Genomic DNA, 218483 nt, shown 5'->3' on the forward strand with positions numbered 1-218483 from the left:
CACAAATCACATGTCGTGCAGCTGTAACAAACAGGCAGGTCATTTGATTTCCGGCCTCATTTTCATTTTGCAGAGACGGTCATTCCAGCGTGGATTAGATAAGGGTGAAGACAAAGTGGAGCCTCATTGGAAAGTCGCTGTAGCAGCCAGCAGTGTAATCCATCCACGCATTCCTTCCAGAGAATGCCAAGCAGCTCGCTGGAAATGAGCTACGGACCCGACTCCATTAGATCTCCGCTCTGTCTCTGGGCTTTCTATCTTTCAAAAACACACACACCTCGCGCTGTAGCTGGGAGCGACACAAACACATACACACACTCTGCGCCTGCCACCAGCTTCATTAGTGCTAAGAAATGTCCTGCTCGTTAAGGCGAGGCAATTAGTGGCTAATTGAGAAGCAGAGAAGACAAACTTCTCTTATTCCAGCCTCCTCACACATGTGCATTTTTTTGACCAGTTTGTGCATCTGGATTCCACTTTTGAGCTCATTTTCTTGAGATTCTTCACAGAGCTGCAGCCGGAGGGAGATAAGGAGCAAAAAACACACGGAGAAGTTTTCTTTTTGATGCTTTTCTTTTTAAAGAGTTTCCGGTGGATGAGCAAAAAAAAAAACATATTTTTTTGTATAATTGTTTTTGCTGCGACAGTTTAGAGCTTCTTCTGCAGAGTCGTGTCGTAATGCACAAAGAGAAAAGCCACAATAGGGAGTTTCACTGAGTCATTCCCCTTCATTATGCCTCCTGTTCTAGACATAACAGTCGCGCTGCCACGACTCAAACGCGAGTTCCCAACTGCCTGCCCTTCTCACTCCGCGGCTTGACTTTCCATCCCTCCGTCCCGTCTCTCTGTTTCCCTCCGCCACACTCCTTCGTCTCCTCTTTCCATTCTGTCACCCCCTAATTCTTTGCAGTCCACAGATAAGCTCTATGATAGGGAGGAAATGAGACTGACACACATACACACACACACTGACAATCTCTTGCACAAGATGCTTTGATGAAAACTGCAGATAAAACATACATTTTTAATTTAAACCATTCCGTTTTTTTTTATATTTGTGCACCGATGCCAGTCCTGACTTTGTCCTACAGGGGGCCTTGTTACCCCTGATGTACTCATTTGACCTCTTCCCTGATTCATATGCACATTCCCTGGCACGGCCTCGCACTCCCAGTGTACCGTCGCCTCGACTGATCCACAATCTTTCCCTAACAAACGCCAGATAGAGTTCAGTAAATAAAACCACACACGCTTGTTCCGTCTCCTTGTACCCGCTCCCATCATGGATTTCCCCTTGTAAACATCAGAGATGTGTGACCTGCTCGCTCTGACCACCCTCTGAGAGAGTGTGTTTTTATAACACGCCTTATCTCAGCCCACCCCACTTCAGAGGGAGAAGGACGAGGAGGGCGGGGGTAGAGAGAGCTGAGCCGGGGATTCCCTGTGCTTAATTCCCAGCAACACACACACACACACATACATGCACAAACCGTTTTCAAGCATTAAAGCAGAATAGAGTCCCCATTGTCAGTGGGGCAGTCACATGGTCTCCATACTATCAGAGGTGAGGGTCTGGCCACACGAAGGCCCGGGGCCGCCTTGACTTGATAACTGACTCATGAAAGACGCCACACACACACATGTATAGGGACGCCCTGGAGGGGTGAAGGCCTCTGGATGTCCGTGAGGGCCAGTCACTTCCTATTCCTCCTCTTGAGCGGAGGGCGAAGTGAGCAACAGCCCCCTATAGATACCATCTTCTAATGCGTGTTGATTCGTAGCAGAATGACAGCAGATATGTGAGTCAGTTAAGCGCAATTGACAGTAGGACGTGTGTGCGTGGACGGGCCGCTTTTTTCTTTGAACGTATAGATGCAGCAGACGTTACAGATCTTATCTGATGCTGGAGACCAACCAGTTGAATTCCTGTATTTCTATATGAATCACAACAAAAGCATGACATTTGAACTACATGGCCTAGTTATGGACTGATTTTGACACGTCCTCCCGCTAAGTCCACGAGGGCTCAGGGCTGTCCCGCTGTGAAATTGGCGAATGTTTGAGGAGCTCTGTGGTTGACTTCTGGAGCCCTTTATGCACACTGCTCTTAAAGGAACACTTCACCCCCAGAATGACCTAAAACCTGACTATTTAAGACGCTTCCGCCACCACCGTTTCATGCTTGCCCAGGCTATTTTAGCTTGTTTTTTGTCGAAGGGAAGTAGTGAGAATACGACTGGATAATTGAGACTTGGATTATAATGCAAGAGTTGTTTGTAAACCAACTTTTTCATATAGTTTTGCTGTTGTTAAACGCTGACCCCATTTACTTCAATTCATTAAGACTTTTCTGTTTTTTGGATTCTCCGTTCACAGTGGAGGCATGCGAGAAAAACAACATATTCTTCAAGAATTCAAGGTAAAACAGGGTGAGTAATTCATGTACAAATGGTCATTTTGGGGGTGAAGTATTCCTTTAACTATGGACTACAATGCATATAAACATTCTGAGATTAAAAAGGTAGAATTTGGTTAAAAAAAGAACATGGACGGAGTTAGCAAGGGCAGGGACAACTCTAAAAACACAATTAAGACACATACTTTGAATCAGCTGTTCAGGGTCACTTTGATAACACTTCGGCTCACACTTCCTCTCAACTTGCTTGCTGCTGCTGGCCTCATAATAATATCCCAGACGAGCCAGTCGCCAAACAAAACATTGATATCGGACGATTCTGCAAAACCCCAGATTAGGTTCCGTGTCAATGTCGTTGAACGTAATGTCAGCGCTTAATGACAGCTGTCGGGCCATTTCGGAAACAGTAGGACAATGGGATTTATTTTCATTGCTTAGAAAAGCATCCACATTATATTTCTCAGTGTAATTGTATTGGTGTGAATATTAGTGATATCTTACTCTGTCAGTAGAATTGATGCTGTTTACTCTTCTGTGTTTTTTTTTTTCAGTTTGGTTGTTACTATTTTACAGAGCTTTCATTGAACGCACCATCAGTCTTGATTGGTCTACTTGCCAGTAAGTTGAACCATTGGGCAACTCCATGTCTGAAAAGTGAAGCCAATGCGGAAGTGCCTTAAACTTGCACTCTTTCAATTGGTTGCACTCTGGTTGCAAAAAGGAGTCTGATTGATAGAAGTCTATGAGAAAATGAGCCTACTTCTCACTTGATTTATTACCTCAGTAAACATTGTAAACATGAGTTCATGGTCTCAATCACTAGTTTCAAGTCTTCTTCAATACAGCATGATGTTCATTTAGTAAATTATGGTCCCATTTAGAGTCAAATAGACCATAAAGCAGGGGATGCTTTCGGGCGTGGCTACCTTGTGATTGACAGGTCGCTATCACGGCGTTGTCCGGTCTGGGAGTTGTCCGTGTTTTCGTCTTTGACCTTTAACTCTTTCACGATGTGTTGTCAGTTCATGAAAGTTAATTATAACCTTTTTGGACACCTCAAAATGTCTTATTCAGCGTTCGGTTGCACTTAGCTCCACCCTCTTGTGTCACTTCTGGTTGCAAAAAAACAAGATCTACATCCACTTCTTATATACAGTGTATGAGTCTAACTAGTAATGCCACAGCATACACGAGTATCAGTCAGGTTCCACTGCAGTGGGACTATTTAGAGGACAAGTTTTAATTGCTTCTTGGCAGCGACACGGTGTGTGTGCATTCCCAGCATCTTGCAGCGACTACGTCAACTTTTGCAGTGAAGTAAGTGATGAAATTTGGATGCCAACCTGATAGCTAAAGTATGTTGGCAAACACTGGGGGAATAAAGCACCGGGTTGAAACTACATACATTTTGACTATAAGTTTCCACTATTTTGAAGCTAAAACTGCAAGAACACATGCATATTTGACTGTTGCATGCACTCTCCAGCAGCAGCATCCTGGCCCTCCTCCTCCTCCTCCTGCTTGCCTCTCCGGTGAGGCATATTGATGCAGTGTGAGGAGGTTAAGCCGTCGGTTTAGTGTCTGGGCGGCCGTGACATTCTGCCTCGGCGGCCTGTAATTGACTCGTCGGTGTGTGTATCAGTTAAACCTCGGCTCACCTGCTCCCTGCGTGTCGAGGGGGGTCGTGATTGACAAGCTACTCTAATGCCCCGGCTCTGCAATTTGGAGTACACTGGGGTTTCTTCCGCTCTGTTTTCTCTGGCAGGTACTATTTTTCCCTACATTTGATATTTTTTGGCATTTCTCACACTTGTTTTGTTTTTCACCTGTCCGCCGCCTGTGTTTCTCAGTCTGTTTGGCTGTCAATCTGTCCGTCCCGCTCGCCTTTGCTCCATCACTATCTCTATTTTCATCTTCCTCAGGTCCTACCCAGGCCTTTTCCTCCTCCTCTCGGAGTGTCAGCTCGTGTTAGTGGAGCGTAGCGGCGTTAAAGTTACACCGCTCTGTGGAGACCAGCCGGGGGTCTCAGTTACTCTGGAAAGTTTGCTGCTCATGCTACAGGCATGCCGTTCTGCCTTTGGCTCGGTTTCAGCTGTCTACTCCTGTACGTGTACACACACACACACGCTCCCTCTCAAACACACACATGGGCTGTATGTTCAGCCTCCCCAGTGACTGGACCCCAGTACAGGAGCATTATCTATTTAAGGCCACTAACTCTGAGGATTAGATCAAGATTCAGCCCCATAATGGCTAGTCTGGCACAGCACCCTCTTTCAATTAAGGCCTGGCATGTCACACACACACACACTCCCGTCAGAATAATGTGATCTCACTCACACCCAGATGTGATCACACATACAGTACAAATGGAAACACATTTTTTGAAATTTGAATTTAATTGTATTTTTACAAGTTTTTTCCTTCCAAAAATGACATTTACATCATTTGGAAAAATCTACGCCTCCTCGTATAAAATTTCTGCTGGCAGGAAATTAAAGCAGATTCTAGGTTATTATTAGCGTTATGAGACATATTAACACCTTTCATTTTAAAGTAACGGTATAGAGAATAGTGGGTGTCTTAATACCTGTCCAAGTCGTAAACCAGCTGAATATGAAACACATATTTTTCCTCTCTTTTTAACCTTTTGTTCAAGTTTTTTTTTTTAAAAGCCAAAAAAACGGAGCTTGCATTGCATTTCAATTTGATGATGAAAATGGTGCTTTTTGGAAAATGATGATGTAAGTCTGCTCAGTCACATTCAGGGGCTATGAGCACAGTGGGAATTTATAAATATAACTAGCTAAATCTAACGGAAAATAATGTGTATACATATTTTCACACACACATTCATGCATAAAAGCTCACCCTTTTTTAATTACGATCAAGTCGAACTTTGTAACCGACTGTCTTCACATTCTGTCACAGAATTAATGTTAACCCCACTTCCCACACACACAACCACGTTTTCCCCATAGTGATGAAGTTGGGCCATTTGCTATTCTGGGCTCCTGTTTGTATTTGTTTATATCATGGAAGCAGCTCTGTGGAGTACTTAGACTTGGGAATGTTAGAATAATGAGGCGAGCCTGTAAATAATGAAACAAAGGATGTAGTGCATCAATTAAGAGCCATTTACTGCCTCGCACCCATCTCATCTCCATGTGTAGTGTGATTTCAGTTTTCGTGCGTGGGTTTTCTGCAAATGCGTCCCCCCGCGCGCCGCACGCGTCCTTGTGAAAACACATTAATCAAATCGTGAAACATCACGGTCTCCTCTGATATGAAAATGAGCCGTCCGGAATCACATTGAGGACATTGTCACCGTAATTGCTCTTTGACAGCTTTGCACACACACACACACACACATGTCTAATCTTTAATTGCCTCCAAAATGTTTATGTCAAGATGGCGTTGCTAAGATAATGGCTTGGGACTGCCTGGCCCACACTAATGGCATCTCCGTATTTAGCGCCGCACATCAGCAGAGAAATCGGCAGAGCCCATCAGATATTTAGTGGCGTGCAAAGGCTGCTTTTGTTGGGGTAATATTGTGCTGCTGGATGCGGGCCAATTCATTAAAAAACTTATCGCACCAGAAGGAAATCTAGAGCACAGTGAGGCATGGCGGGAAGATTTTTAATAAATATAGCTAATGTGACATTTTCAATACCCAGCTTCTCTGTTTACATGCTGGAATTTTCAGTCTTCATGTTGCTTTAGCGCCAAATTGTTCGGTGCTTTGCCGCCATTTCCCATCAAGCTCTCCTATATTTGTCACTTACATTCCAGAGCTCATTAAATCCATTACAAAGAGGATGATGAAAAATTAAACAGAGCCGTGTCTCATGGAAATGATCATGTTCAAGACATGTAAACACATTAGATGGATAGAAAACCATACCCAACGATGATGTCACTGTGTATTGCCACACCCTGGAGTACTCTTCTACTTCTATCACTGCAGCAAGGTGAGAAGTTAAAGGTGCTTAATACAGAATTCAGAGCATATCTACTGCCTTGAAGATGGATGCTACACTTCCGCGATGACGCCGTGGGTCAGGGCGGCGTTATCAGCTGTAACCGCAGTATAAGAGCAGTGCAAAACGGTGGCAACAGAGAGACTCCGGCCCAGCAACTTCAATCTCTGCTCAGGTAGACATTACTCCTCTATATCTTTACACAGCTAATAGTTGTTTGCTGCTATATTAAAGCTCTGAATTTCAAATTTAGCACCTTTAAACCACTGGAGGTGGTGTTTGATGCTCTTTACACACCTGTGTTCTAACAGGTGTTCTAACTTATCTTGCCTCTTTTTAGGACTGTATTGGCTATTACTAACTAATCATTAGGACACACCTTGATCTTTCTTTTTGGTGCATGACATTTGGTGACCTCACATAATTGGCAGCATCTCTCCACCCAAAATTCACCCTGAGCAGAGGTCTATTCAGCCAGGATAAGTGAAAACACCTGTACTTGTGTGTGCAAGGCCGTTAAATTGTCAGTTAATTTTTGTAAACCGAATGCTATGAGCTGCTCTGAGGCTCGGTTTGTCTGCATTTCTTATTCAGGAAGAAAACAACTGGTTTAGGAGTCGACTTCGGAGGAGGTCAGAGTCTCCATCACTGAGGAAAAACACCTGAATAACAGCGACTTCACTATCTGTCAGAAGTAGCAGCTCACAGGTACAGCCTGTTCCTCTGTTTATGCACACTATCTTCTCTGTTTCGCACCCCACTCGCACACTAGCCAGAGTATTTTTTATTTTGCACATCATGAAGTGTCACATTAAAAAAACTGTAATGGAAAGGGAAAATCTGACCCCTTAAAAAAAGATTTTATGCTTGCTTCCAGCTTGCTTTTTTGTCACTGTTTATGCTTTAAATGGACAACGAACAGACAAGTAACATGACTGATGAGCGGTTTTGGCTATGATCCCGGATATTCTCATAACAGTCTCCAGACTACATGAAGTACAATATGGCAACATGGAAAGCAATTCAACCTCTCTGCCTTGATCCATTTCTCTCTGTATGGTTTTGTTTTGCTTTGTCTGACTTCTTTTTAGACAGCTAAATCTAACTGTGCATTACTGCCATCAACCCGAGACACCTACCATACATTCTGCTTAAGATATTTTATACGCTCCAATAAAGTTGATGGAAATGCACTTAATTTGCATTTTATTCGGAAAGTTAGGCAAGTCCTCTTTCACAAATGGATGGAAATGTAGCCGCACTCTCTCACACACACTTGCCAACTCTCTCCTCTCTCTCTCTCCAGACTCTCCATCACACACACACACACACTCTCACACACTCAGTCCTGATCAAGCGGCTGCAGTAGTGATGACCTTGCTATCGTTTACAGCAGCTGCCAGTCCATTGTGTACTGTGGATCAGCTCAGTTACCATCCCCGCACTCACACACACATGCAAAACGCTGCAAATGGCGTCCCAGTTTTAGCCTGCCTCTCCAACCTCTGCCTAATTATCATGGTACTGAAGCTGTCATAAAAAAAAAAGCCTTTTGTGGCCGCATGGAAGTCTCTTCACAAACCTCCGAGAGATTGACATTTACTAAGTCGGGAACTTGCACCCGGGGTTTTCTATCACAGAGCAGAAAAGACGGATATAATGTGGGATAGGAGGCTGTAGACTGCGATGCATTCGTCTCTTCCATATCTGGGTTGCAGAATAACAAGTGAATGATTTATGAACTGGAGCCTTTTCCCACAGCGGCGGAGGATTTGAAGTGGAAGTGAAATGACAACAGGCTCAGGCAGATTGTTGTGTTTACTCAGCAGGAATTCCGAGTGTAAACTGAAACTGGCCTGTTGTAATGACAGGTCTGCTGTTGTCATTTATTCCTTCATAGCGTGGGTATTAAGAACCGTGTAATCACAATCAGATACTAAGTAGGTCTACAACAGTTATGTAGGGATTTGTCTTGGTGTCACAGCAGCAAAAGGCTTGGCAGTGTACTTATATAACAACGTTGAGATGCATCTGTGATTACAAACGTTAGCCCCATAAGAAAAATCTATTATTATGCAGATGACACCCAATTTTACTGAAACGCATTGAACAAATCACTTTAATGCACTTCTCCAGTCAGCTAGCACTCTGCTAACAGTTCCTAGAGTCCAAATTGCACATTAAGGGTTAGCATTTTGTTATTATGCTCCACAGAACTGGAACAAACTTCCAAATTACATGACATGTGGAGTTCCACAAGGCTCCATCCTTGGTCCTCTTCTATTTAACCTTTGTGTGCTTCCATTTGGCCAAATAAACTGAAACAATCGTCCAAATTACATGACATGTGGCATTTCACAAGGCTCGATCCTTGGTCCTCTTGCATTTAACTTGTACATGCTTCCATTTGGCCGAATTAACTGGAATAAACTTCCAAATTAAATGACCTGGAGTTCCACAAGGCTCGACCCTTGGTCCTCTTCTATTTAACCCTTACATGCTTTGATTTGGCCAAACTAAATGGAACAAACTTCCAAGTTACATAACAGATTTGCCCAAATATCACTACCATTAAATACATGTTCAAAAATGATTATGCTCTCCATTGCCTATGACTGCATCACTCAAAATGATCCATCTTGTGCTGAATCCATGCATCTTAAGGTCTCGTGTTGCGTTTTTTTTAATTAATGTCTGGTACGCTTTATAAAAAGAACTTTGCCTTTGTGTGGAACACATCCTTTCTAAATAAACCTGCTTTGCCTTGCCTATAAATACATGTTCATTATGCACCTGCCTATCACAGATTAGTGGCTCAGCCTATAGCCTTCTTAATACCCAGTGTCTGGTGGCTATTTCCATTGGAAGCCTTTTGGCACACAGCAAGTGATGCATTTTCTAATAAATGGAAAAGCTGGGTCGTTAGCATGAGCAGCCACCAAAGCAAAAAGACTAAAAAAGTTGAAGACAAAAATTAAAAGTTTGTCAATAGAAAATCCAACAAAACAGTGCTGCCTGCCCACACTGTTGACAGACTGTGGGAAGTGCATCGCAGAAACACATCCATAACTCCAAGAAAACTGAATGTCAAATATTAATCCTATTAGAGACACTGCAAATGTACAGTCCAAGACATAGTCTGGCCAATTGACTCAACACATCCATCATTCTGTTACTGTGTGGGTTTTAGCAGCATGGCATCCAGCCCGCTTCCAAACCATCTTCAGTTTTTGAAGTTTGACTTGCTCGAATTGAAAGCACATTGACCCGGAGCAGGAGAGCGAGACGCCGCCGCAGCACTATGGCCATTATTAATAATGAGCATGACACGCGAGGTGCTGGCTTAGACGTTTCGACAAACAGGTTTGTGACCCCCCGAAAACAATTAGAGGCTATTGTCGTGACCTTTTGGTGGTAACCACCCTGAAACCTGGGATTGAAAATAATGAGTCTGGCTGTAGTCATTACCTGTATGAGCGGAGTGTGTTCTGTGTGTGTAAGATACACAAATACATTCAATATGGTCCACATTTTGTATGTTTTGCGTGTCAAAAAGTTGCATTGACAGCCCACCTTCATGTGTGTTCTTTGTGTTCCGATACCAGAGAGTAATTTCCTGTATATTTCCACAACTCACTGCATGTTAAGTTCTCTTTAACTTGGCTAATGTCAGCTAGACTCTCTGGCAGGAAGAACTGTCGCTGTCTGAAGATTTGGACAAACATTTATTCTCACACGTGGACGTCCAAGCCTTCTGGCTCCCGTCTTTTTCTGCCTCTTTTCTATCCCAACCAAATTCAATCAGTTCGTCGTAGCGTAGCTGCGTTGAAAGTAGAGAACAGTGTTGCCGTCGCATCGATATAAAAGATCGACATCTCGCACCACGCTCATCTGTGTGTGTCTCCTGGTTGTGTGTTGACAGTGTGTTTGCCATCCACAGAGCAGGCTAGTGGCGCTTTGTTGTGCCTCTCTGGTCCCCTTCCTCATTTGCCTTTGACAACACTGATAATCCCCCAACAAGATCCCCCATTCAAACCCCCACCTCCACACACACACACATATACACACTAACAAACATTTCCAGATGCTCACAAGCACATTCATACCCACAAAAAACCCTGCACACACAAACACAACCATGCACAGACACACACATACACTAGGTGCCAACCATTGCCATGGCAACTCCAATCAGCAAAGGCTCCCTTTCCCCTATTACAGCAGAGATATGACAGTTTCTCTCCTCTTCTTCCTGCCCTCCTTGCATTATGATTTTTTTCCCTCTCTCTCTCTTCCTTCCTCCTTCTTTCCTCTTTTTTTCTTAATTTCTTATCATCCGCCTCCTTTTTTTTTCTTATTCCAGGTCCCTTCTTATTCACACCCAGTGATACAAATCATCACCATAAGTGAAAAACAACACTATATATTCATTTCTGGGTTATTTTCTGTGAAAAAAAGGCCTGGGTCAGCATGACGGTACTTGTTTGGGAGGAGCTGCAGGGTGGGCGAATACGGTGACAACTTCAGTTCAAGTAAAAAAAAAAAAGATTTTCTGTTTGGCATGATCCCAATTCCTGATTTTCCGATCCTGCTTCGGCTCCAATTTTATCCAACTTTATGTATTCCCATGTTGAATCCAGAGCTTTGATCCATCATGATAAGGCTAGCCATCCATCCATTATCATTACCCACTTATGCTGTGTGGGAGGGGCTCAGAAGCTATCCGGTCCAGTGCCGATGTACAGTGCCAATGCAGGATGTGGCGTTTCCCCATGTTGCAAGGCGAGCAAGTGTGAAGGTCAGGGTGGTGGATGGGCGTGAAGCACGTCTGGCTGTCATGCAGGAGGTCACAGACCTGTTTTTCATTCACCTTAACCACAATCTTGACCTAATGTTAGTGTTTGCAGGAGTTGTTGTCAGATGTTTCCCTTTTTTTCTAATGCTTTCCTTCTCTGCATGATGCAGCGTTTGCAGTTGAGATATCTCTCAGCCCACTGGCTCATGAGGTCCCATCGCCTCCCAGTCTGCCACCTGCAGTGTATTGTTCTTCTGAGGCGCAGACAATGGAGGGAAAAAATACCCAGATTTGACCGACATGGGGTTTTAAATCTCTGGCTGATGAAGCTCCCTGTTCGATGCTCCAAACCTAAATCCCATTCAGTGTACTCCAAAAATATAATATACATCCCTGTATTCTGTAATTCTGTCTGCCATTTGATGGGGCTGTGCAGCCGAATGATTGACAGCTTACTCGGTTTTTATTGAGAGCTCTTTGCGTGTTGGCGGGTGACTTGGGGGCAAGTTTGACATGGTTTTGATAAAATGCAGGAGATGGATCTGCACCAGGGAAATGATACTTAATGGGGAGACAAAAGGGGGGGAGGGAAGTTAGGATGATGTCAGACGATTGTTTTTGCAAGTATAAAAGTATTGTAAAAATTACAATATAGAGCAGATATTAATGATATCGTTAGAATAGAAGTAATATGTGTAACAGTAAATCTGATTTTACATCGGCATTGCTGCCAAGCTTCACTGAGATCGGATCACATGTGGTCACTCAGGACGCATGTGGAGACGCATTCTTAAGGCTCTTAAAGCTGTCCACTTGGGATCCGATCACTGAAGACGCATGTTAACACCAGGTCTGAACAGGGCCTATAGGCGGTGCTTAATGTGTCTATTCGCGTACACACTGCTAAAAGAATGTGGTCACATGTGGCCCAGACCACCTCTGAATGTGGTCTGAACAATCGGATGTCAATGCGTCTCGAGTGCGTTCACATCCGAGCTGTCCACTTGCGATCGGACACATGTTACAAATGTTAATACAGGTCCGAACAGGGCCTAACTAACCAGTTGGATGTACTGCATTGAAGCAACCTTACTTGACTCCCCTCTCCGTCCCCCCTCCCCCGTCCTCCGTCCCCCGTCCCCTCCCTCCCCTGACTGGCTGTTGAAAGGACCATTTAGGGTCCATTCACATCAAAGCCCCCTCAGTCACTTAATGGTGCCATTGTTGTTTCCTCTTCAAAAGAAACAGAGGTGAGAGGCGGAGGACGAGAAGGAAAAGGGAAAGGAGGATAATCACTCTCTCTTTCACACACACACACACTGCAAGAGAGAGAAAAAGTTCATTTGGTGTCTTCAAATCAGTTTTTAAAGCAGTTAAACTATTCAGCTAATTAGGTGAACGTCCTCTCTCTCCAAATCAACTTTTTTAAAGAACTGACATTATCTTCTTCAAAGATGGCCTCTGGGTTAGCAGCTACTGAACCACATCTGACTCTAACCCGGGCTTGTCACTGTGAAACCACACGCTGTTCACTTACAGATGGTGTACACACACACACACACACACACAGGGAAACCAGCCAAACCCACAGCGCTGCTTCCAACTCTGCTACAGAATTGATCTCAAGAGTATCCAGAGTGAACTTATCAGCCTCCTCTCCCGAGGTGTAACGTGTATATTTAGCAGCTTTTTTGCTAATTAGAATGTTAATAATATATTAGGCAACTGTGACGCGGGAGTATCGAAGAAATCAGACAGGAAAAAATGTATTTATAAGGAAAGTTATTGAGATTAAACACCCGTTTTGTGCATTTTGAAGTGTCTTGAATTGCCAAAAAGAGGCAACGCTTTTGTCAGTTTCATTCAGAAAATAGACCTTTTAGCGGAGTAGTAGTAGGAAATAGCAGCGATGGGAATAAAGGCATATAAAACATTCAACCTTGACTAACAGAAAATCAACATTTCTCAGTCGGATACCAGCAATCTCATCTTCTTTCAGCTGCTTTAAAGATCAGCAGACTGAATACTAGGTCAGCCAATCAGTGCAAAGCTGCCCGAGGAGACGCAATAATTTACTAATTAATTGATAATTCATTAAGAAATAAATACCATTATTTCACTAGACTTTTGACCCTCAGGGTAGATTCCCATTATGTCAATGCTGCACCACAGGAGCTTTATGTGAATGTGTCCCCCATCAGCTCAAAGTTCATTAAGCTCTACTGGCACGAGACGCATAATAGGCCAAAGCACATAATGTGACGTTTTAAGTTTAATATCTAAATTATTGTTTTAGCTACAGACTGGTTCAGGGGTTCCTGTCTGAAACATATTATTTACTCATGTTCTAATGTTAGCAACAGCTGCAGATAATGGATGGGTGGATGCAACTCTGAAACTCCATTAGACCAATTTACAAAAACATAACTGAACAATTAAATAAATGAATAATAAATGTGCTAAATTTATGGGGTCAAGAAGGAATGTCCGTCATTACGTGGACAACAATAATTATCTGATTTACTGATATCAGAGTGAGATATCCCTGATACATATAATAATAAAAACATAATTATTCTATTATACGTCATTTAAAGAGAGAATAACAAGTCAGGAAGTTGAGCTCTCTTAATTATATTTTCTAATTAAAGGCGGTGAAGGCATAGTATTAAGGCAGACAGGGATTCTGCTAATCTAATTACAAAAGAACTTCACTTAAAAAGCTTTTCTTTCTTCTCAACAAAGCCCCACTTTAGAAATACAAGTCTTTTTCTTTTGACACTTTCTGCCAATTCAAGCTAATAAAAAAAGGAATAAATTAAATCAGGAATTAAGAAAAAGTTTTTTTTAAAACACATTCACAAGCAGTCATACTTCTATTGACTCTTGATTGGAGTTTTTATTTCATTTCAATTAAAAAGTGATAATGAGCAAGGAACCTATTTGAAATTTCTTAGAATTTTCTGCCAAATTACCCCAATATTTACCTAAAAATTCATCAAAAATCACTTTATTATAAACATTATTTAATAATTATATTCCGCTATTTCCCAATAGCTGGTAATTTATTTAATACATTTCCAGGAAAATAATAAAAAGTTAATTGGTATGCTTTATTTCCCCCAAAAAACTACACATTCCAGCACTAAACTATATATTAATGTAAAATGCTTCAGACAGAAAATTTAAAACACACAACACCAAGCTTATCTAGGTCAGAGCCAAACATGAGTCAATTCTGGTTTGGCAGTGACAGCAGATCCATGTTTCATTCATCATTATGGTGGTAAACCCTTGACAGTTTGGCCTCGCTCTAATTAATACGGCGTAAAAACCGTAACCATGCAGCCACGGTGGGCACATAAAGAAATCTCAATCAGTCCGAAGCTCCAGGTCAGGTTTGTCTGGAGCTCTTCTATCCAGTCTGTCAGTGTCACGTTTTTGAACAGACATGATGATATTTCTCCACAGAGTTTGGTGTAATGGCATTAATCCTGGAGTGGGTGGTGAGTTAGGAAGATAAAGTTGGCAAAAAAAAAACACCATCTCCCTTTGCCAAATGTAAGTCCTCTCATTTTCCTTTTGTGGAAGCAAAATATATTAAAAAAATGAACACCGAAATGTTAAAAAAAACACTAATCAGTATGTTTCTGCCCCAACAGGCCTTTACCTCGTTAAGCCAGTGAGGACAGTGAACGGTGCAGGTGGGTAGCACACACAGGTGTGTTTAATTGAGCAGCTAATTAGACAGGACACTTCCTGTCAGTCAATACTTTTACTCTGAAATTCTGACTCACTCACAGACCCAGAGAGACGAAGCAACTGCAGTGGCGCCGAGGACGACACCTCTCTCTGTTTGGATTTTGAAGGATTTGGATCCAGATGTTTCTTGGTTTTCAACATGTGAGCAGAAAATGTCAATGTTTATTTGTTACGGAACTTCTGTACTTAAGTTACAGCACTTCGGGAGTTATTTTAACCCAAGTAGTTTTATTTTGAAAAGGCTAAACTACTAGATGAAACTATTTGCATACACTGTCCTGGGACCAGACACAGAAACATTACCTCATGTGTGTGTTATGAAGGTGTGAGGTGTGACCTCCTCCCCACCCCCTGATAAACTTGTTTGTTGTGTTTGCCCCGTCAGCCATACATCACCATCCATCTTCACTTTGGTCGAGCTCGGCTTCACCTGAGGTCGGGCCGTGTTCGATAACACCTCGCAATCTCCCTCTTATCGCTTATCTAAATTACAACCAGCGCGGGCCACCTTCAGATAGCCGCATACCAAACATACCCCTGTGTCTGTCACCCTTCTCTCTCCGCGGCGCGAGCCGAGACTCGGCCCTGGCTTGATAAACACTGACAGTTGAGGCGAGGTATTTCCGTGACTGACGGTTATTGACTCGGCGATATGGTGATTTGTTTCTGCGCTGCGGCACAATTGATTAGCCATAAGGAAACTCAGGAGACGTTATTGGATTACTATTCAGAAAGATTGAGTGTCAGTCTCCATCGGATTCCATATCTCATCCATCTCTCTTCCTCTCTCTCTCTCTTCAGAATATATTAGTCATTTTCAATAATAGCAGGCTGATATGGAGGCGTCCCCTGTCCTCCATTTGATATTCTATATATCCATGGCTAAATAATGATGGATCTTGTCTCCTTCACCTGTCTGTCTGTCTGTTTGCTGGCTGGTTTGAGTCTCGCATTCTCTGTGCACATAGTTGTGTAGTCGTCTTCTGTGGCTTTGGAGGGAGATTTCTGAAGTCTGAGCAAATTACCCCTGATGATGTCACAAGGGTTACATTGGAGGGTTATATTATAAACCGGTAAATGTCCTTGTTACTGAGTTGAGATCCAGATATTGACCCCTGCTGCTATGATATTGATCATTCTTGTGCTAATGTTTCTCTTGCAAGTCGCCCAACTTTATAGAGGTGCAATACTAAATTGCTGGAGTACCACTTTAACACCTAAAATCTAATATGCACCCTTTGCTTATTGCATAAACTTGAAACATTTTAGACAAATACATAGAATAAATAGCCATATAAAAAGAACAAAAAGTACTTTAATGTGCTCAGGAATGTCAGGAATAATGTGGCTTCTTAGTGAAAACATCTGAAAAATGATACTGGTATAATAACTTCAACAAATATATAATGAAATACATTTATCATATTGACTACAATCATAAGGTGCAATTTTTCATGGCAATATACAGCTTTTTTCGGGGGGTTTATTCATTCATTGGACTGTTTGGTAGAGCGTGATTTAGAAAAAAAGACATCTTTTTATTCAGTAAGCCATCTAAAACTAAACTACATCAAAAAATATAATTACCTAAAACTTTACCACAAAGAGGTCACATGGCAAGACTGATTAATCTGCTGCTAACTTCCTGGAAGAGAGCCATCTGAAAAGGCCTGCTGTGCATTCCAATACCCACACTACCAATACATAGTATCTCAAATGCAGTATGCAAAACAAAATACCAGGATGTCCTGCTGCATCTGTTGTATTTTGCAGTATGTATGCTCTTCTGGCTATTCTGACCCACAATCCTCTGCTCAGCGGATATACAGTATGACCAAGAGGGTCAAAGTTCAAGGCACAATGTTATGAAGAAGCAGTATGACCCAATTGTATGCATACTGCATGCAACAGTAGGTACTTTGCAGGAGCAGCTGCACTAAAAGTAAAAAATAAAAAGTATGCGATTTGGAACGCAACCCTGGTACTGAAAGCTGCAGTGCACCCTGGGTATTTTTCTAATTTTTCAACACATCACAGCTCAAAATGTGCTCTACCAAAGTCTTCCAAAAGGACCAAATATGTCAGATCAGTTTGGAAATAACTGAAAGAGTTAGTTTGGATTTTTTTATTTGGGATTTTATGTATACTCGCATGTTCTACAAGATAAAATTACTGTTTGGAGCCACCAGACCAGACTCCATTCACGAAAACAGTAATTTTACCTTGCAGAACACGGGAGTCACTAATCTTCCGCTGCCTTGAGGGGTTAGTTTGTTTGTGTCATTTTGTGACTTTCGGATCAGAACTAACGTGGCGTCCACACAGCAGTACATCGCTTAGCCTAAATGGCAAGTTTTCACATGTGTGTCTCAGTGTCTCTCTTTTGGCCCCATTCCCCGCTCCATCTCTTCTCAAGGAGTCACAGATACGGCCCATTTTGCATCCACTGGTGCATATCAAGGTCAATCAGTGGCAGAGGGGCTGCACAATGAAGCAAATGTCATTTAAACCCGTGTGTCTTTGTGTGTGTGCGAGGTGACGCGGGGCATTCACTTACATGACTGACACAGATGTTACCTTTGTGGTCAGAAGGCTGTAAGTCAATTAGGTTTCGCTAATGGGGCCGAGTGCTTAGCTGCCTCCAACACGCACGCACACACACACACGATATTGATAAGATTACCATGGTAATGTGAATGCACCAGGGTTAAACCACATTAAGGGAGCCGCCTTTCTCAAAGATCCTTGCTTTTTTAAATTGTCAGCCATCTCATCCTAAGTGCCCTCCTCTGCCTCTTTCTGTTAATGCGACTCTTCCTCTCTTGTGTGCCCTCCTCGCTCCCTCTTTCTTCATCCTCTTCCTCCTCGCAGCAGATGCACGGCAAATCTCCTCTTTACATCTCAAAACTTGCTCAGCCCATCTGTCTCCCCATCTCTGTCTTTCTCGCTCACTCTCTATTTAATTGAATGACTCAGCGGCATGATTCTTCTTCAGAAACACATAAAAATGTTTAATGTATTTCCTCCTCCTTCCCGTCCCACTCCCATTCTGAGTCATAATTTTTGACAGATGTCATGAAAAGACCAAAACCAACAATAAATCAACCCTACTAACATTTCCTGTGTAGCCAAAGCCTGATATATCTTCTTCTGTGCCATAAAGCTCCATTGTTGCCCAAAAACACATTAATGAGCCCAGCCCTGTCTCCTAAAAATGACGTTCTCATACAACTAAACTGCATTGTGAATTATGTTTCGAGGGAAACGTGTTTTGTCGCGGATTGCGCTTGTTTTTGTCACAGGGTGACATGTCAAAATTAGCACAAACTAGTTTATTTTCAGATAATCCGACATGCCTCATCCTACTGCTGTAACTCACTCGAGCACCAAATGTGTATTCATCCACCGCTTAAAATAGTCCCAAACAAATGCACTATTTACTCCTGTTTGAGTAACGTTTGCTAAAAGAATACAGTGCCCTGCTGTTTTAGGAGATTATTTAAGCTTAAAAACAAAACAAAAAATATGTATTTACGACCAGTTTTTAAAGATTAACAACCCTAACTACGAACCTTTTGGGGAATTAAAAAGCGCTGAGAGAGAGACGAATGCATTCTTGGGTTTTTGCCTATTTGTTTGTTGACAATGAGGAAAACATTTAGTCTATGCAGAGTATAAATAGGTACATAATGGATGATGTAATGTTACAGTAGGTCTTTAGTCACCGTTACAGCACGCATACGTAATGTTTAAGTGCCTGACTTCACACGATAAAGACTCGATTCTTCTTATTCTGGTAGCAGCAGACAAAACTGTAGCTCCTAGCCGTGCAACACTTTTATCCACCCCCTTACAGAAACCTCTCTCTCTCATTAGCATGCACTTGTCCTCCAGTGTTTTTCTCTGCCCGGTTTGTCAAGCGCTGATCTTTCCTTCAGAGGCCGAGTGATAAAGGCCCCGCCGAGTAAACAAGCCGTGGAGAATGGCCTCTTGTCTTTTTATTATTGCCTCCTAATGCGGCACTCATTCCTGCCGTGATGGAGTGGGGTTGGAACCTACAAACGCCGTGTTAAAGGAGGTGGGGGGGTTAACTGTCATACACACCGTACACACAGGAAACAGACAAATATATACATTTATATGCATTTCTCTCACTTTTTCTGATCTTTTTTTATGTCAAGATTAGCTGTAACATCTGCAGTGAAGTTTTGATGTATTTCCATTGTTCATTGAAAACTGCTCAGCATGTCAGGTATTGTAGTGATGTCTGGAAAATACGTGTAGTAAACCCCCCTTTTCTCTCTCTCTCTCTCTCCAGACTAAAAGGAGGGGTGGGTGGGGGGGTTTTGGAGGGAAAAAGGGTGGCGAAGGTCACTTTGATGTGACTATAAAGACACACAGCAGGCCAGTGGAAAGAGATGAAAGAGACGGGGAGCAGAAGTAAAATAGATCCTGGTTGGAGGAGATGCATTCTCTCTCTTCTTCTCCTTCTCCCGCAAAAAACATCCACAGGATAATGATGCTGTATCATAAACAAGAGGTGGCCGGGGAATAGAGCAGGCATCTCGCAATTAAAGTGAGCAAACAACATTTTTTTTTGAAGCGAGCTGACAGCAAGCTACGGGCTGGATTCACGAGTACTGCAGCTATGTTGAAACTAAGCTCATGTCTGAATCAAAAAACAGTTAATAAATTCATCAAAATAGGGCATTTGGCACATACAGATCATCCACTGTGACTCATTTACTGAATGATTAATACCTTCTGCCGCCTGATTTTTTTAAGATGCTCTGGATTACGCCATGCAGCAAAGTAGATAGCTGTCATAAAATGTAGTTTGCCTGCATGTTCATGTTTAATATCTAAAATCGTTTTATAATCAGGTTTGTTCATATTTACACCATGTTCCTACAGATTGCATGGAGTCTGGCGTGCTTCATGCAGTTGCCTGCCCCCGTTAGGCTCAGCTGTGTACTGCACATGAATCACCAGCTCTGTGTCGTCCTCTCTATTGCCTGAATGGGGTGACAAAGTTTAGCGACCACAGAATGTCAGATTTAAGTATGTTAGAGCGCTGATGGACAGAAAACCTGCACAGCAAGATGATGAAATCTTGTGTTTCTGGGTGTCTACTTTGAGGTTTTCCCTCTCTGTCTGCTCCTGTGCGTGCTGCTTCTAACTGAAAGTGTTTTGATGATTGAGCTGTTTTTGGTATTGAAGGTAGCACATACACATGGGAGGAGGAGCGGTGAGACAGCAGCCAGACGCCAGATGTTTCCATAGAATCCAACCAGCCAGCACAGCAGAAGCTAGATTAGTGTACGCGGCACAGTGGGTTGAAGAGTGTGTGTGTGTAATTATTACCCTGGCCAGGGCATGCCCATAGCCTGGGTGGCCCAGTAGGAATTCAGCAGTGGCAGAAAAAGTCTGTAAATAGCGCAGGATGTGAGAGATCTGGTGAAAAGGAGGAGGGAGAATCCTGGTGGAGTATTTGGGGAAAATATATATCACAGGGGCAGACGAAGGGGTGTGCACGCGCGTAGATGTGCTTATAAGATAAAGATCAGATGAAACTTTAATGATCCCAAGGGGAAATTGGGTCACTGCGGCAGCGGAGGGGAAGTGTGAAGATAAAAATACAACAAACAGAGCAGTTTTTGGAGATTAAAGATGCTGCGGCTGCATCGTTTTAATGCGGCGCTCCTGTAGTCTGTTAGAGCTCTTAACCTGTATTTCCTTATGCATGCTTAAAAATGCTCTGAGGTGTCACTCAGTGAATACCAAAGGGAATCACTTCTTGACCCTTGATGTGCACACAATGCCACACACACACACACACACTCTTTTGGAGATGCTGATAGGGTCAAGTCGAGGCTATCTCCAGCTTATCTCCCCCACCGTCAGATCTGAAGCCGTGTCTGTCGGTGATGAAGAGAAGAAAAGCTTGAAGGCCTCGACTGGGATCACTCAGCCCACTCAGAAAACACGACTAGACTCTCACGCGGTTTCCTCCTTGAACCTCCAGCCGGCTGACTGGCGAAACACACATATGGGGAGGAGGTGTTGAGAGAGTGAAAGAGGTGTGTGTGTGTGGGGGGGGGGGGAGAAGGAGAGGGAGAGTTATCAGTCATGCTGTCAGTCTCCGGGGCAGCTTGTGATAAGAGAGGCAGCGGTTGGTATCTATCTCCCCCTCTCTCTCTCTCTCTCACACACACACCAAACGGGGGAGAAAGCCCCTGTTGTGTTCCCCTCCGCCACCCATGAGCGAACGCAGCGCAGGTGTGCCGGGGTGAGGAGTCGGTCTGTACAGAACGCCGGCCATTTGTCGACTGTATTTTGGGGCAGAGAGGGAATACAGATGGGCTAAAAAAAACACATTAGAAGAAGAGGTTCACATATCGCAGCGGAGTGTTTGATTTCACTGCTGCGGAGCTTAAACAGCCTCTGACACTGAGACATGCAGCTGGGGCTCATACTATAGCAAACTTTGGTAACACTTCATTTTAAAGGTCCGCAAATTTCATGGTGATTAGGTGATCAATTTCAAATAGATTACCTAATCACCATGAAATTTGCAGACCTGTAAAATGACTCATCGTCAATTGAAAATCCAAGAAAAACAGACATCACAGAATAGTATATATATGAAGGTTCCAGCATGTACTCCCTTGTGGGAGATCAATACAAACATATTCCGCCCACGACATCCCCCCTCTGTATCTCTCTCTTTTTCCTCAGCTTCTCTTGTGGACGGTTGCCCTCCATTAGCCATGCGTTGACCTAATATTTTGGGGGTTGAAAGCTCACGGTGGGGGCAGAGATGTTGACAAATGGGAGAGAGGGGTATCAAATGACCCTCAGGGAATGGGAGAGAGGGGGGGGACGGAAGAGAGCAAGAAGTGACCCAGCGTTGCGTGAAGGTTTTATAGTCAGAGTTGCCAAGTCGGCTTATTATAAGCGACTTTGGGCTTGTTTTCTTGAGAAGTCGCTTACAAATATTGTTAGATGCCGGTTGCAGTTTTTTGGGGCCTGTTTCTTAAGTGTAGTTGCGTATTTGGGCTCCTGTCTCTCTCCTCTATACCCGGTCGATGGAGTTTAGCTAACAATGCCAGGTATTAAGTGGGCGAAATATGGCAAAAAGTACAACACAGAACGGGAAAAAGAGAGCGGACTTAAAGGTTAGATTCGCCCTCAAGCGGGGCACGATTCAAAGGCAGTTTGCCGTTTATGCAAGTGTGATATACGAGCACATCGTGCCAATCTGGTTAGACAAGAAAGAACATGAAAAATGTAAAGTTACAAGCTAAAAAATGAAATACAAAAATGTAATAAAACTTCTTTAAGTTTAGTTAACAAGAAAAATGTAAAGTTACAAGCTAAAGATTGTTGCAAAAATGACATGAAACGTTCAATTTCTTTTAGTTTATAACATAAAAATGGATGCAATGCAACAATGAAAGGAAATGCATGCAATCTAAAATACATGTATATGAAGTGATCAAGTGGCTGTCTCTCTCTCTCTCATAATGTGATAGGTAGGTAAGGTCGCTTGTTTTGGGCTTTTTTTGGTGGGGGGGAGTTGCTTCTTTTGGGCTTGTTTTTATAGACCTGGTTGAGTTTAAGAGTTCAATCAACGATTTCTCAGCACAAATAGTACAACTCGCAAGCATAAACAACTCCACACGATACGGCAAACTGGTTGACGCCAGTGCCGACCCCCCACCAACCCGCCCACAGGCTCAGATTAGCCAATCAGAGTGACGCCTGACAGCCGCAGCACCCTCAGGCTAGAGGTGGGCTTAAAGAAATGACTGACAGGTCGTATAAGAAAGCTGCAAGTTGATGGCATCTAGTCGACCTGGGGGGGTGTGGGGGGTGACAGTTGACTGAGGTGACAGACAGTGACACCCAGACCTGTCATACAACCTTCTGTCAAGGGCACGGGGGTCTTTTGTTGACTTTGTTTACAGCTCATGGGAGAACGAGGCAAGACGATGACTGTAAAAGCCTATTTTGTTCACCGTTAAGTACTATAAGGGGGTAAAAGTTCACACGAGAAGTTGTGTGTTGTCAAGAAAAAGTTTCCCATGACCTGTAGGAGCGCACCTAGCTGTTTCCTAATATAAAGCTACATACTGTACCTCATTACTCAGCCACTCCATTACATTACACCGCTTGTAACACAAGCCATACAGGCAGGGACACATGGGCTGGACGCTGCACGGAGAGAGAGGCCTTTCTCAGCAGATTATTTTGGTCTCACTACTGTGTCATTACACGGCCCCGCCGCTCTGTATTTAGGCCGGCTGATTGCAGGGCACGGATTGGGCAGGGCCGAGGGCTGAGGTGGGCTCTCCCTCCAGTTGAGTTGAGGGCTCTCTGACATTGGCTTTGGGGTCGTTTGATGTGTTCTTGCGGTGAGAGGCGGCCTTGTGCCATGTTTGCTGTGCAGCCGCCCCTTACCCAAGTCAGACACTCCCTCCTCTGCCTCACTCTCTCTGGGGGTTTTCTCCTCCTCCTCCTCCTCCTCCTCTGTTCCTTTGAAAACAGCCTTTAGGACAAGTTGTGCACCCTGGTTTACCATCACTGTTGCTTCCAACCCAATCCTGGTACTGTTTTGGAGCGGTGTAATATAGGCCACTTACCTGTGAGCTAAAGTCAGATTGAGTACTGCATGGAGAACGTTAAAGTCTTTCACCCTTAAGAAGTCGATGCATTAATAACATAAGATTACTACGTACCTCTTATTTTTTTATTACTAATTGTGGTAAGCATGGTAATATATTGATTTAATTTGTTTATTGTGCAGAAAAATCATCATCAACATCCATATCTTCATCATCCCTTATCCATCCTTCAACCTGCACCCATTAACCTCTCTGCATAAATGGTTAACTGGCTCTTGGATGCTGGTGTTTAATGTGCATCCCAGCTAGAAGTTCAACGGTCCAGCATTAATACTTACAAACAAGGCAACAATGATCTAACTTAAAGGCCCAGATTATTTAGTCTTTTTTTCAATCACAATATGTCTTATCTGGGTCTTATCTGTGGGGTGCTTCATATCTGTGGTATCTTCACACAGAGAGAGAGAGAGGGAGAGAGAGACTGAGAGAGAGAGAGTTGGGCGCGTGCACTCTCTCTCCTCTCTCTCTACTGGAGGTGGGCGGAGTCGAGGCGTCGTGGCTGTAACGCGATAGCTGCTCAGCTCAAAATCATTCTCACACACACACACACCGAGCTTCACTCCACACACACACACACACCTCCCAGACTGTGGACACACTTACCGGTCCGGTGTCATCAGGCAGTAACGGAGCCCGCCGCTACCAGAGAGAGAGACACAGAGACAGGAGGAGAGAGGAGCGGTGCTGCAAGGAGGTGGCACACGGACATGAGCGGTCTTCTTCTTTCTTTTTTGGAGAGCTAGAGCGCACACGTCTTATTTCTTATTCTGTGGACTGCCGGCGCTTTGAGAGAGTCTCTCACTGTGGACTCCAGCGTTCGAGAAGCCATTCAGCGTTCTGGAACCCTCGTGTGCGCAACGTTCGGCGCACCTTGGAGCCGCTCTGTCTCTGGAGCGTCTCTGGAGCGCACCAGCCTCTCCAAGCTGCGGAGCGCACAGCACTATATCGATCCAGGAGTTTGTTTTTGGTCACTATTTTTTTTTTTTTTGGATGAGGTTGAGTGGCATCGCTCTGTTTATAAATGGACTTAAATAGAAAAATCTGTGAATTTCTTCAAAGACATGTAGTTGGCATATAGTTCCCCTCCAACCATGGTTTAATAAACAGGATTATTGCTTTTTGACTGCTGCCTGGTGCTATACAGGGGTGTGGATTTTTTTGCAGCGTTTCTCTTCTCCAGACTGGAAACACTATAAACTGAGCGAGTTTCTTCATCATCCAAGATGGATTTTGAGTCATCGCTGATTGGATTTTTAATGGCAATGTGTCATCTGGCGTTGGGAGTCAGAGGAGGAGAAGAGGGTGAGTTTTTAGTGACTTCTTTGGGTTTTGACGCACGCCACCAGAAAACACTCAAATGGGGTGAAAAAAAAAATCTAAATCAGTCTAAACATCACATTAGATGAATCTGCTGCTTTCCCAAGAGATTCTTGTCATGTGGTTCATATTAATTCAATAGCCTGGCATGGTAAAGCCATTGTGTGACACCCAAATGGATATTTCTTTTTGCGTAATTATGGGAGACATTGAGAAAGGCTCATGGTTTATATGTATATATAGGCTTAATGTGTGTGAGTTCCATCAGAATCACAGATGACTTTTTAAATTAAAGTGTGCCAAAGCCAGCTGTTACACATCTCCAACTAAACAACTTGGGATGCTTTCATGAAATATTTAGAAGATCATGAAAACAGTTGTGTGTCCCATCAGCTCGACTGGGAGCTGATAGACTCCTATATACCTACCATCTTCTCACTGGGCTGGGAATGAGCTGATTATATGCATGAACCTTTTTGAAAATTCATTGTTTACACAGCGTTTTTCTATCCGATTGAATTATTCATCAAGGGAAATAAACAAACCGGTGTAATTAAAATGATCTCTCACATCCGGATGGAGACAGATTTGAGGCGTGGGTCCAGACTACTACCTGCTATTTTAGACATCCGCATGGTGTCCAAGACACCCGTGCGTAAAAGCGACACTGTCACCAATATGATTCCACTAATAGGACTGTAATCATCACCATTATATTCTCCATCAGCCACCACGAGGCTCCTCTCCTTCATTACCTCCTGGTATACTCCTTGGGGTCTTCTGTGCAGATCCTTTGCTTTAAGGCACTTAAGAAGGGCTAATTCTCTCCATAACGCACAGAAACGACAAAAGCTCGAGCACCAAACGGCTCCAGATTTATTTGGGAGCCTCATTAAATGTGGATTTAACACCAGGGAGCACCGTGTTCCATCTGGAGACATGATCAGATCATGATAAGAAGGAGTCGTTGCTCCATTATGTCACCAGAAAATGAGCAGGGTGATGGTTTGTGTGTTTTGCCACACAGAGAAGTATATCATTGATGCAATATACACCTCAAGTGCAAGTTTGTGTACATTATATTTATTACATCTACCCATCTACCTATTTTACAAGTGCAATTACCTCTGTTTGCATTACATCTATTTTTATATTTTATACTTCTAGTGTAACACTTCATTTTCTATTTATTTATTACATCTTACTTTACCTGTTTTATTTGTCTTATTATAACTGTGTGTGTGTGTTTTACCTGTTATATATGTTTTATCTGCCTCGTTTAGTCTTGTCAAGTAGTTGTTTTAAAGCACATGACCAGAAATTGCAATCTCATTGTATTTAATACAATGACTATAAAGCTTTCTATTCTCTATCTATTCTAAGTGATGCCACGCGCTGGTGGGATGACACATGGCCACTCTGGTATTCCTGTTGGTTTTACGGTGGTTTGACTCCGGGGTGTCACAGCTTTATGTTTTAATGTGGATGCATGTGGTGGATTTTATACGCACAAGGGACATTCACACAATTTGATTGATGACACAGTTATCTTTCCCTATCATAATGAGTTGATTAGTCAGAATAATAGTTTTTAGAGTGCTGTAGTTGCTTTCATGATCCATGATGAGTGTTGAAGCCTTCACTACACCACCCTGCTGGCCATGTCTCTAAAGGAAGCCAGGCTCTGTTCCCTTCATACTGGCTCCTCTGCCTCTTGTTGTGGCTACTTGTTTGAAATAGGACAGTCACCCCATCTGAGTTTCTGTGTGCGTGTTTTACTGGCTGCCTGTGTACCCCCCCTTGATCAGACACAGATGTGGGCCTCTTGGCAGCCATCAGGCAAGCAAGAAGCTACCCCCCCCCCCACTCTCTCCACCTCCACCACCACCACCACCACCACTCTCTCTCTCTTCCCCCTGCCAAGACACTGCACCGCATGTCCCTGCCTCTATGCTCCCCTCAAGAGCCACATTACACACAGATGCCAGAGGGAAAGAGAGACTGAAGGGGGAAACAGAACGGAGACAAGAACGGGGAGGTTCAGAGAGAGAGAGATGTGAGAGGGGACAGAAAGACAGAGAAGAATGGAGGGGTAGATGCAGAAAGCTATACCTAAAGGCATAGAGAAAGTGAGCGCCGGCATCCACCGGGTCTTAATGTGAAGGAACAGAAGGGAACGAGGAAGCGTGGGGTGGGGGGTGGATTGTGCATCAAACAAGAGTGAGAGAGGGAAAAGGGCAACATCAAAGCGTGCAGGGGTCACCGGACTTAGAGGGAACAGATCGGTTTATGAAGTGACACTCGTCTGGTGCGACACGGTTAAAGTGTGGTAAGAGGTGAAGTGTGTCTACCATTAAAAACACACACCGTTACCAAAAGTCACATTCCTGCTTTTAATGATGGATTCCATCTGGTTTGAGCCACTTGGTACATGTCAAGTAGATGCAAGACTGAAGCGTACGTGTAGAAATCTTACATGGTGTAAAAAGACCCATGAAAGATTGGACGTTTCCAGTTGTGGCCAGCTGTTCTCTGCTGGTGCCTTGTAGAAAAGATCCCCTTTTCATGTCTCAATGGCTACTGTATTTGCTGCGATCTTTATATATCCGAGATATAGAGACCTCCACTCCACTTGTACTGTAATCACAATAGTTTGACTCGGTGACATGTACATCAATTACTTCTTACCACAAGCATTAATATTCAGGCCATTAAGCAGCTCATTTGCATGTTTATTGAGTGGGCGGCTGTGCATCCTCTCCACCTTTTCGTATCGACTTCTTCCTATTCTTTTAATCATTTCTTTTTCCAAATGTTAGCTCCTGGCTGAATAGACTTTTTTTTTATCTTCTTTGTTGGTCTTTTTTACCGTCCTCTATTTGTTTTATGCCTTCGCCTTTTCTCTCCTCTCCGCAAACCCTGCCCTGCAATTCTTTGCATTTTCTCTGTGTTTTAATCTGCCCCAGCTCTCAGAGGTATCAGCTGCGAAAACAAGGTCACCTATTAGCATTCATAGCCAAAGACAAACCGAGCGGCCCCGTTCAATACCAGTCAGGTATGAGAGTCACAGGCTGACGCAAAAAAAAGCCCTGGAACAGCCCCGCCGCGCTCGGGGTGAAATTAAAAACAAGACCCCCATAAATAAAACAGAGCTGGGTCTTTCACTCTGCCGCATTAGCCGCACAGGGGGGTCTTAACGGGTGCTCAGGGACGGGTTTAGATGGGAGCTGGAGGGGGGTTAGCATTGTCAAGAGGCAAAGCGTTTGAAATTTACTGTAATTCACAAGCAGGGTTAAAGAGGAAAGGGTACAAGTGTGAATTAAAAGAAACTGCTGAGAGATTGTAAGAACTGCAATTCTCCCCCAGAAAGGTTTTTTGTATAAGCAGTCAGTTCCACTGAAAGGTAACATCCTGTAAGGTGGGGGGTAGAGGGCGGCAACAAATCACCAAGACTCTCGCAGCAATTCTTCACAGCTCTCCGCGGCTGATGTGGGCTCAGCCGTCTCCACTCGTTACACAGGGAAATCTTTTGTGAAAAAGAAGTGCTTTGGCTGTGCAGGTTTTTTAGACAAAAGAGCGCTCCAAGGGAGGAAGAGATATGATACTGTAGTCAGTCAGGTAGTGTTTAGGATTAGGCCTCCTCCATTACCCCCCCTTCCTGCAGGCAACCAGCAACCATCTGTTTACTCGATTGATCCATTGAACCATTGATCACGATGGCCAGCAACTGTGCATTTAGCTGATTAGCATGGGGCACTTATCCTGTTAGGGAGGGAGGAGGAGGAAGAGAGAGAGAGAAAGGGAGGCAGAGAGAGGAAAAGAGGATTTGGGGGATATAATCTGCCTTTGATGTAGCCTTTGTTAAGTCTTAAAAGAAAAAAAAAAATCCTCCCTTAAACACATTTAACACTGTTTAACAAAAAGCCATGTTGCATGTCTGGGCTGATTGATGTTTGCTCAATTTTTATCTATTCTGGTAGATAACAGAATATTTTGAATCAATCTAAAGCATCAATACATATTATTTTGTGAGAGTGAATGGACAGCTTTTGTACAGATTGTCACAAATATATATATATATGTAAATATTAGGTCTGTCCTCGACCAAAAAATGTCTTAGTTGACTAACATACAATCTTAGTCGACTGAGACCAAAACAACCGATTAGTCGACAAATTGACTAAAAGGGGGCAAATATATAGATAGAAATGTATACGAGTAGACATTTAGCTCACTAGCAAGGGTGTAATGTCCACTTTTGAAGTAGCATTCATATATTTTTGGGGTTTTGTTGTTGTTTATTTTGTTTTTTACTTAATGTACCTCCCATCAAGTTAAAAAAAAGTCTCCCAGAAAGTTTAGAAACCCACATCTTGATGATATTTAATCGTATATCAGTGAGGATTTTTCATTAACTGCTATTAATACCGCTCATATACCACCGCCTCTATCCCCCGAAGCACCGTCATTCTACCTCAGCATAAAGGTGTTCAAGCACCAATGAAAGTGAATCTCTTCTTCTTCGCCCCTTCCTCCTCATCCTCTCCCTCTCCTTGGGTCCAGTCTAGTGTGGAATGGGTGAGATTAAAAGCAGTCAGAGAGACAACCCCTGCTCTTGACTGAATGGATGAGTTGTGCCCACTCTCCCCTCTCATTCCCTCACTCTGGGCGATAGCACTTTTTAATTAAGGTGGGGGGGTGGGGAGGGGGGAGAGGGAGGGTGGGAGGGGCGAGAGACACTAGGAATGATGGAGGGATTTATCAGCGCCTCTCCTCACACTCGCAGCTTATCCCAGAGCGTGACGCCATACTTCTCCCGATAAGGCAGCTAATAGAAATGAGAGCGCGGGCGTGCACGTACACACACACACACACACACACAGAACAGAACGTGAGCAAAGACATGCAGACATATGCACATTTTCCGAGATAATGAAGATAAAGGCACAGCGGGTACAAAGACGTCTCTGGGTTTGACTTGATCTGGAACGACTTGAAAATGTGCAGATTTGACTTAACATTCATTTCATTGACACAATCTACGCTGGAAACAAATGATGTGACATATATTTATAGTATTTCTGCTGCATTTCCACACAATAGTCGGAATAACAATGAAAAACACACTTTTGCAAATACACTTTCGCTCTTACATACAGTGTACACACATAGTGGGGACATAGTCCTCATAAAACCTAATAAATGCCTGGTCCCCGCATGGTAGAAACATGTGGTGCTGGTGTGTGTGTGTGTGTGTGTGTGTGTGTGCAGACATATGCACATTTTCCCAGATAATGAAGATAAAGACACAGCGGGTACAAAGACGTCTCTGGGTTTGACTTGATCTGGTGTGACTAGAAAATGTGCACACACTGATTTTACTTAACATTCATTTCATTGACACAGTCTACGCTGAAAACAAGTGATGTGACACACACACACACACATATATATTTATAGTATTTCTGCTGCGTTTCCACACAATACTCTGAATAATAATGAAAAACACACTTTTGCAAATACACTCTCGCTCTTACAATACAGTGTACACGCATAGTGGGGACATAGTCCTCATAAAAGCCTAATAGATGCTCGGTCCCCGCATGGTAGAAACATATGTGGTGCTTGTGTGTGTAGACAGATTGGCTCCTCTAGTAGAAGAGACAGTGTAATTCATGAAGCTCGCTGGCAGCTCCTGAGTGCTTCCCCTGTGTTACTCATCCAACACCACAAGTTCTGTTCTCACCGACACACTCTGCTTAACAGTGAAACACACACACACACACACACACGCGCGTCATATGCACATATTTTGCACTAACTAATTGCCAGGGATATTCAAGCAATTAGGACAAAAATACACACATCTGTCTTCTCACGGCGGTTCATTTAGTGCAGATATATTGCTGCTGCATCCCCATCATTCTTCATTTTTTTTCTTAGCAGCGGCAAACAAACACACACCAACCCACACGCACACACACACACACTCAAACACACATGCTGCCAGTGCTAGTGTGTGTGTGTGTGTGAGCTGACTGACAGAGGTTTCCCAGTGGGGTCAGTGTCTACAGGGAGCCGCTGGATAGCAGGCATGTCTTAATGAGGCTCGTCAGGCTCTCTGCGCCGCACACACACACACACACACACACACGCACACACACACAGTCCCTTCGCTCCATCTCTTCCCTCACTCTCTTCTTCACCCTCCGTATTTCTCCTTCCTCATCACCTTTTGTCGCCTCCCTCCCTCCCTCCCTCTCCGGCTGTCACTTCGTCTCCTCTCTTCCTCGCTCTTCCCACCTAGTGCCTCGCACCCGCCCATCGTACATCAACCTCACCCACCGCCTTCGCCCTCCTCCCTCGTCCGATCAATCTTCCCCCCCTTCCTCCTCAATCCATCTTTTATCCGTCGCCTCACTGTCTCTCCTCCTCTTCAATCCACCCTTCTCTTTCATCCTCTCCTTCGCCTCCTCCATTTTTCCTCCCCGCTGTAATCCTTTTCCCCCCCTCCTCCTTCTCTTTCCCACTCCTTCTCGCCTCCACCTCCTCCTCTTCATCCTTCTTGGAGGCCACTGAATGGGCAGCTCAGGGGAAAAGTGTCGAGGCTGCAGGATTCTCCCCCAAACGGCTTAATCTGCCGAGGCTCCGCGTGCTGATAGCCTCCTGCACACCGTTCCCTCCATAGGCTTCCCAACAATAGCTGTCTGTCTGCACAGCAGATAAAGAGATGTCTGTGTGTGTGTGTCTGTCTCTGTCATTCTTTGCTATCCCTGCTATCTTTTTGAAATTTTTCAGTTAGCTGTTTTTCCCACCTCTGTCGGCCTCTGTGATTGACAGGCCCTCTGTATGTATTTGGATTTGTGCGTGCGTGGGTGGCCGTTTGAAGCAGCGACTGTGTGTGTGTGTGTGTGTGTGTGTGTGTGTGTGTAAAAGCGTGGGTGTGCGTTTAAGCACGCATCCCCGTACGTGCCTTCATATGTGCACACGCAGCTGAACTTGTGTGTTTGTGTAACAGCTTGTGCGTGTGTATGTGTGTTTGTGTGTGTGTGCATGGTGGGCGGCTGGAGTCGTGCACTCGCGCGAAAAATCACCGGCAGCTGTGTGTGTGTGTGTGTGTGTGTGTGTGTGTGTGTGTGTGTGCGAGCGTGGGCATCGCTCCTCTCCAGCAACAAAGTAAGGAAGCCATCGCAGCTCTATCAAATGTCAGAGAATCTTAAGTGTGCCTTTTAAGCACAATAGGCGGTGGAAATGTCAACACTTGAAGGGTCTATTACACTTCAAGCCTTTGGTGCTGTTTTTTTTTTTTTCTTCTTTCTTTTCCGCTTCCTTTTATTGATGCTTTCACAGAAAATTTTGAAAGAAACAGGCGAGAATATCAACCCATTTATGTCAAGAATAGATGCATCTCAGCTGGCTGAGTGGTTAAGCCCACCATTTGGCAGCGTATTGTTAATGGCGGCATAACATGAGCTTTAGTTTGTTGTCTGATATAGCAGTTTCCCTTCCTTCCGCCGTCTGGATGTTGTTTTCCCTTATTTTTTCCGACGCGCTTCAGCTGCGATATTAAGAAAACAGTCGTCCCTTTGAGTTCAATATCACAAAGTTCATTACATTTAGAGATCCCCCTGGTGCACCGGCAACCACACACATGCAGACATAGAGCTAAAACACCCATCCGCTGTTGTCATGGAGAACACGTTGCGCCTTTGCCTCCGTAAAGAATAATAATGCCTGCAAATCTATTGCAATGCAAGAGTAATAAAAGAACCATTGTGCGTGTGTGTGTGTGTGTGGTGTCCCATTGGGTGTGTGCATGCAAAATACATGTTTCTTTTGTATGTGCATGTGAGTTTATGTGTTTAGCGTGTTTATGGGAGATAACGCAAAGCGCGAGCGCCGCCGTAGCTGAGCAGAGAATAGGGCCTTTTGTTGCCGCGTGAGCTTCTCATTACAGAGTCGGGGTGACCCCCCAGAACACCCCGCTAGACAGGCCGTCTGCGTGTCACTTCCTGTCTAAGCCTGCCGAGCGATGCCATTGGCAGGCTATTGTTCCTGGGAGAGCGTGATAGGATCAGGGAATGTGTCCTAATGTTTGCAGATTGGCTTGCCGGAGCAACAATTACACTTGGTGAACGCTCCCGACGGGGGAACTGGAGAGATAAGAGCCTGGGTGTGGAAGAGGGTGGAAAAGGCTCTCTATATATGTGTGTGTGTGTGTGTGTGTGTGTGTGCGCACTCACTAAATGCAGCATTGATGATCTTTTATTGTTTTAATAGCTTACCCATGCGATCCCACTCGCATTGAGAATCCACAATGGAGAAGTGTTTTTTTTTTCCAATTTCCTCCTAACTGACGGCCTAAACTGCTTTTCTTTGTTTTACAGTTCATTTGTTGCTCATCACATCTTCATACAGAGAAAAGTGAATGAAGGAGCATCTCTTATAGGGAGTGTGCCTTTTTTGCTGGGGGATTTAAATGGGTTTTGACAGATGTCAAAATGTATGTTTCAAATAAAAAACATACTGCATTGTTCATGTATTTTTGTCTGTTTTACAATCATTAACTCTGCACCCTCTCTCCCACAGCGCCAGAGTGCGGAGGCGTCTTCGATGCCAGCGAGGCCGGTTACATCACCTCCCCCGGTTACCCTCTGGAGTACCCGCCTCACCAGAACTGCCACTGGATCATCACGGCGCCGGAGCCCTCGCAGCGCATCGTCCTCAACTTCAACCCGCACTTTGAGATCGAGCGGCTGGACTGCAAGTAAGACGAAGGGGGGGAAAGGAGTCATGTCACGGTGACGTCTGAAACCAATAATGGTGTATTATTATTCTGGCTGAATGATGATTTGTGTTGACATTTTCATTAGTATGCTGCAAAAAGCATTTTCATCTCAAACAAGTAATTTCCTACTATTATAATTTACTGCCGGCGGTTTGGCGTGATTCCCAAAGTTGTTGAAACATTTTCCACATTTTGACCACAACAGGTCAATTGCAACGGATATTCTAGCACAGGCTCTCTGCAGAACGCAGGCCATTAAGCAGGACTGTGGTTTTTCTTTTTGTGCAAAATAATTATTTATGGAGAGAATGGCGAGCACATTAGATCCTTCAACGCCGGTCCCTTTTTGCATTCACACCATTACACCCAGTCCCTGCCCAGTGCGGCCGCAGACTTTTAGCGTTTGCCTTTTTTTTTAAAGGCAATTACTGGCTTAAATTCCTTGCTCAAGGGCACGTCAGTAACCTCAACAAATAGTTTTTAGTTTCCACATCTCATTTCGCACAGCGGTGAATACAGATGAGCAAAGACCGAATGGAAAGAATGATTCAAAGGCCATGTGCTTCTTCCACTGGTTAAACTGCTGATGTAATACATTTTGCCAAAAGATATTTTGGTTTTATTCAGCTTGGAACTATTTTTTTCATGCTGAAGGGCCAAACAGGATGAAAGAAAAGGAGTCATGATGTAGTTGTAGTTTGAGGCAGAGAGAGGATAAACAGAGAAGAAGAAGAGGATGAAGGCCAGCTGTGTGTCTGGATATGACTGCGTTGGTCAGTTTCCTTTCTCAGAGACATGAATAATGTGAATCATATGCTCTTCTATTGTCTTTGACCTCAGAGGAAGAAGTCACGGTCTCCACTGTTTAATCCACTTTTATACAACGGAGTCGGGAGAATGTTACACAACTCACCCACTTTGAGACTTTTTGGGTTTTAAAGTGAACACAGATGAGGTTTATCAGTGTAGTCTCTTCAATTACGGCTCTCCTTTCTCTCTTAAATGACGAATTAATAATCCCAGATGGGTGTTTTTTTGTGCATTGTTCCCTGACAAAGCACTTTCGTCTGGCCTGGAGAAAGCAACTTTCATGATGACATCAATGGTGAAAGGGTTTTGTAACGATTGTCGAGGCTGGGAAGCGTTATTTTGACGTGTCGGCTTTGTGTCTCCAGGTTTCTGTCGCTTCTGTCAAAAAGCAAAAATTGTTGCATAATTATATCTCCCTCGCAATATGTTTCTCGGTAATAAAGCCTTTACACAGTAGCGGTGTGGACTTCCCCGCCGTAGTGGCAGAAGAGAGGAGCGGCTCAGCTGTTGATAAGCAGTGTGTCAAGCAGTTTCTCACAGCCCAAGGCGTGCAGGGCAGTAGGAGGCCGAGGGAGGAGGAAGAGAAACTGAAATGCCTCCTCTTTTTTCTCCACACACGGTTTTATTGGGATGGTTTTTTTTACAATCGCCTGGAGGGGCTGAGGCCTTGGCCTGCCCTCTAACACACACTCCCACTCAATCTCCCTTGTACGTATGAGTGTGTGCATGTGTGTCAGCGAGCGTGGGTGGTGAAAAAGGCGTCTCCGTGTGAGTAACTCTGCAAGCATGTAAGTGAGTTTGTAGCTCCGCTTTCGCTCTCCCCTCCATCCATCCATCCATCCTCTAAGCCTCCTTGCGATGACCCCCGTTTTCAAGGCGGATCACGCCAACATTTATTTATGCATAACCTCTAGCACTAATGTGTTTGCCCTTCTGTGTTTCATGGAGGAAGCATTTCCCTTTGGGGGCGCAGGAATAAGTGGAAAAAGCCAAAGTACGGCTCGATATCCCTGCTCCCTCCGTCCTGTGCTATGCTTTTTACCCGGATTGATCCGAGCCCTGTAGCGCTGTTACGGGCTGCTTCCTTTTTCTTTTTTTTTGCCTGTATGATTAGGCACGGCAGTGTGAGCGAGCAGAGTCGATTTTTGCATGTTTTCACGGATCCTCGGCGAGGGTTAGGGCGCGGGGAGCCGGAGGGCTGCAGAGGTGGAGGGGCCCACCATCTTGGTCAAGGCTGGAAATGTGCGTGACAGCTGGGATTTAGAGAGACCGGCAGCGCAGAGAAGCAGAGCTGTGTGTTACCTGAATGACGCAGAGCTGTGTGGTCTGGACTGCTGATTGCAGAAAAGGAAAAAATACGATATCATGCTCATAATATATGGACATATGTTTATACGCTTAGCATGCAACCTGTCTGCGTAAGAGAACGCTCATGAGCCATCATATCCCCCCTTGGGTACTTTAGGCCCCTTATAAAACCCAGAAAAGTGCTTGGTCAGCCCACGCAAAGGGGTCTGAACCCTGGCTAATATCCCTGGCCAGCTGGTGATTTCCCCTCAGTGGGTTCAAACAGTCAGCACAGACAATGTAACGCAGCCAAACCGCGCCTCCACTGCAGCAATCAAATCGGCAGCCCTATGCAGGCGCTCCGTGTCTGAGGTGGCACTTTAATTCAGGATTTCATTTCAGGGGGAGTCCGGCCGCGTGCCAAATAGCTCTTACCTCCAGGTTGCCAGCCGATTGATGTGAACTAAATGTAATAAAGGCTAGATGAAATATCAGGCCCATATCTCTAATGCAATCTGCCATCACCGAGCCCCAGGATGCTACCTGGTGATATACCAGCAGCTGAACTGTTCTCATCTTCCTCCCTCCCTCTCTCTTGATCTATCCTCCCTTTTTGTTCTTTCATTCTCTCCTCTAGCCCCGAGGAGCAAGTGTTTTATTTTTACACACTTGAATTAAACATACAGATGCACACACAAGACGCCGTAAAGCTGTAGTCATTCCAGAAGATCCATTTCTTCCACCTTTGTGGTTTTTATTTTCTCACTTTTATTTGGTTATTTGTTATCGACTGCAGCCTGAGGTGGCAAGATATAACTTTATACACACATGGAGCTGCAAATCCCTTTGGCCTGTCACATGTGCCTGCTCACCAGCACCAACACATAGCAACAACTCTCCTGTGTGTGTGTGCATGATATCACCCTCTTACCAATACCCAAAGGGGGGCGCAGAGAGGTGTGGGATCAATGTCTGTATTCCGCTTGTAATGGGAAATCGATAGATGATCAGCAATGGCCGGGGAAGAGGTGAAGAGGAGGAGGGTGATGGTTAAGGATGAAAGGAGAGACAGATGAGTTGCCAGAGGTCGCGACTAAAGGGAGTTGTTCAGGTTCGGATTTGTCAATATCTGGCACTTTGCCGGCGTTTAGGACAAGATCATGGTCATCGGCGTCCAGCGGTCATGACTATTACAGTTGTCAGCGCGGTAATGATGATATAATAAGTATGATTAAAGCAGAAGGAGGCAAGTTGGAGCAAATATGATTAAAAAAATATATAAAACGGTCACTATGTACTGACAGTAGTACATGAGACGGAAGAGAAAAATGATGTGCCTCTGCATCCTAATGTGCTCCTAAAGGCATCTGCAAGATTTCACAGATCGGAGGAAAACAATCAGAGCCGAGCTGGAGCCTTGCCGTCTCTGAGCAGCTGTCAATCACTCGTGAACTCCGATCAAAAGGTCAAACTAGGCAGCGCTGATCAAATATGAATCAATATTCTGTTACTGTAATGCTTATTTCTGGCCTCAAATGTTTTCAGAAACATCTTGTAGTGTACTGTTTAGCTGTAAAATGAGAAAGTTTGTGACCATGATGAGATCAGTTGAGGAAATACCAAGCACCGCCCACCCGCCGGAAGCAAACTTTCTAATTTTACAGCTAAACAGTACACTACAAGATGTTTCTGAACACATTTGAGGCCAGAAATAGGCATTACAGTAACTGAATATTGACTCATATTTGATCAGCGCTGCCTAGTTTGACCTTTTGTTCAGAGTTTGCAAGTGATTGACAGCTGCCTCCGTTGAATGATCAGCCAATAGGAACACTCTCTCTCTGAAATGACCTGTGATTGGTCATAGTCTCCCGTCACAAGTTAGATTTTCTAAATCCTGAAAACAGAGCCATGAGGAGGTGCAGAAGTCTCTCTCAGAACACTTGAATTACAATATGCTGAAAGGTTATTATGGAATTTTTGCACAATGATGCCAAAAATATTCTGCCTACTGCCGCTTTAAATATTTTTAAAAATTATCAACCAGCTTTGTGTAAAGCTCTACAGTCCAAATACATATACGCAAAGTGGACTGGAGAGTCTGAATAGTGTCTGGATGAATAGCAACCATCATCTTGAATACATGTTGATAGAGGTGGATTTAAAATGCATCCAGCGGGGGCGGCGGGGTCACGGCTTCAGCTCAGACAGCAGTTACAGTCTGATGTTTCAGATCGATGCTGCACTAGAAGGTCCGGGGCCGAGCCCAGACGGCCTGTGGTCAGCGGTTTGGCCTCAGTCATGTGTAAGTATGAGCCAGTGATGGACAGCGGGAGAGGGAGGTGAGGCGGGAGGAGACGAGGAAGAGGAGGAGGATTGCTGTTTGTTTTTGGGGCTAGATTGAAGATGGCAGGCCCCGCGGATCTGCAGGGATTTCGCTCGCAGCATCTAGTTAATATTTCAGAGGCACTTATGGTTTATTAGAGTCCCCATCGAGGGCGGGAGGAGTGGGTGGTGATGGTGTGTGTGTGTGTACGTAGATGTGTGTGTGTGTCTACTGTACACCCTCCGCCTCACTTAATTTCTGCTTCTGTACATCACCGAGAGGGAGAAGAAAAGAAGCGACAGACGTTTCTTTTCTTCATTGTTTACCCGATCGGGAGGCTCCGAGGAGTGGAAAACAGGGGGGAGAAAAAACACACACACAATGGAGCGAGAGAGGGGAAAATCATTTCAACCGGAGGCCTCAAGTGTCTGAGCGCCGCCAAGTTTGGTTTGCCGAAACAGCTGTTGCTCTTTTATAGGCGTGAACAAAATAAACGAGACGAACCGTGACGCAGCCCACAGCAGATTACGTGTTAATCTTTTGTGTAATATGTGTAATGCTTTATGTATTTTATGTAGATGGAACTAAATGAAACGCAAGCCTTTTTGCAGGCAGGTAAATGAGAACTCCTTTGGTGATTTCACATGATGAAAAGATGCACAGATAGTGACCAGACCTATAAATATACATGCGACGTGTATGTACTGCTGTTTCTCTGTGGCGAGGTGCCGATGCCTGCGGGGGACGTCCCTAGTCCTCGACAAACAGCAAAGGTGTGAAAGGCAATTAGTTGTTTTGGCGGAGTGATATATGAGAGCAGAGGAAGAGGAGGCATGTCTGGACTGGTGCAGGATTACTAGGCCCTTAAGGGTTTTTAGTTTCCTTAACCCTTCTCCCTCTGCTCCAGCTATTCTCTACGGGCGACATGAGGAAGAGGGGTTGTGAAACTGGTGCCCCGTAATGGCTCCCTAAACACAGGCCTGACCCAGACAGTGCGCCAGACAGACAGACAGAGAGCTGGGAATGGGGGGATGGATGGTGTCAGACATGGGCGGGGTTTTGAAACCAAAAAAAACTAATGGAATCTGGGCTGCGTGAACATGCGTGTGTCTTCACGTGTGCGCAAGTGATTTATGTATGTGTGTCGTGGAATGCGTGCGTTTCGAGAGAGACAGACAGACTCTCACACGTCAGGCCCTCATGCATGTATTCATCAGAGCCTGGGGAGAGGCTGAGCGAACAGGTCAATAATCACATCTGAGGAACACTCACTCACTGACGCTAATCCACGACAGGAGAGAGCGAGACAGAGAGAGAGAAGGATAGAGGCCCACTCCAGAATCAATTAAAACCTAATTAGGCTCTCAGCTCTTTTATCCTCAGTGTTGGCGATACTCGCTGAGTGTGTGTGCGCGCACGCACCGCGTTTGTCCACATCTGTACGCGTCCGCCCATGAGTGTGTTTGTTGGCACGGTGTGTGTGTTTTCCCCGAGCATGTGTCAGTTACAGCCCTAAGCAGGCGTGCTTAGGGATAGCCGCGGTGGCTCTTACAGGCTCACCGTGGGAGCTCGCAGCTAAAGCCGCCGCGATCGCCTCTGTAATGCGGGATTACAACCAAGACATGTATAAGAGAGTTGGACTTCTGTGCTCTTCAGGCCTACTTTGGTGCAGATTTGCCTCAGCCTTAACCGTCACATACTTAAACACTGCTAACACTGGAACTTTTACAATAAGACAGCACAAACACGTGGAGGAATGACATCTGTCTTTGAATAATTCACGTGTTCTTCCATGCTGGTGCGCAGATATAATGCGAATTGGTGAAAGAGCACTCCAGCGATTTTAGTATTGCACTTCCATACAGTTGAGGGCCTCGAGGGAGAAAGAACAGGCAGCATCGCCGCAGCAGAGGCGGATAGATCCGGACCTTTAGTCAAAAATGATGGATCCAGCAATAGAGTGCTGCAGGAATGAGTCCTAAAACCGGGAAATGAGTTAGTCATTTTAGCACTTTCAGTACCCTGATCTTGAGGTCAGTGTTTTTTTTTAGTTAGATGCCTGGAATAAGGTCTGTGGTCTCATGCAAAAGTGGTCGTTTATAGCCTGACGTTAGCTTTTTACTTCTGGCGATTGCTTCAAAAATCATAAAAGTGGTGTTCATTTGTGGAGATTATCTTGCTGAACAAAACGTGTAAGTATCACAAACGTTTGTTTGGCACAGAGCTTATTTTCTGCAATAATCCAAAAGCCAATGGAAGAATCCCATTGGCTTTTTGTCGAGGGAACCCAGGGCGATGCTACCTTCGTGGTTTGCCTACAAAAATACCCTGCAGCACTCTATTCCCATAATCCAACTGGATACCACCTTTCATTAGACCCCTCCATACCTGATGACACCCTCATCACACCCACCAAATATTGGTGTTTTCCTAACCATATTTCTGATGCCAAAACATGCCAGAACATTTCCTACTTTTTTAGTTCCACGGTGGTGACAATGTTGTGGTGACATTACAGGCTCATTGCATCGTTTTCACAGCCAGATCCTCACCTGTACATGCGCCACTCTGACCCACATTAATGTGGTTGGGATTATCCCCCCATCAGCAGTCTTAGCTTGAATGCTCTGTGTAGGAATCAGAAACACTGCAGGAAGGAGATAGCCAAAAAAGAAGCTTACCGACTCTACTTAATCCACGCTTTATTCCAAGTCGCGGCACAAAAGCCGCTTTAGATGCCATAAAGGAACACAGCCTAGTGTTGATTGGTGCCTCTCGGCTTTACTGGAGACTTTTCAGTTTGAGGAAGTAGTAGAGAACCAAAAAAAAGCTGTTTCCTGTTTAAAAAGTGGCTGCAGAGACGTCGGTGATGCTTCTTCGGCATCAAAGCGCCCATCACAGTAATTAGCGAGACAACAGCGGACCCTGTTGTCTTTTTGACGGCTTCGTCATGTGAACTAATTGAGACGAGTGTGTGTGATGGGAGGGCGAGCTGGGTGTAGCTGCGGGCTCCTGTGGCGATGCAGTTAGTTACGCAGGAAATCACAATATGGGGGGGGGTGAAGAGACACTTGATAGGAATGTAGAGAGAGAGAGAGAAGCAGGGATGAATATTACGGAGACCAAAAATTACAAGGAAATGTTTCACGGTTGCGCAACTTGAAATACAATAACATGCATATTTAGCCAAAAAATGTAAACACATGCTTACAAAAAGAGGTAGAAAAGTGAAGTTTACTTCCAGTATGATTGCCCGTTTGGCGAGTAGAATTCAGTTAAAACAGTACTTAAGCACTGAGATGGCAACAAACAGAAATTAAGGAGTTTTCCACACCTTCTAATATTGTCACAACCCCAAATTATTACCTTTTAAAAAAGCCGGCGGTTCTCCTGTCAGCTGGCAAGCATGGGCTGCTCCTTGCTTAATCATATCAACAGAGCTACAGTATCAATTATTGGAGGTAATGCACACTGTGTTTTATAGCAAATGACAGTTTGCATTGTGCAGCAGTCGCCCGTCTGAAGCCTCAGGATGTTGTCGAGTAAATAGTGACATTGAAACTTTCTCTAGAAGCAGCATGGTGGAGCACTTGGCTGTAGTAGCTATTTAAACATACGGATAGAGATGGAATTTAAGCCCAATGATGCCAAAAATATTCCGCCTACTGCCACTTTAATCTCTCCTTTCCCTCTTATTCTGTATTTATATAGGTATATAAACCTATATTTGACCCGGCAGCCGTGTCATGTTATGCATACTCTGTGTGTGACTGTGCTGCTGCATGTTTCTAATAATGTTAGAGGGATGACACACGGCGCTATGAGCTAATTCTGGATCAGCCAGGTGGGCTCTACTCCCATAAACACACACTGACCTGACAGTTAAGAATTTGCTTTCATCGTTCGGGGTCAGTCGGCTAGTCAAAGGTTATAATGAGCTGAGGGCTCAAGCATGTGGAAGCAATTCGCGTTTATCTATGCTAATTCTTCTTGGCCAACGCCGTCACCTTTCCTCTCTCTAAGCCCTCGCCTCTTTACTTTTTCATGACTGTCTATTTTTACGCTTCTTATTAATGAATCCATCCAGCCGTCTGTTTGCCTGCATCTTCGCCCTCTGAGTACGTTTCTGTTTGAATCACAGCACCTCCCTCCGTCTTCTTTCCTTGTGATCCAACATTCAGTGATTTGGGGGATTGCTCGCCCCGAGCTGATGTAAAAGGGATCTGAGCCCGTTGTCCCGAGCAACAATGGGTTGTAAGAGCTAAATTTATTGAATGCAGTTGAGGGGAAAGAGCACAAGTAAGGTGGAGGAGCTTTGACTGAGAGCCAGGTCCGTGGCAGATATATTTACTTGTGTCTTAATGTTGTGTTCCTGAATGCTTCGCTTGGACACTGTGTATTCTGTCCTGAGGCTGAACTCTGATGGGAACACCTGTCTGGTTTTTATTAGCTTAGCTTGTTGCATAACCCCATAACTATCTATCTATGTTTATCTCCCCACCGCTCCGCCGCTCTCCTTTTATCTCTTCACCTCTCTTAATTCCTTCCTGCTGCATTAATAAGCTCAACTGAAGATTGTTTTCTGCGGGGAAATGTTTCTTTAAAGCAAACAGGAAATAACCCTCTTTCTTTGTTATTTCTCTTCAGGTATGACTTCATCGAGATCCGCGACGGGACTTCGGAGAATGCCGACGTTCTGGGTCGACACTGCAGCAACATCGCCCCGGCGCCAATCATATCATCCGGAGCCTCCCTCCAGATCCGATTTGTATCGGACTACGCCCACCAGGGGGCGGGCTTCTCTCTGCGCTACGAGATCTTCAAGACAGGTGAGGGACCTGAAACATGATTGGCAGTTTAGAAGAAGAGAGATGTGTGTGATTGGTTGCTCAAAGTTCGGTTTATAATGCTAATCAGCTCTGTAATTTGATCAAAAGTGCAACATACTTTATTGTATAGTCACACTTACAATATCATTATTGATGTATTAATTGTTATTTTATAGTATTTAGTTTAAAATTCCATTTTAAATCTGCCAAGTGTATGGCATTTACTTAAAGGTGCAGGATGTAAGATTTGGCGGCAATAGTGTTGAGGTTGCAGATTGCAACCAATTGAAACGTCTTCTTCTAAATGCTCCGTCATATTTCTACAGTAGCCCAGAACGGACAAACCAAACACTGGCACTAGATAGAGCCATTTGTGTTTTCTTGTTTTCGTCCTACGAGAGAAGTTTCAGTTGGTTGCAATCTGCAACCACACTGCTAGATGCTACCAAATCCTCCACACTGCACCTTTAAAGCTAAATATTATGCTAGCTAGAAATGTATATGCTGATCTTTTACGCTTTGATTTATTATAATCTTGTTTCAGTTTTACATTATGCTGATGTGCGGTTTGGAATACAAAGCATAGCAGCAGCTTCATGTTTGATTCATGTTGCTTATTTTTACGATACGGACGTAATCTCGCTAAAAGTGCCAGAGCTACTCTGTGTCTGTCACCACAGTTGGCCGGGCTCCACTGCTCATAGCATATCATTTATCTAAATGTATTCAAAGACCTCTGTGGGAAACGCAACTCTGAACCAAAATGCTGTGCTTTAATACTTAAGTTAATGATTTTGTCTTTGCCCCGTGTTAATGGCCCGAAACCTGTGATCATTCACCCCAACTCTCTTACAACAATTTACATCAGCAGAGGCAGCCGTGCATATAAACAAAAGTTAAAGAGAGAGGAGGAGAAAAAGTACTTTCAAGCCTCCTGAAAGCATGTGAGGAATGCTTGCTTAATTGGAGCGGGATCCGCTTCCTCTGGGAAGATGAAGGGGGGGGGTGGGTTGGTGTAGGAGGTGGCGGTGGGATGATGGAGAGAGCTTCAAGGCAACTTGGAGTTGGACTTAAAGGTTAAAGGTTTATGGGTAGAGGCGGCGGCGAGGAGATTGATGGGGATGAGTGTGTGCGTGTGCCGAAATGGAATTTTCTCGAGGTCGCCGAAGTGCACGAGGTGGAGCGCACACTGCAGGTGAGATTGTAGTGGGAAGTGTATTTGTTTTTGTGGAGGTGGAGGTGGTGAGGTGTGTGTAGTAGAAGGAGAGGTGAAGTGGTCAGGCGGCCTTGAGGCACCTGAGAGATTTATGTCCAAGAGCCAGCTGATTGGCGCCCCATTCATTTAAATTCTGACTTTTAGCACTCTAAATGTATTTTGACTGAAAAACAAAAAATGAAAGGAGTGTTTCTATTAAAAAGCCATTGAAGAAAAGTCAGGGTTTATGGAGCACAAATAAATGAGCATTCATCCCTACAGAGAGCGCTGAGTTATCACCTCCTACCTTCTCCGGTTTTGTGTCAAACGAATGTGACCCACATTTGACGTTCAGCTCCGTTACCAAGGCCACCAGCTCGAACCCCGACGATGTAATAGTGTAGATTGCATCTGTATCACACACACATACACACAGATGGATTGAAGGCTGCTGGATGGGGGATGCGGTTGCCATGGCTTTAACAAGATCCTGGTATAAATTCAGGGGGCATAAGAGATTGTGTCACCATGTGAGCACATGTAGGTGTCTGCTCGCTGCATGTGTGGGTGGTTCCACTCTGCTTGTTGTGTGAGATTCTGTCTGTCTGTATGTATGCGGAGGCGGGAGGATAGATGTTTGTGAGAGAGAGAGAGAGAGAGAGAGAGACATGGTGGGGAAATGATTGGGGTGAAGGGAGATATAGGCCGTCAAAAGCAGGAGTGAGTCAGAGAGTGAAAATGTATTCAGGATGCGTGATTGAGGCCATGTGTTAATTACGGCGTCTCCAGCGCCTGCACGCTCTTCTCATCACGGCTGTTTGTCTTAGCGTGGCAGGCCCGGGCCACGAGGTTTCCACTAAACACAGCTCACAACTTCTGACGGGAACGCGGCGATCCCGGCGGAGATGTGTTTATTTACCGGAGTGGAAGTAATTGCGCCGCCATTACTTTTACCCTCGTTAATGGATTTTAGTTGCATTTTTCTGTGTACCTGTAATTACTGAGCGGCTTCGGAAGACTTTTTACTGACATATGATTTGATGTATTTTGTCATTATGAAAGCTGCGAAAGTGTGAGGAAAATCCTAGATTGCACTGGAGCACAATATTTGTGTGTACAGTGTGTTTGTCTATGAGTGTTTATGGGGGCGTATGTGTTTTTAAAGGGTGCGTCCTCGCAGAGATCCAAATCTCAGCACGCAGCTGGGGAGATGTGTGTTCAGCTTCCTTCCCATATTAAACAGCTTACGGGCCAGGCCGACCCCGCCACACTGTGTCTAGATGTCAGACAGTGTGTGTCTGCTTTTGGCTGTGTGTGTGTGTGTGTTTGTGAGTGTGAGACGCACATCTTGGCCCGCTTTTCCGTACTATGAACTAATGACACCGCGGCTTGTTTTTGTTTTGTTCATTCAACCCTATTACATAAGCGGTGACTGTAACAACTCTAGGGGGTTTTCGAGCTGGACAAGCAATCTGTTTGTGTCAACGCGTGTGTGTGTGTGTGTGTGTGTGTGTGTGTGTGTAAGTGTAATGGGGTACAGTGCCGCAAAAGCTAATTATTTCCAGCGAGGAGGAGCAGGAGTCGACCTTTGACTCTACATCCATCCTGATACCCCTCCACCCTCCAGTACATCTCCCGAGGGGAGCGTTTGCCCCAAAACAACATCCATCCACCTTACACACACACACACACACACACACACACATTCAGTACACGTATGCCTTAATCCCGGCGTACAGTGAAAGTGCATGCCTCCCCTCCTCCCCATTATTGTTGTGGCCTACTTTGCTCCTACTCATGCGTGGTTAACCCTTTATTCAGCCCGACTACCACCCCCCCACACACACCCCACCCATCCCTAATACACTTTCACTTACAGTCATGTGCTGCTGACGCTGTTACCACGGCTACAGCGGGAAGACTTGCCAGTCAAGCCCCCTTTTTTTCCCCAGTTCCCCCCAAAGCCCACCACTAGCGCGGCGGGGGCAGATAACGTCGCAGCCAATCCCGAGTTAAGACGCCGGGGCCGGGAGCACCCCAGGGCGTTGGGTCCCCTCCGTGACCGCTGCGGTGGCATCTGTGGGGTCGCGGCGGGGAGCGCACGCAGCCTTAGGCGGGACCCCCGACCAAGTGCCAGTCACAACATTGCCGATGTGTGTGTTTCTGCTGCCATCGCATAGATTTGAATGCCAACGGTTGTTACTATATGTGGTGTTTATTCATGCCAACACTGAAATGGAGTCATTAACTAGCAAAGGTAAATTAAATTCATGAATAAATAAATTGGATGAGCGCAAAGAGTGTTTAAAACTGATCAGTGATGAAATGATAAGACACGATGAGCAAATGCCATGAATGAGGAAATCAAATGATCACAAACAGCAGGAGGCTTTTTGCTTTTTTTTTCAAGATTAAAACAACTTGATGGTGGCGTTCCATTCCTCAACACATAACAGAGGCATCAGCGTGATACGTGACTTACGAGGAGCATTCCTTTCTATATAAAGCTGCACCAGACTGATGTCTCTCTGGGTCCATAAAAGTGTCGAGCTGCGGCGCGCCGACAACGCTGTTTTTCTTTTCCTGGGTCTTCTTCTTGTTCGCGGTGTTGTTGTTGTTATTGTGGATTTTCCAGCCCAACTCCACGCCCCTTCACATTCACGCACACACACACCCCTCCCCAGATGCCTCGGGAGAGATTTTTCTTCAATGAAATGTGGAAGTGCGCTCCAGCAGGGTTACATGAGAGACTAGGTGTGTCTGAGCAGCAGATGCATGTCAGACGGAGACAGACAGGTAGAGAGCGGAGGAGGGGCGAGACGGTTTTTTGATGTGCCGCGCGCCGAGGTGAGCCCTCAGCGAGAGTTGCGTGCCGAGGACAGGACGAGCGAGGCGACGGCAGACGAGTTAAAAGAGTGAATGAACACAGACTCGGCTTGTCGCTGCTGAGAAGACAGGGAAACGAAGGAGAGGAGGAGGGAGGGAGGGAGTGAGGGGGTTGCCCTGACACAACATGTGGAGCTGCTACTACATCAGGCACTCATGTGCGAGAGTCGAGTGGTTTCTACCCAGCAACTCGCCCTCTCGCCCCCCATGCGTCACGCTCGCACTCACACCATGACCTCCCCCTTCTTTGCCAGCACACAGCTCTCGCCAAATGGCAGCTCACGGTGCGACGCAAACACCAACCGGGGCCGCGCATAAGGCGAGCATGTGTGTGTGTGTAAGACACGGGCCGAGGGTTGACGGAGGGGAGGCAGTAACGGGGACTTGTTTTTGGCGTGCTCATACACTGTGAACTAATGAGAAGGTACTCATGCATACCCAAATATATGAGCACATGCACGCACACAGCGTTGGCACGTGGCTGCGCGTGAGTGTGTGCGAAGCGACTATTCCGTGTGTGTGTAAAAACACACACGAGTGGTGTGTTTGGAGGCGATGGAGTCAAGCTGTGCTCAGATTGAAGTTTTTCGGCAGCAGGGCTCCAGACTGCTGCACCGTGACCCAGTAAGGAAACAAGGCCAGTGTGTTACTGGGTCTCACGCTCGCTGTGAAGTCATCACACACACCTTCAGCACTCACGCAGGGAGACAAACACGCCAGCAGCAAAAAGATACACATGTGAGGAGCTTAATAAAAAGGCGTGCACAACAAAAAAAGACATGGCATATGGGCTCATGCATACTGCATTTACTGTAAGCACGTTACAATCACATGCATTTTAATGGATTCATTGCATTCATGTTCAGTAACTGTAGACGCAAAAACAAACAGAGAGGTGAGGTCGAGGGGATCGGGAGATATTGCCGGTAGCTTGCTGCAAATTGCCGTCATATTTCAACATGCCTGGTTTTCTGTGTGTGTGTGTGTGTTCGTGTTCTTGTACAGCTATCTTTGTGAGGACCAATTTGAGTTTTAGAAGTACAGAGTGAGGACATTTTGGCCGGTCCTCACCTCTGGACAGACCTTCAAAGGCCTGTTTGACTGTTCAAACTTGGTTTTAAGGTCCAGGTAAGAATTAGGTTTAGGTTAGGGGCTAGGGAATGCATTATGTCAATGAGTGTCCTGGCAAAGATAGAAGTACACGACTGCGTGCGTGTGTGTGTAGGCAGCCAGGCTCCCAGCATGAAGGCAGATGATCCACGGTTGTGTTTTGATGTGTGTGTGGGAGTCGAAACACAAGAGGTCGAGTGCCGCTTTTAACATGCGTGGGAAGATCGCGTACGTTCGTGTCAACATGTTCGATCGACTGACTGGTACATACATTGTAGATTGCATTAATGCACACACATGAGTCAAGGAAAACATGTGAGACAGTTTGGCATTGAAATAGGGAAAAAAAACAGACAAGAGGAAGCTGCTAGAGAAGAGAAAAACAAGGCGCGAGAGAGATACTGTACAGACGGTGCTGATTGGGGTCAGTTCTCTGCCATTAACCGAGTGTAGACAGGGGGGAGGGCCGGAGCAGCCAGCCGACCCCTCAGCTTTTACAGGGCTGCCTGATAATAAGGACTGGTGCCTTGGAGGAATGCTGCAGACGCCATTCGTGGAATGTCTGCGCTCCCTAAACGCTGCTTTTCCGAATGTGTATCTGCTTATCAAACGCTGCCTGGCACTTCAGCTGCTGGATGCAACAACACTACTCCCAGGTTTGAAATCCACCAGAAAGCTTATCCCCCCGAGTCTCTTCAACCTGGCCCTCCCTATCTGCCTGAACGGTGGGAAAATACAACCAGAACAGACTCTTTTCCTTATGCTAGTTAGACGCTCGCCAGTTGCGAGCGTCTTGGGAAAGTAATGAAATGTGTCTTCTATTAGATGTAATTGAGAAGTTGGGAAAACCAGCGTCCGACTGCGAGTGCATTTTATAAATAGCCACAAGAAGAAGCGGTGATTTAAGTGGCATCGGTTGGCATTTGTGACATGTGCAGTTAGACGGAGAGCTAATGAAAATGCTGTCTCTTAGCAACATTACCGCACGGAGATACTCGCCTTCCTGGCAAGCGTAAAAATAGAGACACAGCAAGACAGACTGTTTATAGCCGACATGTAAAGATAGAAAGCAAATGGACCGGGTTTGTGAATGAGACTGTGTGTGTGTGTGCTGGACCGTCAGCTCTCTCTCTCCCACCCTCATTGATGTGCCGGTCCATAAACACTCGGCCGTGACTCAGGCTCCCTAGCGGGGCCGCGGAGCAGTGGCTGATGGGTAGATGATCTGAGCCACACAGCTGCCGCAGCTCAAGGTGTGCCGCCCCGGGCGCATAAATCTGCATGGGTAATGAGGAGCCGCCGCAAAGGGCCCACTTAGAGCCATTACACAACGTTTGTGGAGAGTGTGTGTGTGTGTGAGAGAGAGTGTTAGAGAATGTTTTGAATATAGAGCAGGGGTCAGTCTACCAGCCGCTTTAGCCTCGCATGTATCGTTGAGTTATTTAACGTATAAGGATGGCAGCCATCAGACATAATATAACTTATTTTCTGAATCACATCTTTATTGTTTTTGAGTGTGTCAAATATGGTGGCGGAGCTATTAACCCGCTCATATGGCGCGCTGCTACGTTAGATACTCACTCGCTGTGTATTTTCTCCTCCATCAGTGATCATAAACTGTGTATTTGTGCGCCACAGCTACTGTATATTCCGGCGCGCTGTCAGTGATGAACGACTCTCCAAAACACCCTCTGCAAGTCAGATGAGATCTCCGAGCGTGATCGATCGCTCGCCGCCTGCGTCTCCTCCTAATACGACCGATTGCTTATTCCTCTCTAACTATCCTCTTATCCTCGGCAACAGGGTCGGAATTCTGCTTCCGCAACTTCACCAGCTCCTCCGGCATGATCGAGTCCCCGGGCTTCCCGGATAAGTACCCGCACAACCTGGAGTGCTCCTACATGATCATCGCCCCGCCGCACATGGACATCACGCTCACGTTCCTGACCTTTGACCTGGAGAACGACCCCCTGCTGGTGGGAGAGGGCGACTGCAAGTACGACTGGCTGGACGTGTGGGACGGGCTGCCACAAGGTGAGGGCACACATACCGACTCAAAACACACATTATTAAGGTGCCTGGAAACACACACATCATATCCACATTCAGAACCCACACAGACTCACGCAATCCCCCACATTCCCACACAGAAAATTTGCATACCGGTCTCCAATTTCCTGAGCAGCCGTCGTCCTCTTTGATGTATGCAGCCTCACCGTGCATTCCTCCACATTACATAGAGGAAACATTATTTCACACAGGGAGCCGAAAGTGCCTCGACACCCCTAAGGAGCAGCCCTTTCCCATGCCCCTCTTCCCTCTCCATAATAACACCCTTCATCACCCCCTTCCTATCCTCCCTGTCCTCCCTCCTTATCACCTAGCGCTTCCTTCCTCCCCCGGGCGAGCGAGAGTGATGGCCCGCGATGCGTATCTGTTTTGTATCCAATAGGAGGTGGCGAGCGCTGCGAAAGTGGCCAAGATCAGGAAGTGGCGAGGAAAAAACATTTGAGGATAATATCAAGGGCTTTGATAGTGACCGCCATAGGGTGATGTTAGTTGCTGTAGAGCTGCTGAAAAGCGCATTAGCAGCGGTGAGCGGTTTATTCCCACTTCTCCTCTTCTTTTCCCAATTCTTTTTTTTTTTAAATATGAAGCACAGAGCTGAGGATTTGCTCTAATTATTCTATTTTCAGTTGCTAAAAAGGGATCCAAGTGGATTTAAAATTCCAATTATAGCCTTGAATTTGGGGAGCTTTGATGGCTGAAAACAATTTATACCATTCAAAGTTGAGAATTAGGAGGAAATTAAAGTGTAACCCAGTTCCAGTGAGCCGAGTCCTCGGGCATGAAAGGGGGGACAAGACGGACGGGCGAAGAATTTGGCGTCTGGTGAAGGAGCTCCCCTTGAGACTGTTGTAATCCTCGCTGCTGTGTGTGTGTATGTGTGTGTGCAGCTGATCCCAGTGCAGCTTGCGTTAAGGCAGGGATTCCAGTCCCCCTGCTGGGCCCTGGCTGAGACACACATGGCAGATGGAGGGATGGACAGGAGAGGAATGATGGGAGGAAGCATGCTGCGACTCATTAGACAACACTTACTGAAGCAGCGTGGCCACTGGAAACCTGTCTTTGCAGTGCTGGGCTCATTTTCCTATTTTACTTTGAAAGGACAGCAAATGCAAACAGATACTACTCGGTTTTTCAAAATAAAAGCACAAACTTTTCCAGTTTTGGCGTTTTATCACCCTGAAAACAAGTTAAAAATGGAACTAGACCAAAAAAACAACATAAAACATGTTAACATCAATGTGATTCATGTGTGTGTGTGTTTGCAGTGTCTCCTCTGATCGGCCGGTACTGCGGGACAAAGATCCCCCCAGAGATCCAGTCGTCCTCCGGCCTGCTGTCCCTCTCCTTCCACACCGACATGGCCGTGGCCAAAGACGGCTTCTCCGCCCGCTACAACATGACGCACAAAGAAGTCAGCGACTGTGAGTGCAAGATAACTTTTAGCGAGTGTGTGCGCTGTGTCGGTTTGTTTACCTGCTTTTTTTTTTTTTTATTATCACCACCTCTATTTCCTCTCTTTCAACCGCCTCTTCTCTGCTGACACTCATCTTTCTTTCTTCATCTTTCACTCCTCTTACCCTCTCGATCTTTTCAGCTCTGCCTACTTTAATGCTATTTAAATCTCCCTCACCCCTCTCGGTCTGTTTTGCTCTCTCCTAAGAGAGCATGGTTTCTCAGAAAATCTTCTTTTAGAATATAAATTAACTTCACCTCAATTTGCCTCTGCTCACCTGTTGGGCCGCTTTCTGTCTCCCTTTGCCCTTTCTCTGTCTGGATTTACCTTTCCGTCTCCATCTCCGAGCTCTATAATGTGCTGCTTAGATCTTCCCTGTCAGTCGCTTTAAAAAATGTTCTTGCATCTGTCATCCATTCTATTCAACTTCCCTTCCTTCCTCTTTTTTTTTTTTCCTTACAGCTTATTTTCCGTCTCCACTGTAGAGCCACGTCAACAAATATTAACGCTCTGCTTTCTCCATCCTCCCCTCTCTTTCTCCCCCCGCCAGCGTTCCACTGCAGCATGGCGCTCGGCATGGAGTCGGGGAAGATCAGCGACGATCAGATCACCGCCTCGACGACCTTCTACGACAACCGCTGGTTGCCGCGGCAGGCCCGCCTCAACAACGACGACAACGCCTGGACGCCTTCAGAGGACAGCAACAAGGAGTTCATACAGGTGCGGTTTTAAACGTGATGTGACCATAAAGACCACACAGATCTGAGCTTTACTTTCACTCGCTGAGGACAATAAATGTAGAGTGTCTCAGTGATACTAGAGGAGAAGCATCTCGTATACAGTGAGGACACACACACACGCTGAAAAGGAAATAGAGGAACTGCGAAGTGATGATAAGGAAGTGCTTCTGCGCTCTCAATCTTTCCTGTCTCAAACACACGGCGGCCCGCGCGCGTGCACGCATACGTGGACACACACAAGAGCGGGCGGGAACGCGGCGTGATTGATGAAGGCGCTCTTCGGGAATGCATCCGAACACCACGCCATTGATCTTTGCCTCCAGCCTTCCTCCCCTTTACACACGACAATGCAACGATACACACACACACACAGCACCTAAGCTCCCGCAGCAGCAGGCCACAGTCGGCGTCCATCTCCTGCTGTCTGTGTGACAGATGGACAGACGCTGCAGCTGTTATCTACATCAGCGCCATAAAATCCCTACAGCCGCTCTATTACTCTGTTTTATTCTAATCTATTTTAAATTTCTTCTTCGCTCCCTTTTTTTTTCCAGGTCGACCTCCACTTCCTGAAGGTTCTGACGGGCATCGCCACACAGGGGGCCGTTTCCAAGGAGACGCAGAAGTCCTACTACGTCACCACATTCAAGCTGGAGGTCAGCACCAACGGGGAGGACTGGATGGTCTACCGGCACGGCAAGAACCACAAGGTAGGAACTAGTAGAAGGACGTGAACTTGTACTTACAAGCTCCTCTCTTTCTCTAACCGTTACACTGCCAACAACAGAGGCTGTTGTGTGCGGCGTCCGAGAGCCGTATCACTACATGGAACATTCCTGAAGGAGTCATAGGACTGTTTATGAACCTGAGTCGTGACCCCAGTCATGAGGTAGAGAAAGAGGGGACGGGAGGGAGGAAGAGATAGAGATAGAGAGAGGAGGGCAAGCTGACAAACAAGAACAATGGAGTCCTCTATGTGCCCTTATCTGGGCTGGCTATTCATCATCTCTCTCTCACACCAACGTGCACACACACACACTCATAAACACACACGGTTGTGGAGTCAGACCAGGTGTGGACGGACTGAGCAAGTTTTAAGAGTTTCATAGCAGCAGGGTGTTTTAAATCACAAGTGCAGCGCTATTCGGTAACTAAAGAGGAATGACAGGTATGAGTATACATTAATAGCAGCTGGCACTCATGCCAACAAATAAATAATATATAATCTATGTATATCAACAACAAGACTCCCCAGTCACTGCCAGCGAACCACGCTGAAAGCTCACTGTCACGCCAAGGACTTGCAATGAATGAGTGAACAGTGTGTGATGTAGTCAAGCTGCACTTAGCAATCAAGTATTTACAGTGTCTGGAATGTAGAGTCTCTAATCTCAGGATACATGCAAGATAGTTTTGAGTTATGAGCCCTATGCACCACTTTAAACTGAATTAGGCAGTGATGAGAGCAGCGGGGTGCTTGTGTATGAATGTATACAGTGCAGGTTGTTGTTGCAGTAAGCCTGTCTCCAGGGGATTTGAACTCCGTCCCTCACATCTGGGTTAAGGTCACTGTGGATTTCAAGCAGAAAAATAGAGAGTGGCAAATGGTGGTGGTGGTGAAGGGGGAATATGTATGAAGGGTTAATCCACAATCACACACCCACACAGACCGGGGGGCCCCCTTCTGTGCTACGCCAGTGATTGGTTTGGGTGTGATCGACGGGGGGTATTTGAAACGGGAGATTATTGAGCGAAACGTGGATTTGACTTAAAAAGTTAACATCTGTGCAATTTATTAGAACCCCCTACCCCACACGCCTCCCACATACACACACATACAACATCCGCGGACCCCCCCCTTTTAAATAACCTCTGGCTGATCTCTCCGTCTGGAGATCAGTGCGCCACGTATGTATATGATGTCTGTCTGTTCCGTGTAATCTGAGTCCACTAATCCGTCTGAGCAAAAACTCTCAGACTGATGCATCAACATGCATTTAGGACGGGTATGAGTGGTCGCTTTGGAAATTTGGTTATGTGCTCAGCATACACGCAGGAAAAAATGAAAGATCAATAAAAGATAGCAGACACATTGGAGTCAGTATCAGCCAAGCGAAGAGTTTAATATTCCTCCAAAACATTATTTATATGAAATGTAGATATGATTAAATATACCATCTGTTTGTGATGATCATGAAGAAAAGATGACTCCATGCGTGATAGGGCTCTCGAATTACACTTAAAGGATTTATTGAGCGTTCACATTCTCTGATGTGTAATACAGAGATCTCAGATTACGTCGGATCTCTTTGTATTTGCTGCTGGACAATGACGGATGGCTCAGGAATACCACTTTAGACTGATCGCACACAATTTGCAGCCCATGATTTGCCTCACTTTAGTCCACTGTGCTCAGCCAGGTTCTTCCTCCGGGTCCCCGCGGGTTTTTGCGGTTGAATCTTCCGTGACTGCTAATCCACCGGTCTTGTCGTACAAACTCCCAGTTAGCCCGTCCTAAGCTCCCAAAAGAGCCCTTAAGTGGGTGAAACTGAATTCTCGTCAGGGGGTCCTATAATGACAGGGATTTGGTTCTTCTAATTGTCATTTAACAGTGAGCTGGAAGCTAATGTGGCTTTGGAATTGGGAGCGCGCGTGTGTCGGCGTGTGTTTGTGGAAGGTTGAGCCACGAGTGTGTCCGTGCATCAGATATGAATCAGCCATGATATAAAAAGGATCGGCTTGGCAGCTCTTTGCCTCGCTGTGTTTGTTATTCCGGGGGGGGTAGCAAGAGCGCGTCACCATTTATTGTCAAGATTGATGTTCTTATTTGCCGTGTTAACAAAGACCGAAGGATTTAATGCCAATAAGGATTATTTGACAGAAAGAGAGGAGCTAAAAAAAGGATTGTGGGAAATGACGCTTTTTTTTTTTTTAAAGAAATGAAAGTGCTGTCGGAAGAGAAAAACACCAGCGCTGCAGATTGCAATCACCTCAGTCACACCGGCTTTGTGCACATGTGTGTGTGTGTTTTTCACTCACTTTCTGCACGCCAACACATTTTCACTTTGACACCCATGTGACTTGTTAATTTCTAAATCACACTACTCACATATGCACCTCATTACTTGATGAGACGCTGGCACACTGAGGAATTGAGGCAACACATAGATACACACACACACACACACACACACAATATGATTTTTTTGTTAACATTAAAGGCACACACACACTGAGGAAAATCCCATCAGCCCCAGCGCTAACCAAGCATTGTGTTACTGAAAAGCATTGTGAGGCTGTGCTAAATCTGTCCAACACACACACACACAAAGTAACCTGGGAGAGAGAGAGAGAGAAAAACGCCCACGCAGCGTTTCAGCCCGCTCCTCCATCACACTGTCACACACCCTCATACAGACACTTTTTTTACTCACTCGTTCTTCAAGCTAATACGTTAAACAAACATCATACTGCATGTGCTCACACACACTTTGACACCGGACAATTTCTAAGGATCACTGCTTCAACCTCACACACACACACACACACCGCTAGCTCCTCTTAGAGGCAGTAAAGGAGAGCGGCCAGCTGGAACCAGTTCCTACTGTCAACATCTTCATAGCGAGGACGAGGGAGGGTGAGAACGTCTGGAGGAGAGAGAGGGGTGGTGGTGGTGGGGGGGGGGGGGGGGGATAACTAGAGCAAGAAGACGAGTGTAATGGACAGAGAAAAGAGACTGGGACCGAGGGAGCGACGCTGGGATGAAAAAGCGGCCGGGAAACGAGTAATGTCTTGTGCAGAGCTCGCCGCGTCTCCCCGCGGTGCCATCAGCTTGAAGGAAAACACTGGCAGAGGAAGCAGACATGTGCCAAAAAGCACAGAAACAGAGCGAGATGGTGAATGAATCAAGCTGTGATTGTATACATCTATCCACACCTTGTTTTCCAGAGAACAAATTATCTTCGCTCTAACCAGACTCCAGTGAAATTTACTCTGTTTTTGAGCTTCTTTTGTACATCAGAGGGTGTTTACTACTTCCACGGTGACCTCGTTCTCCAGAGAGGTCATCAATAGTTAAATACCCATGGTGCCTGTGTCCCGCCAATGTCCACACAAACTAGTCTGGCTGCCCCATGCTGCTGTGTGTGTGTGTGTGTGCGGGGCTTCGTTATATTTTCATGACTCTCCGCACTAGGAGACACAACATGACAACGTTAATTATTCAGCCCACCTCGCCTGCGCGTCACGTGACGGCTCGCATATACAAAAAAAACACGTCGGTCGTCAGGCAGATTAGAGAGGCAGGTCCAGACAGCAGGCTGGCAGCTGTGCTCATCTACAATATACATTTCCAATTCACGCCACATTCCTAGTTAGTCAAATAGTAACCCATGTTATCTATGAGTTGGTCAATGAGCAACCATCTGCTTCCTCAGGCTGTTAACCTTTAACCTTGGAAGTGATGAGTTAGGGGTCACATGAGCGACCTCACAGGTACCCCCCGACAATAGACGGGAGGAAGTGGAGGAGACAGAAGAAGTCTTCTGTCTAACTTTGTTCTCTCACATCCAAAGGAAAAAATGTTAAAAGCCTCCAGAGAGCCGATTCGTATTGAACACATTGTTCTTTTTGTTGTTGGCCAGATTCTCTGCTTTTATCCAAAGATGAAAAGAAAGCAGAGCAGCTGGCAAATATTGTAATGCACCCGACTAATGGCCTCTTAGTCATGACGGGCATCTCCTAAGACATTTCTGGGAAGTTGTAGTGGACGAATATTTTACAGACTTTTACAGAACTTTACATTTTTTAAACTTTTTGCGCACTTCATCATGCCATGTTTACATCTTGTTTTGCCTTGGCGGAGGTCTGCGCTCTCCGAGTGCACTTCTAGTTTACTTATATTTCTCTACATATACAGTACTATGTTATATATTGTAGCATTATGTACATAATTTACATGTTACATACTCCTTTATTTCTATTTTCTTACATTTCTTTATGTTTTAGAGCGACTGTAACGCCCAATTTCCCAATAAAGTATATCTGATTCTGATTGAATGATGCCAGATTATGAACTTTAAATAATGATTGTGGTTCATATCGAAATGGAGGAAATTCCATTGGATTGAGCCTTATTAAGAGATAAATACTTGGACGGCGCATTTCCTGTTTCAGTGATGAATTTGTTCGTTGTTCGCCACTCCCTGCCTCCTCTTCCACATTCCTCATTCAGTTCTATCTGCTGCCCTCCATTCAACCTCTCTCCCTCTCACCCGCCTCCTCATCTGTTTTTAACTATTCTTCCGAGGACTCGTCCTCCCTGCAGTCATCTTCTTGTTTTTCCTGTCCTTCCATGCTGCTCTTTGTTTCGCAGACAGAATATCTGGGAGCGGTAGAGATGGGTCCGCTTGAACGCGAAAGGCGAACCCCCCCCCTCCATCATACGCTCGTCTTTGTGTGTGAGCATGCGTGGGTGTTTACATAACCCCCATAAGAGCCCACATCCACTGTTTGGCCTCTTAGGTAAACACAACGGCTGTCTATCCTCAATCCAACGGCAGATACAGCCGAGATATAGACCCGCTTATCTGTTCAAACACTCCCGCTGCTTTGTATTACCACTGTCAGCTCCAGTTGATTAAATCAGGCCATGCCCAAAATCAAATAAAACCCCTCGAGTAGGATTTTGAAGTCTCTCATATTCCCACTGCTTATGGAATTTCTGGATCATTTTTTTTTTTTTTGAAGCATGCGCCAGACAGGGAATTTTACAAATAGGTCACTTTACACCAATATGGCATATTTTTTATCACTTATAATGAAAAACAGCATTATGAAAACAAGAGGGAATCAGATTTTTAAGCTAAGGGAGCTCTGGTTTGATCATCCTGAGTAAAAGAGAAATCATGTAGACATCTTTTTTTTTAAAGAAATGATGCCTTTTAATCTTTAATTCAGCTGCTTGTAGCAGTTGTCTTTCCATCTTTCCGTTGTGCGCAGTGGCCGTGACGCTAGTGAGTGTGGTTTTTGCGAGTGGGTCTCCTATCAGCCGGGCCCGGTCGACCACAGACAGATAGAGTGAATGACACTTAACACAGTCCGTTAAAAGACACTTCCTCCGCTGAGTGTGGAGGATGTATATGTATGTGGGATCCTGTGGTTTCCTGTGTGCGGTTTCAGTTTGTAGCCACCAACAAGAGGAAGAAAGGCGATGTGGGTGTGAGAGGATGTGTGCAGACGTATCAACAGTACGGTTTTGAAGAATACATTTAAATGGATGGATGGATGTGACACAAATAAAGGAAGACTCTCGTCTGTCATTGAATGTGCATCCAACGCCCTCGAGCATCATGGGAAGCTTTCCCCGACCCACAACAGGAAGTAACATGACCACCCTGGTTCCATTTGCCCTCCGACCCCGTGCTGCCGCACCCCGCCGCTTGAGCGCAAATGGAAGGAAAGGGAGTGTTCGCGGAGAAGAAGTGAATGTTATGGGAAGTTAATTTCACTCGCATCCTGCCCACCTGGACGCACTTCCTCCGTTTGACGGCCAATCATGTTTCTCTCGTGTCAGGTCATGTCTCCCACCGCTTTCTACGGAGGACGTTTGAGTGAGCACAGTGTGTGTGTGTGTGAGAACCCCTCATCCATCGTTGGGTTTTCCCAGCCTCCCAATGTCGAACCTTTGACCCCAAAACACATCGACAGCTGTGCCGGTGACACCGGATCCGTGTTTGGGTTGTCTCCGCTTTGTCCGGCCTGCCACTGTGTTTTGCGTGTAGCCAAGCGAAACCGTGCACCGTGGGTGGGTGGGTGTGAGAAAGAGAGAGATAAGATACTGGCATCTCCTTCAGACAGTAACCTCTTCTGTTTATTTTCCCAGATTTTCCACGCCAACACAGACCCAGCTGAGGTGGTTCTGAACCGAGTCCCGCAGCCAGTCCTGGCTCGGTTCGTGCGCATCCGACCACAGACCTGGAGGAACGGCATCGCCCTGCGCTTCGAGATCTACGGATGCCAGATCACAGGTGTGTTTTCTAACTTTTACTTTGCCCTAAAGAAGGTCGACTCTGCCAGAATCATTCTTAAAGTTCGTTTCCTGCTGCACTTTTGGACTCGGCTTCTTGTTCAAAGGCGATTCCAACAGAGCTGATGAGAGATTTAGGGATTCAAACCAGCAATATCCTACTCTGAAGCCTTCCTTTTCTGTTGTCCTGCCATGATGAAAGAAACGCCAAATATAAATTTGCTTAAAAAAAAAGAAACGTCTGCAAAAAATAACTGTAAAAACCAGGAACACACACACACTCACTCACACATCACATGTGTGTTTAGACTTTTTTCCCACACTCCTCCCTGCTATCTTTTAAACATAGCGAGCCTCGGGCTAATTAAAGGAAACTTTTACTCTATTCTTCCTTCCAGTGTCATTTCCCTCGCTCTTGACGCTTCTTCTTCTCGGCGCTCGCTCTCTGTCTCCATCTCCCCGGCGACGCCTCTTTCCCCCCCTCTCATGGCTTCAGATCCGTTTTTGAAGCGTCCTCTTTGCTCCGCGAGCTCGTCTATATTGAGAAATGAGTTTCGATCAATCATTCATGGCTCCCCCGTTCACTCTGACATCAGAAACTGTGATTCAGCTTCAGCCTCAACAGCTGCTATTGAAATAACTATTAGCTCTTACAGTACAGGTACACACACACACACACACACAGGTTCTAAATATAGCGGATGACCTCAAAAGCACGCACACGCTTTGAGATGTACACAGACACCACCCACCGACACAAACACACACATATATACACTTCCTGCGCCTTTTATTCATTATTTACATCTCCTGCTTTTGCAGTGACATAACAGCATGAAACTTTGATCTGTGTTCTCTTAAACCGTCAGCACAACTAACATCTCCCCGTCTCTCTCTTCCTCTTCCTCAAGCTCTCTCCTCCTCCTCCCTCCGTCCTTCCCTCTCCCACTGTTTGTCTCTCTAGGAGTCTCATCTTCCTCTCCTCCCAGCTTCCCGAAGCCTTCATCCTCTCCAACTCTATTTCTCTCGCTTTTTTTTCCTCCACTCTTTCCGCTCTCTACTTCCCTGCCTCCCAACTCCTCGTATTATACCTCTCTTATCCCCTTAATCCTCATTTCTCCCTCTCACACACTCCCTTGGCAAGTTACTTTCAACGCTACCCGCTCATCCGTTTCTGAATGAGCTTCATTTCCAAGTGCTTTTGCATGTACGTGGAACTTTCCACCCCTCTCCGTCTGTAAATATACATAAAATGCACAGTGATGCTATTGTAGAGAATATAAAGATGCAATATTTAAAATGTTTGTGTGAGATGTGAAGTACACGAATGCAAAGCAGGGATGCTTTTATCCCACTAATGGCAGTCTAATTGAACTTGAAGCAGTAGTGCTGCGCTGCACATCTCTTCTCCTCCAGTCTCTCCCAGTCTACGCTCTTAATGCTCAGTGGCCAGTAGTGCAATCCTGTGGTGAGGCTTAACAGCTCCCAGGTGGGAATATGTGTAACAGCGGGAGTGAATGTTAGGTCGCCGTGGAAACTTCTCCCATCAGCCCCCACCTGAGGTGAAGGTTAAAGTTGTCTCTGTGTCCTCTCCAGATGCTCCGTGTTCGGACCTGCAGGGCCTGCTGTCCGGCCTGCTGCCCGACGCACAGATCTCCGCCTCCTCCAGCAGGGATATGGTGTGGAACCCCAGCACCGCCCGCCTGGTGGCCAGTCGCTCCGGCTGGTTCCCCGCTCCCGCACAGCCCCTCGCCGGAGAGGAGTGGCTCCAGGTACAAGATATGCATTTATTCTACACTTTGACTGCATGTTTCCAGATGATGATGATGTCACCAACAATAAAATATGATGTTAATGTTTAAATCAATACCGAAATACATGCATCTACTGGTACCTATAGTGCATTTTATATTATGTGCCACGGGGTCAGGTTTAGTACGACAGAGTATTAAGGTCACATTGAGGGAAAAAAAAAAAATCTGAGATTTTGAGAATAAAGTAGGAATATTATGAGATTAAAGTCATAAATTTACGAGTAAAAAGTTGTAATATTATGAGAATAAAGTCATAAGTTTACGAAAAAAAAGTCGGATTATGAGATTAAAGTCATAAGTTTACAAGAAAAAAGTCGTATTATGAGAATAAAGTCATAAGTTTACAAGAAAAAAGTCGTATTATGAGAATAAAGAAATAGGTTTACGAGAAAAAGTCGTCGTAGTATTATGAGAATAAAGTTGTTATATTATAAAGTAGTAATTTTATGTGTAATTTTAGAGAGGAAATAGAGCAGCATGCCGCCTGTGTGAAAAGGAGGAACGTGGCTCCACCATCATCTCCACATCAGCTCCACATTATTATGAGTATCAAGACCTTGACAAGATTGTGCAAGAAACTGCGTTTATTCTAAAGAAATAACCACACAGACCTGGAGGAATTTGCCTCTTTTGTGGAGGAGGAAACTACTTTTTTCTTGTAAAGTTATGACTTTATTCTCATTAAATTACGACTTTTTCTGGTATTATTATGACTTTATTCTCGAAATCTCAGATTTTTTTTCCCACCTCCATGTGGCCCCTAATACTCCGTCGTAGGTTTAGTGCTAAATATGCAAGACGAAAGCCAGCCTGCTTGTGGTGTCATTTGTTCAGGCGTCGTTCCAGCCGCCAGAGGCGAGCGAGCTACAAAACAAGAAGCACAGCTGCAATAAAACACAACCATGTGTTGTTTTGTGTAAAGTGCAAATTCACTACGATGCATTTATCTGAATCTAATCTCTGCAGGTGGACCTCGGCCTGCCCAAGACGGTGCGCGGCGTGATCACCCAGGGAGCGAGGGGAGGCGACGCAGGAAGCGGGGCGACCACAGACAACCGGGCGTTCGTCAGGAAGTACAAAGTGGCGCACAGCCTGAACGGGAAGGAGTGGAATTTCATCATGGATAGAAAGACCAGCCTGCCCAAGGTATGTGAGGGAGGGAGATAGACGGGGAGAAATTGCAAATAACCTCCCCCGTACAGACATCGAGACTTATATTTGTGTGTTTTTGGACAGATCTTCGAGGGTAACACACACTACGACACCCCAGAGCTGCGCCACTTTGAGGAGATCGTGTCCCAGTACATCCGGCTGTATCCAGAGAGGTGGTCTCCAGCAGGAATCGGGATGAGAGTGGAGATACTGGGCTGTGACCTTCCAGGTAGGACACTCTGCTGTTGCGTAAAATGACAGGGAAGCATTTTTATGTATGATAATTTGTTGCCTGCAGTGCTCTATTCCAGGCTGAATTATTTCCCCCCCCCGCCGCGCTGTAATGAACTGATCTAACCAGAACTGAATGGACCTTGAGGAAAGCGGCTCACCAGAAAAAGTGATCCTCACATTAGATATGCATGAGAGTCATTAGAGGCTTGAGAGGAGAAGAGACACCAAGTGGAAAGCTTGATTGTGATTTTTTGAGATTGTTTCACCTGGAAGATATTAGTTAGCTACAGCAAGTGTTCATCAGCAGGGAGTGGACAGGGTTCGGTTTGAAGGAATGCGTCCCCAGAGAGAAAGAGAGCATTTGGTTTGTTCACTCTCCAGCGTGGTCTGTTATCCAGATGTGAGGTAGCAGTGCAGAACACCGGCACACATATGGACTCTCACTATTTACCACTCCCTCTGTGCCTGAACAGGACGACCGGGCTGTATAGCACAACATTCAACACTTACATACACAGACACACTCTCCAGACTCCCAACATTCACACACACACCACTGTACTGTAATCACACCACCATAAATGCAAGTTAGCCTTCACTGAGGTGACTTGTGTGTGTCAGCGTGTGTGTTTGATGAAGTGCACTGCTCTCTAGTTGAAATAGAGACGAAAGTTACTATGACAAACTTTCATTTTGTGTTGATTTTTGCAGTCCATTTGCTGCTCTAAACACATATGGTATCTGGTCTTTTTTTGTCCTCCGTACCGTACAGGAAACGGATGTGTTTTGCATTCACCCTTTTTCATTGACAAGTGACTTGTGCGAAGGGCACGACAACAACGAATGAACAGAAACGCCAAAATGAAAGAACAAGAAGCTTTTTTTTTTTTGCAGAGGGGTGATTTTTATCAGATGGTACGGAGGGGTTTTAGGGGGAAACGTGTCGCAACTGTTGAGGGTCACACATTGTTCACAGGCCTCCAAAACTCAGCGGGAATAGAGAATTACTGGGTGACATCCTGTAAATCATTCACTTCCCTTTTCACTCAAACTATTCTTTCTGTTCCGTCTTCAGTTGAGCGCTCTTTTTCAATTCCTTCTCATTGATATGGTTTAGCAAATAGATGTATTTTTTTTAGCTCCAAATCTTAGTGTATAATAGCAGCAGCTACCATAGTGAATCAAAATAAGGTCTCTCTCTCCGTTCCTACACATGGTTGCAGTTCGTTCTTTTCCCACCCTGAGGCCCAGTGCGTGGGTCCATAAATGTTTTTGTTCTTTTTTCTTTTTTTGCCTCCCCTCCTCCTCCTCCTCCTCCGTTACTCATCACCAGCACCTCTTTTCCATGCTCACTGCCGTTGCTCCTGACTCCTTCTGTTTACCCCTGTTGCTGAACTACTATCTCACACACACACACACACACACACAGACTCTACAGTGACAGTTTTTTCTAGTATATGCGCTCCAAAAAATGCAAAATTTATGAGCTCAGGATGGAAATTTTGGAGACTGATCTGTAAAAAAAAAAAAAAATGCAAAATATCATCTCTGCCTTTTTCCAGGAGGATCATTTCAGTCTTAGGAGCACTGAATTGTAGCTGCACATACACACCTGTAATGTAAATCTCTAGGTGTCTACTGGTTCCTTCGTAACATCAGTAAATATGGCGGAGCTCAACTATAAAATGATTTCTCACAGTTGGGTCCTATACTTATTTTGGCGGTTCATATACGTCACTGTGAAAGCATCCCATCCTTTAGGACAGCTTCAGTGTGTGTGTGTGTGTGTGTGTGTGTGTGTATGAACGTTGATCTGAGCACTTAACCCCACCCACCAGCATATCAAACAATGGCTACTTGTCTTTCCCATCATGTTCTTTTGGGGTGTGTGAATATGTGTGTGTGTGTGCACATCCATTCATCAGTGTGTGTGCGTGTGCGTGTGCGTGTGCGTGTGCGTGTGCGTGTGTGCGTGTGCCTGCCAAGCGGAGATTTACAGAAAAGCTTTCTACATAATTGAAGATTTTTTTTTTTTCTCTTCTCCGACATATCGCTGAGTCAGATTCTTTTGGAGGGAGCAATGTCTTTTAGCAGAGAGCTCTTTCCAACCCTGTGTGTACGTGTGTGGTGAAAAAATAGGCATGTGTGTGCGCGAGTGATTTTTTTACGAGCATATGTGTATGCATGTGCAGCTGCGGGCGTACGTGGGAGTGCGCACCTCCATTATCTATGCCAGCAGCTCCCCTGGGTCCAGTTCTAAGTGTTGGCGTCTCATCCCGTGCATGATGATGACTTGCATCATCACCTGCAGCAAGCAGACACATTATGTAAGACAACACTCCGCTGCAGAGGGACTCTTCCTGCATTACAAGGCCCCCCCCCAACTCTGCTGCGCATGTACAGTAGGCCCCCTCGCGCAGCTCCGTGACATCACCAAGGGCAGGGCTCGGGGAGAGGTAGGCAGGTCACATACGTTCGCGCACATTCCCTCACGTAAACAGACGCACCCACACGAAGTCGCTCCCATTCCCATTGCCCCCGACACTCCTGTCACACCCTGGAAAGGTCAGCGCATTTACACTGTGACAAGGCCTGACCTTTGAAAGCGTAGAGTGCTCAGGAGCTGGGGAGAATCTTAATGGAGTAGGCCGTGTGTTTATGTGTGTTTAGTTGGGCCCGCACACATGGGAGAGCGTGTGCTCCAGCGCCCATAGGTTTATTTTAACGCCCGGTCCCAAGACTTAAGTGGACTCAAAGGTTAAACTGGAATAAAAAAGACAGAATAAAGAGGAGAAGAGATGGAGGTTTGAGGAAGAGGGGTTGCTTTCCCTCGCCTTACCTTCCCGGTGGGCCGGCAGCGATAAGAGTCTCATTAGGTGGTTAATGACAGGCATAAAGGACGTGACATTAACGCTGGGGTAATGTCAGAAGCCGTCGCCAGCTGTGGCCGGCCCTTTCATGTCTGCCATTTCTCCAGCTGGGGCGCCGCCGCGCTCGTTTCCACAGGAAGTTCCTTTAAGCGGATCAATTGTGTATCACGCCGCGTTTGTTGCCCTTAGTGCCTTTAATGATAATGGTTGTCACGCCGAAAGACCAGTAGGAGGCTCTAGTGTGTTGCCACTAACAGCCGGCCAGCAGAGTGAAGCGTGGGGATGAATCCATTACTTTGTTGTTGTGTTTTCGTTTCCAACTGATGAGCTTCGTCTCACAGGAGATCTTCAGGCTTTTCAGGGAAAGCTAACAAAGCGATATGAAATATAATATGCTTAATGTCAGTTAAATAAGAAAATGAAGCCATGGTGATATATCTACGACGGAGTATTAGGGCCACATTGAGGAAAAAATAAATAAATCTGTGATTTCGAGAATAATGTCGTAATATTATCATTTTTATCATTTTAAAATATTATAATAATTGATGTGCAAGTTATGACTTTATTCTCGTAATATTATGATTTTTTTCTCTTGTAAAATTATGATTTTATTCTCCAAATCTCCGATTATTTTTTCCCTCAATGTGGCCCTAATATTGGATATACAGCTTACACAGTTTATTCACATGATAAATTTGGATCATAGACGTGACCCAAACCTCCGCGCAAACTCCCACAACACACCAGCGTCGACCCATCTGCTCCTAATAACGCAGCGCTTTCTCCCACTTCACATTCCAAACTGCGGCCTGCTCAACACGTGTCTGTTTGTGCGCACATGTGATGTGTTTTAATGAGCAAACTCTTATGCCTCGGTGTGTTCTTTCTGTGTGATGTATGCGTGCTTCAATCGATGTTAAGGGGGCAGCGCGAGAAATCATGCATTTCACTTTGTGTTTGCTCTCCCCTTCTTCTGAGTGCGCGTGAGTTATAGAGTGAGCGAGACACTCGGTAAAACACACGATAGCTCACACATGACACAGGAAAACAGAGTGTGTGTGTGTGCTCTGTATCGCCCCTGACAGCCAGTGAGTAGTCCCAGAGTGTGATCAAGCCGTCCAAGGTCGAGGGGAGTTTGTTGGACACATCCATCCATCAGCTTTAACCCCACTTCTGTATGTGTGTGACTCTGCATCTGTGTGTGTTAGCATGTGGACACGTCTGCATATTTGAGTCAGCGTTGGACAGACGCTGACGCCGGAGCATCCAGTCACAACATGACCGGGGCCCTCTTGGGTGCTCTTGGGCTATCTGTGCTCGCCTCTGTCTGTCTCTGGCACTCTGGGTGGGATGGAGACAGGAGACGGGAGATAGTTCAGTTTCAGACGGTGACCTCACACCCCTCGATTATGACATGCGCTTTAATTCACTCTTAATATACCGCACACTGAGACACGTTGTTTATATGCTGAATTATGCGTAAGAAATGACTCAGTTTCCTGTTTAAAACATCGTCTCACTGCTGTTAAAGTGAATCTAAACCGTTTGTGCAAAAGAGGTTATATGCAAGGGAACGCATGTGAAACATTGGGCCCATAAAACGGCAGATTTTCATTTTTACACTTTACCTTTTCTATGGATTAAAGGTCCAGTGTGTAGCATTTAGGGAGAAGTTTCAGAATGGATGGTTATTAAAGATGTATTAAACACTATACCTCATTACTTCCCGGTCCTTTGTTGCTTATCACTTCCCCTCCCATCTGTTTTCCCCGGCCCTCCCTCACGTATGCTACCGTAGAAGGAGAAACTCCACATAAACAATCTCTCAAACAAACATCGGGTGATTAATGCGTCCTCTTTACACAGTCATATAACGTCTGAGGATTGTTTCACACGCCCACCTTTGACCTGAGTTGTGTTTGTTTCCGTAGAAACCACCACGACGGCCGACACCGTCACGCCAACTCTGCCTGCTGACATTGAAACCACCACCATCCCTATTACAACTACAGGTGAGTCCACTACTTAACATTAAATAGCCGTAATAGAACAGATGAAAGGATATTATGTAGAGCAGTTGTGAATGCTTCTTTATCTGAAATGATTCCTCATTTGTGGTCTTTAACTCCCGCTCTGACTCTCTTTTCCTCTCCGCCTCTACAGTCGCCACCTCTCATCCACAAGGCGTGTGCGACTTTGACTACGACCTGTGTGGGTGGACGCACGACCCCAACGCCCCTCTGCTCTGGTCGCTGCACAGCCACGGTGAGTCTCCTCAACAGTCATGTGAAGATTGTGTCTGGTTAGACAACGACTCGGAGCTACGACGGAGTATTAGGGCCACATTGAGGGAGGAAAAATCTGAGATTTTGAGAATATAGTCATAATATTACGAGAAAAAAGTCATAATTTAATGCGAATAAAGTCATAATACTAGATTATACTACTAGCCCTAATACTCTAATACTGAGCTGCTTCAGGGAGCTGAAGTTTCTCTCAGTGTAGCATCTGATTGACAAAGACCTGCAGAGGATGCCTGGATGATTTTACAAACAACACTACAGACATCTCAGATTCAATTTCGGTGCTACATGGGAGAAGCTTCTTTTATGTATGCAGCTGCAGGGAGAATTTCATTTGGGCGCAGAAAATTTGCACAAATGCATTAAGTTTATTTTATCAACTTCTGCAAGTCTAGACCAGACGCTAATTAAATGGAGTCATTTTGTGCTTGTGCGTCTTCGTCGAGTCCTTTTTTCAATTTGATTAAAACAATTCCTTAAATTGAAACCGGTCTAATTCAGCAGCAACATCATCCAGCCAGCCACGCTGCTCTTTTAGAATGAATCGAGAGGGAAGCCGCCGCCGCCGCCATATCAGGCAGCCTCACATGTGACATGCACCATCTCTCCGTGTGTCAAAAACGCGTGACGTCTCGGCAGGAAGGGGTTAAGACCCAGTAGCTCCAATTAAGTTCAGAGCAGGAGATTCCAAAGACGACGTATTCCCAGCCGTCCGTCGCTGCCCCTCCATTACCGCAGGCTCATCCCCGATGATGCTGTGTAGACTTCCATCATACATACTCCTTGAAGAAATAATTATTCACTTTCCCTTCACACATACACGCGGATCACAAGTGCAGCTTTTGGCGTGTTATTAAAAACTATAGAAGACGTATCCTGCTGGGTTTAGGGAGGAGTTTTTTTTTTATAGCACTATTTATAATTTCTCACAGGCAGGGAAAGGGATTGTTATCCCAACCTTGTTTTAAAATTCACTGGTCTCGAGCAAGTCTCCATGAAAGATTCAGCATTCCTCCAGCTGGAGAGAATTAAACAAGAGGTTCAGCATGCCCCCTTTTTATGTCCAAAATTTGTGATGTCACCTGGGTCGTGTTCGGCGGGGCAAAACAGATCACACAGCAAAAGGCAGAAACGCTCCCGAAGCGTGACCGATTTAGGTCATAGCCATCTTTGACAGGGGGGGGCTTCAAAGCAGCGTCTTTCATCACGGCCCGGATTGGAAAGGGTTGCCTAGATTAGTCCGGTTGCGGCTTTCATGTATGGAGTATCATTTCCAGCCGTTTTGACACGCCACGCCAGCCTTTGATTCTCCTGCCGATGTCAAAGGTCAGGAATCCCAGCCAGCAATGGATCATTATTTCACTGCTATCAAATCACAGTTTAATCCTCTACAGGGGACCCAGAAAGAATGATCTCCTCACCTCTTGACCTCAGCCATGAAACCAATTATTAGACACAGAGGTGGAATAAATACTGCGATATTTGGTTTGATATAGTAAAAACATGCTAAACAGGCTTCATAGAATCCTTGTTTGCGTCTCGCTGCAGGACACCGCTGTGAAATGGATTGATAATGCTCTGTCGTGCCGCGTACGGCGAGGCGGTCTCGATTATGAGCTGTCTGGCGAACAAGAGGCACAACAACGGGGGGGTTCGCAGCGGAGTCACAAATGTTTCACTCGCACCTCCTCCTATAGGCGAATCCACACACATATATACACAAGAAAACAGTGTCATGTGGCGCACACACACACTCCATTCCAGGGCTGCGAAGGGCCAAGAGACATACTGTCACACACACTGTCTGAAGTGTCACACACAGGCGAGCCTGGGCGTATGGCGGGCAGAGGGGAGCTGTCAAGTCGGTGGAAGATTTGTCCCTCCAGATACTGCTTGTCGGATCGGCTGGAAAGACCGCACACACACACACACACACACGGCGAAAGGTTATCGACCCAGTCACTCAATAAGTTGAGCGTGGCTGCATGCTACTGTAAGGTGCTTTTGGATAAAAAGCAGATGCTTGTGGTGTTACTGGGAAACTAAAACAACACACTCTGGAAAATATTCCTCCCTGATTTGCTGCTTTTTCCTGGCCTGTAAGACGCGTAGCTGCTCCGACACACACACACAGTTGTACATGATAAAGCAGGTGATTTAATCTGCAGATTGTTGATACTGGACATTTTCCCACAGGGCCCACTTAAGAAATTCCTCACCAGACGCCTCCTCGACTCACACACACACTCAAACGTACTCGCCGATCTCTCACAATGGAATTCATGTCGGCATCCAATTTGCAAACTAAACATCCTCTGGTGTAAACAAATGGAGCGGCGTTGGACCTTTCCGTTGTTTAAGTCATTTACCTGGAAGGGAATGAAGAGAAATAGTCCCCGAGGGTCTTGGCTGGAGTTCTGGTAGCACTCACCGGACCTATTCTCCTGCGTGTTTACATTTGTCATTTCCCTATTGTTCGCCGCGACTATTGTGTGGCGGGCGATCCCGTTCCTGTTAGCAACTGGTGATTCATTTCGTTATTGTTCGACATATCTGTAATTGTGTGAAAACACATACTGTACATGTGTGCATATGGATATACTGTATATGTGATGATTTATGGTTTAGAATTGTGTGAATTGTTCCAGCAGCATCCATTTACAACTGTCGACACGTCCCTTTCATATTTCCTACTTTTTATTGCCTCGAGGGCTGAAATGAAAAGCCATTAAATCTCTTTTTTTTTCACTTTCATTTGACTGAAACAACCAGCAAACTCAAGGTTAAAACAAAGCTCTGCTCATTTCTTGCCAATGTGTTACAAATACTAAAAACAGCTTGGTTGCATATCGTTGCTGTGAAATGATTTTTTACTTGATCCAAAGTTTATCCGATTAGGTTTTTTGAAAGAGTTTCATATGTTCAGAGTTAGTCTGTAAGCACATCTGGATTTAGGAACCGTACTTGAAAGAGCGTGTGGTGCCTCAACTGTACATTTACATTACACACACTTAGTCAAACTAATCGTATCATCCTCCCCCTCCAGAGCTCAACAGCTATCTGTACATGGACGCCAGCCTGAAGACGGAGCAGCAGCAAGCGCGCCTCGTGAGCCCCGTGGTGGTGGCGGAAGCCGGGCCCTTCTGCCTCATCTTCTCCTACCAGCTGTCCGGGGAGGCCCAGGGCCACCTGAAGGTCCTGCTGCGGGACGCCCACAACGAGGAGAGCGTAGTGTGGACGCTGAAAGACGACCAGGGCCCCGTCTGGAGGGAGGGTCGCACCATCCTGCCGCAATCTCCTAAAGACTTCCAGGTAAACCCACATAAAGATTGGAATGCACTTTATCTTGTATGCTGAAAGAGAAAAAGTCATAACTTCTGGCCAATATCAGCTATATTAAAGTATGTCTGCTTGATAATAGATATCTGGGTCAAACCCTTTATTATATATCTCCCCAGAAAGTGAGTTGTGTCTTTATCAGGGCTGGTTAGAGGCAGATACGTTCATCTTCGGAGCGTATGAAAGCATCCGTTTTAATCTCTGTCACCTTAGGCCGGGGTTTGACTTCAAAAAGCAGCTAAAGTGAGCCATATTGTCTCTATTGGCTGCGTGATTGTTTGGGGATCGCTGCGCATTTGTCAGAGACATCACAAGCAGTTAACGTTCTCATAAAAAAGTCAGCTCGCAGAAAGACGGCGGAGGATGATTGCGAGCGTTGAGTGCAACTTTGAATATCACAGGCGCCGTATTAAGTTTTTATCCTCTTTCTCCTCCTCTTCCTGCTTGTCCCCATTCTCAATTTTTCCTCCACCCCCCTCTGCTCCCTGTTGCCTTCATCCGTCTACCTCCTCCTCCTCCTCTTCCTCCCCTGTTTTGCGGTAGGTTGTGATGGAGGGTTTCTTTGTGCACGGCACCAGAGGACACATCTGGATAGACAACATCCACATGAGCCCCAGCACCCCTCTGAAAGAGTGTACACGTAAGTCACACAAACACACTCCGACTCTCTGACAGACACTGTATTGTTTTTTCTGCCTCCAAAATATCTTTTCCCTCCAGAAGAATATTGTAAAAAATAAACAAACCCACATCCATTTGACCCACCAGCTCCCTCTCATCCTCTGTCAACCCCCAACATCTCCTCGTCGTCTCGCCCTCCATCAATCTGCCATCTCCCTTCCACCTCCTCCACTCTTAGCCCGAAGGTCCTTGAACAGTGACACACACGGAGTGATAAACACCCTCGATCCTCCCTCCACTCCCTCGCTCTCCCATCCCAGTTTTCAGAGACTGCCTCCCCTCCCAAAGAGCCCGCCGAATACAGAGATGAAAGCAGGAAGGAGAGGGAGGGACAGCGTTTATTCCTCCACAAAAAGAAAAAGAAGAATAGGAAAAGTAGGCCATAAACGCCCCGTGGGCCCCGGCGATGCTAATCTATGTTTCATTAGATTCCTCTCTCTCTCCTCTTCCTCTATCTCGCTCCTCTGTCGTATTTGTAAACAGAGCTTTTCCCCGAGCCGTCAAAGGGAATTACTAGACAGGCTGTTTCCCAAGCAACTTTCCGGGCGCTGCCTGGTGTGAGCCGAGCGCCAGCGCGGCCCCCTTAATCTGGCCAGAGCAGGGGCTTTGGAGAGGGTCTTAAACAGATCAGAGACCGAGCCGGGGGTTCAGAGCCAGAAAACCCTGCCGTCATCACTTCTGACTGACTTCCAGTGTGCTGCGGAGCCGGAACCGCGGCGGGGAGCAGGCGGAGCGGCGTTTGAGGGTTGCGGCAAACACTTGTGTTTGTTTTAGCGTTGAGTCTTGAGCGAGTCAAAGATGACATTCCCAGCCCACCTCCTGCCTCCACGCTGCTGTGTTTACTCCTTCCTCCACTCCTTCGCCACTCCCAAAGCATTCTGGGATGTCGCTTATCACCCAACGCAGTTGAGTTTTTCACAGCTCGTTGGGGTTCCCGCCAAAAGGCGCCGGTTCCCGAGTCGGTTTCCCTCTTTCTCCCTCCAACACACACACATACACACACCAGGTCTTTGTGTTTGCATTCCAGGCAATCAAAGTGAAGGTTCTGCTTTGTGCATTTGCAGCAAGCCAAAAAAAAAAACCCAGTTTAACTGGACTCGGCAGATAAACAACTTGAAATGAGTGAACTTTGCGAAACGCACACACACACACACGTATACACATATAACTCGTAGCCCATCTCAGATTCCCCACTCGCACAATGTTTGAAATTGCATTCTGGCAAAGGAGCCGGGTAAATGCCATAACTCATGTGAGTTATCTGAGGAATTAAGTTAAATTTCCTCAGGAGGACTTTGATAGTCTTGTGACATTTCTGTGACATTTGGCTGACTTTTTCCCGTCGTATTTAAAAGTTATCTAACAGTCTCTCTCTTTTCTCCTCCCGTCTCTCTTTCTCTGTCCTCGCAGAACCCTTTGCGGCTTTTTCTCCCGAAAATTCAGGTGAGTTTGACTTTTTTGGTATGACGTCACTTCCTCTCTGGTCTTGCTTCCTGCCCGTTGGTATGCACTAGCCTGGGGTTTTTTGCTTGGTGGCACTAAGTTGTCTCATCAGCCCTAAAGCAGTCCCTTCACCGACAACACCGAGGCTGCTAAGAGTGAATAAATCTGCATTCATTATTATTAAAAACTAGTGATTCATCATCACCAAACACATACTAAACCCCTCGCTAAAATCTTAATTATCAAATTTGCAAAATACAAAATGAGTTTCTCAAAATTGAAGTTGGGGAAAAAGATTTTAATGTGCTGTTGTGCACTAGTTTTTTAGTTTTTACCTCGTCAGTCTCAGCGGAAACAAAGGATTAGTCTCAAAAGAGCCAACTCTGCGTGCAAGGCAAGCTAAATCAAGCGCACCTCATGGAGCCAGATATTTGAAAAGAGCTACATATTCTCAGCTCGGCGCTGCCTGACACAGCCTGAAGGGTTTTAAATAACTGTCTGCCTCATGAAAAATATTTAGAGCATCCTGGGGGACTCTATGAGATTGATGTTGTGTTTTGGCATCTCATAATGTCTTCCAATAAGATAAGAGCTCGGCGGTTTCAGTGCGAATGTGATGTGTGTGCACTTCCTCGGCTTTTCTACTCCTGCGCCTTCACACACACACACACAGAGAGAGAGTCTCTAACCCTTGACAAACACACACACGTTAATATCACCACACACACCAGTGTCCCCAGTGAAATGCAATCAGATAGAGTGACTGAGCAGCGGCAAGCACGGGTGTCTCTCTCTCCTCTCCCTAACTCAGCTCTGTCTAATGAGTGTGTGCAGTGTGAAGTAGCAGCAGCACGCACCATTTCCCTCTGTAATTATGTGACACGGTCCAAAAATCAGGATGTATTCAGCTCTGCTTCACTTTCCCTAGTTCAATTTGACATTCTCTTCTCTCCACATCAAGTTTGGATGGTGCATTTTTTATTTTTTTTATTTTAGTTTTTCAGTGTCTTCAGGGGTTCGTTTTTTTTGCATAGCAGTCTTGGATAGTCGACTAGAGGCTTCTTGGAAGGTGGTTAGCTTGTTCTTACCAAGAATTTGAGAAGAGGGTTCAAGCCAGGGGCGGCAGAGTAGAGGATCTGTGGAGATAGTCTCCAAGGAGACAGAGCTTGGCTTGAGGAGGAGAGGACTGGCCAGGAGGCTGATGCATGAGAAAGAGGAAAAATGAAAAACGAAGAACAGAGAAACAGGATAAATTATGCACTCAAAACAAATCTGCCAACTCGAGCCAGCAAAAATAACAAATCCCAATCCAATATCGGCTCATGAGAGCTCTGGAACACTGGATTCCCACGTGGCGTCCGTCCGACTGATTCTTGCATGGTTCTGAGACTTTATCAGCGGGCTGTTTTGTGACTTCCTGTGCCAGTGCGAAACAGGAAGAGGAAGCTCCTTAATTCAATGTGTGTGGGTGCTTTTATGACTAATTATTTTGGCTTTCACACCAAGTCATTTCCATTGGAGCTTTTTGAAAATTGCATAGACTGGATGAACCATTGGACTGATTTCAAACCAAATCTCTTGATGATCTTGGTGTGAAAACGTGTCCTCCAACTGCAACCCAAGCTACATGAGAGACATGGATGCATTTTAATTTTTTTACTTTTTTTGTTGGCCTGGGAGGTTTATTTTATTTTTTTGCAACTGGCATGCTTGTGCATGCTCACATGAGGCCTGCTGTTCGTATGATGACGACCAATAGGGATGGAAAATAGAGAATTAAATGTAGAAAAAGTGCCACTCCTCTCTTTTCCCCCTGGCCAATATACTCTGTATCTCTCCACCAGGGGGAGGCGTTCCTGTGCCTCCCTTGCCCATCCACTGGTATTACATTATGGCCGCCGGGGGCGCCCTCCTTCTCCTTGCTGTGGCCATCTTGGTCAGGGCCCTCTGTTGCTGCCGACAACACCTGGCCACCAAGAAGAGCCAGCTGTCGGTGGCCTATCACAGCTCCTCGCAGTGCTTCCAGTACTCTAACTGGTCCTCCAGTATGGCCGCCCCAGGGGTGGAGCCAGTCCTGACAGTGAGGCTGGACAGCCGGGACCGACACCGTACCCTCTGCTGAGAAAGAAGCACTTAGCCGCGTTGTGTTTGGCAGAGCAGGACGCCAACTCGTGATGTCGGTGGCGGCAACATCCACTCGACGAAAAACCCCTCCCTCATTTAGTTTACAGTTGCAAAGAGTGATGATGACTAAACTGCCAAGTGGGAATTTGCAAAGAAACACTGTGCTCTCTCTCTCTATGTGTCTCTAATGGATGTAGCTGCGGTTGCTGTTTTCTTCTTTGTTCCATTAAGGAGTTTGCTGTTGACATTTCACACTATGCTGCTCCTGATGAGAGGACTGAAGTCTGTTATTTATCCGAGCAGCTTGCCTCGGACCATTGAGTGCCGTCTGGCTCCTCATAACCCCAACGGTCCTCCTGGAATGACCCCAGCACGGACGTACACACAGACATGTGTGGGGCTGGGAAGAGAACGGGGGTCGAGCCGGTTTCCGCCGCGAGAGCCAGCCAGAGCTGCCAAACCACAGGCTAAAACAAGACCCCAGAGACACGAGGAGCTCTGCAGCACTGAGAGAGAGAGAGGAGAAAACTGTTAGGCTGAGAGGCATTCAACGTGCTCGCTGTGGAAACGATCTGGCAAGCCCCAGAAAATAAAGCTCTTGGTATCTCTGTAATAACAACACGAGATAGCTGTGATATGAGTTGTACCAATAGTGAGGGGGTTGTCCTCCTTTCCATTGTGCTTTTCAACAGAGCATGTGCACATTTAAAAACAAAAGGAATGCAAATCCATCATACTTTAAGTCCTGCATCACAAATGGAGATAACCAGCTCGTTTGATTGAACGTCTTGTCTCCTCCTGATAAAGGCATCAGTCAGTGATGGATGCGGCCGTCTTCAGTGTTTAGTGTTTCATCTTGATTCTCTGGCGTAATAAAGCACGTTGTTCCCACTCCCACTTAGGCTCCGCACCACCCACTCCCCCGTTGTTCCCCCATGTCTTTTTGAGCTGCCCAGATGAAAACTCGTGCTGAGCCGAGCCTTGTTGTGATTTCAGTGGGAATATGTGCTTGTTGTTTTTAGGGTTGTAAATAGACACAGCTGTCTGCCATCACCGTTTTCTGTCTTGATTTATGCTCCTACAAATCCCACAATGCCGCCGAACCAGCTGGATGCCATAAGTGCAGTGTTTTGTTGTATATGTGCACCCTTGAGAGGGATCCAAGATGTTATGGAAAACAGAGCGGAGCTCCAGCTATCGACGGTTCTTCCTCTAGTGCCATAAGACGCCATGAATGGCTATTAACATATAATAAGACGTAGTTATTGCACTCATACTAATGTTTAACATATCTAAAAAGCCTATTTTATTGTGAAATTTCTCCAACCGAGAGACAAATTGGCACCAGTTTCTGTCTCATCAGTCGGTGCAAGAAGTGGGGAGATTCAGTTCAACACCCCAGATTGAATGAAATTGAGGTCTTCACTCTGCGGCTTAACGGGCCGTGCTTTCGTGATCTGTCACACCAGCAAAAAATCCATCACCCCCACTATAGCCCCGCAGCTCAGCAGAACGCACCTCCATTTGTCGCCACAATTTCCAAGCTGCACTTTTCTCCTCAGAGTGAAAAAGAAGTGTTTTTTGGCACGCTCTCGCTCTGCGCTTTTAAATCAGCTTCGGAGAGGAGGGGATTGGACACCCTACTCGGGCCATCTCGACACCGTTCCGCTCCAAGCCTCTAATAGTTGTAATTAGTTAATGGACAGATAACATTTATTAAGGCTGCGGTAAGCACTTTTCCCTCCCATCTACCGCACCTCCGCCGCCCCGATCCGCTGCCAACTCCAGTTGCCCCGGAAACAGCATTAATAACGCCATTGGCTATCAAAAGACCTCCAGATCTAGACGTGTGCCTTGCCAAGCAGCTACTCCCACTCCCGCACGCTTGCCAAGAGCAGCGAGCGCAAAACTCACACACGTAGACACACAAAGTGAAAAAGAAAAACTCATCTAAAGTATAAGTACACTTGAGCTATTTGGCTCCAGCCATCGCTAGTTTTTACCCCACTTATAATCTTCCACTTCACGTACAGTTCAATTTTCGGTTCACAACCACCTGGCAGTGAGTTTTCATAGAAGCACTACTTAAATGTTGTTGTTGTTTTTCCTTTCATCATCTTATACACCACTCTTAAACTTGACAGTTAACAGTGTCGATGATTTTAACGGTGATAATGATGGAGTAATGTTAATTATTTGATGATGTTTGCATCTTTATTCACACGGAATGAACAGTCTTATACCATCAGTATGCTATGTGATGACTGTGTGTTCGACAGGAATGTATCATAATGATCTTTCTCTATTAATAAAGTCATATTTTTCTATTATTCCGAGACTTATGTGTGTGTACGGATGCAGAATTAGCACCAGTGAATATGAATTTACAGAGTTATGTATCAGTGTGGTCCTGTTATTGTTGATTGTGGTACAAAAGGTATTCAATTAGAACCATAAACAGCCAAATGCTGTGCTATAAAGACCATGTTTCCTGTGCTTCTCTCCAACAGTTAAGATACCAAATGAATTTGGAGACGGACGTCTTTTCAGTGGCAGAGACCCGCTAGGTGGAGGTAAAGCACCTTTTCATGAGTAAAGGCAGAATTTTAGTCGCTTCTCACGTCCGTGAAATTAACTTTTCTCGTCCACTTTTGTTCGCAGTGTTACAGTTCCCCGAGTGGAACACGGCGTCCCCGTCGTCCGAGCCCCCGGTGACCCGCGTCTCCGAGAAGGACAACTCGTGGCTGTACACCCTGGACCCCATCCTGGTCACCATCATCGTCATGAGCTCCCTGGGAGTGTTGCTCGGGGCGGTGTGCGCCGGCCTCCTCCTCTACTGCACCTGCTCCTACAGCGGCCTGTCGTCCCGCTCCTCCACCACGCTGGAGAACTACAACTTCGAGCTGTACGACGGCCTCAAGCACAAGGTCAAGCTGAACCAACAGCGCTGCTGCACCGAGGCGTGAGGAGGTTTTTTTCAAAGGGGAGGAAAACGCAAAAAAAGGAGAACAAGGAAACCTCTCACTATTTTCTTCATTTCCTCCAGTTCACTTTCAGTTTGGTGGTGCAGATCCCCTGGAACGCATGGACAACGAGAAAGCCACTTTTTTTTTTTTTTTAACTGCTCGGAAAAACGTGGCACAGTCCAGTGTTGGTAGTTTTTGTGTGGAAGGAACCAACGAGAGAAAGTCTGGGGTGTTACCTAGACGGATCGTTCCACTGCGGGGACGTTAGGCCTCAAAAAATATCTACACATATCAATTACAGATTCCTGCTCCACCAAAAGAGAACTGTCTTTAAAAGCATCATAGATTTGTAAGAGGTCTAGTTTTGAAGCTGGATACTGTTAAGCTACAGTCAGAACACGTCGTGTTGGAACGGTGGTAGGTTAGGAACGTGCTTAGAAAGCGTCTTTTTTGATCACATGTGAACACAGTGGCCTAGAACTTAGCTCCTTTGTGTGGCCCGTTGGCTTTTTTTTGTTCCGTCGTAGACTGCTACCGATCAGCCTCAGTTATCCTCTTAGTTCCTGACAGTCTGTGGTATTTTTAGTCCCAGACGTCCATCGAGTTTCTGCTCGGTCACTCTCTTTCTGTTTAATGTTTTCCTTCTGGCCTATCGCCAGGCTGCGATGGCAGATAAAAAAAAGAGGTGTATGTGTGTGTAGAGGTGGGGAGGGGGGAAGGAAGAAGGAGGGGGGGGCATTTTAACACATTCTTTTAATGACAGAGAGAGTTATTGTTAGATTTAGTTGTTACTGGTTCCTGTCAGAGAGAAGGTCATGTTTACATTGTGGTTAATGGTGAAAGGTCAAGGAGCTTTCGGTCGGTGCAACCTATGGATTGCTGGTAAGGGCAGGGACTGAAAACCACTGACAAACAAAGAGAGAGTGAGACTGACGGAGCTTTCTCTCTCACAGGGAGGCGACGACGTTCTCCCCTTGTGCTTCTCCATCGACTGACCGTGTGCTTCGGACACACAACAAGCCTTAAAAGCAAAACTGTATCGCGGAAATGTTTGAAAAAAGGAAACGTTGAGGCGACGCAAAGAGAGGATCTCTCTCTTTGTACATGTGGACCTCAAAAGCCATGATTTAAAGGACCTACTCCCTCCCCCAACTCACACACAGATCACACCACCACCACCTCAAAACTACCGGCTAATCGTGGCCTGTTTTTTTGTTTTTTTTTAATTGTTTCATTTTTTTAATGTCGGCTCTTGCACAGCAAGGCGGGACTGAATCAGAAATTGTCTTGCACGCTCTGAATGGACTCATAAGCCATGAGAAAAGGAGAGGGCGAGAGAAGAAGAAGTCTCCCTCCCACGCACATGCACACACACTTCACTTGTATATACAGATGTATATACAGAACACGAACACACACCCTCTCTCGCTCACAAACACACGCAGTGAGAGGACCCAAAAATGAAGGGAACAATAATTGCTGCTGACAAGCTCTATATTTGATGCCATGGATTCACTCGAACATTTCATCCCACCGTCACCATGTACACACACGCACACACACACACACACACACACACACACACACACACGTGCTGTCCCTCTCCTCTGAGGCCCGCTTCTCTGGACCCCACTGACTCTCTTCAAAGTGCCTTAGAGCCTCGGGGGTCCAGTTTGCCTTTGGAGCCGGTATCAGACACAGTAACTTGACACTGACAGTGACAGTAACACAGCGCCCCCTTCTGTCTGGGAGGACCAAACAACGTTAAAAAAAGGACAGGATCCCCCCACACCACCCCCCTTTCGCACTGCTCGGACTGCTGTTGTTGTTGTTTTAAAGGGGTCTTTGTACAGAAATGCTCTTTTTATGATTGTTATTATAATTATTGTTATGATTATTTAATAAAGGATTTATACCATACTGAGGAAAAAGATGGCTCTTAAATTTTTGTTATACTCGCGCGCGACACCCATGGATGTATTAAGAGGACTGGATACAGTGTTGGAGGCGCCTCGGTCTGGGTCTCATTCACATGAACGGAGGAAGGAAAATAACTCAGGATTCAGCTATAAGTGCGTTTTACAACTTTTAGGACCTAATGATTTAAAGGACTATTCAAGCGTTCATACTGGGAAGTTGATTTACCTAAAAAAAAAGTGAGTCTCTTTCCCAATGTAAGTCTATGGGAAAAAGTATTTCTTGGTCCAATGGCATCACGTGACGGACTTTATTCTTTGGGAAGTCTGGTACCTGAAGCCTGATGTGTGTATATATAACTTTTTTTTCCTTGCAGGGGAATTTAAATATTCCATGAAAGCTTTTACAAAATGATCTCTCATACCTCGTGCTGGCTTCACTACGGCGTCCATAAACCCACCTTAATGTGATACATTGTGTAAAAGAGCAGAAATTTATGCGTTTTTCGTGGCATTTTTGACATTCCTGCGATACCCACAAACTCCGTCTGAGACTTTGAGCCAAACTCTCACTTTTAATTGCAAAATGAAAACACACACACACACACACACACACACACACAAACTCATGTTCTCCCTCTCTTTCTCCGTCACATACACATATAATACCATGTTGTCAGCCTGCTACACTTGGCCTCTAATCTCCACATGATGTCCCATTAGTCCGGACCTCTGGTGGCCCTCATTTAGGAGCTCCAACATCAAAGCTTTGAAGTGCCCGGCGTCTCAGTCACACACACACACACACACACACACATGCACACACACTCATACAGTACACATGCAATTACCCTGCTTCTCTTTTATACAGCTTGCTGAGTCTCCCACACAAGGTTCCATTTATCCACATAAGCTTCCCTCACCTAAATGCAAACCCACTTAGCAAATACAGCACCGAGTTTCAGATCCAGAATGTGATACCTCTGACTCTTTGGGGTCTCCCGGACGCCAAGACAGCCAAAGTGGTCCACATTTTTCACGGGCGGGGGGTCTAATGGTGGCTGTTACAATCGTGATTTGGAAGATTAATGAGAAGTTAATGTTGCTTATCTTGTACGCGCTCCTGTAAATATGTATTTCCCTCTCTGAAATAGACGTAACTTTTTAATTACAGCGACGTTTAACACAACTTTGATATGAAATGGAGCCTGTAGCTCAGGTAGCACATTATGAGCCGTACAAAGCAGAAAGACACGTGTTGTCGCTGCACAGCGGCGATGGCAGTGGCTGTTAGCACGCTCCGGTCCGTGACATAGCGGGCCAATTACCGCCTCTGAAAAAAAACACAGACTATCCCCAGTCCGCCGGAGGAGCGCGATGCCATCTGCTCGCAGGTTTGATTGATCCCGGCAGAACAGTCACGACCACATCACACGAATGAACGCCGACAGGAAATTACCAAAGGAGCCAGATTGTCATTGTTCCATACCGCCTCTTGTTTTCACAACCAAATTATTCTTAATTTTTTTTTCCCTGCGAGTGTGTGTGCCACCCAAATGTTGTTTTTCGAGGTTTTTATCAGTCCGTAACGGCACACTGCGGGGGCCCTTTTCCTTTAGCCGTCAGATCAGAGAGTTCTTTTTGCCTCTGAAGCCGAGGCGGCCTTCAAAGAAAAAGCTCTGGCACCCTGTAAGTCGATAGGCCAGATTGAGGAGGGAGCCCATTTGAGGGTCGCGCCACAGGAAGTGACTGCAGCACATAGCTAATTAATCTGGGGATTATGTAATCAAGATGGAAGAGAGGGCAAACGGGCAGTCAGTCATCACAGTTAGGGAGGAAACTTTTCTAACTTAATCACTTAGTATTTCCTTTATATTACTACACTTCTCACTAGCAGCTTGGCTGCGTCAAGGCACATTGGGTTTAAAACCCTTAAAAATATCTCGCAATGCAGAATATTAATAAAAACCAAATTCAAAAATCCTCCATATCCTCCTCCTAAAGCTTCAGTGACAGTCTGAAGAACCACCTGGAGACTAAACCTTCCATCTCTTTCAACAGCATCCAAAATGCTGTCACAAACTGCACACAGACATGCAGAGACGTACATGTTTCATGCACACACACACACACACACCAGCACGCACCCACATCCCAATGGTCTTACTGGGAAGGGGGCCCAGATAATCTTGTCGGGCCTGCCAGCGGTTCAAAGCACCTATATGGGTCAGAGTGGGGAGGGGGTGTGTGTTTGTGGAGGATGGAAAGGGGCTCTGTGGCAACTTGCCCGCCAATGACGACAGACCCAATGACAACAAATGCCAAAGTCTTGTATAAACAACAGGCAGACCATCACTTTGCTTCCTCCGTGACATTATCATCTCGCCGCCGCCAGACGATACTGCCCCCGAAAACAAATACATGGAGGAAATGATTGGGATGAGAAGAGCTCCATTCAAACTAGGCCGCCTTCTTGTCATTGTGAAGCAGCACAGAGGATATTAACTTGATAAAAAGATACTGAGGGTGATTTGCGGCAATTTTTGGGAGCACAACAACACCGATGCTTGGACGCTACTCCCTCTAGACTGGAGCTAATGCCTCATGCTGACTGCCTTCAGCATCGGATTTGATTTCCCAGAAGCGTCTGACATTTTCTCCATCAACAGATCATATGGGGATCTGGAGCATTTTCCTCGTGACTGAACTTTTGTTGTGGACGCACAACGTGACCAGCGTGACCTATGGGGTGGCGCCACCTGTTCGCTCCACTTGAGGCGGGTGTGTTTACAGTCACGCTCGCCCTATTTAGCACAAGAAACTTGTTATCAGGCATTGCGGGAGGCCCACTCGCTATGGGTCCTAACCATCTGTCTGGGGTGGTTGTGGTTGCGTTAGAGTGAAGGTGTTGCAGACATGCTTGAGGGACCAATACAAGAACAGTGTGGAGCATTTAGGGGGATCTATTGGCAGGAAATGGAATATATTATTAATAAGTATGTTTTCTTTAATGTATAATCACCTGAAATTAAGAATCCTTGTGTTTTTGTTACCTTAGAATGAGACGTTTATATCTACATATGAAGCGAGTCCTCTCCACGGAGTCCGCCATGTTTCTTTTTGCTGGTTGCAATCTGCAACCACACCATTAGATGGTGCCAAATCCAACATACCGGCGCTTTAAGTAATTGCTTAATCAAAATCAATGTTGCAGAAAACAGAAATCTTTTTTATTCCATTCTGCTTCCTTGTCAAAATCTGGCTCCTACATTACCCACAATGCAACTTCTGTCGCAGATTCATGTGTGTTTAAAGTGGCTAATGAAATCTCGAGCCTCAAGCAGAGATGGGAAGCGGCTGCAGACGTCTGGTAACAAACCAGTCGCCAGAAAGAATGTTGGCCTTGTACGTTTCTGATATGTTGAATGTCAACATTTCTGAAACAAAAATACATTTCATAAGCAGATTTGTTTCCTTGCGAGTGGGCTGCTGGTAACATTCAGTAGTACTCCCCAACATCCCAACACTTTTATGTGTAAAATTGGTGGAGATCCACTGTAATGTGGGACAGGAAGTCACATCACAATGATTCCTAACGGCCAGTTCACATTCGGTTATAGATTATGGTTATATCTCTTAAACATCCAGTCCACCCATCAGCAATTACGTCTTTAAAATTGTATTTAGGTAGAAAGAGTGATCAGTGTGTTGGTGCTTTAAAGATTAAGGAAAAGTTTTAACACAATTCTAAAAACAGATCAGATAACTTCTTAATCAATATGAACTCTTGAACCTGAGAGGAGAAAAAGATATAATTATATCTGCCAATCACAAGTTGAGTAAAGGAAAGCTGTTAGTGGAGCAATCACACTTGACAGGTTGTCAGGATTCTTCAACAAAACATCTTAAAAAACTTCTGTAATAATCTGTTCGATGCCGGCGCCGTAGACAATTCTTTACTCCGAATCTGTCAAATGATTTCTGCGGAGCCGAGTCGCCATGCCTGTTATTATTTGAACAAGCGTGTCGATAATAGAAACGAAAAACAAAGTTGTATTTCATGAAAAAGCGTTGATCAATTAACAATGACAAAAAAAGAGCATCGCGCTTTCAAGAATGCAGCTGGGGCAGATTTCAGAAAGAAGCAAATAAACAGCTGTGCTCATCATGATTCACTCTCGCTGTCATCGTTAAAGGGGAAGAAAAGGAAATAAGAAATAGAAAAATCATCTGAATGCCTGAGTCGACTGTGTGATGCTGACACCCCGGTTTAGTTTGTGGAGCAATTGAAATGGCCTTTTCTCATAACTTTCTGCTCAAATTAGGGCTCTTTCATTATGTATTCCATCGAGGAGATAATCAAATTCAATTGCACTTTGAGACCCATCTGTTCCAAAATAATTGACGATTCTACCCTTCAAAAAAAAACAACCTCCTGAGTCTCCTCGGCTCTGCACATAAATCTCCTCATCTGAATCAAATTAGCTCCACGAGTAACGTGCGTTTATGAAGCGGTCGCCACATTTCCCCTTTGATGGAGTCGGACACTGCAGAGTGATGTCGGCAGAAATGCAGCAGTAAATGAAACGGTGCAATGTAAAAGCATGGAGCGTTATTTTACCCTTAAAAGGCACTAATAAATGCTTTTAACCCCCGGAGACACACGATCCCGACCGACTTTACTCTCTTTCAGAGGCTGTAGCAGGTTCAGCTTTAGAGCCAGAGTGAAGCTACGGATATGATATGAAACTAGAAAACCTAACCATGTCATACTGGCGATCCTTGACCTCTGACCTCAAGATATGTGAATGTAAATGGGTTCTATGGGTACCCACGAGTCTCCCCTTTACAGACATGCCCACTTTATGATAATCACATGCAGTTTGGGGTTATTTCCGCCTATTCTAAAATGAATATTTCTGCATACTGGGGTCCCTAAACAGTCTTTAATTACATAAATTGAGTATCACTGTAAAGCTGAGACTCTTCTGGATCCAATGAGCCCAACTGTGTTCATGTGTGATGATGTTAGTCCCCATAGGAGACATTTCATTGTAGTGAGACCATTTTTTGAAACTTGACCTCACTGTATAAAATGACCTGTGGTGACCTCTAGGATAATCACAGCCTCATGAAACTTTACAACCACAAACTAGAGATCTAGAGCATTCAGAGGATGGATGGCGTTACTAGGTAGATTGACAATAAGGGGGTTTCTGAGCAGTCTCCAGAACAGAAGTGCTCGCCATCGAATCGCCGAAAAATGCAATTCTTGCAGAAAACCTCCAAATGTGAAAAGTTTTTGAAACCAAATCACAGCATGGCTTTTTCTATGGTGTTCCTCAAGGTCTTGGTGTCTTAATGTGGTATTTTGATAGTTTTTATCAATTCTCAGGTGGTAAAAAATTGCTAAATTTAGCCCCAAATCTCTGTAACATGGTATCAAACCAAAAATTGCTGCAAGAACTTATGAGACATAATAGAGCATGAGAAACAATCTAAACACTTATACCCTGCATCTTAAATTAATCTTCAGGTTCCCAGCTTTCAGATGATGTACACCACTTCTATGTGACATCTACTGCTGACCTGCTATCTCCCCCTAAAGACCCCCTGTACCCGCCTAAAAAAGACAAAAACGGGTCTATTGTGGGTCTAAGTGAAGATGTAATAATACATTTAAATAGTAGACACATTTCTTTATACACAACACTGATTTCCATTGTGGCGTGACAATTGTAGCTGTCTGTCTTGTTTTGTTGTTTCCCTTTCTACTCTGTTTTCATGATTTGATCATAAGCAGTGTATACGCCGCGTGGAGAAGTGTTGTGGCAGAGGCAGATTATGAGGCCTGTGTGGATGCGAAGCCTCAAGAGGAGAGATCTCTGTGTTTGGTTAATGTGGGATGGAGCTCTGTGCTCTGTGTATATCCTCAATCCTCTGAGTGGGTTGCTGTTGATGGTACGGGGTTATATTTTATGCCTTGTAGGAGGCAGAAATAGCGTGTGTGTGTGTGTGTGCGACAGTAATGTGGTGACATCCTTCTCGCTGTGATAGTTCTGTACCATGGCGCTCTGAGTAACTGCACCCAGGAGAAAGTGGATTTACAGCCTCATTCAACTGTGCTGAGCTCCAGTTAAACATCATTCAAACCGCCAACTTAGCAATCCCTCTCTCTTTTTTTCTCTATCTCACCACACACACACATACAAACACCCTTCTTCATAACAGACACTCGCTGAAGGACGAGATTCATGGGGCATTTGCAGTAAGTGTTTTGGAGATTTATCTCGGCGCACTCCTTTCATTTTTCCCCTTCCAGTTCTTGTGTTGCTTTTCAACCCGAACAATTACATCGCAGAGGTGAATCTCACAGTCGCATGAAGCTCGAAGCCGCCGAGCTTTGGCGAGGAAATATTCATAAAAGTGATTCAGAGCGAGAAGGCAGTAGAACGGAGAAAACACACAAACGAAACAATCGTTCTGCATATAAGCAAACAGAGCAGGGAGGAAAGGGGCCGGCTCAATTTGCTTATCAGTCCCTCTCAAGCTACAGTTCGAGGCCCTTGGAGACATAACAGCATCAGGCCACTGGGGCACACAAGCGGGGAGTCGAGTAAACACATCGTAGTAGAATAAGCAAGCTGCACAAAAGGCCTTCCTCCCGTGACCAAGGCCACACACAAAGACACTGCAGTTTCCATATATATACACTAGCAAAGAACAACAATCCAGTGACAAATACCGCTGAAAATATCAAATCAATATCCCGTTTTTGAAACTGTTTGGACTCGGCGTCATCGAGGGATTATTTGTAACAGTAATAACCCTCAGAGGATGGAACCATGGGGAGCGTGCACACCTGGCCTCTCCTCTGAACACACACAGGGAGGGAAAACAAGACTACATGGACGGATGTGTTTTTCTTGCATGCGTGGACCTGCTTGTTTTATGATGTGCACGCTCAGGTTTAGTCCCCATGTGTCCTCCCACCCCGTGCGTTTTTTTTGGTTCACCTTAAGTTGTTATGGAAACAAGAGCGGCTGCAGGATTAGTATGGGATGTTGGGATGGCGGGTCAACTCTCTCTCGGCACCTTGCCAAAAAAGTCCTTCTGTACTCGGGCGCCTCTGTATTGAGTGCCTCCCAGATTTATATAGAAGTGAAAAACACAAAAGGGTTTTGCAGAATTATGCGCATATAAATTTCTGCACTGCTGTTCACCTGTATTTTCCAGCCATTTGTGTCCAAAATGTGATTTTTCAGAGAGAATGTGAGCCTCCCTGCTGCACAGGCGTGTCCCCCCGCTGAGTGTGACACTGTCGAAAATGTTGCCACTCAAAAACAGCTCCCGTAACTCATGAATATGATATTTTTCTGCATTACTGTGTCTCCTTCCTTCCCACCAATCGGCCTGCTGACAACGTCTGTTGTTGTAAAGGTATAGCCTTCGACACAAAAACAACCACTGGCACTGCGACGTGTCCGAGAGCATCGGTTCTTCATCAGCAAGAAGATGCTCCCAGTATTCCCACGACCCCCAGCCAAATAAATAACCCGCCTCCGCTTGACACCAGTGAGTCCTTGTCTCCAGATGCTCTGCCTGCCTTGCATCTACCCAGAAGGCCTCCGCCTCCTCCCCTCCCATAAACACACTACTAAAGCCTTGAGGAGAGCAACGCTACCTGCATACAATCAGCACATACTGTACACACACACGCACAGCCGTGATGGATGGCCTTCCGCTCTCGGTAATGCACAAAAGCATTATCCGTCACCCTCCAGCCCAGAGGAAAGAGATGCTCTTTTAAAATTGACACTCTGCTCCGTGACAGCGTCCCCGGCAAGACGGCCCGGCTGCCGAGCCACTCATGCAGGAAGGTGCCCCCTCCTCCTCCTCCTTCCTAATCTGTCTTGGGGTGGGGGGATCATAGAAGCACTTCCAGTTCATTTAATACTTCTCACTTCATACTCCATTATTCAAAGTTGTTAAATCACAGTAAAGTGTGCATTTGTGCCTCATGGCATGTTGGGAATACTGTAAGTGTTGATGATGTGAATACCCGACCAGCGTTAAATCCTGGACTAGATAAAAGGGCAATCCTGGATAGAGAAATGTGCCAGAGTGCTTTGGATTATTTACATATTTCTTGTTGCTATGTCATACATCATACATATTTGCATTCACTGTTTTTATGCTCAGTTATTTTTGCACATGCTGCATATTTTGCAACGTTACCATGCTTTTATGCATTTCATGCACGTGTGTTTCAGCAAAATATGTTGTGTTATGTCCCGTATAGTGTGTCTGTCTGCTCTCGTTTCCTTGTTTCAAGAAGCCACGATCCAATCAGTGGCACCTGGCAAAGCAATAAAGTGCTCCTCCTCTATCTCCCTCTCAGCCGGCACACTGCAGGAGCACCGTGTCCTCGTGTTTCTACCTTCTGACCCAGGTTTGTTCCATATGAGGCTTGAAAGATGCAGAATTTAAACAGTTTTGCTTATGTGCTACTGGTGTTGTTTAGTGCTACTAACTTAATTTACCTTTCACCATTAACATAACTGATTAAATATGAGACAAAAAATGTATTTGGTTACTTTTCATTTACAAATCATATGTCATCATCCAGACAAGGAAAAGCGACAATAGATAAATCGAGGTATTTCTGCTCTGCAAGGCGTGGATAGCTTGGAGGCAGAGGGTGACGTAGGGGCATCAAATCAGGCTCTTCATCATCAAGAGAAGGAAACCTGATGTTTTTCAAATCTGGGTACTTCTTCTTATAACTCATGTGAAGCACAGCGTCACCATATGGACAACTTGGCGGCAGTGGAACCTCTTGAAGCGACAGGTTGGGACGCTTTGGATTGTCATCCAGACAAGGAAACACAATGTTTTTCAAATCTGGGTACTTCTTCTCATTAGTGTCCGACACATCATCAGCAGGAGGAAGAGGAGGACTTGGAGGCAGTGGAATCTCATGAGGCGACAGGTTGGGACACTTTGGATCATCATCCAGAGGAGGAAACTTGGACATCAAACAGGCCATCTCATCATCCAGAGAAGGAAACCCAATGTCAAATAGGTTCTTCACATGAGTGTCTTCTATGTCCAACACATCCTCGGGAGGAGGAGGGCTTGGAGGCAGTGGAATTTCATGAGGCAACAGGTTGGGATGCTTTGGATCAGTGTCGCCATCCAGAGGCGGAAATCCAGTGTTTTTTAAATCAGGGTACTTCTTCAAATCAGTGTCGAACACATCGTCAGCAGGAGGAGGACTTGGAGATAGTGGAACCTGGTGAGGCAACAGGTTTGGACGCTTTGGATCGTCATCCAGAGGAGGAATCCCAGTGTTTTTCGAATCCGGGTACTTCTTCTCATCAACGTCCAACACATCGTCAGCATGAGGAAGAGGACTTGGAGGCAGTGGAATCTCAGCTAGCCAGCTGAGGGGCATCAAATTAGGCACTTCATCATCCAGAGAAGGAAACCATGTGTCAGAAAAATCTGGGTACTTCGTCTGGTGAAAGTGTCTCACATGACGTGCAGCGTCAGCAGGTGGAGGACTCGGAGGCAGTGGAACATCACAAGCCATTAGAAGCCGGGACATCAGACAGGCCGCTTCATCATCCGAAGAAGGAAACCCAGAGTTTTTCTTCTCATGAGCATCTCCCATGTGAAACACATCCTCAGCAGGAGGAAGAGGAATCTGAGGCAGTGGAACCTCAGGAGGCAACAGGTTGCGACGCTTTGGATCGTCATCCAGAGAACGAAACCCAGTGGTTTTCAAAATATTCTCCAGAGCGTCTCCCATGTGAAACACAGCGTCAGCAGGTGGAGGACTCGGAGGCCGTGGAACCTTCTCAGCAAATAAGTACACGCAGGGGGAGTATTTCATTGCAGGAGGTGGTTTAGTGGCTGCCTCTTGAAAGCTGCACAAAACAGGGCCAACAGTTGATTTTGGCATCATACAATGCAAACAGATAACAAAGGATGCTTTATTAGACAGACTAGTCAATATATTTTAATTTTTATAAGTTATAATGATAGTTTCTTTGATATTTTCATGTTGAAACATTGGTTGCTGCACCTTATTAAAAGCTGTTAGTATATAACCATCCAGTTCTAGATCTTATTTGAAGTTATTTGAAGTGTAATGCAAGACTCACCTGTTAGTTTCATCACAAGGAGCTGCTGCACTACAGTGCATTTTACTGGCGTGATCCATTTTCAGGCATCGGCCAGACCAAAGATCCATGGTGGATTTGGTTTAACAGTCTGTATAATATCACAGAAAAGTAACACAGTTTTAAGCCTACCATTCAAAACTGCAATGTTAACACAACATGTGTTTATATGAAATACCCATGATGCTTATTAGATATCAATAAAGTTGTTTTGGCAATCTTTGAATGAAAGATCCATAAAGCCTTACTTCAGTAACGTTTTCCAATCTCTGTGTCGTCAGCAGTTTCAGTAAACTTCATGAGAGAGTCAATGGAATTCTTGGTTTTGTGTTTTTATTCAAAGTTAAAAAATACAGTAAAATGCAACTTAATGTTCTAAACCGAATAGTTCATCTAAGCTCGTTGTTTAAGAACTGCATTCAGCCTGCTAAACTGATATTTTTACAGATTAGTACATGCCATATTCTAAAATTAGAAAATAATATGCATATTGAGGAGCAAAACCAGAACTATTTCCTGTCTAATATATACATATTTAGGTGGCATACCCAACAAGCATTTTTATTTACCCATATCCTCACTGAGGAGGATGAGGCTGCAGTTTAGTGGTCGTGTTAAAGCCACTGCAGCCCGCTGTAGGGGTTGAGGATTTGGCAGGAGTTGCATCAAAGTACCTGAAGGTCAAACGCATCAACCTCACGACATTTGCAGCAGGCCATTGGAGGGCGTGAGGAGCTGGATTGCCTCATCAAAGACTCCATCACTGGTGGTGGTGGTGTCAACCTCCACATCCACAAATCTGTGACTGTAGGAACACGGGCAACAGGAGACTGTTTAACCTCAAATGGCTCAATGTCTGTAGATTAGTGCTTATTCTTCAGTGGATTTAATAATAATAATACTTTTATATTAAAAGTGTCATTGTACGGTAAAGTATTGTGCAGTAGCACACGTCTGAGGGCGTAAAATACCCACTTTTATTCTGCTTATCAGCATATCCCTCCTCTCACGGAGCCACGTGTTGTGCTGCTATGATGTGAGGCTGCCCCTAGTGGTCAAAGCACAATATTTGAAAAATGATTTTGGAGAGGTTTGCCATGAAAATGCTTAAAGTAACTAGAGGTTGCAGCTCAAAAGGGCAAATCCACATACTGTGCAAGGTGTTTCCATGTGTGTGTGTGGCGTACAGGAGAGAGGTGCTGCTAGTTTTCCAGTCCATTGTGCCTGAAGTGTGTAGATAGGTTAGTTTGGGGCTCTGCGTTTTCTCTAACAATACCTCTCTGCCTCAGCCTATCTGCCTCTGTATCTGTGACAGATTCGCCCACACACTGACGCACTGGGGCGTCAATCTGGTTCCTCTAGCCTGCGTTATCTTGTACACACACACACACTTCTCTCCTCTCTGTCTTTCTTCCACCACTTCTCTCTCATCGTCTGGCGTCCAAGCCCCTCTACGTAGAGGACCACTGTGGCGAGGGGCGCAGTTCGGCAGCAGTGGAGGTAGCCCCTTTTGTGTTTATCAAGAGCAGTCTGACAGGAGATCTTATCCTCCTGTATGTGCTGCTCAGCAGGAGAAGGTGGCTGAACTACTCTCAGTGGGCTGCCGGGGTCGGACAGTTCGAGCTCAAACTCAGAGATACAATGTCAGGCTCAGTAGGCCAAGTGTAAAAAGCTCTTTTAAGCTGGAGGTCATCGACCCTCATGTGCTGAGAAGCTGGTCACCCGTTTAAAGGCTTTGGTTTGTAAAGTATCAAAAAATAGGAGCATCCCATTCTTAGAAAATCTGTCGAGTGTGCCTCAACTCAGCACGACGACTGAAGGTGGTCCATTCACTCAAGTACCTCACAATCACCCGATATGACTGTTATCAGGCCATTAAATAGGCGTTATCAGTTGCTATAAGCACCATAGATATGGGTCAGTAGGGGCCTACTACACCTACTACATTGTAAAAGTGAAACTTAAAAGCAACACGTTCTAACATGTTGTTAAACCAAATGTGACGTCACATTTTGAAAAAAAAAAAATTGCTTCTTTAGATTTAAGCAATAAAACTACAATTTATTTAGGTTTAGGCAACAAAATTACGACTTATTTAGGTTTAGGCAACAAAACTACGACTTCTTTAGGTTTAGGCAACAAAATTACAACTTCTTTAGGTTTAGGCAACAAAATTACGACTTCTTTAGGTTTAGGCAACAAAACTACGACTTCTTTAGGTTTAGGCAACAAAATTACAACTTCTTTAGGTTTAGGCAACAAAACTACAACTTCTTTAGGTTTAGGCAACAAAACTACGACTTCTTTAGGTTTAGGCAACAAAACTACAACTTCTTTAGATTTAAGCAATAAAACTACAACTTCTTTAGGTTTAGGCAACAAAACTATGACTTCTTTAGGTTTAGGCAACAAAATTACAACTTTTTTAAGTTTAAGCAACAAAAAAAACACCTAGTTAAGTTTTGGATTAAAAAAAAAAAACTACAAACACAACAACAAATTGTTGGTTTCACATGGGATGCAAATTCCAGTCTCCTGGGTGAAAACCCTGTGTTTCGTGTCCCATCCATCATCCCCGTCCTTTACCTTTGGAGTTTTAGGCTGTCTATACTACAGCGCCTGACTTCTGCTTCTGCTCCTGTCATGATTACTACGGTCGCTAGAGATCACCGTCATGTTCTTTTATTCCTTCTTTTGGTGATCTACCATGTGAATAAATGATAAAACCTACTAGTGGGTGTAGTTGGCCCCTATTGATCCACATCTATGGGGCTTATAGCTACTGATAACGCCTATTTAATAGCCTGACAACAGCCTAATCAGTCACAATGATGAAACCGGTTGAAAACTTCATGAATGGAGAATTCCCCTTGCAGACAGCCGTCAGCATACAGGTCAGAGGAAGAGTCTAGACCAGATGTCTGAACCAAGAACTTGGCGCAGACAGGAAATTCAGTATGTGATTTTTAACTGTGTGTTGGTTCTGGCAGATAAGCTTGGAAAACAGACATTCAGTAGTAGTGAGGGTGAAGCTACAGACGTTCGACACATGCCTGACTGTGATGTAGCATCATACTTTCAAATATCTAAAGATTGTGTGGTAGTCGATCTACCACACAATAGATCACGGCTGATTTGTGAGTGTTAAAGGTAGCAAAGGTCATCTGCCAGTGAGCTAGTGGTAAGAGCTGTATTCACCAAAACCTAATCCTTCAGTGAACACTACATTCAGCAGAACCGAAAGCTTTATTGATCGCCCCTAGTACTAATGAGATTGGACGTAGCATTCCTAACACCGCCAGTATCCTTTCCTCACTAAATCAAGGGATTAGATTGGCATACACATCCGTCTTATCCCCGCCTGTTACCATCCGTATGTGTCAGGCGGCTTCAAGCGGACAAAGAGGCATAAATGAGAATGAGAGAAAAGGTGCGATTGAATACAAGAAAAGACACACCTAAAGGACTTATAGGGTCTCCAGCTGAGTCTGTATGCGGAGGTGGAGACGCCCACAAAAGGGGAGAGAGATGAGGGTTGTGATGGGCAGGCCATCACATCCACTGGGAGACAAAAGAGCGGGGTGACAAGCAGCCCGATGGACAGAAGGTCCATTTCCACTCGCACAAAAGAGCCGGGGAGATGAAGCAGATTAGCAGCTCTTTATGCCCATTGTGAAAGGCTCTAAATGATAAGATTTACCCCTTTTCCCATCCCGGCCTATGTGTGTGAGTGTAAGCTCTTTTCTGTTTCACTCCACCAGGATACGCTTCCCATATTCTTTCACATGCAGGTATATATACACACACTTTTTTTTCCGTCTTTTATTCATCCTCACAGGAAGGACCGACGCGACAGATGGCTTTTGAGTCACTTCCCTTCTTTGTACTAAACCCTGAATTTACAGTTTGATGGGAACGCTCTTAGCTTCAACCCTCTCATCACTGAAAGACCACGTTCTTTATACGTTCCTTTGACTTGAAAATTACTCTTTTCAGTGGCACACTTGTTTCTATCATCATTAATCACTCATTCACTTGCAATACAACAGTAAAAATGATACGGTGTTAGCAATTAATATCATATATTATACACTATATAATATTACATTATTATGTTCCATCTCCAGGAGTAGTATGACTGTTGAATACAGTGGTTTCCTCTGATTATACCTTAGTATTTAGTGCCATCTACTGATCATTTTGTAACATTACCAGCTCTCGTTTTCCACCATTTGATCATACAATCAATTGTATAAGATGTATCATCTCTAAATTGTATGAAATTAGAGTTGTGTAGGCATTAACCAGTGTAATTTAACTGTAAATAAGTGTTGGAAGTGAAAGAAATTGGCTTAATAATATTACTACTATGAAGTTAAACTAGATCATATGGGTTTAGCCATGCTCTTTTTCATTGAACTGCTAATGAACTGCATTTCCAGTGATGATGTAACTAAGTACATTTGTTCAAGGGCTGTACTTAAGTACAACTTTGAGGTACTTTACTTGAGTATTTGCGTTTTATGCCACTTTACACTAATTTCAAAGGGAATACCCTTACCAAAAAGAAGTCTATTCAAGTGCGCTATAGTATATTTCATTTACTTATGTATACTTGGTTTCTATTGACAAGTATACAGAAAAGTCTAAGTATACTTGGCTTATGCTTACTTTTTGATAGAGAAGCCTATTAGAGTGTGTGAGAGTTTGTAAACGTATGTTTTGATATGAATTTACTTCAATTGACTTTATTCTCATAGTATTACTTTTTTTTCTTGTAAAGTTATGACTTTATTCTCATAGTATTACTTTTTTTTCTTGTAAAGTTATGACTTTATTCTCATAGTATTACTTTTTTTCCATGTAAAGTTATGACTTTATTCTCATAATATTACTTTTTTTTCTTGTAAAGCTATGACTTTATTCTCATAATATTACTTTTTTTCTCGTAAAGTTATGACTTTATTCTCGTAATATTACGACTTTTTTCAGAAGTTTTTATTTAAATGGCTTTTTGTTGTTGTTTATTTTTTGTTTTTGTTTTTCTTCTTCCTGCTTGTTTTTTGTTTTATTTTTTTCTTCTCTTTTCTTTTTCTGTAGCTGTTTGCCAATTTTGTATTGATTAGTACATGGACATTTGTGATTATATTCTTTTGTATTATATATATATATATATTATATTATTATATGTATTATCTCTATTGGTGATCTATCAATTTGTAACCCCACCCTATATAATTATGCTGAAAATACCAATAAAAAATTGATCACAAAAAAAAAACATAACTCCTGTCTCCAGGTCCTGTCTCCAGGTCCTGTCTCCAGGTCCTGTCTCCAGGTCCTGTCTCCAGGTCCTGTCTCCAGGTCCTGTCTCCAGGTCCTGTCTCCAGGTCCTGTCTCCAGGTCCTGTCTCCAGGTCCTGTCTCCAGGTCCTGTCTCCAGGTCCTGTCTCCAGGTCCTGTCTCCAGGTCCTGTCTCCAGGTCCTGTCTCCATCCTCTAGAGGGCGCTGAAGGTGAGCGTCAGGCCATACAATCGAACCCAGTGAGTCAGAACCCTGTTGCGTAAAAGGCCTCGACTGCCGAGTCATGGATCGGTGTTGTTTAACATGCAACGCAACAAGGACAACATCCTGTAACAGCACGAGTATGCAGGTACACACTTGCTGGTGAAGGTAGCGATGACAGACAACCGTCCAGGTATCACTTCTACTCTCCTTATATAGTCTGTGTTAAAGCTGTGTATATATATTTACTAGTTGCTAGGGAACCTGCTAGTGGAGTAGTTGCTAGGTAACTTGCTAAGTTACCTGGAGGAGTAACCAACGTAACTGACACGAGGAGCATCTCAGAGGAACCTGTGTGAAGTTGCCAAGCAACCTGCCTGCCATATAAGGTAATGTATATATATATATAGGAGTGATGTGTAGAGACTCTGAAATGCACGCTAACTGTGTTAAATCCCGGCTTATTCTCCTCTTTAAAGTGAGATAGCTTCTCAATGTGAATGATGTTGTTGTTGTTGGTGTACTAACAGTGTTTCTGTAAAGTGTTGTCAATGTGTGGTGGTCATTTATAAGCAGCAGCTAAAGCAGGTGCTGCAGTGAACCATGACTCAGCTAATAAAGATGTCACTGAAGTTCACAGCCTAATATAGCAGAGCTAAGCAGCCTAGTGTGGAGACTAGGCACTCCTTTGTTTAGAGGTTATTCTACCTAACAACTGGACATGTAATACATTTAATCTTGTACTTTTGGTTGTACTCAGGGAATGAAATGATCACCTGTCAAATAACAGGGTAAACAGGGTAGAAATGTTCAGTGACAGGCAGTGGCAGGTGAGGAAAAAGGTTAATTTCAGTCCCTGATTGTGATGTATCTCTCCCCAGCTGTAGCCATGCTGTTCATGCAGAGCTACTGTGAAGCCAATGCCTCCATCTCCCACACCTGGGTGGATCAAGGCATCTCCCCGTGCTTCTACTTCACACTGGTGCCCACCATCCTGCTCACCATCGCCTTCTTCCTCGGCACCATCCACTGCATATTCTACCAGAAATATGGCACGGAGATGGAACCCAAGTTCATCCCACGCTCGCGCCTCTACGGTTTCCAGCTGGCCATGTCCGGCCTTCTCCTGATTCAGTTCCTGGGTGGGATTGTGTGGCGGGCTGCCAGCGGAGGAGAGCTCCCAGGCTATGTGGTGTTATACGGCTGCTTCTCTGCGCTGGGCTGGGCTTGGTCTATAGCTCTGCTCAGGGTGGAGAGACGAAGGGCCCTGTTGATGGACCGGACAAGGGGCCACAGCGCGGCCCTGCTGCTGTTCTGGGCCGTGGCGTTCTCAGCTGAGAACTTGGCCTTCGTCTCCTGGTACAGCCCTCACTGGTGGTGGGGCCTGGAGGACAATCAAGAACAGGTGAGGAAACATCAAATGTCAAATAAGATAAATTTTTTTCACCATCATTTTGAAAGTAAAACCCCAAAAAGAGACTTGAGCGTAGATTTTATACCATTTTCAGACTGGATTCGATCAAAATATTGTCCACTGCATTCAGATCATATGCATTACTTCACTGCTGTCCTCTGTACCAGCATGCAGTGTGTTTTATGCAGTTTATCTCCATTCTTATCTAATCAGGTATAAGTTTTTTTCTCTAATCTTAATCCAATAATGCACTGATATGCGTAATATCATTTCTGTTAATGTTTTATAGTGTTGACAATGTGTGCTTTAACAGTCTAATGGGCCAAAGGTAAAGATAGGTGCGCCACTTAGGTCAAAAGCTGTGCATCCGGTTTTGTTGCAAGTGTAACAAAGTACCAACCCAGGCAACAAAAATACAAGCTGGCATGCGAAACATGCATATCACCAATGATAGTGAAGGCCGCGAGACTAGAGCCTTTTTTTTTTTTTTTGCTGAGTCATGGTTCAGTGTGACTTTCAGATCCCAGAAGCTACACCGTTAACCAATCAAAATGTAAGACAAAATCTTGCCCCTCCCACGCTGAGTCAGTTGCACTTCATGTTATATAATTGTAAGCATGACTTGACCTTTGTATTATTTTATCTGTCCTTTACTCTACATGTTGTTTTGCAATATGCAGTATGACTCCTCAAACTATGTTTTACTCAATTTGGTTATTATTATTATTGATGTAACTTACTAAAGGCTTGGTAGTTGTATTAGTGACACATCTGATACAGTCATCAGTTTAGTCATATTCTCATACACATCTGCATTATGTGCATTAAATTGACATCTCTCTACTATCTCATGCTGACTAACTGTGATGTGGTATCTATATTGTGTGCTTTTTTTTATTATATTATATTTTTATTGACACTTAGCAATAAACATACTTCCATGAAATAAGTTACAGACTCAGTATACATACATCACCCACCTATGTCTGTCGAAAGTGCCGCATTTTAAGATTTGTTATACATAGAAAAACAAAAAACTATGAACAAGTAGGGAGTGATCTTTTCCATTCTTCCTTGAACCCCTGCAGGTGCAGTTCGCCCTGTGGCTGATGCGCTACACAGGCACCGGGCTGCTCTTCTTCATTGGCCTCAAAGCTCCCGGGTTGCCACGGAGACCATACATGCTGCTGATAAACGAAGATGAGCGGGACGTAGAGAGCAGCGGACAGGTAAGCGCTGTGACGCTCCTATTTGGCAACAACATTTCTATTCCGCTGCTATACTCTTTGCAATGTTACGTGTTAATTTCTCTATCTCAGAGCCTTTTGGGCCGAACAGAAGAGAACCAATCTACCTGGCAGGGTTTCAGGAAGAAAGTGCGCATGCTTGTTCCCTACATGTGGCCCCGGGGCAACATCTACCTCCAGCTGCTGGTCCTCTTCTGCTTAACGCTGCTGGGAATCGAGAGGGCCATTAACGTCTTCGTGCCCATTTACTACAAGAATATTGGTGAGGGACATGTCTTTTTATCTAACCTTGTGGACTCAAATGTGCATTTACTTCACAGCTGCTTCTCCAGTTAAATGGTGCAACAAGCTTGAGCCACGAGCTGTTATTTATTCAGTTTATTTCAGCCTCAAGAGCTACATAAAAACACGCCAAAAAATAATGTTGAATACACCACCTACAGTAGTTGCTTGCAAACAGACTCATCGAGTTTAACACGCACTGCTGCTCAGGATGTGATGAAATTGAGACCTCCGTCTCCTGATAGCTTCGCGCCTCCAGAGGGCCAGAGAGAGGAATATAAAACACCCTGCTGTCACCCTTCTGAATTTCACTTGTCTCATTCATCGTCTTGTTTCTCTACCTTATCTTCAAGCCAAATACCGTAACCGTGTGACTTTTCTCTCATTTACCTTGATGTCTTTGTCCCCTCTCTCAGTGAATGAACTGACTGATGGCAGCAGCTGGCGCAAACTGTCTACCACCGTGTGTATTTATGTGCTGCTCAAGTTCATGCAGGGCGGCGGTGCAGGTAAGACACAAGACAAGTGACATTGATTTTCTGTCTGGTGATCAAATTTCCCCATGACGGTGTGTGACAATCCGTCACTTTCCTCTTCCCAGGTGCCTCAGGTTTTATCAGCAACCTGCGCTCGTTCCTGTGGATCCGGGTGCAGCAGTTCACCAACCGCGTGGTTCAGGTGCGACTGTACGCCCACTTGCACGCCCTCTCCCTGCGCTGGCATCTGGGCCGCAAAACCGGGGATGTGCTGAGGAGCATCGACCGCGGCACGTCCTCCATTAACAGCCTGCTCAGGTAAGATGGTTTTCCTCTGGATCCACATTTATGCTGAGATTGCATCCTTTTATTTGATTCGAAATGTGACTCAACTGTCCCCTTTTCCCCCGACAGCTACATAGTGTTCAGCATCATCCCAACCATGGCTGATATTGTCATTTCCATCATCTACTTCATCACATACTTCAATGCCTGGTTCGGCCTTATCGTCTTCGTCTGCATGGCCATGTACCTCAGTGAGTAGCGCATGTTAAACCACAGCTATCCTAAATCATTATTATATCCTCAGATAAAACATTCTGATTGCCTGATACTATGTCCACCAGCTCTGACCATCATCATCACCGAATGGAGAACCAAGTACAGGCGAGACATGAATCAGCAGGACAACAATGCCAAGTCCAGGGCGGTGGACTCCTTGTTGAACTTTGAGACGGTACATCATGTCATGTTATGTTGTCCATCTGTATTTTGGTCAAGTTATTCCTAAATGTCAACTCATGTTCCGTGTATTTTTTTCCTTTTGTCCGTTCAACAGGTGAAATACTACAACGCAGAGAACTATGAGGTCGGCCGCTTTGAGGATGCCATCTTAAAATATCAGGTAAGTCAGACTAACTGGTCTGCACGGAGCAAAGTCCTATAAAAGCCTATCAAATGTATCCGTTATTACTACGTAACCAGACATGTGTCTGATTGTTGTTGTTTTTTCTCCTCCTGTTTTTAGGTGTCGGAGTGGAAGACCCAGGCGTCCCTGGCCTTCCTCAACCAAACACAGAACCTCATCATCGGATCAGGCCTGCTGGCCGGCTCCCTGCTCTGTGCCTACTTTGTGACAGAAGGAAAGTTCCAGGTACTGATCACATGCCTTTAAGTGACATTTCATGATGTCATTATTAGTCTGAAATATTTATTCTTCTATATTCTCCAGTGGCTTCCCATTCACTTTAACCGTGAAAATAATCCTCTTATCCTAGGTTGGAGATTTTGTTCTATTTGGTACCTACATCATCCAGTTGTACACCCCCCTCAACTGGTTTGGAACCTACTACAGGTAAGAAGAGGCAGAACTATAGCGCAGTAAAGATCTGCTTCGCCGTTCTTCTGGTTAATTCTTCTTATTAATGTAAACCGTTGGCTCTGTTTTCTTTCCTCCAGAATGATCCAGAATTCTTTCATTGACATGGAAAGCATGTTCAAGCTTTTCGAGGAAGAGGAAGAGGTACTTTTGAAACTGGCCGATGATTGTTCTGTGTTTTCAAGTACTGACTTACAGTGTGTAAAAGTAGCATTATCACAGTGTAAAAACACTCAATTGCAAGTAAAAGTCATGCATTCAAAATCTTACTCAAGGTAAAGTACAAAAGTATCAGCATCAAAATATACTTTAAGGTACCAAAACTCATGCTGCAGAAGGCCCAGTTTAGAATAATGTATATTACTGGATTATAATTAATGATGCATTTATGTGTACATCATTTTTAATGTTGCAGCTGATAAAGGTGGAGCTCATTTTAATTACTTTATATACTACTTGGTAGCTTAATATGTTATAATACATCATAATTTATTATTTGATTTCTATTTTTTCAAAGTAACTAGTGACTAAAGCAGTCAAATAAATGTAGTGGAGTAAAAAGTGCAATATTTGCCTCCGAATTGCAGTGGAGTAGAAGTATAAAATGAAATACTCAAGTAAAGTACAAGTACCTCAACATTGTACTCAATACAGTACTTGAGTAAATGTGTTTAGCTCCATTCCACCACTGACTGTATTGTGATCTGCTTTGTCTATATTTTCTGTATTTGTTCTCTCGTGCAGGTGAAAGATGAAGTCAATGCGGGGAGTCTTCAATACAAACTGGGAAAAGTGGAGTTTGAGAACGTTTACTTCAGCTACACAAATGGGTTGGTTCACATTTCATTCGATTTGTCTGTAAAGTTGTTATCTAGATGTTAGCCAACGTGTAGATGAGTTTTATTTTACAACATTCAGTTCTTCCTTTTTCCTCGCTGTTTCACAGCAAGGAGATCCTCAGAGATGTTTCCTTCACTGTACTTCCAGGACAGACGGTTGCCCTGGTAAGGAACTACTTCAATTCGATATACTCTCTCATGCAGTTAAAGTGTTCTGTTAGGACGGTACAATTGTAATTTCCTCTTTAATCTCCCCAGGTGGGACCGTCAGGCTCTGGGAAGAGCACCATCATGCGACTCCTCTTCCGCTTCTATGACGTTCAGGGAGGCAGCATCAGCATCGACGGGCAGGATATATCTAAAGTAAACCACCACAACTGCTACATTAAAACACAATGGAGCATAACGGCACATAACACACAGTGTGTGTATATCCCAGAGGCGGACACAATAACATGAATACATGTCAAATGATACAATTCCCTCTTTCCTCAGGTGAAGCAGAGATCTCTGCGAGCTCATATCGGCGTGGTTCCCCAGGACACTGTGCTCTTCAACGACACCATCCGGGATAACATCCGCTACGGCCGCATCTCCGCTAGTGACCAGGAGGTGGAGGAGGCCGCTCTGGCTGCGGACATACATGATAAAATCATGACATTCCCTGAAGGTAAAACCCGCCTGCATCATGTGTAGGGGAGAGTGGGGTGAGTTGAGTCAGTGTTTACAGTACGAGGCGTCTTTAAAGTGAGGGAATGACAGTAATGTCTCCTAAGCTAAAACATGTACATGGACATTTCAGGATACGAGAAAATCTAACGCATCCACTGCACCTACCTGTATTCCTCTCTGGCAGGTTATGATTCGCAGGTGGGTGAAAGAGGTCTGAAGCTGAGTGGAGGAGAGAAGCAAAGGGTGGCTATCGCCAGAACCATCCTCAAAGCACCGCAGATCATCCTGCTGGACGAGGTGAGACATTTATTGATCAACAGTGGGTTTTAGAATAGCCATGCCACTTTGAATGCTTGAAGTTACTTCTGCTTTTTCCCAATTGTAACAAACAATGTCTCTCTGCAGGCCACATCTGCACTAGACACACAGACAGAACGCAACATCCAGGCGTCACTGGCTAAAGTCTGTGCCAACCGTACAACCGTTGTCGTGGCTCACAGGTAAGAGATGCTTTTTTTCCTGAAGGGGTTTTAGTTCTATTTCCTTTGTTTCAATGGTTTAATCCAATGAGTTGTGTGAATCTGTATAAAAGGTTGTCCACCATAATCGGAGCAGACCAGATTCTGGTTATCAGCGACGGCCACATTGCTGAGCGAGGACGGTAAGTGTGATCTGTTGTTCTGAATGTCATACTGATTGTTCACTGAGCTCCAAGTGACTCCCTCTCTCTCCACCTAAGACACGAGGAACTGCTCATCAAAGGAGGCTTGTACTCCGACATGTGGATGATACAGCAGCGGGCCCAGGACTCGGACTCCTCGTCAGACACGGAAGCCAAAGACATCAAGTCTGAAAAGCTGCAGCCGCAGTCGACCTCTTCAGGCCACTGAATGTATTTATAACACTTTTTTAGTATTGTCAAACTGAATGTGCGATTGCAGGTCATGGAGGAAAAGGGAAGGTGCCTTAACCAAACGGAGGAGGCACAAACGATCTGTCCAAATGTACCAAAAGACTTTTATGGTTGTAATTATGGTCAAGGTTTGTATGAAGGGGATGGGGCAAAAAGATCAAATTATTAGTGCATCATAATATGTATTTCAAACCTTTATTACGGAGCTAAATAAAGAAAAGAAGTGCATGTCGTCTCATGCCTTCATCCGGGGGACACCCTGAATTTTTTTTATTAATTTTGAGGATATTATTATTTTTAGAAAACACTCCTGACATCTTTTTAATGTTTATTTTTGTTAGTTTGCGCTGTCTACTAAAAGCAAAAAGCGTTTTCTTAATAATCTCTGACCTGATTTAGATTATTTAAAGATACAAAAAGGGAGAGTTGCAAGAAATAAGGAAATAAAAAACACACTAATCACACTACATCGCGCATAAATAATAACTCATTTTATATGAATGACAATGGATTGGTATACAAGCTGTCAGGGATTTTATTCAGCTTTGTTTTATTTTTTAAGTTTTCGGTAGTCGATTTCTGAGCTCTGCTGTTATTTAAGTTGAAAGTGGCACTTTAAAATGTGTACGCGTCTTTATACTTTTCATCACTACGGTAAAGCAGGGTGTGTTGCTCGTCTGATCTAAATTGTTGTCAAGGATACACAAAAAGTAAAGGTAACAACTGGCAATTGTGTACATTTTTAAAAACTGTTTTAGTCTGGCTGATTTACATATAAAGCTGTACCATCATATAAAGATGTACCATCAAACTAAATACCCCATGCAGTAATAATACCCACTAGTATTCTCACTTAATGTAATATATACAGTCATATACATAATTTCTGAATAAGAATTTGCAATCATTTGATGTTTTATATCTACCTCACAAAAAGTTGTTTGTGAGTATTATGTTTTATAAATATTCTGTTTTGTCTTGTACATCTGAAAATAAAAGTTGTTTCTTTTCCATGATCAATGTTTTTTTCCAAAATCAAAACATTGCAGGTATTTTCCACCGATATTTCATGAATGTGACTCGCCAAAATAAAATAGGTTTTAAGAAAGGTATCAAACTATTAATCTGCATTTTGAGTAGGTTTAATGATGTATATTTTGATCTCTTCAATTAAAAGCAGCAAACACTCGTGATTATATACAGTATATATACACACAGATCACCATCTAGCATCAACACAGAGGTAGACTCAGGAACTGCTAATGCTTAAATAACATATACATTATTCAGGTTAAACAACTAGTTGATTAAAAATGGCCGGTTGCTAACTTGACCTGTGTATTTAAATTTGTCAAGATTGCATCAATGCAGCCATATTAATATATTATGGGAAATGTACACTTTCTTAGTACATTACATGATGCAGGGCTTTTCTATTGTTTCATAACAAAGCATACATTAGAAATACAGATAATATTATAAACATATAAATGTCTTATTGATTCCTCTAAGAATATAGTCTTTATTGAAATCTGTATTATTCCTACTAAAGTCTGAAATGGTGCGACCTTGAAAAATGATATGATGCAGTTCCTGCCTGTGACCACTGGAGGGCAGTGAACACTCGTGTTTTTGAATACACAGGTCATCTCCAGTTAGTGCTGTGTTCTTGTTTTTTGTTTTATTTATTTATTTGTTTATTTATTTTTCTTTGTTTATTTATTTATTTTTCTTTTTAATTTATTTAATTTATTTTTCTCTCCATTTTGTTTTATCCATATTTCATTTTATTTTATTTTGTTTTGTTATGAGGAAAAGGAAGAAAGGGAGAAAAAAGGAAATGATATATACATACACACATATATATATAAAAATAAAAAAAACAAGAAAAAGAAATAAAAAAGAAAATAATATGAGTGTCCCAGGTCAGGGCAAGGCCTATTGAAGGAGGATGAGTCACGCGTCATCAACGTGTCACATGCTCTGGGGTATAACACATGCGCAGTAAAAGCTTCAGTTAAACTGCGCATGCGTCATACCCTTCATCCCAAAACCGCTGTACCATCCTCCTTCTCTAGTCCTTGTGTCAGGGCGTGTAGTTACTAGTCAGACCAAACAGTCGTCTCTTCTTCTCTCAGCGGACTAATGTTTAATCTATAGTAAATATGGATTTCGACGCCTTATTTAACGAGAAGACCTTTCAGTTCTCGGACTTCCAGGAGTTCACGGTACGTTGCAGAGTAACGAACCACGATAAGGTCAACAAGCTACGGAAGCTAAGCTAAGCCAGTTAGCATTAGCTAGTTAGCTGGTCGTTAATGTGTCAGTTGGTTGAGTTAATATTGTCCGCTACGACCAAGCTAAGTTATCTTTACATTCATTAGTGTTTCTAGTTCAAGCTAAACAATTTGTCGTTTATAAATCAGACATTTAAAAACACGTTTCTAGCTCATGACGCTAGTACAAAGCTAAAGGCCAAGTGTTAGCTTAGTGTTAGCTTAGCCTACGTGATGACGTCACAGTGTGGCATTATATGTAACGTCAACTGTTGTTGTCAATGATCAACCCAGGTTATGAAAGCATGTGCGTGTTAGTGTGAAGTGTATTGCTTTGTTTGCAGGTAACGTTAGTGTTTTACATACTGTGTTTCAACCTAGCTAACGTTAGTTCCCTAAAACTACAGTTTATATTGTTTATTGTGTATTTCCTTTGCACAATTTAAGATTACACAACATAACAAAACAAATACATTTATAATATACAGTGCAGGAAGAGGCAAACAAAAACACTGGGCTTATCTGAAGCCTCCACCTAAAGACAAGATTAATATAAAGAAATAATATGACTACATAATAGTGATAGCAAACAATTAGGACAAGATATATATATAATAACAACAATAACAATACAGTAAATATATCAAAAAAGACAAGTGGGACACAACATTGTGAGTGGGAAAAAGATCAAAACAGATACATGGACAACATGGGGAAAAGCAATTACAAGACAGCAATTAAATGACCCTTTAAGCGACTTTTGAAACATTTGACAGATGAACAGTTTATTGATAGATGTGAAAAGCTACTCCATAATTTTCACTAGTGAGGAATTTAGGAGGATGAAGACTTAGAGATTGATGGGTTGAGTAAAAATGGACCTGTGAATTGGTTTTAAAAGAGGTCTTGAACTGCTCAGGAATATTCCCTTCACCAGAAAGTATCTTATAAATAAAAACACATATGTGAGAAATATTGATATCATAACTAGTAAGATCCTGGAGTTTCTGAAATAGAGGAGCAGAGGAGATGTGTGACTCTGATCGAGTTGCAATCCTCACAAAACGTTTTTGGAGAACTCAAATTTTATGAATGTTTGCAGGAAAGGTGGTGTTTTACACACTGCGTTTCAACTTAGCTAACGTTAGTGTTATTGTTTTTTTTACAGTTTCTTCCTGGACACCAGAGGTTGACTGATCGAGTGAGAAAGCGACTGTACTATGGCCTGGACAAAGATGTTTCTTTAGATGCCCTCTCTTGTCCTGTAACAGGTGAGTGAAATATGAGCTTTTAAACTAGGTTAGTACAGGGAACTAAGCTCCCCCCGAGGCACCTACACAGGAAATACTGGATGTGCCAGTTGCCACATAGATTGTGATTGCACACAAGTTCACTTTTGTCTTTTCACTTTTTGTGATTCCAGATATCGCCGTCGAAATATTCCAGAAGTCTGCCCCAAGCCCAATACGAAAGCTTCAGAAGAAGTATGCCGCTCATGTTTCCAGGTTTGTACTTTGTATCTACTGTATGTGTAGGTTATACATTGTTATAGGAACAAAATAGGGGGGGGACGGTATACAAAATTCATGGTTTGGTATGTAACTCGTTTTTTGGGGTCCGGGTACGAATACACGTACTGCTGCAGCCATAGAACTAAACGTAGCACTGCCAGTCATACATCTAAAACTGATCTTTTTTGATCTTTTTTTTCTTGCTTCAGGGAGGCTTGCATCTCTCCGTGTGCCATGATGCTGGCTCTAGTTTACATAGAAAGGCTCCGACATAGAAACCCTGAATACCTACAAAAGATCTCCTCCTCTGACCTCTTCCTGATCTCCATGGTATGTGTGTGTTAGGTTCAAAGGTCATTCCAAATGTCTTAGTGTTATTTCTGGCATGGCCACCGCTCAATATAGAATGGAGTTTGTTTCCAGGCTGTTGGGTCCTATACTGCTGTTTTCTCCAATTGATAAAGTGAGTATAATGATATTACATTGACATACACACCGATCTCTTTGAATTAGATGGTTGCCAGCAAGTACCTGTATGACGAAGGAGAGGAAGAAGAGGTTTTCAACGATGAGTGGGGAGCAGCTGGGAAGTTGGACGTCAAAACGGTCAATAATCTGGAGATGAACTTCTTGAATGCCATTGTAAGTGTGTGCATCTGCATGGGATTTTGTGCTTACTTGCACGTTCGGTTCAAGTTCTTTGTCCCAACCATTGTGTCCTATATCTTTAGGAGTGGAGCCTCTTCACAGAGCCAAATGACTTATTTGATATTTTAAGTCAACTGGAAACCAGGTAAAGCTTACACATTGTACTAAAATAGTGTCTTTATCACCACTGTAGTGGCATAACCAGTGTGTGTGAAAAGAGTGTTCCTGACTGTGGCCTCTATATCCGCAGCATTGCAGAGCGGCAGGGGATGAAACGCGGCTGGTTCACCTACACCGACCTCTGTGTGCTACTGGAGCAATCAGCGTGGAGTCAAGCCCTCACAGCCATCTACCAGCACTTTACCAAGGTAAGAAGGGAATTTTAGCTGAATGGAGCCAAGAGGATATTTATATGCGTTGAATATTTCAGTTGCATTTTTTCTCCATTTGTAATCATCCGACTCATCAGATTTGTCCTCCTTTTATTTCCAGGTATCCTGTATGCTCGGCTTAGTCTATCTGACCAGTGTGGCTGGCCTTATTGCCACCAGCGCTGTGCTGCACCAGCTCAGTCTCTCCAGAAGCGGCCAGTCCCTGCTCCCACCTCCAGCTGAGATTAGCCCGGACCTTCCGACCTCCAACCTAAATACAGAAGCTCCTCCTTCAGCCCCGCGCGTCCCCTGTTGTGTTCTGGCCAACAAGAGTGTGAACCGTCAGACCGGTGCACTCGGAATCAGCCAGGAACACATACAAAGTCTCCCGTCGGCTTCCTCACAGACATCGATATTGTGTCTCTGGGGCTCCCTCCTTGCCTCAATGGGTCACATACATCCTGAAACGGATTCTGATATGGAAGCTCCCCAAACCTGGTCTCCCGTCTCCTTCTTCTGTCCTCGCTGTCTCGCGTCGCTCCCTCCTCTTCAATGCGGGCTTAGAAACGCCTCAACACCCTTCACTCATGGTCCCCTTGATAATCATCAACGTCATGCACCGTGGCTGGCCTCCAGCCTCCTTGGAGGGGCGGAACCAAGTCTGAACTCTCGCCTCGGGGGGTTTCCCCCTTTACAGCTGGGACCCTGCCACCCAGAGGCCATGTTACCTGTCGACAAAGCCCAACCTCTGCTCATGCCTGGCTAGTGACTGGCAAACTCCACTGCTGTCAACCTGTGGTAATGGACTCTGGAAGTGAAACCAACATTATTTTCATGACCCATCAACTGCTTCAAGTCATGTTTTTATTTACTTTTCCAGATCTAGAGTAATTAGACATGGACCGGGTGAAAGTTTGGAAGTTCATTTATAGCTCAGCACTGCAGAATACATTCGCCATAAGTAAAATGCCATAGTGTTCAGTTAATGCTCTGCAAATTGTTTTAAATGCAGAGATCATCACAAGGAATTTGAAGATAAGTTGATATGTTTTTTCTTGGCTGCAACCAAACCGTTTTTGCTACACACATTTATTGTTTGAAAGTACAGACCTGTCGGGTGGCGATGTAGGGCCTTTTATTATGAGTGTGTTTTGGGGTTATTATATAATATTAAAGCTGCTTGCTACTTGGCAAGTTGGTGGTTGGTGTGTGGAGGTTTCACAGCATATCTGAACGTTGAATTTCACAGTACGTTGTTGTTTTAAATGATGGGGCTCTGTGAGAAGAAGGGACTAAACCAGTTTACTTTGTCTACTTCATTTTGGCTTATCCATATTTGCTTGGTTAATTTTTCATTTATGCATGTTGAGCTTTACATCAGACATTGGTCACACATATGCAGCAAGCACTGATTTTGTACACCATCTTTTTGTTACTGTTTGTGAAACAAATTGTCTCCTGTCTTTGAAAACCTTCCCCTTTATTCAGGAGAAAAGATCAAAGAAAGGAAATGGGACAGTTTGAAACGCAGACGACGTCTCCATACCTCAGTGTAACAACATCAACTCTTATTCTGCTCATTTATAGCTCCAAAAGTGTGTCTCATTTTCTTTTATGTGGCAACAGGATGTCACATAACGTTAAAACCACTTCTCTGTAACAGGGTAATGTAGCCAAATTTAAGAGATTAACCTATACGTTTCCCATTCTCCAAGGGGGAAGAAGGTCTTTATAAAAAAAAGGATGGACTCTTGGGGTTTCATGCAATTTCTAATTGGTTTCTGATGGGTGTTTTCGAAGCGAACATTTTTTAATATCACTTGTTACAGGCTAACTGCAGTGTTTCTTTGTTGATGCGGTCTGGAATTTGCACATCTGGCTCCATTTTCACTGCCACAGGGACACGTTTCACTCCATTATTACAGCACTGTCATGTGTATCTTTTAAACACCAGAGGATTTCTTTTCATGTACAGTTACACATGGTCCCCAGGATGGACATTTACTTTGTAAGTGAGCCTTTGACAAATGGCTCTGAGCATCTGAATTTGATACAGCACGAAGTCCTTTAATTTTGTACATGGTGTAAAATGCAAATATTGTACAAATCTGTAGAAAAAAAAAACAAGCGCTAATAAAGGATGCAATTCTTTCAACATTTGTTCATTATTGTTTGTGTCAACAACGTAGCGTGGAACCCAGGAGAATCATATCAAACACACATACTGTCACAAGTTGACGGCCAACAATATGTATGTTAAAGCTCTCGGAAAGACCATATGAAGCCTTGACATTTACTCTTCATAGGCCAGGATTTCATGCCATTTAAATTTAGCGGGCCTTGATAAATCATTTGTAACACAGCTTCGAGGATAAATTCGGGCGCCAGAAGATCCACCCCGCCGCAGCCAATAAATGGTGGCAAATTCATGTGATCTGAGATGGCAGTAAGTGTTTTTAAAGGAAAGCCTTTAAACAAAACATGAAGGCAAGGCAATGAGGAGTGTGTTTTAAAGGGACGGAGAGCAGATCTTGAGTAACCTTCCCTCCTGAGTGTGCCAGCTTCTTTTTACACCTCCCCTGCACCCCTGGCCTGACATATACCACTTGAGAGCTCTTAATATAGACCCAGCTGCTTTGTGGGAAAGGGTAACAAACGGGAGCGGAGTCACCAGCACTTTCCTGCTTTGAAATCCACTTTTTCATGGACACACAACAGAAATTATGGAGCCTCCCTCGCAGGTAAAGTGTTACTTTTTGGTTGAGTTTAACTAGAAGACGAGTGTTTGCAGACCATTATTGGAACTGAGCAGCCTTGTGGATTTCAAACTATTCAGTCAATGTCATGTGGAGAATGTTTCGCTCGCTCTGTTGCAGGTGTCACTCCCAGAAAAGAAGCAGGACGTAAAGAAAAAAGGTACGGTTACAGTAATCTGGCTTTATAAATAGGGTTATATGTACACATGTAAGTATATGGATCTGTGCTGTTCATGCATGTTTTGTAGCCATGTGTTTGTAGGTGTGTGTGTCTGTCAGGTAGTGTGATCAGCTATTGTAATCAGTGATTCCCTCACAGAAGCTGATGCCACAATCTACATGAATTTCATGAAAAGCCACACCTGCTATGACGCCATTCCAACCAGCTGTAAACTGGTCATATTTGATACCACACTGCAAGTAAGAAATGTGCATAGAAACTTGAATTTGTTGGGTTTTTTTGCTTGTAAATCCTCTTGACTGTGTGAATTTATGACTTCCAAAGGTGAAAACAGCCTTTTTTGCACTGGTGGCAAATGGTTTGAGGGCTGCGCCTTTATGGGACAGCAAGTTACAGAGATTTGTGGGTAAGACGAAGGACTAATGGAAGAGTCAGAGTGAAGTATTGGCCGATGAATTGTAATAATGGGAACCTTTTCACTCACAGGAATGCTGACTATTACGGATTTCATCAACATCCTCCACTGCTATTACAAGTCCCCTGTGGTGAGCCCTAATGGATATCATAAATTATTATTTGACACCACTTTTTTTTATTATTATAAGCCACATATAATCATAAAGAAATGTGTATCTGATTATTTAAGATGTGAGCTACCTCAGTGCTGGCAGTACAACACAGTATGAAACTCCCAACACTTGACAGGAGGTTTTTGCAGGGTTGCAATATTTGATTTGACCTACTTGATATGTGTAATTATTGACTCATATCTTGACGTTTGGGTTTCCCTCCAAAGGTTCAAATGTATGAGCTGGAGAACCACAAGATTGAAACATGGCGAGGTGATTCATTTCAAAGTAAATAACCAACACGGATCAGTGATATTATTTCTCTGCACATATCTCTGTGAATTAGCGTTTTGTCTCTTCTTCTGTCTAGATGTCCACTTACAGTGTTCCAATCACTTCCTCATTAGTATTTCTCCCGAGGCCAGGTGAGCGCACACAACACTCTCACGTGTAATCTTATTATTTTATATTATTGTTAGTCAACTGACTTCTATTCTTTCCTCTTAGCCTCTTTGATGCCATCTATTCCTTACTTAAATATAAGATCCACAGGCTGCCAGTCATCGATCCAGAGTCTGGAAATGTCTTGCACATTCTCACCCACAAAAGAATCCTCAAGTTCCTCCATATATTTGTGAGCAAGCAGGTGTGGTTTGCTTTTAACCTGATTTTTATGTTTGCACGCATTAATGTTCTTCTACTGTGGTGTTTTAAGGGGGAAAAAGTTCCCAAGCCTGCATTCATTAGAAGGCCGATCCAGGAGCTTGGGATTGGAACTTTCAGGGACATCGCCACCGTTCAGCAAACGGCAACACTTTTCGACGCCCTCTCCATTTTTGTGGACAGGCGGGTGTCTGCACTACCTGTGGTGGACGAACAAGGTATGCTGTTAAAGATTTTACATTATAGAGCTGTATGTATTAGTATTGATGGGTATTACAGTTTACCTGTTAATACATGAAGAAAGTACTGATATTACTGCATCCAACATTTTTTTTTCAGGCAAAGTGGTGTCACTCTACTCAAGATTTGATGTGATTGTAAGTACTATGTCTCACAGTTTATTATCCTTGCATATCATAGCATTGTTTGCTGCTCAGACACTGCTGTATCTGTTTTTTGCTACAGAATCTAGCAGCCCAGAAGACTTACAACAATCTGGACATGCCTATGCAGGAGGCCGCTCGCAGGCGCTCGTGTTTTGTTGAGGGAGTGATCAAGTGCTACCCTGATGAAACCTTGGAAACCATCATAGACCGTATAGTCAGCGCTGAGGTAGATATTTCTTCTTCAAAAGAGTTCGAATATTTCTTATAAAAGCATCAAATCTGGGAAATGAACATTCTATAATTTTCCTCCTTACCCCAGGTCCATCGGCTGGTCCTGGTGGACAGGGCTGATGTTGTGAAGGGCATCATCTCTCTGTCTGACCTGCTGCAGGCCATGGTCTTAACCCCTGCAGGTATTGATGCTCTTCTGTCCTAGCACCAGAGGACACACAGGGTCAACCTTTTCCCCCTTTACCACCTGTGTAGACTTGCGTCCTGGCCGTGTACCCAGCCCAGGTAGGCCTCCGTAGCCTCTTTTTAGGATAATCATGATAGTTGTTGAGTAGAATAATCGTAGCTTTAGTTTATGTCTTTCAGAAATCAACTTGTGACTGAAACGAGAGGAAGAAAAATACCCCGACTATGCTACTGTTCACATTAAGATGTCTTCCGTGACCTGTGTTCCGTGACCTTATTAACTTATAAGTAGTTTCACAGTCTTGTGGGACACCTGGTCACCCTATCTATGTGCTGTGTTCAAGTAACAATAATGACAGAGAGCTGACCTTCATTATGTAATGAATCTCTATAGGTCTCCAGCACAATGTGGCTGCATTTGATCAAATTGATCAATATGTGTTTACTCAATACTGTATATTTCTGTGTTAAACATTTGTATCAAAACTTGCTGGTGTGTGGTATTTCCTGGATAAATGCAGTATATGTATAATGTGTATTAAATACACAAGCTATAGTCCTACTAAAATATATACAATAGAAATGATCAGTAATAGCAGGTGCAGTACTAGAAGATCTTTCTACATTGAATATCTTTGTGTCACATATCTTTCTACAGTGAATATCTTTGTGTGATATATCTTTGTAAATATGCCGCTCCCCCTCCCCACCCCCCCACTGTAAAAAGATATATGACACAAAGATATTCACTGTACAAAGATATGTGACACAAAGATATTCACTGTACAAAGATATGTGACACAAAGATATTCACTGTAAAAAAGATAGATGACACAAAGTTAATATATTTGCGTCATATATCTTTGTGTCATATTTTGGGACCCTTAAAGTAACTGTGTTTATTTCCATTGAATAAGAGAGCATTTATACATTAACCATCATTGTGGCATGTCTTGATAAACCACAGTGAAGGTGTCAATAAATAAATAATAAATAAGGTCTCTGACTCTAAATTAGAAAAGTTCTGATCTGTCAGGAATAGACGTGGTTTTTAATATTAATAACTTTTACAGACTGTGGGCTAAAATGCACGAGAAGCCTGATTCTCATTTACAATAATTGACTAGCTACATGTTTACAATCAGGCAGGCAAACTCATTAAAATACATAATAATCAAGATCAGTGTATATATGATGGAATAGTAGCATTAGTAGTAGTAGTATAGTAATATATAATATAATAATATCATATTAGACTGGGCTGGCTGGCCTGTGTCTAACCACACGGTGGTACACTTGGGCTTTCTTTAACCCTATTCTCTCTTTACAGTAAACAAGGAAACACGTGACTATTTTTTTTCGTTCGTCATCCGTGACGTGCGAATAATAAAGCCGGAAATCAATTTTGTCTTCAAAGTAAAATAAGCGCACCGGATATAAAATCTCTGGAGTCGAGTTTTAATGAAATCATTATATTAGACATGTAGGTGCTGTGTGTTGCTGAGTGCTGTTGTTGAAATTGTTGTGTGTGTTTTTTGTTGTTGTTGTTCTTCTTCTTTGAGGTATTTATTTATTTTGTCTTATCTTTTATTGTATTTGTTTTCTTTGTTAGATATGTGAAATACATGAAATGTCATGTCTCTCTTTCTTTGAAATTCGGACTAAACATTTCATTGTATAATTTAATTATTAGTATTGTAAGTCTGTCTGTATGTGTATATATGTATATATGTCTATATGTAAAATTCAATACATTTTCTTTAAAAAAATATATATATTAGACATGTAGGTATGTGTAACAAAAACACCTCTTTTATTTTATTTATTTATTTGCACATATATAAAACTGCAAAAATTCCAGTCAATGAAAAAAAAACAAGAAATGTGTCAGGAGAGGTCAAGAAACCACAGGCTAATACAAAGGACCGCCTCCCAACCCCAGGAGAAAAAAACTATAACAAAAAAGGAAGAAAGATCTAACATAATTTTAAAAATACAACAAAAGTTAAACAACAACAAGAAGTACACAAAATGTGCAGGAAAAACCTAACCAAACAGTGGAAAATAATCCAATAAATACATAAAACAGTACAGAAGAAAAGAAAATATATCTAAACATATCAAAAGATAATTAGACATCATAAATTAAATGTGATGATAATTTCCAAATTATAATTTCCATTATCTTTTGTATTTTTTTATTAACCAAATAAATCTCTTTTAAACATTTTTGCTATATACATGTTTAAAATGCAATTCGAAAGTCTAAATTAAATATGTTATAACACTTTTACAGGTCCACACATTTCGTGTTAATTAGGTGATGATTAGCAAGTAACCTATGTGAAATTTCTTTGAAATTCTGCCAAATTACCCCAATATTTACCTATACATTTATTTCTTTATTATAAACATTATTTAATAATTATATTCTGCTATTTCTCAATAGCTGGTAATTTATTTAATACATTTCCAGGAAAAGAATACAAAGTGAATTGGTATGCTTTATTTCCATGTCTGCTGGTAAATAGATTATTAATTATATTATGTATATAATATAAAATTATATATTATTAATTAGCAAGTAACCTATGTGAAATTTCTTTGAAATTTCTGCCAAATTACCCAAATATTTACCTATACATTTATTTCTTTATTATAAACATTATTTAATAATTATATATCTGCTATTTCTCAATAGCTGGTAATTTATTTAATACATTTCCAGGAAAAGAATACAAAGTGAATTGGTATGCTTTACTTCCATGTCTGCTGGTAAATAGATAGATTAATCCATGACTATATTTACTAATTATTATTTACTACCAAATTACCCCAATATTTACCTCAAAATGTATCTGAAATTACATTATTATAAACAACTATTTCCTGTTGCGGTATGTTTTATTTTGAAAAGTCCAAACCGGAAGCGCAACGTCTTATTAAGTCCGTCTTGCTTGACGCTCCCTCCTTATAAACCCCGTGATATCCAAAACAACATAACAAAAGTAAAGGGGGAAACATGGCGAGCGGAGAGGAGGCCAGTAGACGCCCCTCGGTTCCCTCGGTCACCTCCTCCTCCTCGGTCGGCCTGGACTCTCTGTTCCCGGCCGGGTCGTCGGAGCAGGTCAGCGGAGACCAGGACCAGGACCCGGAGCTGGTCCGTCTGAAGGAGTGTCTGCAGGGCTGGTTATCTCAGTACGAGCCGCTGCTGCTGCGGCTGCAGAGGCTGCTGGTGTGGGAGAGGCCGCTCTACAGCATCTCTGTGGCTCTCACTCTCAACACACTATTCTGGTAAAACAAAACACCTTTCTAACCCTCTCTTTCTCACACATCTTTATGGTTTCATTAAATAACTTTACTGGCTAACAAACAGTGAGTGAATGTCAAGATAAACCAGCTAATCCCACCTTTATCCTAATGCTAACGTGGCTATCATGACATCCTTAAACTTAATGTTTCAGCACAGCAAATGTGGCTTCATCTATTAAACACTATCAGGACAAACTACAGAAAACAGAGTTATTGTGAGTTTTTACACCCGTTATGTTATGTTATTGTGTTTTAATCTTAACAAACACTCATGTCATGCTGCTTGTGGCCCAGGCCTTGTTAACCCAGTCAGTCACACAGACAACTAACAAGAGGTGCTGTGACTGTAAACAGGGAATGCAATGAACACCTGTCACCTGACAGATAATACAAGGTAAATGTTGACTGTGGCAGGTGAAAATGTCAGATCAGGTGTTCCTTGTATTAAGAAATATTATTTTAAAAAAAGCAATTCTTAAATTAAATATATAACACTTCATTTTACAGGTCCATAAATTTAATGGTTATTAGGTGATAATTAGCAAGTAACCTATTTGAAATTTCTTTGGAATTACTGTTATTTATTACTTTATTATAAACATGATTTAATAATTATATTCCACTATTTCTCAATAGCTGGTAATTCATTTAATACATTTCCAGGAAAAGAATACAAAGTGAATAGATATGCTTTATTTCCATGTCTGCTGGTAAATAGATTATTAATTATATTATTTATATAATATAATAATATATTATTAATTAGCAAGTAGCCTATGTGAAATTTCTTTGGAATTACTCCCAATATTTTCCTCAAAATGTATCTAAAATGACTTTATTATAAACATTATTTAATAATAATATAATTATAATAAGAATTTCTTTAAAAACCTCCCTGAATCATTACAAGGAATGAAATTAACCTTTTTCCTCACCTGCCACTGCGGCAGGTCACTGAACATTTGTACAAGCCACTCTGCCACTTCTGAAATCTATATGTAGAATACTTTAAAACTGTAAACACTGAGTCAGTGGTACCAGACTGTAGAATTATGGAATAAATCATATAACCTTAATCCATGACTATATTTACTAACATTTCATTTTACAGGTCTGCAAATTTCATGGTAATTAGGTGATAATTAGCAAGTTACCTATTTGAAATTACTCACAAATTACCCCAAATATTTACCTCAAAATGTATCAAAAAAATATCATAAACATGATTTAATAATTCTATGCTAAAATAGTATACATCGTTAAAATAGGGCCCTGAGGCGCTGCTCTTCATGTGAGGTGGAAAACTAATAGAAGACACTTCTGATCAGGCACAGATCTCACCATTGTGTTACTTATTGTCTACACAAATGTAACCTGGTAGCTGATGTCATGATTCAGGGAGTTTTTAAAGAAATTTAAAGTAAGTTATTTGCTAATCGTTATCTAAGCATAAGCCAAATGGTAGTCTGTTTATGTGTCTCCACAGGTTCCTGTCATCCACCTCCCTGCGGCCTCTGTTCCTGTTGAGTGTGTCCCTGCTGGGACTCATGCTGCTGGAGAGATGGAAGCCCAAGTTACCCAGCATTACCGGTAAGATCCAGGCCTTTATGTGATTTGAAATCTGGCCCTCAGGCTTTGTCACTCATTGTCCAAGCAAGTGTGTTTACATTTGTGGAACACCGTACCTTCACAGGATGGAGAAGCCTGCTTACGACTATGCCAGTGTGTACACTGTGTCAGATACCTGATGGAAATCTTACACTCTTATTTAGAGTCCAGTAATATGTACATTAATCTTGAAAAACGTATTTGATAAAACACTTTTTTTTGTTCATGATCTGCTGCTAATTGTGTGTTTTTCTCCTACGGCAGTTCAACCTGCAGAGGCTCCCCCTGACCAAAGGTATGTAGTGTGTACATGATAAACAGATTACTTGTAATCTAGTTTTCTTTATGACACTAACCCTTATGTCTACACATCCTGAACTAAATCTAAATAGGAGCGTCCGTTAAATCCGAAACAGTGTGAAGTCTGTCTTTATGTTTATGGCATTTCCGTCACATGCGACACCATATCATCAGAACTAGTTTAGTCTGTTGCACTTGTGTGCATCTCCACCATCATTACATTAACATGGAGTCTCTGCAAGCATTTAATTACAGCCTGATGCACTTTAAGTACAGATCTTTGTTCTTTACAAAGTGTCCTCTCTTCCTGTTTGTTTGTTCTTGTTTGCATACAGTGACACAATGAGTGTGGAGCAGCGTATGCTCAGTATTCCTGAGCTCAGCCACCACCTGGCTGAAAGCTACCTGACCTACTGCCTGTATCTGCAGGAGACGCTGCAGTACAAGCGGCAGAACCATGGCAAGGTACGGCACTTTGCCACATTGACACACGAGGAAAGGAATTGACAGGAATAGCGTCACATATTTCAGACGCCCCTGAATGTTTTAGTTAAATGCAAATTCACAGTGAACGCAATTAAGTGTGAGAATCTACAAGGCACGATGCAATCTGTCTGGTCTCGGCAGGTGCTGCAGTTTGCGAGACAGTCTCTTTTATCATACACAAACACAGCTGCAGAGATGTTCACTTCCTCATCTTGTACCCCAGTGCAGCTTGTATGATTTAATAGCCTAATTTCTCTTGCTTGTTCTGTTTCCCAGTTCTGTGTGATGATGTGCAGTGGCTGTTTTGTACTTGCCGTGGTTGGGCATTATGTACCAGGAATCATGATCTCCTATATTATTGGTGAGTCACCTCTTGCCTAATTGGCATAAAAAAACAAAAAACTGTTGTGCTAAGCCCTGAATTTAAATAGGATTGTGTGCTTGTCCTGACAAACAGAGGATGTGTGATAATAAGTAATGATAGCAGTTAATGGAGTAATTACATTTTCGTCTTTATAATAATATCGGTTTATAGAGATTTAATGTCAATCTAATAGGTCGTGCTTGTATTTTAATATTTTGTAGCAAGTGTATATTTATCACACTAACTCCTTACCTCATTCATAGATCACATAAATTGACCCTCGCTACAAAAACCAGCCTATTTTGCGTGCATTTGCAGCATCTTACTTCGATATTGTGAAGAAAAAGGGACGTTTTTAAGTCGTCTTTGTTTTGTTTGTGCACCTGTTCAGTCTTGAGCGTGCTGTTGTGGCCGCTGGTGGTGTACCACGAGCTGATCCAGAGGATGTACACGGGCTTGGAGCCGATCATGATGAAACTGGACTACAGCATGAAGGGAGAGACCGAGCACCGCAAGCACGACAAGAGGAGTGAGTGACACCTTTCAGGCTATACATTCAGGTTTAACTTGTGTGCATTCAAACCCTGCAGCTATTAAAACACACGCTTGTGTTTGTATTAATACAGGCAAGAAGGAAGTGTAACATAAGGAGCTTGAATCAATGTAGATCGCCGTTCTTGACCCTCTCACTGATAACCAACCTCATTGTAATACCACATGTTACATAATTGTGTAAATAGAACAGTGTCGAATATCAGGGAAGTGTGATTGTAAGTTCCTCTGGTTACATTTGTACATAGATTCCCATACCTACCTCCCAGTATAACAGGATGTTACAAGCATACTGTCATTTGTTCACCTGCAGTTCCTTTTCCAGGCTGACATTTTTTTAAAAAGTGTGTATGTGTGTTTTTTAACAGAGGTGAAGAAGGAGATGGAAGAGGGGGACGAGCCAAGAGCTGAAACGGAGAGTGAGAGTGAGGAAGAGCTGTCCTGTTTCGCCCCGACGGTATGGCGACACACCTTAAAATATATATACCATATTCATCTTTTTATTGTTGTTGTTTTTTTTACCTCAAGGCTCCAATAAGTGCGATTTCAGAAAGAGACAATGATACATGTTGTGTTTTTAGCAGTGATGTAACGCTGTGGTTTTTGTTGGTCAGGTGGATGCGAAGACCACGGCTCTGGCGATGGCCATCACAGACTCCGAGTTGTCAGATGAGGAGGCATCTATCTTGGAGAGCGGAGGGTTCTCGGTGTCCAGAGCGACCACTCCTCAACTCACCGACGTCTCTGAAGGTAAACGATCGGCCATATCAACGTCGCACTTGAATTTAGGCCTAAACAAAAGTATTTTGGAATTCAAAACAATGTGAAAGTGTACATGCTGATTTATTTTTTTAACCATTGTCATGCTTCTCTGGTTCTGTGCACCAAGTAGTTTTCTATAACCTGGAAATGAGTTAGTAATTTAGCTCGTCATACGTCATCCCTTATCCCTTTTGCTGTCTCATCTCTACTACAGATCTGGACCAGCAGAGTTTACACAGCGACCCAGAAGAGGCCTACATGCGGGATCTCCCCGAGTTCCCCTCAGTTGAGGAGTTCCCGTCCATCGATCAAAAGCTGCTCCACTTCCCTCTGCAGGCCGGCGCTCAATCGGAAGGGGAACCGCTGAGCCCCTGCAGCCTCCTTATCCAGCACCTGGCATCTCCACTCCACTTTGTGAACACACACTTCAACGGACACGGACGACCACCTGGGAATGAGGGGGGCGCGGCGCCTGTGCCGAGCGCTGGGGACGCAGGAGGGACGCAGGAGGGAGAGGAGAAGGAAGCTGCGGCGACCCAGGGTACACAGCAGTCCTTGGAGGCGTTGAGCGAGGAGATAGTGACCACGGCCATCTCCGCTGTGGTGCAGAACACTCTGTCAGCCCTGCTGCGCTCCAGCGAGGCCAGCGAGGAGCCCACCCTGGCCGAGTTCCTTCCCACCGAAACCCCACCGGGCGCTCTGGAGACCTCCGACCCACCCACCGACACCACTGCTAACACTACAATAGGCTCCTTGGGGGCTGACGAGGACCCGGACGAGGCGATTACGGCAGAAAGCGGCACCGGCGAGGAGATACCTGACGACACACTAGTTCCGACCGAGGAAGAGGACTTTGAGCTTCTGGACCAAAGTGAACTGGAGCAGTTTGATGAGGGGCTGGACCTCATCTCTGAAAGACAGGCGGCGGGAGGAGCCTCAGCAGCTCCAGAGACACCTCCGTCTCCTCCGTCTCCTCCGTCTCCTCCGTCTCCTCCGTCTCCTCCGTCTCCTCCGTCTCCTCAGCATCAACAACAGTCATAGCTTCCCTGTTGCCTCCCCCCCATCTGTTTTGTTTTTGTTTGTACTTTAGACCTACATTATACCCATAATTACTGCTATATACGAAACATTTATCAAAGAGTTTGGCGTTTAATACTGTTGGTTAGCGATTGTGTGGCATATGGTTGAGATTACTCGGCGCGTTCTGCTTTCCTAGTCTCTCTTCACAAGGGTCTGTTCAGCCTTCGGTACCCATTTGCAGTAGTTTCTTTGTGGCCTGCTGGCCTGATAGTATCAACGAGAGCAGGCTCAGGGCAGAAGTGGCTTGGGTTAACAGTTATATCATGATTGTCACGGGTTTGCAAAGCATTTTTATATCTGCTTGGTCATCTAACATTGAAATTGGCTTGATAAATCAGCAGGCTGCGCAGTGAAAACCTGTCCATATTCAGTCTCTCGTCAACTCTCTTTAACCGCCCCACCTTGTTTTCGTTCAGATGTTTATCTAGATGGTGTTATGAAGAGTTGAAATGTCGGATTATATAACTATTAATATATGCTATAGATTATTTAATTTAACGGTCAGTCGATGAAACTTTATTGTTAAGCAGAGGTAAATTGAATCCCCTCTGTTGCCCATAATGATTGTATGGTAATTGTTTTAATGATGACGCCGTGGACGTCCGGGGTTTAAAGTGTAGTTGCGTATTCCCAGAGTTAGACTTATAGTATTATCCTTCACGTTATCCTTTACCTCAGAAGTCTCCAAGGTTCCAGTTTTGACAGAAGCATTCAGTCATTAGTGGTCTTTCACTTGTTGCCTGGAAATGGAAACTTAAATCTTTGACATTGTTGGATGTTGACAGGTAGTAGATCTTTACCCCCCCTACACATAAGTGACTTTGATGTGGCAAGATAAAAAAAGAAATGTTCCTGAATCTCCTCTCTGTGAATTGATGCCTCACTTTTATGAATATATGCAGATTTAATTTCACACATCCAAATGAAGTCGTCCCATATATATAATTGAATTTATTCTTGTTGAAAGACTCGCGCCTCTTGTTGGATAGGTCTATATCCAACTATTTGTTACCTGTATAGTCATCACCGGGATATGTATATTTACCAAATAACCTCCTTTGTGCCACGCTAAGTCCGTCCATGCATGCCATGCATCACGATGCATGTATTTACCACGATCAATATTTGAGGTCAATTTTCAAAGGAGTGTTACTTTTACTGGAGTTTCCGTTTTCGGAGGGATTTAAAAGTTTAATGACACATTATGGATCTGGCCGCCGCTGGGGATTTGCGGGCAACTTTTGGCGCGACAAAAAGAAAATCTAGCACTGTGCTCGACTGTAGAAAGAGGCCGTTTTTTTGCTTTTGTAAACCACTCAGCATCCGAATCTCAGGGGTGGGTTGTACAAATTGAATATATAACATTGCAGAATATGTGTCCATTTCCCGACTTGTCGTAGTGCACTGTATTTGTACTAACCTTTCCTTTTTTTTTTCAGTCGACGCCTCCTTGTGTATAGTGTAGAAATGCTTAAAACAAAAAAAATAATATATTCTGCATGTAAAAAAAGCACCCTGTTCAAGTTCTCCTTGTCAACTGACAAAGTACTGCACAATTTGTGAGAAAAGAAAAAATCAATTTGAATGTTACAGGTTAAAAGAAGCCCATTAAATGCAGTTTGTTTCATATTTAATTACCAACAAGGGGAAGAAAAAGATTTGATGTGTCTTCATTTTTAAGACTGCCCAACTGAAAATGGAAAAAATGGGTGGCAAGTGATAACATCTAGAGAAGGATATTAACAGACTAGTTTATGTATGGTAGTAGTGTGTTTTATGCTTACGCTTCTTGAACTATAAAAAAAAAAAGGCACTTACTGAACTGTACAATTTAAAAAAAAAAGGAATATATTTTCTAATTTCTCCTTTTTCCATAAAGTACTCAGTTTGATCTTTTACATCTTAAAAATATAACAGCTATGGACGAGTTTCACAAAGCGGAAAAGATTTATTGTCATTAAACTGGTAAAAATAAAAGTGCAACACCACATGTGACAGTAAGAGAATAAAAGAACAAACTGAAACAAACTTACGATGTTGCACTGAAATGTATCTGGATTATTTCCTTTTTATCATTTTAACCAACTTTTATCATGTGTTTTCAGTCTGTTTTCAGTCTGTGTTGTCGATATGCAAATGAACATTTTCTGATCCAAGTTCTTTTTCCTGGAAAGACAAACACATCTGTTAGTATCTTAGAATTTTTGAAAACACCATAAATGGTAACAACAGGTTGTTGCTATGAAAATATATGTTGTGCGACATCCCTTGTCATCTTTCTAACTTGACATACCTGCATTAGTTCACTCGCAGAAAGCTGAAGTCTCTTCTTCAGCTCGTCTCCAACAGTCACGTCAAACAGCGCCGACCATTTACCGTCTGTGAAAGTTACTGGGATAGAGAGGACGATGCCATCTGGGAGATTGTAGTAGCCTGCAAGTAACCAAAGACAAACGCATTTCAACACCAGCTAGATCGGCCAAAATCAATATCTGATGTCATGTTGTGTCCTCACCTGGGCAAAGTACACCCATAGAGAAGACCTCATCTGAACTACAGATGCCATTCCAAGCTTTTAGGACAGCGAGGATCCCATTGGCGACCGACATGGCAGCTGCTCGGCAGGTCTTTGAAGCCACAGCTGCACGCTGACAACATACCAAGTCTTGAAAGTCTGTTTCCACCCATTTCCTGGAAGAGAGAACGAGATTATTGGCTTCTTTGGCATATCCCAGGATGTTTTGGATCAGAGCAGTCAGATGTACTGTGCAATCAACATTGGCACATACTGAAATCACAGCTGGGTTGGCAGTTTTGTAATTTGATATTTGACCTTATCGTGTTGCGTTTGTTTAGCCTGCAAAGTGCCAGGTGGAGTGGAGTTAACCAATACAAATAGATAAGCCATTAATGTAGTGCTTAAAGCACACTATTACTTATTGCAATCCTTTTTTTTTTATTGTAACAAACCTTTCATAGAGAAGGTTTTGGGCTGGTTGGGGAAAAAAAGGTGGTCCTTTGATTGCCCCATCATAGTTGAAAGCCTTCGCCATCTGCAGGTCAATGTAGAAACTACCACTGATGTTTCCCCACACAATGACATCTGTAATATCTAGAGCAGAAGAAGGAAGAGTGATCGTCTTGCATGAAAATGCAAAACATGCAATGGGAATACACAGAGAGAGAATTACCTACCTGAAGTCCTCACTTTCAGCTTCTTCGCAATGATGGCTTTGGCTTCATTCTCCAGCTGAGTTGCCGTGGCGACAAATTGGTGGCTGTCGATGGAGCGCGCGTTTTCCAGAAGAAGTGAGCATCTCAGATTGACTAATGAGTCACCAGACACAATCACCTTCACCTCCTTCTTGGCTCTTGTGTCAATCAGTTGTCCATACACTCTGTACCTGTCTGAGATCCACTTCACCTTTTTCTTCTTCATTTCCTCTTCATCCTCTGCATCAGTGTCATCAGAGTACCTCTCATCCAGCAGTAGAATGACATCTGCTTCTTGGAAGGCCTGTTTCAGATCTGTGTGAATGGTCACCTGTGAATAAATATAGTTAGATGGCTTTATTTTTCTCCCTGAAAATGATCCTAAAAAACTGCATACTTGATGGAGCAGATGGAGCGCCAAGTCCTCCGTCTCCATTCTCAGCCACTGCAACTCCTCCTTGTACACCTCCAGGTCCAGTAGGTGGAGGCTGATCGCGGAAATGTTGGGGAACACCTCAGCAGAGAGCAGATTGGGGATCAGGAAGTGGCAGGTTGGGCTGAGAGCACTGGAAAGGAAAAGGTATAAATATTTAAAATATATATTTTTTTCTTTGAGTATTTCACACTAACCCACCTGCTGATCCATATGTGAAAGGGTTTGATGAGACTGGCAAGATGCTGCTCCTCTGCAATAACATTCATCTTGGTTTCCCGATTCTCTGCTGCAACACTCAGCATCATATCCGTAGGCATGTCTGATGTGATGTTGTAGTAGTCCTACACAAACATTGATTGCAGAAATTGGCAGGTATGAAAGTTTAGAAGTGATTTTGACTGGTTGATGCAGACTTATATAACCCCTGCCAAATTGAATAAATATAACAGTAATATACCTGACACTTGCTTCAAATGTAATGAGGCTCAAGGAACACTTATACATTGCATTTGGGAGTGTGATCAAATTAAGAAATTCTGGAGGGAGGTGATCAATAAAATCAACAAAACATTCCACTAGATCCCAAAATCATATTGCTACATTTTTACCCATCAGATCTCAATCTGAGAACCAAAGAATGTCAATTTATTGATTAAATATTGGATTAAAAATATGGCTCAATGTATGTCAATGGAGAGAATAACATATACATCGAAAAACAAACTGGGTGTTTATGAGGAAATATGGAAATCATTTAATGATTTCATAAAAAGTAGTGATATTGGTGAGCTTCTACAGGAGGAATAATTCAGATAAAATAATTCACAATAGCGGTAGACCCTCATAAGGGAATGGATTCTTGTTTTTGAAAATCTTTTTATTTTATTTATTATTTCTTTTCTATATATTCATTTTGTTAGAGGTGCCATTTAACTGTTTAATTGTCTGATTGATACTGTGAATAATGATTGATTTTGGCCCTGTGAGAAAGGGAAAAGTTAAGAGAGAACGGGTGAGTGTATGGGGGATGTTATGTTTGTTAAAGTAAATCCTGTATTGAATATATTGCGTAATAATGCTGATGTTTCTATAACAAAAAAAACAATAAAGACATTGTTAATGAAAAAAAATGTGATTTTGAAAATTGAAAAAGTGATTTTGATTAAGAAAACCTCAATAAGCCTACCTGACAATGCTCTAGGAAGTCACTGAAGCCTCCTAAGAGCATCTCTTTGCCTCCTTGGTCCACCAGCTCCCTCCAAACCAAAGGGGACTGCTCGTGTGTCCAGCCATTTCTTCTGCAGGTGACCTCCAGCCAGTCCTATCAGTGAGAGGTCACATTGAGGTGACAAATAGTTATTACATGAAGAATATGCTAATGTTTAATGAGTTTTAAAACAAGGTTATTACCTTCCACTCATGTGGGAGGATGGAGATCTTATGGATGCTGAAGTGTGGCAGAGATCCCTGCAAACTGTCTGCTAACAGTTCCGCTTTGGCGAAATGTGGACAATCTGTTTTACCTGTAGATGTTAAAAATCAGAATCAGAAATAATAAGTGTAAGATATAAGTGTAAAATGTGTAAAAACAAACTTTTTACCAGCAAGCACAAATTTTGGCATGGTTGTTGGTTGGTTGCTAGGAAACCGTGGGTGTTGCGCTTATTTGAGTCCGTGTAGGAAAATACCACAAAAAAAAAGATAAGAACGTGTTATGATGACTGTGAAACCCTATTATTTATTAATCGTAATAAATATCATACTTGAGATTTTTAACATTCACAATAAACATCATATTTTTTGACGCAATACGTGGTGTAACCCGGATGTACCAAGTTGACAACGGGGGGTGGGGACGAAATATGGCAGCGCACACAGTCGGAAGCAACCCAGCACATGAGAATGGTAGCTAACAAGGCTTGGAGTTATCTATCTTTTTAGTGTTATATAGCTGTGTGTCTCTTCGCTAAACCATTTTTAATTGCAACTGTTACATGGTTTAGCATTTGCCATGTGTTTGGGATCATTATTGGTATGTTTCTACAGTTAAGAGCAGCAATAAGGTAGGTTATATTGAGCTAATATAAGCTAACTAGCCTATAACTGGATGGAGGCTGACCTTGTTGTCATCTTGTACTTTGTAAATACATCATTTATACGAACTGATTGCTAAATTAAACTGTCTATATGGTCAAGAATGTCAAGTGGAGACAGTTGTAGTGCTGACATTTGGATGCTGTAATATCTTATTTCCATTTTTTGCCCTTTACAGAGTCCACTAAGTTATTAGATAAGGCAAGGCAGCTTTATTTATAACCTGTCCTGCAGGTTTCTGGGAGCTTGTTCCAGATATTTGGTGCATAAAAACTGCTTCTGCATGTTTAGTTGTGACTCTGGGGACACTAAGCAGACCTGATCCAGATGACCTGAGAGGTCTGGATGGTTCATAACATAGCAGAAGATCAGAAATGTGTTTTGGCCCCTAAACCATTTAGTGCTTTGTAAACCAGCAGCAGTATTTTGATTAGAGAGCCATGTCTGCCTGGGTGACAGAAGAGGTCCTGAGATGGGGCATGCGCTTTTGCAGCCGCAGATCTCTATGGCAACAGCGCAGTTGCCTGGTGACAGCATCAATCAAGGACACATCTACTACTCAGCAGTTAGCAGCACACATTTGGGGCATAAGGAAAAGCCATACATGCCTGGATAGTGTCAGCTCAGTGAGGTTTTACTCCCAGGATAGGATTCACAGTGACTTGGAAGAGAAGGAGCATCCTTCTTCTGAGATCCAAACTGATGAGACAGCCTCAAGGCAGATACAGAAGAGGTCGCCCTTCTCGGACCACCTGCAACAATGTGGCTCCCCATCAGACGTGTTAGACCTCTCCTGTCAGTACTCGCCCACGATTCGACAGGTGAGCAACTGCCTCACCCACATGTGGTCCATCACCAAGAAGATGTCAGATGAGCAGCGGCGCTTTGAGCTGCAGCTGATGTTTGAGCATCCTGCGTTTGACAAGCTGCTGCAAAAGGCCATGAAGGGAGTGGGGAACATGCGCAACGAGGACTTGGCTTATTCTCTCTTGGGTATGGTCAAACTGGGTGTTCCTCAACGGAGCCGTGTGGTCCAGACTTTCCTCCGAGCCTGCCAGGTAGAAAGATTGTCCACCAGCAAGCAAACATGTTGTTCAATATTTTGGTTTTATTGTTCAACCATAATATATTTTATTGTCCAACAGGAGAATCTGAATAACTTTGATGAGAAGTGTCTGTCCGTCTTGTCCTCCTGTCTGGAACATGTGGAGGACGGTGCCAATGTTGGTGCACTTAAGGAGGGAATGAGGTCAGGATTATCAAATGATGCTCAGCCAATTCATTACTATATAGATACAATCTGATTGATGTTTATTGTGGCTGTGTCCTAGGTTGGTTGTTGAGGACCGTCTTCCCAGGATCAAGAATGTAATGGCTCTCCAGACCATGATGCGTCTGGTGGGGAAAGATGCCCCACTGGACCTCAAACGGAAACTCGAGGTTGGTTTGTGAGGCTTAGTTTTGACCATATTTGGTATTCATATCCCTGTTTATGTGGATCTAAAATTATCCAAGTTTCTGATTGCCAACTCGTGTACAGGCATGTCCTCCACTACTCAACATTCTCTGATATCAGCTTTCCCATTGTAACATTTCATATTTTTGAACCACAGAGCTAAATGTCCTGTAACTGAATCCATTCCACGTTGACATTCATTCTGTACACGGCTTCCTCCAGAGAAAGGCGTTATCAATGGCCGAGCAGTTCAGCCTTCCCAACACCCAGTACATGATCTCCACTATGGCCACAATGGGCTTCCACTCCAAACCACTGCTGGATGTCTGCAGTAAGACGATTAAAGGTAAAAAAAAGAAAGATAGAATTGTTGAATACTTTGAATTATAGTGGATTTCATATTTGTTGTCAGCACAGAATCAGTTGAAGGAGCCTGAAATACATCTGTCCTCTCTGTTAGAAAACCTCCATGGAGTCCCCTTCAACAGATTGATGACAGTGCTGCAGTCCTGTAGGGAGCTGCACTACAGAAACTTAGATCTGCTCACTGGCATTTCAGACTATGTCGCCTCTACGATGGACATATGGACCAGAAAACAGGTGCTGCAACAGACAACTGTCTTCTAACCCCTTTTGTGAAATGTTAAATATTCCTAACTGGGCTGTCAAAGTTAACGCGATAAGGCATTAACGCAAATTAATTTTAACGGCAATAATTTCTTTAACGCATTATCGCAATCTGACTTCATGCCTGCAATCACATTCTAAGAGTTTCCTCCTCTGTGCTCAGGTGTTCCTCTTCCTGTCCGTGTTTGAGAACCTCGCCTTCTGTCCTACCGCCTTAATGGAGGCATTTGTTGAGAAGGTGATCGCCGATCCAGACGCCCTGACACTGAAAGACCTCCTCTGTGTCCTCAAGGTGTACTCCTCTCTTAACTATGATCTGAGGGACCAAAGACAACAGTAGGCCACTCGCATGTCTTCCGCTTTCAAATTGTACTCATACCCTTCATCTAAAAGTAGATATAACTTACATGACCATTTGTTTCCAGGCTTGATGTCTTTGTTTGGGTTTCATCTCGCTGTTCTAGGTTCCTGGATAGTTTGAGCCAGGCTCTGGACTCCTATCTGCCCAAGATGTCCGCGTTTGAGTTGTTAAAGGTTGCATACCATCTGTGTATGCTGGGCCACTTCCCCTCTGCACCACTGGAGCAACTCCTGCAGAGCAGTACACTGGAGAAGTTTAACTCTACAGGTAAGATAACTGACTCGCTCGTGGACTTTTCTGTCTCCTCACACTTGGGTTCGTGAATTTCATCCGTCTTCTATTCCTCCTCAGCACCCAGGTTTGTCCCTAGCCAGGAGAGAATGTTCAAGACCGTCAACTCGTGCCTCCGTCTTGATCGTCCTCCGCTCCCTCAGCCCCTGATGGTCCCCTCATCTTACCTGGGAGACCCCGTCCCCAGCAGTCCACCAGTCAACCTGTTGCTCTCGCAGGGCCTGCAGAGTGTGTTAGCGGACCAGACAGACACAGTGCTGCAGGAGATGGTGGTGGTGGAGAACATCTACATCATAGGTAAAGACAGAATATTACAGGAAAGAAGCTGTGAGTGTGTCACAGTTTCATATTGGGTTTATGTCTTTTACCGTTTTCGCCTGTCTCTCCACAGAAATGCTTTAATAACTGAAGATTGATTCTTTCGCCTGTGCTTTGTGCGTTGACTCTCAGACGGCGTGATAACCAAACCTCTGCCGAACCACATCTCAGTGACTGAAGCGGGTAGCTGTGCAGGAGAAGAGAGTTCTCCAGCAGAGAGCAGTCAAAGGTAAGATGCCGGTTTGCAGTCGACAGCATCACCAGACTCAAATCTTCTATTTCAAAATCTGCTGCGGTGGTGTTTTGTTTTCGATTATAATGTGCTTATGTCACGTTCGGTGAAGTTTGATGATGTGGCAGCAGGTGGTGAGGATGTTTGGGCGTTCTGTTCCGACAGTGGCGGGCAGTGACGCACGTGATTGCGTGCATCAAATATCTGATTCCACAACTTTTGCATACAACAAAGCGCTTACATTTCAACTTAAGGCAGTTTATATAAAGGGCATAAAATAATGCTCTGACAGCAGGACTTTTTGTAACTTGCATTTAACACCACAGATGCTTTAAATTCTATTTTGAACTCATTTTACCTTAAGAAAGGTGGAAAATTAAGCGTTAAAAAAGCTTAATCATAAACAGAAATTCAACAGAAACTCAAAAAAACTTATCCAACTATTCTAAACAATAAATAATTTTAACACACGCTTTAAAATTTCATACAGTGTATTTGCAGTTGTGTACGTCTAGTTTATTTACAACCTTTGAAATGGTTTTCATATGACTTTGCATTTACTGTTTTACTTTTTATGCACATATGTTGCCTTCTTGGTTCTATTTTATATATATTATTGTTCGGCTCCGCACAGGGAGTGTCCTAAATAGTCATTTAATTACATATAACATGTACATAGTCATCTCTCTTACCCTATTTTTCTCACTATTTATTTAATTGTTCTTAATTCTTGTCATTCAGTGCGGTAGCTTTATTGAGCCTGCTGATTTACCCGTAAAAATTCAACCAAACGGTTCTGATGATGTACTGAAAAAAATGAGTAGAAACCTGTTCTGAGCTTCTATCAGCACAAAAGCATAGAATTTAAATTGTTACACATAGACAAAATCAAATTTAAAAATCCCAACCTATATTACCCCTACTGAGTAAAGATGTGTAGTTAAATGTGTGTCAAAGGAAGTCAGAAGTTCAAAATGCTTCCGTTCAGTTTTAAAGAAAAGCCACAGTCTATTTTTCAGGTTTCAGGTTTTTGTCTTCTAATCAAACTGTCACTTTCACACTTTTGATGTCTGTACCTAAATTCAAATTTTGACCTTTTTAATGCTGAGAAAAAACTCCTTCTCTTGGTGTCCTAGAATCGCAGTGGTTTGCACATCACACTCTGGTTTCTGCTACGGCACGTCCAATCCCCGCGGCCCTCTGGCTGTCAAGATTCGCCATCTGAAGATCCTGGGTTATAACCATGTCTTGGTGAGACTCACAGTTTGATTTTTGGAGTACTTACTGACACTTTAGACAAGTGTTAGAATAAAATTCCTACATTTGTTGTAGCCACTGCCTTCAGCCACATGTTCCTTTCACATATGAATGTTTAATTTCCTCAGAATATATATATATATATATATAAATAATGTGTTCCTCCTGACCTTTAGTAAAATGCTTCTTCAAACAACAACACTACTAATTGAAGAAGAAACAGTGCTGATTTACATTATCCTAATCCCGTTCACCAGGTAACGGAGCAGGAGCTGCAGTCCGCGTCTGAGGAAAAGAGGATAGATCTCCTCAGGGAACGGATCTTTCCAGAACACCACCGATCAGACGCACAACCTCAAGCGGAGCATTTGGGATCTTGAGGACAGATGTCAGTGTTAAAAGGATGCAAACAGTCAGGTTCAGTAGTCTCAACCTGTGCAAACACACAGATTTAGTTGTGCTAATCAACGCTTTGTAAACACTTAAGAAGTATATTAAAGTGTTAATATCAATTGAGAACCTGAAGTTTTTTATTTGGGTGTGAAAGAGTGTCATTCTTCATGCGAGGAGGGACTGTGGGGAAATCTTTTATCGTTTGTTTTTAATCATCCGCCCCGAAAATGGCTTCAAAATCGGAACAGAAACAACGTGTTAATCTTGCTGATGCTCGTAGTGGTTCGATGAGTAAGATCGCGCTGCTGAATGAAACCAAATAAAAAGCAGTGTGTGCACTTGCAATAACTGCAAGGTGAGCGAGGTAAAGGTAGCGTCCCCTTTTGAAGCATATAACCATCTGCAGAGAGTATGAGGAAGGAAAAAAACAACAGTAGAGCGAGGAAAGACAGGAAGCGGTGCAGATTGTTATTGTTTGAAGTGTGTTTGCGTCTCCTTGTTGTATATCTGCGTCTCGTCGACCTCAGCGATGTTAACTATCCGAAAAAACACGCTCTGATGTTTCTGTTTTCTTAGAAATAAGAGCGCGGAAAGAGATGTGCGAGGTGATGTTAATCCGTCGCATGATATCTCCATTTTTTGACGCCGTAGATTTGTAGAGGCTTTTTTTCAGTTTGGAATTGTGGTCACTTGTGATTCACATATCACCACGCTGGTTCGCAAGCTGTGTGAACCCTTTGAATGTGGTTAAATCCCCTCATTTAGACACCACCTTCTGTTTCGACCACAAATAGGGGATCCAGCTACGGTACAGATCTGTGTAGGTGTGTGTGTGTGTGTGTGTGTGTGTGTGTGTGTGACAGTGAGTGAAACGGGAAGTTGGGTGCGTGATGTTTTTTTATTGTTTTATACAACCACAACTGTCAAAGGAAGACTGCTACTTTCGCTGTGTAGACACAAAACAAACTAGTACTGACAACAGAACGGACTCAACAAAACCTCAGTCGCGATGTTCTATTCAGGGCAAGCTACTACAAAGACACCTCCCTGTGTTTGGGATGGCTGTGCAAATGGTGAAGTGATGCACACGGTGTGATCAGAAGTGACGCGGTATAGGAATTTGAACCCCTCGTTTCTTCTTGCGGTCCCTGGATGCTTTGGGTTTGGTGTTCATGTAGTCACTCTGGGAATCCGCCTCCCTCCACTTGACCTGTAAAGACAAGTTAAAACAACAGCATTATGTCTGTGAAGGTGTAATATAGTGTATGATGATGTAGCTATCGTTGAGGACACAGAGGTCATGTCATCAGGATTTTTTTTTTTATGGGAATTTGTGGACTTGATGTGTGGGTTATTGTCATAATTTAAAGGTTTCTTCATGGTGGGATTTTTAAAGGGTGATGCCAAAAAATTTTAAGACTTGGCCGACTATTTTTCAGCCAAGAAAAAATAATACAAAATGAAATACAACAGTTTTCCCAAATCACAAAGTGGTTTTTGAATGAAAAAAACACATAAATGAAAAAATAATAAAGTAAGGCAGTTAAATAAATTTAAAAAATAAAGATTTATTTTTCAAAAATGCAACAGGATCACTAAATTTACTACAATGTCTTAACAAAATAGATAATTTACATTTGTTTTTTGGCAATCTGAAAACTACATTTTATGTGCCCCTTTTGGTGTGCTTGTATTTTACTTCCACACATCTACTCTATTCTCCAGCTCTAAAGAGTTCCCATGCGGTGGTATCAGGTCGTCAGATGATAACTCTCTAACTCCCAATAAACTGGGGGAAAAATAGATTTCACATTTTTTTAATTTTTTGCATCTTTTGGTTAAAGATTAAAAAAAAAAAGGGTTTCCCAGAAAAAAAGGTTGAATATTTTATAAATATATAGTCCAGAATGGCTGTTGCTGTGTCATTTTATATATATTGTATGTGCTTCAATATATAATAGATGTAATAATTGGTGGTATGTGTTTGAGGACATATCTTACCCAGATGATGGCGGCAATGATGGTGACAATTACGCCATAGACGCCAAGAACCACAAGCGCCAGAATCCAAAGCCAGAGAAATCCACTTTTCTGATCAACTGTTTCAGGCTTCTCTTCGTCTGTTTCAGGCTTCTCGTCGACTTTATCTAACTTGCATTGATGTCCTGGAAGAAACATATTAAGGAAGTATTGAGTGTACTGCACACAAAATTACAGATGTGCCCTTTTAAAAACCTCTGCACCTCATAGGAATATTTACCTTCTACCTGTACCTGGGTGCACGAAGAACATGCTTCTAAGTAGGGAGGAGGGTACATGACGCTGACCTTACAACTGTAGTTGCCATAGCTACTGACATTCACTCCAGTGAGCATGAAAATGTCACGCAGCTCCACGCCCAACACGGTGTGTTTTGGCTTACAGTTTGTGGTGTGGTTGTAAATCACTTTGTCATCCTTGAGAAGGTTATATGTCACTTCTTCGCCGGTCAAAATCGGGCAGGGCACGAGCACGTCGTCTCCGGCAGCTACGCAGACAATTTTCAGGTCTGGAGAGGGAAAAAAATAATGATTCAGGGTGCAATCTGATTTCTTACATACACAGTATAAAGTCAGATCTCTGGTTTAGGTGTCATGAACTAAGGAAATGGAGAGCTGCGGTAGGCCAGCGTTGTGTGTTGTTGCTGTAAATTGAGTCAGGATGCCTATTGTGTCTGTAACCAAACACCTTTGCAAAAGGAAATGTCTCTCTTACAGCTACATCTCCCTGCCAAACATTGATTTATTTGCATTTAACTCCCCCCAACTGAAATTCAGACTTATTCAGAAACTCGTCATTTCACAGCAACTTCCACCCCCGCACGGAATTTGTTCAATAGCAGCACATCTAAGCACATTTACCTCTTTTTAACCAGCCTCACATTTCACATGAAAAACCAGATATTTGCCATGTGAGTGAGTGAGTGAGTGAGTGAGTAAGTGAGTGAGTGGGACACTTGAGTCAGCCAACTGACTGACTCAAGTGTGCCACTCACGAGGTGAGGTGGTCGTGGTTTCTGTGATTTCAGTGCTATTTGTTGCATGGATTAGTGTTGAAATGAAAGCATTTTGCGCTCTATATGAACAGGAATTGGACTTTATTTTGATATTCTTCTGTTAAAACCCCAACATATACAGCCAGAATTATACGGACCATCTTAGGTACTAATAATCAACAGATAAATAAGTGAAGCTAAATGAGAAACACATTCCTATTTCTCCATTTCCCACATTTGATGTGTCTAAACTTAAACGCTGTCAACCAGAGAGTAGCTACAATACTTATCCACTGCTGCAATTTATTTCTTGATGCTCAAGTTTCACTGCGCTGAGGGTGTTAACCTCAGTGTTTACAGGAGAAACCAAACAACACTGTAACCGCATATACACAGTAAAGTCCCTTCTAATAGTTATTTCTTGCAAATTACTTCTTCTACCACCTGAATACTAATAATTGAAGAAGAGTGTACTACTTACCGTTGCAGGTGCACTTAGCCTTAGTGGCATGAGATAACCTGCAGCTCAGGAGGATCATGAACATCCAGCAAGCTCTCATCTTGATCTTTTTTGCACCGAGAGTGTGAACCCGCCTCGAGGCTTTCCCTCATCACCCAAAAAAGTTCAAGCTCCTCCAGCAAATTAGAGATCTGATCCGCTACTCCGATATCATCAACCCTGGTTCCGTGCACGCTTTCACCCCAGACTGTAATGCATCATATCTCCGTTGTGCCTCAGACTGAAGTACTCCCACGGTGCTGCAGTAACTGAACCTCGCACATCCTCTCTTGAGGGAAAACATCCTGTGGCAGAAAACGCCTCCTCTTCTGAAGTTTCCGCTCTCTCCCAGAGTTTGTGACCTTTGATGACTGTAAGTGTTTATTTAATGTAAAACTACGGTGTTCATTTAGTTCCAAAGGTCAATGCCAGACAGCTCTGTTCCCGTCAAGTGAACTAAATATTTGTTTTTGCATCATTGTGTGTTGGCAAAGATTAAGAGAATGAAGGACATTTTAATGCTCCTGGTTGCCTGTAAGCATGTTGCATGGAAGTACAAACATTAGTTAGAGTAGCAGTAATAACATGGAATGCAAATTATGGGAAATTAGAAATCCCAAATCATAAATATAAATATAAATATGATGTAATGGATCTTCCTGCTGTAGGCCCCTATATGATAAAGTATGATGGTAGTGAAGATGACAGAAGTTGAGTTGATTAACTAGATTCACATGATTTGAGTCAAGTGACTGACCTGTTTTGTTATTTCAGAGTTCTTTTTGCCATAAGTTTATTTAATAAATAGTTTAATTTAAAATCAATACACAGGCTAGATACGACCTGGGATATCTTTGTACAGTGAATATCTTTGTGTCATATATCTCTGTACAGTGAATATCTTTGTGTCACATCTTTTGTACAGTGAATATCTTTGTGTCACATATCTTTTTTACAGTGAATATCTTTGTGTCACATATCTTTTTTACAGTGAATATCTTTGTGTCATCTTTTGTACAGTGAATATCTTTGTCACATATCTTTTTTACAGTGAATATCTTTGTGTCATATATCTTTTTTTCAGTGAATATCTTTGTGTCACATATCTTTTTTACAGTGAATATCTTTGTGTCATATATCTTTTTTACAGTGAATATCTTTGTGTCATATATCTTTTTTACAGTGAATATCTTTGTGTCACATATCTTTTTTTACAGTGAATATCTTTGTGTCACATATCTTTTTTACAGTGAATATCTTTGTGTCATATCTTTTTTACAGTGAATATCTTTGTGTCACATCTTTTTTTCAGTGAATATCTTTGTCACATATCTTTTTTACAGTGAATATCTTTGTGTCATATATCTTTTTTACAGTGAATATCTTTGTGTCATATATCTTTTTTACAGTGAATATCTTTGTGTCACATATCTTTTTTTACAGTGAATATCTGTGTCACATATCTTTTTTACAGTGAATATCTTTGTGTCATATCTTTTTTACAGTGAATATCTTTGTGTCACATCTTTTGTACAGTGAATATCTTTGTGTCACATATCTTTTTTACAGTGAATATCTTTGTGTCACATATCTTTTTTACAGTGAATATCTTTGTGTCACATCTTTTGTACAGTGAATATCTTTGTGTCACATATCTTTTATAAAGTGAATATCTTTGTGTCACATATCTTTTTTACAGTGAATATCTTTGTGTCACATCTTTTGTACAGTGAATATCTTTGTGTCACATCTTTTTTACAGTGAATATCTTTGTGTCATATATCTTTTTTTCAGTGAATATCTTTGTGTCACATATCTTTTTTACAGTGAATATCTTTGTGTCATATATCTTTTTTACAGTGAATATCTTTGTGTCATATATCTTTTTTACAGTGAATATCTTTGTGTCACATATCTTTTTTTACAGTGAATATCTTTGTGTCACATATCTTTTTTACAGTGAATATCTTTGTGTCATATATCTTTTTTACAGTGAATATCTTTGTGTCATATATCTTTTTTACAGTGAATATCTTTGTGTCACATATCTTTTTTTACAGTGAATATCTTTGTGTCACATATCTTTTTTACAGTGAATATCTTTGTGTCATATCTTTTTTACAGTGAATATCTTTGTGTCACATCTTTTGTACAGTGAATATCTTTGTGTCACATATCTTTTTTACAGTGAATATCTTTGTGTCACATATCTTTTTTACAGTGAATATCTTTGTGTCACATCTTTTGTACAGTGAATATCTTTGTGTCACATATCTTTTATAAAGTGAATATCTTTGTGTCACATATCTTTTTTACAGTGAATATCTTTGTGTCACATCTTTTGTACAGTGAATATCTTTGTGTCACATCTTTTTTACAGTGAATATCTTTGTGTCATATATCTTTTTTTCAGTGAATATCTTTGTGTCACATATCTTTTTTACAGTGAATATCTTTGTGTCATATATCTTTTTTACAGTGAATATCTTTGTGTCATATATCTTTTTTACAGTGAATATCTTTGTGTCACATATCTTTTTTTACAGTGAATATCTTTGTGTCACATATCTTTTTTACAGTGAATATCTTTGTGTCATATCTTTTTTACAGTGAATATCTTTGTGTCACATCTTTTGTACAGTGAATATCTTTGTGTCACATATCTTTTTTACAGTGAATATCTTTGTGTCACATATCTTTTTTACAGTGAATATCTTTGTGTCACATATCTTTTTTACAGTGAATATCTTTGTGTCACATATCTTTTTTACAGTGAATATCTTTGTGTCACATATCTTTTTTTCAGTGAATATCTTTGTGTCACATATCTTTTTTTCAGATTTACAAAGATATGTGACACAAAGATATTCACTGTAAAAAAGATATGTGACACAAAGATATTCACTGTACAAAGATATGTGACACAAAGATATTCACTGTATAAAAGATATATGACACAAAGTGAATATATTTGTGTCATATTTTGGGACCCCTAAAGTAACTGTGTTTATTTCCATTGAATAAGAGAGCATTTATACATTAACCATTTTTGTGTAATGTCTTGATAAACCACAGTGAAGGTGTCAAGTATAATATTTATAATAAATAAGGTCCATTACTCTAAATTAGAAAAGTTCTGATCCGTCAGGAATAGCCGTGGTTTTAAATATTAATAACTATTACAGACTGTGGGCTAAAATGCACGAGAAGCCTTTACAATAATTCACTAGCTACATGTTTACAATCAGGCAGGCAAACTCATTAAAATACATAATAATTAAGATCAGTGTATATGATGCAATAGTAGCAGTAGAATGTACCAGAGGTCACCAAATTTGGGCTTTTATAAAAAGTGTGTATATTATATACGTGTAGTTGTGTGTTGCAGCCACAGTTGGAGGTGGAGTGAGTGACCGAAAGTGCAATGACCCAGTGTACCATGTGTACTGGTTTACTGAACACTATGAGAAGCACCAAACAGGTTTGAACTGACATTTGTGTGTGTCAATACCTCACAAAAAAGACTGTCAGGAAAAGAAAAGTGAACAACAAACTGTCTCTCTTTACTGTATGGGACATTGGTAAGGCACATGTACAGACACTGGCACAGTTAACATATATCTGTGAGGAAAAAAATGTATAATACCAGCTATAAGAGAAGGTTCTTTGATTTAAAAACCCATGGTTGTGTGCACAAAATGGGGTTAAGTTCAAAGTGCAGTATATTTCTGTGTCCACTAGATAGCGACAAAGCATTTGTTTTTGACAGTTTTCATCTAATACAAGCCAGGAAAATAGCTGTTCATATATAATATTGTATTAATTGCAGCAATATATTACTTTGCCTCAATGCCTGTCCCCTTTTTATATAGGTTTAACTGCCCAGAGTTGGGATTAGAGACCATAAAAATGTACTTTGTGTGACAAACACATGGTGACAGATTCATGGGATTGTGAAATGGGGATTATAGCATTTCTAAAATGTTGTCTGTAATTCTGACTCAGAAAAATGGATGATGGGGGATTGACGGGCTAGTAATGCCATGTGTCCATATGGATAACACGCAATAATCTCCTAATCTGGAACAAGTCCCTTTTGTCTGGTGGTGGTGGCTTTAGGAGAGCATCAGCAAGAACCCCCGCAGAGCTCCAGTGTGGTTTAATGTGGATGCACCCATCTTATTATATATACTTTTACATATTTTACCTTGATTTCTTTCTTTTTATTCATTTTTCCATTTTGTAAATCTCCTAATCTGGAACAAATCCCTGTTGTCTGGCGGTGGTGGCTTTAGGAGAGCATCAGCAAGAACCCCATGCAGTGTGGTTAAATGTGAAGGAACCCATTTTACTATATATATTTTAACATATTTTACCTTGATTTCTTTTATATATATATATATATATATATATATATATAGCTTGTAAATATTCTTATTATTATGATTATTATTGGGGTTTTTGTTTTTTGTTTTTTTTCCAATATTATATTTATTGTTTTTTTGTTCATTTTGAAACAACAAAACAAACATTCACAAACGTCCCCAATAATAACATTCTCGGTACAAAGAAACTTAACAACCCTAATATTAATATAAAATAAGCCAGTATAGATACAGGAAAAACACATTATATACAAATAAGTAAAAAGAATATACACAAGTAAAAAAAAAAAAAATTTTAACCAATAAAATTAAATTAAATCTATTTATATATACATATATATACTGCATACATATATACATACATACACATACAAAAACACATATACATATGATCAATTTATGATTATTATTGTTATTATGGTGTACTGCCACTGACTAGTGGGAATAGCTACTGGAAACTGATGCTGCCTTCACTGTTCCTCCAAAACTCCTACTTTCATGTGCATATTTCTTTTTTTTGCCAATTAATCATCAGAATATCTGTGCTAAAATATGTCAATAGGTCAACTCGTGTAACACCTCAATGTATCTGTGCTCATATCTACAATTCAGCTCTCAACTTCTCTGCGATGAACTCTAATATAAGATATTTCCGACGGTCCATGAAGGCAGCGTTGTGGTTCTGGGCTGGACCGGAAATGACGTAGACGCGCAGCGTGTCTCCTCCTCAGCAGCTCCGGCAGAGAGAGAGAAGAATAGAGGAAAAGGGAATGGGATTGAGTATGTAGAGACGAGGTAACGTGAGGAAAAACATGAGGATAACGGGCTATTTTAAACTTTTAGATGTAAATTTTCTAAATTTTTAAACTAAATTCACCTTTTAAAAAGAGAAAATTACACATAGGGCTTATCATATCGGGGAGTTTTTCCTTCTTTTTTCCACCCTGAGGGATATTTGCTCGGGAGAGGAGAGGAGAGGAGCCTCTTTGTGAATCCTGTTTAACTGTAAGTGCATTTTCTTTTTAATACCCAGTCATATTTTAATATTTTCTCTCCCTAGAATAAACTCAGAGAATAAAAATGTCATAAATAAATAACAAATATTCATCCTAGCTTGTGTCCTCTGTAAAGGAGACCTATGCTGTTATGTTTACCATACTTTTGCAAGGTATTAAGAAGCAATACATTATGAATGTGTTAGAATAAGTGTGTGTTTGAATGAATGGGGGGGTTGTTTTATTTGAGTGCCCCCTATGCGGCCATTGAACAATCCCTATGTTGGGGAGAAAGGGCGTGCAGGGCCGACTGGGAAAAGAGCCGCAGTTTATAATGGGAGAGGCAATTGAGTCTATTGTTATTGTTGTAGTTGATGGTTGCCAAAAGATGAGCCATTTGCACTCTATTTATAATCAACCTAATTTTCCTCCCCTGCATCTAGAGGATGTCTAGCCTCCACCCTGTTCGAGGCTATACAGCTTCTGGTCATAATGGCCGATGGTTTTTGTCGCTCTAATGTTTCTATCTAGCTGAAACACTGCATTTTATGTATTTAGAATAACCTGTGCAATAAATGTAATGTTAGTGTGGCTGGTGTTGAACTCATTATGAGCTGCCTCCCTTCACTGCAGATGGTGTTTTAATTCCCTTTGTTGGCTGCTGTGGCCACCGGGCCGGTGTTTCGGTTTAACAAGTGACCGTGTTATCTGGTGACTCTCAGCCAGGAACACAACATAGGTGTCCTCATAAAAGCCTTCAATTTGACTCTTTTTTTTTAGATTATTTTATTTTCAATTTTTTTTAGTTAACCAAATATACAAAACATACAAAACACAAACATGGCTCCAAATTCCCTCCCTAACCCACCCACATACAAACTGAAAAAGAACCAGAAGGAGTATAGGCTAGTTAACTATCAATTGAATTAAAAAGGATATAAACTGGGGGGGAAAAGTTTGGAAATTTGTGTTTTGGTGGATTATTTCTCTTTTCTTAAAATGCTAATTGGCATTGTATTTGACATTGTTGGAAAGCCTGTTTATTTACCTTCACAATGATGTCCAACTTGTAAGGATCATGCATTTGTGGGATGAGCAGCACAGCAGCAACTCAAAACAAGAGTCAATACCAACAGGAGAATACACTGTTTACCATTGGCAGAGCATTTTGGCAAATTTTTCTTGGGCGCTACCCACATAATCAGCTGTGCTGCTCATCCCACAAATGCATGATCCTTACAAGTTTGACATCATTGTAAAGGTAAATAAACAGGCTTTCCAACCATGTAAAATACAATGACCATTAGCATTGTAACAACAGAGAAATAATCCACCAAACACAAGTTTCCGAACTTCTTTTTCCCCCCAGTTTATTTGATATCTCAGGTCTATATTTATGCAATCTCTGTGGTGTGAAAGATGGTGAAGAAAGTTATAATGGATCAATCCTTCAATTTTACCTTAATCAATTTTAAATACATACTTAGGTGTGTTTTATTATCTACGTCAACCATTTACGTAAGTTACTACGAGAACACATTTAGCTGAAAGTCACCAGTTAACACGGTCACTCATTAAACCGAAACACCGGGCACCAGACTGGATAACATGTTGACCAGTGGCTATCATCAATTTAATGCTTAGCTTAGCCAGAAAGAAGAATAACCAAGCTATGTTTCCCTCTCAAGTCTCCGACTTTGCTTGCAGTCACACTGGCAAGATAATGACCCTTCATTGACAGTGGGGTTCAAAGGTCATTTTGCCATGCCACTGCCTGGCTGGCTACCATATGGGCCCAGGTTTTCACCCAGTAAACATACTGGGTGTGTGTTATTTACACTACCAAGGCCAGGCGAGGACAGTTTTTTTTTTAACTGTATCTCTTCTATTCAGGGGTGAATACACAAAACAAACACACAAAAAGAGCCACTAAGAAGCCACTTGGCCCTGCCTTTATTCCCCTCGGTGGCATTATAATAGGCCGTCTGTGTCCTAAAGGCACGCTTGATTTGCATCCACAAAGCAGTAGACTAGAAGCACATTATTCTAGGCATGGAGACAGTGCAGGGACAATGAAACCCATTCGCTTACAGTGCAAGTTAATGGGATGAAAATAACTACTGGCCTTCTGGTTGCTTCCCCTCAAGGCAGATGCCTTTAAGCTTGTTTTTTTTTTAACATAGCGGGAGTCAGATGTCACTTACTGTCTTGTCAGGGACACAGAGGAGGACAGAAATTGAGTGATGACACAAGGACATCTGGAAAACCCAGTGATTTTTCTTTGTGTTCCTTTGGGTCTTGTTATTGTGTCTGTTTCCTGTGTCCCATTATGAATGAACTTTTATTATCAGCTGGTAAAGTGGAGGGTTTGAAAATATGTTTTTAGTCTTAGATGCAACTTTTTCAGTCTTAGCAAATAATTTAAGTTCAACAAGTTCATGATTTCTATACGCCAAGAACGAGATTTTGTTCTGGTGGCGTTGGTGCAAAAACAGTAACAGTTGACATCATGTAGTAAGATCATACAAGACATTTCCTCAGTGGATTTAATAGTCCTGAAGTGAGTATGGCATACAGCGCAGTCATAAAAAGCTCAGTCATGGATTAAATTTCCAGCCGCAGAGGTAAAACACATGTTAGAAGAGAGCGTGTCATTTTCACTGCTCCTGTTTAAAAGCACATGTAAGGAATTCTTTCAGCTTTCTTTCTCCAGACTATTGAAAGGAGAACCTAGAGGGAGAGAGAAAGAGTATTTTGGAAGAGCTCAAAATACATAACCAGAAACATGGTTTTCTCATTCATCCACTCTGTCTTGTTTTGCCAGAAGAAGTGGAAGAAAAAAAAAAAAGCCTTTCTGTTTTTCTCCCTGCTGCCTTTCATCGTTTTTTTTTTTTTTTTTTGTGTGTACGCTTGATTTCCTCGGGACGTCGTTGATTAGATGAGAAAAACAGTCGTCAAATAAATTTTGGGCTTGAGAGATGATCCCACGAGACCGTTAGAGAAGAGAGATTTGTCTGTCAGCGTTTTTACTGGCTCTGTCGTGCGAGTCGCAAGAACCATGTCTGACCTCCGCCCATCCATCCATCCAACCTATGTCCCTGGGCATAACATAGCTCTGCACAAAAGCTCCAGACGATGGTTGGGGGGTGGCGATGGCGCTTGGTGTAAGTTTACCAAGGTTGTGTTACAGCCGAGGGGGGGGGGGGTGTAGGTGGGTAAAGGAGGATGGCACTTCAAACGCAGCCTTCAACACACCCCCCGATGGAGACCCGGAGGCGAGAGGGTAACCTGATATTTGCACTGATAGGAGCTACTTGGGTTGTGAATAAACTGCAAAAAAGGCCACCAGCTGCAGCTCCGTGATGCCAAACAAGATGCCACATTACGGGTGTGTTGTGAGAGAGAAAGTTATTCCACCTGGGTGTGTCCCCCCCCCTCTCTCTCTCTTGTCACAGGCGCGTGGTCCCGGCCTCTATAGGGCCTTGTTCTGGTAACATTTTGCTGACCTTTTGGTGGCAGCTGCCCCTGCCATTTGGAAACAAAGACAAATGGCTAACCAGGCCGCCCTGTAGCCTGCGAAAACCTCCACTGTTCCAGATAGTGAGCCGCTCTTCCTGTTGGCCTTTTCATGCATGCTTACTGACTTTTATCAATGCCCTCTGTGGCAGGAAATTAATTGTTTGAGATCCTTTTGTGATGATTGATTTCTGTTTTTTTTCCCCGACAAGGTGAATAGTAAGGATAAGGTTGTGGAGAATGATAAAAAACATGCACTTTTACTGTGTAATGTGGAGATTAAAGTGTGTCATATCGTCCTCCTGTGCTAAATACGATGTATGGACAATGCAGCCTCGACTCTCCGGCTGCACCGCTGATCGGAGGAGGCAGAAGGAGGGCACCCTCCTCTCATGATCTGGGTCCTCGCTCAGCAGGTGCACTCAAGCGCACACACACACCGGTATATAAAGACACCTAGAGATACAAAAGATTGAACTACGACTGGATGTCTTTGCCGTGTTCGTTTTCATATCTGTGCCATTTGGGCGTATACATTTTTAGTACAGGGTCAGTCCTGGTGGGATTTACACTCTTAAAGGAAAAGTCCACTTTTAGATACTTTTTAAATCGCTGAATATTATTCATTGACAATTTTTCAGTGTGTTCCAGGTGTAATTTTATGATGAATTGTTGTCATTTTCCCGCAAACAGCATTGTCTACCGTCCTACATTTCCCAGAATACCTTTAAACAACCATCAGAGAACGAACCTGCACTTGTTGCGTCTAGTTTAGAGTTATAATCTGTAGACGGCGAGTGAGTTTTCAATTGGACAAAAAGTGATAGTTGCACACCCTGACTCACGTCACAACATGGCTTGTTGTGGCTGCATTGCATTCTGGTCTACTGAAGCTTGGAGAAACTGATACCTCTGCTTCTTTTAAGATGAATTCTTTATCTCCACACCACTTCTTCCATGACCTATTTTCCTACATTTGATCTGATCTGCTATGATACAGTATTGTTCTTTCATTAGTTGTCCCTTTTGTGTGCTTCCCCTTTCACTGTCCGGTGTGTTTAAGCAGCTTAGGCAGCTATTAATCAGTGTGACTTTGACAATGGCAGGTGGCTCATTCTCACTGCCGGGCTGCTGACGACGACTCCCTCCTCCTCCTCTACTGTATCACAGATGGTCTGTTCCATTCACTGTTGCAAGGGGGGGGTCAGTCTTTGTCAACTTAAAAGTGCACGTGACAGGAAATGGGTCTTGATTGTTGCTCTCTATCACATGCAGTCAACACCTGTGACCGCCACAAAGCCTTGAGGTGCTGTGTTTTTTTGCACACCTGTCTTCAAGTGAAGTAATAATCACCCTGAAATTGATCTTAGCATCCAAGGTTGGAAAAGGGAATCTCATCCCAGTGGGAATTGTCAGCTAGAGCATCCAGCAGTCGCGTCAGGTATCAGCGAGTAGACGGTAGACGGTGATTTACGGTATCATGTTTCTCTCTCTACCCCACCTGCCTTACATACATGTATGTAATCCACCACAAAGTCCAGTTAAAGCTGCACCACAACAGTCACGGGACGGCTTGATGGATGGTGGCGGCCTGTCTGTGCGGATTGAGCCCGGGCCACGGATAATGGGTCTTTGACATGGAGAAAATGCTTAAGGCAAACAGGAGTGCTTCTGTAGAGAGTGAGAGCATGCAAAGTGCTAACACAGAGGATATATACTATATGTGCTGTTTAGCCGCTGTATAAAAAAATATGCATTATCGACTGGGTGATGTATGATCTGTCTGGTGCGAGACGTAGATTTGGAAAGAGGAAGTGGATTTATTCCCTACTCTCCGTATTGCTTTCTCTCACATGTTTGCATCCCTAATTGAATTAAATGACCAGCAGCAGATCATGCAGTAGTGTTAAAGCCTCCAAGAAGAGCGCCGGTCCTTGATGCCAATTTTCGTAGTGGCCAAACGGCGGTACTACAACTTCCGTGTCCGTCACGCGATGCCATTGGCATCATGCGCCACTGAGCAACTTTCATAGGAATGAACGGGGGCCCCCGCTTCCCAACGCTGTATCCAGTCCTCTCAATACATCCATGTATAGCCTGGGATAAACATAAGCACGGCCACTTCCTGTGTCGTCTCTTTTGGAGTTCAGCTAGTTCTCATGAAACCATAACAGCAGATAATGCGTGTCTGTGTGTTTACGCGGAAGGATTGATGGTGTTTGTTTGGCCCTTTTTTGCCGTCTACAGTCCATCACCCAAACACAGATGCGAGCAAAGTGAGCTGCACTGTTTTCCCTCACCCCCATGTGAAATGCCTGGCCCAAAAGTGTTTATGCTTGTACAGTTGCTTCCTAATCATTGACCTCCGGGTTACATTCCTGTCAAATCCGCCGAGGATTCAGCTTCATATGCCACTCCACACCAACAATTGCAGCATTATAAGACTATCGGAGAAAGTCGGAGGCTCCGGTTACAGTGATTATAGTGTCCTTAGGTTAGCATCACATTGTGTGGGGGTGTCATGTTTGTGTGTGGTTACAGAAGCCTGAATCACTGGAACAAACTGTATCTTGCCACGCAGAGAAAATAGATTCCAGACGTGAGCGTGCGCTGGATTTTAAGTCGTCGTCATCTTTCCAAATTGTAGTAATCGTGGGGATTCTGCTACACTGAAGTGAAAAACAGGCTACATTATTTAAATGTTCCAACTGTTTCAAGTGTTTCTGTGTTCAGTTCAAGCCACGAACTAGCAGTACACCCACAAACTGGAGCTGTAATGGCGTGTTTTTCCATTAAATATGCACTGCAGCCTACTTTTCCCCCCCTCTCAGACTTTAACTACACCCGCACCCATAATCATGAAAGTTACTCTCAGCTCATGTCTGTTAGAAGTATAGCTACACTATCCAGGCGGTGCTTCGGCGTGCGGTGAAACCTCAGGGAGAAGGGGGTTGGAAAGCAGCCCGCCCTTGTCACGTCGCCCGTTCGCAAGAGCCACAAGGGTCGCCGCACATCGCCAAGTCACCAGCGACTCCACGACCGAGCTGGAAGAACACCTGTGAGGAAGATGGTGAAAGAATGTAAGAGGAAAGAAGTATAAAGGACAGGAGAGGTTCATGAGAGCCAGTAAAATGTTCTTCGGTACAGCTGATGTCATGTGAAATACGACGGCTTGGAAACACTGAGGTCATCCTTCGTTTTCCTCTGCCAAAGTCTGGAAGTCACACTTTATTTTTTTTTTCAAGCGAGTGCATTTACTGTACAGCCTGTTGGCAGGCTGCTCCGTTTTTTCCTTTTACACCCATGTAGGACACTGAAGGAATCTCCAGTTTCAGTCAGTGACCTACAACGCAGAGAAGTGAAAACAGCCGCGGTAGAATCGGATTTTGCGAGAGAATCCCTTGACAGTCACTCAAACCTGCAGGCCTTAATCTCACAAAATAGCACTCTGTTGGTGTGTGCTTGTGTGTGCTGCCTCTTGCCAAATCTCATTGACTAATACCCTGGCAGCTCCAGCGAGTGAGCCTCTATTGAATGAGTCTCTGGGTTAAGTTAGTGGCTGAGTAGCTTGCTAATCTCTCTCTGCTCCGCTGATCTTCACTCTCTAGTGATTCCTGATTATTTCGGCCCCCACGTGCCACACGGGCAACTCTCCTCGGGGACTGGATCCAGATCTGCCACCGAGTTTGGCACCATGACCGGCTTTGAGGCTATGCGGAGGGTCAGTGGCATATTCGAGGCCAGTCGGCTTGACCCCTCACCTTTCACTGCTGTTGGAATGAAACGGTGTAAATGAGAAGTCTGTCTTTAACCTGATCAGCTGTGAGCAAGCTGTGCTAATAATGAGTTTTGAGACTATTTAGATCCAACACAAGAGGAGCAAGTGTAGACTAACACAAGAGGCATTTGCTCATGTAACCCCGTATGTGTGTGTTACCATTACCCATAAACCCCGCTGGCAGCGAGCCAACCAAGTGGGACCTCCATCAGATCCCACTGGCCATCGTGGGAACATTCCTGACGCAGCGTTATTCCATAATTCCCACCATGTGTGGTTTTTTTTTCTCTTCCACAGCGGAGCGCTTCGCCTGCACGGACCGTGGAGAATCCCACTGAGGAGAGGAGATCAGCTCCTTGTAATCGCAACCAGACATCACTGTGTGTGCGAGTGGGAATAGCAAAAAGCAGTCTGTAATGACAGTTCAATAACGCTTTCACCGTGGGGTAAAGTGTTTGCGTAGCCTCGGTACAGAGACTCGCTTGTCATGTGACCAAGAGGGGCTGTGAGTACCCACATGAGTAGTTGTGTTAATATTTATCAGTGATGAAGCCACTTAAACTGAATAATCCAGTATTCACCAGCTGGCATTTGAGGGACGCAACGATAGAAGCTTTTTGAGTTGCACTTGACTCGGTATAAAAGCAATACGCTGATCAATACTAATGCACCTTCCCAGCGAGGATCGGCTTTGTAGCGAACCATCAATCAGCCGACTGATGGTTTACCTCAATGCCCTTACCGGACCGCTCAGGGTCACTGCTGAGGCCATATCTTGTTCTGAAAGCAGATTAAGATGCTTGTTGGGCGTTGCTGATCAATAAATCCCTCTGGCTCCAGCCGTTGTTATACAGATCATTAGTGATTTAGGGGAGTATATCTATTTTGTGTTGTGAATGGACTTTCAGATTTCCAGATCTTATCACGCAACGCAAGAATGAGTGGAATGCATCTTTAATCATTAATCTGTTGCGTCACTACGACATGCTGTTTTTTGTGTGGGAATGGTTCAGAACAGACTTCCTCCTCTGTTTATAAAATGGTTATGGTTTATTATAATCCAATTGTGAGTAGTTTTATTATCTCACGACATTACATATATTCCATTTAATGCAATCCACCCCCACTGCCCTGCAAGATGATGTTAAGAGATGTGTTAATTCAACTGTGTAGTAATATATTTAAGGCTATAGTTGTTGGTGGTGTTGTACTGGATTTGTATTCTAATGTAAACTATTCCTGTTTTATTTATATCAAGGTAGTTTTTGGTAACACTTCATGTTACAGGTCGGCAAATTTCACAGTAATTAGGTGATAATTGGCAAGTAATTTGAAATTTCTTTGGAATTACTGCCAAATAATACTAATAATTACCTAAAATTGCATTGAAAATGACTTTATTATAAATATTATTTAATGATTATATGCTAAAATAACATATATATGGATAGAAGACACTTCTGATCAGTCACAAATCTCACCCTTGTGTGACTTATTGTCTACACAAATGTAACCTGGTAGCTAATGTCATGACTCAGGGAGTTTTTTTTTAAGAAATCTCAAATAAGTTATTTGCTAATTATTATCTATTTATCAGCAGACGTGGAAATAAAGCATATCAATTAACTTTGTATTATTTTCCTGGAAATGTATTAAATAATTACCAGCTATTGGGAAATAGCGGAATATAATTATGAAATAATGTTTATAATAAAATATTTTTCGATACATTTTGAGGTAAATATTGGAGTAATTTGGCAGTAATTTCAAATAGGTTACTTGCTAATTATCAACTAATTACCAGGATATTTGCAGACCTGTAAACCAGTTTTTCCTTCCCAAGTGTGACAAAGATATAAAAAAGATAGCTATGGAAATTAGTGCATGTTGTATACACAATCATGTACGTATTGAAATGACACAACAACATCTTAAAATTTGTACAAAAACCTTCCATGGATAATTTCAAGTGCTTGTGTCAGAGAAAAATATGAGAATTTTCCTTTAATGTGTTGGTGTGCCAAAGCCTAAAGGAAAAAAATACTTTATTTTTTCAACCTGGTGCCTTACTTTAGTTGTTTTGGCTATCATTTATGTTAATTATATTGTTGTAGAATGACTCATAACATGTGGATTGGTCACATATGGTCGATACCAAGTCCATTTATTATGGTCTGATGACACAAATACAGTTTATTTTGTAAAGCACAGCTTTTTCTGATGGTGTTTATTGGATGATCACAGTATAATCTTTCCAAAAATGGGAATTCTTGTGAATGACTAACACAACTGAAGTTCAGTATGAGGGCTGTATGCTCCCTTTAATGTGCCTAAGGGGCATAATGTGCACCAGTTAATGTGGTGTGTCATCGTGAGAGACGCTGTGCAGTGGCGTGTGTGTCATTTCTGCCGTTCTTTAATGTCAGCTGGGGACCAGTCTGTTATGTGGTCATGTAAAAACCCTTATTACAGCACGTGTCGTTCTATGGATGACTAGTCTATCACGCTAAAGGAAGTATTTCTTATAGTCATATTTGGGATTTGACAGTACCGACATGCACTGTACCGAGCGTTTAGCTCTGCCTGCTTACTCATTTTGCTGTACTTCCCCCGACAACAGTCCCGTCTTTCTTTTCCTGCTGTGACATCATCATCACCCCTGCTCGCTCAGTGCCCTGCCCTCCTTCCCACTTCCTGCCCGGACAGGAAATGAGCTGCCCCAGTGGATTACTGTTAATGTGAGGGAAGTGTGGGTGGACAAGGACACACCTGTGTCCACTACATAGGACTCTGTGTTTCCACTTGGTCTGTTGTTGAAGTGGGGCGACAATCTAGGCCACATAAAAAGTCAAACTGTTGTAAGGGCAGCGATACACAGGGTACCTTTTGGGGCAGTTGTGTGTTTTCATAGGAGTCGCCTCAGCATTCAGTCATAAGGGAAGATAGTGTTTCCAGGGCATCTTGCTCTATATATAGCTTAATGCACAGGCTCCATAGATAAATTCAATTCTTATACCCATTCAAGTTGTGTGCCAGTACTGTAATGGTGCTGCTGGAAAAAGATAGAGATATCCGAATAAGCAAGTATTGGCTCGCAGCATTGTTGTGTTTTGTTGACCCAATCCTTGCTCGATTCATTCAATCAAGTATGTTTCAGGTGATACATGAACAAATACATCAAGTTAATGGTGCAAACATCTGCCATTTTTATTATAGAATTTAGATGAGAATCTTAAAGGTGCAGTGTGTAGGATTCGGCAGCATCTAGTGGTGTGGTTGCAGATTGCAACCAACCCCTCCGCGCACTCCTCCCTTTCCAAGACTGCGGTAACGTGAGCCGCCGAGTGGAAATACTGGTAACGCCGTTCGCCTCGCTCAGTGGCCGTCCATACCATAATAACACTACTTTAGCAGCAACAGAAGTCAGACGGCGGCCGGCGATACCACGGTTTTGCACTCTGTGGTTCACGTTACCGCAGTTTCACAAGCGTGACGGAGAACTACGGGGGCCTTCAGTTAACGTAAAAATGTGAAAGGCTCTCTCTAGAGGAAGTGTTTGGTTTGTCCTTTCTGGGCTACTGTAGAAACATGGCAGACTCCGTGAAGAGGACCCGCTCCCTACGTAGATCTGAAGGGCTCATTCTGAGCTAACGAAAACATCTTAGTTTCACATGATTATACACTAATGAAAACTTTTCATATTCCATTTCTGCTAATAGATCCACCGAAATGTTACACACTGTACCTTTAAAGTGGAAAATGTACGTCATGTCTGGATTTTATAGATTTGAGTCTTTTTAATATTAAAAAATTGTCCTCTTGATCTTTCTACAACCATTGCTTTTTTTTCGATCGCAACGATGATGTCCATCTGTGCATGTGCCGCAGGCCCCGCCCTTTGTCTCCGGCATTGGGAGCAGCTGCCTGTGCTGTTGTGACTGGAGCGACTGTGTTCCCCCTGCAGCTGCGTACATCCATGTGTCACTGCCACACCTGTTCAATGGCCTTGTGTTGACTGAGTGATATCACACGTTAACTGTGTGCAAATTACGCCACAGAGATGGGGGTGGGGGGCGGCGAACTGTAATCTGAGAAGGCAATTGTGTGTTTTTGACACACATATATATGGATGACGTGCACAGACAAAGTCATACTCTTCTCTCTCCCTGTTACGAGGAGTCTGTTTGCTGTGAAAACACACATTTTTTCCGCTAAGCGAAGGGCCACATGCTGCGGCTGAACAACAGTTGGTGTGTCGAAAAACGAAAGAACAGCTGAAGCCAGCGGGAATAGCTTCCTAGTAGGCAGCCACAACATCAGCTGCCTACACACACACACACAGTGAATACACACTCACCAAATCATAGCATTGATATTTCCTCGCCAGCTCAGCATGTTGTAACCTCCAACCCATCAGGCTGTGTGCCTTTATATTCCGAGAGCAGACTATGATTCAGCATCCAGATTGTTTTAGATGGAATAAGGTGAGGCTGGTATGAGTCAGCACTTATTCGTTATAATGTTTAACGCTCGGTCAGCGTTGTTGACACCCGGCGGAGACTGATGACTCACGGTCGATAGTAAGTTTTGACAAGGTTTCTGCTTCTGACTCATGAAATGATTAGCCCTGCAGTGGTTGCCATGCTTATTAAGTCGGCAGCGTGTGTGGGTCTGAGAGGCTTCGCAGTCAAATGAAGAAGGGGCCTCCGCGAGCTCAAATGTCACACTCTTAATCTCGCCGTAATGATGAAGACGGCTTATAATGAAGGGAGAAACCGCCGCTTGATTGCTTTCCAGTGCTTTGCGATAAGTGTCTTTTCTGGCTGTGCGTGTCATTTTTGCCCGTGCTTAGTTAAGTCTCTCGCTCAAGCACACTCCACAGTTAATCCTCTGCATTCTTGTGACAGTGAAATCGGTCTGCCTTCCTCTAGCTGCCGGCTGGATTCTCCTGCAGTGCAGTGAGAATAATAAACACAGTGGATCCTTTTTAGTTTGGCATTTCACTGGCTTTGGATGAGGAGACAAAAGATTGTGTTTTGCTACTATAGTCATATCTGATAGATTTTATTCTACCTTTTTCTTTCAGAGGATAAAAGCCCTGTCACAGAGTGGAGTGGAGTGGAGTTGAGTGGTGGTTTCGTCTGACCTTTAACCTCAATAGGAAGGAGAGAAAACCACTTCAGAGGTAAGAGTTCCTGTAAACTGGAGTGAGTAAATGGTGCCAGTGCTACTTTCTGTGGGTAATAAATTCAGAGCGGAGGAAAAAGGAAAAACACACTGCTGCCAGTAAGCTTCGCTGCTTCCTCGCACAAATGCCACAGAGACTGTTATTTTGACAAGTCGCCGCTGTAGCAAGCTGCCAGGGAAGCTCTATTTAAGGTGGTCTCAATTGACATGCATGAGGTGTCATGTGCTCACATCATCTGTCATTTCCACACTTTTCAGAGAGTGGAATCCCCAAGTTGGCAGTGTGGATGTTTGTTGTAAATAGAGGTAAATCTGGTGGAAGAGATGGAGGCTTCACCCCCTTAAAGCCTCCGTCAGAGGGGCCTTGTAAATCAAAGCCAAATGAAAGAGGAGTCAAGCCTCTGAGGATCCTGTCAGGGGAGAGTCTTCCTCGCCGAAGGAGATAATTCCTGACTAAAGTAGAACCATGTGAGGGCGAGCTGGGCTGTGGTCTGCAGCAAAAAAGAGCTGCTCCTCAACAGTGAGCCTTTATTCTCTCTCTCACTATCACAGATCTGCGTTGAATTTGCAACCCGGAGTTTCAGTATTTCCACTTGTGTTTCTACAAGGGATGCCGACCAAGTCATTTTTCTAGAGTGCTGTCTTGGCTTGGTTTTATGGAAAATGCACACACGACCACACACATCAGCACCTAGGTTTTTTTTTTCCTGTTAATATTTTTGCCTTTTGTCAAACCTAAAAGTGCGTTATGGCTTACATAAGTAGCTCGGGGCAGAACAGCAGAGAGAGTAAACAAGACCCAGAGCATAAGCAGCAAAACAACTGGCTTACTGGGTGCTGTTTTCCATGATATGTAGTTTGTTGTTGTCTGTTTGCAGTGGTGATGTCCAGGAGGAGTAAAAAGATGAATCTATTACTTGTACTCTTTCTTAATTTATACCTAGACGTGCCTTTTCCATTTGCAAGGAATTTCCCCTGCGGTAGTAATGATTGGCGTAACAGTGCGATATGCTGTATTATTGCAACTTTTTGTGAAAATTACTTAATTTAACCTGATTTTAGAGCTGTTTATTGGCAAGAATCTGACGATACAGGGATTACGATTCAATATATTGCGATATATTACGATACTATATATATATTGTGATTTTTTTTAAATCTAATTTTAGGAAAACTGTCACAGTATAAAGAACACACCACTATATGCATCAAATTTGAGTAAAAAATCTTTACATCATAGCACTACTTTGAGAGGGCACACATCTTTGCAAATGCAATAAAGTATTGACTGAGTTAATCTTGGCATGTAAACGCAGTTAGTTAAGAATCGATACAGTATCACAAAACATAATATCCCCATATTCATATATTTCCTTACACCCCTAGTATAAATAAGCTTTATTGTAAGGCTATTATTAGGTATAGTGTTGTTTTTTAAATGACAAAGAAGGGCAATGAGGCGAAGCGTTCTTTTTTTCAGCTGCGCTTTTGTTGCGTCTGGTTGCTATGATACGGAATATCACAATGTCAGCACAAGGTAGAGTCGTTGCTCTGGATGAAGGGAAGGTCGAAGCACGTAGAGAGAGAGGACGAACCCGCCGGTCTATGTTTGTTCAATTCTCCTCCGTTGTTGTTGTCCAGCACTTGTAGCTACATGTAGGATGTGACAGTATTGCAATATTGCGTTATTGCGACAGCCCTAATGGGGAATGAATATAATGTTCTTATTCATGTTCTAAAAGTTATAGACCATGGCTTGTCAGTTGGGAAGTGCACATCTGGACAAAGTCTTTAAAAGTGTCTCGAAAACACTAATGAGGGGGGAATGTCCCAGACACATGCTGTCTTATTTTCTTGGGAAACAAACCTGTGATGTGTAAAAAATCCCAGCAGTGAGGATGCGGAAGGAAGCCGGGTTTTAAACTGGGACCCCGGCAGCGGTGATGGAGCCCGAGGCTGAGAGGAGGAAGCCCGCTCGCCTGGACTTAAACTGTTCCAGGAAGTCGGGATGCTTATGTGTCAGAGAGGTTTATAGCTGTGTGTGTTGGCGTCTGACTCTGTGTGTGTCAGTGTCATGTGGGCGGCTGTCATGTGGAGACGCTTACCAACTTTGACACTCAGCTGTCGATATTATTCCAACATGCACTGAACATGTGGGGCCGTGGTTAATATGTCATGGTGTCATCTATGATGCGGTTGTCATGGCGACTGTTTCATTCATGCACCGGGCAGGCTTAAAACAGACCGTCCTTGAAACGATCTCCGCCGCTGTTCCTGAAGACTACAGGTTGCGAAGACCTTTGGGATTTGTGGAAGTGTGCGTGCGTGCATTCCTAAATTGATAGGATGGCCACATCGGCACGGCAGGAATGCTTGAGGTGGCGTGGCAGGAAACAGACTGGCACATTTTTTGGTCTGTTTTTGATGAGACGCACAAACACACTTGGGACAGTTGCTTTGAATTCAGATAACAAGAAGTCTGTGGCGAGCTGCTGCAGGGGTTATGGGGTGAAGGGGGAGATGGGAAACATAGTACGATAACAGGAAGACATTCCCAGCTGCTGGTGGCATGTGTGCGGACGTACGCGTTCTACTCTTTGGTGCTGCACATTGCACATGGCTGGCTTGTTGCAGTATGAATGTGTTATCCATCAGTGTGTGTGTGTGTGTGTGTGTGTGTGTGTGTGTTTGGGCATGTGTTGCCCGTGCAGTGTGTCATACCGACTGTGCTTTGTATTCCCTAACAGGTGGCAGATGTAATCCTCCTGTTCCACTAGACCAAACAACTAAAGGATGAGGAAACAAATTCTGTTGGCACCATAATGATTTTATTTATCGAGAGTAAATGAGGGTTATGAAAAATCCATTAGGAGTTTTATATATATATTATTATATATATATATATATATATAAATATATATATATATATATATTCTAATAATTCCAGGTCATATCGTCCCTGCTGGTGTGATTGTGAAACAGGGTATTAAACTTCATTATATATTTAAAAGGTCTTAAATTGAACTCTGTGAATGCTGCAGAAATCTGAAGTGACACTAATCGCAGAACGCAGTCTTTGGCAGTGTCCTCTTATACAACCACAACCCATTTATCTAAATCAGTTACAGCAGGTTCTTAATGTTCTAACGCTGCACATTTAGCATTACTAAGCAACAGCCTTCGATTCCACAAAAAAGCAAACACATGAAATAACACCCCGGATTTACTTCACAGCATTGCAGCTCTTTTTTTTTTTTTACTTTATGCTTTACCAGAGCAGTGGGTCTGTTTTTTTTTAATGTCTGGCCAGTTCTTCTCAGCAGTCAGCCTCCGTTGTGTGCTGCTGCAGTGCTGCATCATGTTTAAAACTGTGTGTGTGTGAGCCCACTGCAGCAGACCACCTGAGCCCCGGTATGTGTGTTTATACGCATGTGTGTGTGTGTGTGTGTGTGTGTGTGTGTGTGTGTGTGTGTGTGTGTGTGTGTGTGTGTGTGTGTGTGTGTGTGTGTGTGTGTGTGTGTGTGTGTGTGTGTGTGTGTGTGTGTGTGTGTGTGTGTGTGTGTGTGTGTGTGTGTGTGTGTGTGTGTGTGTGTGTGTGTGTGTGTGTGTGTGTGTGTGTGTGTGTGTGTGTGTGTGTGTGTGTGTGTGTGTGTGTGTGTGTGTGTGTGTGTGTGTGTGTGTGTAACCCAATCACCCGAGGGCTGGGACAAGACTATTGATTTCACATTTGGACTGCTGCCCTGGAGGGAAGCAGGGAAGCTGACACATCCTCGGTCGGTGGGTTTGTGTGCGAGGGAGGATGGGAGGGAGGGAGGGTGACTGTCAGAAACAGGGAGAGAGAGACACACAAATAAGACATGAACAGAGACATGCCCACTTGTGCTTGATTTGTAGCCTGCTTTTACATTGAAGTCAGACATTTTACCCCGGCACAGACCACCTCTGAGTCTTTTTCTGTTATCACCACAACAAGAAGTATTGGGACATTATGGAAATCCATGCAAAACGTCCCCTGAATGCTCCGCGGTCATATGAACAGATGGGACGTGCTACAGTACAGGCAGGCATGTGGAAACGTCAACATGTTAGTCATGACTGAGGATATAGCCCAAGCATTGCGATAGCTGCATGTCTGTCCGCGGAGCACGTCGACGTTGGAGATGTGCATGCGTGTTGCCATGGCAACGGCTGCTCGAATAGATGCAGGGCAGCTGAAGTTTTGGCTCGCCTCTCTGATGCCGCCCACCAGTGTGACCGTGCATTTTCACACTCCCATCTCTTCCCTCGTCTCAGTTTTGCCTTCTCTCTCTCTCTCTCTCTCTCTCCGTTTCCTGCCCCCCCCCCCAACACACTGACTCCATCTCCATCTGTCCACCTCTGACATCCTCCTCATCTTTCTCCTCTCTCTCTCTCTGTCCCTTTCTCTGCCCCTCCTTCCTAATTGGCTGTATAAGCCAGAGTGTCTCACTGTGTCACGCTGTGCTTCAGTGAGCTCGTATATGTGTGTGTGTTTGTATGCGAGTTCCTCTTCTGCTTGCAGGCTGTCGGTCGTGCTTGACTAATGACATTGAAGCCGTTGCGTTGGCCATCAGGGCCTCCCCTTTATTCTCAACCTAATAGCCGGCTCCCTCCCTCCATTATTGTACCTATTCATCATTCCCTCCATCACTCCCCCCGCTTCCTCGCTGGCCTCTCTCACCCATCTCATCTCCCTTTCCCCATCACTCCTTCCGCTTAATGCTCCATCTCCTCTTTTATGTGACTTGTGGCAAGTTGTATCCATGATTTGTTGTTTGATTCTATAAGACAGAATTTTCTCGACATTGGTGCACAATTCTTTTTAATTTTTTGCTTTGGAAATAGGGGTCGGGCAATATGTTTTGAAATAATATCGTGATACGGAAGGGTATTTTTTTATCCCAATATCATGTCAGTGAGGTAGACTCATCATTTAGCCAGTGCAGTCACAAGGTATATAGCAAGTGTTTATTTATCATTCTGTTTTTCCTCATTTTAAGTGTAAAGGTGGAGGTAAAATAAGTGATAAAGCACAATACTCATTAGGAAGATCTCCAACACATCACCCATTTATGGAATGTAGAGTGTATACATGTAGATTTTTGCTTTAAAGGTCCCATATCATGCTCATTTTCAGGCTCATACTTGTATTTTGTGTTTCTACTCGAACATGTTTACATGCTTTAATGTTCAAAAAACACATTGTTTTTCTCACACTGTCCATCTGAATATACCTGTATCCACCCTCTGTCTGAAACGCTCCGTTTTAGCACATTTCAACGGAACTGGAACGGAATTGAGTGACAACAGTCCACGTTTACTTCCTGTCAGATGATGTCATTCACGTACACGGCAACCGGAAATAAACTGGGACGCATTTAGAATGTTTACGTTTAAAACTGTGAAATGGTTTATATATATTATAGATTTGTGACATCACAAATTGACAGAAATCCTGATGGCTTGTTTCCTAATGCGGGCTGTGTGTATAACTCGTTTGGATACTTTCACAGTATTTATATAGCAATTAAACCTGCTTTATAATATAAAAGCCATGAAAAAAATCTCACTTTTTACAATATGGGACCTTTAAGTTCCCCGCTATAGGCGTTTCTTGTTGCATGAAGACAACATTCTCCATCCATCCATACTGTATGTTCCTCTCCCTATAATTCAAACCAGTAATCTTCTTGTCATGAGCTTGCTTCTTTAACCTTTTAAGGCTTCATCTACACTACATTTCTCATTCATCGAGGATGCACACACACACAGTCTAGAGTGCTGTGTCATTTTTAGCGTCCGACATCAGTGGCCGCTACAGGTCAGTTGACAACCACACCCAGTTTGACTTTGGACAGTAGCCGACTAGCCGCTCCCTCGTTCAAAGAGTTCTTTTACTGGCACTGCGCTCTAGCTACAGCTTTTAGCCACATTTTCTCGTTCCACTTTTAAGCATAATTGACACAGTGACGTCTGTTCCTCTCCTTTGCTCCTCTGCCGGTGTAACGTCTGTACATGAAGGGAGTCGACCAGGAAACAAGGCGAGGGAGGAAAGTGAGCAAACAACCACAAACTGAGCCTGGAAATAAGCAGTATTTCATGCTCGTACATTTACAATGAAGTGAAACCAAAACATTTGAGAGCAGCAATAAAAGGCTTTGTTCAGTCTAGCCACACACAAGATCACTAGACCAGATCTGAAGTGTGTATCGCCTTTAAACAGTTTCACTATGACACGGGACGTCATTACGATATCTTGACACACATTTCGCCGTGTGTGTTTTATGGCTGGATTTTATAGGCCGTGTAGGATATGATGACAATCAGACACATGTGTGTGTGTAAGAGGTGATTCACAGTCTGTCAGGCCAGAGGCGCCGTTCGCACCAGATGATGGGTCGACATGAGAAAAAAAGAGAGAAGGGAGGGAGGTCAGGAGGAGAGGAGAGGTGTATGTGTTTGAGTATTGGTCATATATCTCTCACATATGGAAACTTATGACCATATAATATTCAAGTTATTTTAATATGCTACATTTTAAAGTTAAATGCGTCAATCGGGTGCACTTTGAGAGCAAAAATAGCAACAATAAGAGGCTAAATAAACAATTTTATGCCCTCAATTTAATCATAAACGCGTTGGTTATATAGATAACATCTCGATCGCCGGCTGGTGACTGTTCTGCTAGTTTAGGAAGCGCTTGATTTGATATGCTGCAGCGTTTTCTATGAGCAAAACGCGCATTTTAAACATCAATATCGCAGGCGACCATGTTCATTTAATTGTGGGAAGCCGAAATTGCGATTAATATTCGATTAATTGTGCAGCCTTAGTAAGTAAAAAGTAAAAAACAAGACATTAAAAATAGACTGACTGAGTGGTTGGGTTCACATTATGACACCACTTCTCCTTAAAATCATGCTCTCACACACAATTTCCCCAGAAGGCAATCGGCAGCATTTAGAGTAACGGGAGCGTACGTCGTAGCCAGGTCTGCCTGGTGGATTGACCGGAGCTATTCCTAGCCATGGGTATGCTAAATGTTTTACTAGTTTGAGCTTTGTCTGCATCTTGCCCCCGGAGAGACTCCTGTCAGTGTGAGCGTTTGTGTCCCGCTAAAGAATTCCCACTCTCTATTTGCAGCCAAGCCTCCATGTGCTCCTCATGCCTCCTAAGAGTTCACTGAGTTTCTATAATTGCCATGCTGTTTTGTTTTCTAGCCCCGTGCACAATCCTTTTCCGGTCCTCTTTCTTCTCGATTTTTCCTTTGGTGGGATTATATGATGTGTTGAGAATATATTTTTAGAGGAGAGGTGTCAAAGACAGTTGCGTAAAGTTATTTTTGTACAGATAATTTGAGAGGATGTGGAAGTTTGTGTGTTATTTACAGGGTTTTTTTTCCGATGAGAGCCAAAGGGCTGATGCTTGGTTTCATTAACCTCCACAGTCCTCATAACAACACTAACACACACCAGTATTCGGTCCAAAAATAGTCCATTTCAAAGTGCTGGATGGAAACATCCACTCAGTCGTCATCGCAGCAGGAGTATCTGGCCACAATAGTGTTTACACAGCTCACATCCCAGCCCGCCCATTTCCTGCGTGATTGAAATATGAAAGGATTTTTTATTTGTAACTCAAATGTTAGAAGCAATTCATCATGTTTGAATGTCAAACTGGGGAACAGAACAGGTGGCGCTGAAACAGGCAGTGAAGGGCTTTGGCATTGTGACCTGTTTTTCCTTTCTCTTGCAGTTTTTAGATTGTTTGGATTCAATTAGCGGTTTTAACAAAAAGGTCATTAAATTGAGTCCAGTAAACAAGCATTTTATGGAGAAGGACAGAATATAAATCCGGGCGTCTCCAAGCATTACCAATGTTGTCGCCCTCGACTGGGATAAATGCCCGAGCACACAGGAAGACTCTTTTGATTACCAACACCCAAACTGCCCAAAACTGATGAATCGTAAAAGTTGTCCATCCCAGATTCAGTTTAATGTGAACCAAATAAACAACACTTCTCTGTTCCCATCATGCAAACTGGATTAAGAAGGAGCGAGCCATGGAGACCTACTCTGACCTATGATGTCATGTTGCACTCTCTGTCTGTCGCACCCAAATACTTGTGTGCCGTTTTCCTGAATCCTTCTCTTTCTCGCCTCCTTTCTGGATCTTTTTTGCCCTACAGCGACAAGTCCAGGGGCCTCCAACTGGACGCCTTTCTATGTGAAGCTTGTCTAGTCTTTGGGTGCTCCAAACTTGCCAGTTTGAGACCTAATTTGCATTACTATTCCGTAGGATCCCAGCAGTCTCAGAGTTGGTTGTTAGGACTAGGAACTATTGAAAACTCCTCTTTGTTCAGCAACTTAACATCTAGTCTTCATACCGCTCCCTTTTCCAATCCTCTTGACACACTCTGATATGATACGACTTAGTCTAAAGATAGACATGTCCTCCTCTTCCTCCTCCTCCTCCTCCATCAGCTCTTCATCCTCCTCAGCACCGGATGCTTTGCCGTGCTTTTCTCTAAGATTTAGAGCGATCCGTTTTCCCCGAACACACTTTTTCATCTTCCCTTCACTCCTCACCTAGCCTTTTTTTCCGGCACTGCAGCATCAGCGGGAACTGCATGTGTTCGGGGGGGGGAAAACGGCTGCAAAAAGAGAGACTCCACTGGGTAGACCTTTTGACCTTTGACCTTTCACCCTGGACCTCTGAGCCACCCCGGCGGTCACAGGAGACACATGAGTGCTGGTCATGCTCAGACAAGAGAGCGAGGCCGTGCGGGATCAGGGGGGGGGGAAGGCCATGGCTGTTGTTTGGTTTGCGATGATGGCACACACACACACACACATGGCTTCCTCCCATCCCTGTGTCTCTCTCAGGTCATGCTCCATAAGCTTAAAAGCAGGGCCTCAGGTGGTAATTCACTTAAACCTGCAGCATCGTCTGCAGCCGAGGCTGTGATTCCATTAGAATGACAGCTGCAGAGCTCAAAGTGCTCTTTCGTTTTTTTGTGTGCATCCTTTTTAGTTTTTTTTTGTGCAGTTTTTATTCTTCATGCAGTCTCATTGAATGTGCACCTAGGCCCATGGGCTTGTTTAAACACAGCTGGTAAAAGTGTCCTGCAGTTGGACTCATTTCTTGTGTATTTACATATGAAAGCAGTGCACCTAAGCTCATTTGATTATAGCCATTTCCTCTTCCTGTCTGCCTTCCAGCCAGCCATGATGTCATGCCTCAACTCCTTTCATACTGGGGAATCCCCGGATAGATATGTCTGTGACCAAATGTGGGGGGGTAGCCACATAGACAAATGATTCTTTGGTGGTGGTATGGCATACTTTTGTAATTTTCTGGCTGATCCTAAAGGACGCGGTCCCCTCCCGTCCCCAGTAAGTGGCACGGATTATAAACCGAAGGACAGCTGGAGTTTCCTGCCAAGAAACAGACCATGGGGGAAATTAGGAATCCTGCACATCCTGGCCATTTCCTGTCCTGACTCCCACACGCGTTCATGAGTGCATGGATGTAATTTCACACACACACACACACACAGTTGGTGGACTTGTTTACATACTTAAGACTCCATCTTTCCCGACAAGATGACAAGTTCCTCATGTGTTTGATATGCGTGACAAAACAGGAAACTATCCATCATCAACACTGTAATGAGCTCTCTCACACACACACACACATGCAGCAGTGGCAGCTCTGGCTTGTAATACCAGCTGTGGCGACACAAAGGCTTCGGATGGGAGATTATATTTAATATGTGCACTGCATACAGTGACTTTAAGGAGCAGAACATGTGTGCCGTCTGGAATGTGGCCGCCTCTGATGTAAAACAAGCGCCCCCTCAACCTCCTGTTATGTGTGTTCAGCTGACCGATTATCAACGGCGTCGCTATCATATTCCAGTTTGCTTTGACAAACGCAGAAGCGTGGTTTTTATCACCTTCTAACAACAAAGCATGACTTTTCAGATTGCTCTCAAGTACTCGGTGTAACCACAAACACACACATATATACAATAAGCATACACATTTTTTGCTGGATGAAAAGAACAGGGGTCGTCGGAGGGGTTAATCCCGGTTTGGTACAGTCCCGACTAGTGACTGTCACCGCGCAGCGTGGTAAACGGGAGGCAGTGACACCCCCTGAAAACATCAATGGGATTACCCGGGACTATTCCAACTGATTGGACTGTATTGGGGGACTGGACTGTACCAAGACATAGGCACTCTTAAGGGGAACTAAAATTATTATAGAAAAAATATGTAAATGATACTGATAATGAACCTATCCTTATATCAAATATACTTTAACTACATAATAATGACTAAATTAAGATATAAGATACGTTCAAAGGAATTATTGAAATAATAAAGAAAAGAAAAATGACAATCCTACTGGCAGATTACATTCTTCTTCAATGTATGTTGGCATTCATTGGTGTTCATATTCATTCCCCAGGTTGGGTAATATCAGACTGTCTAAACAGTTTGACTGCCCAGCTGACCTAGAAGTGATATGAAGGACGTCAACACACATGTAGGACTCATTTGTGCACCGTTCTTGAGGTCTTATCTGCCAGGCTATGTCTCCTTGATTTCCATATTTTGATTCTGTCTACTGAAAGGTGTCCTTGTGTAGATACTGAAAAGGGTTGGGTAGTTGTCACTTGTATTCAGGCCACTCTAACTCAATACTAGAAGGCTATCTATAAGATGCTTTTAGATGTTTCTGTTGCATTACTGGATTATGAGTCAACCAGCTGCATGTTTTGTAGTCGCACCACTTCCCTTGGTGTCCGGTAGAGGGAGCTCTGCCATCACCTTTGACAGCTGGGCCTCTCACAAAGCTGCGCCTCCCTTCACTCACTACTGGCCCACATAGCCATTAATAGCACCTGCTAGTGTTGTTAAGTGTGGTTTGATTGATATCTTCTCCACAGGCGCACCACTGGTGTGTAGTGATTCACTGCAGGTTTATAGATCCCAAAAGCGCTCGGCACGTCAATTTAGGCGCTATTTGATGTCTCCTCCTGTCTTGTCTTGTCTTTCGGGTCCTTAGCTGGGAGTAGAGGTGTTGGGTGTGTCCGTGGTGAAACGGCACACAAGAACGCTACAGGACATTTCCACCCATTAGACTGCACAGGGTGCCCGCTAGGGGTCCGTGAGCGGTTGTCATGGTAACAGTCAGTGAGGTTGGCATGAGCTGAGCTGTTTTTTTGTTTTTTTCCCTCCCTCCTCCTTTAGATCATTCCTGCTATGTGGGTGTGATCTGATAATGTGTGTACATGTGTGACAGTTTCTCCTTTTTTTTTTTGCTTTCCTCTGTTCCTGTGTGTAGATGGAGCAGGTATCAGACGACGAGTTGGACCACGGAGCCGAGGAGGACAGCGATAAGGAGGACCAGGACCTGGACAAGATGTTTGGGGCTTGGCTCGGGGAGCTGGACAAGCTTACACAGGTTAACACACACACACACACACACACAAACACAAATAGAGAGAGAGTGGTTGGTTACATAGATACACAGGTAGAAGAGCAGAGAGAAAGGCTGTATCCATGGCAACCTTAACACTGCTAATCCCGTCTCCCTTTACTGTATCCTAGCAACTCCCCTCCCACCACCACTTTGTATTGTGTGTTTGTGCAGGTTTATGTGTGTGTGTGTGTGTGTGTGTGTGTGTGTGTGTGACTACACTAGCAGGCAGACAGGGTTGCTTAGATCCTGTGCTTTGACTCTGATGTCAGAGTGCATGTGTGGTTTTTGCATATGTGCACCTCATGTTTTGCTTATTTGTGTGTGTGCTCTGTAGAGTCTGGATGACGGCAGGCCTCAGAAACCGCTGCAGAAGCCTCCTCTCAGGCAGGAGACCAACATGGCCAACTTCTCCTACCGCTTCTCAATGTACAACATAAACGGTGAGACCTCACTCATCTGATCCAGATCGGTATAATAACAGCACAGATCCAAAAACAGAAATTAAATCATGAACCCCCTCCCCCCATCTTCCTCCGTCCTTCATCTTGGCTCCCTGCAGAGGCGTTGAACCAGGGCGACACAGTGGACCTGGACGCCCTGATGGCTGACCTGTGCTCCATCGAGCAGGAGCTCAATACCATCTCCAAACCAAACTCGGCGCCTCGCGGCCAGAGCAAAGGCCAGCAGCGGGGCCCTGGGGGGCGCAGTGCCAGCACCAAACACCCAGGCACCAGCGGAGGGGGAAGCAGCGGAGGTAGTCCTGCTCAATAATGTGCATTTATGACGGTGCTTCATGTAGTATTTTAACAGCAATAAAATAATATACTCCAAATCTACAATGCATGACCGCTTTCATCTGAGCTGTGTTTAAACTCCCCAACAGGAAGCGCCAGTAGCAGTACCCGCGCATCGCCGGCCAACACAGTGCGAGGCGGCAGCGTCAACGCCCGCCCCGCGGCCTCCAACATCTCCCTGGACGACATCACCTCCCAGCTGGAGAAGGCCTCCCTCAGCATGGACGAAGCGGCGCGTCAGACCTCCTCCTCTTCCTCCTCGTCCTCCTCTTCTTTCTCCTCCACCACGCTGCGGCGGCCCTCGTCGGGGTCGTCCGGCGGCGGCCAGCACAGGAGGACGGGCTCGGTGGGCGCCGTCAGCGAGCAGGAGGCTCCGTCCCAGCGGTCCAGTGTAAATTCAGCGTGTGCCTCAGCGTCCAGCATGGACTCCCTGGACATTGATAAAGTGATGGCGGGCGGAGAAGCAGAAGGCAGCCCGAGCTCACAAGGACAGAACCAAACCAGCACAGAGGTACGACTAACTCTGAAACACACACAGAAACACACTAGACATAGGATTATCAGCTAATGAGAAAGTGTGTGTGAGCCACAGCGTGTACATTTCCACATGTGATGGTAAAGGTAAGCCCTGATCCTGCATGTTTAACCACACAGCATGATGTATGGAGAGTCAATCCGCAATACGGCGTGTATTGTGCATTGGACGGCGTGTTAATGAATGCATTGTAATCTCCTATAAGGCTCCCTTAAGCGTGGATTACAATGTTAACATCTACCATTTCTGAATTCCTTTGCTCACTCACTAAGCTCTCTAACTAAAGTCTCAAAGGAGTTTAACTTACAGAAACAAAGACCTGAGCTACTATACTAAAACGGATGTGTATATTTAGGGGTAAAAGCTAGAGAAAGGAGGAGAGGATTTCAGTTCAGAAGAAAACATGTTATCACGATTTCATGCATGTCCCCTGTCCCCCCTTGCATGTCATCACATTATCTGTGTTTCCATCCCTTCCTATATCTGTGGTCTCTATCCACACACACCTTGCCTGCACCTCCTGATATTCCCAGCATGTCACACTGCGACGGCCCAGACGGCAGCTTGACTTCACCTCACGAGAGGGTGAAGTGGATCGGGCCACTGTAAGTGTGTGTGTAAGTGTGTGTGAGCTTGCATGTGTGCATGCATGTGTTGTAGGCCCTTGTAAGGCTGCAGGTGATCACATGTTGAAATGTTATTTTTCCACCAACAGATACAGTTTAATTGACTGAATATCAGAATCATTTCTAGCTGCAGACGTTGGTTTTATGTGTAATGCATGCACATTTAACTATAAGTGTAAAACGTGTGTATGGTAGGGCTCAAAAACTGGTATTCGGGACATCTCTAGTGTGTGAAAGAGGGATGTTTGTGATTATAGCTGTAGGTTTTATAGCCAGAATGCAAAGTATACTTTCACTTCACACACTCAAATCTATTGCAGTGTCATGTTTTTGCTCTGTACATATCTCCTTCTCACAATCGTTGCTTCTTTACCCACAGCTGCAGCTAATGACAACCACAACTGCTGAGCGCTCCATTTATGGAAAAACCTTCTCTCGCTTCCACGCTTCTTTTATTAAAAAAAAAAAAAAAAAAGATCAAAACACCCTGCGATTAATAAAACCCTCCCAAGAATCATCTGGCACTGACTTTTCTATATTTTGTCTGCTCCTGTTTTATCCTGTCTTCACCCAAGCACTCCTATCTGGACCGAGAAACCTCGCTCATTCTGAAAAGCATAGCAGGAAAGCCTTCTCACCTCCTGACCAAGGTGACCGCCTCTTATACTCGCTTCTTCGGTTTCTCTCTCTCTCGTGTGTGTGTGTGTGTGTGTGTCTTCACTGCTCCTCTCTTCTGCTTTGCATGTCTTGGAAAAATCCAACAACTGCTTGAAATCAGACCAACTATTTTTTTATTTGACTTAATTAAAAAAAGAGGGAGAGATAACAATAAACAAAAAGTGGATGTCAGCTTTTCTCAACTGGAAAAAAGCTATCTCACTGTTTCCATCAGGATCAGAAATGTTGAGCCAAAAAATAAATTACAAGACCATATCCCAAGTAATGAAAATATTCAAACATCTAAGAGTGTGTGGATTTTCCCCTTTTGCATTTACCATGCTTATACTACACCGTGCTTATGGATTGAATACACTTGATTGTTTTGTCCTACTTGCTTCCACACTTATCTTTCACTGGCATGCAATCTTTTCCTTCATTTTCCCTCTGTTTTTCTCTATGATGCTGGCTTTTGATTTATGAAATGATACCATTAGAGCCACAACGATTAATCGATTAGTCAGTCAACGGAAAATGAGTCATCGTCTAAGTCATTTAATCAGTCAAACTCCGACTGTTTATTGTGAGGATTTGCTGCTTCTCTTTGTTTTTATATCAGAAATTGAATATCTTTGGGTTTTTGACTGGTTGGTCGGATAAAACAAGACATATAAAGTACCTTACTTTGGAAACATGCAAGAACTTAACAATGGGCCTCGTTCACCAACCGTTCTTAACAAGAAATTTCTTCTTCACCGATGTTTTCGTATTTGGGATTTGATCTTAGGTAAGAGTACACTTACGCACATTTGAGTGCTGATATGTTTGTGCAAAAGAATTGCGTTTTCTTCCAATCTGTTTGTTTTGTTTATTTGTTTCACACATATAAAAAGACAGTAAAATACAATTCACATGACAGGAATGTAAAAATATGTGTGACGGTGTTGTAGAAACCTATAATGGCTTATATAAAAACCACACCCAAAGAACATACAATAGGTAATAATATTAATATGACAAACAGCACCTGTACATTTTAGATATTAGTGTTCAAAACTTTTCACATATAAAAATATACAGTGTAAAGTGTAATAGTAAAGTTCAAACAAAACAAACAAATACAAAGAAGTGGGAGTAATTGCAATTTGTTTTCCAAATCAAATGTTTTCAAAAGCATTTGTAAGTCTCTTTTTATACATAGATCTACATTTTTATAATATAGGATTCAAATTACAATCATATTTGTGCAATTTTTAATAATTATTTCATTATTTTACAAAGCATTATTAAAATAAATACGCACTAACACTTCAACACTGAGCAAATAATAGCATCCCATGCATCTTTTTACTGACGCTACTAAATATGTAGTTTTCAACATCATTTATGATCAATTATAACACCTAGAAATACATTTTTATGCACTCATTTATCATCATTTTGACTTGATTATTGATTTGCCGATTACCATATATTATAAACTTTGGTCTGGTGCTCCGCTCCTGCTAATTAGATCAACAGGAACAAACCTTAAGCTTTCGAGGAAATAGGATTTATTCATTATAAGAACACCGGTACGGACAATTCTGCCGTTTAAGAACTCGTCATGACTCTGACGTAGACTTTTCTTTTTAAGAAAAAAGTTAGGAAGATATTGGTGAATGAGGCCCAATGTTCATACAAATACAGTACGTGTGTCTGAGCAGTGAGGAGTTTGACTATAGGAAGAATCATTTGGAACGAGAACCCTCCGTGCTCCGCCGTTTACAGTATCTCTCACATCTGTTTATCCATCATGTGTCGGCCCTTCTCAGTTCCCAACTCTCTCATCACTCTGTTTTACTGTAAACCTCTTGGCAGCAGTCAGCGTTTCGCAGGGAATGTACTGTATTGGTTGCAGCCCTTGGCTCCCGTGCAAAGCTTATGCCGATCAGATGTGTGCAGATTTGTGGTTCAAAGTTGGCCGCCGTTGATTGTGATTTACGCTGCCGTCGCTGCACGACACACAGCCAAGTGCAAAGCAGGCGACTCCAGGAGAGGTAGACGATTCCTATTGAGATGTAATATACCAAGAGCTTTCACTGGATATGAGACAAACCTCAAATGATGCTAATCTTATATTTGTGGAAAACTCTGGAGAGTGATTTTTTATTATTTTCAGGACTTTAAAAGTCTTTTTAAAGACATCAAAACAAAAGACAGCCTTGTGCTATTCATGTAAGAGCAAACTGAAAGATCTCCATTAGTGGTCATTGGCATTGATTTGCAGATTTCTCTCCAAAAACCCTTTAATTTATTTCCATTTATTTGAATATAATGGGTGCCAAGAGTGAAGCTGGCGGACTCACAGTAATATCCACACAACAATTTTTTACAGCCACAATCTTTGGAGTTGCTTTTTCTCTTTCAATTACAAAACAACGGAATTGATTCAGTGCTGTAGGTTTGTGGCGTATCATGCTCTCAGTCTGTCCGCGTATGCAGAAAAGCATTTGACTGGTTTTAAAGAGGAGGATAGATTGCCGGCGGCGTAAAGGCTGCGAGGGAGTTTACGTGTTAGTGTTACACTTTTCCACCAGAGAGAATGGGAGCCGCGATCGCCCCGGCTCACAAATTCACTCCCGTCTCCTCGCCCCGCAAATCAGAATAGTGAATGAGCGTGGGCTGTTTGGGAACAAGCAGAGAGAGAGAGAGAGTGGAGAGACATCAAAGGGAGAGGGTGCCAAGATATATTTTTTCCAGGCTAGGCAGAAGAGCCTTTTTAAAAATTGGCTCTGGTGTGGCTGAGTGTGAAAGTGGAAAGGGGAAAACGCCTGTGGAATAGGAATCAGATTAATGTCTAATAAAAAGCAGGGTGGAGGTGTCATGTGGAGAGGGGAAATAAAGGAGGGGGAGAGGGAGTTACGCCAACAATTATGGGGCTAAACCGACAGTGTGACTCAGATTGACTCTGGCCTGTAATCTGCACAACCCCCGTGACCTCTTCTCTCGCCGTTTCTCTTACTCACGCTGACTTAAAAAGCCTGCCACTATGTGTTGGCCAAACATAGTGTTGGCGTTAATGTGGAAAAGGAAGTCTGGGTCAACGTGGAGGGGGGGGTACTTGAGATAAGAGGCTTGGCGGGCGTTGTTACACGCCTGTGTATACACACAAGACTTCAAATATTCAGCACCTCGGCTTCTCATTCACCCAAATTCCACTCTCCGTCGTTGTCACTGTGGTTTAGCTCCGGGGCCAGCGCCCGGTCACGGTCTCCCCCGCTCGTCCTGATTGGCTAGAAGGTCTTGCAGTAGGGGCTCGCTGGTTGGCTGACCCCCTCATTCTACTAGTTTTATGGGGATTATGCTCCATTGATTGGGCACGCTCCCAAACCCCTGCATCTGCTATACAGAGAGAGAGAGAGAGAGAGAGGGTGATGGAGAGAGGGGAGGAAGCAGGAAGAGAGAGTTGGATGGTAGAAGGGGGAGGGGCGTCGTCCTCCCTGCTGTCTCGTTTGGGGTTTTAGTCAAGTTGTGTTCATCTCGGGCGCACATGTGCATGTCAGTGAACCTGTGCTGTCACTGAAATCTCTGCTCAGCACAGACAGCTTCTGAGTGATGGAAGATGCACGGCTGAATTTCACCCACTGAGGATCATCGTGGAATAACTTTTTATACGCTAAAAAAAAAAAATACAACTGAGAAAGACATCCTTTTTGTCTTTTTTTTTTTCATTAATTATGGACGAATCCGGATATCTTTTCCATTTTTTGCCCTTGAGATCTGAATATGATCTTTGCTGGAGATCATTGCATCTTTGAGTGGAGGACATAGAGGCTTTTCCGAGCTGATCCTACACTCATCCGCAGCCTCTCGCCCTTCGGGGATCTTCTACTATTGTTTCCCCTTCTGCTGCTGTATAGCGAGATCAAAGGAAAAAAAACACTGCAGCTCCATATGAATCCAACATGGAACCATAGACGGCAAAATGCAGCGCCATATTTGAGGGAACACCGGACCAATGTCAGCAATATAGCATCGCTGTGATCAAATATTCACACACAAGTAAAAATCAAAACACGTGGAAGCGTACACAACCTGCGGAATGGAGGTGATGGCATCTTGCTGGAGGGGGCAGGTAAGCAAACCCAAAGCATGGAAAAAAACTGGGTTTTGCACATGACACCATGCGCCATCATGCCCGAAGCTTTGGCGTTTAAATGGTTTAGACGGCTGCTTACTATTTAATGAAGTTGTGTGTGCATGATGTCTTGTTCCTGCCAGAGGAATAGTGAAAGACGGTGGGGGGAAGAGGATGAGGCAAGGCTGTGAAATCAGAAACCCTGTTTACGTGTTTTAAATAATGTGTTAACCATGCTCCTGTGTGTCCATCTAGGAGGAGCAAGCTGCCAAATTGAAGGCGGAGAAGATCCGAGTCGCCCTGGAAAAAATCAAGGAGGCACAGGTCAAAAAGGTACGTCCACCTCTTTCCTTTGTACACACACTCTCTCGCTTACAGATTCATTTTTAAAAGACTCCTTCTGATTTATGTAATAATCGCTGTCTCGTCATATTCTACCGCACTCTGCGTTTTTTCTTTGTGAACTTCATTCACGGCGAAGGCAGCGAAGCGCAGAGAAAAATAGGTCAATGCAGTGTTTGATTATGTGTGTGTGTCTGCCGGGTAGGGGAGCAAGACATCAGAAAGAGCGCTGCGAGACAATGCAGACACATTCTACACAATCTCATTTACCACGTCCAACCAAAACAAGCACCATGGCGTGTGCATGTCTCCATTGGGATGTCCGTATAGGGACTCCACAGTCAGGCCATTTTCTAACCAGTGTTTCCGCCAGTGAATGAACTGTCTCTGTGAATGAGAGCAACAGAATGGTGTCCTTTTAGATGCCATGAATAGTTGAGACCCAACAGTGTTTCAGCGAACAGGGCTACTCTTCACTCTGAATACAATATGACAAGATAAAGAGTGCTGGTACAGCCGGCACATAAAGAAAACCTTGGGAACGCTGCGATGTGATGAATTATTAGTCATGCAGTTGTCAGCAGTCTACACAGCCAGCTAGATCTCATCATTTACTATATTTTGGATTCATGACATTGAAGCGGTTTGATTGCATTTGAATAAAAAGGTTCCATTGAAGACTTTCGGTTTGATTTAACTTTGATTTTTCTGCCAGACTAGAGGGGTTTTTAGGGGTCCCTCCTGTGAGAAATGTAGGTCAGACTCCCCACGTCTTAGTCTCACAGCTCTCTCGCAGCATTCTCATTGGTCCAAGCCTCCCTTCAATCAACTGTACCCACCTACTGATTGGATGTCAGGGTTCCCGGTGGGAGGGAGACAAACAGGAGGTCAAGGAATTGAGGGCTTTATTTGGTTTCTCACCCCAGGACCAAGTCTTATGTAGGCTGCGATTGTGTGTGAGGCTGGATTTGTCTCGTTCAGATTAGTTTAAGCTCGCTTTTGGTCGCCGATGGATGCGAAACTTTCAGATTATTGGATTTTTGTCTTTAGCGGGTTGTATATGCGACATTGTGACCCCATAAGTAGTTTGAAGTATTTGAAACAAGCACATGATCACATTTCATCCAGACATTATGTGGCTTAATTTCAGATGGACTGTGCCTTGAAGTATATTCACATAAAATTAATGGATTGCAAATTGCCTTTATGGAAACGTGAACTTTGAGGGTTATTGCTCCTTTGGTCGAGCTTCTTGCTAAAGTGATAAGAGATAATAATAACCGAGAGATTCCTGTATATATTCTTCAAAACAAAAGGGACTGAATATGTTGGACAATATAGAATAAAAGATTGTTGTTGAGTGTATGAATACATGGTTGGAAGCCTAAAATGGTAATAAAAAAAAAAAAATAAACCTACATGCGTCATGAAGAAAGATTGATTTTACATTTGATTGAAATAATCCATATAATTAAAAGCACTAATTTAAGACTAACTGGAAATAATGACGCCATGTGCTTTATTATGCTGAAGTGCTTACATAGGGATTATATTGGTGTCTCTTTTGTCTTAACTTTTAGCATTGAAGGTTTTATTAATATCATTGTTATGTAGACAAATATTATTTTTTTAAATAATAAATCTACAGAGCCTTTAGAAAGGTGCAGAATAAAAGTATGGCTTTTCCTAAAAAAAATATATTATGATTGTGAATTAATCATTTTCAAAATTTTGCCAGGCTCCAAATTGTATTTATTTTATTTATTGTATTTATTTTATTTATTTCATTTATTTCATTTATTTTATTTATTTTATTTTATTTATTTATCGACTTGTTGTGAAGTAAATTTAATGCAACGGGGTAGGCAGAATGCGACATCTAGTGGCTGAAAGTTATCAATGTTATCAGTAGCACCTTTATGGTAAACAACAAGTGGATCTTCAGAAAAATCACTCCTTTCTCCTCGTCTTCCTCAGCTGGTGATCCGGGTCCACATGTCCGACGAGAGCTCCAAGACCATGATGGTGGACGAGCGGCAGACGGTCAGGCAGGTGCTGGACAGCCTGCTGGATAAGTCCCACTGTGGCTACAGCCCTGACTGGTCTCTAGTGGAAACCATCACTGAGCTACAGATGGGTAAGAGAAGAGTCGCCACACCTGAGTCAAATAAACATCGGTTTGCTTTAGTCTGTTTGCATATGGGTGGGGGCACTAACGGTACATGCACTGTATTATAATTATATGATCTAAAAATAGTCACTGTTTGCGACCTCGGGCTAATCGTCAGGTTTACAGTTAAAGGTTGTGCTCCACCCAAAAAACAAATCCCTGGAGGGATGTAATTAAAAGCACATTTGGAGTGTCAGCAAAAAAAAAATGCATATCTTGCATCTTCATTGCTCCCTCTCCTCTTTCCTCCCTCTCTCAGAGCGTATCTTTGAGGATCATGAGAACCTGGTGGAGAATCTATTAAACTGGACCCGCGACAGCCACAACAAGCTCATGTTCATCGAACGCATCGAGAAATACGCTCTCTTCAAGAACCCTCAGGTGACTGTCCATTACACTGCAGGGAGACGGGGGGTCAGATCATCTTCTCAATCCGCATCCAGCGTTTAAACGCTGACAGCATATGCTGTACACACAAACACATTGTTTATGCATGCTGAGTGCCGGCACGGCCCAGAGAGCCAGGGAGTGAACAAGGGAGTGTGTTTGTGTAGGAGAGTCGGAAGTAGGTCAAAGCTTTAAAGCGAGTAAAGGTGAATAATTTATTTAACATAAGACGAGGTGAGCCGCCCCTGCCTTCTCTTCACTGTTCCTCTCAATCATCCCCAGAACTATTTGCTGGGGCGGAAGGAGACATCGGAAATGGCTGACAGGAATAAGGAGGCGTTATTAGAGGTGAGATCATACACAAGCACAAATGTGTTTTTTTACACAGCGGGGAGGATCGAAGGTAAACTTTTTTTTTTTGTTCAGGAGTGTTTCTGCGGCGGCTCGGTGTCGGTGCCGGAGATCGAGGGCATCCTGTGGCTGAAGGAGGACGGGAAGAAGTCGTGGAAGAAGCGCTACTTCCTCCTCAGGGCTTCGGGGATCTACTACGTCCCCAAAGGCAAAGCCAAGGTCAGTGAGACTTGGGATGGGTCGCCGGGGCTCAGACAAAAATGAAGATGGAGAACAGAAATGTGTTATGAGAACCAGATTCATGCTCTGTGGTATTTCCTGTTGCTGTAGTGCCTGATCACTTTGAACACAACAGAAACACATGTGCTCTATTTTTAGCACTGTCCACCAGTAGCTGCACTACTTTCTACAATTATCATTTTGTTGCCTTTATTTAAATTCTACAACCTTGTGAGCTACAAAGTAGGTTGAGTCCTACAAAACATTATAGCGCCCGCTTGAATAAAACACTTTATATTAAATTTAGATCTGTGTAACATGCACACTTTGACTACAGTGGGATCCTCTTAGCATAATTATTTAAAGCCCATTTAGAGCGAATTCACTCAAGCATAGAAACAGCATGTGCTCCAAAAATACTTTTAGACTATTAATATGTAATTAAGACTTTTGCGTTGTTTTTAAACATCTAGTCGGTCCAAACCGTCTCAGTTCACTCAGTCTCAGACCCTTTTCCAAATCAATCCATCCTCCTCTGTCTCCCTCTCCGCAGGCATCCAGAGATCTGGTGTGCTTCCTGCAGCTGGACCATGTTAACGTGTATTACGGCCAGGACTACCGCAGCAAGTACAAGGCTCCTACTGACTACTGCCTGGCCCTGAAGGTGAAGCCCTGTCCCCTATATCTTCCTTCTGAGTGGAGGCATTTTGTCAGTGTCATGGAATCGTATCCACGGATATGTAACACGTTAACACGTGACAGAGTGTGAATTTCTCCTCCAATGTACAGATTTACAATAGCGTGTGTGTGTGTGAACATGTGAAATAAATCCTATGGTCCCCTAGAGATGTAAAAGCTCTGCAAAATGCTTCCAAACAAGCCAATAAGAATTGTTTAATTTGATTTGATTGCCATGTAACAAGTACATAAAGTGTTATTAATTGTTTTTAATTCAATTTAATTCAATTCAGTATGCTTTATTGACATGAATGCAACAAGGACAATATTGCCAAAGCGTCAAGTAATAATGAGATCATAAAGAAAAAGAACAATTCATAAAATCAAGAACTCAGTCTTGCATGTGTATCACGTTTCCTCTCGCAGTTTTCAGTTATTACATCATGAGATGCTACATGCTTTAAAGCCAAAAGACATTTTTCAGTGGACATGTGAGACATCGGTGTAATAGAATACATGTTTCCTTCTTTCTGCAGCATCCACAAATCCAGAAGAAGTCGCAGTACATCAAGTATCTGTGCTGTGACGACGTCAGGACCCTGCACCAATGGGTGAATGGTATTCGCATCGCCAAGGTGTGTTTCTGCAAAAAAGAAAAAAATAGTTCTTTGACACTTCTTAGAGAAATGATGTTGATTAATTACATCCCATTGTGTGTTTGTGTTTAGTACGGCAAGCAACTATATGTGAACTACCAGGAAGCCATGAAGAGGACAGAGGCGGCCTACGATTGGTCCTCTCTCTCTACCTCCAGCATCCGATCAGGCTCCAGCTCCGCCAGCATACCTGGTCAGTTTAATTCACCAGTGGAATAGATGTCAAATAGAGCTCCTAAATAATTTCATACTGATTATACATCATCATTTTGCTCTACGAAGAATACACTTCTCTCAGAAAGTCTTACTGTCATTTGTGTGTGCTTGCAGAGTCCCAGTCTAATCACTCAGGCCATTCAGACAGTGGAGTGGACACGGGCTCCTCTCATGGCCGGTCCCAGAGCGTGGTGAGCTCCATTTTCTCCGAGGCCTGGAAGAGAGGCACCCAGATCGAGGAAAGCTCCAAGGTATGGGCTTAAAATGTGGGCTTATCTGTTATAGAATAATGTCATTCTCGTCACTGAGCTAACACGCAGTCTCTTTTTTAGCATATGAGAATGGAGACGTCGAGAGGGGCCACGCTGCCGCACGCTTCCCACAGTCACCGGCATCACAGCCAGCATTCAGCTGATCACCCAGCCCTGACGCCTCCTCCCCAGCCGCAACCTCAACCTCAGCCCCACCAACAGCACCCACCGCAGCATCAGCACCCCCAGACACCGACCCAGCAACAACACCAGCACCTGCCTCCCCAGCACCTGCCTCCGCAGCATCAGTCTCCTCAACAAGCCGCGCAGCCGCCAACCCAGTACCTGCCTCCCCAGCATCAGTCTCCTCAACAAGCCCAACAGCCGCCACCGCAGTACCTGCCTCCCCAGCATCAGTCTCCTCAACAAGCCCAACAGCCGCCACCGCAGTACCTGCCTCCCCAGCATCAGTCTCCTCAACAAGCCCTGCAGCCGCAGCCGCCACCCCAGTACCTGCCTCCTCAGCATCAGTCTCCTCAACAAGCCCAACAGCCGCCACCCCAGTACCTGCCTCCCCAGCATCAGTCTCCTCAACAAGCCCAACAGCCGCCACCCCAGTACCTTCCTCCTCAGCATCAGTCCCCTCAACAAGCCCCGCAGCAGCAGCCGCCACCTCAGTACTCTCAGCGCCCTCAGCAGTCACCGCAGTCTCCGCAGCCGCCGCAGCCGCCGCAGCAGCCACCGACCATCAGCAGCTACAACCACATGCCCCCACAGCAGCAGCAGCAGCAGCAGCAGCAACAGCTGGCTCCTTCACCCCCACCTCCTCCTCCTCCTCCGCCTCCTCCGCCTCCTCCCCCACCCCCAGTTCAGATCGTGTCGCATCACTCGCCGGCTCCACTCATGTACAAGTTCAGCACCATCACCAGGCTGCAGAACCAGATGGCCTCCCAGTCGGCCAATCACAACAGGTTGCCCAGTCACCTCCACGCGATAGGTCATCAGGTTCTACCCATGGGTGCGACGCCGCTCGCAGCACCCGTCAAACCCAATGTGAACCACATTGCGGCAAGGACTAATGTCCCGCCTCCCCCTCCTCCTCCGCCTCCGCCGTCCATGCCGACGCCAGGGTCAGCCATGGCTGTGTTGAGGCTGGGCCCCCACAGCCCAGCTGCTCCGCCTGCCTTCATTCCTCCGCCCCCAGCCGCACCTCCACCTGCGCCACAGACCAATGGATTATCATTTCCTCCCCCTCCGTCTCCCCCGCCAGCACCTCCCGCACCGGCTCCCATGAGCCAGCCTCTTTACCCCAACGGGCTGAAGCACACACTGAAGGAAAGGTTTCCCAGCCCGCCACGCGACCTCCTCTCTCCAAACGGAGACCTTGAGGAGTCCCCGCCGCCTGCACCCGCTCCACCGCCCCCACCTCCTCCGCCGCCACCTCCGCCGCCACCTCCTCCTCCTCCCCAGCAGTCCCCAGTGCCAGCCCAGTTCCCACCTCCTCCTGCACCGCCACCAGCACCACCCAAAACCTTCACCCCAGGGTTTGTCCCTCATACTGCCCCCAAACCCGTGTCACCCGTCTCCCCGTTTCCTCCCGCCCCACCTCCCGCTGCCCTGAGTGGCCCGACCCCACCGCCACCACCACCCCCTCCACCTGCACCCTTCAAGAAGCAGTTCAGCCTCCAGGCGAGCCACATCTCCGGCCACCCGCCTCCGACTCTCCCCAAGCAGCACAGCCTGTCTAAACAAGCGCCCATCTGCACGGGAGCCGCTCCGACCATGTCGTTGGTGAAACAACTAGCGAGTCAGTTTCCGGGAGCTTCATCCAAAGCAGCCAATCACACGGAGAGCCCCAAAGCCCCCCTCTCCCCACCTGCAGTCAAGACCAAACCAAGGTGGCAGCCCGGGGGTGTCCAACAGCTGCAGTCTCCAGAGTTCCCCCCTCCTCCGCCAGACAGCAACGTCGGCTTCCCCGCTCCTACACCTGCGCCTCCTCCTCCTCCTCCACCACCTCCCCCAGCCCCCGTCACAGGCCCGACTCCACCTCCTCCTCCTCCACCACCTCCCCCAGCCCCAGTCACAGGCCCGACTCCACCTCCTCCTCCACCACCTCCCCCAGCCCCCATCACAGGCCCGACTCCACCTCCTCCTCCCCTCCCTCCTGGAAACCTGGGCTCCCCCTTGAGGAGGTCACCCTCTGGATCCTCTAATTTCGGAGGCAAGAAAGCCCCTCCCACCCCGCAGAGGGCCTCCAGCATCAAGTTCAACGCCTCCTACGAGGAATCCAGGAGGAACTTGCTCAGCAAGTTTGCTCCCCAGAACAGCGGCCCTCCTTCTTCCCCGTGTCCCGCGTCCTCCTCCACCAGATCCCCTTCCAAGGACCCTCCAACTGGACCCCCTGCTCCGCCGAAACCAGGCAAACTCAACCTGGCCAACCTGCCCTTGGCGCTCCAGGCCAAAGTGAGCCAGGTAAAGCAAACGGGTGGCGACTTCCCTTGTCCACCACCTGATTGCGCCTACTTCCCACCTCCTCCGCCGGCCTCTGAGCTCTTCCCTCCTCCTCCACCTCCTGGTGGTGACGCCCATAGCGGAGGACCTCCTAGGGTAGCCGTGGTCAACCCCCAGCCCCAGGCTCCCCCTCCTCCTCCGCCCGTCTCCCTCGTCAGCAACTCGACATGGGGGAAGAGCTCACTGAAAAAGACTCCTCCACCAACACTCGGGCGGCGTAGTAACGCCACCCCGGAGCCGCCTCCGCTCTCACCGCCTGCACCCACCTCCCCAAAGGGCAGCTCAGGCACGCCCAATTTCCTGGATGATCTCCACCGGACACTGAAGCGAAAGTCAGTGGGTCGCCAAGGTTCTCTCAACTCGGCCGGCCTCTCGGGCAAGTTGGAACCCGCGGGAACAATGGACGACATGGCGCTGCCTCCGCCGCCCCCCGAGCTGCTCCTGGACCAAGGAAAGCAAAGCAACGGAGGAAACGGCGGCTACATGTCGGGAAACATCTCAGGCTATGCAACACTACGACGGGGACCCCCGCCTGCACCGCCTAAACGGGGGGACGCCACCAAACTTACTGGAGAGTGTTGAACTTGGCGATCGGGACACTATAAAGATGGATGAATAGACAATGAGAGAATATATGGAAGTGAACATTCATTAGTGAAATGGGAGCGAATTCCTGAATTCCTTCTGGGATCACAATGATACTGTGTATATACTAAAACCCCAACCAGACCATGGTCAATTCGTGTTTGCTAATTATTGTTTTTTAACATGCTTGGCATTCTGGATCAGTGGGGTTTACATTACCGGGACAATTAAGACTGGAGCAGGTAAGTTTGACGCCACAGAAACGGTTTCTGTGATCGTCTAAACTCTCTGGAAGACTATTGTACTGCCCTGTATGGTAAACCCCACCCATCTGGTACACCAAGCACATTTAAATAAACACTAATAAAGAGCTGTGCAAATATTACTGGATCCAGGTCTGAGCCAAAACCATGTTATCCGCTTCTTTGCCATACGTTTGTGCCACGTACTGGAGAAAAAAAAAATCTTTCTGCTTTGGTACTGCATGGACTTCATGTACGAACGAGCTGTAAAACACAAAGCTGTTCCGGTGTGTGTGTGCATGAGCGAAAGAAGAGAAACTGGATATGCATACATGCATTGTGTGCATGCATGTGTGTACGATTATATGGCGGTGAAGTAGTTAACCATTAGAGAAAGGCCTTCGTGGAGCGGGGACGGTTTGCTTTTATATAAAAAATTATTTAATGATCGATAAATGGAAGGATTTTTTTTTTGTTTTTATGAGTCTGTCTTTTAATAGATGGTCAATAAAGTCTAGAGAGGAACAAAACGAATGTATATGGGAAGGTGTAATCGACACATGAAGGCAGTGACTCAGCAAAAAAAACGTTAAAATCTGTCGTCCCAAACATTTCTAGACTTTCACCACAAATCAGAAGGAAGCCTTATCCCCAAAGTCTTGCACAGAGGTCAAAAGCAGAAAGGAGATTTCTTCCAAATGTTCAGCAAAGTCTGAACTGTGCAACTGGAACAAAAAAAAAAAGTTTTTTTTTTTTAATTTAATGGACTGTAAATGGAGGAGGAGGCCTGAGACGGTGTATCTTCGTTGGACTGTGTGAGTTCCCCGTGCGTTGGCTTGATTCTTGGACCTTTATCCTTCAGTTTGTACCTGTACAGTTGCAGCTGCTACTCCGTTACTGTTGGCCCCCCCCCCCCGCCGCCTTCTAAAGTCACATGGTCTCGCAATTCACGAAGTCGAATGTACAGGTTGGATTCAGTCATGTGAAGTATACTCCATCTTACCCACACAAGGTGACCCCCGTTGAAAAAGATGTCTGGTTAATGTACAAAGCGTTAAATCATAACTGGCATTAGACTGAATGTTGCTCGTCTATCGTTAAAAGTGGATCATGAAGGGTTTTCATTTCAAGCAGCGATGCCTTCATTTTTTAGGGGTGCTAGTCGTGTCCTTTAAAGGAACTCATCACCAACAATGTCCTTCGTGTGCCAGGATGACATATCATTAATATTTCAGACCCGTTTAAACTGGTTTTAAATTGGCTTCAGTGTGGAAATGTGTGCTTGAAGTGTCATGAAGATTTCCCACACGAGCCCCAACATCTTTTTGTCCTGCTCGGCCCGCGGCGGTTCGATCGCCCCGCTCGGAGCGCAAGCGTGCCGTTTCTTATAACTGAATATCATTGTCTTTAAACAGGATGTTTGCTACAGTACAGTATGTAAGTTATTGATGTGCTGATGTGAACATGTGGGGCCAAGTGAAATGAAGAAAAATGGTTGCAGATGTGTCCTCCTGCATATAAACTGAAAAATCACAATATAAATGTTCAAACCAGACCTCAATCTGTCTCCTCGTTTGTTCAAGTGATTTGGATAAGGAAGGTGTAGCTGGGGAATTCACTTAAAGTAATGCATTAAAGCACCATGATGTCACAGTCCAAGTAGTATTTGTTTGTCAGTGAACCTTAGACTCCCTCTAGTGGTCTTATCCGGTCCAACACTAAGATAATAAAACAGCATTTAGGAGCCAAATAGAATCATTTTAATTATGGGGATTGAACCCTGAATCCAAAAAGTGATGAATCAATTAAATAGCATAAAAAAGGACAAAAATCATGATGTGCAAATGCAGTTTTTTTTAATTCAAGTTTGTCTTCTAAACAGCAACTAAATGCTGAACTTTCACACCAGGTAGTTGTTGAAAGTGTCGCCTCTGTGCGGGACCTCTGCCGTCTGGCTTTGGAGGAAGAGACCAGGCTGGACGGGTGGAGGAGGAGGAGGTGGATGAGTTGGAGGAGGAGCCGGTGCTGTTGAAAGACAGCTTTAGTTGGTTAGTTACATGCATTGAATATCACACTGGTGAGTGTATATTGAAGTACTGAAGGCAAGCCCTGTGAATATGTAAAGAAACATCATAATCTTGGTTGAAACACTTAAGTAACTGTTTCTGTACCATCAATAGTTAGTTTACCTCTGTTTGCAAATGGGATGTTGAACTGGTGTCTCCCTCTTGAAAACATCTGTGGAATCAAAGCCTTGATATTATTTACATGCACTATATAGTTAAGTTAGTTTGCTGTATTAATTCAATGCAAAACCTTCCAAATTAATGTCATTTTTAACTTTTTGGTGCTTTTTCCCATCAAAAAGATGGAAAATGAGCTTGAGAAATTAGAAAATAAAGTGTAAATGACAGCACTGCTATTCTCCCCTCTGTCTGTGTCCTCACCTCCTCGCTGGAGGAGCTGGAGCTCGAGGCGTCGCGGCCGCATCTGAGAGACACCACCTGGGTGGAGGCGGCCGACATCCGAACCCGACTGGAGCAGGAGAGGGATGGCTGAAGTGAAGAGAGAGAGGATGGTATTTTTAAAATTCGGTATAATGCAAATATCAAGTCAGCGTCCCACTGCATCAGAACAGATGTGAACTCACTGTCCTGGTAAATTCATGCCAATGTAAACAGTGGGCTGCATCAGTCTGTCAACATGTGTCCTACCCAGAATCTAGATATGAAGCATTCACAAGAGTGGTGTACAGGTACAGTTAATTATTAAACAATCAACACTGATTCTATTTATTATTTAACTGATAAGTGGTAGTTTGCAGAAGAGTATTAATGCTGAGTTTTAACATGTTTTAGTCCATTTATGTGGCACCAAACTAAACCTTTCACCCCCTGATGACATTAAAATGTCTCACCACAAAGAAGCCAGGTCTGAAGGCACATGTCTGGGGGTTGCTTCTGGAAGTCTTCACACACTCCGTCTCTTTGATGCCAAACACCATCAGCAGGTCAACGGTGTTCAGGCCCACGGGAATAACCTGGCATACATCATGTGATATGTGTCATAATCCCCAAGTACTACTGCTACACCGTAAATAAAATCCAATGCAGCTATTACTACTTGCAAAAAAATGGAAAATGGGTATAGACGCTGCAGACTCACCCGTGAGACAGAGCCCCGAGTTACCCGGTAAAGATGACCGACAGCATACGCAGAGTTGACCTCAGCCAGAGCTGCTCCAAGCCCCCTGTCTGCCATAGACTCCAGCTCAGAGTTGTACAGCGGGACTCCTGCAAGATGTGGAGAAAGTCAGTCTACTTACAGTATGTGTGATCAATATAGAGAGCACCACTCACCTGAGCATCCCAGAGCCAGGGTCAAGAGAAGCACGTATATCTTCATATTTTCTAGCACCGCACCAAAGTGTCTCAGTTCTTCATTTACGTCCCTCTAAATATGTTCAGCGTTTGTCCTCTCACCCCTATGCGCCGCCTCTTACCCTCCATAACCCCTTAAAAAACACTCCCTCCCCTGCTGTCTGTCCCGCTTCCTTCACGCAATAGCTGTTGACCTTTGTTCAGCACTATTGATCCCGCGGTGATGCCCTGAAATAAAGAGCACCGTGATAAGAATTCAGATCAGACGACTTTCTAAACCCCCTAATGTAAACTCAAATCTGACTTATTGAGGAGTTAAGTTCTTAAGGGTCTTTAGACCTATTTATTAAGTATTCTAATTAGTTTAAATCAATAAATACAATGTGCCTAGAAAATGAAATTTCATTCAAGACATTTTATAGACCAGAACAATGAATCAATCAGTTGAAAAACTACACCAATCCTTTATCATATCTTTATTACATTCATCATCAATATCAAAAATACTTCACATTTTGGGCATGTAGAGAATTCTAGCTCTTGTAACCAATAAATATGTTCCCCGTTACATTTTTCCAGCGCATTAATCAGATGTCTCTAAAAAGAAAAATGTGTTCCCCTTCAGCCGTTTACACGAAATATAATACATCTCTTTTTTAATTAAACTGACACTACTGACAAAGGAATACGTCCTGTACAAATGAGATAAGAGCTCGAACTGTCATTTTACAGGATAATCTAGTATTTACAAATGAAACTCTTAACAGAACTATAGTTTTCTGTAGCTGGATCAGATTTTCTCACCAGTCCTACAGTGTAAATGCAGCTCTAAGTGCATCAAAGTAAAAGGTGCTCAAAGTGTCAAACAGCCACTACCACGTTAACTGTACATGCACACACAAAGAATGAGTCCTTCTCATCGTTCCAGTGTTCCCATCAGAGGCTCCATGGCGGCGAGGAAGCAGGCTTCAAACTCCTGATCTGAGAAGCGAGCCACGGACTGGCGTGCGTTGCGTCTGATCTGCAGCCGGCTGGCGGGCGGGAGCGCCAGGATCCTCTCTACGGCCTCCGCGTAACCGTCCTCGTCATCGGCCAGGAAGCCTGTCTGGCCTCCCTCGAACGGTACCACGATGTCCAGCTTGGGACCGCCGGACTTGTGCGCCAGAATGACCTTCCCTGCTGCCATACACTCCACAATGCCTAAGAAGAAGAGAGAAGATGCACTTTTAATATCATGGAAATTAAATTAGACAATCTAAACATAACCTTAGACAGATTAATTACCTATTCCAAAGTGTTCGTTCCACATGGTATGCAGTCCGATGGTGGCTTCTCCCAGCTCTCTCTTCAGCTCCTCAAAGGGTACGTTCAGTTTAAACTCCACCCTGTCGGCCACACCCAGCTCCTGGCACAGCCCCCTCAGCATGAGCACCCTATCGTCGTCTTCCTGGTTCCTGCATCCACCGATCAGAACCAGCTTCAGCGCCTCCCTGCCCCCCGGTCCCGCCCTCCTCCTGTCTAACACCTTCTTGAAAGCTCTGATCTGCAGCCGGTGGTCCTTCTCCGGCCTGAACTGCCCGATGGAAACGATGGAGTGGCACTTCTTGTCCCCGTCCTCCTCCAGCGGGACATCCAGGAACGCGCTGACGTCGCAGGGTGGGTAGACCACGCTGGTGCGGTTGGGGGCGCGCCACAGTGACAGGATGTGATCGAGGGTCCAGGAGGAGTTGACCATGATGAGGTCGCTGCAGGAGCCGGCCATGCCGTAGAGCAGGGCGAGCAAGCAGTAGTAGACCACCTTGAAGGCACTCAGGAACAGACTGTTGGTGACGTAGTCTGGGTTGTTGAACCTAGGACATCATTATTTGAGGGGTTAGCAAGCAGCACGTTTTAGTTATGAATCCCATTAGCTACTAACTTTGCTTTGTGACACAATTGTCTTCGGTAAAGACACAGTGATTACCTGGGGTTCCTCTCTCTCACTACAGACAGCATGTCAGTGCTGATGGTGGGGTAGTGGACGTAACTCCCCACGCTGCAGCCTCCCAGGTAGCGGAACAAGGGCAGGGTGAAGGCGTAGCCCATGGAGTCGATGTAAAGGTCAGGGACAAACTCCGTCAGCGCCTCCCATCCCAGAAAGATGGAGCCCACACTCTGTCCCAGCAGGGTGAAGTGAGGAAACAGGCCGGGCTCCACGAGCAGCCGGTGCCTCAGGAACACAAACTGAACCGGGCGGGGGAGCACGATGTTGAAACGACGTCGCGCCCCATCCAGGATCTGCTGGCCCGTCGCACCCAGGTCCCCCGTGTACACCACAAAGTTGATGTCCGCGTACCTGTGCAGATGTGGGTTAACTTTAAGCAGAAGGTATTTTGATGCCATTAAACATTACCTATGCTACACCTTGTTTTGGATGTATTCCTGACTCATATTCCCTTTCTACTCAGGTCTGATTCAGTGACTTTTCTAGCTAGAAAACATCAGCTTTACCTGCTCTGCAGTGCCCTGATAGCACACCAGAGCACCCTCTCTCCCCCACCACCAGCATTGCAGTAGGGGTGGAAGAAGGCCACCGTGGGACGGCCGTCCCTCGCCCGCCGAGCGTTCCTGCTGCTCTGAAGCCAGAAGCGCACCGCCAGCACCAGCAGGACCAGGACGGCGATCAGCAGCACGCACAGAAACACCAGGGGCAGCAGCAACTTCCATAGCAACCTGAAACACAGAGACACAACACACTGAGTTATTAGCAAGCAAGGTGTTCTTATTTATTGCACTTTTCAAAATAAATAAAAGGAGAGAGAATATATAAAAGATAGTAGAATGAACTCACAAAATGAAAGGAAACAGATGCTTTTTAAAGATGTGCACAGATTTGTCTTCTTAGACTTTGCATAAGCCTGTACCAGAGTCATAGGGGGACGAAGGAGGACGGTGTGCAGGACAGATAATAATGCACTATACTCACTTTTAACAGTCTCTTCTGCACTATATTCACTTGCTTTAATAGTCCTGTATCACAGCTGATAACCTACACTATATTCAGTTTTTAACAGTCTCTTCTGCACTCTCTGCACACTCAGAGACAGTTTTTACCCTCAGGCGGTCAGACTACTGAACAGTAGCACTAAATGAATGCAGAGCTGTGGATTGTTTTATGGATGTTTTATAATTTTATTCTTAGGTATTGTCTTATTTATTGTGGTATTTATCAACTGTACTATTTATAGATTTTAAGGGCTGAGAGAGAGCCAGGGTAAAATGCATTTCACTGTACACTGTACTTTTAAATGCATATGACAAATAAACTTGAAACTGAAACTATATTCACTTGTTTTAATTGTCGTATATCACAGCTGTTACCCTGCACTATATTCAGTTATAACAGTTTTATTCATCTCCTTGTATTTTTATATCTGCTATATTTTTTTGTACTACTTACTTGTGCCTTTTTACTAACATGTTTTTGCACTATGGAACTGTGATGCTGGAAACTTGAATTTCCCTCAGGATCAATAAAGTAACTATCTATCTATCTATCTATATTAAAGCCTATATTTATAAATACCCTTATGATTAAAGACTGTGACCCTAAAAGAGTAAAGGCCAACAAATACAGCAAAAGCCTAGGTGTAACCAAGCTGTGGGAGAATTATAGGAACATTGTTGTGACATAGGGCATTGTATAAGTCATAATAAGCTCATGTTTAAAGGAATAATGCTACATATAGTTATATAGACTACCATATGTAGCTAGACTACAGCCTGTACTGTGTGACTATAAGGAGCAAAGGGCTGCCTACATGTGAGTGAGTTAATAAAGAGCTTGTTCATGGTAATGCTAGTAGTAGTAACGTTAAACAAACTACAAAAATGTGAATCTAAAGATAACAACCAACACATGATTGCTAAATAACCTGAAACAGTGTCAGACTGTAGCAGTAGCAGTGTCTGTTGTTACTAAAGCTACCAGCAGAGCAGCAGCTTGTATAGCAGCTAGTTACATAAACAAGATATTAACATGTTGACATTTAAATAAACACTTTGTTTTTAAAGCTAGTTTCATATCTTACCTTGTTAATTCACACAAACAGAGGACTAGCTGATCGTGGCCTGACATCTTGCCAAAGAGAAACTTAACAACACATCAGCCTCCAGGTTGTCCCTCTCCTCTTCCTCTTCCTGTTGTTTGTCCAATTGTTATATTTAGGTGGCGCCACCCAGCGGCGAGGAGGTGGTACTGCACACACTGTTTACCAGCTTGTATTGATGAAGAGTCATATTGCAGCTTGCATTAATTTATCCCTCCTGTTGTCTTCGAGTCAAATTTGACACGTTTTCAAACTTCATTATATCATAAATATGGATGTCTTTCACCTAATTTCCCCCAAATTACATGGATGGTTCCCTTATGGTCTTTGCAAAAAAAAACACTGTCACACTGTCATTAAACATTTTTACTCCAATACTCCAAATAATTCATAATTTCTGCATTTTTTCCTAAAAAATTAGGTTTAATTTCATTTAAATTAGGTTTATTGACCATGCATTTTAAAAAAAAGTGTAAAACTTGTGGTAATGAGTTGGAATGAAGTTGGCCAAAAAGGTGTAATACAGAATTGGGTGATAATTTATAATGTATGCTTTAAAAACAGTCAAACCAGACCAGGTCAATTTTGACCCAGGAAGACAAAAGTTGCATGGTCGACGGGAAGACAACAGGAGGGTTAAGATAAGATAAGATAAGAACTGCATGTAGCCAAATACATAGATCAGTCACACAAATCTTGGTGGACCAAAGTTTTATAAAAGTCTTTTTAAGGGTCACTTGATCTAAACTGTGTTGTGTACGTAGTGTGTGCTTGCTTTTGAATCTGCTCCAGTCAGGGAAGTGAATAGATGTTAATCTGACAGCTTACATTTTGAGAGAAAGGGTGCGTTTGTGGATGCGTGTACATGTTTGCGTGCTCGACTGTCTGGATATTGTAATAGCTAAAACGTTCAAAAACATTGGCACTATTGCATTACGTCTCTTAAGTTGTGTTTTTTTTTTTTTTTAGCAGCATTTTGTTCCTGTTTGTGGGTTTTTTTCTGCCAAATGCATTAAGAGAATATTTAGTTTTTAAGACAAAGCAACCAACTGAAGGCATTTTCTATTAAGATGCCAAAATCCTACCATACCAAGCTGAGCTGGAACAGTGTTTTACAGACACGTTAAAGACATTACCTGTTATGTTTTACTGTTTGTTTTGTTTTTGTTATTATGTATCAATTTAAATTACTCTAATAAGCTCTAGATCGATTTATTAAGCAAGTATGGGACACTGATTTATTCTCCTCGCAGGTTATTAGTCCATTAACTCTTTATGTAAGTACTTATTTAACATCCCTGCTTCCTGTGTAGTGTTAAGATAAGATAAGATAAGATATTCCTTTATTAGTCCCGCAGTGGGGACATTTGCAGTGTACAGCAGCAAAGGGGATAGTGCAAAAAACAAGATGCATCAGCTACACAGTAAAAAATAATAATATATAATAAAATATATAAATAAATAATAAATCCAGTTGTTTGAAGGAGACGTTTTCACAGCAATATAAAATAGATAATAGAGAGAGAAATATGACCTGTTTAACTTCCTAACACTATAGCTCTAAGCAGCTTATAATATATAATTAAAACTGCCAAGATGTTTTAATCAAAGCAAATATTTAAATGAAAATACAGTAATTTCTTTTCTAATCATTTGAATTGATGCAAATAACCACTATAAATGACAATAACAAAGTAAAAGGATATAACATTCAGAGTTTTAAATAAACAGCGCTCTGTTTATTTAAAACGTGAAATTGCAATAGAAATATTTTGTCCCTAAAATCTGTGAATAACGGTGATAAATAATCTCAAAATTGATTAATAAAATAGCATTTCGAACCATTTAAATAGAAGGAAGTATAAAAATAGGAGCAGTATATACAGTATTGACAATAAACAGACTATTAACAAAATTGCACAAGTGGAAAATGATATTGCACAGTGAGAATGAATGAATGAATGAATGAAATTCCACCTGAAAATATCAGGTTATTGTCAGTTTTTTGGTGTGTAAGTGGTCTACTGGGAGCAGTGCTGGTTGTGGTCTACTAGGAGCAGTGCTGGTTGTGGAGTCTGACAGCTGCAGGAAGGAAGGACCTGCGATAGCTCCTTCACACACTTTGGGTGGAGCAGCCTGTCGCTGAAGGAGCTCTCCAGTGCTGAGATGGTGTCCTACATGGGGTGGGAGTCATTCTCCATCATGGATGACAGCTTAACCATCATCATTAGGCATTTGTAAATTATACAAATATTTTAACTGCTGAAAATATAGCACCAGCAATATACTAACTTGCTGCCTGTCAGCCATGACCTATGCCCGCTTTGTTTTCAAAAAGAGTAATGTTTAACTTCTAAATAAACACTGTTTGAATCAATAATGTGCTCTTATCCCTCATGGTTTGAACAGACCGCTATCATTTTCCAGTCCGGATCCTGACATCATGAAGGCTCTTTTGATTTTGTTTTTTTTAATGAATTTGGACAATCTCCTGAAGACAGGACGCTGCACAGAAACGCAGTAAGTTGATTTGTTGAGAATGAATTTATTTGTTTTCTGTGTTAACTGTTGTCCCACTAAGAAAATAGGTTGTGACACACTTATGCAAACACACATCCTCATAACATGTATGTTGTGATGCAAACTCTATAGGTCAATGACACGCTTTTAACAAAGCTTCTGGACATTTTACACCTCATCTTTGTATTCTGGCACACAGGTGACATATTTGTTTATGATTTTTCCCATTACTGATGTCTTTTTATCCAGAGACCAAATTCTATCAATCACACCGAAAACACAGGAACAAGTGGACATCATGAAGAATGTTTCCACTCAATATGAGGTAGAAATTGTATTTTTCTTCATCGGTGATTGCATCCCTCTATTTATTTTTTCCTTCTATGATTCATCATGTGGCATATTTTCTCCCAGACAGCCTTATGGCAGCCTGTTTCACCTCACTACATCAAAGAAGAAACTGTGGTCCACCTGTTTGTTCCTGCAAACAGCTCAGAGACTGTCAAGGATCTGCTGCAGAGATACGCCATAACACATGAGTAAGAGGCTTGTCTGAAAACATGTATTACTCACAAAGCATTGTATCATATTTCATGTCATGTATATGTTTATTTTAGGGTGTTACTGGCCAACGCCAAGGAGTTGATTGAAATGCAGACGAGGAACGACTCCACCGACCCACGAAGCAGCTCAACTTTCTACGAGAGATATCACAGTCTGGAAGATGTATGCTTTTAATCTCTACCTATCAGATTTCAGCTTCATAATTCAACAAATTGAACATTTTAAGCGTCACAAACAGGCTTTATTACAGGACATATTGGATATATTGCATCCAAACACCCTGTCTCCATTGTAGATCTACTATTGGATAAACAGGACCCAACAGGACAACCCGAGCACAGTCAAAGCCATTCTCATTGGCTCCTCATATGAGAAGCGACCGCTTTACGTTCTGAAGGTACACTCATCCATGATAAAGATGTTTTTTTGCATACATTCAGCACAAATGAATCAGCATTATTTGAGAGCTAAACAAAGTCTCTCTTTCTCAGTTGTCTCTAAACGACAGGCCGAATAAGAAAGCAATGTGGATCGACTGTGGGATCCATGCCAGAGAGTGGATCTCTCCTGCTTTCTGCTTATGGTTTGTACAATATGTGAGTATATCTAATGTAGTATCAATAGGGTTTGTTTGTTTGTTTTCTATCAGGTCCGTTTCAGACTGGTCGAGCACTAAAATCAACGTCCTTTTTTTGCACAGTCTTTGGGATTTTACAAGATAAACCAAGACATTACTGACATCCTGGATAACATGGATGTCTACATCCTGCCTGTTTTGAACCCTGATGGATACCAGTACACGTGGACAACAGTAAGAATAGATATTTCATAAAGTGTTATAAAGGAAGCTATTTCAAATGGATTTTTATGATTTGTTTGTTTTTGTCTCAGAACAGGATGTGGAGGAAGAACCGCTCCGTCAGCAAGAGCAGCAACTGCATCGGGGTCGACCTTAACAGAAACTTTGATGCCAACTGGTGCAGTAAGTGTTCCTCTCACATTCACTCCTTTTTGATGAACACATTGAACTCTTTTTTTTTTGTTTATTAAAGGTCCCATATTATAAAAAGTGAGATTTTCATGTTTTTTTTATTATAAAGCAGGCTTAAGTCCTATATAAATACTGTGAAAGTATCGAAACGCTCAATCCACAGGGAAATACACACAGCCCGTATTCAGAAACTCTGAAGCTGTCAGGATTTTTGTCCATTTGTGATGTCACAAATATACAATATTTAGACCATTACACAGTTTTAAGTGTAAACAATCTAAATGTCTCCCAGTTTATTCCTGGTTTCAGTGTATGTGAATAACATTTACTGACAGGAAGTACACATGGACCAAAGCTGTTGCCTAGCAACACAATTCTGTTGCAATTCCATCGCAATTCCGTCGAAATGTGCTAAAACGGAGCGTTTAAGACAGAGGGTAAATACAGGCGTATTCAGGCCAACAGTATTAGGAAAATAAAGTGTTTTTTTAACATAACAGCATGTAAACATGTTCTAGTAGAAACACAAAATACAAGTATGAACCTGAAAATGAGTATAATATGGGACCTTTAACTGATCATAAATGACAATCTCAGTAGCATCTATAAGATAGAGTGATTGTGTGTCTTCCAGCTGAGGGAGCCTCTGATGAGCCCTGCACTGAGATCTACTGCGGTGCGTTCCCGGAGTCGGAACCAGAGTCGGAGGCCGTGGCCAACTTCCTGCGCTCTCACAAGGACACAGTCCAGATCTACCTCAGCATCCACTCCTATTCTCAGATGCTGCTCTTCCCGTTCTCCTGCACCTTAGAGGAAGCAGAGAACCACAAAGACCTGGTGAGGGGTTACAGTCATAGCTTACATGTTTACACAGAAAAGCACTTGAGATAAAACACAGAAACTCTTTTTTTTAAAGCTCGAGATGGTCCAAGAAGCTGCCCAGAAAATCAGAAGATATTACAGGAGCACCTACAAATATGGTTCTGGAGCAAAGACAATATGTAAGTAAAGCAAAAATCAGCTTGACTTGATTCAGTGACTCACAAAGTACACATGAATGTTGTTGTCTGTTGTCCAGATTTGGCTCCTGGTGGCTCTGATGATTGGGCGTACAACCTTGGCATCAAATACTCCTTCACATTTGAGCTCCAGGACCGCGGGCGTTATGGCTTCCTCCTGCCACCATCTCACATTTCCGGGGCCTGCAATGAAGCCCTCCTTGCTGTGAAGACCATTGCTCTCAAGGTTATAGAGAAAACACATGCTCCAACAAGTCCTCCTTAAACCATCTGAGCAGTTACACCTGCCACTGATTGAAGTTACAGATTCAATGTCTTTCTTCTGTTTATTGTTACTCACTGAGTACATAGCGTGTCACACAAACTACATCATCATGCATATTTCACACAGATATTGAAATTGTTTCTTGGGGATATCAATATTAAGGTTATAGTTGTGTTATTGATGGTGTTAATAATGTGTGTAGTCTTAATATACATTCAGTTATCCAAACAATGTGAACCCTGTACGATGTGATGCAATCTAATACAGTAGCTCTGCATTAAAAATAAATGAGAATTTAAAAAAACGTCCTTGCTTTGTGAATGTGTTGTCCACGCCTATAAACTAGACAGAATATTGGAAACACTTGTGTCTACAAGTGGGATTATATTTTGTAGGAGTTTCACGGAAGTGGTTTAGAATAGGCTTCTCATGATGTTTCACAACAGTATTATTATTGTCAGAATAACCTTTATTATAATCAGCAGCAGCCAGTAAATATTAATTACTATAAAATACCATACAAAACATCAATATTGGTAATTTTTTCCAATACTTTATTTAGAAAGTTCAATACAGTAATTATATAAAGTAGCCTACATGCTACATGTTCATTACAAAAATGTCAGTAAAATACAATTGAAATTATATTTTAATATTTAGTCTTGTTTTTTTTCCTGTTTTTTTTTTTGTGTGTTTTCTCTCTCCCCCTTGTTTTAAGCTGTAAGATTTTAAAAAAAAAACTATGAGACAGCTATAAAAATGAAAATACAGTGGTATAGAATGTTATTATGATTGTATGAGTTGCTGAAACTGCAATAAAATTTAAGTTAAAAAAAAAAAAAAAAAAATGTCAGTAAATATATTTCACAGTATAAAAATAAAATAAATAATACAACAAATAAAATGGAAGGAAAGGAAAAAAAGATTAAGAAAAGAAAAAAAGAAAAAACAATTGGAATAAATTTGAAATGTCTAAAGAATCTAATAGTTTTTGCCAATTTAGAATCTTTAAGTTTTTAATCGTAGTCAAATATGTTTCAAATCATTATCTTTAAAAGTATAAAAGAAGGGCAGTCTTTTAAGGCATATCATTTTATGGATATATTTTAATTTAATCAACTTAATTATGTCAATTTCATCTTCCTGAAAAACTGATATCTCAATCATTGTTAGTATGTTTTTCAAAATGTTTTATGGGGGCTTTTATGTAAGAAAGAAACTCAGAAACACAGGTTTCACTTTCATATACTTGAATTTGTGCAAATAAAGTCATCTTTGTTATTGTCTATGAAGTACTACAAAATAAAAGCTCAAAAACACACATCCGGTGATCGGCGGGCGTGCAACACCCCGGAGTCCAACCCGACCGCCTCTATTACACCACTGAAGAAGACGCGGCCCTTATGATGCTCCACTATGAAGGCTTGCAGGGCAGCTTCTGCCTCTGACTTCACAGAATAAGCCTTGTTCTTTCTTACAAGTGCTGCATCCACACACTACCTGGACTCAAGTAGATGCGACGCCGAATTAATATCTTGGGTGAGCGGTGTTTTTAAACTCTATAAAGTCTATTTAGACACAAAGCTCCTTAAAGGAGGCTGGAAGGCCCCGCGCAAGTCGTTAGCTCGTTATGCTAACTAGCGGTAGCATTAGCCTCCGTTAGATGGTTTCATTAAAGCATGAGTTAGTCAGTCAGCACGTGGCTGCACATTTAAACCTCGCACACACGTGTATGATTGTAAAACACATAAGCATTAAAAGCCCTGTAGTAAGCGAGCAACTTGAGCTAGAAGTCCTGCTGCACAGACAACAACAGGCCATTTGCATGTGTTTATGTTTTGGATATGTGGCTTCCTATATGAGAACTACATGCAACCACATGTATAGATTGCAATCTTTCAAGAAAAGTTGCTGGATTAAATTTATTTTATTAGTCAAAATTGAGGGTGCTAACATGTGTAGCCCTGCACCATGAATGAATGAATTCAGGGCTGGCAGTGCAACACTGGCAGACTGGCATTGCAACACAACACTGGCAGTGCAACACTGGCATAGTGCAACCAACACTGGCACAATTTAAGATAAGATAAGAACTACATGCAGCCAAATACGTAGATTGTAATCTTTCAAGAAAAGTTGCTGTATTAAATTGTTTTATTAGTCAACATTTAGGGTGCTAACATGTGTAGCCCTGCACGAGGAATGAATGAATCCAGGGCTGGCAGTGCAACACTGGCACAGTGCAACGTGCAACACTGGCAGTGTAGTCACACAAATCTTGGTGGACCAAAGTTTTATAAAAGTGTTTTTAAGGGTCACTTGATCTAAACTGTGTTGTATATGTAGTCATATATCCTTGATTAAGCTCTAGATCCATTTATTAAGCAAGTATGGGACACTGATTTATTCCCCTCGCAGGTTATTAGTCCATTAACTCTTTATTTAAGTACTTATTTAACATCCCTGCTTCCTGTGTAGTGTTAAGATAAGATATTCCTTTATTAGTCTCGCAGTGGGGTAATGTGCAGTGTACAGCAGCAAAGGGGATAGTGCAGAAAACAAGATGCATCAGCTAACACAGTAAAAAAGAACTAAACAAAGTGTAACAAAATATGAACCATTTAAATAGAAGGAAGTATAAAAATAGGAGAATTATATACAGTATTGACAATAAACAGACTATTGCACAAGTGGAAAATGATATTGCACAGTGAGAATTAATGAAATTCCATCTGAAAATATCAGGTTAGTCAGTTTTTGGTGTGTAAGTGGTCTACTGGGAGCAGTGCAGTGTTATATTGATGCAGATGATGACTCACTGACATTTCATAAAGTGTTGTTTGTCATATTTCCAGTCCTGCAGAATGTCCAAGATCAGGCGGAAGGTAACAGTGGAGAATTCAAAAACCATATCTGATAGCAGCAGCAGCAGCAGCACCACGACCAGCAGCACCAGCAACCCCGCCCCCCCTTCCCGCCGGCCCAGTGTGTTTGAGAGACTTGGCCCCAGCACTGGGAGTAATGCTGCTGATGTATGTATAGTGCAAAATACTTCCACGGGACAAACCTTTTAGTAGTCTGATTAAAACCTGCTTTGTGTTCTATACTGAACTTGATGTGCTCATTGTGTCCCTATTGTGATGTTTGTCTCATTTTAGTGGACGTTCCTTTCTCTCATCAGGCTCATTTGCATGTGTCTTTCAGAGTCACTGTAGAAATTGGCTGAAGACCGGTAATTGCAGTTACGGCAACACTTGTCGCTACACACATGGAACTCAGCCACGAGGCAAAGGATTTAGCTTTAGTCGGTAAGATGGCTTGTTTTGTTTATTCTGGCAATCAGGATTTCTATGTCATATTTTAGGTATATGTTTTTTTTTGTGGTCTTGTCCACATCAAAACAAATGGCTTAGTATCTATAGTGTGACATTTTTTTGCACAGAACTTACATGTATTTATGTTTGTGTATGTCTTAACGGAGCAGGTCAGCCGAGAGACCCACAGGTGATCTGCGGGAGAGGATGAAGAATAAAAGACAGGATGTTGACCCAGAAAACTTGAAACGAGACTTAGACGAGCCCACATCCCCCACAGCGAGAGTGAGTTCTCTATGTGTAAATAATGGCTGGTATTAAACCACCCTGACCCTGATTCTGAAGCTGATTTTTACTTGAAATGTGAATTATTTTATGAAACTGCAACACACGTAGCCTATATAGAATAAGCACAGGAAGTGGCGCAACATGTGGGTGTCATTCTAACATCTGTGTGTGTATCCATCTACAGCAGAGAGACTCCTCCAGAGGCCGACACAGGGAAAAGGAGGATATAAAGATCACAAAGGAGCGCACCCCAGCCAGTGAAGAAGAGCCCACAGAGTGGGAAACCAATCGTGAAGGTTAGCTTGTTTTGTTCAAGTTTTAAGGACAAGTGACCCGATGATTTGTGAATGTCTGTTTGATTTTCTGATTCAAAATGAACTAAGATTCTAAGATTCGGACTTTTCTATAGAAGCCTCTGCTTTTTTTTGTTGACTTTTAGACTCAGATATTGGTGACTACGACTACGAGTTATCACTAGAGATGAAGCGCCAGAAGATTCAACGTGAGCTGATGAAATTGGAGCAGGAGAACTTGGACAAGAGGGAGGAGATTGTCATCAAGAAAGATGAGACCCCCACCAAAACAAGAGCCACCGCCATGTCGAAGGTAAATAGCTAGTTTCTATCTTTGCTTGGATTTCAAAGAAGAGAATGATTTATAGTATTCAGCCTGAAAGTGTTTTCTAAAGTAACTCAGGACAGCTCACTGAAGTAGCTGTCTGTAGGAGGGACTCTGATTTGAAACCTGTCTCTGTCCCTCAGGCCTCCCCAGAGCCGTTAAGCAGTAAAGATTCACCCTCATCCAGGAAGTCCAGTGGATCCCCAAAACACAAAAGTGGAACCAAAGGCCTGGGCTCTGGGAAGAAAGAGAAGAAGGCACCGGTGTCATCCCCTGTTACAGAATCTACCAGGTAAGAGTCTGGGGTCATGGTTGTTTTTTAGTTGCCAGGATGTCTCATGAACTACTCACCAGACTTCAGGGACATTTGGTGGAAAGTGAGGCCATTTGAGAAGCAAGAACTGATTGAGAATTATATCATGTGACAGCCGTTTTCTATCCTCTTCCAACCAGGCCTTCTAAAGGGAGCCACAGTAAGAAGAAAGGGCCCCGCACCCCCAGTCCTCCTCCCCCAGTCCCTCTGGACCTTCCTGTGATGGGGAAGAAACACAAAGGCAAGCACAAAAACAAGGAGAAGTCCGAGGAGAAGCAGAAGGAGGCGAAAGATCGGGGGCGAGATACAGAGAAACACAAAGAGAAGAAGGAAAAACGCAGGTAAAGTGTGGAGATAAGAATTTCTTCTTCTTCTTCTTGTGTTCATTTATGCAAGGAATCCTCTTTCAACATACCCGTGTTGTTTATAGGGACCGATCAGACAGTTCCCACAAGGCCAAGCGGTCAGTGGCATCAGAGGAGCGTTCTGGTAGCGTGTCATCTCCCTCTAGGGGCACTTCACCACCCCCAGCCAGGAAGAAGTCCACCTCTCCTAAAGCTTCGTCCCATAAGACGCCTGCACTGGCCTCCCCTCCCCGCAGGTGAGCACATGTGGGCCACTAAGCAAAGCTTTTCTTGCTCACGGCTTTAATCAAATCTCCTGGACGACTACTTAAAACTAATGCACCAGGTCTTTGGTATTATTTGATAATGTTCATAACAGTATGACTAGGAAATAACCGTCCTTTATCAATGCAGGTCACCAACTCCCCCACGCCACCAGCGCACCCCCACCCCTCCCCGCCACCACTCCCCATCCTCCCACTCGGGTTCCTCTGCGCAGCGGCACTCTTCGTCTCCTCGTCGGCGCCGCTCGTCCTCACCCACCTACCACCGGAGCACAGCAGCCCCGGCCTCCGCCTCCTCCCCTCCGAGCTCCCGGCGCTCCCGATCGCCTCCGGCCTCCCACAGCGCCTCCTCGCCCCACCGCCGATCCGACCGATCGAGCCCCAGCCAACGCCGCTCCAGGGGCCGCGAGAGGAGCCGCGAAAGGAGCCGTGGTGAAAGAGAGAGGAGTCCGCCTGCTCAGGAGCGCAGACAGGAGCGCAGAGATGGTAAATTTATGTTCTAGTAATGCATTTTCTTGTTTCTGTCATGTCTTTTTATAGTTTGTTTGTTTTTACCACATTTCGTTTTCGAATCGTTTTAAATGATTCCTTTCATCAGTTGTTAACCTTTGTGTCTCTCTTTATAAACAGAAAGCCGCAGCAAGCGAGAGAAGGACGGCGTCCGCGACGACCGCGACTATGACTCTGAACAGGTCTCGTCACGGGACGCTCGTGACGACCGGGAGACCAGAGAGGCTCGCGAGCGACGGGACGCCCGCGACCGAGGAAGGGAACCCACTCGAGACTCTCGCGACCACCGAGACAACAGGGACGTAAAGGACTCTAGAGAGAGTAGGACAGAGACCCGCTCCAGTCGGGAGTCGCTGGAGCGTAGAGACCGCGAGCGGGAACGAGAGAGGGACCGGGAGAAGGAGAAGGAGAGGGAAAGAGAGCGAGAAAAGGAGAGAGAGAGGGAGAGGACTGACACCCACAGGAAGGATGAACCGGCTCCGGATGACAGGAGTTACGGGAGAGGTCATGGACGCGAAGATGCAGGCAGAGCTGAAGGAAGGACAGAGAACAGGACGGACAGAGCTGAGAGGAACGGACGAGGGAGAGGGCGTGCTAATGAAACATCTGATAAAGGCAAGCTGACATCACATTCAGCCTTCATTTCCATACTTTGTATTGTATAACCATTGCATCTTTACTCTGTGTGTCTTTTTTCCCTTTTTGAAGTAATCTTTTATCTCCTTTCAGGCACAAACAGAAACTCCCGGGGTTCCCAACTGGAAAGCAGCCATGAAAACTGGGAGTCACGGAGCGGCTCGTTGCGTGAACGGAGCGTGGAGAGGAGCACAGATCGCAGTGCAACCGAAAAGAGCTCTGAACGGGGTTCAGACCGAGACCGCTATGAGGGTGACAGGAGAGGAGAGCAGGCCAGAGACTCCTCATACGACAGGAGAGGAGGGCACGGAGAGCGGGATCGCAGAGACAACCGAGACAGAGGTGGAGGTAAGGGGTTTACTTCTTTTTTTAAGCCTTTACGTTGTGTGAGTGTGTTGTCTGATAGATTTTTAATTTAAAATGATTTTGGCTAAGCTTTTTAACTTTCTGTTTTCCCAGATCAAAGAGCAGCCTCCCCAAATAGACACCAGAGATCAGAGGAGTCTGAGAGGGAGGAGAGGAGGGAGGAGCGAAGGACAGACAGAACGGACGAGAGACGAGACGACAGGACCCGTGACCGGGAGCGAGAGAGAGACAGGGAGAGGGACAGGGAGAGGGAGAAAGAGAAGGAGCGGGAAAGGGAGAAGGAGAAGGAGCGAGAGAAGGAGGCCGAGAGGGAGCGGGCCAGGGAGAGAGAGCGAGAGCGGGAACGAGAGAGGGAGAGGGAGCGAGAGAGGGAAAGGGAGCGGGAGGAGAGGGAGCGAGAGAGGGAGGAACGGGAGAGAGAGAGGGAGAGGAAGGAGCGAGAAAGAGAGAGGGAGCGGGAGAGGGAGAGAGAGAGGGAGCAGCGGGAGCGAGAGAGGCAGCGGGAATGGGAGGAGCGAGAGAGAGGACGAGAGGAAAGGCGGGAGAGGAGAGATGACACCAGGGACGACCGGTCCGTCAGAGACACCCGGGACGACCGCAAGACGAGGCATGTATCGGTCTACTTGGTTTATTCTCAAGTTTTCTTTGCCTCTACCACATTATTCAAACTGTACGCTACATTTATATACAATATATACGTTTTGTTGTAATAATTCTTCTCTTCACTTCTTCCTTTAGTCGGAAAAGGCCCAGGGTGGAGAGCAGCCCGAGTCCCCGATCCTCGCCTAAGCGAGCAACGCGTGACGTCAGTCCTGCAGACAGCGACGGCTACAACAGCGCGGAAGAGAAAAGTGAGCGCCCGATTGGCCGAGGGCAGGCCAAGCTCCACCCACAGCCCCTCCTCCCCAGCCCAGTGTGTCTGCATCCATCTGACAGTAGGGGAATTCTTTTTGCAAGGACACACTCCTATTTATTGGGGAACGCACCTCTCGTATACTGCAAATACACACACTGTTAATCATGTTATGGCAAATGCCTCCAATTCAACTGGTAGCCCAGAATGTCAGAGAAGCAGCCTGTTGTCAAAGCTGTTGTTTGGCTGAATGCTTAAAAAGTACTGAGTGTGGTTATGTGACTGTTCATGTGCAGGTGCCGAAAAAAATCGCTTGCTGAGCCAGGTGGTGCGGCCCCAGGAGCCATTGTTGCGTACTCCGCCGAGGGCGACTCCTTCTGATGAGAAGCCCAGTCACTGGAAGGAAGAGGAGCGCAGAGGAGCCGGGGACAAAAGGGAAGTACGCAGCCGCCACGAGGACCTGGAGCCTCGCGTGGAACGAAGCAGAGGAGGCGAGAGGCGAGGAGAGCACCTCGCAGACGCCCCGTCTGACTCCCGTAGCAGAGGCAGAGACCAGCGAGAGTCCACGCCGCCTCCTCCCCCTCCTCCTCCCCCTCCTGCGGTCCTCACCACTGGCAGCGAAGACAAAGACACCGCCGGCTCCCAGTCCCACGAGGAGGGCAAAAAGAAGATAAAGTCGCAGAGGAAGGGCTTGAAGAAGGGTCGCAAAGAAGAGGAGATTGTCGTAAGCAACAGCCTAGCTGGCGCAGGAGATCGTTTCAACCCCGAGCCTCCGACCAGCATTCCTACAGATGCACCTCCACCCTTACCCTTACACTCCCCCAGGAAAGGAGCCAAGAAGAAGGTGCTTGATCGGAAGAGGAAACGGTCACGAGAAGGAGAATCCGATGTGTCTGATGAGGATTTATCTGCCCCTCAGCCACATAATAAGAAGAAGAAAGGTCCTCGGACGCCACCACCCTCCATGAGGCCTGATCTTCGCGGTACAGTAGTTAACACGGAGCCATCTCCTCTGTCCAAAATGGACAACTTCAGTGACTGGTCAGATGAGGAGGTCACAGACCGAGGAGTACCACTGGAAACACAAGCTCCACCGGCTCCGGCTGAGCCTCTTAAGAGAGCTGGTGTTCCCAGAGTGGGCAGGGACAGAGAGCGGTGCAACCCTCCTCCCATCGCCCCTCTGCTGCCCCAAGATCCTCCGATGCTGCTGCAGACTCTGACTCCGCAGCCCCTCATGTCCCAGCCGCTGCTCCGCAAACTCCCCCCGGAGCAGACGCGCAGCAGCAGCATGGGGAGCAACCAGAGCCGCACATCGTCCAGACGCCTGCGATCACCCTCCAACGAGTCGGCCCATCGAGATGACCCCCAAGGTCCGCGACCCCGCCGGGGCAGGCCGCAGGGCGCCAACTCTCGGGACCGAGAAAGAGAACGCGAGAGGGAAAGGGAGAGAGAGAGGCCCGTCGTGACTGAGCCTCCAGGGGCCGAGAGGAAGTCTCGAATTGACCAGTTGAGGAGAGGAGAGCCCAGCCGCAGCACCTCCTCAGGTAGATAAACACACTAACACACTTAACCATAAACCTTTTGTAAACTATACTGCCATCATGCTTAATTAAAACACCTGATCACGGCCTAACTTATATCCGTCTTTGTTGTCTTACAGACCGGCAGGATTCCCACAGCCACAGCTCCAGGCGCAGCTCTCCTGACTCTGAGCAGCAGGCCAGGTCCAGGTCCCGCGCCGGCTCCTACGACAGTCGAGAACGGGAGAGAGAGAGGGAGCCGTTTGAGCGGGAACGAGACCGAAAGGACCTCCGGCCTCAGCAGCAGCAGCAGCAGCAGCAGCAGCAGCAGCAACAACAGCAACAACAACAACAACAACAACAACAACAACAACAACAACAACAGCAGCAGCAGCTGCAGCCGCCGCTGCTCCTCCAGCAGCCCCTACAGCAACAGAGAGACTGGGAGCCTGAGCCTAGGGACTGGCCTAGCAGGGGACGGGAGCCCCTACTGATGCGTCCTGGCCGGGAACCTCTCCTGAGAGAGCGGGATATCAGGGACAGGGAACGCTTACTCCCTGAAGGACTCCTCCAGCAGCACGATCGGGAGCGGGAAAGAGAGCGAGAGAGGGAGAGGGACGGTAGAGGCGACAGAGGCGGCGATCGAGAGAGGGAGAGGATGATGATGATGGACCTGCCGCCCCATGGGGACCCCAGGGCCCCAGGACGAGGGGACCTGAGGGGTGATATGAGAGGAGACCTGCGAGGGGAAATGATGAGACCGGAGAGGAGCGACTATGAGCCTCTGCTGCCGAGAGCAATCTTCAGCCCTGCAGAGCCGGAGAAACCGAGCAACAGTCACCATCTCATCGGAGAGCAGCGGGAGCTGGAGAAGACCGACAGCATCGATGGTAAGAAGATCAAAACACGTTTTAATGTGACTCTCTTTCCAAATTTCCAACCTTTTATTTAAAGGAGTCTTTTGTGTGTTGTGTTCGCAGGAGACGATGATGGGAAAGAAGACGATGGCCAGTCAGTCGCATCTATGGTAGAGGAGTATGAGCCAATCAGTGATGACGAGCTGGATGAAATTCTGGCTGACAGCCAGAAAAAAGAGGATCAACAAGACGAGGAAAAAATTACAGGTACCGGGAAATACTTTCTTTATGGAGAATGTCTATGTGGAAATTAATTTCTGTTATGCTTCCATTTAATTTGAAAAATGATTTGTTTACTTCTGCTTTGAGGGATTGATTAGATTTATTCCAAAACTATTTAAACATCTCAGGAAAATGTTGCTGAAATCTGAGATATCTGAAATTCATCATATCCTCAGAAACACTGACAAAGAAATGTTAGTACACTACTCAGACGTTCCTTTGTGTTGACAGGTCCTCTGGATGTCATTGATGTGGACTGGTCCAGCCTGATGCCCAAACAGAAGCAGGAACCCCGGGCAGCAGGGGCAGCCTTGCTCCGGTTCACCCCAGGGGCCGTGCTTCTCAGGGCGGGCATCTCCAAGCGACTTGCTGGGCCTGAGCTCCTGGAGCAAGTCAGAGAGGTGTGCAAGTCTGAGCTGGACGACCCCAAAGGTGAGAGTTTTGTCCATCTTCAACATTTAATATCGACGCTTGTTCTTTTTGCTTTCCTTATGTTTCCTTTATTTTAAATTGGTAACATGATTACGGACATTATTCTACAGTATTTATCTCGAATTCTGTTTAGTTTAGTCTTTTTTTGTTTGGATCCATTTGTCTAAAACTTGTCAACTCTGTCCTGGCCAGATGCTGACAAGCTGTTTGAGCATGACCTGGGGGCTCTGAATATGGCAGCCCTGAACAGGCGGGTGGAGAGGGCAGGTTTACTGCGAAACCTCGGACCCTGCTGCAAGGCCCTGTGTGCCCGCAGGGACTTCGCCATCCGCCGGCAACTGTTAAAAAACGACAAGGTAGATGTCATCCAATCACTGACGGAACAATGAATTTAGTCAATCTTGGTCGTTCTTGGATGTCATTTATACATGCTGACCTTACAACTGCATTATTAAGAGAGATGTGTTTAAATATCCTTCTTCAGGGCCTAACCAAGCAGTACCCCACCACGCCCGTGGTAGACAACGAGCTGCTGCAGATGAGCATGCGTCTCTTCAGAAGGACCATGGCCGGCCAGGCCTCGGCCCCAGAAAGGTCCGACGCTGGGTCGGCAGCAGCAGCAGCAGCAGCACCAACACCAACACCAACACCAACACCAGCACCAGCACCAGCAGCAGCAGCAGCAGCAGCAGCACCTGCAGCAGCAGCTCCACCACCAGCAGCAGCAGCCGAGGCCGCTCCAGCTCCAGCTGATAGTAGTAAGCTCAGCACAGCACAGCCCGAGGTGTGCGTGTCCTGAAAGAAATGGGTTTAATTAACATGAAAGTGAAGACGTCTAACTCTCCCTGACTCTGTCCCCTTTCATTTCATACATAGCAGTTTTTAGTCAGGACAGGAAAAATTAAGGAAAAACAACAAAATTGTGAATCTTAGTCGTGCTTTACATGTTTTGGATGATCTGCAAGTGCTGTGCCATAGTCTACTGGACATTCTAGCCTATGGAGGTGTGAACCCATGAACCATGTATGAGACGCATAGAAACACACCTAAAAATGACTTTGTTTTTTTTGTGCATTTCAGTGTTTTAGAGCGGCTTTTTAATTGTCGGTGTCACCTGCCTAACCAAGTTCAAATGTTTTGTTTTTCGTATATTGTGCATTGGTTACTACGACTGTGCATTAAAATGGTTAGATGTTGATTTCTGTAACGGGTCTTTTGCTTCGTATAAAGTGACTGTTCAGCCTTCAAAATAATGTGACACTTGATGTTCTGATTATTTTTGTTTACATCATATTACAAAATATCTGCGGAGCAAATCGACAGCATTTGCCGCAGAGTGTTACTGACCAACAACACTGAAACATCCTGCAGGGACTTGAATGAACTCATGAATAAGCACTGCCAAACTATTCCTCCTTTTGAATGTTATTTGTTCTAACTGTTAGTCTTTGGAAACATTATTGCTTTTTTGCTTGATGTATTTGTTTTTTTGAATGGTTTGGCAATGTCTACCTGAAATGAACTGAAGTGAGTGCAGAGCACAAAATAGACTGCAGAGTACCAGATCTCCAACACTGCCATGTGGAACTCCTCTCCTTAACGTTCACCAGCCCACATCATCCAAAAAAGGAGCCAAAATGATCCCAATAGGAAAAAGACACTAGACTTCTTAGATAAAATGACTGAAAGGATAAATAATTTGGAGTGGTTGACCATCCAGAGTCACAATAAAAAGACTTCTGAACCTCTGGGATGTGGTTCTATCAACACTCTTTAGTTCAACAGTGACACTTGAAAAGAGCAGGTTGTGCATGCTGAGTGCTTGGACACAAATTCAATGGACAAACCAGCTTCTGAACAGCTTAAAGAACATAATAAGAATGGAAAAAGGCTGTTATCTTAGAGCCCTGGATTCAACATGACCCCCTCCTCTCTGCCATGCAACTGTGACTTGAAATCTAAGTGACATTACAGACATTGGGCTCTGCTGTAGCCCCCTATCTTTTAGTCTGACCACAACTATGTGGTGTTGGAAAACACTTTTCCTACTACATATTTATTTTGTTTAAGGTATGTGGTCAATTTTGAGATGTGCAAGTAATATCTGGTTTAACGCTGTATTTTTTTTTTACTGTAAAATAAATGTAGAATGACATTTTTTTTACATTGTAATGACATTTTACCGAATAAGGACAAAACCGGGGACCTGAAGGAATTCAAATGTAGAGCTAGTTTATTGCGATTATCACAATAAATTGCCACAATGAGCTATGAGGACAGCCACTAGATGCAAGCTTTTGCATTTTGAGGTAAGTGCTGAATTTTACCTATAGCCACGTCACCATATAACCATGATTTTTTTCGTATTGTGAGTGGTTGAAATGCTTATTTTCTGTCTTAAACTGGTTCAAAGCCTTGTACATTTAATGATTCTTTGTGGTGCATTATAACTGCAACGACCCACCTCTTCTGTGATGACCTTATTCACAATAATACTACACTTAGTCCTAAAACATAAATACTATCCATACAACCTTTATTTTTGTGTCCATGCTGTGTTTAAATAGTATAATAATGCAAACATTTATTTTTGATATCTCAAAATCTTCTAAAAGGTACAGTATATTTAAATTCTATTAAATATCCAGTTTCTTTGAAGTATATTTCATTTTCTATTTCTTTTTTTCATAATGCAAAAATGCACACCTAATTTTCAATATCTCAAAATCTTCTAAAAGGTAGACTAACATTTAAATTCTGTTAAATATCCAGTATCTTTGAAGTATATTTAATTTCTTTCATTCTTTCATAATAATGCAAAAATGTACTTTATTTTTGATATCTCAAAATCTTCTAAAAGGTACAGTAATATTTAAATTCTATTAAATATCTAGTTTCTTTGAAGTATATTTAATTTCTTTCTTTCATAATAATGCAAAAATGTACACCTAATTTTCAATATCTCAAAATCTTCTAAAAAGTAGACTAACATTTAAATTCTGTTAAATATCTTTGAAGTATATTTCATTTTCTATTTCTTTCTTTTTTTGTGCTTCTTCTTTGAGGTATTTATTTGTTTTGTCTTATCTTTTATTTTATTTGTTAGATATGTGAAATACATTAAATGTCATGTCTCTCTTTCTTTGATTACTGTGGACTGACTAAACATTTCATTGTATAATTTAATTATTAATATTATTAGTCTGTCTGTATGTGTATATATGTATATATGTTTATATGGAAAATTCAATAAAAAATATTGTTTTTAAATATATATATATCTTCACTCGTTCATTTGTTATTGACGGACATAATATAAAACGCACCGGTTTCCTTTACCCACAATCCTCTGCTTTAAGTCCGTCCTTCCGACTTCCGCCTCCACTCCGAGCTGAAGTGAGTACTTTTTACTGAAATCATATTTCTACAATCTATCGCCATCCAGCGAGTTTAAAGACAAAATTAACCGCGTACTTCTTCTAAACATACACATAAGTGTTTTGTCGTCCTTTACGTGAGCTTATTGATGAGATTTAACGCATTTAAAGACGTTTAAATTTACATTTTAGAGCAAGCTAGCTTTATGCTCACGTTGTTTTGGGATGCCGGTGTCTTGCCAAAAAGTGATCCTCCACCAAAAGTGTATTTCCACTGTATATTGCCCAGTTTCTAAGCTACAGCTGCTGTTTTCTGGACCAAACAGTCATAATGTGCAAATACACATACCTGTGTGTTCGTGGTATAATAGCAAATAGCCTTGGGTATGTCTCTATGAAACCTTAACAGAACGATCACAATATGGCCAAACAAGTGCTTGCAGTTTAGTTGTCAGGCATGTTATTTAGGTGATATAGGCAATAATAGGCCACTATTGTATTCTGATGTGTCTGGAGTGTCTACAATACTACTTTTTACAATCTCATGTGCAATAATCACTGTTCATTATGTGCAATATTAATGTCCAACATGTGCAATATTACTTATTTTACTAAAGGTATCTTACTTAATTGTTATTCTTTTAGGCACTGGTGCTAGAAATAGTACTTTTTATGTTATACACTTGTATTTTATCTCTTATTTTATCTTAATATCCTTGTTTATATTTGGATTTAGACTGTAATAATAAGGATGGGTTATAGAAATGATCTCCTTTGCATTATTTGACCTGCTCTGTGCCCTAGATTGTATAAACCAGCACAGTACTTTTTACCTTTGCACATAATGTCTGTTTGATCCAGATAACAGCAGCTGTAGATTATAAACTGGCCGATGAATCACTTTTTGGCGGATGATCACTTTTTGGCAGGACACCGGTGTTACTGGGTTTAAGTCTGTGTCGTTAGGTGTAATACTTCATATAATATTCATATGCACAAGCAGTAATGTTAAGCATGTTGTTCCTAGATGGCCCCAACCAAGAAAGGAGAGAAAAAGAAGGGGCGTTCAGCCATCAACGAGGTGGTGACAAGAGAGTACACCATCAACGTCCACAAGCGCATCCATGGAGTGTGAGTACTGCAAGGACACAGAAGACAGTGGAAAGCAGTGTCTTCAAACTGTTTACTTCTATTTGCACAAAACAGATTATCAGTGTTGGAGTCAATTCTTTTGGTGTGATTAATGGTGTCTTCCTCTTGCAGGGGTTTCAAGAGGAGAGCTCCCCGCGCCATCAAGGAGATCCGCAAGTTCGCCATGAAGGAGATGGGAACTCCCGATGTCCGCATTGACACTCGCCTCAACAAGGCAGTGTGGAGCAAGGGTGTCAGGTGAGATGATACACTGTTGATACTCATATCTGAGCAAAAAGGCACTGCCAACTTGGTCTAAGTAATGACTGCGCACAACTATGGAAATGTTGAAATCGTGCCACCCTACTGTCAGCTCAGACATGAAGTGCCTTCTGTACACACATGACGGGGGAGTCACTTGTCGATTTTAAGACAGATTTGTAGAAAGTGAACATACTATGAATGCTGTGCGTTATGAGTGAGGCGGTGGTGTCACCTTTTCTGATTTCAATACTGTCAACAAGTGGAAAAGAGAGTCCAAGATGTGAGGAATCAACACTGCAGCCCCAGATTACTGTCAGATGCATGTATTGGATGTCATGTTTTTCCCACTGAAAATGGGGTGTCCAAAGTGTCAGCTTTTCCGAACATAGGTTTTTAGCTTACCCTGAAGTTCACATCATCTGAGCAGGGGTCTAACATGTACATTAAATTGGAACCATGACAAATCTGCTGGTCAATGTAACGGTTGTGGCAACATATTAAATCATTTGCATTTAGTGAAGATGGTAACCTTGTGTTGTTGTGTTGTGCAGGAACGTGCCATACAGGATGCGCGTACGCCTGTCCAGGAAGCGTAATGAGGACGAGGACTCCCCAAACAAACTGTACACGCTGGTCACATACGTTCCTGTCACCACATGCAAAGGTAAATACGCCGCTAAGGGACTTTGTCCTTCATCTACTGAAGCAACAAAGACATTTCATTAATCTTTTCCCCCCTCTCTTCTTCCAACAGGTCTGCAGACAGTCAATGTTGATGAAAACTAAACTCTGCGAGTCGAATAAATAAACTAAAAGGAGCTCTTGTCTTGTGTCTTTATTTCTGTTTCTGCACTTTACTTAATGTTATATTTGGGGTGCTTCAGATTTTGATTTACGGCTATAATCATTTTAGAGGAATGCATATGAAAATACTGTCCTAAACAATAATATTAACCCTTCAAAAATGCATTAAAAAAGTCCATTGCAATCTAACCCCATACTCTGAAAACATGGTTTGTTTTGCCTTGCTTGTAATTGTACAGCTCCTATGTTTTCACAGTGAAGGTAATTATTTCAGGGATGCAGACAGACTGTCCATTTCTACAGCAAAGAGATATTGTTTTTTTTTAATATATTCTTGTACAGTGATGGGACTGTCTTGGCAAAAAGGACTAGTATTGTGGCATCCTTATTGTATTATGTGGCTATTTTTTTTTTTTATAAAAGCAATGGGATGGTAGTCATAGCGCCACCTAAAGGAAACAGGAAGTTGTTAGATTTACGAGCCCCATGTGGCATTATACTTGCCCCGGGCAAGTGAGCATTCCTTATTGTTGAGCCGTGCCTGAGGAACCTGCTCAATAGAATCCCGTTTTACTCAAATCAAACCATGTCACTAATCTTTCTGACTGACTAATCTGATGATTATAAGTGATGACTACAATATCTGAAATTACAGGCACCAGAAGTTAATAAAAAAAGTGCAGTGCATTTCTTTTACCTGTAGTCTACATCACAAATGCCTACACCTCAGTCTGGGTTTAGGAATGACACTGACAACAGAGAGGTGACAGTGGAGGAGGTTCAGAGGGTTCTGCACACTGCGTTAAAAGTTAACAGCCACACAGGTGTTTTCAGTTTACCTGGTTGATTAGATCTCTGCTCACTGTAATTTAGTGACATCTTCCTGAGTCTCCTGTCAGCTTTCATTGCACCTTCAACCTGAGCAGAGGTCTAATCAGCCAGAATAAGTGAAAACACCTGTGTGGGTGTTCAGAGGACAAACAGTTTCAGCTTATACAAAGTTTGAACAAATTGTTCAGATGTACAACCAAAAACAACGAATGAGTAAAGATCTTCCAGTCCCTTCGAGTTGGTACTAAATGTGATTATTACATTATGAAAATGCCCAGTGTTTGGCAGTTTAGTTATAGCAAGTTCACTACTCAACTTTAGCCCTGATTTTCCGCTTCCCGACTAGTGACTAGAAAGGAGCCTGTAAATTGAGAAATTTGGTCTGAGATCTGCAAAATGAATTTAATCTGTGTCATACAGAAATATAAATTAATTACTGATATAATTATCCTTAACAAATTATAAATTTGTTATCAATACAGAATACCAATTCATTACTTACATATTTAACTTAGTCATAATGACTTATCTTTTCTTATATGTGCAAATTATTATTTATAATATACAATTTATAATATACAATATGCACATGCAATATATACATACACACATACATATGACATAGTGATATTATATGGCCATATTTTCAGATGCATTACCCGTCTGAAAATAGGACATACAGGATTAAACCAAACACTCCATAGAATAGGCAAGCACCCAACTGGACTAATGCACGCACTGTAATAAACCGGAAACTGTCAAGCGTGTTCTTATAGAGTGCAACAAATATGACAAAGAATAAATCTAAACCTTCATTTTTTGTATTTGAACATAAAACCAAACAATACATTAAATTGATTCTCTCCTCCGAAAACAAAAAAAGCTATTAAGACGGTAACTGTATGCACCTCCTTTAATATATTTATCTAAATGTCTATTTTCCCTGGCTTTGTACTTGTACGCTGTTTATCCCCTGGCATCTGTTATTTTGTCTTGTTGTTCCTTTTACAGTTTTGCACATGTCTTTGTAATTGAACCTGTATGACCAGTTTGTGAAATAAAGTCCATAATAAAAAAAAATATATTACAAAGAAAGACGGGAATTGGTAAAATCAATAAAAAAAAAAAAGAATAACCCAAAAATAAAAAATTAAAAATTAAAATTAAAATAAAATAAAATAAAAATAAAAAAAGTGTGTGCGTTTCCACCATACTGCCACTAGGGGGGGCAGCTACTTGTTTTGTTAGCCGGATGTTGTGAAGAAGAACAGGGACGCAGCAGCAGAGGCAGCAGGCTAGGAGCTAGGAGAGGAAGGATGGCATCTACCAGCATTTTCCTCAAGAGTTTGTGCAGCTGTTGAAGTTAATGTAACTCAATAAGAAGGTGAGACTGCAACACTGTCTCTGCTGCTGTGTCTGTTTGTGACATATTGATATTAATCCTCACCAAAGAAAGAGGAGTTTTCTGCTCTTCATGTGTGTGGAGGGACAGGTGTGACTAGCTGGCCTGCTAACTCACTGACCAGCCTGTCTGTGTGTCTGTCTGTGTCTGTCTGTGTGCAGGTGTGACAGCAGCAGCTCTCTGTTTCCATGGCCGGCGGCTGATGGGTGAAGCGATGCGGCACCACTGGCTGCTCCTCGGGGCTTGCGGCTGGGTGCTGCTCATCCTCATGTTTGTCAGCAAGTTCATCAGCTTCAGAGGTGTAGATGGTAAGTGTCTGATGTTTGATCACTGCAGTCTGTTATAGGGCAGGGGTCAGAAACCTGCAGCTATCAAAAGAGACATGTTAGACAGAAACAAATCTGTCTGGAGCTGCAAAACATGTGAGCATTGTGATGAAGGTAACACAGTTTATAGTCTAAGAATATAGTATGTAAGTCTGATGTAGTGAGGGCCAAAGAGACAATGTACTACGGAGTAATAACCATCTGAGATTTACAGAATAAAGTCATAACTTTACAAGAAAAAAAGTCGTAATATTACCAGAATAAAGTCATAACTTTATGAGAATAAAGTCATAACTTTACAAGAAAAAAAGTCATATTACCAGAATAAGGTCATAACTTTATGAGAATAAAGTCATAACTTTACAAGAAAAAAAGTCATATTACCAGAATAAGGTCATAACTTTATGAGAATAAAGTCATAACTTTACAAGAAAAAAAGTCATAATATTACCAGAATAAAGTCATAATTTTATGAGAAGAAAGTCGTAATATTACCAGAATAAAGTCATAACTTTATGAGAATAAAGTCATAACTTTACAAGAAAAAAGTCATAATATTACCAGAATAAAGTCATAACTTTACAAGAAAAAAGTCGTAATATTACCAGAATAAAGTCATAATTTTATGATAATAAAGTCATAACTTTACAAGAAAAAAGTCATATTACCAGAATAAAGTCATAATTTTATGAGAAGAAAGTCGTAATATAACGAGAATAAAGTCATAACTTTACAAGAAAAAAGTCGTAATATTACCAGAATAAAGTCATAACTTTATGAGAATAAAGTCATAATTTTATGATAATAAAGTCATAACTTTACAAGAAAAAAGTCATAATATTACCAGAATAAAGTCATAATTTTATGAGAAGAAAGTCGTAATATAACGAGAATAAAGTCATAACTTTACAAGAAAAAAGTCGTAATATTACCAGAATAAAATCATAACTTTATTAGAATAAAGTCACAACTTTACGAGAAAAAAAGTTGTAATGTTACGAGAATAAAGTCATAAGAAAATAACACGTAAAGTTACTACTTTATAATCTTATGACTTTATTCTCGTAATATTACGACTTTATTCTCGAAATCTCAGATTTATTTTTTTGTCCTCAATGTGGCCGTAATACTCTGTTGTACCGTGGTACTGTTATAGGGGATGAATGTGATCAGTCAACTCTAATATGTGTTTTCAGACTATGGAGAGAGGGTTGGTGGTCAGAGTTGGACACTGCCAGGCACCAAGGTGGTCAAACCTGTTCCTGTTTCCATCCCAGAGAAACCAGTTCCAAAGCAATCAGATCAGGTGACTAGTCACTGAATTGTCAAGTCAATTTCTGTCATAAAAAAAGCTCATCAGTGTTGTATATGTGTGTCTCAGCCCTCAGCAGTACCTACAGTGACAGACTGGCAGTCAGTCGTCGAGAGGCGAGCCGAGTTGCTCTCGGCCGTGTGCAAGAACAGCAGCCTCAGGAATCTGACTCACGTCTCCATCAGCAAATTCGTCCTGGACCGCATCTTTGTCTGCGACAAGCACAAGATCTTGTTCTGCCAGACGCCTAAAGTGGGCAACACACAATGGAAGAAGGTCCTCATTGTGCTCAACGGTGAGTACGGGTTGGCTGGAGGTAATAACACTGTTTACTGTAATGATAAGGAATGGCGGATGAATACCATTTGTGGTTTTGTGAGTGAGTAAAACATGGGTAAAGCTCAAATGAAATGAAAAACACGGTGTTATATATTCACTGTGACTCAAAGTATGTCAATTTGTTGATCCAGTTGATGACTTATGTTTCTTAACATTGGTAGGAGCATTCCCAACTGTGGAGGAGATCCCAGAGAACCTTGTTCACGACCACGAGAAGAACGGCCTGCCCCGTCTCTCGTCACTCACGCCGCAGGAAATTACTCACAGGTTGGTTAAGACTTGCTGTGATAAATATAGTCTTGTCTGGTAGCAGGTAGCCGGATGTGCTGGTGGTTAATGTGGATGGATGACATCCATTTTCTCATAACCCCCTTATGTGCCTCAACAGATTAAACACTTACTTTAAGTTCTTCATCGTGAGAGACCCCTTCGAGCGCCTGATTTCCGCATTCAAGGACAAGTTTGTGAAGAACCCGCGCTTCGAGCCTTGGTACAAGCACGACATCGCCCCGGCCATCATCCGCAAGTACCGCAAGAGCCACCGCGACAGCGACCTCGCCGCCTCCGGCCTCCACTTCGAGGACTTCGTCCGTTACTTGGGCGACGTGGAAGGCCGCCACCGCATGGACCGGCAGTTCGGCGAGCACATTATTCACTGGGTGACTTACGCGGAGCTGTGCGCGCCGTGTGAAATACACTACAGCGTGGTGGGGCACCATGAGACGCTAGAGCAAGACGCCCTGCACATCCTCAAAGCGGCGGGCATCGACCAGATGGTGTCCTACCCGGCCATTCCTCCAGGCATCACCCGCTACAACAGGACCAAGGTGGAGCAATACTTCTCAGGCATCAGCAAACGGGACATCAGGCGTCTCTACGCACGTTACCAAGGTGACTTCCACCTATTTGGCTACCCAAGCCCGGACTTTCTACTGGACTAAAATGATTAACACTCACTGAAAGACATGTTTTCATATAAAATCCTCTCAACATGTTTGGTTTACTGAGATAGAGGTGTGTTGTAGCTGACTGGACTGACAGGCTGGTATGGCTGTGATGTTCTTATTTTAGGAATACATGACATGATAAATGTTGAGGCTGTGTTTGCAGCGACTGAAAAGTACTGCCTAATGTTATTTATGTTTTTACGGAGCTGTCGCGGTACAGTGAAGAGAAAAAGAAAGTGTTGCTGTAAAAGATTGGCAGGCAACGCAAGATCACAAAATGAGAATCCGACAAAAGCTGCATAATTGTGTGGGAAAAAAAAGTCAATATAAAGATCTAATACAGGTACAGACACACATTTGTTTTCTTATATTTAATGTTCATGACTGAATTATCCTCATTTTGTCAAAGAGGTGTGCTCTGTAATGCCAGGGATACAGGCCCGTTACCCTGTAATGTAGCTATTATACTGCACTGTATGGATCACCAGTTACAAAGATTCATTCTGTCATGGAAAGCTATGGGCAATGCTATGCGTTTTTGACATGTTGTGTCTTTTCTGTACTTCTTGCTATCATGTTAGACGTAGGCGAAGATAGTCTGTATCAGGGATGATAACATTTTTGGACAAGGAGAGCGAACGGCGAGAATATAATACAAACTGATCGGACATCTATTCTTATATAAGACAGTAAATTACTCTTCAAATATCATGAAATACTGATTCACACTGATTCGACGACCTTGGTCCTGCCCTGATCTATAGTGTAGCCATTGTTCTGGTTGTTCTGCCTTTACTGAAACTGACCGATCCAATGCTTTCGACTCCATTTCTTCAGCTGTTACATTGAAGGAAAACTGGCGCTGGATTTTAAAGGATCATTTTTCTATCAGAAAATGTTACTGTGTAAATGTTCTTAACATGACTTTCAACTCAACATTTGTATTTACATGTTGCTATTTATAATGCAGTATTATTATTAACCTGACACCAACGGTGTCTCAATTGTAAGGCCGCTCTGCAACTACCTGGTGACCTTTTGGACAGGCGGTCATAATACGAGGACGACACGAGTTAGTAATAAAGTTCCGTGTGAAATAATGTGCTGTTCTTTCTTAATAGGAGAGAAGAAAAAAAAATTTAATTTCCAAAATTGTTGTAGATGTGGTCCACATGTTCTGGGTATGTTGCTGCAATAACATCAACTATCCACAAGGTGGCAGTAAACCATTTAAAATGTAACTGCTTAGTTAAGAAGCCACAAACCTTGTGGAAGACTTGGATTAAATGTCACCACATAGGGTTGTTGACAGTGACATTTGAGCCATGGGAATGAGGGCAAAACAATGACTTCATCGCCTTATATCAGCAACAAACGATTCAAGACAGTGCGAGGTGGAGCAGTATTTACATTATCAGTATCATCTTGCACCAGCTTACTTTATGTCAGATGGATTTAAGTTGCTTTACGGAGCTTAAGCGTTAGTTAAGTGTCTTAAGTGTTACACTGAGAGCCGGCTTTGTGCCTGCATGCTCTTGTCTTGTGTGTGTGTGTGTGTGGGGTTGCCTCTCTCATCCTGTCAGACTGGTTTCACCCTGCCCCGTCGATTCAATGCTGAGTTGAAGTTTGTTTAACCAAAAGCTTAGCTTTGTCTGCCTGAAAGTTTCATTGTGGATTTGTGATAAATTACTGGAACGCTGCAGCTGAACATTTCCCCTCTTTGCAGTGCCCTATTAACACAGTGCCTCTTAGTTTGGTATTGTTAGTACAGAATCCATACTGGGGAGTGCCAATATTTTATAAAAAAATCCCTCTGTTTATGTAACAAGTGTACTATATACAGTACTATGTATGTCAAGTTATTGTTTAAATATTTGCAGTATCCCACCTTGAGAGATTGAAACAACCACTCGAAGATTTTTTTAACTGGAATCCACTCAATGAAAAAACAGCTTTTCCTTTTTCCCTTTCTTTATTTTGTAGGTTAAGTTGAAAGTTCAGTTCATTTTGGAGTTATTATTATTAGCCATTAGTCATTAGGTGAAAAACCTTTGAAATAGAAAAAAAATACAGAAAAGAAAATATACACATTATTACAAAATAAGTATAAATAAGAACAAATTCATAGCTGCACTATATTCAACTATGCATTGAGAGAGAGTTCAGAAAGATGAATCCAGTAGCCTATGCATTGATTTGCTGTGATGGGAAGCTGCAGGCTGCAGCAATATTCTTGGACTGAGCTCTAACAAATTTCATAATATTAATTATCATAAACCTCAGAGAGTGACCCTGCAGAACATCACTGACAAAAAAAAATCATAAACATGATCATGATCAATTATTTAGCTATAATATATATATCACTATTTGAAGATTTTAGTGAACCTCTCACCTTAAAAGCCAGTATATTATATTATTATACAATGATTTGTTCCTCATGCCCCATGCTGCTTTGCGAACCACTGCACTAGCCAGCATCACTCCTGAGATTGCTCACTTGCCACACCCATGATTACCAATATTGACAGTGGAACATGCGCATGTCCATAAGGATGCTGCATGATGGGAGGTCTGTCTGCTGTCTGCCTCTATTTATTTCTGCTCGTGTGTTTCTATATAAACATGCAGGTTGGTATAAATGTGGTAAGGTGAGAGTGTGTGTGTGCATTAAAGATCATCCTCCATGCTTGATGTATTGAGGCCCAGCCCTTTTTCTTTCTGCGTGCAGCCGACCGGCTTCCTGTGTTTGTGCGGTTCTCAATCAGAGCTGCGTCAAGTCACACAGAGGCAGGGAGGATGAGAGAGGAAATGAGGCGGTTTGGCTTTCAACATAAAAGATTTTGAAGAAATATGTGGCACTCAAAATAAGAAATACACAACTTGGTATTTAATTTAATTTGATTGTTTTTAATTTTTTGTTTTTACTTGTGTATATTCTTTTTACTTATTTATCTTTTTTTTGTATATAATATGTTTTTCCTGTATCTATACTGGCTTATTTTATATTAATATTAGGTTTGTTAAGTTTCTTTGTACCGAGAACGTTGTTATGGTCTTCAGCAGCTCCTCAATGTATGTTCTGTGTATGGTGTGGAACATGATATCCAATACAATGCCAGTAAGAGTGTAGTCATGATCTGTCAAACGAAGGAGGACAAATGTCTAAAATTTCCAGACTTCAAATTGTCTGATAACATTCTTAGTGTCTGTAATAAGGTAAAATATCATGGACATTTCATTCCTGAAGACATGACAGATGATGATGATATTTATAGGCAATGCCGCAAGTTGTACGCACAAGCAAACATTCTCTTACGGAAGTTTAGTATGTGTTCAGATAGAGCGAAGAGAGCATATTGTACCCCACTGTATACAGCCCATTTATGGTCAAACTTACCACAAACGCTTACAGAGACTTCAGGTTGCATATAATGATGCAATGAGAATATTATTAAAAAAGACCAAGATGCTCCAGTGCAAGTGAAATGCTTGTGTCTGCAGGCATAAATACTTTTCAAACTGTATTAAGAAATCTCATGTACAAATTTATATGCCGTCTTAATCACTCTGAGAATGACATAAATTGATGTTGAATGTGGAAATACATGTATCTGGACAATTCTATATATTTTTTTCCTTCCTTCATAAACTTATGATTTTAAACATTGTTTTATTTGAGATGATCTTTATGGGTTATTTTTTGCTTGTGCAGTTATGGACCTACAAGTGAGGTGTTTGCCATCTTACAGGGTCGTACGGTGATATTTTATTTTTTCAAACGATCTTATTGATCCAGATATGCATTGATGAGTTTACATATCACAGACCCTGATGCTTTTAATGTTTTTAAACCAACAACACCTTCAGACTTGCCTTTCCGTCAAATCAGTCTAACATCAG

The 218483-nt window shown here is 43.4% G+C and overlaps 16 protein-coding genes across 33 annotated transcripts; 11 read left to right on the forward strand and 5 right to left on the reverse strand.

Moving 5' to 3' along the window:
• Positions 1–24200: 24200 nt before the first annotated feature.
• Positions 24201–80328, forward strand: nrp2a (neuropilin 2a). Of its 2 annotated transcripts, XM_074626540.1 has the most exons (18): positions 24201–24945; positions 33550–33727; positions 42819–43000; positions 49995–50225; positions 51527–51682; positions 52265–52434; positions 53009–53164; positions 59338–59482; positions 61078–61253; positions 62262–62441; positions 62532–62676; positions 67486–67566; positions 67718–67819; positions 70904–71169; positions 71740–71836; positions 73288–73320; positions 77955–78017; positions 78106–80328. In XM_074626540.1, exons 1-18 carry the CDS (start codon positions 24867–24869, stop codon positions 78408–78410), a joined length of 2745 nt encoding a protein of 914 aa, XP_074482641.1. In that variant the 5' UTR covers positions 24201–24866; the 3' UTR covers positions 78411–80328. The 2 variants fall into 2 exon arrangements, with proteins under 2 accessions (XP_074482641.1, XP_074482642.1); XM_074626541.1 differs by lacking the exons at positions 77955–78017; positions 78106–80328 and adding an exon at positions 75165–77774.
• Positions 80329–88910: 8582 nt separating this feature from the next.
• On the reverse strand, positions 88911–90830 carry LOC141763110 (uncharacterized). The gene is made up of 3 exons (XM_074627427.1): positions 90762–90830; positions 90496–90604; positions 88911–90258 (listed from the first exon to the last, which is right to left on the reverse strand). The coding sequence occupies exons 2-3, from the start codon at positions 90582–90584 to the stop codon at positions 88938–88940; spliced, it is 1410 nt and encodes a 469-aa protein (XP_074483528.1). The 5' UTR covers positions 90585–90604; positions 90762–90830; the 3' UTR covers positions 88911–88937.
• Positions 90831–96054: 5224 nt separating this feature from the next.
• Positions 96055–104256, forward strand: abcb6a (ATP binding cassette subfamily B member 6 (LAN blood group) a). 2 transcript variants are annotated; one of them, XM_074626700.1, is made up of 20 exons: positions 96055–96210; positions 96899–97422; positions 98520–98660; positions 98751–98940; positions 99377–99469; positions 99562–99754; positions 99851–99972; positions 100063–100172; positions 100275–100340; positions 100464–100589; positions 100714–100790; positions 100895–100958; positions 101559–101644; positions 101761–101818; positions 101912–102016; positions 102149–102323; positions 102510–102622; positions 102731–102825; positions 102918–102986; positions 103065–104256. In XM_074626700.1, exons 1-20 carry the CDS (start codon positions 96192–96194, stop codon positions 103213–103215), a joined length of 2577 nt encoding a protein of 858 aa, XP_074482801.1. In that variant the 5' UTR covers positions 96055–96191; the 3' UTR covers positions 103216–104256. The 2 variants fall into 2 exon arrangements, with proteins under 2 accessions (XP_074482801.1, XP_074482802.1); XM_074626701.1 differs by having other exon boundaries at positions 96071–96406.
• Positions 104257–105291: 1035 nt separating this feature from the next.
• On the forward strand, positions 105292–110199 carry cnppd1 (cyclin Pas1/PHO80 domain containing 1). The gene is made up of 8 exons (XM_074626640.1): positions 105292–105466; positions 106683–106785; positions 106938–107019; positions 107235–107355; positions 107539–107667; positions 107757–107818; positions 107924–108041; positions 108166–110199. Exons 1-8 carry the CDS (start codon positions 105404–105406, stop codon positions 108808–108810), a joined length of 1323 nt encoding a protein of 440 aa, XP_074482741.1. The 5' UTR covers positions 105292–105403; the 3' UTR covers positions 108811–110199.
• A 336-nt stretch (positions 110200–110535) lies between these two features.
• Positions 110536–113638, forward strand: prkag3a (protein kinase, AMP-activated, gamma 3a non-catalytic subunit). Of its 4 annotated transcripts, XM_074626699.1 has the most exons (13): positions 110539–110785; positions 110921–110960; positions 111120–111220; positions 111306–111387; positions 111468–111526; positions 111778–111838; positions 111921–111975; positions 112058–112184; positions 112266–112431; positions 112553–112590; positions 112679–112825; positions 112919–113115; positions 113197–113638. In XM_074626699.1, exons 1-12 carry the CDS (start codon positions 110768–110770, stop codon positions 113033–113035), a joined length of 1011 nt encoding a protein of 336 aa, XP_074482800.1. In that variant the 5' UTR covers positions 110539–110767; the 3' UTR covers positions 113036–113115; positions 113197–113638. The 4 variants fall into 4 exon arrangements, with proteins under 4 accessions (XP_074482798.1, XP_074482799.1, XP_074482797.1 ...); XM_074626697.1 differs by having other exon boundaries at positions 110536–110785; positions 112058–112431; positions 112919–113102; positions 113183–113638; XM_074626696.1 differs by having other exon boundaries at positions 110537–110785; positions 112058–112431.
• A 2348-nt stretch (positions 113639–115986) lies between these two features.
• On the forward strand, positions 115987–123508 carry retreg2 (reticulophagy regulator family member 2). 2 transcript variants are annotated; one of them, XM_074627613.1, is made up of 10 exons: positions 115987–116310; positions 117815–117918; positions 118201–118231; positions 118572–118701; positions 118999–119083; positions 119478–119615; positions 120007–120095; positions 120253–120388; positions 120615–121368; positions 121424–123508. In XM_074627613.1, the coding sequence occupies exons 1-10, from the start codon at positions 116039–116041 to the stop codon at positions 121488–121490; spliced, it is 1806 nt and encodes a 601-aa protein (XP_074483714.1). In that variant the 5' UTR covers positions 115987–116038; the 3' UTR covers positions 121491–123508. The 2 variants fall into 2 exon arrangements, with proteins under 2 accessions (XP_074483714.1, XP_074483713.1); XM_074627612.1 differs by having other exon boundaries at positions 120615–123508.
• mdh1b (malate dehydrogenase 1B, NAD (soluble)) lies at positions 123406–126855 on the reverse strand. Its single transcript, XM_074627614.1, has 10 exons — positions 126731–126855; positions 126540–126652; positions 126316–126450; positions 125328–125470; positions 125091–125259; positions 124676–125024; positions 124451–124592; positions 123996–124171; positions 123774–123913; positions 123406–123646 (listed from the first exon to the last, which is right to left on the reverse strand). The coding sequence occupies exons 1-10, from the start codon at positions 126750–126752 to the stop codon at positions 123593–123595; spliced, it is 1443 nt and encodes a 480-aa protein (XP_074483715.1). The 5' UTR covers positions 126753–126855; the 3' UTR covers positions 123406–123592.
• Positions 126856–126993: 138 nt separating this feature from the next.
• On the forward strand, positions 126994–132255 carry fastkd2 (FAST kinase domains 2). The gene is made up of 13 exons (XM_074627611.1): positions 126994–127192; positions 127402–127471; positions 127515–128281; positions 128369–128472; positions 128555–128663; positions 128902–129025; positions 129140–129279; positions 129470–129642; positions 129771–129934; positions 130019–130255; positions 130409–130505; positions 131645–131759; positions 132023–132255. Exons 3-13 carry the CDS (start codon positions 127664–127666, stop codon positions 132143–132145), a joined length of 2004 nt encoding a protein of 667 aa, XP_074483712.1. The 5' UTR covers positions 126994–127192; positions 127402–127471; positions 127515–127663; the 3' UTR covers positions 132146–132255.
• Positions 132256–133037: 782 nt separating this feature from the next.
• Positions 133038–135959, reverse strand: LOC141763179 (T-cell-specific surface glycoprotein CD28). Its single transcript, XM_074627615.1, has 4 exons — positions 135674–135959; positions 134419–134706; positions 134160–134323; positions 133038–133368 (listed from the first exon to the last, which is right to left on the reverse strand). Exons 1-4 carry the CDS (start codon positions 135750–135752, stop codon positions 133255–133257), a joined length of 645 nt encoding a protein of 214 aa, XP_074483716.1. The 5' UTR covers positions 135753–135959; the 3' UTR covers positions 133038–133254.
• Positions 135960–140770: 4811 nt separating this feature from the next.
• Positions 140771–181958, forward strand: raph1b (Ras association (RalGDS/AF-6) and pleckstrin homology domains 1b). 6 transcript variants are annotated; one of them, XM_074627343.1, is made up of 18 exons: positions 140772–141081; positions 153452–153550; positions 164926–165045; positions 165398–165503; positions 165623–165817; positions 165947–166368; positions 166926–166997; positions 167594–167668; positions 172051–172128; positions 174115–174274; positions 174567–174688; positions 174977–175042; positions 175121–175264; positions 175818–175928; positions 176479–176577; positions 176671–176791; positions 176929–177065; positions 177147–181958. In XM_074627343.1, the coding sequence occupies exons 3-18, from the start codon at positions 164926–164928 to the stop codon at positions 180156–180158; spliced, it is 5040 nt and encodes a 1679-aa protein (XP_074483444.1). In that variant the 5' UTR covers positions 140772–141081; positions 153452–153550; the 3' UTR covers positions 180159–181958. The 6 variants fall into 6 exon arrangements, with proteins under 6 accessions (XP_074483445.1, XP_074483444.1, XP_074483447.1 ...); XM_074627344.1 differs by lacking the exon at positions 153452–153550 and having other exon boundaries at positions 140771–141081; XM_074627346.1 differs by lacking the exon at positions 167594–167668.
• A 182-nt stretch (positions 181959–182140) lies between these two features.
• Positions 182141–183921, reverse strand: spp2 (secreted phosphoprotein 2). 2 transcript variants are annotated; one of them, XM_074627352.1, is made up of 7 exons: positions 183763–183921; positions 183569–183696; positions 183321–183443; positions 183054–183124; positions 182851–182958; positions 182593–182641; positions 182141–182428 (listed from the first exon to the last, which is right to left on the reverse strand). In XM_074627352.1, the coding sequence occupies exons 1-7, from the start codon at positions 183806–183808 to the stop codon at positions 182168–182170; spliced, it is 786 nt and encodes a 261-aa protein (XP_074483453.1). In that variant the 5' UTR covers positions 183809–183921; the 3' UTR covers positions 182141–182167. The 2 variants fall into 2 exon arrangements, with proteins under 2 accessions (XP_074483453.1, XP_074483454.1); XM_074627353.1 differs by lacking the exon at positions 183054–183124 and having other exon boundaries at positions 182238–182428.
• Positions 183922–184244: 323 nt separating this feature from the next.
• alg11 (ALG11 alpha-1,2-mannosyltransferase) lies at positions 184245–187997 on the reverse strand. Its single transcript, XM_074627351.1, has 5 exons — positions 187854–187997; positions 186274–186495; positions 185747–186118; positions 185068–185633; positions 184245–184983 (listed from the first exon to the last, which is right to left on the reverse strand). The coding sequence occupies exons 1-5, from the start codon at positions 187898–187900 to the stop codon at positions 184700–184702; spliced, it is 1491 nt and encodes a 496-aa protein (XP_074483452.1). The 5' UTR covers positions 187901–187997; the 3' UTR covers positions 184245–184699.
• A 2025-nt stretch (positions 187998–190022) lies between these two features.
• cpb2 (carboxypeptidase B2 (plasma)) lies at positions 190023–193534 on the forward strand. Of its 2 annotated transcripts, none has more exons than XM_074627242.1 (12): positions 190023–190108; positions 190281–190391; positions 190641–190716; positions 190806–190930; positions 191009–191117; positions 191251–191352; positions 191447–191551; positions 191656–191766; positions 191847–191937; positions 192581–192783; positions 192863–192947; positions 193025–193534. In XM_074627242.1, exons 1-12 carry the CDS (start codon positions 190038–190040, stop codon positions 193228–193230), a joined length of 1395 nt encoding a protein of 464 aa, XP_074483343.1. In that variant the 5' UTR covers positions 190023–190037; the 3' UTR covers positions 193231–193534. The 2 variants fall into 2 exon arrangements, with proteins under 2 accessions (XP_074483343.1, XP_074483344.1); XM_074627243.1 differs by having other exon boundaries at positions 190023–190054.
• Positions 193535–194612: 1078 nt separating this feature from the next.
• Positions 194613–205990, forward strand: zc3h13 (zinc finger CCCH-type containing 13). 5 transcript variants are annotated; one of them, XM_074626544.1, is made up of 21 exons: positions 194613–194769; positions 196086–196262; positions 196435–196538; positions 196715–196829; positions 197017–197128; positions 197272–197438; positions 197594–197742; positions 197904–198104; positions 198194–198364; positions 198522–198877; positions 199022–199516; positions 199631–199885; positions 199997–200510; positions 200642–200838; positions 201053–202300; positions 202417–203166; positions 203257–203400; positions 203647–203847; positions 204040–204203; positions 204332–204497; positions 204531–204797. In XM_074626544.1, the coding sequence occupies exons 2-21, from the start codon at positions 196095–196097 to the stop codon at positions 204644–204646; spliced, it is 5793 nt and encodes a 1930-aa protein (XP_074482645.1). In that variant the 5' UTR covers positions 194613–194769; positions 196086–196094; the 3' UTR covers positions 204647–204797. The 5 variants fall into 5 exon arrangements, with proteins under 5 accessions (XP_074482645.1, XP_074482644.1, XP_074482647.1 ...); XM_074626543.1 differs by having other exon boundaries at positions 204332–204491; positions 204522–204797; XM_074626546.1 differs by having other exon boundaries at positions 196412–196538; positions 204332–205990.
• Positions 205991–207142: 1152 nt separating this feature from the next.
• rpl31 (ribosomal protein L31) lies at positions 207143–209437 on the forward strand. The gene is made up of 5 exons (XM_074627876.1): positions 207143–207243; positions 208252–208355; positions 208488–208613; positions 209171–209283; positions 209374–209437. Exons 2-5 carry the CDS (start codon positions 208252–208254, stop codon positions 209403–209405), a joined length of 375 nt encoding a protein of 124 aa, XP_074483977.1. The 5' UTR covers positions 207143–207243; the 3' UTR covers positions 209406–209437.
• Positions 209438–211826: 2389 nt separating this feature from the next.
• Positions 211827–215680, forward strand: chst10 (carbohydrate sulfotransferase 10). Its single transcript, XM_074626841.1, has 5 exons — positions 211827–211964; positions 213179–213288; positions 213364–213589; positions 213795–213900; positions 214022–215680. Exons 1-5 carry the CDS (start codon positions 211859–211861, stop codon positions 214572–214574), a joined length of 1101 nt encoding a protein of 366 aa, XP_074482942.1. The 5' UTR covers positions 211827–211858; the 3' UTR covers positions 214575–215680.
• Positions 215681–218483: the final 2803 nt, after the last annotated feature.

Source organism: Sebastes fasciatus, chromosome 24, assembly GCF_043250625.1.
Source record: "Sebastes fasciatus isolate fSebFas1 chromosome 24, fSebFas1.pri, whole genome shotgun sequence".
Lineage (NCBI taxonomy): Eukaryota > Metazoa > Chordata > Actinopteri > Perciformes > Sebastidae > Sebastes > Sebastes fasciatus.

Coding starts and splice junctions, on each gene's coding strand:
- nrp2a (XM_074626540.1), top strand. CDS start 24,867: ATGGATTTTGAGTCATCGCTGATTGGATTTTTAATGGCAATGTGTCAT. Junction 53,165..59,337: donor GGCACGGCAAGAACCACAAG/GTAGGAACTAGT, acceptor TTATTTTCCCAG/ATTTTCCACGCCAACACAGA. Junction 78,018..78,105: donor CAGAGACCCGCTAGGTGGAG/GTAAAGCACCTT, acceptor TTTTGTTCGCAG/TGTTACAGTTCCCCGAGTGG.
- LOC141763110 (XM_074627427.1), bottom strand. CDS start 90,584: ATGGATCTTTGGTCTGGCCGATGCCTGAAAATGGATCACGCCAGTAAA. Junction 90,259..90,495: donor CCTTGTGATGAAACTAACAG/GTGAGTCTTGCA, acceptor TGTTTTGTGCAG/CTTTCAAGAGGCAGCCACTA.
- abcb6a (XM_074626700.1), top strand. Junction 97,423..98,519: donor TGGAGGACAATCAAGAACAG/GTGAGGAAACAT, acceptor GAACCCCTGCAG/GTGCAGTTCGCCCTGTGGCT. Junction 99,470..99,561: donor CATGCAGGGCGGCGGTGCAG/GTAAGACACAAG, acceptor TCCTCTTCCCAG/GTGCCTCAGGTTTTATCAGC.
- cnppd1 (XM_074626640.1), top strand. CDS start 105,404: ATGGATTTCGACGCCTTATTTAACGAGAAGACCTTTCAGTTCTCGGAC. Junction 105,467..106,682: donor CGGACTTCCAGGAGTTCACG/GTACGTTGCAGA, acceptor TTTTTTTTACAG/TTTCTTCCTGGACACCAGAG. Junction 107,668..107,756: donor TGAACTTCTTGAATGCCATT/GTAAGTGTGTGC, acceptor CTATATCTTTAG/GAGTGGAGCCTCTTCACAGA.
- prkag3a (XM_074626697.1), top strand. Junction 111,221..111,305: donor TATTTGATACCACACTGCAA/GTAAGAAATGTG, acceptor TGACTTCCAAAG/GTGAAAACAGCCTTTTTTGC. Junction 112,826..112,918: donor ACCGTATAGTCAGCGCTGAG/GTAGATATTTCT, acceptor TCCTTACCCCAG/GTCCATCGGCTGGTCCTGGT.
- retreg2 (XM_074627612.1), top strand. CDS start 116,039: ATGGCGAGCGGAGAGGAGGCCAGTAGACGCCCCTCGGTTCCCTCGGTC. Junction 116,311..117,814: donor ACTCTCAACACACTATTCTG/GTAAAACAAAAC, acceptor GTGTCTCCACAG/GTTCCTGTCATCCACCTCCC. Junction 118,232..118,571: donor GAGGCTCCCCCTGACCAAAG/GTATGTAGTGTG, acceptor GTTTGCATACAG/TGACACAATGAGTGTGGAGC.
- mdh1b (XM_074627614.1), bottom strand. CDS start 126,752: ATGCCAAAATTTGTGCTTGCTG. Junction 125,025..125,090: donor CGCTCCATCTGCTCCATCAA/GTATGCAGTTTT, acceptor ATTTATTCACAG/GTGACCATTCACACAGATCT. Junction 124,593..124,675: donor GCTGAAAGTGAGGACTTCAG/GTAGGTAATTCT, acceptor CTTCTGCTCTAG/ATATTACAGATGTCATTGTG.
- fastkd2 (XM_074627611.1), top strand. CDS start 127,664: ATGTCTGCCTGGGTGACAGAAGAGGTCCTGAGATGGGGCATGCGCTTT. Junction 129,026..129,139: donor CTGCAGTAAGACGATTAAAG/GTAAAAAAAAGA, acceptor CCTCTCTGTTAG/AAAACCTCCATGGAGTCCCC. Junction 130,256..130,408: donor GGAGAACATCTACATCATAG/GTAAAGACAGAA, acceptor GTTGACTCTCAG/ACGGCGTGATAACCAAACCT.
- LOC141763179 (XM_074627615.1), bottom strand. CDS start 135,752: ATGAGAGCTTGCTGGATGTTCATGATCCTCCTGAGCTGCAGGTTATCT. Junction 134,707..135,673: donor GGCTAAGTGCACCTGCAACG/GTAAGTAGTACA, acceptor TTCCCTCTCCAG/ACCTGAAAATTGTCTGCGTA. Junction 134,324..134,418: donor CACCCAGGTACAGGTAGAAG/GTAAATATTCCT, acceptor TGTTTCTTCCAG/GACATCAATGCAAGTTAGAT.
- raph1b (XM_074627344.1), top strand. CDS start 164,926: ATGGAGCAGGTATCAGACGACGAGTTGGACCACGGAGCCGAGGAGGAC. Junction 166,998..167,593: donor GTGAAGTGGATCGGGCCACT/GTAAGTGTGTGT, acceptor TCTTCACCCAAG/CACTCCTATCTGGACCGAGA. Junction 176,792..176,928: donor CAGCTCCGCCAGCATACCTG/GTCAGTTTAATT, acceptor GTGTGCTTGCAG/AGTCCCAGTCTAATCACTCA.
- spp2 (XM_074627352.1), bottom strand. CDS start 183,808: ATGAAGATATACGTGCTTCTCTTGACCCTGGCTCTGGGATGCTCAG. Junction 183,697..183,762: donor CCTGGCTCTGGGATGCTCAG/GTGAGTGGTGCT, acceptor CACATCTTGCAG/GAGTCCCGCTGTACAACTCT. Junction 182,429..182,592: donor CATCCCATTTGCAAACAGAG/GTAAACTAACTA, acceptor GTCTTTCAACAG/CACCGGCTCCTCCTCCAACT.
- alg11 (XM_074627351.1), bottom strand. CDS start 187,900: ATGTCAGGCCACGATCAGCTAGTCCTCTGTTTGTGTGAATTAACAAG. Junction 186,496..187,853: donor TGTTTGTGTGAATTAACAAG/GTAAGATATGAA, acceptor TCTGTGTTTCAG/GTTGCTATGGAAGTTGCTGC. Junction 184,984..185,067: donor GAACGAACACTTTGGAATAG/GTAATTAATCTG, acceptor TCTTCTTCTTAG/GCATTGTGGAGTGTATGGCA.
- cpb2 (XM_074627242.1), top strand. CDS start 190,038: ATGGTGTCCTACATGGGGTGGGAGTCATTCTCCATCATGGATGACAGC. Junction 190,109..190,280: donor ACCATCATCATTAGGCATTT/GTAAATTATACA, acceptor TGGTTTGAACAG/ACCGCTATCATTTTCCAGTC. Junction 191,353..191,446: donor GACCGCTTTACGTTCTGAAG/GTACACTCATCC, acceptor TCTCTTTCTCAG/TTGTCTCTAAACGACAGGCC.
- zc3h13 (XM_074626542.1), top strand. CDS start 196,095: ATGTCCAAGATCAGGCGGAAGGTAACAGTGGAGAATTCAAAAACCATA. Junction 200,511..200,641: donor CGGGACGACCGCAAGACGAG/GCATGTATCGGT, acceptor TTCTTCCTTTAG/TCGGAAAAGGCCCAGGGTGG. Junction 203,848..204,039: donor TGAGCTGGACGACCCCAAAG/GTGAGAGTTTTG, acceptor TGTCCTGGCCAG/ATGCTGACAAGCTGTTTGAG.
- rpl31 (XM_074627876.1), top strand. CDS start 208,252: ATGGCCCCAACCAAGAAAGGAGAGAAAAAGAAGGGGCGTTCAGCCATC. Junction 208,614..209,170: donor GTGTGGAGCAAGGGTGTCAG/GTGAGATGATAC, acceptor TGTGTTGTGCAG/GAACGTGCCATACAGGATGC. Junction 209,284..209,373: donor TCCTGTCACCACATGCAAAG/GTAAATACGCCG, acceptor TTCTTCCAACAG/GTCTGCAGACAGTCAATGTT.
- chst10 (XM_074626841.1), top strand. CDS start 211,859: ATGGGTGAAGCGATGCGGCACCACTGGCTGCTCCTCGGGGCTTGCGGC. Junction 211,965..213,178: donor CAGCTTCAGAGGTGTAGATG/GTAAGTGTCTGA, acceptor ATGTGTTTTCAG/ACTATGGAGAGAGGGTTGGT. Junction 213,901..214,021: donor CCGCAGGAAATTACTCACAG/GTTGGTTAAGAC, acceptor GTGCCTCAACAG/ATTAAACACTTACTTTAAGT.